Here is a 288358-nt window from a genome sequence, read left to right on the forward strand (position 1 = left end):
TACGGTCTATCGTGGGAGCCAGTTGAATGCATCATCAAAACCTTCCCCTTCCTCTCATTGGTCTGCATCCTGACGTGGCAGGCACCACTGTTGCCTAAAAATAGAAGATCACCAGCACTTATATACGAAGGGTGTCTGTTAGTCCCAAGCAAGCATCTGGTCGGTTCCTTGTGTAAGTGCAGCTGATCTGGCGATACTGGAGTAGCAACTACGGGCGGCCAAATGAGCTCAAGCTCAATGGGTATAGCCATAATTTGGTATTTTTTTAGTTTGATTTATTTTTCATTCAGAAATTGGTCACCTAAATATACAGGTTACGTTTATGGCGTCTGTAGAGCACCATCACTTTTCGGCAAACCAAACAAACAAATTTAGTTAGGTATTGCAATAAGATTACAAGTGGGTTAGAACACTCATATATTCTATTAGTTAATTCAATAGTGTTATTATTGATAAACAATCAAATAACTATTGATTAGCAACCTAAACTTTTTTTACGGTTCAATAAATTTAGACAATTTCCAATCACTTTTAATGAAACGTCGTGGGCGGAAAGGCGTTAAGGATGTTCGGACTTCAATAACATTCCATGATTATTATTGTTGTACTTACTTTTTCAGGGAAATGTTCCTTACGTAAAAATTATAATAGAAATCATGCAGTAAAAATGCTTATATATAATATTTTAACAATAACGAATTACGTTTCGATGATGTAGTTGGGATGAACCACAAGAACGGGGTCTTCCTCCTCTGTTTCTTTGTCTCCCAGAGTAGCAGTTTTCAGTGCAATGATAATTTGATCCTGTAAAACACGAGTAAAGAATTTAAGAAACTGTATCAACTTTTTCTTACAAATAAATACTTACTTGATATATCAATCGATCGACGACTTTCTCAACCAACGTTTTCCTCTGTACAAGTTCCTCTTCCGTCTCGATTTGTTCGGCCACCTGCTCCAAATACCAATTGATCAGATCGGATTTCTTCACGCCCTCTGACTGAGACTCTTCCCTTTCGAACCGTTCCTCTTCAGCGCGCATGTGAAATACTAGCATATTGGACAAATTTTTGTACTCTTCGAAAGGCAACGTTAGCTTCTTCTTGGGAACATCATGACTGCCATTCTCGTGACCATTTTCGGCATGTCCATTTTGGTCGTGAACGTCTGATTGAGGTGTGCTTTCTTCAGTGTCCATTGCTGTGTCCTCCTCGTCTTCCAGATGAATATCTGGTTGTTCGACGCGAATGATGGATTTGTTCAACAGACGGTATGCTTCTTTGACTTGCTTTTCTGAAACTTCTTCGCAACACTCAAGCTTGGCCATGGCTTCACTGAGTCGAATCATACTCTCCAACTGACGAACAGTAATTCGCCAAGTGCTCTTACCAGAAGTTCCAGTGTCACGTTGCCGTAAATGACCGTAATTCTCAACCAACAACTCAAGCGCTTCTTTTGTGATAATAGGCTTGAACTGCCGAGCGAACATGATATAGCGAAGGACGTCCTCTCGAGAGTAAACCTGTTCAACACGATCTTCGATGTTCGAATGCAGATCTACAATCTTCTGAGCAATCGCGTAGTCAACAACTTCATTGCATTCATCAACCAAAATGAAGAACAAATCGAAACGGGACATAATTGGAGCCGTGAGTTGAATGTTCTGCTGCAAGGATTTGGAACGATCGTAACGACCTCCAATAGGATTGGCAGCCGCCAGGATAGAAGTTCTTGCATTGAGTGTGGCACGAACTCCAGCCTTCGCAATTGAAATGGTCTGCTGTTCCATTGCTTCGTGGATGGCCACCTGATCGTGGGGATCCATCTTGTCAAACTCGTCAATGCAACAGATTCCGTTATCGGCCAACATCAGCGCACCAGCCTCAATCACGAAATCATAGCTTTCCTCGTCTTTTACAACTGCGGCTGTGAGACCGGCTGCAGAGGATGCTTTTCCGGATGTGTAGACAGCGCGTGGCGAAAAATCTGCCACTTGTTTGAGGAACTGGGACTTTGCTGTACTCGGATCACCCACGATGCAACAGTTGATGTCTCCACGGAGGGTAGTTTCTGTAAAAGATAAGTTCAGTCGTTAGTAAATAGTTATTTTAATAGACATCCCAAATCACATAAGGCAGCTCACAATCCTCCGAACAAATCAAGCATTTCAGATCACTGATATATCGACTTTCGACGTTTTTGTGATTTGTTAAACTTGATTGAGAAGTTCAATCCCTTACAACCCCACGAGTCCTTAACACCCCATTTTACGATATCTAATCTATCGCTTCCTGGACAATATGATCCCAAGTCCAGGTTTTTTTTTTAATAGAAAAGTGTTTTTTGTATAGAAATAGTTGGGCAAAGTTGTTCAAAAACAGAATCAAGGACTAATCAGTGGAAAATGTATAGCTTATTTGTTGGTATTTCTAATGTAATTTCTGAAACGATTTCTAGCAAAATTAGTACTCGTTTCAGAAAGTTCAGGTCTGTCCGACATTGGTCCTGGTTTTCGTCAAAATTAATTGAAATATTTCGGTCATAAAATTCATCCCACAGTTGCTTTCTCATTTTTGCCAGAACTTTCTTCAAAACATTTCCCCGAAAATTTTCCACATTTTCCGGAAAAAAGCGATTTCCGTTGAGTAACAGGGAATGCTGAGGCGAAGACCGGTCAAAAAGTGATAACTGCCGTTCCGACGTGCTGCGCGAAATAATCCTGAAGAAAAAGATGTTAACAGTACCGTGAGGGCCCCTAACTCTGCGCAGCTCCTAACTCTGCGCACTTTTAACAAAATCCACCAAAATCTGGTAAAATACTTAAATTTTTGTTTATTGTTTTTTCATATATTGCTACCATAGTAATAAGAAAGTACGCGGAGAATTTTCTTGACAAATTTACGTTTATCACTTTATTAAAAATTAAAACAGCTTTAAAAATATTGAAAAACGTCCAAATTGACTGCCCGTTAGCAAAAATGCTAAGGGAGTACCTCATCACTTAAGTCATTTGAAGCAAATTAAAGAGAATATATTTCAGATTTTTAGTACGTAGGCACTAGTTTATTTGTCGAGCAATCATCACTGGTAAAGTGCAACTTATTTTCGCTTCATTTTCTTATTCTTCTTAAGTGCGCATAGTAAGGAACCATTTTTCAACTATGTTCCTTACTATGCGCAGCAGTTATAAAACGTTATTTTCAACATACAATCAACCCTCCAGAGGTCGATATTGAAGGGAACCATCGACTTGTCGACACCATCGAGATATGGAATAGAAATGCTTTGGAAAATTGTTTGAGGGGCCCATCATAGTAAGGGAAGATTGAAAAATGACGTTCATCATATTTTAAAGGATTTCTACACTCCGTCCCCTCAATCCCCTGTCGCGATTTTTACAGTACTTAATGCATGCATTGTCACCATTTCGTAGACTCCTCCTCCCCTGAACGATGGGCGTGATTTTTGAATGCTCCCTAACCATGCAATAAAATAATTTAGATTTTTTGTATAGTTTAATGAGTCAATATCAAGTAATGGAACATCGGGGTTTAATCGTATTTGCTATATAGAAACGCCAATAAAGTACTGTTATTGATCTGCAATAGGAATCGTTCATTAATTACGTCACGCTTATACAGAGCGGCGATACTTCTCGATTGAGTGATGAACAATACATTTTCTTCAAACCCGGATCCGAGACAATTATTTAATACCAAACCAGGACCCGAACCGAACCGAAGAAAATTTGATTTTTATATTTTCTAGTGAAAACAGTCAAAGCTAATTTTCCTTTACACGCCAAGGGTGAACGCAAAAGCTTTTTGCTCGCGTCACTTGCTCCTGTGGGGGCAGGTGATGTGAGCAGGATCAATCATGTCGCGCGTCGCTCGCGTGGCGTGATATGATAGTGTCGCGGATCGAGAATCGGGTTAGTAGTGTTTGATCCTTTGCTCGCGTCACTTGCTCCTGCGGGGGCGGGTGATGTGAGCAGGATCAATCATGTCGCGCGTCGCTCGCGTGGCGTGATATGATAGTGTCGCGGATCGAGAATCGGGTTAGTAGGAGGATCAATTGGATCAATTGTTCGCGTCAAATTATTTATCATGGTCTAATCGCTTATCAAAGTGAATCCTGTGACCCAACGATCCTTCCCATTAACAAACATCCCTCCCAGTAACCTTTGTGGAGATGCAGAGGCAAACACGGTCTCCAAATAGCAAAGGTTACACACTAACATTCCTTCCCCCAATCCCACCTGACTGCAAGGACGTGGCCGGCGCCGTTATTGACCCTGTATAAATAGAGGCACTGAATTATGCACACTGAAGAAGATTATGGCCAATCCCAGCCGAACTTCTAGTTGATTCTTTGTGCATTTTCAATGACTTCGGTCAATCACGGAATAGCAACCATTGATATGTGTAGTCAGTCTAAGCTAAGCTAAGCTAAGCTAAGCTACACGCCAAGGGTGAACGCAAAAAAGACGTAGTTTGTACCCTTTTTGTTTGTTGGTTTAGATTTTAGAAAACTAAGTTAATTACATGTTTTGGAAATCATATGATGATTTCGATTATTTTGAGAGTTGCACTTAATGGCATTCAGTAACAGTAATTATCATGGATTGAATTATAGATAAAATTCACTTCACTTAGTAAACTTCTATGTTAGAGACATTCCACGTTCCACTGGGGGCGTAAAGCCGTATAAAGCAAGGAAATGGAGATTAATTCAGAGTTTAAATGCTAGTAATACTTTTAGTAAAATACTTCAACTGCTATAAAGAATTTATCGAGTGCGCAGAGTTAGGAACCTAAATGCGCAGAATAAGGAGCATTGCAAAAATGAGTGCGCAGAGTTAGGAACACGGACACCCTTGAGAAAAATTGAAAATTTGCAATAAAAATCATTACTTAGTGAAGCTTTTATATATTTTTCTTATACATAAGATCAATAAGTATTTGCTCCCAAAATTTCAGAGTATTGTGTTTTGTTTTCAATTAATTACAGCTGTTTGAAATTTGAAAAGCCTTAAGTGCGCAGAGTATGGGGCCTTCACGGTACCTGCGATTATTGAGGAAGCTCGTATTCTGGAAACCGTTAAGCGTAACAAGGAGAGAATGAAGATGCCAGAGGCGCGTCCACGTTCGAAACCATGGGTAGGACAAACGTTGACAAATATTTTGTGCACAGTAAAGCTAAGAAAAATTGTAACCCTATGGGTCCCGAAACTGAAAATTTAAAGTTACTATATTTAAGGGGCTCAAACGCAAAGGGTACCAGACACTACCGCAAAACTAAGAAAGCTTTGTGTTTTACAGGGCTGCCACTGAGTACCTTAAAAATAGGATATTAAAGACATGTTGCCTGAAAAAAAAGAGACCTGAAAGGAATCAAAAACAGGCAACCAAGATGCAAGAAAACAAAACGACACCTATTAGAAGCCAGAAAAGAGGAGTTTGATTTTAAAAAAGACAATTTACACCGTCTTCAGCCAAAGGCTGCACAGACTGAACGATCACTTACATTAGGCAACGGACAACATGGAACACCCAGTAGCCCAGTGATGAATTTTTCGTTTGACGAAAAGTTTCCACCGACCGGAGCGGGAATCGAACCCACACCCCATGACACAATACGCCTAAACGGCTGATGCCGCTAACCGCACGACCACGAAGCCCACATTCATTCTCTATGCCATGGTTTTGAGTCTTCCTCATGATTTTACGACAAGTATTACTGCTCGTATTACTGTATGTGTATCTTCATGACCTTCTCTAGGATTTCATCACAAATAATTTCAGGTATGGTAAGATATTACTTCGGAAACTTCTTAAAATTTACATTTAGCTATGATTTTCAAAGGAATATTCCTAGAGAATTTCTCCAAGAATTTTGTTTAGGATTCCCGCAGAAATCGGCCTGGATTTTCTTAAGAAGTACCACAGAAATGGTATTTCTCCTAAGATTATTTCTGAAATCATAAAAATTCTTTGACAAATCTTTCATGAACGTCCTAATTCCTCTAAGATTTTATTTCCATGGGACATCCGTCAATGTCTCCAGGGAAACGCCTTGATTTTTTTTTCTGAAATTAAAACTCGTGAGGTACTTATTTCTAGAGAAAATTCTACATTAACCTCTGATAAACCTGTGTAAGTTGCAAAATCATCCTTAGTGGAACTCCTGGACATACGAGAGAGTTTTAGAAGATTTCATGGATAATTTGCTGAGACAATCGAAAAAAAATCCATCGAATCTCGGGATAGTATTTCGCAGGATTTCTCGAAAAACATTGGACAGAATCTCGAAATTGTGTAGGAATGATTGTGGATTTCCTCGGGAGAAATTATGGAAATCTTTGGAAGATCTTTGGAAAAATATCTGAAGGAAATCCCATAATAATTTTAGAAAAAAAAATCAAAATAATACCTGAGGAAATTACTGGAGGCAGAAGCTTTGGATTTCTCATAAATTTGTGGAGGAAATTCTGGAGAAAATCTTCTAAGTTTTGAAAAATCGCTGGAAGAATTTCTGGGAAAATTGGCAGAGAAATCTCTAGACGAATTTAAGAAGAAAGTGTGAAAGTATTCTAAAAAAAATCACTATGAAAATTTCTGAATCTTTTCCTCGGGGTATCCCATCCCGTATAGTCTATGAAGGTTTCTCTGTACAATTTTGCATCAGGACTCATCTTAAAAAAATTAATATGGAAAAAAGAGACATTAGTGACCTTCCATTGAAGTACAAACTTGCATTAATATAGAGATAGAAAATGTCAGTGGGAATTTGATGGAATCATTTTTCAAGAATTAACCCTTTCCCGCCCATGGTGTCTGTAGAGCACCAAAACTTTCAACCCCTGTATCTTTGAAAATAACGAACAAAATTAAATTGTTTTCACGCTGCTTCATAATTACACATCTCCTCTTTTACTTCAATGCCTTAGTTTAGGTAAGCCAACACATTTAACATGCTTTTTTTACGATAAATATGTGTGAAGGAATGGGTTTTACCGGTTGAAAAATATTACATGATTTAGTAGCCTGATGTAACAAAGAGAATGTGTCCCCAAGGTAGCAACAAAAATATATTAGTTTATATAGATATGCCTCTTTTGTACATCTTATTACCATCCTATTTGAAAGTATTGCAATTCCTCAATTTTCAATTTCAATTTTCAAAACTTCGAGTCAGATAAGCTAGAGAAAAAAATAATGGCCTGACAGCAAGAGAAAAAAAATCCTAAAATATTTCGAAACATTACCTATTAATTTGAAACATTTCTAAGAAGTTAAGTGTAACAAAGTAAACTATTTCTACAAGTAGTTGAGTTAATATTTGAATGTAATTTGTCCATGATTACATATGCTCAATGGAAATATCATCAACCATATCAACTTTCTACACCTTATTTTTGGTGGTTTGTAGATTTAGGGCTTGAAGATGTCCGTTCAAAAAAATTTTCCCGGTGACCATCTAAAATTCCCGGTTTTCCCGTCTTTTTCCCGATGGATTCACAAAGTGATTTTATCGGATTTTCCGATGAAGATTGTGATGCTTTGAATGGATTTGACAAAATTACTGATGAAGTGGTGAAAATTTCTAAGCATACTCCGAAATCGATTAGTTCAAGCAGTAAGTTCAAAATTAGAATCGTATCGTAAGCGGCATATGTATAGAGCTATATTACAGATTCCGATATCGTGCACTTTATCATTGTCCCGAAGGAGATGAAATGGAAGTAGAGAATTTGGATGATGAAGATAAATCCAGTTGACTGTAAAGTACAGTGGAAGCCACTGTTGGTAAACATCGAAGTATTGGATTATACTCATGTAACAAGTTAGGTAAATGAAGAGATAACAAACGGCAATTACAAAAGCGTTTGAAGAAAGCTCATCTGAAAAAATACGATGAAACCATAAAGTACTCTAAGTTCCTGGTGGTGCATCAGAGCACCACCTCATATTTGATTTTAAGTTACCTTGAACACTAATTCATAGTTTAAAAACAAGGTTTTGTTCTACGATTTTGCGCAAAAATGTACATTTCTATTTTTAATCATGAAAAAAAGTCATGGGCGGGATAGGGTTAACTAAGAACTACTTTCAGAAATTTCTACGGCATTTCTGAATCAGCCAATTTTTTTTTTGACACTCTGGTAGTTCTATTGGCGATCAAAAGTGAGGTTAGGTTGCGAAAGTTTTTCAAATTAAAAGGAATATTTACAGTTTTCTGTGCCTTATATTGCTAAACCCTTGTCAGTTAAATGATTGTGGTGATTTTTCTTCCAAAGTTACCACTAGAAATTTTGATTAAGTTGCACTAATCCCTACTCTAGAAGAGCGCCATCTACGCATTTTAGCTTTGCGTTAGATCGCCAATAGGATTTTTTTTTCTGAAAATCGTCAAGACTTTCAGCAATGCTTAAATAAATTATATCAAGAGGTATCACTTGTTCAGAAATCGCTAACACCACCATACTCGTGCTCAGTGTTGATAGACTCCCGTGAGAGCAAACTCATTAGAGATCTGCTTCGCAAATCTCACGCTTCAGATTTTAATGCAAAATCACTCAATCAACTCAAACCTGTGGAAATACGAGACAATGAGTCAAAAAGGTGAGCCAACCCATCCATGATTTTTTGACTGCTGAGTTGCGTGATTGACAAATCACGCATGAAAAATCTCAAGCGTGAGTTATGAGAAATTGAGTTTTTCACAACACTGCACGTGCTTTGTTGCTTTGTATAACACGAAGTTACTGGTCTTAGATTAATTTATAACCTCTTCCAAAGATTATTCAAGAGTTTTCTAATTCTCTATGAATGCTCCAAAAAACTTCTTATGAATTACTACCAGGAAGTTTCTTGTTACAATTCTTACAAATATTTTCCCAAGATTTCTACTAAGGTACCGCGGGGCAAGTGGGTAAATGGGGTAAGTGAAAATAGTGTGTATATTTTACTGAATATGTGAATTAACGTATCAAAATCATGCCTAAACCGTTGAGGCCATTCAGAACATTACGGTAGGTAAGAGATTTCTGAGATTTTTCAACCATTATTGCATAATAGAGCGAAAGTTTGTTAACCTGTTAACTGGTACTCCGTAACAAGTTGGCGCGGTGCAATCTTATTTTAATATTTTCAGTGGAAAAAAGTTTCAGAAAAAAATATTCTGTACCACTTTTAAGTTATCCCCTCTGACAGTTTTAAACCGCAATAAAAAAAGTTTTAAAATTAATTTGACATAGACCTAAAAATAACTAAATTGAAACACCATCAATTTTCTAATCACGTGGGGCAAGTGAAAAGTTTCTCATTAGAGATTGAATTTGTGTATTCTCTCTCGGTAGCTATAAGTATACAAGGTTCGCAATTATCATAGAACAACAGAACGTGCTTATAATTCGAGAAACACTATACCCAAAGCGTTAAACGCTATTATCATGGGCAAATCATGGAACTTCTCTAAAAATAAGGTTGCCAAATATTACGATATCAATATGTTTACTTCGGACAGCCGATTAAAAGGAAGACGTTGATGAAAAGTTTCAGTATAAAAGAACGCACGGAAATCTCGTGGAATGTCTATGTAAAGCTAGTTCAAAACATAAAAATGGGGTATAGGTGTTCCACATAAAAAAAGTTTCTAAATACTTTATTGAAGGATTCCGTTTGATTTCTTTTGAAGAGTTATCCGACGTCATATCCGATTTTCTTAAAAACAAATAACGAGCGGTGGAAAATCTACAGAGCAGAAATGCAATTGCTGTCCCATGATGTAAGAACTAACATTGGAAATGTTGCAGTTATAATGTTGTCGAATCATTTCAACAAACATAACTGAACAGAAGAAAATTCAAGTAACAAGAATAAAATTTTCTTTGTTTACATGTGACTTATGTTATTGTTCATTGGGACGCCTTAACGAATGTTAAAGGTAATAGAAATCGTGAATGTAACTGTTAGTTATTGGATTTATTGTTCGAAACGATAAACTTTTCACTTGCCCCACCTGTGGGGCAAGTGAAAAGTAAGGAGACTTTTTTCAAAAACTTTTTCTGTACTTTTTTCTTCAATTTTACATAAAAATCAATTTCAGTATACTGCTTATATTTGGTGGGAGTCAAGCTGAAAAATATACACGACCTCATTTGTTTTAATTTAAGGTCTCTAGAATTTCAAGAATCCCAACTATGCAAAATCCATTACCCACTTGCCCCACGGTACCTTATAGATATTCTCAATCGTTCTAAACACCAGCCACTATTTTTTGAAGGTCATGCACAAACCACTTCACTAGGCATTAGAAACTATGAAAAAACTTATCGTGTCTTCCATTCTCCATAAGAATAAGTACGACGTTGATCGAGTTTGTATGTATATTGAACAGATGATAAATAGTTTAATTTCAAGCATTCTGCTGATCTCGTTTTCGATGAATCGTAGGTAGGACAATTATTTGACTGTCCTACCCAGGATTTTTTGTGCGTAGTACATGTCCTACCTGTCCTACCCACTTCCCGCGCCACTGGAAGAAGCTATCAACCCACTCGGGTGAACCGCAAGCATATCAAGTGAAACGAGAAAAAAAGAAAGAGATGTGGCACAGAGGCCTCGTAGGGAAGTTAGACGACCTCAACATCTAGTTGACTTCCTTCTGTAATTAATCGTTTTATTCACACCTTTCGAGATTTCATAAAAATGTTTCTAACTTCATATAAGAATGAGAGATATGTTGTGATTCATTTTAACATACAATGTATTTGGCAGCACTGGACCTGAATGAAGGATCATTATTAAAGTTATGTTCTCCGGTACACGCGTATTTTATTTACAATCATAATAAATACCGAATAACTTTGTATTATTTAATATTTTATACCTGATTTTATATCAAATTTAGCATGCAGACTACAAAAAACCCGATCAAACTCACAACACTGGATACCCTTGCTGGAATTTTGCTTCAAAATGCTCAGTTTGATCATAAAAAAATATCTTCATCTTCATTCGTTTAAAGTTTTCTTATTGGAAGAAAGTTTACTTCTAACTTTAACTAAAATAAATATACTTCTGTTGCAATAAATTTAAATCCAAAACCACCTACGATCTATTGAAACGATTAGTAAAAGCTACGGAGACATTCACGTAGCTTTTACGTTTAACGCCGGTGAAACAGTGCTATGTGAAAAATGCGATGAAAAAAAATCACGTACCTATGTTTTCACGTAACAATGACGTTTGGATTATTTTGAGTGTAGGGGTTCCTTGAAAAGCACTTGACCAATTTCTTCAAAAACTCTGAAATAATCCCTTGAACATTTTCTTGGAAGAACTCGTGTAGGAATCTTAGGAATTTCCTGTAGCTTCTGGAAAAAATGTCTGAAAACTGAAATTGGTGAAGAAAAGGAAGGAAATTTGGAACAGTATTTTGAAAAATTTTCAGAAAAAATATCTGCTTTAGTATTTTGAAACAGAATTCACTGCAACTAGAATAAAAATAGTGACCATTTCGAATACAAAAGACTTTAGAGACCTTCCATTGGAAATAGATTTGCATTAAAATAAAGACCAAGTTTCTAGAAGAGAGATCTGCTACCAGCTCTGTCTGGAGAACGGTGCATTCCAGCGAACGTTTTTCGGGGTAGTGGTTTTCTGGGGAATTTAATAGCAAACTCTTCAAGGGTGAAAATCCATTTGAATAAAGATAAATAATAATAATAATCGACTTACTTTCTTCGGTTGTCTTTGCCACACCTCCGAACAGCATCAGCAATATTCCACGTTTCACCTCATCGTTTCCATACACCGAAGGAAACAAACTGTTAATCAAGTTTTGATACAGCTTTGGATCGCGGGACATCTCGTAGACCTTGTTCCATTCGGCATCGGTCATGTGTTTCTTCATGTCTTCGGCCGTTACTTCGCTCATGGGCAGATCGGTTCCTCCGAATCGAGAAGAGGTCGCTTGCACCGAACAGGCCAGGAAAGCCATCTTGTAGTTCAAATCTCGCACGCCAAGGGCCTTCAATCCTCGGACGCCCTCAACGGCATTGTCCCCATGTTTGTGGCGGGAACCAATCTCAGCCTTAGCTCCCGGCATCTGCAAGGCTCCAACATCAGGTACTACAATCAATGTTCCGGTGAAATCGTAACGATCTCCCGCCTGGACAGTTTCGACTATTTCAGCCCGAAGAATCACTTCAACGGAGCGTGGAATACATCCCCTCGGAAGTTCGGCTTGCGTTTCCTGAATGCGAACTTTTTGGAAATCGATAAACTGTGACTTGTCTACCTCCAACATGAAACGGCGTCGATTGGCACATACAGGATTCCGACAGATGGTTGGATTAGTATACTTAAACTGTTGTTCCACATCGCGAATCTCCGTCTGACAGTCCAAACAGACGAAGGTTCCGGAGATAAGTTCCGGATGAACCGGATGGGTGCGCACAACTTGTCCGGAAATGCGAATCAAACTTCCAATCTTAGATGTTGTAAGCTCTCGCACTTTGTGGCGCGTCGGGACATCCGTGAAGGACACATAACATTCCTTTTCCTTTTTGAGATCGGTGCGATCCTTGGCGAAATTGGACACCGCTTGACACAGGAACGGAAAGATTCGGTAAAATTCTTCGATTACGATGGTGGCAAGATTTTGGTTGTACTTTTCCAGGTCATCAAAACTCACTTCCAGGGTGGAACGGTCAGGATTAATTAAATCGGCAACGGCCTTCAGGTACTTAAGTTCTCCGTCTTCCTTAAACCTAGAATAAAGAAGTAAAAATTAAAACAGAGATCCATATTATAACTTATTTCCACTTACTCTTCCAAAAAGTCCTGGAACAGTTTTTGGCAACGCACTCCAACCTCATCTTTAACTCGGAGCTGTCCTACTTGAGCGTCAGCTACATCCATGATTTAGCACAACGAAATTCACGAAACTATCTTTAATTACAATCAAATTACTTTATTTTTCCTAACTGGTAAGTATTATTTAGCTAATAAAATAAAATAATTCCACCGCACAGCAGATGTACATGCACGATGTAAGCACTTGCTTGACTTCTGAACTGTTCAAAAAGGCGCCAAAATTGTTTGTTGACGCCAATCTGATTTGACATCTTTCGATAGATCTGATTTGACATCTTTCGGATAGATCTGTGCGATTTGTTTGTGGAACATGTTGTGCCATAAATTTACACGTAGCCATAAATTTACACGTATCCACAAATTAACCTAAATTTGACTTCTTTACTCTCAAATCTCTCGTGAGACAAACACACAACGCAGAAATATTTCAAAAGTTTGAGTTCACCCCTCAGTATGATGCAAATCGTGCAAAAGTTTGGGTTCACCTGAGCCGCAAGCACATCATTTTTGTCAATAACTCTGCCATTTTTCAACCGATTTTAATAGTTTATAGCTTTTTTGAGCGCTAATAATAGCGCGTACATGATTGGTTTGAGATTTCACAGATTTAAGTAAGTTCAGGTGAACCCAAACTTTTGCACGATACACCATACTGAGGGGTGAACCCAAACTTTTGCACGATGACTTGACTGACTGTTTCATTGATTTTGAATACTTTTCAGATTTTTCCGCCAAAATTTTGTGAGGTGTCTTCAAAGAATATAAGATTACGATTCTAATGACACTTTGATTTAAAATTTTGGTCGACCCAATGCTAAGGAAATTAAATATGAATTTTCAGTGCGTTTTTTGAAAAATGTCACAACTTTAAGTAAAAATTTAATATACGAAGTTCAAAGAATGTTTTTGGAAAAATACATACGAAGTTAGAATAACTCTTTGCCTTTCGAATGCGACTTAGAGAGTTTCAATTGGACGTGTAATCACAGAGATATGGACAGAACACTTTTGCATGTTTTTTAGGGGGTGAACCCAAACTTATGCACGGGAGTGTACGTATGAGCCTCCGTACGTGCCATAAGTTCTTTTGTTCTCATGACTTTTACTGTGCGCCGTGTGTTGGTGCTGTCTCACTCTCTCTCACGGGCAACTTGAAAACAGGGCGCACAGTAAAAATCAAACGTTTTATAGCATGCATAGGCTCATTCAAGGATCCTATCGGATGATTTTCATTGCATTTTCTCACCGCTCCACAGTGGGACGAAATCGAAAAAAGTGGGACATGTGTGTTTGTGCTGGAACTAGTGGGTTTAGCGTTTCGACATGTTCTACAAAGTTTCATAATTTGTTGAGTACTTAATGTAGACACTGAAAAAAATTTCACTTAAAGTGATATACACTGAGAAAAAAAATTAACTTTTTTAATTATTGTCAAAATTGAATGAGGAAGTATTGTAGGCGACATCATTTCATGAAAGTTTGTCGAAGGCGGAAAAGTTCTATCTCCTACACTGACGAAGTTAGGGGGTAAAAATGATGGGTACCCCCTTAAAACTCATATTTTCTCCATAACTTCTAAATTTGAATTTTTGCATTTTTACAATGTTCTACAATGTTCAAGGTGCTGTGAAAATACACATTTTTGCCAAAGACACTGAAGCGCTAGCTCTTCATTTTGAAGATTTACGAACGATTTTCTGATTTCTTCACATCAAATTTAAGTGTACATATCTTGTAAAGTTGCAAGTAGTAGCAGCTAATTTTAGCATCATGCTGTTCCTCAACCTATACCCTATTAATATATGTACGAATAATTGCGGGATCAAGCAGGGCTCATCGCAGTTTGTTTAATTGAAAATTGTGTTTCCTAAGTAAGACGATCGAGTATGGAAGAATAATGTAATGACTTTCTTTCATCTCGAACCCCCATTTCATGATCTAAAGATATATGTATTCATTCAGAATTGTTATATTTTATCTATGAGACTCTTTTATTCATAAGGAGCGAGAAGAAATGTCGATCAATTTCTCTCCCCTGAAATCTTTTTAATGCGCTAGGGCTTTGCTTTGTGGGTTAAGTTCTGTTATTTCCTCGACGAGAAAGAATGGTAATCAAATTCTTTCTATTGATGTTACATTTGGTGAGGAAAGGAAATCACTGTTGTTCAATCGTCGAAAAGAATTCTTTCTATTCGTAATAACTGGGCGAATAGTGATGTTAACACACAGTGGCTTCGTTTATAAAGAACTTTTATCCTACCTTATTACATCAGCAGCTTTAGCACAGGAGATCAACGCGCCAGGCATCCAGCACACCATCATCCTAGTTGTGGGTTCGAATCCTGATCCCAGCAAAAAAAAATCATTAAACTGGTAAAGAAAACCATTGAAAGGTAGTCAATGGATTCATTGTTTTGTTTATTTTTAACGCACGCCCTAAATATACAATATTTTAAGCTAATATACATCATGAACCCTCAAAATACAAACATAAATGCTTTAGTAGGGCTTGTGCATTAAAACTGCTTTACCAAGTATTGCATTAATTTGGTTGTTGTGGGGCCCTTTCCCACTTTAATTATGCTTTATAAAGCTCTTAAAGGTTATGTCACTTTAAAACAAAATCTGATAGCACACTATAGAGCAAACATAAAGTATGCATATATAGCTTCGTGGTTACTTGGGTTATCATTGACATCGCCCAGCATCATATATAAAGTAAGGAAAATTGCTGTAACCATCCAGCAGAAGAAAGTTTAAGATGCCTGTAATGCCAGCAAGATCATGCAGGTAGTTACTAATCTGAGAAGCAGGCTTTGTCCCAGTTGGGACGTAATGCCAGAACGAAGAAGAAGGTGATTAAGGTACACCGTGATTTTATTTACATTGCATGGCTGTGCTCATGCACTTCGTCAATCTCAGTTTCTAGCTGTTCTGCTAGATCGCTGTTGGAGCTTAATCACAGAGAACAGACATGGAGGCTAGAACAAAATTTCATCTAAACCATGTGTAAAGGATCGAAGCGCCACCAACGCAGACAGCCCGACATACAAACTCGTTTCGAAAACACGATATCACTAGTGAACGTCAAAATGCATTAGCACACAAAGCAACGCTAGCGACAAGTGGCACTTTTTGATATCGACACTAGCGCCAAAGTGTAAAAATCGGCAAAATTTGTAGCGTTCTCAATCTAACGACAGTGCCACGTAACAGGAGCAAACGACATATGTACTTTGAAATTACCAGTACAATCAGTGGCATAGCTAGGGTTTTCGGGGGCCGGTGCGGAGGCAGATGCGGGGGCCCTTCAGAATAGAAGTCTGCCGGTAAGCTTACATACAATCGACATGTGGCTTTTCAATCAATGTAATAATATAATTTCAACAAACATAAGGATTTGTGAAAATAATGCACCTGGTGTCCATCAATTGTTGTAGTCATTTTTAGCTTTTTATTTAGTATTAAAAATGTCAATTAATGAAAACGAATATGCCTGTAGGACTTTAGGGCTGAAGGGGTCCAAGTTTCTGATCATATGAATTTAAGACTAAAACGTGGTTCCTTGTTTCAGAAAGGATTTCTCAGATAATATGACAAGACACCGTCAAAGCATATTTCTTACTAGATATGCTTCATAATTTCCTTCAGAAGTTTCATCAGAATGTTATTCAGATATTTGTCAGTTCCCTTCAGCTATTAAACGAAGATTTCACAAACTTTACAAGGCTACTCCCTCAGGATTTTCGGTTGAGATACCTTGAAGAATTCCACCAGATTTTTTTCTAATGATATCTTCAATTGTTTATCAAAAATTTCACATTTTTATCCAAAACTTCACAAAGAAATTCTTAAAAAATACAGGATTGCTCTAGGAGTTTATCTAAGGAGATTCCTAAGAAAATTTTTAAGAAATAATTGGTGTGCAATTCATGAAAAAAAATCGGTGGATATTCCTAAACGAAATTAAGATATCACTGATGAATCACTGAAATATATGATAAATTCCTACAAGAGAGAAGTTTTTCAAAGATCTATGAATGATCGGAACATTTATTGAACGAAACCCTACATGCATTCCTTCAGGAGTTTCTTGGGGAAGTTTTTGTAAAATCTAGAGTGGAAGTCTTGAAAAATTTTCAGGAATAATTTCTTTAATATTTAGAATTATTAAACCGTTAATGAATTATTAAATTGAATAATGTAAAAAATACCTCAAAAATTTTTTGAAAAAATGGAAATTTATGAGGAAACCCCGATTTGTGGAGTAATCTATGGAAAAATACATGAAGCAAATTTTGGGATAATCTGTGAGGTGATTCTTGATAAATCGATTATGAAAACGACAGGAAGTATATCTGAAAAATTGCCATGAGAGCTTCAATCCTAGATTAAACCTTTGTTGGTCTGTCCGGGAAGGATTTCTGTAGCAATATTTTCAAAGTATCTCAGAGTAATAACTGTTAAAAAGCTTCCTAGGAAATGCTGTAAGAATTTCTAGAGGAATTTTCTTTTTGATTCCATTACACTGCGGAACACGTTTTTATCTCAAGCATCAAAATACCGCTATTTACTCAATTAAGGGTTGCTGAACCCAATGCCGTTTTCGAAAATATCATAGCACGTCCAGTTTTTGAGATATTAAGACAGTTGAAAATGCAAAATTTGACTATTTCAGCCAACTTGCATGCAAGTTTGCCAGCTTGTATGACAATTTAATGGCTTAATTTGGCTCAGAATTCAAACTTCATGTGTTCAACAACACTTATTAACAAAGTTCATAATACTTTCGATTCCCAGAAGTTATTTTTTGATTATTTGGAAAAGTATTGTATTGTGCTCTGCAAGATAAATCCACGTAATGCGATTATCTGAAAATATCGATATACTGTCGCAGTGATAATGAAAATCGCCAAATGTTTCAGATTTAGCAAATTTGAAACATTTGTGTCCTTGAAGGACGAAAAAATCCAAGCCTACTTGAATTTTGACGTTGCGATTGAATTGCGCGCATATCTTCTGCGCGTTACCGCCGCCGCTGGACGTGGATTTAATATAAGCGCCGCAATATTTTGCCATATAAGAGAAACGAAGAATTTTGCTTGAAGACTGCAGGGCTGTTACAACTGGCGCGAATTTCGCGGATTTGTAGCGGATTTGGTGTGCCAAGCGCGAAAATCGCGAGTGGATAAAATTATGTCGCGGAAATCGCGGATTTCCGAATCATGCGTCAAAAATTGCACCTATATACATACAGTCGTGATTTCATAATTAGGAAATTTCTATTTAAAACCTAAAATCCACGTCTTCTCCTTGAAAGCAGTTAAGTTCAGTTAGTATAACCACTGTTATCAAAAATATTTTTCAGGGAATTATAAAAAAGCAATCATTTTATGTGGAGTATTGTTCCTCGAGGGTCACTAGTCAATCAAGAGATAGTTCCTCCCTAAATTCTCCCTAAATAATTTATTGAAATTTAACGGCGATCTATAGGTTCTTTACCTCAAGATAAACTGTAAATAGAAAATTATACCGTTTAAATCCTGTGAGCTTGAAGGACATTTCTCTTCCGTAAAATTTTTAGAAAATGGCGCTTATTAAGACCACTCAATACATTTGGCTTGGTTTTTCAAATACTTGAAAACAGAAATGTGTCAAACTTACTGATCATGAATATAATATGTCAGATATTAAACAGTGTAGGAATGCTAAATTTGTTCAGCTTGATTACATAAATGCATGCCTTCAAAGTTTGTACGGATAATATATGGACACTCTGGCTGATGTTGGCGCTGCAGTCATAGTTGGTTACCCTATGAAATCTTAGGAGCAATTCTCGCATAACTTGTTATCTCGCCCTAAAAGCCATTGGTTACCGAGTGTGTAGCTCCAAGTTGCTAAGCAAATGAATGTACTAGGATAAAAACTATCACCACTGCGAGATAGACGATGTTCTTCTCTTCGTAATAGTGTAATTCCATTCGTTTGTTCGGTAACAACAAGCTACACACTCGGTTACCAATCGCTTTTAGGGCGCGATCTCAAGTTATGCGAGAATAGAAAAGTTTAAAACAATAGATAGCTCCGCAGTTAAATTAGGAGTTTTCTCAGTGAAGAATATAGTGAAATAGCTCAAAATAATAGTAGTTTTGCTTGGTAAATTTTTGTTCAGCAAAAAAAAAATTAAAAGTTTATTTATAAATTTGTTAATAAATATTCGAGCTGTTTAGTGGAATACCTATAAGTAGATGAAAAACCGATCTGTCAAAGGATCCAAACTCTAGTGGTATTAAATGGTTTTGTACTAAATTCAGTTTTTAATCTACTTATAAATTTGTTACTTTGGATGGAACTGTGAAACACCCAGCGCAGACAAATTTTAAAAACCATAATGCAGCTGATATCATTAATTTGAGCGATTTCACCTGGTGCTTAACTTTTCTACCACACACTTAGAAAAAAAAAAAACATTGAAATTTTCCCGAAATATTGAAGCAAGTAAAATGTCGTAAAACCTAAGTTACTAATGACATAATTTTCTGTCTTAATGGAATAAATATTATGGCCTAAAATTAATTATGGACTGAAATTAAAGATATTTAGAGTTATCCGTCAAAATTTCATGCATATTGCTCACAGGAAAACAAAGTTACAGCATGCCAAAGTTAAGCATTTTGTATGGAAATCGACTTTCACTAATATTATTTTGTACACACCTGTATGTACATTACATTTTCAATACTGTTATGTAAAACAGTAAGCTCTACATAATTAAACTGAGTAGTTACAAACCATTTTTTGTGAAATTTTGTTGTATTTTTTTTTTGTTAAAATTTTAAATTTCATTTTTTTATGGTTTAATCAAAATTAATGTATAAGTGGCTCAGGTCTGGACCTGTAGAACTGGACATTTTGTGTCGAACGTCGGAAGAGTTTTAAATATATAGTCCAATGTACTGACAATGACTAACGGAATACTACTCAAAAAAATGTAACAATTTCCATAAAAACAGATATTTCTGGAGCTCGATTTGAAATGGTCCTAAGTAACAAAAGTAGAATACTCGTGTTTATTTAACCATTAGGTAGATTCTACTCAGCTTAATATGAGGGTAAAGTACCATTTTGATATTATATTTCTTCAAAAATACAAAAATAATTGACACTTTGACGTAATTAACAGAAACTAGGAACAATAAAAATTTGTTCATTCGTCCTATTGCGCTTTCAGTCGAATGTAGCTAAATCTGAAAAAACGCGTATTCGACCTATTGTCTTATATCTTCAAGTTTACAAAATCCCCCCAGAATCAGACTCTGGTTGAGCTACTAAGCAAATCATTTATTGAGATGAAGGCAAACAGCAGTGCTGGTGCTGTCATTTCCAAGGAATTCATTTTTTAGTGTTCCCGATTGTGAAAGATCTTAAGGAAAAGTTTAAGAAAACCGACAGCGACAATTTGCTCTCTTCGTTCAACTTTGGTTTAATCTTCGGCCTGTTGCTTTCCGAGCATCACCACAGAAGTACCGATGATGCCTTATGAAGATTTTTTCAAAGATACGAGCAAGTAAATCTATCCGACAGCCGCATCCGTTGCATCTTCTGTAAAGTAGACATTTTGCGGAGATGTGAATTTGCACTGAGTAACATCGCTGATCGCATTAATCGCATCGTCAACGTTATGCAATACATACCTTTATGTAGAAAACTCCAGAAATTCTCTGAAAATCTCTATTTCTGTTTACAACGGTGGGTCGTATGTGCTTCACTGACCATCAATCAGTCCGATCGTACTTTGACGTATGGACATTTTCAGACGTCAAACGTCTGAACGTGCCCGTTCGATGTGCAGCGGTGACTGGCATTAGGTCGTATCGATTAGGTCGAATGAACCACAAACAATCTCAGATAGACGGAAAACTTATGTATGTTCGTAAATTAAAAAAAATGAGTGTATTCTTATGCGTTTGTTTAAAGGTTTACTGGGAGGGATTTCGTTTTGTGTCTTAATACGTATATTGTGTGCTTTTTTGCTGTTTGCTTGAAATAGGAATTGAATATCGTTTGAGAAACTTCATAGAGAGTTATCTCAGACAGTCAAAAATGTCACATTCGACCTTTTCAAATCGAGCTCCAGATTTGTTGAAAATATTAAATTATCACAGTCTCTTTGATTAAGTGATAAAACTTGAAGTTTATACCACAGACAAACAGACGTCACACTCTCATCGTTGTCCATCGACAATCTTTTAAACGGTCGATTCAAATATATTGTAGGTGGTCAATTCACCACCCGCAGCGCTCACATCGTTTTCGTTCGCGTTTGACGTTTCCACACTACTGCCATCTGTTGGCTCATCGGCCAAACACTCGGATTTTAGCATTGGGCGTACATGAACTCTCGACTATGATTTTGATCGCGATTTGTTCTAAGTGTTACGTATGTTTGTCTGTGTTTATACTGTTTGAAACAGTTGGCATGCATTTCAAACGTATTGTTTTACTGTCGTCATCTCATGAATAAAACAATATGTTTTGCAACATTATTTTCTAAAACAATAGGATGGTGTTTGCCCATATATGTATTTCATGAAAAAAATACAGTATTGGCGATCTAATCTAATGGCAATCTTTTCGCTCTCGACAACATCACCACTTAAAATATAGTGTAAAGTTAGATGAGAGAGAATTTCGAAATTTTAATAGCAATTTAAGATTTTCTATGCTTCCAATTCACAATGTAAAATTACTGTGTACGTATTTATTTTTAAGTTACCATTAGTAACTTCATTTTGCATCTCGTATTGTATGCAGAAATTATATCGAATTTTGTTAAGTATAGTTGCAAACTAGACCTCCTCTCTGCTTGTAATGACACTACCATTCATTAAATTGTCAATTTTCTACAAAAATATATTGAAATGTTGATGACAAATAAAATCGAGTGATATTGTTGAATACAGATTTCTCGATGTAAAACTCTAATTATTGAATTTTTCTACTTTTTACTTTTTTCCTGCCTAGTGGCGCAACTGGAGCAAATTAAACATATGTCATCATTTAAATTAAACAGATTTTTTTGGCGCGGATTGGTGTTTCTGGGCGCGGATTGAATTTCTGAAGTCGCGATTTTCGCGGATAAGATTTTAAGATTTTTGTAACAGCCCTGAGACTGTGAGCATGTCGAAAAAATCGATTCAATCCAAATTTTATCATGCAATTTCAACCAAGTTATATCTGAAATGAAAGTTCAAGTCCTTTTTTGCATGCTTGATGGATTAGCTCACAAAAAAGTTTGTTATCTCATACTTTAAATTTTATGTTAACATCAATAAAAACGGTGTTTTATACAACTTTGGCGACCTGTAGCTAAAAATTGTGACGTGCTAGAACATTTCTGAGAATGGCATCAGATACAGCATGCCCAAATCTACTAGAGACACATAATTTAATCCTTGAGACACGCAAAAATATAATTTTTGTTACGCTGTGTTATCGGACTTTCTTAAGCGAATTGTAAAGGGATTTCTATAAGCATATCTTGAGAAATCATTATAGAATTTGAAGTCTAATTCATGGGAGTCTTTAATTAATTTCTGGAGGAGACTTCGTACGTTTTCCTGAAGAAAGTTTTGGATGAATCACTAGAAGAGTTCCTGAGGATTTACCACGAGGAATCTGTGAACTTATAGAATAGTCGCGTAGTAATTTGTGGAGTCTCAAGAATTTGCATCAGGATAAATTGCGATGCGAAAAAGGAAAAATTGACCCAAATAATGTGTACAAATGAATCTTTCGGCTTTTCGGCTTGGTTCAGGATGTGAATCAGAATAAAATGTGTTCAAACCTGTTCCTGACTTTCTCAGGCTCAAATTATAGAGGGCCCCGGATGTTCGATGATTAACAGAACAATGTGTTGTTGAATGAAGAAAACGATATTCTAATAAAAATATTGTTCAATAACGTTAAAATAAACGCCACCTCTATCAATATACTTGATGATAGAGGGCCCTTTACTTATTCCCAATTTAGGTCCTCTCCAAACCTGATTTCTTTGCCTGTTTTTTAAGTTGGTTAAAAACACTACTTATACTGTTTATAGAAATTTTCGTAATGCTTTCGCGGCCCATAAGAACTCGAGGCTCGGTGCGAACCGCACCCACCGCACCCCCCCCCCCCCCCCCCCCCTAGCTAGACAAGAAAAGATGAACGTCTGTTCTCTGTGGCCAAAAACGCCTGCTCACTATACGACATTTCTACACGCTAAGATCTGTCTACCAAAATATGGGTGAAGTTTACCCATAATCACTGGAAAGTGCACACACTCATTTTATGGGTAAAGAAGGCTCTACCCATAAATGGGTAAACTAATAAAACCCATTTGAGGGTATTTGATCAAGAGCAGAAATATAGGAAAAATGCTAATATATAAGTACTTTATTTCTCTTTTTGACGAATTCATTAATTATAACAGTGAATTTTAATCATAATAACAACAAGTATTAATTTTATTGAAATTTATTAAACACAGTCTATTGAAATTCAATAATGTGCACACATAACCCAATCTTAAAGAGCGGCTTCATCCGATCAGATACACAGAAGTCGTTGTGATACGCCTTCTGGCTGCAACAGGCCGTTCCAGTTCAGTGACGGATGGTGCATCTTGTATGATTTTATTTGAAGTGAAATATCTACTTACCTAGAAAATATCCGTTTAGATAGTTTTCAAACGATTTCCTTGAACGACCGTGTCTAGATGTCATCGCGTCGTGTCGATTTTTGTTGATGTTTAATTTCTCAACCAAATATGGGTACTTATATTTGGGTAAAGCAACTTTAACAATAATATGAGTGAACATTGCCAATTTTTATTGGTAAATTTTACCTATATTGTATGTTTTGTATCAACAAGCTATAAATGGGTCAATCAACTACCGGGTACCCCCGTTGGTTTGACCACATTTAATCTGAACTCTTTTTAATTTGTACCCCGCTAATTTGCACATCGTTCAGATTAAAAATGGTTCAAACGTCATTTAGCTCATGGAACGGAGTAAAGTGGAATGGAACGCTGCAGAACGGATAGCAGAATCAAAACAAAACAATGAAAGAACCAGAAACCAGAAACCAGAACCAGAAACACGTTTCTAGGATGACTAGATGTTTAAATTAAAAATGAACCCCGATGGTTTGCATGAGGTACTGTTCAAATTAACGGGGGTGTACGGTACTTATTCATGGGTAATCTGATCTTAGCGTGTACGATGTCTCTGCGACTACTCGTTTTGCCCAATTGGGGGTTGAAAATCTCGTCGGGGCTTTGGACAGCTTTCTGTGCGACGCGTCGCATACTTCCCTTGGGCTGGCCTCGCGTCAGCCCTGTTGAACTTCTTCTGGACGCTCATGTGTACTTCGTTACTCTAGCATGTCCGTGTGTGTGTATGTGCGGGTGTGTGTTACAAAAATGTCACTCAAATATCTCAGCCGTTTGTCAACCGATTTAAACACTTTTAGCTACAAATGGAAGCAACAACATTCCCATAGAACGCTATTAAATTTCATTGCGAGCGGACTTTTCGTTACAGAGTTATGATTCAAACAGTATCGTGAAGTACTGGAAAAAACATATTCTAATATTTTCAAGTGTCTGCATTTTGATCAATTTCTCAGCCATTTTAAAACCGATTCAAGTTATTCGAATTTTGTAAATTATTGGAAAAAATAATGAATTTCAAAAGACACCTAGGGTTAAAGCTCCGGTTTTGGCCAGTCTATGAGAAAATGTCAATAAAAATTAAATGGGAAGCCGTATTTATACTACAAATATGTCAACTGCAAGCTTTCAATCCATATTATATGTGTAAATATCGAAACTGAGCTAAAACCATCATTTTGCTTCGAAAATAACGTTGGTCAATATAGGCCACCAGAACCAGTTTTGGCCAGAGACTTAACTTCGGTTCCTAAATTGGCCAATCTCATTGATTTCTTACGAGAGTGGCCAAATTAGGAGTACCCTGGCCAAATTAGGTGTATGAGAGTTGAAATTATAAGGAAAATGAATTGTTTTTTATATGTTTTCAATCAATTTGGATGAGTAAATGAAAGTAGCTCTATCATTGAATATGATCTACTGAACACAAAAGGTTTCATGGTGATTGGCTATGTAAAACGGTGTATAATCCACTATGGCTACAACTGGCGTATGGCCAAAACCGGTGCTTCTACCCTACACATTAATGCTTCCAGTGGACGGTTATGTCCTTTGAAGGAGGCACCACACTAGACAACGGACTAGCATGCAACGCCCAGTGGCACAATCGGAAAACGTTCCTGACGAAAAGTTTTCCAGACTGAAGCGGGAATCGAACCCACACTCCTTGATACGATGCGGCCACATGCTTGGTGTCATGTCTTCCTATCTCAAGTGATATTCCTTATGACTCTGGTACCTTTTACTTGATCGTACCTACGGGATTTCTGAGCTATAAATACTGGTTGCCGTAAGCGCAGAAGGAGAGACTTCCTGGACTGTGGACAGATTAAGATATTATTTTATTCTTTATTTGCAGGATATAAAAGTGGCGACGAGGATCCTGGAAACGTGTGTTGGTGATTATCGTTTTTCTTTGAGGTGGCGAGTTTGCCAATTTTATTTATTTGAGTATGGTGAAATTGCCAATTTAAGTTGAACTAAATTGTTCTTTAGAGCTGACGAAATTGTCGTATATTGTGAATATAGTTGTTCTTTTGTGAAGCGAGATATTATATTGAGATGAACGAAATTGTTCTTTAGTGTTGACGAAGTTGTCAAATGTAATGTTGAGCAATATGTATCCAATGATTTGAATGTTTTGTTGTAGTCATGAAATAAGTACTATAAACATACAATTGTGGAATTTTTTAGGTATATTTTCGATTGTATGAGTTGAATGCCACCTTCAGCATTCTAAAGGGGAAAGGACTGTCATGTCTTCCTATCTCAAGTGATATTCCTTATGACTCTGGTACCTTTTACTTGATCGTACCTACGGGATTTCTGAGCTATAAATACTGGTTGCCGTAAGCGCAGAAGGAGAGACTTCCCGGACTGTGGACTGATTCACATATTATTTTATTCTTTATTTTCAGGATATAAAACTTGGTAACACTAACCGCACGGCCACGAAGCCCAAGCCCAATTTATTTTAAAATATTCAACTTTTACATTTTGATCAATTTCTCAGCTATTTTTAATCCGATTTAAGGCTCTTTTTTCATTGATTAAAAGCCCTGACTTCATTCACAATCATATTGCAATCAAATTATAACTTACAGAGATAAAAATCAATTTTTTCCAAAAATCTCTAAAATTCTTCTTTTTTAATTTAAACCTACACATAAATCTTTAAAAAAAATCGCTGGTAAAATCATTTTAGAACATCAATTTTCCATTTTATAAATACAAATACATGAGTTTTTGTAGTTTTCAAATTTATCTTCAAAATCAAGATTAGAAACTTCCAAATGATGTAAAACTAATGCCGCTGGTTTTACTTTTCGATTTTATACGAATGTTTGTTATAAGGTATGCGGCTATTGGTACATTGATACTATACAAGACAAGTTTATTGATAGGATGGTAACATGGGTAGAGCCTCTTAAACTATGATAAAAAGCGTATGAAAAGTAATAAAGCTCGATATCCGCCTTTTGACGTGCAGTTTCCAGGACTTTCACGCAAACCATTAAACTATTAGAAAAGGGCAGATAGATTATAGCCACAACATACAAAAGTTTAGTTATTCTGATACAAGGTTCCAAATGAATGATGAATAATAATTACCGTAGTCCGGGGCACCATTGATCAGTTTTTGGGATATTTCTTAAATTTATCATTTGAAAATGCAAACGTTGCAAGTTTTATATTTTTAAAACAAGTACTGGCACTCACCGCACGTGACTATATACTGTATTTTGGTTTTCAAAACATTCAACTTTGTTTAAATAAATGTTTTAGGTGATTTTTTGATTTAGTCGATATGGGGTAATATTAATCATCCATGTAAACAACGTTCGGTAATATTGAAGATGTTGTTACTTACTTAAATCATGGCCCCTGAAGCCGAATATGAAGACCAAACTCTTACAAGTCATTTACTTTTTAGTTATTTCAAAAATAGAAACACTTTGAACCTAAAGGTAGGCAATTTCCTAAGGAAATTTTGCAATCTTAATAGTAGTTTGTTAAAGTTGCTTGAATGAATAAACTTATGAAAGATTTGACAACGGAATCGATTTCGGCGATGCCATTTTTAGTAACAACCACATTTTCCTTGCTCATAGCATTTGCAGAACTCATGTGAGACATGAATTTTCGGTAGTGTTATTCATAATGATAAAAATCGTTGATTCAAAAACTTGACAAATTTACGAACAAACTAAACGCAATTTTTCGCAAAAACCTAAATTTTTATTAGCTTATTAATGTAAGAAAGGGAGGCACCATTCATGCTTCGAAAAAGTTCCATCAATAAATGATGAATCGAACTTTTTACGAACAGGGTCATACCAATCAATGTAACCCCGCTAACCAATGTTACCCTGGATTACAGTACCTCAAACCTGTATGGAAATGTAAGAAGGGTTCAGTCTCACCATCGGTGGATTAAGTCAGGTTTTTTTAAGACACCGACACGTTCTAACGTGCTTTGAAAAATATATCCCTTTTTCTCCTGCATCTAAACAGCTGTAATCATGTTTTACAACTAGCTATGTGCGTACCAATTGCTGTTCCATCATAATCAAATGAGTGAATTTAGTAATCAATAATGAAAGACTGTTTTTGATCTGTTTACTGTTGAGAAATATTTATCTGGGGGAACATACGATTGAACAGTAATCAAAATGAAATGTAATACTTTCATAAACGCGAGCACGATGAGCTTCATTTCGCATATAGACCATCGTTAATAAAACGTGTCAATATACATCATCGCATATGAGATGGACAGAAAATCATTGGAAACCCATTCGAACAGTATGGTTAGTGACAATGCTCTTTAATTTAGATGGTTTCTGATGATTGAATAAAGATTCTTCACTGAAGGAATCTTGAGTCAAAAGTTAAACTACAAATACAGGAAATTCTTTATTAGCGTTGGGCAAATTTTTTTCTTCAACATCGATGTTTCTTAATCGTTTCACATTTGAGCTGCCAAATCGATTCACCGATCTTTGTCGCTCAATTTTACAGTTATGAATTACTCAATTTTACCTGACGAGCGATGTTGAAAGATTGTTTTGGTACGCTACTGTTCTCATACATTATTACTGGTTTACAGAATATGTATCTCTTAAAAATTTGTCATACTTAGAAATGAATCACGTGATTCTAAATAGCCGACGCTCCCAAGCATCAATTTTCGTCTGTGGGAGATAAGTAGGTATCAGCAAAATGCCGAACATTTTATTAATACAGATAATAACATTATTACTAACGGCATGCCGCCAGATATGTATTACCTATAATATGTTTTATGCGCGACAGTATATTGATGATACGCGACAAGCAATTGGCGCGCATTCGTTCGATACAAAGGAAAGTTGGCGCGTTTCGGGACATGCAACATCGCGTCGCGTTGCTACAGGGATACTAAACCGAATCCTCGCATCCTGTCGAGTGCAATACCGTTTCGAATTGTAGGTACCGTAAAACGGGGTAACTTCGATCCTTATTTTTTGCAAGAAAATCTGAAGATTTCTGCATTCTTTTTAAAAGATTTATACATGTTTTACATTTTTCAATGAAGTGCATCTGGAAGTGGAACAGTGGATACCAATTGATTGTATCGACATTGAATTCAATATAAATCAATATTTTTGGAATATAAATATAAGCACGTTTACAACAAAATCGAATGAATTATGTTAAATACATAGGGGGTTGCATATCTCTAGATAGCTTCTACAACTAGCTATCAAGGATAAGTGACAAACTCATTATAATTTTTTCAAATAGTGATCGAGAAACAAATTGTTTTAAGCGTTTCAAAAACGCTAGAATTTCATCAATTTTAATATTAGAATATAAAGCCTCATCTACTCTCGATTCGAAATAAATATTTTGCTGACTTCTTCTTCTTCTTGACATTACGTCCTCACGTGGACAGAGCCTGCTTCTCAGCTTAGTGTTCTTATGAGAACTTCCACAGTTAACTGAGAGCTTTCTTTGCCAAAGTTGCCATTTTCGCATTCGTTTATCGTGTGGCAAGTGATCATTGATAACGTCGGATCATTGATAACGTCGGATAACAACTGCAGCAGAGAAATTCGAAGACGTATCATTGCCGGAAGTCGTGCTTACTACGGACTCCACAAGACCTTGCGGTCTGGTAAACTTCACTTCCGTACTAAGTGTACCATGTACAAGACGCTAATAAGACCGGTAGTCCTCTACGGGCATGAGACGTGGACAATGCTCGAAGAGGATCTGCAAGCGCTAGGAGTTTTTGAACGACGTGTGCTTAGGACGATCTTCGGCGGAGTATGTGAGAACGGCGTATGGAGGAGAAGAATGAACCACGAGCTTGCGCAACTCTACGGTGAACCCAGTATCCAAAAAGTCGCCAAAGCTGGAAGGGTACGATGGGCGGGACACGTTGTGAGAATGCCGGACAACAATCCCGCAAAAATGGTGTTCACCTCAAATCCGGCCGGTACAAGACGAAGGGGAGCGCAACGAGCTAGGTGGTTTGACCAAGTGGAGCAGGATCTTGGAAGTGTGGGGCGATCGAGAAATTGGAGGATAGCAGCCATGGACCGAGTTAGTTGGCGTAACATTGTGGCGCAGGTCATGTCTTGAAGGACGTAGCGCCAGCAAAAGTAAGTAAGTAAGTAAGTAAGTAAGTGGCAAGTGCGATGATATACTCTATGCCCAGGGAAGTCAAGGAAATTTCCATTATGTAAAGATCCTGGACCGACCGAGAATTGAACCCAGACACCTTCAGCATGGCTTTGCTTTGTAGCCGCGGACTCTAACCACTCGGCTAAGGAAGGTCCCCGCTAACATGAAGTGTAATACTAATACTTTAAACTTTTGCATTCATTTTGCTTAACTTACTAACTGAAAGGTTTTTATTTCGTTTAGTATGTTGTGGGTGGCACACTATCAAAGATACTCGCATTATCAAATATACCCCGTTCTACGGTACCGTGTATGCTGACGAAGGTGCAAAAGAAATCGCATCGCACTTTGGGGCAAGCTCCTCTTCCGCCAGGAGTTGTGGTGTCCTCGCCTTGACGGCTTCGGTGTGCGAAGAAGCAACAGTGTGGCAACATCGTCATCATCCGTTGGCATACCGATCCGATACGGTTACCGAAGAAAAAGGTGCTCCTTTTTCGGCGTGTTGCTTTATAAATACGTGTGTTTCAATGCTGCTAATGACATAAAGCTCGTGCCAACCGAAAGGGAAACAACTGAACAATAACGGCCGGAGTGTGGAGTGAAGACTGAACCTGTGCCAAAGGACATAAGCAACAGTTGCCCAGTTTAGTGGCCGGAAGGGTTCAGTGGAACACAGTGTTATTTGTTTAGTGCTTTGTGTTGAGATATAAAGGCAAGTGGTGAATCAGTTGGTCATTCTTCAAAATTTAGCTAACAGACAAGGTGTGAACACGCTGTTCAGAACTCCAACGAAAACGAATTCCGAAATAAGTGCTTAGGGATTCTGTGAAAATGTGTAGTTTGGAACAACATTTAAAACGGAACCTTGTTTAGTCATGTAAACTTTTGCTGGATGGATGAATGAAATGGTTGTGTAAATAATTGAACAGTGTTCTATTTAAAAATTTAGATCAGTTGACAATACCAAAGGGACCAATAAAAGTTAGTCTGGTGGAATTTCCTGCACCAGAGGCATGATGGATGAGTTTGCCATAGAAAAAGAACCACTATTGTTGCAATTTAAGTACTGACCATGTAGAGGGAGAATCATGGGCAAACGATTGAAAAATGGAAAACCGTTGGTGCCATATGTGGTGGAACAATTAAACTATTCAAATACTCCTACAAAGCTAATGGAATTGTTATGTTCTGCTAGTCAAAAGTGATTGGTTCTGCAGATGTTGATTAGAGTTCTACGCTCTACGTGCGGCTTCTAAACGTGACCAACGCCAGCATGCATTTACATTGATAGATTTAATTTGGATTTAAAATTAGCAATTATGAATGACGTCTAGTGATACGAATATACAACGCTAACGGCATTGTTAACATTTACACTATTTTTTGGTATGCTTTTTTTTTATTTGGCCTGAATCAAAGTTGGTCACTGATAAGTTTAAGCTCAATAAGTATGTCTAAAATAGTAATGTATATCTGAATATTTTAGAATGTTGAATGCCATGCATTGCACTGTAATTTTGGAAATCTATCTTCAGATGAAATCATTCTTACAAAAAGGTCGTTTTAACGTTAAATTCATGTAACCACTTCAACGTTCATTTGTCCCCCAATGGGCCTAAAGCTTAAAAGACTGACCCATAGATTGTTACATCACTTTGAACTGCTTACAGTATATTTAATAGTTCAAATTTTAAACAAAGATGACGCCAAATAACGGTTTTCTGGTATTTTCCGATATACCGTCGGCAGGGACTTCTTTTGATTCTGAGCTACACTGCCCATAACTGCATATTCGTAACATTCGACAAAAGTAGGCATTGAGTAAATGGGTTACCAAGTTTGCATTTTACTGCAGTATGGGAGGAAACTAAAATTTCAATAAATCATTAAGAATTCAAAAGAGCCTATTTGAGGCTGAAATTTTGTACAGCTCATACCGCATATTGGGTGAATAGTCAGAAAATAATTCTGATAGAAATTTCGTTGCTACTACATTATGAGGCTCATGTATAATCTCAATGTGTCTGTTATGCGGTTACAATTGCCAATGTGACAAAACAACTTGGTATTTTTTTCGAATTTTCTAGAACAAACTCACAGATTTTAGTAAGTTGATCGGAAGTATTTATCATTTGATGACTCTCCCCGGTATTAACTCCAATTTGTCAAAAATGTCGAATGTGACTGTTATGCAGTTATGGGCAATTATCGCCAAATCGATAAGTCTGTATTTTGTGGTTACCTTTTTTTGTGATATACTGCAAAAAGTTTTTATTTTGAATAAATTATCGATTATTACAAAGTTCAGAAAATATGGCTCTTGATAAATTATTCTTTCTTTAAAAAATGCTTCGAATTTCGATGCATACCTTTTGTAATAGATTTCCCAACATCAGAATGCTATTTCGATATGACTTATGCAAAGTTATATAGCATTATGACTTAAACATGCTTTTTTGAATTCCATTATTGGTTTCATTTTAAACATTGAATTTATTTCTTATATCTAGGTGTTCTGTGCTAGGTAACACTATCATCCTCATATAGTGAAACTAAATTAAACTTTCTCATAGTATCATTTTCTTAAAATTCAATGTCAAAATTTATTTATTATCTAACTCTTTTTGATTTAGAGACTGTATCGAAAAATAATCAGCAACACCAAAGATGCTTGTTCTTCAAGGTTAAAAAAAATGTTGCATCGAAATAAAAGAAATAAAGGTCGAAAGGACAGAAGGTCGAAAGACAAAAGGTCGAAAGGACAAAAGGTCGAAGAACAAAACCGAAAGGACAAAAGGCCGAAAATCTTTTTTCAAAAAAGGAAAAATTTTCCACCAAGCAAATAATTTCGCGACCTTTTGTCTTTCAACCTTTTGTCCTATCGACGTTTTGTCTTTCGACCTTTATTTCTTTTATTTCGATGCAACATTTTTTAACTTTGGAGAACAAGCATAAACCGTTTGAGCACATACAAACAACCGTAACACTTGAATTCTTTACGTCATACAGCGAAATTGCGCTCAATTCTAATAATTGGTAGTTGGATAACGGCTCACTCGTGGCGCTAGCATCACTTATGCTCAAGTTTGACGATTGTACCACCTAGTTCGCGGTTGGCAAAATGCAGAATTTTAAGTATCGGTCGTAAATGTTCGCATGACTACGTTTTGAATTCATAATTGATCTAGCTCTACGTCTGTTTCTCTAAGGTTTTAGATAGGACAATAGGTTTCTTGAAAAGCTTAGTTGTATTGAAAAAAATATTATGCTCACTCTCTTAATTCTAAATTAGCACAACGTGTGATTTTGAAACATTTTCTGGTCATTGTTGAAATTGCAATAATTTCCTGGCTCATATTATGGATCACTAGTCAGAACTGCTGATATTCACCATCAACAATCACGAAAAATGTTTTCTAAATATAAATTCATACTAAATCTAAGCGAACGAGCAATTTAATGCTATAATATTCGAATATTTGGGAGCTTATGATTGCTGACGGAACTTCTTACTGAAAACGACCATAGCTGTGTGGTACCAACTCAATATTTGACAAAAACAACGTTATTTAGCAGTTGAATATTGTGCTTAACATTACAAATGGTAGAAGACAAATAGTATGACTTGACAAAATTATGTTTTGAGCAAGTTATTCGATCCGTAACGGTACTTCAAGTCTCACTGAGATTCAACAAAAGAGCACTTTTTTAGATTGTGTTTAAATTACACATATGATGTTGTTGGTCCAGTAGAGCTCGATTTTGTGCGAGTTTTATTCTATTTTGTGTAACTTCGTTTAAGCGAGTGGCTAATTTTCTCAGCACTTGGATCAATCAAAACTTCAAACTACTCCGCCACTAGAACCATCATCTCATACTGTTTGAAAACTACTTATTATCAACACTATACAAAATCATGAAAACAGTTATTCAAGTCATTGTGCAAAAGTTTGGGATCACCTGAGACGCATGCAAATAATTTTTGTCAATATATCAGCCATTTTTCCACTGATTTCAAAAGTCTAAGGATAACTGAAACGTAAATAAAGAGGAGCATATATTTGGTATAAGATTTTACAGAAATTACGTGTTTTAAAAAAGTTTAATGACCCCAAACTTCTGCATGGTACACCATAGTGAGGGATTACACGATTAATTGAATAAACATTCTAATGTATTCGAACAGATTTAAATATGAAAATTTCGCAAGTGGTTTTCAAAGACTATTAGATTATAGTCCTAATTTCGCACTGGTTTAAAATTTTGGTCGATTCAATGCTGAGAAAAATAGATATATTTTTAGTGTATTTTTTTATAAATCTCACAACTTCATGCAAAACTTTAGTAAACAAAACAAAAAAAATGTCAAAATTCCTACGAAGTACAATTTTGAATGGGCAGTGAGTTCCAAGTAGACATGCAATTTCAGTAATATGGACAAAACACTTTTGTATGTTTAAAGGGGATAACCCCAAAGTTTCACACTGGAGTGTCTTTTATTGCTGTGAAATATGCGTCATATTAAATACCTCCTATTGCAAATTTTCAAATAATTAGGCAGAGAGATAACGAGTTGTGTTTGATCCTTCGACCTTGACGCTTGCTCCTGCGGGGGCGGGCGATGAGGGCAGGATCAAACATGTCGCGCGTTGTTCGCGTAGTGAAATGAAAAAGCGCCGCGGATCGTTAGTAGTGTTTAATCTATTCATCGCGTCGCTTGCTTTTGCGTGGGCGAGTGACGAACACTTGTTCGGCGTACAGTGCGATTATCGAATTACATCGCGTATCCGATTAGGCGTGATTATATCATGGATCGCATCACCAACTATTGGTGACTTCCAGATCTTTACCTTATCCCACTAAGCCAATATCCTATCCATGACAACTGTGGAGATGCAGAGGTATACTCGGTTCCTAGTAACAACGGTTGTCTAACCAACATTCATTCCCTTCCACGTTGACCATAAGGACGTGGCCGGCGCCTTTATTGACTTTTAAAATTTGAGCTCTCGATTTGTGCACATTGAAGAATGGTAAGCTAATACCAAGCCCCATTCATTAATTGCCTGTGCAACTTCGATTGTTCTGGTCAATCACGGAGTAGTAACTACGAATTGTCATCTATGCTCATGCTCAATTTGGCAGAGAAATACCCCCAAACCCAATATTTCGCCAAGAACGTTAACGGACAACTAATCTTGATAGAAATATAGGGAAACCAAATTCGGAGTAATATCATTAAATCGTGACATCAAGTCAGGGTCAGACTCGCTTTGTTTATTCCATTTATTATCCTTTCGAAATAATGGTCGACCGTTTGGCCTACTTATCATTTCTCGCGTATACAGGCATATCTGAAGTGATCGATTTCTCTTCGTCGATTTTCTTTTTGGGTTTTTAAATGAAATTCAATCAATTTTCATATGATGAGTTGCTTCTATTGAATCAAAAATAACAGCCAAAAACAGTCATCACGGCTATGTTATTAGCTAGATAATCGATGAAGAATATTCTTTCATTACTGTTACGCCATTATGATACTGAATGCGAGATTTGGTCTAACACCCTTTCGGTCTAATGGATTCAAACGCCCCATCATCTATCATGAATTCGAGTAATTTTTTAGGGCAAAATAATATGATACAAACGAGGGAATCCTTTCGTGATTTTTTTGAACTGAACTCGGCAAGAAACAGTCTATCGACCGAATGTTCAAAGATCCTGCGAAACGATTAAACGTTATCTCATTTAATTCGGATTATGATTTTAATCAGCTTTTTTCTCACACTTCAATGAAACAAATTGCTGGAGAATGTAATGCAAAACCATGTTCAGAAAAGATAAGCAGCTCATTGTTCGTACAACATACTGAAGGCAATCAATTTTGACAGGTATTTGATTGAACGGAAGATTACTCAGACCTCACACCAACAAATATTCGCCATGCTAATACCTGAACAAATGTCTTAGCTTTGTAGCAGTGTCAATAAAATAAACCGAAATGGTGAGCTGCGTTTATCTCTCCGTAAGACTAAGGTTGCAAAAAATAACAATGCCTACAGGCGAAGATTCTTGCGATGATGAATTTGTTCGGATGTCAACCGCAGGATTAAATTCGCGATATTGATTTTTTTTTCTCTGCTATATTACTTGACATACATCTGGCCCATATTTTGCCGCGTTTATCGACACGTTGACTATGCACGATCATCGGGCTTCAATATCTGGTGAAATTGCCTGCACGTATAGGTGATTTTGCAGAATTCTACTCGGGAAGGGTGGTCAACGAAACTATCCATGCGGAAATAATGTATTACCGGCACGCTCTCGATTAAAGCAATTAACGAAACTGTCGCTAAAATGATGAGACATAATTTTAGATTCCGATAGATTGAAAACCATCACGTGGTTTTTATGTCATTTTTTCGTGTGACGTGGCCGCTGTATCAATGAACAGCATGCAAATTGAGCTTAAATTCAGTTCGACATGTCTTTTATGAGATTATGAATTCCAAATGAGCCAGGAACAATTAAAGTCCTATTATCCTATTGCAGAAATCTCTTGGCGTTTCTAGAGGAATTTTCCGATTAATGCTTAATTATGAGCTTAAAAAAAAAACTTTGGAGGAGTTTGAATTTTATGGAATTTCTGGGTTGTGGGAGATATTTTGCCAATAGTTCTTTAATCATTTGAAAAGTTTCTGCCAAGGGTATTGCCAGCAGATACACTACTTCAAAGAATTCGGCCAAGGAATCGCTCAAGAAAAAGCTCCTTATATTTATCCTATAAATTCTTAATGAGATTCCAATTTATATTCTTCTAATTTTTGAAATTTTTCCTTTCTCCAGAGTCTTCTTCAATACCATAATTATTTTTTGGGGAATGCCGCTAATAATTCTTTAAGAAGATTAAGCATGAATTCCTCCAAAAATTCTTTTCAAGCCTACTGTAAAAAATAATCTATGGCACTGCAATAGCAACGTCTAGATTTGTTTTTATATTTTTCAAGAAAATTCTGCATTTCCAATGAAGTTGTCGATTATTGTATCTGGATTTCCTATTATTTTTTAAATTGACTTTAAAGATTATTAAATCTTTGTTAACTTCATCCAAGGTCTTTGGATTCTGCCATGAATAACTCCATAAACTATTAAGACAATCCTCACAAACATGTCTTTATTTATTTATTCAGGAATTGCTAAATGAGATGCAACCTAAGACTTAATAAGTCTGTGTTTTGGATTTTTATGACAACTCCTACCAGAACACTTTGTAGATTTCTCTAAATTTCCGAAGGAATTTTGAGGCATTTTTTTCTTGGTTTCCTCCAAAAATCATTCCAAAGATTTTTTTAGGCATTTTTTTTTCTTGGTATCCTCCAAAAATCATTCCAAAGATTCTTCCTGTAAGCTGGTGAACACGCCAAGGGCGAAAAGCCACACAAATTAAGATAAATAATAATAATAATCTTCCTGTAACTTTCCATAAGTAGATGTTAGATAACAGAGGCGCGACCACTTTCGAAATCATGGGTAGGACAAAGGTTGCCAAATATGTTGTGCACAGTGAAGCTAAGAACTATTTTAACCTCTGAACCCTGGACTGGAAATTAAAAGTTACTATATGGATCGATGCACGAGTTGACTTATTTGACGTTTGAGCGGTGCCAAATTCACTCGTTGCCATGGTCACGTAAATAACACGGCACCGCTAAAAGGTCAACGAGTGAACTCGTGCATTGGTCCATTTAAGGGACTCAAACGCAAAGGGATATTGCTGTGTGCATTTGAGGTGCAAATCTTCACTAAATGTCCTTCAAATGCGGTAAGACAAAACAATCAAAGGACACCTAGCAACGATTACACACATCACCGCCAACCTAGCATAGAAAAGCTTACATTGACATCGGATTGCCTGTGGAGAATCTTACCGCGTTTGGTGTTCCCGCATTTGAAATTTGCGTTTCAAACGCACACAGCAATATATGCAGTGTTGCATTTGAACGTGATCAGTTTGCGTTCCAGTTTTAATTTTTGAACCAGGGATCAAGTAGGCTTGAACATTGATCAGTTCAAAAATTTGAACTTTGGAGCTTAAAATTGAACGCGCAATGAACATTTGATATCATGGTAGGTGTACAACATATTTCAATGCAGAATATTTACGAAAGTTATCATGGAACGTTTTACGTTCCATATATTTTGAGCGAGGTGAATTGAACACATATTGATGTAGTTTATTCGAGTTTTAAGCTTCATTGTGCATTTTGAATTGAACTCCATGAGCAGTGTTCGATTTTTGCACGAGAGTTCAATGTTTGCTGCGTTCTCGTGCAAAATTAGAACACGTTCAGATTAAAGAGACTAAAATACAAAGAGACGAAATCTGATCATTTTGAAACAAATCAGCTAGTAACTATGCCAAATCTATTACGCAGCACTGCCAATATTGAATCCCACGCTAAAAGTGGTTCACAGGTTTCTTGTGTTGAGTTTACTAAGGTTGGGGTAATGAATGCAAAAGTGGCTGAATAAGTGGGAAATCAATGTAATGAGTAGAGTAGAGTACTTTATTCAAAACATGAAAATTGCAACCGACACTCGTGTATTGAGAAAATATACTTCAGAAGAAGCAAAATTTTCGTGGACGGTAACATTTTTGTGTGAGCCGTTTTCAGTGCGCGTGAAAAAGTGTTTGACAAGTCTCCTGCTCGATTGGAATGACATTGACAGTAAATTTGAAATTCCAATTGGAACATTTCTTTTCTTTGCTTATAGTTTCTTTAGCTCAGATCACTTTTGACTCGCGTTAAGTTTTAAATGCATCACTGGATGTATGAGCCATTTTGGTCGGTTTTGAAATGAATTGAGGAAATTACCCAAGAAACAATTCAGGGCAATTAATAAACATGTTCGCCTAACTAGCATTTTTAGCAACTAAATTTCGAGCAATGGTGTTATTATTGAGTAGAAGAACTGCAGTTCTATTGAAATTGCGTAAACAATTTTCTACCACCAATCACTGCCCGAAATCTAGAAGTTTCTGTTCAAAGTTTATTAAGCACAGTTTCAGGCATGTCGTTGTTTAACAATCGAAGAAGAGTGTTTGCAGCCTCATATCTGATGAACAATCACTGAAGCTCAAATACAAGTTTTAATCAACTTTAGTTCCTTTCTTTAATTGGACTTCCTTGGTATAGACGATTATTCGATTATAAGTCTTGCGTTTGAGATTATTCACAAGTAATAATCAACAATGTTGTCGACATATAGACAAGTGTGTTTTAAAAAATGCGTAAACGATGTTTAAGCAACACGTGTACAACAACATATTCGATTAGCGTATCCTACCTTTAAATATTGCTTTCAACCTGCTTATTAACATAACCTTGGTTGGAGCAGTACAGATGTAGGCGCCTATGAATCGGAAGGTCCTGAGATCGAGACCTGGAAATTCAACAATATTTGACAAAATACAATATATAATACAAATATAGAGTTGGTAATCACGTATATAAATAATAATATTTTTACTGTTCTAATTTCCTACTAATTGTTGAAGAAATGTCGAAGAAACTACTCTGTCAGCTTATTTCAACACATCTATAAATAAATATGAAATCCACCATAACTATGTCTCAACACCAAAGCAAACCTTGTTCAGCATGGTTTGTGGTTGAACTATTGCTGAACACAATTTGCTAATTGTTTATTAGGATCATAGGTAAAACATGGTTTCTACAACTTCTCTTCAACAATTAAGCAATAACATGCTATACAACTCTGTTAAAGAAACGCTGAACAAGCATTTCTGGGCGTTCGGTAAGTTATTAGTGGTATTAAAGTTTAATAAATACATATTTTCGTCACTACTGAGAATGCTTCTACTGTTGAACGGTCATGGTGTAATAATTGAATAAACCTCCATTTTTGGGCGAACAAGGCTTGCTGAATAGTTTTATTTTAACTATGTCAGTTATTAAGAAACTAATAGCTTAATAATATAGTTCCAAACAACGTTTCTTAAGGTAAAAATTGTTTCTTGGGTATACAGTATCCAAGCGTTCTAACGATATTTAGAGGAGATTTTCCACTCAACAGAAAAAGTTACATAATTCTAAGGTTTGTTTTTTTGTGACTCCTATGCAATTTGTATAGAATGAAAAATTGCTGAAAAAGTCAAAGTATTTTTTTTTTCAAAACTAGGTTTTTAAAACTGACAACCCTCTAATTTTCATGCCAGTAGTTAAGAAAGATTAAGAAAGCTTTTCGCCTTTAAAGGGCTGGTAGCGACTAAGTGCCTTAAAAATAGGAACTTGAAGACCTCTTGCCAGAAAAAGGGGACCAAAAAGAGCTTTCAATGGAATCAAAAAGAGGTCGAATAGAGACCAACCACGAAAAGAGCAGAAATTTCTCAAAGATCTACCACTTTTTTTGAGGATTCTGCGTGACATTACGACAAGTATAAATGTTCATTCAACTTGATTTTTCCCGAGGAAACCCACAGAAATGGAATTTCTTCAAAGATTTTTTTCAGAAACCGTCTGAATTCCTTCAAAAATTCTTTGAGAAATTTTTCCCTGGGACATCCGGCCAAAACGTGCTCTAAAATTCAATCAATAACTTCGCCAGAAAATTCTAGCGATTTGCTTTAAAATTGTCTTTAAGGATTTATATAAGATTTCAACTAGGGATTTTCCTAAAGATACATTCAGCAATTGATTCAGAGATTCCTTCTAAGATTTCTATAGAAAATTTTCCAGTAGTTCTTTGTAACTTTCTAAAGTAAGTCTTAAGTAATAAGAGTTTCCGAAATTCTTCTAGGAATGTTTCCAGGGAAATGCCACGATATTTTTTCCTAAAAATTAATCCGTGACAGAATCTCTATAAAAATTTGTGTAGGAATTATTAGAAAAAAAAAACAACTACACTATTCTTGAAAGATACTTTTTAATAAATGTTTGGTAAAACTGCAGGAGTCATACTTGGATGAAATGCTGGAAAAATTCCTTGAAAAAAAAAGTTGTCCGTAGAACCCCTCAATGAATTTTGGATTTCTGGGAGGAAACGTGCATGAATTCTTGATGGAATCCACATGAACACATGAAGAAATTCTTGTAGGGTTCCTTGTAAAAAAAAACCTTAGGCATTTTTTTCTAAACTCTGTAAATTCTGTAAAAGGCTTTTGAAGATCTCCATGAGTAACAACTGGAAAATTTGGTTGAAGGATTAGTGAAAAATATCTGGAGAAAATTGTACGATAGTTTTGGAAAACAAGTCAAAGTAATACCTGAGGAAACTACTGGAGGCAGTAGCAGTGATGCAACCAAGGGGGGGAGGGGGTGGTTTGGGGGTCAAATCCCCCAAGGGTAGAAAAATTTATATGACTTGCCATCAATATTTTTGAAATCAACACTGCAATTTACAAACACCGTAACCGTATAGTTATATTCTTCTAAATCGTGGCATTCCTTTTAGAAGTTTCATTGAAACGTAATTTTCACACTTTTACTAATGTATTTACTACAGGCATACGCTTCTGTGGCATTTACTTCTGTTTTACACGAAAAACGTGAAGGTTCCGAAACAAACAAGTGTGTATTGCTGTGTGCGTTTGAAACGCAAATATCAATTGCGGGAACACCATACGCGAAAAGATTTTTCACAAGGAAGGCGAAGTCAAAGATTGATTTTCTTTGCTAGGTTGGCGGTGATATCTATCATGGTTGATAAGTGTCCTTTGATTAGTTTGTGTTACCGCGTTTGAAGCTCAGTTGGACATAATTTGCACCTCAAACGCAAACAGCAATATAAAACCAAACCAAACAAATATATTTAAAAACAATCCTAGACAAATTCATAAGCTCATACTGTTTTGATTCATGTTACCTACACTTAAGGCCTCAGTGAAGTATATTTTACCATAAAGCATATAAAATAAATAATTCTGTATGATTCCTCCGCATTATCGAGCCTTCAAAACATGTAACTTTCGAATGATAATAAATAATAATAAATAAATAAATAATAATTTTAAATAAATAAAATAGTGTGCCCTTTTCACGATTCTTCTTGCGGATGCTTCCTTACTTTTGTTTCACATATTGGACACTCCGGATTCTAGTTCCGGAGAGCTCAATTTTCAATATAAATTGCCAAGTCAAATTGTCCATTGAAATCGTCAAACCACTAAAGGGACGTCTGAGGTAGTTGTGCGTTATAAATTTGCAAAGATATCTATGGATAAAGCTTATCAAAACGATCCTCGGAAGTGAGAACTTTTGAACGGTGAAAATTGGAACATTTCGTTGAAATTTTTCCCATAAAAAGTAGGTAGTGATCGGAATTTGAATCTGTTCGTAATATGAATCAAAACGGTAGTTTAGATCAATACATTGGATAGACTAAGCTGAATTAATTGGAGAATATAAATTACCTATTTGTATTACCAAATTCCTTGGGTAATTTCTGTCCTTGAAGAAATACTTCGAAAAACTCGTAGGGGGATACCTGAATAAATTTCAGGGTTATACCTAGATGAATTGCTGATAGAAGAGAGAGATTTCGGGAGGAGCTGTATAAATTTCTTATGTAATTCAGCGGTCGTGTACAATAAGAAACTCAGAATAATCCCGGGTGTTTATCTGACTATAGCAAACCTGCTGGTCGATGGGACCGCAACTAATGGAAGCTTCAGAATTTTTACAATTTGAATTTATCCCATTAAATTGATGCGTTACTCAGCCTTTTTGAATTGTACCAAGACGAGCTTTGGACTCCACTTTGCTCGCTGCAAAAGAGTAGGGTGGATATTTTCAATAGTTTAACGTTTCATGCAAAAAGTGACTTGAGCTTTTTACAATGATCGTTTTTGTGTGTATCTGTATGAACTTCAAGTCCTGCTCGCCCTCCCTGATGAAAATCCTGGCTACATCCATGACTCTCTCATCTAGCTAATATCATTACCGTAATCTTCGTCATTACAACTTATAAGATTGCATCCTTCGCCATATATTATACCAGTTGCACTCGAGCTTGGTTCATCAAACGCTTAGACGTTGAGCTGCTGCTCCAATTGTTGAAACTGCACCGTTTTATTGCCAATCAATCTATACTCCTTGATCTTCGCAACACCTTGGCTCTCAATCTGTATAGATACGCATTCATTGACTTGCTGGCTGAGACTGAATAAATTTCTCAAAGCACCATAGGTATCCCTTTTCATTCTGAGATGGTAGAAGCTGCTACGTGGAAGGTGGGGAGAGGAAAGCTTACTTCAGTGGATATTCTTTATCATGTTAAATAAAATGGGAAACTTTTACTCCTGCTTCTTCCATTTATAGATACAAGGGGTAGAGGTATTGCTCACTTGAGCTTTTGTTTGCTCTTCAATCCCGGTAGGCAAAGGAAGCAGACTCATTCACATGCTACACATTGTTTCACACGCATCGGTATCAAGAGTACGGCTAATAAGTGGATACCTATTTACTTAACTGAGGACTGGAGGAGGAGAATGAAAGAGACTATTTGCGATTCACTGTACTTTTGATTATTACATTTGCCGTGTAATTTAATCTGCGCTTCTAGAAAGCAAGAGCTTCATAGATTTGTTTACACTTATGGGCGTAGGCTGAGATAAACTGGTGGCCATTATTGAAAAGTCACAAAAATAGATGCGAGTTTTCATCATGCGAGAAATTTCATAACATAGTAGCGTGTACTGCTTCTCATTCTGTCTCAGGCTTTGAAAAAAAATCCAAAAATATTTCAGAGCTAGTTTCATATGGTTATGGTTTACACACTTTTTAAATAATAATTTGTATAAAGATTTCAACGCAATAAAAAGTATAGCTTTCAGTAGTTAATTTACTAGCAGCAACCAATTTGATTAAAGTTTGGTGAAGCAAGAGTTCGAATCTTGAGTGGGGCAAAAGTTCGCTGACCGAAACACAAAATATCGATAGTTTTATGACAAGCTAACGTCATAGTAGCCATAATTCATAATCTTATGTTTGCAGAAAAATACACAGTAATTATTCATCAAAAAATTGAGCAAAACAGGGTTTGTTGTAATATACCCAATAGCAGTTTTTCGCAACGATGGGCATGAGCATGGATGACCGCTTGCACTCCGTGATTCACCAAAACTATCGAAGTTGCACAGAGATTTAATGAATGGGGCTTGGGATTAACTAATCATTCTCAATGTGCACAAATCGAGAGTTCAAATTATAAAAAGTCAATAACGGCGCCGGCCACGCCCAATGCGGTCATCGGGTAAGGGAAGGAATGTTAATTAGACCACCATTATTACTAGATACCGAAGAATCTTCTGCATCTCCACAGTTGTCTTTGGAAGGATATTGGGTTAGTGGGATAAAGTAAAGATCTGGGAGTCACCTATTGTTGGAGATGCGATCCATGATATATTCATGCCTAACCGGATTCGCGATATAATTCGATAAACGCATAATTGTACGCCGAACAAGTATTCATCGCTCACTTTCGCAAGAGTAAGCGATACGATCAAAAGATCAAACACCACTAACAAGATCCGCAACACTATTCCATCGTGTTACGCGACTCGCGGGTTACCATATGTTCTCCCACCAATTTGTTTAAAATAACTTGATCATTTTTTGCTGAATATCAATAAGTAGTAGATTGCTTACCAATATTTTTTCTGTATTGAGTGAAATAAATGGGCGTACAAATTATTCCTAATCAATATTTAGCTAGTCGTATCCATTAGATTCACCCAGTTTTTTTTTTAAATCATCGAAAAGAGGTTAACTTTTAAAGTAATAATAATAGCTACAAAAACAGTTTGTTCAACTGAAACATAATTGAGAATAATTTGTTTAATTCGTACTCAAACAAATATGTGTTGAGTTGATTTCTTAAACAGGTTATTTGATTTGTTCTGCAATCGTCAGTAATATCTGGAAAAAGCGTACACTTCAGCCCATTTAGCAAAAAATAATACATAAATTTTAATGCAAAAAAGAGTACATGTACTCTAAAAAGAATACGTCTGGTACCCCTAAACGCGAGGGACGCGCAACACGATTGATCCTGCTCACATCATTCCGCAGGAGCAAGCAACGCGACCAAAGGATCAAACTGTGGCATCCTACGATATTTAGAAATATTGGAGAAGGTCTTTTCTTTGTAGAAACTATGGTGAGCTCGAGAGCTATCACCAGTAAGGACTCAATAAAAGTCGAGACTCCTTTCCCAGTTTCTGGTTCGTAAGCATCTGTTTATTATTTCGTCGTTTCTGGGTTTATATATTGTTACAAAAGCTTACAATGTTTAACTGCTTAATCTATTTTCTATTGGTGAGAATGAGACAACTGGAGTCCATACTTAAAAATCATTCATCTTTGCAAATGTGGCATTTTGTATGCCTAGGTGGTCCGTGCCCAAAAATGTGCATCTTGCTATTTCGGCAATTCGTATCTCGGTGGTCCGGCCAGGGCGATGCAATTTGAAACCTTTCGATTTCGTTTGCCCGTCCGTGTAGGGCTCACGCGGAGGAGGGAAAAAGGAATGGAAATAATTCTGGCACTTGAGGTGCGGTTGTCGCATATGGTTGTAATTTCAATATCTTGCACTTTTCGAGTGCATTGGTCGGTTTCAGGCGGATGGCCTTTGAGTTTGTTTATGATTGTGGGTTTCGGTGAACAGTGATTCTCAACCCACGACACCTTCCCCCTTTAGGAGAATAATGTAACATAATGAAATGAAGTGTAATTATTCAGTTAATGTCTTTCTCCAGTAGTCTCTTACAATTTTTAGGTAAGTTTAACAAAATTTTGGTTATTAATCTATTTAATATTAAATGCCGAATTTCTCACGTCTAACTCGAGGTTAGACTTTTGACCTATCTCTTTTTCCACTTATTTTTTCGTTTCTTATTTTTTGAGATTAGACTCGGGTGTCTTAAAATAAACACTTCTTAAGATAACATTGTTTTACAAAAATAATGGTTTTCATAGACAAAAAAAAATTGAAAAAAATATAGAATTTTATAAACATGGATTAATTTGTATGAAAATAAATGAGTTAAGGATAAATTTAAGATTTAGTTTAGATAATAATTCTGTTTTTATGTACTGTTTGAGTTTCGTTTGACATTTGATTTTTGATTGTAACATTTGGGTGATTTATTTCGATGATAGTAAACGGTCCTGTATAAACTGGATCTAGTTTTCGTCGGTTTTCTTTCTTAAGCCAAACTTTGCTTCCTGTTTGAATTTCAATTGGGTTTGAATTCTGTATTTGTTTCGAGATTCTTTTTTCTTTGGATTTTTCTAGTAATAGTTTTGCTTTTAGCGCTGCTGTATGTAATTTAAATTGTAATTCTTTGTAATAGGCTTCAAAATTGTAGATTGGATCGATTGTGGTATTATTTTTAAATTTTGTTGGATAATTTACTTGAGTGCCAAAGATAAGTTCAAATGGTGCGAAAGAATGTTCAGTGTGTGGTGTTGTGTTATAAAAGAATGTAAAATATGGTAACCAAGAGTCCCAGTCATCATGTTGTTCGTTGATGAATTGCCTGAGATATTCATTTAAACAACGATGACTTCTTTCGAGAGCTCCTATGGTTTCTGGATGGTACGCTGTGGAAAATTTCTGGTTTATTTCGAGAATATTGTAAATTTGTTGGAATACTTCATTTTTATATTCGGTACCCATGTCGGATTTGATTGCTCGTGGACAACCATAAATTAAAATAAAGTGTTCCACTAGAGCCTTAGCTAGTGTACTTGCTTGTTTATCTACTATTGGTACGGTAACTATATATTTCGTTAGATCGCATTGTAAGATTAATGCGTAACGATTTCGTTTAATTGACCTAGTAAGTGGTCCTACGGTATCGATTGAAACTAATTCAAAGGGTTTTGTAGGAGTTGTTGTTTTTTAAAAGTTTTCTTGCGTTTTGATTGAATGTTTATTTAGTTTACACGAAATGCAGTTTTTCACATATTTAGAAATGCTGTTTTTCATGTTTTTCCAGTAATATTTACGTCTAAGTTTAAGAAGTAGTTTGTTAATACCTACGTGTCCTCCCGAAGGGGTATCGTGGTTTTCTTTTATCAATTTATTTATTTCATTCTCGTCTTGTATCACCATGGCTGGTGTATATATAATAATCGTGAAGTCACTTAAATTCTCATTGCATGATTGTTTAAATTGTTCCCGGGAAATATAACTAAAAATCGGATCCATTACACTGATCGCGAGTTTTTTCATGTTCGTAGTTTTGGCCATTTCGTTGAGTAGGTTCATGCATTCATTTATATAAACCATTCCCTTTTGTTGGAATATTTGCCCTTGAGCAATAATTCCTTTCAGGTTTTTGGATTTAATATTTATAATTAATTGTTCGCTTAGAGCTTGGAAGGTTAGTTTAGGTAAATTGAAAGCGTCGATATTGTTAATCGAGTCATACGCGTGAAGTTGATCAATCTTCTCTGCATTTGGCTTGTTAACTTTAGCTTCTGTCGTCATATTTCGAGTTTTGGATCTGGTCTGCATTGGAAGAATAGACATATTTTTAAGAATTTCAGAATCAATATCTATACGTGAAAGAGCGTCGGGCCCTACGTTTTCTCTTCCTTTGACGTATTCGATTTCAAAATTGAATTCCTCTAAATCTAATCGCATTCTAGTTAATTTAGACGCGGGATCCTTCATGGAAAAAAGATGTACGAGAGGGTTATGGTCTGTTTTTACTGTGAATTTGCGACCATAGAGATAGGGTCTAAAGTGAGAGATAGCCCAATGTATTGCTGTAAGTTCTTGCTCAATAGTGGATTTGTTACTTTCTCCTTTTGTAAATTTCTTACTAGCATATGATATGGGTAATCTAATTCCGTTATGTTCTTGCTCTAACACAGCTCCGCATGCTATTTTTGATGCGTCTGTGCTTAGTATTTGGAAAAATCTGGGAATTGAAGAATTCTTGGACTTAGTAGTTCGTTTTTCAGGGTTTCAAAAGCGTTTTGGCATTCTTCTGTCCATTTGAATATTGTTTTCTTGGCTAAAAGTGCGTTTAATGGAGCTGCTTTATCAGAAAAGTAAGGGATAAATCTTCTGTAATAGTTGCAAAATGCGACGAATCTCCTAACGTCATCTGCATTTTGTGGTTTGGGGTAATTAAGTATAGTTGAATATTTTGATTTATCTGGTTGGATACCATCTTCTGAAATATGGTGTCCTAAATATGTGACGTCGGCACAAAAAATCTACATTTTGCTGGGTTCAGTTTTAGATTGTATTTTCGAAGATTTTGGAAAACTTGTTCTAAATTATTCAAATGATGTTTAATGGAGCATCCGACAACTATTATGTCGTCGATGTACAAAAAAGCACATTCTGGCGGTAGTCCACTGAGGGCTATCGTCATCATGCGTTGGAAACTATTAGGGGAGATGTTTAATCCAAAAGGAAGACGGTTAAACTCATAATGTCCAGAATTTGTTGAAAAAGCTGTGTATTGCTTCGATTCTTCATCTAACTCGATTTGGTGAAAACCTGACATTAGGTCGAGTGTTGTAAAATACTTCGCTCTTCCTAACTGATCTAGTATGTCATCAATTCGGGGTAGTGGAAATTTGTCAGCAATTACTTTTTTATTTAATTGTCGGAAATCTACGACAAGACGCCACTTCTTGTCGCCTGTGGCGGATTTTTTAGAGACTAGTAATACAGGAGAGTTGTAGGGTGAAATAGATGGTTGTATCATTTGCTCTTCTAACATTTTGTCGATGTGTCGGTCAATTTCAGTTCTATGAACTTCCGGTGTTCTGTAGTTTTTAATGTATACTGGTGTTTGGTCGTTCAAGTTTATTTTTTGTTTGTAGAAATTATTGCATGTCAACATGTCACCCTGTAATGCAAATAAGTCATTGTATTTGGCACATAAGTCTTTTAATCTGTCTTTAATGTGACAAGGAGTGTCATTTAAATTGAGTTCAGCTATACATTTGTCTTTACGATTTGTTTGATTTGTTTGATCGATAGTAAATATGTTATAATTTTCGAGGGGTTGAAGTAGATCTGACAGATTCTCATGAATTTTTACCGTGTAGTTTGTGGTATTGATAATTTTTACAAGTGAATTTTTAGCATTTAACACTGAGTTCGCGCAAAATACTCCGGGTTTTATTTCTTTTGATAAAATAACGTAATCTTGGTGGGGGTTTTGGATAGGAATTTTTCTAAATACTTCGCAACGGGGTGGTATTAGAATTTCGTCATGTAATTTATCTTGTATAGGGATCTCAATTAATTCTGAATTTATAAAGCTTGAAAGAGTCCAGGTGTCGTAATCGATAACGCATTTAAATTTTGTCAGGAAATCTCGTCCTATGATTCCGTCTGTGGGTATTGTAAGAGTTTCGGGTATAATATGGAATGTATGTGTTGCTGAAACTTCATACGGTAGATGTAAAGATAAATTGATTGATCCGAGTGTGTCAATGGGGTTGGGCTGAATGCCTGTTATAGAACATGTATGCGAATTGTTGATATTTGTTGCCTGTTTCAATATTGTGGGCTTTAGGACTGATATTTCAGCTCCTGAATCTACTAGGAAAGTACATTCAGAGTGCGTGGATTCTGTTTTCAGAATCACAAAATTTGACAGGGCAGTAGAGATATTAAAAATTCCTTTTATCTTTGTTGATGCATGTTTGCTGATGCTACTTGGAAGTGAAGTTGTTGTTGTGGCTGTTGTTGCTGTTGGATATTTTGAGTTTGGGTATTTTGTTGTTGTCCCCCAACTGGTACCTGCTGGGGGACCAGTTGGTTTTCCGGGGTCAAAAAAATAAACATTGGGTCCACGATTTCTGTTATTACCGTTGTATCCATTATTGTTTGGTCTGTAGTTTTGGTTATTATGCCTCTGGTGGTTATTGGTAAATCTTGGCTGTTGATTTGACCAATTTTGTCGTTGGTTATTGGACCAGTTTTGCATTGGTCGTTGGTTTGTCCAGTTTTGCGTTGATCGTTGGTGTGACCAGTTTTGGTTTGACCAGTTTTGGGTTGATTGTTGCTTTGGCCTTTGGTTATTTTGCCTGTTTTGTTGGTGGTTTCTTGATCCTGGTCCTGGATTGGAACTGTAATGTAGGATACTAGGGGATCTGTTCAAATTGTTTTCTGCTTCGAGTTCTGAGGCTTTTTCAATTGCTTTGGAAATTGTGGTAAACTGTCCGGCTTTCAACAACAGTTTTGTTTGCTCATTTTTTATTCCGTTGGTTAAACCTCTTATTCCGGCATTATTTGCAAGTTTGGTAGCTGTATCAAGGGGAACTTCGTCTCCTAGATAAGCTTTTTCTAAATCGATGGTTAATTTTTCTATGGTAGTGGCAAAATTGTCAAAATTTCCATTTTGCCTTGTTGCGTTAATTTTAGCTAATATAGTGTCTGGTGCTACTTTAACAGTGCACTTTTCCTTCAATTTGTTTATGATTATATCAATGCTAGCGGGATTATCAGTTACTGCTGCACGTGCTTTATTTTCTAATCTAGATAAAATTGTTTGAATAGCTGCTTGTCGATTGGCATCGTTTATTAGAGGTTTACATGCCTCTAAAGCTGCTATAATATTTTCCAGCTTTTCACCTTTTCCATCATAAATAGGTACAAGTGAAGTTACCACTTTTATAATTTCAATTATACTAGCCATTGCTTGTTTTTGTATAGTTAATTTTTTTATTCTTAGACAAAATATCACACCTTTCACCACTGAACGAAATTTGAAATTGTCTTTGATGTTTTTTAGTTTTGAGGCAATTAGTTGTTGATTTCGTAATATAAATTTCGACTTAGTTTAATATTTATGTTTAGTTTGCTTTCGGTTAATTTAAATTCGTTTGTTGTAATTAATTCAATTATTTTATTGTAAATAGTTTTAGCTTGAACCAATTTGTTCAATAGAGTTATTCTACGGTAATTTCGATAAGGGTTTTTATCGAAGTTTGTTTTCAAAATCAATAGTTCATGAATTTTTTCTTCAATAACCTTTTCTAGGTATGACATGTGGGCTGTGGGCTATTTTTGATGATATATTTCTTATTACTTACTAAATGCTGCTCATCTGGTATCTGTTACATTGAAGGCGCACTTGGCGTTGATGGGTGTTCGTCCTGTTGCTGGGGTTGGGGCTGCACTTGCTGTAGTGATCTCATTAACTCGTCAGCTTCAAAGTCATCGTAAGTCGTAGTGAAATACGTCACCTGTCGACGCGTTGATCTCGTACACATTCGTAGCCAAAAATTGTAATATCGGCCTCATTATTCTGCTTTCGACACTGCACTTATTGTTTGTTTGTTTTTTCTTTGTCTAATTTTTTGTTTATTTCACTGTGGTATCGTTCATGTGCTTTAAACGAGCGGAACTGTAAACAATACGGTATGCACTCGTCTTTTTTTCTTGTTTCTTTTTCTTCGTAACGGGTCACTTTTGTTTTGTCGCCTAAATTACCTCCTACGCAGAAATATTGTTCAACGTCGTATCGTTCATACTGCGTATTCACCGTTTTCCCTTCAAATGGCTTGAACTTAATCCTCTTGTTTTTGAACATGTTTTTGTTTTTTTTTTTTGAGAGAAGAGAACAACATTTTTGTGTATTTTCTTAGTAGACGAATCCTACTATTTGACCACCTAATTGTTTTTGTTCTGCAGTGCTGTCCGACATCATCCCTTTATTGGTTGAGATGATTAAATGTCCTTTTCCACGTGGTAGAAATTTTTGCCGCCAAACTGCGAGTTGGCTTTTCTTCGTTTGTTGGAAATGCGGTAGTACTTCTATTGTGGTTATTCCGGTTGTTACTTTCACTACACATGAGTCTTTGTACACTTTAAACACTGTTATTAATTTTTCGTGTTCTAGTGCCTGAACAAGTCCTTTTAAGCAACTTGAATTTGTGTTCACTATGATTGGCACTTTTACTGCGATTGATTTTCTTAATCTGTTCGATGTTATTGTAATATTTTCTTTTGCTGCCATCTTAAACTTTCATTTTGGATTTGTCCAGTGTTCACTGTTAACTTTATTGTCACTTTACACGTTAGCAACGCGAACTGCTCTTTCCGCTACTCTTATGGTGTGATTTTTATGAGCTTTTACCACTATTTTCGTTACAATGTACCCAACGGCAATGCCTGCTAACACAGCGAGTGCGATTGCCTGTGTTAGGTGATAATTTTCTTGCGGAGGACACACAGCACTATTTGTGACGATTTCGTCACTAGAGAACCATCCCATTTTTCCACGGTGTATATCACTTTTCACTTGAGACACACAGTTAATTTAACTTCGATGCGCGCGGAAGAATCGTAGGATTACAGGGTCTTATAAAAGATAAAAGATAACCTGTCACGGTCGCCATGTGGCATCCTACGGTATTTAGAAATATTGGAGAAGGTCTTTTCTTTGTAGAGTATCCAAACTATGGTGAGCTCGAGAGCTATCACCAGTAAGGACTCAATAAAGGTCGAGACTCCTTTCCCAGTTTCTGGTTCGTAAGCATCTGTTTATTATTTAGTCGTTTCTGGGTTTATATATTGTTACAAAAGCTTACAATGTTTAACTGCTTAATCTATTTTCTATTGGTGAGAATGAGACAACTGGAGTCCATACTTAAAAATCATTCATCTTTGCAAATGTGGCATTTTGTATGCCTAGGTGGTCCGTGCCCAAAAATGTGCATCTTGCTATTTCGGCAATTCGTATCTCGGTGGTCCGGCCAGGGCGATGCAATTTGAAACCTTTCGATTTCGTTTGCCCGTCCGTGTAGGGCTCACGCGGAGGAGGGAAAAAGGAATGGAAATAATTCTGGCACTCGAGTGCATTGGTCGGTTTCAGGCGGATGGCCTTTGAGTTTGTTTATGATTGTGGGTTTCGGTGATCAGTGGTTCTCAACCCACGACAAAACCCATTAGTAGTTTTTCGCAAATCTACGTAAAAACGTGCAATTTCGGTTACTTTTTCCATACGATCAGATAAGTTTCGCTAAATTTAAAGATTATTATGTGGATTTTATGCAATTTGCATTTTTTTCCGTGCGATTATATATGGCTTGAATTTTTGTAACGCTGATTCGAAGTTTTGTCCCATTATGGGTCAAATTGAGGTGAGCTTTTTCGCACAATCAAAGAAATCTTGCTAAATTTAAAGATAATATGTGGATTTGAAGCAATTTGCATTTTTTTCCTACGAGATAATATATGCTTCGCACTTTTGACCCACTATGGCCCAAAAATAGTTTCCATACATTTATGCGATAACTAATAGACAATTACAATTTTCATGTTTAAAAACAACAATTGGCATAAATTTTTCAAATCTCAACATTTATAACATACACTACCAGTCATAAATACGTACTTACTAAAAAAAAAGTATTGCAACACTCAGTTCAATATTGAATCACCCCCTAAAATGTTTAGCCTCACCTCAAAAATGGTAAACATTGCTGTATCTCGAGATTCTTATGATTTGCAAAGAAGCGATCTTCAGTAAGCTTGTTAAGCGGTTCAAGGACATTCGGAAGGAAAACAGGTTGGTTCGCAACTAGGTGGCCCTAGTGAACATGTAAAATTTATTTATTAATTAATTAAGCATTTTAATCTTAATTGAATTGAATTTAATCTTCGGCAAAGTTGTTTAGAAGGTCAAGGACACCCGAAAGGCAAACAGTTTGCCTAAAACTAAACTAGTTTTATCTTGTGATCCACATAAGATAGAATGAGCGTGTCTTCGGCAAAGTTGTTCAGAAAGTCAAGGATATTCGGAAGACAGACAGTTGTATTTAAAATTTTGCCATTAGGTGGTGCTAATAAGCATTTACAAATGAACATTTTAAGCAAGTTCTCTCTTGCCATCCACATGAGGTAGAAAGTTCGAGCCTTAGACGATTTTTTTTTTGAAAGTAGTATTAAGTACCCATAGAAACATGATCAATAGCGCCACCTGACGGCAAAATTAAGGATCAATCTGTTTTCCGGATGTCCTTGACTTCCTGAACAACTTTGCCGAAGACTCGAACTTTTTATCTCATCTGGTTTCCAAGATAGAATTTGTTTCGTGTGTTGGAACAAATCTACTTACTAGAGCCACCTAGCGGCAAAATTAGCAATCAAACGGTTCGCTTTTCGGATGTCTTTGAGCTTGAGAAAAGCCACCGACACATTTATGCTTCCAGTAGACGTTTATGTCCTTTGAAGGAAGCACCTCATTAGACAATGGACTAGCATGCAATGCCAAGTGGCACAGTCGAAACACTTTTCTGACGAAAAGTTTTCCGGACTGAATCGAGAATCGAACCCTTGGTAACACTAACCACACTGCCACGAAGCCCACACTTTCTGAACAACTTTGCCGAAGACTCGATCTTACATGATGGATTACAAGATAAAACTAGTTAAGAATGCTCAAATTAACATACTCACTAGCTTTACCTATGGGATGGTACACAAATTATGTCACGCTAAATTTCGACTTTTTCGACTCCCTCCTCCCATTTGTCACGTTTTTTGTATGAGTCCTTCAAACATTTTGTAAGGCTTGTCACGCTTGGCTTGACCCCCCCCCCTTGGAGCGTGACGTAATTTGTACATGACCCCCTACCGTTAAAGGTTTGAATTAAACTGTTTACATTTTGGATGTCCTGAGCTTTCAATCTTGTCTGGATGATTAGATAGATGCTCATTTTCATATGCTCACTAGCGCCAACAAGCGGCAAACTTTTAAACCAAACTATCCGTCTTCCGGATATCCTTGACTTTTTTAACAACTTATCGTCCTTTCAAATCACCACCTAGAAAGCTGAAAATTTCACAGAACACTATTTTTATGGTAAGGAGGATATGGGAGATTGGATTATTAAACCTTTTTGAATTTCGAACCGCCCTAATGTCTATACGAAAGACAATGCCATAGCTATTAAATTTTCAGATAGAATATAAATAATATTTGAGGAGCAGTTTATTTCTATTAACTCACATAAAAATAAAAACAATCTTAATAACCTTGCGTACCGTTAAGTCACCAGTCACCAGGCGGCCTCCATTCACCGTGCACCTAGGGGGAGATCCCCCAGTACCGGACACCTAAGCATCTAAAATCATTATTAAAAAACTATTAATTTTATACGATCTTGGTCCCCATTTATGATAAATATTATCATTTTTGTAGCGTACAAAAATAAATTTGTAAATTTATATATTATTATCAAATTGACCTATCGTAAAAGGTGGCTCCCAATACCGGAAATGACTAGAAATCTTAAAACGTGTATATCATCGAATGTTTTTACTCCAGGCATAGTATTTTATTGTCAATTCAATGCGTTTGCAACATTCAAAAGAGTAATTTAAGCTTTACTAAGTCTGTAAGTTGGTCATCAAAAAACTTCTTTGATATATGATAAAAAAAACAACACATTTTACATGTTGTTCTGAATTTTTATTCTTTTTATTTTTATTGCATCTTTGATACCATGATCGATGAAATTCATGAAAAATGAATGTATTTTGAAGCTGAAAATTCAAATTGATTTGCTACAATCCGGGGTATCATCGATCAGCGGTTTAACATTGATCGGAATTACTCATCTCGAAAAAAGTTCGTAGCATCATTTATTGATGGAACATTTCCAAAGCATGAATAGCACTTCTACCGTTTTGACTCGAAATCCGGACACTTAAGCATCGGATTAACTTCAAACATCATACTAATAATTGATGATATTTATTTTTATAAGGTACTGCAATTTATTATGAAGTTAAATGTTTCTTTTTTGGCATGGTGTAATAAAAATAGCGAATAGTTATGCAAAAAACGTGAAAATATGCAAAAATAAGAGATATGTCTTGCTCCGAAATCCGGACACTATTCATATGTTGCTTCGAATTCCGGACACTTCTTTTTTTATCAAATATTTGCGTATTTTGTACGAAATTCAACATACCAACTCTAAATTCCATGATTTTGAACAGTTTGCTACAGGTAAACACGAAAGGTTTGACTCGTGAAAAAGCTGAAGCTACCAGAAAGGTACAGAAAGTTTTGGCAAAATTGCTTCACTCACCTTATGATAGCGCCTGGAATCACAATTGATTGCACCACTTCATTGAGGGCAATACTCTTGATTTAACTTATCAGGAATACATTTTCTCCTCTCAAATGTTCCAAAATAGCAGTTCGTTAGTTATCTGGACACGGCAGCTCCCAATGATCTGAATTAAACTCCATTTTTACTAAGTATCCGTGTGCGTCCGGTTTAAGAAGCAGTCAAATAGTTTGTTTCTTAATCCGGACACCAAGAATTCACCACAAATATCCAATCATTGGAGCTTTTTCGATTATTTTCACTTCACCGCAATAAAACATAACAGTTCACTCTTCGTTTTAATCATAAAATGGCACAATAACACTATAATAACACTGTTTTCAAAACAAATTTATCTAATCTTCCTCTAAGAGCAACTGTAAGATGCAGTCCAACAAGTACTGAAATGTGCAGAGTGTCGATACGCATTTTGTTTTTTATTTTTGTTTTAAATATATTGCTGCCTACAGCGATACATTGGCATCTATAACATACAATTTAGGTTAAAGGATAGTTTTGTGCAAATGTATTATGAGAAAAATTAAATTTATACCATTAAAAATGTAAAAAACATTCATAGTGTCCGGCTTTCGAAGCGTCCGGCAATTCGAAGCAAAACGGTACTTCTTATATTCATAAGCCAATACAAATAAAGGCTTTTTCGAAAATTGCGTTTACTTTATGTGTCAAATTGTTAACTTTTCGAAACATCGATTTCAATGGTTAGGGATGACACTACCGAAGATTCATGTCTCACATAAACTCTGCAAGCAATATGAGCGAAAAATGCCGCTCTCGCCAAAAATGGTATCGTCGAATACTACTCTGCTGTCTAAATTTTCATAAGTATGATCAATTGGGCAACACAAATTAATTACTGTTAAAAGCGTAGAATTTCCTTAGGATATTTCCCAACTTTAGTCGTATTCCGCGGTTCGAGGTGATTATAATTTTGAAATAACTCAAAAAGTAAATGATTTGTAAGCCTTTGACGTTCATATTCGGCTTCAGGGAGCAATGATTTGAATAATTAACGACATTTGCAACATTACCGAACGATGTTTAGATAGGTGATGAATATTACCCCGTATCAGCTAAATCAAAAATTCACCTAAAACATTTGTTTAAACATGCTTAAATGTTCCAAAAAACAAAATATAGTACCGTCAAACGGGGTAACTTGCAACAATTTACAACTTCAAAGCTATATGGATGAAAAATTTGGAAATTCAGATGAGACAAAAACCATGTAGTACCCTAATCGCCACGTGAAGAATACCACGCGGTATTAATTTTATCAGTATTTGGTTTTCTGGGATCAGGAGAGACGAAAAATATACATTTTTCATGCTACCCCTGATGTGGGTAGCAGTACACTATTGAGAACTTAACCTATATCGTGTTATTATGATCATTTAATAATTTTCAACAGTAAAAGTATGACAATAATCAGAAACAGCTACTGTACTCTTAGATAATTAATTATTATTGATTAAGTTATGAGTATTAAACCAATTTGATTAAAAACTTCATTGGTATTGCACAGGGTGTCAACACGGGGAAATTCTAGCATATCATTAGTCTTGACAGTTAATGAAAACCATTAAAACGTTTTAATGCAACTTTTCTACAAATTCATTTGTACTTTAGGTTATGCTTCACATAACTTATTGCTTATACAAATTCAAATCAAAGCGACGTATATTGATATATAGGGTAACCAATATATTTTGGACCCCCTGACCCATTTTCCTGCAAATTTCCCAGTTTAAATCGAAAGATCAACTCAATTCTCATGCCATTTGGAAGGATAAGACTATTCCGCACTTGCATCAACCGTTTGTGCATAGAAAATGTGTTTATTTTATCTGAAATTAATTTAATTCAATCGGTGCATCCATGCAACCGTTACAACACGTTATACATAAAAATATACTTTGAGGGTCCAAAATAATGAAAAACGGTACTTCACAATTCAATTATTTTCGACGTTTTTTGGACCCTACATGACCGTATGGGAATTTTTAACTCGTGGTGGAAGTTTTCCTCTACATTTTTGCATATTTTTTGACTTGGTTACGCTGTGCAATCAATTGATTGAGACAAAAAACTAAAATCATTTCCTTAGGGGGTCCAAAATACGACCGTTACCCTATGTTTTGAAATGGTCTCTGTTGGTGTTCTGACACAACTTTTATCATACTTCATGCAGAAAATTCCCAATAGCAGATCTGTAAGTTAGTTTTTATATTGATAATCAAATTTTTTCATAGTTTTCATGAAGAAAATAAATCTAAATCCAATAATAATGCGATTCATGTAATATTTTCAATATTTTTTTACCAAATGTGTATTGAATTAATTGCGGTACAAGAATTTTAATGTTATTGAACAAATTTATGTTTAATTTAGCCTTTTCATGTGTTTTCGATTATAAACGTCAAGAAATATCAAACAATTGAGATCAAAATAGCTGTTGCAAGTTACCCCACAAGGGTAGTCAAAAACGTTTTTGAATTTTTATAGTGTTTAGGCATAAACTTTTCAAAACTTTTATATTGTCAATTAGTACACTACTAAGTACTGTAACTGATAGCAAATGCCTCGAATGACATATTTCTACCGTTTGTGTGGTACGAGGAATGTTTTTCAACATAAATTCCATGCAATCCAACATTTAATATTTAATATGATTCCAGCAAACCAAGCAAAACAGAAACAATACCCAAACCCTCGCTAAAATCTTCTGTTGTATACCTGAGGTCAATAAATGGTGGTATAAATTATAAAAATTTAACTCAATGCTCATCGAAACGACAATTCGGTTACATGTCAAAGTGTTGCAAGTTTCACCCCTGTTGCAAGTTACCCCGTTTGACGATATACAGTCACGAGCTTTGGGCACTTGTTTTAAAAATACAAAATTTGCAACATTTGCCTTTTAAAATTAAATTTTTAAGAGATATCCAAAAATCTGATCAATGTTACCTTGGATTACGGTACCATCTTTCTTATCGAGACTTTCATTTCCTCATTTTAGCAAAATCTGCATTTTGATCTAAGTGAAATTGAAAATTAATTTTTTGAACTGTTCAATATACAGGGTTGGTGTCTTTACAAAAGTTGAAGATAATGTTATTTTGAACAACTTTACCGTAGAAACGAAGTTCATAATTTCATTACCATTCAAAAACCCTTAAAAGTGTTATTTTTGACGTGGGAGCGCTAAAATGACGAAATCTTGCACGATGCAATGTGACAAAACAACTTAGTATTTTTTTATCAATGTATTCGAATCCTCTGAGTAGAATCTCAATAGAGAAACTTAAAAGTAGATGGAGTACCGTGTACCTTTTAATTCCGCTCCTAAATGCTTATCTTTGACAGATACGCGTATTTCGACTACCACTTGCAGTCTTCTTCAGTGTCAGTTACTCGTATCCACAGTGGAAAAACAAAAGAACTTTAAATCCAATTTAAAACCATGTAATGTATGTTCTTGAAAAACACATTACACAATCACATGAGAAAAGGGAATCGTCTCCCCAGGCTAATCTTTGTACTGTCTTCTACCAAGGATTTATCATACTGATTTGGGCTTGAATATACTTCACCCTGACAGCATTTTTCAATACAACACAATTGGTTGGTGTAACGTTTCAAGAATTTTGAATAGATTCCGCAACTGCATTTAGATTTGAATGCATAATTCCTTCGCAACGGAGGCGGATACCAGATGCATAAAGCAGCAATAATCGTATCCAGCATTCCCCGTGCATAAATCAAATAGTGCGAGTAATTCCAGAGAAACACGCATCACAACATCAAACTACAACGTTCTTCTGGCGGTATGACGACGGTAGCTCTTGTAGGTTGAATGTATTGTAAATGCTTCTGTGTTATCTTTTTTATTTGGGAAATTTGAAAAACGATATCCTAAAGAATGGAAAGTATAACTCTCTGCATGCGTAAGGAATTCCACCGACGGATGCTGCCTAAACCGACAAGAATGGATCATTTGATTAATGCGAAGCAACGGCGCGGTATGATTTCAGAAATCGTTTATCTAGCATTCTCTTCAAGAATTGTTCCAACTGAACTGGAATTGGTTTTGATTGGGAATTACATTTGCCTTGCTTGCATTTATTATTGACAACGAACATCCTTGGTATGTAGCAACGGTAAACTGCAGTCCGTTAGTCAGAGTGTGATCCCAGAAGCATAAAGCAAGTGAGTCATCAGATATTCATTAATTTTGACCTCTTGCCAAAGGCTAATCGTAAAGTCATCATCCTGCACAGATGCTGTCCGATGAATATAATACAAGACGTAATCAGAGATGGTTCTAGTCATCTAGCATACGATTCGGAAGGTATCCAACTATGTGCTTTCAGACAGTTTTCAAAGAGCAATATTCTATTTAAGGATTTATAATAGTCAAAAATAAAATGTATTTGTGCTTCGAACATTTGTAACTACAATTTGAAATTATCACCTAACGCGAAATTGAATTCAATTCTATATTTTACAACGTTGTTCAAAGGATGTTCATTAAGTAAAGTAAACACCTTGTTTATTATATGCCTTTTATGTTTATTAACTAGTAGTCCCAGCATACTTCGTCCTGCTCAGTAGGCTATGGAATATTCCTACGCAAAAAGGTCAAATATTCCCTTTTTTTCAACTTTCTCGGCGAGTTGTTTACAAATAGTACATTCAAACATGCCGCAGCCTTTGGAGAACACAACAGCGAAGGAAACACGTAAATCCGTTGACCTGCTTTGATGCCATTTCGTGACATAAAAACACAATTCAATTTTATTTATACAGATAGATGTAATCAAAATCGGTTTTATGTGCATCGGTCATCTATTTATCTAAGATATAGTGGAAACATAAGATACAGAAATTTTAGTTGAAGAACAAAATAGTTTTTTCATATATCAAAGAAAAAAAATATAGTAGACCTTAAATTAGATCTCAAATCTCTTAGCGAAAAACGTTTTTTTTTACAGATTGGGGTTATTTATGTTATCAAAATCAGAAATTTTCAAATAACTTCATCTTGGCGTTTAATAAGATATATGATATGTGCAATATGCTGACCATTTCCTTCGATGAACATCTGCCGTGAAACATTATTAAATCATCATCAGCAAAACCATCCATAAAAAAAAGCCAGTACACATATCCATTATTTTGTAAATGTTCCTTCCAGTATAAGTGATGATAAATTCATTATCCTTCTTCAGATGACACATCAACTGTGAATCAATTTCGACAACCACCGATTTCGCGATTATTTTGTTTGATATCCCGGATTCAGAATCGATTTACTTGCTGCTGCTAATAAAAAGGTGAGTACATATAACGTATAAAGCTCAAGTCATTTTTATGCAGCAGTTGAAATATTATTCAACTGCCTTGTGTTAACAAAAATACAAAATCTGACCCATCGCATGCCTTAACGAAGTTGCACCTGATGATGTTTTATAATATGATTAAATTATTCAAATAATTAAATTGTTTTCTCCCACTTCTATCCAGAAGTGCCGGCTGAAAGTTGTACGTATCGTTGTTCCGCCACTGCCCATTCATAACATTTTACGTGGAGCGTTCTGTTGGCTTGTTGCTTTCCTCTGAACAAGGCGCCGGCCAAGAGAGAAACTCTGGAAAACTCACACCTAATATTTGCGAAACCGCAACCGTACAACTGGTACCGAGTAAGGAGAATCATTATCAAAACTTGAAAATATATGCACCGATTTGAAATGCATTTTCTGTTTGATATGAGTTAAAACTTTTTGTTAATTATTGTACTATATGGGATTTGCTTGGGGTGAGCAAATTTGAATAACAAATTATTGTCAACAGTAGGACTGTCAATTTATTGGTACTGTAACGTACCTAATCCTATACAACTTGCTATATAACAGCTGTAAAAAATTAGGTTTATGAATTTGAACAAAAATTCAAATAACAATCGAAGATATTTATTAGATACAATCTTATGGGAGTAATTCGCTAACCAATCAGCTGTGCAGATCTCGGTTGAAATTGGCTGAGACTTATCAATCAAGATCAAGCCTGTTCAAGTAACGTTGGAAATGAGTATTTAATCTCAATTTATAAGTAAGGGAGACTGGGTAGACTTGATCCCACCCTATTTTCCGCTAGGAATCTACTTTTTTATAGATAAGAGATAAAAGATTAATAATAACATCAAAAATTGATATGGAGAAGTATTTAACAATTTTGTTAAGATATTGTAAGATCAAAACAATATCTGGCAAAGATGATAATAAATCTTCGAGCTGTTTAGTGGAATACCTATAAGTAGATGAAAAAACCGAATTTAGTACTACACCATTTAATTCCACTAGAGTTTGTATCCTTTGACAGATACGCGTATTTCGAAGTCGAGTCTAGTACACGACACTGAAGACGGCCTTACAGTTGAGGTCGAAATACGCGTATCTGTCAAAGGATACAAACTCTAGTGGAATTAAATGGTATAGTACTAAATTCGGTTTTTTCATCTACTAATATCTGGCAAGTTTATTGATTGACCAATAAATCAATATCATAATATGATGACAGATGGCGGAGAATAAAAATAACCAAAAAGCCATCATTCATGATCGAACCCTTGACCTTCAGATCTATACACAGAGATGCTAACCAATCGCTAACCAATGCCTATCAGTTGGAAGATCAAGGAAATAAGAGCATCATTTTCTTCGTTTTCCGAGACTATTTTTTGCTCCTAAATGTTGTCCTGACGTCATACTGTTCATTCCCGCCATTTTGCTGTTGAATGTGTTTTGTTTTATGTCAATGAACTATTTTTGATCTTGTTAACATATTATCAGATGTTGAGCTATAGTACTGAGAATTATAAAATTTTCGAACATCCTTTCAATGTCAAATTGAGATATGCGATCATAATTTGTTCATTTTGAGATGTGATTATGAATTTTCCGTCTGCCCGAGATACTTTGTATATCCGAAATAAAATTTCAAAGCTGGAAATCTATCAGACTTTATAACGAAAAATGTATTAAGAGCAGTTTGTTTGATAAGCTAAAAAAGTAGTGGTGTTTTGAAAGGCTCTGAAAATCTAAAAAAAAACTATGCACATATGTTAACAATTTGCATCAAATTTTCAAAACTTAAATTTAAATATTGCGCTGCACTTTTTCATTACTTAAATGTTTTGAGTTACGTAATGAAATATTGCACAATAATTTTCAGAAATCGTAAAATAATACTGAACGAACGCATCCAGATATGATTTCTGATACCCTTAATTGATCTTCTACGGAATTGCAAAAAATGTTTTTTGCAATTTCTCATCGTAATAGGCTGTTTTTCATCACGCCAATCTGTCATGAAACGGCCTACTTTCCTGCACTGAAGTATGCAGTGCGGGAATAGTCATTACCTAACTGAAACCAGTGCTGTAATGATTCATTACGCAACACTTTCTCATTACGCAACTGCTTTGAGTTGCGTAATAAATCATAACACAACAATTTGTCAGAAATAGTAAAGTGATGATGAATGCATTCCGACATAATTTCTGATACCCTCAAGTGGTCTTCTAGGAAATTGCAAAAAATGTTGTACGTAACTCGTTGCAGAACTCGATTTTTACAGCACTCGTCGTAATTATCCTACTCGGCAAGCCTCGTAGGATAAATTTACGACTCGTGCTGTAAAAATCATCATTCTGCAACTTGTTCCGTAAACTACTAGTACGCAACTTGTTGCAGAACTCGATTTTTTACAGCACTCGTCGTAATTATTCAAATGATCTTTGAAAGAAAGTTTCGAGTCTAATAGAACTCCAAGATCTTTTACGAAAGATTCTCTGTTCAAAACGGTACCATGTAAGATATAAACTCTGATAATGGGATTCTGTTTGCACGTAAATGTTATCATCCTACCACTTCAACACCAATTCGAAAAAATGTTGAGTTGATCTTGAAGAAAGTCTGCATCAGCTTCAGTCTTAATAGTAAAACAGAGTTTGAAATCGTCAGCGAATGACAGTTTGTAACAGCTCAGAGGAAGATTCACGACGTTGAGGTACAACAAGAAAATCAGCGGCCCAAGATGACTTCCTTGTGGGACACCTGATGTCACGGTGAACGAAGATGAGAGGTGCGTTCCTATTTTAACAGACATGGGTCGATCCGTGAGGTACGATTTGATCCATATAAGGAAGAAACCGTTGAAGCCGAGACGATCAAGCTTAGCTACAATTTGATGCTTTACTTTATCGAAAGCGGCTGAAAAGTCTGTGGTGTAATAAACTAAGTTACCCATCGTTGATCGTTTCGGTGTAAACCCGTGTTGTTCTTCGGCAATCAAATTGGAACAATGATGCATATAATGTATTCTAAAACCAGCTTTTCAAATAGTTTAGAGGGAGCACTTAGGGAGGCAATTCCACGTTAGTTCGATACAACTCTTTTATCTCCATTTTCAAAAACAGGAAAAACATAAGATGTTTTCCAATTCTTGGGGAAAACACCGCTTAACAATGTTTTTTGTGTTTAATAGATTATTAGTATTATTGCGAACATTACATTCATTTCTTATATCTAGGTGTTCGGTGTTATAAGACAACACTATCATCCTAATTTGGTAAAACAAATTTAAGATTTAATTAACATTTTGTTAACAACATATTACATTTAATTTGCCGTAGCAGTTCAGATTTTTTACAGGTGAGTTGATTTCACCTGCTTATAAAAGAAAAAAAAAAAACGCTTTGAATATACTTAACGTAACCTAACGTAAACATATAACGCATTAATCGTGGCAATAGAAGATTGTAACGATTTTTGCCTGAAATAATTATTAATTTTATTTGACATTTGTTTCAATGATTCAACATTGGATATTCTATGTAACTCATTGGTACTATACCAGGGAGGAAGGAATGCAGGAATCATTTTCAAAATTTTATTTTGAATTCTCTGCAGAGCTTTCTTCCTGGTATTACAACAGCTAGTCCATATTGGTACAGCATACAACATGGCTAGCCTGAAAATTTGTTTGAATATCAAAAGCTTGTTCTTAAGACAAAGTTTTGATTTTCTATTAATAAGGGGATAGAGACATTTTACATATTTGTTACATTTGGCTTGAATGCCCTCAATGTGATTTTTGAAAGTTAAATTCTTATCTAGCATCTAGATACTTAACTTCATCTGACCAATTTATTGGAACCCCTCTCATCGTGACAACATGTCTGATTGAAGGTTTCAAACAAAGAGCTTTTGGTTTATGTGGGAATATTATTAGTTGAGTTTTGGAAGCATTGGGAGAAATCTCCCATTTTTGCAAGTATGAAGAAAAAATATCCAAACTTTTTTGCAATCGACTACAAATGACACGCAGGCTTCGTTTTTTGGCGGAGAGGCCTGTGTCATCCGCAAACAAAGATTTTTGACATTCCTGAGGTAACTCAGGTAAGTCAGATGTGAAAATATTGTATAATATTGGTCCCAAAATGCTGCCTTGAGGAACACCAGCTCTTACAGGAAGTCTTTCAGATCTGGAGTTCTGATAATTAACCTGAAGTGTACGATTTGACAGATAACTTTGAATTATTCTAACAATGTATGTTGGAAAATTAAAGTTTTTTTTAATTTTACAATCAAACCTTCATGCCAAACACTGTCGAATGCTTTTTCTATGTCTAGAAGAGCAAGACCAGTAGAATAGCCTTCAGATTTGTTGGAACGGATCAAATTTGTTACACGTAGAAGTTGATGAGTGGTCGAATGTCCATGGCGGAATCCGAACTGTTCATTGGCAAAAATTGAATTTTCGTTGATGTGGGCCATCATTCTGTTCAAAATGACCTATTCAAAAAGTTTACTGATGGAGGAAACCAAACTGATTGGACGATAGCTAGAAGCTTCTGCAGGATTTTTGTCTGGTTTTAAAATTGGAACAACCTTAGCATTTTTCCATTTGTCAGGAAAATATGCTAATTGAAAACATTTGTTAAATATATCAACTAAAAATGATAAGCTACTTTCTGGAAGTTTCTTGATGAGGGTGTAGAAAATTCCATCATCGCCAGGAGCTTTCATATTTTTGAATGTTTTAATAATAGTTCTCACTTCTTCCAAATCAGTCTCACTGGCATTTTCGAAAACGTTCTCTTGATTGAGAATATTTTCGAAGTCCTGAGTAACTTGATTTTCAATTGGACTAGTATGTCCTAAATTAAAATTGCGCGCCTTCAACTGCATAACTAGTTTTGAGCTTTTTCGCAATTAGTTAGTAATTATTTGTTTTTCTCAATGCCGGTATTGGCTTCCGAGGTTTTTTCAAAATTTTAGATAATTTCCAAAAGGGCTTAGAGCCAGAGTCCAATTGAGATATCTTATTTTCAAAATTTTTGTTTCTTAATTGTGCAAAACGTTTCTTGATTTCTTTCGCGATCGCGAGTGCGTTGAAATTGCCTTCTCCTCACGTTTTTAAGGCGGATCAAGAGTTTAAGATCATCGTCTATAATCACGGATTCAAATTTTACTTCACATTTTGGAATTGCAATGCTCCTGGCTTCAACAATGGAATTTGTTTAAGTTTCAAGAGCATTGTCAATATCAAGTTTAGTTTGTAATGATATATTAACATCAAGATTAGAGTCAATATACGTTTCATATATATTCCAGTCGGCTCGAAAATAATTGAAAGTGGAGCTGATAGGATTGAGAATCGCTTCATGGGATATTTGAAATGTAACAGGGACATGATCAGAATCAAAATCAGCATGAGTAACTAATTGGCTACAAAGATGACTAGAGTCGGTTAAGACCAAGTTAATCGTAGATGGATTTGTAGAAGAGGAAAAACATGTAGGGCTATCAGGGTATTGAATTAAGAAATATTCTGAAGAGCACTCATCAAATAAAATTCTGCCGTTGGAATTACTTTGAGAATTATTCCATGGCCGATGTTTGGCATTAAAGTTACCAATGACAAAAATTTTTACTTATTGCGAGTCAATTTTCGCTCAGTTTGTCAGTTTGTCGCAAATTAACTTGCTGTCCAGAGCATTGAAAAGGCAAATAGGCAGCTATGAAAGTATATTTACCAAGTTGTGTTTCAACTGAAACACCTAAAGTTTCAAAAACTTTAGTTTCAAATGACGAAAACAGTTGATGTTTTATACGCCTATGAATGATGATTGCAACACCCCCACATGCCCCATTAAGTCGATCATTACGATAAACAAAAAAAGTTAGGATCTTTTTTGAGTTTAGATCCAGGTTTTAAATACGTTTCGGTAATAACTGCTATATGCACGTTATTAACTGTAAGAAAATTAAACATAGGGGAGGAGTTCAAATTACCTGCTACGATATCGGCAAAAGATTTTCCTTGGGTTGATACATTCGAAATTGAAAGATTCGAACGGCTATCCGATGGATTAAAATTAGTTTGTGAATAAGTATGATTATAATCTTCCTGATGGGTATGATTCCTAATCAAGCGATCGTTAACTGAAAAATGAGCATTATTCGATACTCTACCAGGGAAATTCCGGAAACGACCGTTATCGTAACGGACATTATCTTTCATCTGCCCCCAATTGGGGCATATGAACTTATCGGTATCTTCCTTCACTAGACATACGTCCTTGGCGTGAAAAGATCCTCCGCAAATCATGCATTTAGTATCCATGTGGCAATTTTTTGTACCATGACCCCACTTTTGGTACCGACGGCACTGAGTGGGGTTCTGGTAATTTCTTCCAGGTTTCTGGAAATGTTTCCATGTCACACGGACATCGAACATAAATCTAGCTTTTTCTAAAGATTTAATATTATTTAGATCTTTTTTGTTAAAGTGAACTAAATAATATTCTTGAGAAAGCCCTTTCCGAACAATGTCAGATTGGGCACTCTTTTTCATAATGATTACTTAGACTGGGGAAAATCCAAGTAAATCATTTATTCCATTTTTGATCTCTTCAGGTGACTTAAGTCACTTGAGAGACCTTTGAAGACGATTTTGAACAAACGTTCAGTTTTGTCGTCATAAGTAAAAAAATGTGCTTTTTCTCTTCAAGATGTTTGACAAGAAGTTCGCGATCTTCAAGAGTTTCCGGCAAAACGCGGCAGTCTCCTTTCTTTGTGATTTGGAAGGAGACCTTGATTCCCCTAATGGAGTTCAAGATCTTCTGCCTAAATCCCCCAAATTCGGAACAACTGGCCGCGATAGGCGGCACTCTTTGCTTCCTCACTTGAATCAAAGAGCCTGGGCTAGAGGTTGCTTCGATTTGCTGTTCGGAAAATTTGTCTAGAGCATCGAACTGATTGCTCATTTCGATGCAATTATCATTATTATCCATTTCACCCTTGGAAGAAAGTTCGCATTCCGAAGAAACGTCCATTCTTCCATTCTTGCCACGTTTAGTGACAGTTTTATGGCACTTTAGCACTGAAAAGTACTGCTTTATTGCTTTAGGTAGTTTTTAAAATCACTTTCCAAGAGCATAGAGAATTCGTGTACGCACAGCATTTTATCTTATTTCGTTTAATAACTGGTGGGTCCCGTACTTTCAAAGTTACCCGCATTATCAAAGATACCCCGTTTTACGGTATATTGTTGTGAGATTGTTCCAATTAGATTTTTGAAAATCTCAACCTAAATCCAGAATAAAACTAGCAAAAAAAAGGGTATGAAAAATACCCATGTTCTGAAGTTTCTGGCAAATACTCTTTACTTGGTAAGTCGGCTTTACCAATTTAATGAGTCAAGCCACTTTAGTTAGAAATGGGTACGAAAAAACAGCTCAAAATCGGTTAGTTGAGGAGTCTCAAAAAAAATTTTGGTTGAAACTGAATGGGATACGACTATGCATTAGCATGTATATTAAAAATTTTACAAACAAGAAAGTTAGTTATCCCATTTCTATGAAAATGTGGAACACCCCAATTTTCATTAACACCAAACAACATGCCTAACTCATACAAACAACTTTGTAGCAGGCGTCTAATATCTCATTCTAAAGCTCAAAATGCATCTATCCTCTTAAGATAGCTTTCAGGACCATAGTGCAATGCACATTGGTCCACGGATCGAAATTAAGTGGAACAAATTAATAACTTGAAAAATATAAGAGATAGGGTTTTGGTGTCTTCTGAACATTTGTTTGCATTTATATCTAGTTTAACCATAATTATGTTATCAATATATGACATTCAATATCATATCAATAGCAAACATACCTAGGGGCCCAGATAGCCGTAGTGGTAAACGCGCAGCTATTCAGCAAGACCAAGCTGAGGGTCGTGGGTTCGAATCCCACCGGTCGAGGATCTTTTCTGGTTGAAAATATTCTCGACTTCCCAGGGCATAGAGTATCTTCGTACCTGCCACACGATATACACATGCAAAAATGGTCATTGGTACAGAAAGCTCTCAGTTAATAACTGTGGAACTGCTCTTAAGAACACTAAGCTGAGAAGCAGGCTCTGTCCCAGTGGGGACGTAATGCCAGAAAGAAGAAGAAGAAGCAAACATACTTCTACTTCTCATTTATTTTGTATTATGTGTCCAAACTGAAACAGAAAATGCTTCTCAGCTTAGTGTTCTTATGAGCACAGTTATTAATTCATAGCCAGTTGAGTATTTTTGCATGTGTATATCGAGTGGCAGGTGCGAAGACAGGTACTATATGCTATGGGAAATCGAAAGAATTTCCTTTATGAAAAGATCCTCGATCGGCAAGAATCGAATGCACGACCTTCAGCTTGGGCTTGCTTAGTACCTCACAATCATATCAAAATTTGTTGTTGGTATGTTATCCTTCAAAATCTTCAAATTACTAGTTGAAATGAAAATGTATTTTATGGTAAAATTTTTAATTTGAGCAAATATACTAAATTTTATAAAATATTTGTAGAATCGCCATCACAATAACATTTTTTATATTTACAACTTATCAAAATAAAGTGTTTGAAAAATCTAATATAAAATTTTGAAAACACTGGGAATTTGGATATGGGAAATGATTGATTTTGGTAAATGAATACGTAAGCATATACACGGATAACCGATACCGATAGTGTGGTTACCACGCAAACTGGACATGATCATGGCTAGCTCCACAGGAGCATTCAACAGATTCAACGGATCAAACACTACTCCGAATAAATACAACAGTGAATTGCAGAATAAGAATTATAACAACTAATTTTACCCTAATACGAGAAGAGCTCATTTAGTTATTCTTTTGTCATCATGAGCATAGATGACCGTACAATTTGTAGTTACTAATCCCTGATTGACCAGAACAATCGAAGTTGCACAAAGATCTGAGGAATGAGGCTTGGGATCAGCTAACCATTCTCAATGTGCAAATCGAGAGCTCAAATTTCAAAAGGATCGAGCACTACTCTAGGTAATTCTTTTGCCATAAATATCAAATTAAACATTTATTTTGTAGTTTCCTCCTGTCGATGTTTTTGCTATTGGCTTGCTACATGGCAAAATAAGATATTTTTTAGCTTTTTTGCCAAAAAAACTGAGTAATTATTTTTTTGTTATTACAACTGTACAGCTCTTATTTCAAACAAATAAATGACAAATTTTGACATTTAAACATTTTTATTTTAATGGTAAAATTTTACATTTGTTTGCAATTCTCCTCTACCCAGGTTACAATCCGGATAAGAATTTCAGAGAAACTGGGAAAATTTCATGTACGCGAGCCAGCAAAAAACATGTTTTAAGACTATTCTGGTAAACATACAATTCTGGAGAATGGGTCTTCATGAGAAATGTGCAACTGGGAAAATTGTATTCTAACAAACGGAGCTCTGAGGGATTTCATTCTGAGCAATGTCATTTTGTGGTTTGATTTTCTGTGAAATGATTTACATTCGTGCAGATACGTAAATAAATGTGAATTTTTCTTAGGTGAGGTGTATTACGGTTGTGCTACTGTATCCCAAATGTCTGAAATGATTGTATCCAAGTGCTAGTTCCATGAATGCCCCCCACTCCGAAAAGTTGATGTTCAAAAAAGTGCAAGAACAGTCTTCAGTGTTAGGGTGACAAACTAGAAAGAATGATTAGCAATTAAAAGAGGAAAGAGATACTTAGTCATTCTCAGCTGAACACAAATTGCCAAACATGCAATGACTACCTGAAATGTATAAAGTTATGACTTTTATCAAAGAAAACATTTGTTTTCCTTTCAGGACATACATTCAGGAAGAGCATCAGCAAAACCGTGTATCACACTTATTAACCGTACAAATTGATAAGGATCTAAAATCATTATAATTTGATCCACTGAGAGACCACACGATGTGATTCATCTATCGTTTCTTTCAGGTTTTAAATTCAAAACAATTTCAAGCATGTCTTGTTCTTGCTCGGCTAAATGCCTAAATGAGGGGGAAAATATGAGAATACTCTTAGCGAGTAGCGTAAGTTTTCCCACGTCCTGGTAAACATGACACTCGACAACACTTTAGTCAGGTGGAAGGAGGAATACCTTTTGTACACCCCAACAATGGAAAATCTCTTCACTTTTATTTCACAGCTTGTAAAACGATGCCCAACCGTATACGAATGCGTCTGAAGGATAAATGCAACTGTCGCGTCGTCATCAACTACAGGGTGTCCGGAAATAGGTCAAACTCGGTGCAGAGCTGTACATCAAATAGAACGTCCTTCAGTTGAAATATTTAGTGGTTGTAGCAAAATATGCAGATAGATTAATTATCGGTAGGGGAACTGAGGGCATAATGGACACATAAAGCCAATTATTATGTGCAGACCATAAAACGACAAAACTTTTAAGTTATTATCAGCTAGTTTTCAAATTTTATAGAAGTACAACGTGTTGCATTCATTCATTGTGATACAATCCTTTAAATGTAAAAAAACGAGATAGAAAATTTTGGTCGAAACTACACACTTAAATTATTTTACGGATTCCTGTGAAATTCCAACAGCTGAACAGTTCGGTAAAATAAATTAACGGAGTACGGTAAATTTTCACAGTATTCGATAAAAATTCACCGGAATCCGTAAAATTCCGACGAAATTACGGTGTTTTATTTCACCGCACTGTTCAGCTGTTGAGATTACGGTGAAATTCACCGTAAGAGCTTAGAGTGTAGGCTCATAAAAAGAGTATCGGGGCAAAATGAACACTTTCGCGGAATATAGTGATACGATAATATTAATAAGTGTCAATCATTTTGATATGTAGAACAATCACACAAGCAAGAAAAAAACAGTTCAGGGTTCCCTACTTTGCTTAAAAATTAGATTCCTTACGAAAAGTTTTCCTGAGGGAATCGTCCCACACTGCTTGACTCGATACAGCTACATGCTCAGTAACACTAACCGCACGGCCACGAAGCCCACAATTATATGTTAAAGTGATTTAATTGATGCAAAGCACAATTGAAGCAAAACACAAACTTTCATATCGTCAAAAAGTTCATATAGAGCATGGAATTTCCATCAAACATGCATATTCTCAGAGAATAAAGGGGTGTGTATTTGAATCCGTGTTTTCGTTATGCCCCCAATCCTCCTACTAATGATTCTCGTCTCTACGTATGGAAGGTTGGGAATACATCTTCTTCCTCTTTTTGACACTATCGTCCTCAGTGGGATAGAGCCTGCTTCTCAGCTTAGTGTTCTTATGAGCACTTCCCCAGTTATTAACTGAGAGCTTTCTTTGCCATTTTCGCATTCGTAGCTCGTGTGGCAAGTACGATGATACTCTATGCCCAGGGAAGTCAAGGAAATTTCCTTTACGAAAAGATCCTGGACCGACCGGGAATCGATCCCAGACACCTTCAGCATGGCTTTGATTTGTAGCCGTGGACTCTAACCACTCGGCTAAGCAATGCCCCTAATCCTCCTACTAATGAATCTCGCCTCTACGCAGAGAAGATTTGTAGTACATGAGCATAGTTTACTTCTCGTAGCTCGTAACAATTTTTGCATTAGTATGTTTTTGGTTTTAATTCAAGAATCATAATACAGTCGCCTCTCCACATCTCGATATCGAAGGGACCATCGAGATAGGGAGAGATTGAAACATAGAACAATTTTTTGATGAATACTAGATTGAAAAACACTCCGTTGCCAAGAAAGTAATACACAAACAAACGTCATTTTGGGCTCCCAATTTGTTTTCAATCCCAAAACTTTGGTCTAGTAACCTTCGATATTGGTCATATCGACATACGGAGAGAAAATTGAGAACAAAAAATTAACAGAATCACATCGAGATATCGAGATAAGGAGGATATCGAGATATGGAGAGTGAAAATGTATGCAGAATGAAGGGACTAATGAAATCATCGACATAGGGAGAGACATCGAGATGTAGAACATCGAGATGTGTAGAGTCGACTGTAGTCTCAACCTATAAGCCTTTTTCTCTGCTTCTTTTTGATTGGGGATTCTACACTAGGGCGATACAAAATTTAATTTGTTTTGAAAAACCAATCCCCCATATCTTCCTTATCATTCTGAAAATGAAAATTGAGTTCTGTGAAATTTTCAGCTTTTTTGGTGGTGCTGAATTAAAGGTGACCCAAATACAATGTAGTCTTTAGAAGGTATGCTGGAGATTGAATAACCGGTAGTTGGTACATTATGAGAAATATATTTATGTGATATACAATCATATCTGCACATATTACTCCATTCGTCGACAGATATCATAATTCGGGGTCAAAATGATCACTGGGGATTTTTAACGTCAACGTAAGTGTGAACTATTGAACTCGTTTTTGGAATCATAAAGCATAACAAACATACACACTTCGTTGAAAAATCTTTGAAATTTACCTCATTTGTGCCCGACTTATTGAAGCAGGTAAAATGACGTAGGGGGAGATCCCCCAGTGCCGGACAGCACCCAATACCGGACAAAGTCGAAACATTGAGAAATCATGGTCCAATCAAGATGGTGTATTAGTAGAAAAGAAAGCTATTATGTAGACTAATGTTTGCGTAGAATAACACATCCTTGAAATATGCATCCCTTTTTAAAAAAGTAGAAAAGTTTGAAAATCTTTAAAAAATGACGTATTTTCTTAATTTTGAGCCTATTTAGTAATTATTTTGAATATTAAAAAATACTTTGGATCCCGCAAGCATGATCGAACATAATCCTAATTTGATAGAACGAATGTATTTTGTACCATCATTGAAGTAAGTATGGACAAATTACAATTTTGGTTAAACACCTCCTGTCCCTCAGTTTCGGACAGCTTGATTTGTTATATGATATATTTTTAATTATTGCATCAGTGTCTCAAAATACTTTCATTTTTCATGGGTTCCGTCGACCATGGTATCAAACATGCAATAAAATTAAGAAGAATGAACATTCATAACAACATCGTAAAATGTGCTATTTTTCATCATATATGAAAGAGGTTTTTGATAGGCATCTTGCAAACTAATAAAAACTCAAATTATTTTTGTAAATGTTGCAATTGCATTGAATTGGTAATTATAAACTCTTTCTATAGTGTACACATTCAATGATGTTCAAATTTACAGAATTCGAGGCATTTCCAGATCGTGTCCGGTATTGGGTGCCACCTTTCAAGATCGATCAATTTGGTACTATAATATAATTATAATACATCATCAAAACTCAATGTCAAAATTCATATTTATATTTTCAAATTTATTTTTGTACACTATAAAAATGATAATATTTATCATAAATGGGTAACACGAGCCCCTAAAATCAATATTTTTCGAGTTATGAATTTAGTGGCTTAAGTGTCCGGTACTGGGGGATCTCCCCCTACATGACGTAGTTACAAATGACGTAATTTTCCGTCACATGTAACTGAATACTGTTCGGATCATACAAAAAAATGCAGTTACATTGGACGTAATTTTACAAGAATGGTGTATTTTTAAGTTCAAATCAGGGATGGGGTGCAACTTTAACGTTCAACGCTCCGTCATCGTAATCATCGTCATCATTGAAACTTCAAAAGCAGTTTTTCTGTTCAAAACTAAAATTTTTTAGATGAAAATGTGTTTTGGTTGGAGAATATAATATAGTGAACACATTTTCATATAAATTTTATTCATTTTTAACGAAAAAACTGCTTTTGATAATTTTGAAATCAATGACGGATCCTTCTTTCTTAATCTCGTTCGGTGCTACACGCGCTGCTGTGAGACAGCACCTTGAATTCTAAAGAGACTAGCACGAGTATATTTTTTCTGCACTGCACCCTGGTAGTGCTGACTCGCAATATGTTTTGGACTGCGTGATATCGAATTGTCTCAATCTCACCCTTTGCGTTTCGTACACGCGTCAACGATCCCACTTGAATTCATTTCACTAATATGTGACTGTCAAAACTATTAAACAGGATGAACATAATTTATTGCCACCTTATGTTTCTCATTCAACACATTGCACAACATTGAGTTTTCAGACATTATATGGTTCAAATACCATCACAATTATGTCATCGCATTTTTACATCGAGTATTGTGCTTACCATGAAATTAACTTCACATGGAATATTAGTTTTTTTATAAGTGTGTAGTTTTTCTATAATAAAACCACCTTTTAATCTACATATTCTATACATCTATTATGATAGCTATCAAATTTTAATTTTGCAAATAAATGGTCAAACACACGAGTTGTAAGAATAGTGATGTCATTTTCTACATTAGCAGACCCAAATTTAGTAAGTAAGGAAATCTTTTGTTCTTAAACTTGTTTTGTTGGATGGTGATCAATTTCGCCTCAGTGGGTGTTTTTCAATTTTTAATATTCAGGCTAGTTTTACGATAACTGCAATGTTATCCCATAAAAAAAATAATTAAGTTGACAATATCTCTGTTCCTATAGATAATATAAACAAAAGTTCTAAAATAGTGATCAATTTGCCCCTAATTATGGTACATAAATTGGTTGGATAGGTTATCAGAATCCATTATGTATAAATTGTTGCACAAATAAATTGTCTTAAATTTATACCGTAATTTCAGGTGAAATTGATACTTTTTGGGGTTTTCCTTGTCTGTTTTCTACAATGGTGGCAATGCCAAACAACTGAATAGAGGAAAACAAGTACGACTAAGTGCCTCAATGGCTGATGTACAGAAATGTCCTAACAAATGTGATTTTAGTCCCAAAAAGCATCTCTAAAATAAAAAATCGGGAGACCCCATCTTGTGGTGAAATTGATCACTTGTCAATGCGATTATTGTAAGTTTTTCAAACAACTCTACATACTGAATTTGAGCTCCATGAACACGGATATGGTGGCTGAGTTCTTAGCAATACAATATTTATAAAAATAATTATCAGTGAAATATCAAGAATAATCAGGAAAACGCCAAAAGTAGTGAATTTCCTAAGGAATTATTTTTTTGGTGATTTAAAGGTGACCCAAAGACAATGTAGGATAAGAATATGGAAAATATTGCTGAAGAAACAAATTCCTTATGAGTTAATTTAGTTTGGGATTTTTGTAAATGTTTACAGGGCTATAATCCCATATGAATCTAAATAATAGCAACCAAACTCATGAATATCTCTTCTCTTATCCGTTGAATTGAATTGATCTCTTCAGCAAATATCTTTAATATGGTTTAAAGAACGAGTCCTCACTATGGGATGATAAGCTTGTACTTCCGTTGTGGGCCTCGTGGCCGAGCGGTTAGTGTCGTCTGGCAGTTAAGCGTATCGTGTCATGGGGTGTGGGTTCGATTCCCGCTGCAGCCATTGAAACTTTTCATCAGGAATGTTTCTCGGCTGTGCCACTGGAGCATGCTTGTCCGTTGTCTAGTGTTAAGTTACAGTCTGTGCAGCTAAATGACTGAAGACGGTATCCGTGTCTTTTTTAAAGCGTGTGGCACATTTTTCAAAATTTCTTCATAGTAATTTCCATATAAACCTATATTGCCTTTGACCACCGAAAAAGCTGAAAATTTCACAGAACTGAATTGTTATGTTCAGGATGGTAAGGAAGACATGGGGGATTAATTTTCAATAAGGAAAAAGAGCTACAAATCATCAAAATTTCATTTTGTAGAGTCTTATTTCTGACATTCCAAAAGCTAGTCCATATTGTTGGTACAGTACCCAACATGACCGGGCTGAAAACTGGTTTGAAGATCAAAAGCTTGTTCTTGTGAATTCCTCCACAACTTTTACCAGATATTAGTCAAAAATTTTTTCAAGCAAACCCATTCGAAAATTGTCACAGTTTATTTGCTCTGAAAAAATACTTCTATGACATTTCTTCAAAAACTTTTTTAAGATTTTTTCAATAGTTTTACTATAAATTCTTTGGAAGTTGCTTCAAATACAAATTCAGAGGATTTTGTATTCCACACTTTCTAGTTTGTACATACATATCTTATGCTGATTTTATTTTTAGTAAGGTTAGTAGGTAAGGTTTTAGTAAGCAGTTTTCCGTCACATTAAACTCAATATTGTACAAATCACAAAAAAATGTCAGTCACATTGGAAGTAGTTTTACAAGGATGACGTATTTTTTGAGTTTGAATACCATCACATTTACGTCAATTCATTTTTTACCTCGAGTATTGCGCTTACCATGAAATTTACGTCATCAAATTTACGGAACATTAGTTTTTTCTTAGGGTGTAGTTTTTCTATAATAAAACCTTTTATTTTCGAAAAACTTGCTTATTTCAAAGAAAATTTCCTACACTAAGGCGTATTATGCTGGCTTCCAAATTTGTATTTTGCAAGTAAATCTAAATGTCATCTTCTGAATCAGCAGACCAAATTTCAAAGAATAAGGTAATGTTTTGTTTTGTTGTATAAGGATCAATTTCGCCCTAGTGGGCCTTTTTCAATTTTTATAAACAAGATAGTTTTTTGAAGGGGTTGGTGGTCTAATGGCTACCGCTTCTGCGTCATAAGCATAAGGTGATGGGTTTAATTTAAGGTTCGTCCCTTTCCTCGTACTTTGTAGTTGTATCTATCACTTGCTTCTTTCACTTTTAATATGTCACACTTGAACTATTCGTTCATAGCAATCGAACCAGAGTCGGACAAGAAACCGTTTCCTTCCATTATAGCACGCCTATCCTTACGCCTGATACATAGGCAGTCTGCTAACCAAAAGCAAGCCTTTCTACCATAAAATTACTTTACCCCTATACTTTCCCGCATAAACTGACGTAAATTCAGGGGTATATCCGGTCTACGGTGGGCCAGTTTTAAATGCCGCATCAATTCCTACCCCGTCCCCTCATAGGTCTGCATTCTGACGTGGCAGGTGCTATTGTAGCCTAAAAATAGAACCACCAGCACTTATACACTGAGGGTGTCTGTTAGTTCCAAGCAGTCATCTGATTGGTTCCTTGTGTAAGTGTAGCTAATCTGACGATTCTGGAGTTCCAACCATGGGCGGCTAATCAAGCTCAAGCTCAAGTTCAGTATTCAAACTAGTTTTATGATATATTTAATGTTATTTCATAAAAAATATCAGTTGCGTACAATGAAAGAGATCAACGTAGCACTGGTTCTGCCAAAATTAAGTTGACAATGTTTCTTTTCCTAAGAATAATAAAGCCAAACCTCTTTTTACGCCCCTAACTGGAGGAGCATAAAAAATGGAGCATGAAAAGAGATAGCGTAAGTTGGAATTTAGAGCACAAAAAGAATTAAAAGTGCAAAATTAATAGTCGGATGTTCTTAAGGAGTTTTGCGAAGAGGTAGAGATTATCGTTGCTTCTTCTCAAAGATATCTCATAGGCATTGTGGATGTCGATATCCGACGCCATTTTGAAATCCAAGGTGGTGACTTTTGGTTTTGTATAAATCACTCAAATCCCATTAAATATGGGTAACTTTGCAACGGGACCGTAAGCGGATGATAAAAATTGTTTTGAAGTATAAGATAGGCAACTTCCGGTTCGCAGAAATTATTTAGCGCCTATGCAATATGGGTATTTTTTTAAATGGGATCGATTGACTAATTGATTATTGAAATTAAATTATTGAAATCATAGTTGGTGACTTACGGTTTAAAGGAATTACTTAAAACCAAATCAATGTGGGTATTTATGAAAGGGAGTCGAAAAGTAAAAGGCAAAAGTCATAGTCCGACGCCACATTGGAAACTAAGATAGCGATTTCCGGTTTGTGAAAATCACTTGAAGCCATTGCAATATGGGTATTGTTGGAACATGAAAGATGAGTAGAAGATGGAAATCGATGTGTGACACCATTTTGGAATCCAAGATTGTGACTTCCAATAATTTGATACCCACGCAATGTGAGTATTTTTGGAAAGACACCTATGAGCAGTGTTGCGATGGATCTTCTTCGTGAACAATGATCGACGCATCTTCGCGATCCAACATTCGCCAAAATTCATTTTTCATTTTTGGGTCACGAAGAGCATCGCAAAAAGCGAGCTGATGCAACGCCGAAGAAGCAAAATGAACACACCGATAAGTGGTTCGCGAAGCCATTCCACTCGTAGGATTCATTTATCCACTTGCTGTTCATTCTCGTAATTCATTGCAATGTTGCTTCTTCTCGTAAAGTCAAGCAAACATTCCACGCTAAGCCAGCTCCACGCAGCGCATGTGTTAAAACTACACAGAATGAGGCAACCAATGCAGAACTGGCTGACTGAGTGAAAATTAGGTCAGGTTTACTAGCGAAATGCCGGAAGATGGTCGCAAATACGAAAGTTTTTATCCCCTTTGCTTCCGCTTCGGCTATTCAAATGAAAAAATCTCTGAAAAACTTTAAAATTGGAATTTTTTATGTTTTCAGAAGCAAAACAAAAATAGAAGCGAATTCCAAGCGGTCCTCCTCTGTGCGCATTTCACTCATTCAGTTTTATTTACCACCGTTTGCACAAAACTGTGTACAGCCCCTTTGCACAGAATCTGTGCTGCACGAAAAGAGGCCAGTTTTGTGCGGAGCAAGTTAAGCGTGATTGTTTCGAGCCCGCATGAAGATGATCGAAATGAATATTTTCCTGCTCTTCGCGAAAAGCAGGTACCGTGGATCGTACCGTTCACATTAACGAGCGATGGAAAATCACCCGATGATTTTTGGGAGAAACAGCGATCCGAAAATGAAAGACGAACGAATGAAGCGCCCGAACGGTTGTTTGTGTTTATTCGCAGATTCTGTTATGATGCCTACGAAAATTCATCGTGCCTCGCGTAGATGCCATAAATAGAGTCTGACGCCATTTTTGAATCCAAGATGGCGACATCCAGTTTGTGAAAACCACTTTGAGTCCATACAATTTGGTTTTCTTTACAGTAATTAATTTATTTTGCTAAATTGAGCTTACCAATAAGATATTTGACAACAAAATCGCTTCCGGCGATACCGCTTTGAGTAAAATAACAATTTTCTTGTTTATATAGATTTCGGATCTCAAGTGAGACATGAATCTTCGATCAAGTCAATCATAACAATTAAAATCATTGTTTTGAAAAGTTCATAAATTCATACGTAAACAAAAATCAATTTTAACGAAAACCATATTTTTTTATAAACTTAACAATATAGGTTTGAGAAGCATCATTCATGCTTTCAAAATGTTACAATCAATAATGTATATTCCTGATATTTACGAGATAGGCCATTTCGAACAATGTTACCCCGCTGATCAATGATGCTCTGTGGTACAGTATCTATTTATAAAAGACCTATTAATATTTAAAAAAATGTCTGAAAATTCACCAGTCAACCAATATTTGGATTTTCCTTGTCAAAATGAACTTCTGGTCAAAATTTCAGTCAATTTGAAGAAAATTTAGGAGTGCTTCAAATTAATAACTTGTTTTTGGGCTAATTTCAAGCTTTAAAAATTCAAAAGCACCGAACGGAACACTAAAAGTAATCGAAAATACCTCTACATAGTAGTTTTCTACGAACTATAGTCCCACACGATTTTATGATTGGAGCAAGTTTTAACATAGTTTGGTTGAGATTTGTGCTTCGAGGTTCAAGAAAATCACTATTTTTAACCCTCTAATACCCAACCCCGCCTTTAGACGGGGTACACTTTGGAATTTTGTGTATTTTTTCGTAGCTCGGAAATCAAAATGATTTTATTTTTGGCTTATACCTTGACTCATAACACGCATATAAGAAAAGTTTTTTATGACTTTTGAAACTTTTTTGTATTTTTAGAAATTGTTTGAAAAATTGCATTCTTATATAACCAACAAATGCCTGGACTTCATTTAACGTGTAATATAAAAAATCGTACCTTTTATATTTTTCTACGATTAACCTATCACAAACGAAGAGCCTGGTGGTATTAAAATCAATTCAAACCTGTTTTTCCGTTAGTTACACGGAAAATAAAATACGCTCCGGAAAAAAATAAAAATTAAATATTTTTCAAAATACCGTAACAATTAAAATTTTTATTATTGCCAAAAATCAACAACTAGAAAAGGCTTCAAGAAAAAATGAAAAAAGCTAGGGATGTTCAAAAATAAAAATTATAAAAATCAAAAACCAAAATTTAAAAATTTGCGAATAAAAATAAATAAATGCCCAAAACGTGTTAAGAACGATCTTAGATAACGAAAAATAATACTTAAATCGAAAATAAAAATTTGGGTATTAGAGGGTTAAGGAGTGTTCTGTCTGAAAAACATACCTGTATGAAAATTTTGGAATTTATATTTCCAGATCCTGATGACTATGTATATCTAAAACTCAATCCCGTTTAAAGTTATAATTTATATAACGAAAGTAAATTGTAAAAAGAAGTAAATTGGAGAGCATATTTGTAAATCCACTGTGGGTAAGCCAAGAGCACTGCCTCAAGCTTCGAAGAATGAAATAAAAATGAACACGTTAGCACTGCCTTTTCTGAATCGATGATGATGATTGTTTTAAAAACGTTCTGAATCGTCAATGAAAGGCGATCAACCAATCATCACTCGGAAAGAAAAAGCAATGCTAACTAGTTCAATGCATTCATTCGTCGGTACATGTGTCATGCGCGATTAACTATCATCTCCTAAGGCCGCACGGGACGTCATCATAATCACCCTATCCATTCCAAGAAGCAAATCCCAAGAACCACTCCATATACAGCCATTCCATGAAAAACCGATCTAGTGGGTCACCGAATTCTGTGAACATTTGCTATTTTGTTCCTTATCCGAAATTAGGATACACGTATTTTTGGATTTTTTTTATTAAGGTGACCATTTCCGAAATAGGGTGATCAGAAAAATCGCGATTTCGCAAAACCGACCGATTTTCAATCTCGAAATGAAAGCTAAAGATTTTAACTTTTCAGGAAAAATATAAAATATCACAAAAATTGAGTTTTTTACATGAAAAAACTTTTTTTCGTGTTTTGAAGGCCTCGGGACCAAAGGGGCTATTGCTGTTCTCATTTTTTCTTGAAAGTTCAGAAAATTTTACGTCTACTGTCAAATTTTCAGCAGTGTATGTTTTTTGATATATATTTTTTTGAAAATAAAAAATCAGTCATTTTTCATCGGCACACACTGTAGGTCTCAGCGCACTGAATTTTTTATTTCTTAAAATATCATAACTTTTGAACAGCTCAACCGATTTCCAATCTTTTTTTATGGAATGAAAGCTTAAGATTTTAAGTTTTCAGACAAAATTAAAAAATAAATTTTTAACATGAAAATTTTTAAAAATTTCTAGTTGTTTTTTTTAATTTTAATGTAAAAAAATATTTTTTCAAAGTTTCATATTTTTTCTAAAAAGTTGAAATCTTAAGCTTTTATTCCATAAAAAAAGATTGGAAATCGGTTGAGCTGTTCAAAAGTTATGATATTTTAAAAATAAAAAATTCAATGCGCTGAGACCTACAGTGTGTGCCGATGAAAAATGACTGATTTTTTATTTTCAAAAAAATATATCTCAAAAACTAAAATACATACATCGCTGAAAATTTGACAGTAGACGTAAAATTTTCTGAACTTTCAAGAAAAAAATGAGAACAGCAATAGCCCCTTTGGTCCCGAGGCCTTCAAAACACAAAAAACGAAAATTATTGAGTTTTTTCATGTAAAAAAATCAATTTTTGAAAATTTTTATATTTTTCCTGAAAAGTTCAAATCTTTAGCTTTCGTTTCGTTCAAAAATATTGAAAATCGCTCAAACGGTTCAAAAGTTATAATTTTTTTAAAAATAAAAAAAATTGCAAGATCGCGATTTTTCTGGTCACCCTATTTCAGAAATGGTCACCCTAATCAAAAAACCCAAAAATACGTGTATCCTTATTTCGGATAAGGGACAAAATAGCAAATTTTCACGGAATTCGGTGACCCACTAGATCGGTTTTTCATGGAATGGCTGTATATCGATGCGAAAATGTATCACTATAATTCTATATGTGTAGTGCACAACCCAATAAATTTTCAGCTTCATCGGTTCACTAAAACTCGAGATTTGCTTCCGCAAAGTTTCGATGATTATTGTTAAAGTGAGACGAAAGATAGGGAAAATAACACGGTCTCCCGTGTCCCCTTAACCTGATAGCGGTGTTCGATCCTTGGGCATTTTTAGTAATTTATTGCCTAAAGCAACCTGTAAGCTGTTGGTGGTTAATGAGTTCATAGATTTATTATGTTCGATTCCCGTTGACAAGGGCCTGAAAAAATTATGTCAATGTGTGTTTTTTATACCATTTATATTCAGAAAACTGTGATTTTTGGGTACTTTGAAGATCAACTCTCGTTCAAACGACGATAAAACTCAATTTAATCTTATTGACGTGTGCGACAAACTTAAACAAAATAGAATTAGCTTTCAAATAGTGATAATAGTAAGTGGTTTTGAATTTCCACATGCCAGTTATGATTTTTCAACCTTTTAAATTAGATCAAAAACACATTTTTAGCTTGAAGCATACTGAAATCTTTATCAAATGAGCTGCAAGTTTGACCAGACATTGTTCTTAGTATGAGAATTCAGGACACTGTTTGATCGGTGGCTTTCCAGACATTTTTTAAATATGAACAGGTCTAATTTATAGCTTAAGGGTAGTCCATTAGTAACGTAAGATAATTTTCGGGGTTTTTCAAGACCCTATCTTCCTTACCCCCATGTTAAGATTTCTTGTATGAAAATTAAAAATAAATTGGATGGCGCGTAAGAAATCTTAGACCCCCTCCCATTATAAGCCTTTACGTAATTAATGGACAACCCCTTACCCTACTTTCATGATTTTCATGTTTTCCATAAACATATATAAAATATAATTATAAAAAATAAAATATTAGACCAGTCAATTTGTTTTACCAGGTCATGGCGTAGGTGGTAAAATTTATTCTAGTTTTAACCTCAGCTGCAATTTGTTTGCTGTAAAAATAGACTATGGATGCCTATGAGGGTTGTAAATCATAGAAAATGAATTCCTAATCAATTTTCCAAATAAAAACTGCCGCCGAACACAAGTGTTGAAAAACCACACAGCTGTGAACAACATGCTCGCTACTAGGAAAATGTTTTCTTTGCTATGTAGAACAACGCACCATTTTATATCGTTGGCGTTTACAACGTATGCATCAATATTTAATCGTTCTCTGGTAACATGTTTCCTGGTGATTTATGGAGCTTAGCATTTTTTTGTTGATTTTATAAGCTTAATTTTTGGCTTTTATGCCGGTCGAGTGTATTTTCGGTGATGCTAGAGCATGGTAGACTGCGTTTATGTTACAATGTCAACAGAATTGTGTTTTCAAGTTTAACGCACCGTTTTATTGGGCTACTCATGGAAGAGACCCGAACTAACGACGGCAACCCACCTTAAGCCACGCGCCTCCATTATTGGAGTGCCACCGGCAATGGTTTTATTGCTCTGGATTCATGGGGACTTCCACGAGGTAGATGCGAATGCGAAACAGATTATTTCGCACTCCATTAAATTAACATTATCCGGTCCGGGGTGTCTGCATGCTATCAACAGGTATTCGATTTCGCCGTAGGCAAAAACGCAACTCTTCTAGAATTGCTTGTCACATATCGGTTGGAAGAAGCAATAGGTGAACCGGATGTCCGTTCTCGTTTGCCAACTAGCAGCATTGCCTCGTCGTTGCACTGCCCACATGTCAGCTGCAGTTAGCAAATGCGTGCATTCGTCTCCACATAGTTCTCACATGGAAGAATATGTGCAGCCTCACATTTAGCGGGAAAAGCTTTTCAGTGGTTGTGTAGTACCAACTAAGTACCAACCAATTTGTACCCACTCGTTGACAATGCACTCTACAATATCACATGTTTGCGGTGATTCTAATATTAGTCCTAATCGTATAATGAGTCTAGTCTAGCACATTAGGTTACAAATTAAGATAAACACCACTTTCGCCCAGAGTTGCCAAAATGCCAACACGTTGCAACTTTTGTAAAGCAAGGAACTTTGACATTCCAGGTAGCCCTCTAGATGTTATAACTATTATTTTCGATCATCAATTAAGCAAATTAAACATATGCAGCCATTCCATGAAAAAAACAATTTAGTGGGTCACCGAATTCCGTGAAAATGTTCTATTTTGTTCCTTATCCGAAATAAGGATACACGTTTTTGATTTTTTTTTTTTATTAGGGTGACCAGAAAAATCGCGATTTCGCATTTTTTTTTAATTAGCACGATATTGAACAACAGGCACAAAAGTTCGTCACCACGTCATAATCCCCGGCGAGGCTCAAACGAACTGGAATGTTCGCCTGAAATCTTCATCGTTGTTTTTAATAGCTTTGTAAGCTTTCCGGGAAAGCTGTTCTCGTAGTTCTACGCGATCGATATTGTCGAATGCCGCCTTGAAATCCATGAAGAGGTCTAACTTACAGTCTTTTCAACCTCTCTAATGGTATACAGCTCAACCATCATCACATACTTGCACAATGCATCCTGTTTCTCGCAACAGTTCCATGTTTACCATCACAAAACTGTTAAAAATGCTCCTGTGCTGATTTCCTATTTTTCTCAGCATAGTGTATCAGCACAAAATATAATGTTTTAAAATTACACACATGGTGTTTTGATCCAGAAGAGCCTGATTTTGTGTAACTTTATTTTAGAGAGATGAAATAAACGACCCCGAAAGCATAACAAATGTAATTAATTATGCTATGCAAAGTTTGGTCTTTTTCAACTACCCTCCCTTCCCTTGATGGTAATTTTTGTATGAAGACTTCAAAAATTGTGTGGACACCCTTCCCTGAAACGCCCTCTCCCCTCTAGAAGGGCGGCGTTATTTATGAGCGTTCCTTAACATTTTGAGATTCATGCGGAGTAAAAGTTGAACAAATGTTATAGTATTTGTAAAGTTCGTTATGGGAATTATTTTTATTATTTTATAATTCTACTATCAGATATCTCAATTAATATTTCAATCAACAAGACTAGTATGTAACCCAAGATTTACAAATAAACGCTGTTTCCTGATTTGAGTATGCATAACTGAAATGCTTTGGAAAACAGCCTTTTTGAAAAAAGGATAAATCATATTGAAATGAGTGTCATAAAATGCATCAAATCAGTTTAGTGTCAGGTGTCCTTTAAATATTTGCATCTTACTTACTCCCCTGCAGTCCCGACTGTGATTTCATCGAAACAAGGATCCTCCAAACGCATTTTCGCATCTACACAGTAGTAAAATCATGGAGACCGTTGATCATCTTCACAGCGAAAAAATCACGTTACTTCAATTGAGTTTCGATAAATAATCAGCAAAGCGCGTATTCGCCGACAAAGGACTCCTCATACGGTCTCAATCTGTTGAACAGAATTCCAGACATGATTTTGTACGCCGAATTAAGGACTGTTATCCCTCGGTAATTGGCGCACTACAGTCGATGTCCTTTCTTGTACAAAGTGGAAATGAGACCTTCCAACCAACTAGTAGGCATTTGTTCTTCCTCCCATATCCTCGATATGATACGGTGAAGGAGTTCGTGCAGCTGCTCACTTCCGTGTTTGAGAAGTTCGGCCGGGAGCTCGTCCTTCCCAGCAGCCTTGTTGATCTTCTGCCCATTGATAGCTTTTTTAACCTCATCTAGCGTTAGAGGTTCCACAGCCTGTCCATCGTCATCGATTTGAATTCTGCTACCAGATCCACTTCCATTATCTGCGTTCAACAATGACTCGAAGTACTCTATCCACCTGGCGGCCACCATTGTTTTATCCGTAAGCAAGTTTCCTTCGCGGTCGTTGCACATGGCGGGAGACGGCGCTGTTTTTCTCCGCACACCATTTACGGACTCGTAGAACCGTCGCATGTTGTTCTGTTCCATAGCTTCTTGCGCCTGAGCAATTACTGCCTCTTCATGCTCCTTTTTCTTTCTGCGATGGATCCGTTTTTCGGGTGCCCTTGCCTCCTTGTACCGCTCTCTGCTCTGACGGGTACCAGACACCAGCATCCGGCTTCTAACCAAGTTCTTTTCGTTCGTCATTGTCTGACACTCCTCGTCGAACCAACTGTTCTTTGGTCTCCGTTGAGCAGTACCTACCACTTCTCGCGCTACTGTGCTCACCGCTCCGTGGACTGACTCCCACAGATCGCTGAGGTTGACGCTTTCGTCGATTTCGCTAATCCGCTCGTCGAGCTTTTGATGGTAGTCCGCTGCTACACCATCTGCTGACAGGCGTTGGATATTGAAACGCAACGATTGTCGATTTCTAGAACTCGAAACGGTTGATAATCGCGCTCGAATTTTGCTTACAACGAGATAGTGGTCTGAGTCGATATTAGGACCCCTGAAAGTTCTAACATCGATGACATCGGAAAAATGTCGGCCATCTACCAGCACATGGTCGATTTGGTTACAAAGTTCGCCATTTGGGTGTTGCCAGGTGTGCTTGCGGATATCCTTGCGTGCAAAGTAAGTGCTACTGATGGCCATCCCCCTGGTGGCAGCAAAGTTAACTAAACGTAGGCCGTTTTCGTTGGTAACAGAGGCTCTCTTTATCAATGATAGGGCGGAAGAAGTCCTCGTTTCCGACCAGCGCATTAGCGTCGCCGATGACAATTTCCACGTCGTGTTTTGGGCATTCTCCATAGGTCTTGTCCAGACATTCGTAAAACGCGTCGTTCACGTCATCGGGTTTGTCGTTAGTCGGTGCATATACGTTGATCAGGCTGTAGTTGAAAAACTTGCCCCGAATCCTCAATACGCAGATCCGCTCGTTGATCGGCCTCCACCTAATAACGCGCTTCATCTGCTTCCCGATCACTATGAAACCGACTCCGTGTTCAGCTTTATCGCCACCGCTGTGGTAGATGTTGTATTTGAAAGCGGTGTAAGCAACGGGGTCTACCGCTCTTAATTCACGTTCTCCAGATCTTAGCCAACGCACTTCCTGAATAGCAGCAACGCACACGCCAACTTTTCACAATTCACGAGCCAAAAGGCTCACTCGTCCAGGTTCATTTAAGGTCCTGACGTTCCAGGTACCGAGTTTCCAATCATAGTCCTTATTTCGTTGCCAGGTCGGTTGCCGAAAATAACGTTCGTTTCTTCTTTTTTCTCCATTCTTCGTGGTGAATAATGTATTCGGTATGCTACCTTACCGGGGTCGCGCTACCTACATCACGTTGATGGGACTGCCATCTTAGGTGTAGCTGACGTGATACAGCGTTTCATACTCAGCCGCTGGATGCCAGAACAGACGCTGTTTGAGCCGCACCTCCTGGTGTACAGACGCTCAAAACACACCTCCTCACTCTAGCTGATGTCAGAAGGGCAACAGTGCCCAGGCTGCACTACAAGCTAAGTACGCAACCCTTAGCTGGCGGTCTTTGTCATCATTTGACCCGTGGAAGCGCGAGGTAGGAACTTGTGAGGACCAGAGCTGTGTTCGTCGCTCCTTCCTGATTGTCGACTCACCATTTTGCAGCCCAGTTCGTAGATACAAAAGTCAATTTGGACAAATTGAGATGTAAAATTATGAAAAATAATGGAATCTTTCAGGTGTGCTTCGATCCCACGACTCCCAATACGCTAGACTGGGCGCGTTAACCAACTACGCCACCGAACAGCGCCGTCGGCCAACCTGAAATCAAAGTCCGTCACGACCCCATATTCTCCTTCACAACCCTACATCTCATTCGGCTCTCTTAGATGACCAATTCGTCTCTCCTAAGCGTGCCTACGAACAACAGTGAGAATCTCTCACTGAGAGATTTTATTTTTAGCGTCGCACTGTTGCCTTGTTTGTACCATACTGCTCATAAGCCATCGCCACTCGTTGTCATGTAATTACGGCTTAAACCAGCCGACCGTGTTTCGAAAAAAAAACTGGAGTTCGTAGACGCGCTGCAGAATCGTTACCCGTTTTATGGCGTAATTGGTTAACGCGCCCAGTCTAGCGTATTGGAAGTCGTGGGTCGAAGCCCACCACTAAAAAAAAACTCCCAAATCAATGGGCCCGGACAATCCTACTCGCATCAACGTTTTCCAATTATTTTCCATGATTTATCCTAATGGGTTTCGAAATTTGTCGTTTGTCTGTATAAAGTATTCCATGGCAGTTGGTATGATGACCGACGCATTCTTGGATCGATTGCCTGTTGAATCCCAACAACATGAAATATTTCCTTAGCAGCTTACGCAGTTTTGTGAAACATTTTAGATAACCAGTTTATCATCATATACATAAGAATTCACGACGTAAAGTGAATACCCCTACTATAACAGCATAACCATTCTTTAAGTCTTTTCTTTCATTTCAATTTTCAAAGGATTGACAGTTTCTAACAAAAGTGTAAGTGGCGATAATTAAAAAATAATTGCCTATTTTAGAACGAAGGGAAAATTTATGATAAAATACTTGCACCTATGATTCCAATAACTACTATAACAATGTGATTCCAAAGATTGGCCAATGTTCGAATTGGAGACTCGGATCGGAATAGTAAAAAAATAACAAGCAAAATAACTTGGATGAGTAGCTGGTGTATTGACGAAGGGCAACTCTCTGATTAAAATTTTATCATGAGATTTTGGTACATCGATCAGAGACGCATACACATACTATGCACCTTGGTCAATCCAATATTTGAGTATACCGTTCATATTTTCACCTTCACTATGGGTTTGCCTATATCTTCTAAACTATTCGGGGTAATGGCGTTCGGGGTAATAACCCATTCGGGATAATGGCTTTCGGGGTAGTGACCTATTCGGGGTAATGGCGTTCGGGGAAGTGGCATTCGGGGTAATGGGATGGAGCCAAAATATAGATTTTTTAGAGCAGACTAGAGCTATATTTAATGTTTAAGAATGCTCTTAACATTTATAATATGATATGTATTACTTCATTTGTTTCATAAAAGATTGCTGTCATTTAATTTGAATGATCCGGCAATCTGTGAAACATTCAAAAATACTGTATGGCACCATTCTGGTGCTGTAGCGTAAAATCATTCCTTCATCATCGTATCCTCTTCCGTGAGTTATCCCATAGCATTGACCACCAGGGACTTTATGCACTTACCAGTAGTGGTCCGCCGATTGTTTCAGAATGGGCAAATAAATAGTGCTTTCAGCCCACCACCAACTGCTGCCGATGGTTACTTTAACGATATAACGAGCGAGTCTGCGGTTTCATCCTCCATTAGTCGCGTATTTCCGGCTATTTGTGCTGTGCTATGTGAAATCAACGCTTTCTCCTCCAACAGGTGGAAGTGTTTGCAAATGTCTACCACATTATCCTGTTACTGCATCGAACGTTACATTGTTACATGTTCTATTTTAAATTACATGTTTCAATCCGTGTTTTTGAATGTGTGTGTCAGAGGTGGGTAATTTGAAGTTTATTAGTTTCGTCGCATTTCCAATTTTACAGATTCACATTATGTAATCAATGAAGTGAGCAAACTAGTTCGGCAACAAAAAATCTTGAAAAGTGCAAAAGTATTCCTGCCATGAAAGCAGAAGTTTGTGGTGAACTCTACCGTATCCTTGAAAGGATGCAAGATTAATTAATATTTCCATCTAGAGACATCTTCATCATGCAGAAGATGACAGATGAAAAACCGGCAAAAACCTACTTACCGTCAACGTAGAAAAGCAAGATTGTCAACCGGTGCAGTGAATCTGAACTAAATTCGCGAGAGCATATATTTATCAACTCGCATTATTGTGTGTTACAGATCCGGTGCAGCACTGCTAATTCCACAATTTGTGTTTGGGATTAAATGTGTTATAAAAATTTGTTTGTTGTTGTTGTAAAGTATCAATACTTATAATGTTGTTTATATCTGTTAAATAATAAGACTGTTTTTTGTTTGCAAATTTAATTCAAATTGTTCGTTATTAATTATCTTGAAGATATATTCGATTTTGTGTGTAAATTCGTACCGTAATCCGGGGTAACATTGATCATTTTTCTGAATGTTTCTTTAAAATTTCGTTTGAAAATGCAAATGTTGCAAATTTTATATTTTTAAAACTAGTACTGCCACCCATAGCTCGAGACTATATGCTGTATTTTGTTTATTGAAAGGTATAAGCATGTTAAAAAAAATGTTTTAGGCGATTTTTTGATTTAGCTGATCTGGGGTAACATTGATCGCCTATGTTAACAACTTTCGGTAATACTGAAAATGTCGTTACTTACTTAAATCATGGCCCCTGAAGCCGAATATGAAGGCCAAACGCTTACAAGTCATTTACTTTTTGAGTTATTTCAAAATTAAAAAAAATCTCGAACCACGGAATACGCCTAAAAGTAGGCAATTTCCCAAGGAAATTTTACATTCTTAACAGTAATTCGGTAATGTTGCCGAATTGAGCATACTTATAAAAGTTTTGACAGCGGAATCGTTTTCGGCGATGCCATTTTTAGTGAGAACCACATTTTCCTTGTTTATATCGTTTGCAGAACTTATGTGAGACATGAATCTTCGGTAGTGTCATCCTCAACAATTAAAATAATTATTTCGAAAAGTTGACAAATTTACGCATAAGGTAAATGCAATTTTCGCAAAAACATTAACTTTTATTAGCTCATGCATATAAGAAAGAGAAGCACCATTCATGATTTGACAATGTTTCATCAATAAATGATAATACGAATTTTTGATGAGATGAGTCATTCCGATCAATGTTACCCCGCTGATCAATGATACTCCGGATTACGGTAATGCTTATTTAGAACTAGTTATTGCTCAACGAAAATCTCAAAAAGTTATCATCCTTTATTTTACGTTTAATTGGATTATTCAAAAATGTGCTGGTGTATGTAGAGCTAAAAACGGCTTAAACATTCCGATAAGCCTGCTAGGAAAAACTTAAGTAATAAATACATTAATTAGCCTTTTTGAGAATGTTCAAAAGTAGTAATCTATTATATTTCAATAAATTCTATACTTTTCTATTTATATTTTATTCAATTCGATTCTATTCAAATTTATTTAATTCTTTTTTATTTATATTTTAATATGAATTGATTCAAATCGTTTCTATTCGCTTCTCTTTTTTCTCTATTTGATTTTATTCGTCCTTTCTTCATTCTGTTCATCTAGTCATTTTGGTTATTACTTCCATTTGATTGAGTATATACTTGATACACTTAGATGTTATTCAATTCTATTCGATTATGTTGCAACTGATCTGAAGTTGATTATTTTATTCTATACTTATATTTTCGATTTTTCAATTCTATTCAATTCTATACTATTCGATTCCTTTCGCTTGTATTTGATTTTATTTTAATTCCATTTGATTACATTGAATTCCATCTAATTCTGTTCTATGCTTTTGGATTTTATCCGATTTTATTTTATACAGCTTGTTGCTTTTGAACTGAATTAGAATATTTTGTATTCTATTCATTGCTCTTCGATACTGTTTGATTCTATTTGATAATATACGATTGTACTTGATTTTGTTGGGAGAAAAGTAGTATCCGACCCCCTTCTAGTATAGTGAATTAAATTTAAGTGTATCACAATTAAGAAATAAAAAGATTGAAAATAATCTGAATTTCTGAAAAATTGGAAATTATCTGAAATTTTGAAAAAACCTCAGAAGTCAATTGCGGCATTGAAAGAGGAAAACAAATTATTACTAACTAATTGCGAAAAAGCTCAAAAGCTTGCTATGTAGTTAGAAAACACGCACAATTTTAATTTGGGACTTACCTAGTCCAATAGAAAATCAAGTTACTCAGGATTTAGAAAACATTCTCAATCAAGAGAAAGTTTTCGAAAATTCCTGGGAGACTCATTTAGAAGAAATGAGAAATATTTTTGAAAAAAAATCAAAAATGTTAAAGCTCCTGGCAAAGATGGAATTTTCTACATCCTCATCAAGAAAATTCCAGAAAATAGCTTATCATTCTTAGTTGATATATTTAACAAATGTTCTCAATTAGCATATTTTCCTGACAAATGAAATATAACTAACTAACACTTAACTTAACTTAACACTTAACACTTCAGGTTAGTTATCAGAACTCCAGGTCTGAAAGACTTCCTGTAAAAGTTGGTGTTCCTCAAGGCAGCATTTTGGGACCAATATTATACAATATTTTCACATCTGACTTACCTGAGTTACCTCAGGGATGTCAAAAATCTTTGTTTGCGGATGACACAGGCCTCTCCGCCAAAGGACGAAGCCTGCGTGTCTACAGATTGAAAAAAAAGTTTGGATATTTTTTCTTCATACTTGCAAAAATGAAAGATTTCTTCTAATGCTTTCAAAACTCAACTAATAATATTCCCACAAGAACCAAATGCTCTTTATTTGAAACCTTCATGTAGACATGTTGCAAGGATGAGAGGGATTCCAATATATTGGTCAGATGAAGTTAAGTATCTAGGGCTCATGCTAGATAAGAATTTAACTTTCAAAAATCACATTGAGGGCATTCAACCCAAGTAACATTTTTAGTTTTTTCATTTACTACAAGCTGTTGTTACCACCACATCGTTAAAACTCATTTTAGAACTTATTAGACTTAACAACCTTAATAAACCTTTGATAAAACTCCGTTAAATCCGAAGAGGCCCACACTACAGGAGGTTGTTAAGACTATACCTTAAAACCGCTTCAAACCTTTTTGGTTTTGCATCGTATGCATACATCTACTCTTGTAGTATACTATAAAACATACATAAGAGCTATTGTATAGTCTTATTGAGCTCAACTAGCGGTATTAGATATTTTGCGATATCCTAAAACACGGAATAAAACCAACGTTAAGAGCTTATGATTGAACAAACATCAGCCAACAAGTTGTTTATTAGCCATAACCTTTTTATAATATTGAAATCATCATGATGTCTGCCGAAACATAATCATAAATTAAAATCATCATTTTTTGCGTGTCAATAAATTTCCTTTTTATTGCGTGAAATTCATGCCAAAGAAAATTTACTGATGGAACGACACAAAATTTTTCGATTTACAACAACGCGCCACAATTACGACATCATAATTGACTATCTAATATTTTATTTCATTCCATTTTCGGAATGATGGCATGCTCATCACAATCACAAATTGAAATTTCCCACGCGTGAACCCGAAACGACGACAGTAAAAACGGATTCCTTCCATTTAAATCTTGTTGGTTTTGTCTGGGATGGTTTAAGATCAATTGGTGATTATTCCGTACAATATAATCATTCATGAGAGCTTTTGATCTTATGAATCCTTTCGCAAAACCCTCTACTGGCTAAAATATTCCTAAATCAGATTGTTTGTTCTGCACTAAGACAAACAGGTTTTATGGTAGCATTGACCAAAACTTAATGCACTCAGGAAAGCTAGTGCTGTCAAAAAGGTAAACAAAGCAAAATATATTATTTTGTGAAGCAATTTGATGAACTAAATTCGTTCCGTTATGCAGCTAGTATTGTTTTTACTGAAAAAATAAATAACTATTTGTTATACCGAAGCTCGTGGTTGAACGGCTGTATAGATGCAGAAAACAATAAGTGATAGAAGTACAAGGAAAATTAAAACTTTTACCATGTAGTTCAGCTGTTGTATGCAGCACAGTTGTCCCGCTGGAACGGGAAGTGCAAGCAAGCATGGGACATATATGCTACGCACAGTAATCGGATTATTGTACAGGAAGGATATTTGCTATTCCTATTTTCCTCTACTGATTAACTCATAATTCTCTAAATGATGAATATTATCGACAATGATATTGGTTATAACAAACAGAAGCAGTCCAATAACACGCATCAGATCGTTAAGCTTTGAGAAGACTTTAACGTGACTTAATGAAGTCTTGGGAGTTTTACCGTTGTCTTTGTAAGACAAGCAAAATTGAGTTTTAACTATAGGTTTTAATAGACACTACAGAGCTCCTTCAAAATATAATTTATTATCTACAAACTAGGCCGGCAAGTAAGTTTTAACAGAAGCACTTATAGGTATCTACAAAGCACTTTTAAGAGGTTTTTACTAAAAAGACCGGTTTGCTCTATTCAATGCTTTGTTAAATCTGTTATGATTTAATGCACCTCTTATAAAACCGCAATAAATAACATCTAAGATCAGAAAGCATTGAAATTGTTACTTGGGAAGCCAAATGTAATAAATATGTAAAATATCTCTATCCCCTTACTGATATAAAATCAAAACTTTGTCTTAAGAACAAGCTTTTGATATTCAAACAAATTTTCGGGCCAGCCATGTTGTATGCTGTACCAATATGGACTAGCTGTTGTAATACCAGGAAGAAAGCTCTGCAGAGAATTCAAAATAAAATTTTGAAAATGATTCTGAAGCTTCCTCCTTGGTATAGTGCCAATGAGTTACATAGAACATTCAATGTTGAAACATTTGAACAAATGTCAAATAAAAAAATTAATAATTTCAGGCAAAAATCGTTACAATCTTCTATTGTCACGATTAATGCGTTATATAGTTAGGTTTAGTAAATTGAAAGCGTTTTTTTTTCTCTTATAAGAAGGTGACCTCAACTCATCTCTTAAAATTCTGAACTGCTACGGCAAATGAAATGTAACGTGTTGTTAACCAAATGTTAATAAAAGCTTAATTTTGTTTTACCAATTTAGGATGAAAGTGTTGTCTAATACAGTACACCTAGATATAAAAAACGAATGTAATGTTTGGAATGATACTAATAAAAAAAAATTGAAGGTCAATGCCCCTTGGTTGAGAGAGTTGGCGCTCTTGTGTAATCGGTAGGTATTCAATGCGTTAAAAATATTTTCCTAGTTTTATAAGAGTTAATGGTGTCTTCTCTCCAATCATGCAAGAATCCCCGTTGTACTGTCGGGTGTTGTTTCGAGTTTCAACAGATTCTATTTGATTCTATTCGATTTTATTCGAATCTGTATACTATATATAATTTATACAATTTGATTCTTATGAAGTAAATTCGATAATTTTCAATTCCAATCTATTCTTTTCGATTTTTCTCTATTATTTTCGATTTTAATTATTCAATTTCATTCGATTGTTCTCGATTCCGTTCAAAGTTCTAGAAAATATCCATCAGAATGACACATTTTTTAAACAGGTTATCACAATGCGGTTTTGATCGAATGCAAGACATAATCGAAAAATATAAACATAAACTTACTTCAATAAGTAATACATTAATAACATTTAAAACACTAAGGATCCATTAAACTACATTAAGCCTTCTGCAATACGTCGATATGACTGAGAGATACTTTAGCGGTATAACATATCTCTTCTCTAGAACGAAAAATCACTTTTGAATCCCACAGAAAGTGTCGTCACACGGTTGAACGAAAGGCAATCGAATAGCACACTGTTGAATGAAAACTTTGTGTGCCAGTTTCTTTCCATTCCACGATGCAACGTACTGAATGAGAGGATTAACTTCCATGTGATACGTTGCTTCAGGTTGCTCGATTGACGGTCTGAATTTCTTTCGTGGAATTATACGCTCTTATTGCGGTATGGTTCTCGAAGAGATTCATCTCATTCAATCCTTCTGAATCGTATTTCAATGGCATAGGGAAATGTATACTTACACTTGCCCATCCGAGACTAAATGGAGTTGAGTGTATAAATCCGCGACAGGTTTCCTTCCAGTTTAAAGGCTTAAAAAGTTCGTAAACTTGACAAGCTACATACCTTTACATGTTCTATTGTAGTTGTGTAGCATGTTAAGTGTAGAATGTAATAAATCATTAGGACAATCCGCCTAATGTTGAAAAGCTAAAACGTCGTCTATTGTTGAACAGTTCGTGTATTTCTTATGGCGTGTTCAATAATTAGCGAGCATTTTGACCGTTCATCAAATTGCTTATTACCCTAAGTGTCTCACAATGCAAATTTATTTAGGTTTTTTCAGTTTTGCAACAAAATGTTTCTTAACATTCACAGAGTTTGTAACGTAAAAGATCTTGACTAACATCAACCAAGATTCTTCATATCTCCTCTACTTGCAGCATCATTTTTTAACCACAAAACATAATGCGATAACATTTTATGCGTATTTCAGTGTTTTCACACCAGCTTATCACAAGACTTGAAATTTCATTAACCTTAACATTTTGTTTGTAGTTAATTTATGAAAAGAAAACCATTTATGGGCTACACCATAATTGATTACACTGCGGAACACTTTTTTAGCTCACATATCAAAGTAGCGCTATTGATTTAATTGCTAAATCCATAGCTGTTCTCAAAAATACCATAGTATGTCTAGTTTGTAAGATATTGGCTGTTGATAGTTTGTATGACGATTTGTTTACTTATTTTGCTATAGAAATTCATGGGTTAAACAACACTTATCAACATAGTTCGTACTACTTCCAAAGCTCTAAAGATTTTTTTTTGATATAATATAATTGTGCAATTGAATTCAAATTATACAGTAAATGAAAGTTGAAGTCCTATTTTGCATGCTAGGTGGATTAGATCATCAAAATTAGATAAATTATCCTTCAAATTACATGTAAACACCAATAAAATATGTGTTTTATACAACTTTGGCGACCTGTAGCTCAAAACTGTGAAATGCTGGAACATTCTTGATAACGGCACCCAATTGAGCAACCCCAAATTAACACAATAATCAATTCCACCCTACTGATCAATTTAACCCGAATCTACGGTACTGCAGGCAACTCATCGCGGAACTAGTTTCCTTACGTTTTTGTACTCATTGTTACGTACGCCTAAACATCAACACACCATACTTTGGACGTCTTCCAGCAACCAAAGGGCCGCGCTGAATTAGGTGTCCAGTTTTGAATCAAGTGATCCGCATGACCATCTGTATATGAAGCGAGTACCGAGAGGATGGATTCGATTTTGTTCTTCAGGTCACCAACATCACGCATTTAGGCTCTGAGTTCACTAGGGCAATGAGTTTCAATCCCTTCTCACATCGGTCAAACCAGTGCAAAAGCAATCCAAGAGACCATCGAGGTAGCCATGAAAACCAACCTATGCAATGGTTCTCTAACTCGATTTCAAGATAGAAAATATCGAGTAAGGAAGAGTTGGCTGAATCTTCAAAACCAAATGACCAATGACCAAAATCAACACAGATTATTTGAAAATAAAATTTTTTGAGAGCTTGTAAAATTGCACGGGGTGTAAAATTATTATCGAGAAACAAAAAAGTTATCGCAAAGTAAATTCAGGGTGTCTACAGTCCCTGATATTTCCAGGTTTTAGAAAATAATTCCAGGTTCATTAAACTCTCCAAAATAAATAAATGATTGACGAATAGTTAATTTAAGATGACTGGGCCTTCCTAAGCCGATTGGTTAGAGTCCGCGGCTATGAAGCAAAGCCAAGCAGAAGGTGTCTGGGTTCGATTCCCGGTCGGTCCAGGATCTTTTCGTAATGGAAATTTCCTAGATTTCCCTGGGCATAAAGTATAATTGTACATACCACACGATATACGAATGCGAAAAATGGCAACTTTGAGAAGAAAGCTCTCAGTTAATAACTGTGGAAGTGCTTATAAGAACACTAAGCTGAGAAGCAGGCTCTGTCCCAGTGAGAACGTTAATGCCAAGAAGAAGAATGACTAAAAAATGTTAAACGATTACCCATCACCCATCAAATAAGGAATATTCAAATGAATCGGATCGGAATCAGCCTTTAAATATATTTGTAGTTATAATGGGTTTTTATTTTCTCAAGTTAAAACAGCTTAGAATCCAACTAGAAAGAACGATAAGCAATCATAAGAAAAATATATTAAATACATGTTTCTTTTGATTCCTTATCATTCATTCTAGTTGGATTGGATGGTCATTTTCAACTTAACACATATTACCAAAAATGCCGATTAAATAAGGGTGCATAACTAGATGACTGGTTTGTCTACCACCTTGGAATGTGTTAAGTTATGACTATCATGAATCTTTAAAACCCTTCGGGAAAATGGATCATTCGGGAAAAACGGATCGTTCGGGAAAAATGAATCGTTCGGGGAAAAGAAGTATTCGGGGAACTGATATTTGAGGAAAACGACATTCGAAGAACCGACACACGGGGAAAAGTAGCACAAAGGACAGACACTTGGAGTCCTTCCGGGTAATGGTTTCCCGGAAAATAATTCATTTCGGTAAATGGTCTAAATTGCATTCCGGGTAATGGTTTTCCGAGTAATGTTGGAGAACCGACTTTGAAATTGTCGGAGAACCGACTTTGGAACACTTAAACACAAGAAGTATTATCTTTATTATTTAAACTTTCAACCGGTGGCTGGTTCGTCTTGACAAAAAAAATTGCGACAAATTATTAAGTACTCTTCACTTCAATAATAAAATCCAAACGGAAGTCAGCAGCTGATTCCTGACATTGTTCTGCACCTCTGAACCGAATTTGAAAAAAAATTTTGAGTTACGCCCTTTTGAAGTTTGTTTGGTACAAATCACATGATGTATGCCACTTTAACAAACATATTATGATAAAATTTTGAAGTTTAATTTTCTTTAACTGGTTTTTTTATATTGAAAAATACTTTTTTCTAAAATGTATCTAGATTGACATTTGGAAAGGGCCAATGCTATGTTTGTATAGTTATTACCAATCAGCCAATACGCGAAAAATGATATCTACCAATCTAACGCCTGATAATGATTTTAGGAAACTGTCCAAAACATTCAAATATGTATGCATAATTTTTGGACAGGATATTTAGATGATGAATTCCGTTCCATCTATAATCATTGGTTAGGTGCATACATAATCATTACATCTTTGCGGTTGTTCTTATTTCATTCAATTTGCACATACACATATTGTCTAGACTGACATTAGAAAAGGGCCAAAGCATAATTGAAATATATACAAATCAATATAGCTGAACAATGACTGTATTAAAGTTGATCGAAACACTGTGTAACTCAAAATTCTGACAATGAAACTGAAATAAAACTACAAAATCGTATCATAATATGTTTGTTTAAACAAGTTAAAGTGACATACATCATATGATTTCTATCATACAAACTTCAACACGGTGTAATTCAAAATACTAACTAAGGATTTTATTTTCAAATTCGGCCCAGAGGTGCAAAACAATGTCAGGAATCAGCTGCCGACTGCCGTTTGAATGGTATATTTTTTTTTTTTTTTGATAATAACGGTAATCGGAGCACCGTGAAAATATTATCCATCTATTCTAAAAATATAAACAACAGCATTATCTAAAATTATCAAAACTGGTAGCGTCTTGAAAAGTAAAACTTTAGATACCTCTTGCCTGAAACAATAAAAAAGATCTTTTCAGGAGTTTGTGATTGTCACGAACTTTCTAAGTAATTCTTCATGAATTCAGTCTCGTTTTTTTCTGAGGATAACAACAGAAATTACTACGGAGATTGCATTAGGGATCCCTCTAAAGGCCTTTTCAGTTTGTCCCAAGTATTCCAGTAGTTAATCCGTTTAGAGGATTTCTTCTGATTTTTTCCTGTCATTAACCTTTACGTTACCGGCCTCCGACAAGGCATTTTCAAACAGCTGCCATTTCGTCAATTCCCATTCGATTTTTTTGAAACCACCGTCAGTTTACTTTAAAAAGCTTTCAGTTATTTTTCATAAATGGAGAATGCTGAATTCGAAACCATGCCGGAGATATTCCGGATTATACTGGGGTCACGAGGGTGCCAAATTTGAGAAATGTGATATTTTTTTTATTTATTGCAGTTACAACACTGAAGTTTTGATGTAAAATATAAGGTAATGGTCTATTGTCATCATTTCAACATAATTCGAATAAGTGAATCGTTCCGGAACATGGTAGCCGGTTCCGCCAGGGCCAGTTTGGGGACATTTCCATTTCATGTCCAAAACATACCGTGCGACGTCTCAATCTTCATGAATTCGGGAGAACATGTCAAAAATAGAAGAAAACCCCCGGTTCAAACAGATGTGGCCACTCCAGATTTCCTGGCACAGGTTCCACTAGGGCCTCTTTGGGGACATTTCCGTTTTTTGTCGAAAACATACCGTGCGACGTCTCAATCTTCATGAATTCAAGAGAACATGTCAATAAAAGAAGAAAAATCCCGAAACAAACAGATGTGGCCACTCCAGATCTCCTTGCCCAGGTTCCACAAGGGCCTCTTTGGGGACATTTCCGTTTTATGTCCAAAACATACCATGCGAATGCAACCATCTTCTTGAATGCAAAAGAACATGTCGATAAAGGAAGAATAAACTAAATATTCATAGAATTGGCCACTCCAGAGCGCCTGACACAGGTTGCGCCAAGGCCTCTTTTAGGAAATTACCGTTTCTTGTCGGAAACATACCGTGTGACGTCTCAATCTTCATGAATTCGAGGGAACTTGTCAATAAACGAAGATTTGGCCACTCCAGAGCGCGAATAAACTGGCTTATTAAGTTTCAAGCTTCAAAATTAAAAAAAGAAAAAATGCATGAAGTATTTGTACGTAAAACCTTTGCGGATAATGAGCATGAGCTCAAGCATAGATGACCGCTTCGAAGTTGCACTCCGTGATTGACCGGAGCAGTCAAAGATGCACAGAGATTTAATGAATGGGGCTTGGGAATAGCGAACCATTCTCAAAGAGCACGAATCGAGAGTTCAAATACTGAATATACCTCTGCATCTCCACAATTGTCTTGGAAAGTACATTGGGTCAGTGGGAGTCTCCGGTCTCATCGCTCGCTCCAGCTGGAGCAATCAATACAATCGATGGACCAAACATTTGTGACTGGATTACACCCCTTTTTCTTCGCACTGCACGAATCGGACATGTCTGATTTCTATTGCATCGCTCTCCCCCTTAGGGGCATGTGACACAATCGATGGACCGAACACTAATCTGTAGGAAAACCCTTTGTGGGTAAGGCGGTATCCACAAATTACGTCACGCTCTAGGGGGAGGGGGGAGTACGCTTAAGCGAATGGGTTCCAAATAAGATAATAGCTGGCTAGATTAATGTTTAATTTCTGATGAAATCCTTAATATATTCTAAGCAAAATTTTTATTCTGTTGCACGTGGAATTTCTCCGATTGACGGAACCGACGTTTGGTCGAATTTACTCTTCTTTAAACGGGCAATAGATTGTTCTTGTTTTATACTGCTAAAACAATTATTGGCAGTAAATATGCCAAAGGTCAGTAAGCCAAAGGGATTTCATAAATCATAAGACTGATTTTATGGTGTATTCATGAGGAGTTCCAAAGCGAATTCTTTATAAGTTTTTATCAACAAATTTATTGAGAACCCTGAGTAATTAATAAACAATTTTCTTCGATGTCCTTCGAGCTACATTGGACTCACTACCACAACTCTAAAACAACGACTTTCCAACCACCAATCAGATGTAAACAAATTGGAAAAAATGACAGAACGCAATCCTGAAAGTCCGACAACATCATATGATCTTTCTCACTTGAAGGAGAAAACTGCCTTACTCCAACATTACATAGAGAAGGATCATAGGTTCGCATTCGACAAAGTCAAAATACTTGACCAACATCGTCGCTCCTCTGCATTACCCATATTGGAAGTTTGCCATATAGTCAACACTGATCATACGGTAAACAAACGATCAGATGTTGACTGTTTATCTTCACAGTAGGCTCGTGTCTTACACACAATCAAAAACCAAAAAGAGAACACAACGACACAGAGAGAGATGTACGCCATTTGCTTGCAGAAGAACGAGAACAACCAACACACAACCAAACTTGAAAGCCGGCTTGCATACAATATAGTATAGTTAATTAAGAACGAAACGACAGTTGGACAAGTAGATTTACGACAAAGAAAACTAAATTAGAATCAGTGTTTTACAACTAAGAGTTTATTGTGCCAGTAATTATATTAATTTAGAACATTTTGACTTAGTATAAATGATTAATGTTTTCTGTAATGTTTGTAGGAAGTTTTGTTTGAATGTTTAAATGTGTAAGGACCATTGCTCGACAGTTAGAGCCACCTGACAAAAAAAGCTATTGTTTCTGTAAGACTTGTAAAATTCCTTGACCAATTGATATTTATGTACCTAAATGTTTATATTTTTAGAATCCTTGAAAAAGGTGTTAAATACATCGAAACGTCGGACAATTGAAACGAATCAGCTTTTGATTTACCTTGACTGCAACGCCAATAACAGATCACTACCAGTTCCCTCAGTCGATAACATTCCTCCGTTCTTAATAGATTCTTGGTAATATTCTAGCCAAAACCTTTTTAGGATTCTTGTTGGATTTCTGATGATGTTCGAAACAATGTTCTGGTGGATTCCATGTTAGTTTTCTTCAGCAGAAAGCTGAGTTTTAACTAGTTGCACAGTGCATTCCTGTCATATTCATAACAGATTTTCCAAAAATCGTGGAAAACATCTGTTCAAAAAGATCCTGCCTAAGACTGCATCAGTGAAGAGAAGCCACATCAATTTATATGTATTTTAACCTAGATTTATTTTAATACTTTTCAGAATTTTCATTGTGCTTTACCCGTGGCACATCATGTTTTGTTCAAGTAACGGAAAATTATTAAAAAAAAAGGTTTTCGGCGAAACCTATTCCTTGTGCTCTGGAGTAGCCAGATCTGTTGGTATCGAGGTTATTCTTCATTTATTGGCATAGTTTTTCCTTCAAAAAACGTTAATGTCCTAAAATAAGCCTTTCTAGAATCTGTACGTGATGCTCAGCAGTGGAAACACAAGGTCTAATCCTCATTAATTGACATGTTCTGTCGAATTCATGAAGATTGAAAAGTTGCACAATAGGTTTTGGACATGAAACTGAAATGTCCCCTAAGAGGCCTTGGCGGAACCAGTACCAGGTGCTTAGGAGTGACCTAATTAGTTGATACCTAGTTCATACTTCATTAATTGACATGTTCTTTCAAATTCACGAAGGTGTCAAACTCACACGGTTTGTTATGGATATCAAACAGAAATATCTCCAGGGAGGCCTTGGTGGAACCTGTGCTTGGAGATCTGGAGTGGCCACATTTGTTCGTACCGAGCTTTTACGTGTTAATAAGTTGATTCTTCTTTTATTGACATGTTTCTTTTACAGTTCACAAAGATTGAGACAAAAGCAGAAATATCCCCAAAGAAGCCCTTATGGAACGCTAGGCCAGAAGCTCTGGAGTGGCCAAATCTTTTATTACCGTGTTATTTTTCATGTATTGACAAGTTATTTAAAATTCATTAAGATTGAGATGTCGCACGGTATAGTTTTGGACATAGAATGGAACTGTTCTTCAAGAAGCCCTCGTGAAACCTGTGCTTGGAGATCTGGAGTGGCCACATTTGTTCGTACCGAGCTTTTTCTTTGTTTATTGACAAGTTCTCTTGAATTCACGAAGATTGATACGTTGCACGGTATGTTTCCGACAAGAAACGGAAATGTCTCAAAGAGGCCCTGGCGGAACTTGTGCCAGGTGCTTTGGAGTGGCCACATCTATGGATATTTTGTTTATTCTTCCTTTATTGACATGTTCTCCCGAATTCAAGAAGATTGAGACGTCGCGCGGTATATTTTGGACATAAAACGGAAATGTCCCCAAAGAGGCCCTCGTGGAACCTGTGCCAGGATGTGGAGTGGTCACATCTGTTTTAACCGGGGTTTTTCTTCTTTTAATGACAAGTTCTCTCGAATTCACGAAGATTGATACGTCGCATGGTATGTTTCCGACAAAAAACGGAAATGTCCTCAAAAAGGCCCTGGCGGAACCTGTGCCAGGTGCTCTGGAGTAGTCAAATCTATTGAAATTTAGTTTATTCTTCCTTTATTGACATGTTTTCTCGAATTCATGAAGATTGAGACGTCGCACGGTATGTTTTGGACGTGAAACGGAAATGTCCCTAAACTGGCCCTGGCGGAATCGGCTACGATGCTCCGGAACGGCCACTTATTCAAATTACGTTGAAATGATGACAATCGATTATTATCTCACGTTTTACATAAAAACTTTAGTGTTGTAGCTTAAATAAATAGAAAAAAAATCACATTTCTCGAATTTGGCACCCTCGTGACCCCAGTACAACCCGGAATATCTCCGGCATGGTTCCGAATACAGAATTGTCCATTTATGACAAATAACTGAAACCTTTTTAAAGTAAACTGAGGGTAATTTCAAAAAAATCGAATGGAAATTGACGAAATGGCAGCTGTTTGAAAATGCCTTGTCGGAGGCCGGTAACGTAAAGGTTGATCCAAGGATGCCTTCAAGGAAATGTCAAGGATTTTTTTCAGATATATTTGGAGAAAATTTAAAAAAATCCGTGAGGAATTCCTGAAGAAAATCAGAAGAAGTTCTAACTTCTAAGCCTTGAAAAAAAAAACTTGAAATTCTCCCTTAAATTTTCTTGATAAATTGCTATGATGAAATTTCCAAGAAAAATGAAAGAAATTGGCATAGGGATTAATGAAGGGTTTCTTGGAATAATCTCAAGATTCTGGAATACAAATTTGTGGAAAAACTTCTGTAGGATATGTGGAAAATCTACTCTACTGAAAAAATCGGTGGAAAAATCAATGAAAAATATCTGGAGGTAATTTTGCAGAAGTTCATCCAAGCACCTCTTAAAAAATTTGCTGCTGGTATCCCTGAAGGATTCCTGAAAGTATCACAAAAGGAATCTCTGGAGAAATCACTAGAACTCCTCCTGAGCCATTCCTTGGTATCTGAGAAAAATATCAATCAAATCTTTTGGAATAGTAGCGTAATAGTCTCTGAAGGTTTCTCTACAGCCTCTCAAATTTTGCATTAGGATACACTGGGAACAAATTAGAGCAAAACGTTAAAAATAGAGACTTTAGAGATCACACATGAAAATATTTTTTAGATTCCTGCTTTAAAGTAGTGTCCAAGACTCTAAAAGAGCCCTACTTACCTAAGAAATGGACTCTTTTTCGCACCTGCTGTAAGTTTCGGTCTTTTCCAACAAAGTTATTTTATTTGTGTGGAATAGGTGAAAGAAATATTATGTAAAAAAAAAGAAATCTTCTCAATGTTCATATGCTCATGAACGACACTCAAGTGCAGCAAACTGGAACCTGTGGTTGCCTTTACCAACTTGGAAATCTTAAGTTTTGCTTCCCTTTTTTGCTAAATAAATAAGCATCTAATTTATTGCCACAAAAAAAAACATATTTTATCATGCATTACTGATTCAAAATAACTGAATACTGAATATTTGTTTGTGGCTAAAAAATGATGGTGCCGAGAGAGAGGGTTCTTCTTCTTCTTCTTCTTCTTCTTCTTCTTCTTCTTCTTCTTCTTCTTCTTCTTCTTCTTCTTCTTCTTATTCATCTTCTTCTTTCTGGCGTTACGTTCCAACTGGGACAAAGCCTGCTTCTCAGATTAGAGTGCTTTTAGAGCACTTCCACAGTTATTAACTGAGAGCTTACTATGCCAATGACCATTTTTGCATGTGTATATCGTGTGGCAGGTACGAGGATACTCTTATGCCCTTGGAATCGAGAAAATTTCCTTTACGATAAGATCCTCGACCAGCGGGATTCGAACCCACGACCCTCAGCATAGTCATGCTGAATAGCTGCGCGTTTACCGCTACGGCTATCTGCCAAAACCAACCCCCCACCCCCCCAGAGACTATTTTCCAAACTTGTCTTTACCCAGAATAAGAAAGCTCACAAAAAAGGACTCGTCAACTCGAAGAGCAAAGTTAATGTTATGCTATTCTTGAATTCCATTCACGAATTCCATAAAACCATAAATAAAACAAAAAAAAATCCAAATCTACGCTAGCCAAATCATAAAACTTTCATAAGTTAAAAAGGTCCATCTAGAGACGGTGTTGTAGAGCAAATTTTAAGAACCGATTATTATATCCATGGCTGTAGTTTTATTAAACCATAATAAATTTTGCAGAACTCGGGCAATTGTAACAGGTCTCAGTTGAGAAATCTTAGGCTCAAGACGATCTTGATAAAGACAAACTGCTCTTGTTGAAGGACGTGATAAGATTTGCACATTTTATAGGAGCACATTTTTACTTTTGTTTATCTACACATCCCCTTTTTTCTTTGAGAAAAGTGTCCACACTTCAATTTTTAACGCTTGAATTTAATGCTAGCCCACTCTACGGCTCTGCCGGAAAAATCTGGCAGGATTCGAACACACGACCCTTAGTTTTGTCTGGCTGAAAAGATGCGCGTTTACTGCTCCGAATGTTCAGCACCCATAAAGCTCTAAATTATTCTCTATATTACACTTTTAAACTTAATTACCTACATTTAAATAGCTTGCAAACTGAATCGTATTCCCAATTCTTGTCCTGAGCTGAAAACTGAGACTGCAATACAAAATGAATCTAGCGTCGCTCCCATCTTTTATTGGGCAAATTATTAACTTTCGGGCGCACCGCCGGAGGGTGACAAATGCTTAATTGTCGAAGGGGTGTCTATTGGTCCTGGCACACACCAACTTCCCATAAATCCTACGCATTATGAATGATTAATTCAGTTGCCGCACAAAATGCCATCATTAAAAGGACACTTGATCCATCTGATTACAACTGGGTGAAGCAAATTGATCGCCCTTTCTTCGAGCAGCTACCGCTAAATTCATAATGGATAAGACTCGGTTGTGTGCTTCCTGTGCGTTCCTGGAAAATAGTCGTTGATTTTGTAGGCTTTGATGGTCATGTGTAAACAGAACTCAGTCGATTACCATTCGGATCGAAGGCGCTACCTACTGAAAGTTCATTTGTTGAGCGCTAATTGGGGAACATGATTGATAGCTGTATCGATTCTGTTCATTCGTTTTCGAATCATTAGAAACGATGTATTGCTGTGTTTCGTCATGGAGCTTATTCTGAAATAGATCCAAATCGTCATCTGTTGCATTTTCTAGATTCCGTATCCAGTAATATAGTTGTTTGATTATATGTCATAGGTAGTAGCTCCTTACCGCGGATTGGGTAAAGTAGAATGGTTAATCCTGATCAAAGCATGTTATCGATTATGCAAATACTTTTTCGGTTAAAGTATTTTTCAAATCTCTTCATTAGTAATATTTCATACATTACATTCATTAATGATATCTAGGTGTTCTATGTTGGATTCTCAGACAGTCCAGGAACTTTCTTTAATGCATATATCCTTGACATTTTAGAGTATGAAGTGTCATCGTGCTGTATATCCATTAGAGTGGTTCAGAAAATCGTTTTTTCTCCACACCGCTCATTCGATTCTAGATCAAATTCTGAGTGTCCTCTCAAAATTTGAGCTCATTCGGATGAAAACTGAGACTGTACAAGCCCTTTGAAGTTTATATGGGAATTACTATGGGAAAAGCAAGCAATTCAGTCGGTCACAGTGTTTGCCCATATGCTCTTGGAGATTAGAGCTACGTTGATACTGTTAGATACATTCATCAGCTACAACTTTGCCGAAGACCGTTTTCAAATCGGACATCTCAGTAATTAGTTATTAATTTATATCCAGTCACAAATTCTTCAACAGTGCTCATTTAACTTCTGAACAGGAAACTTTGCTGCATCTGGCGCGAAACATAGCACGCACAAATCATGGCTACTATGTTTCACTACCAGTGATGCCTTCAGAACAGCTCAATTACTATAGCCAAAGTTTTACAACTCATACAAAAATCAATAACTAATTACTGAGGCGTCCGATTGAAAAACGGTCTTCTGCAAAGTTGTAGCTGATTGTTGTACCTCACAGTATCAACGTAGCTCTAATCCCTAAGAGCACATGGGCAAACACTATGACCGACTGAATAGTAATTCCCATATAAACTTTAAAGGCTTGTGCAGTTTCAGTTATCCGAATGAGCTCAAATTTTGGGAGGACACTCATAATTTGATCTAGAATAAAATGAGCGGTGTGGACCAAAAACCACTCTAATGTCTATACGATATGAGCCTTTGCATTTTATAACACGTTTGACTTTTACTGTGCAGCAAAAGTCAAAATTTTTGTTTTCTCTTATAAGCAGGTGAAATCAACTCACCTATAAAAAATCTGAAGTGCTACGGCTAATGAAATGTAATTTGTTGTTAACAAAATGTTAATAAATGCTTGAATTTGTTTTACCAAATTAGGATGATAGTGTTGTCTAATAATACAGAACACCTAGATATAAGAAATGAATGTAATGTTTAAAATGGTACTAATAAAAAATTAGAATAAAGAAAAACTTTTTTTAAAAGCCACTTTTTTAAATTTCATCGGACAGCCTCCTTGAAATTTTCTGGCTCTCCCTGTTCCTACAAAATGCTTATTAGAATCTGAATGTTTTCATTCGAATGATTTTCTCATCAGCAGCACTTTCCATTCAACCATGGCTCTTGATAATTGAGGGAAATATTACGGCTTGGATAATGTGTGTATTCGTCAATCGGCTGATATCCAACATGTCGTCGAACAAACTCATTTCGTATGCCATTGTCATCGTCTAGTCACTAGTTAGTATGCGTTTAACTCAAAATAACCACACTCGCAATTATGGCACTCGACAATCTATCCTCTTCTGTCTAGCCTTAGGGTGAATTCGACCGTAAAACGTACATCGAAGATTCATAAGGAGAGCAGTTTGCGTACAGTGGGAGAAATAGTTAACATATTACTTCTCGGCATAATGTTGAAGAAGTTTATTACCCAAGTAGCAAACGAATATTTGAAGCATTAGGGATGGTACACAAATTATGTCACGCTAAATTTCATCTTTTTGGGCAACTCACCACACACCCCCTCTTGTTACGCTTATTGTATGGAACCTCCAATGTATGGCTTGTCACATTTGGCTTGACCCCCTCCTCCCTCCCCTTGGAGCGTAACATAATTTAGCCTGAACCCTTAACGAAAAAGAAAAACAAATCCAACCAAGCCATAATTTCATTCATTGATTTTATCACCCAAAGAGCAATGTTAGCAAATGAGGGAATATCAGTTTTACTTCCCACTGTGCGTCGGATTACTACCAAGGAATGATACCAATTTCCATTCATGGGTGGTAAATATGAATGTACAGCCCATTCATTTGCTGCGTGACACAACAGCAGCCAATCTTCACAACGATCATATCGAATGTACATGAGTTTCATGCAAATAGACTATTCAGAGTATTAACTGTAGATTTGATTTGCATTATGTAAATATTTATTTAAGAAAGCATAATGATCAACATTAAGGGGACATAGAAGTTGTATACATATAGACTGGCTTTTGAGTGTATTTATCAAAAGAAAACCAATAAAGGTTTCTTATGTTTTTGTCCATACGATTTTTCAAGATTTGATTGCAACAGCGTCCTAAAATCGAAAGATTTTCCATTATAATCGTGAGTTTGTACCTTTTCTACAATTTGATCAAATCAATGTTTCCAAATATTTTTCCGCTTCCTCATCATCTTCACGATGAAAATAGGGTTCAGTCTAATTTTCAGCTATTTTAGTGATGGTTTGAAAATGGCCCTAGGACATTGATGGTTTATGTGAAAATTCAGAAGCTAAAGTAAGAGTTTTTTTTATTTTGCTCTCGTGGCGTAACTGTAACGCACCCATTCTAGTTAATTGGCAGTCATGAGTTCAATTCATACTGTCGTTTAGCTTTTTTGCAATATTTTCTTCAATATGTTCATTTAATCTAATTACAAAGTATATGTAATGTTTAGTTTTTCGGTACTTGTTAATGTAATAGTTCTAACACCGGTAGAGTTATCTATATAAATAAAAATGAAATGGTGTTTGTATGTCACGAAATGACTTGAGAATAAGTTAACGGATTTACCTGATTCTGTCACAGTTATGTTCTTGAAGTGTTCCAACCTTTTATAGTGTACAAAAAGAAAAAGAACTTCACGGGAAAATTGATAAATACAAGGGTAGAAATCTGACACATTTTTAGTAGAATTTTGTGTCACACTATCAAACAGCCTACTTCGGGTCAAAACAAGTTCAGTCGGATCAACTAGTCTAAAATAAAATTGTATACCCCTTCTAGCACTAAACCGAATAGCGCCTTCCGCTTTTTTACCAGCGTTGCCTTCCCTGTACGTTAAACCTAATGTCGGAAGTAGTGATCTATACAGCGATCATCTGAAGTTCTATACAGCGCACTACTTCCGACATTAGGTTTAACGTACAGGGAAGCCAGCGGATGGCGCTATTCAGTTTGGTGCTAGGAGGGGTATATTAGCTTTCAATGAGAAACCGAGCTGTTATGTACTTTTGTTGTTTAAGGTTCCAATTTTATTGAAGTTATTACACAAATTGTGTCAAAGTAGAGCTTAAAATGTACCCAACAAATTTTCTAAAAAATAAGTAGAATGCAAAAATTGCACTGAAAAAAGTTGAACTCCTCCAATGGTTGGTGATTCAATAGAGCAACCAAGAGAAATAATAATGTTTCACCATCCTCGCGTATTTCTTCATTATAAACCAATAATTATAATGTAATAGTTTAAAAAACTCACAATAACGCATGAGCTTGTTAAAAGCATAGCATAGCATAGCATAGACTGACTGTACATGTCAATGGTTGCTACTCCGTGCTTGATCCGAACCGGTTAGAATTGCACTTCGATCCAAATGAATAAGGGATGGGATTTTCGGCATATTCTCGAAGTGCAATTTTAGCAGCTCTCATATTATTGATCAATAACGGCGCCGGCCAAGTCCTTACAGTCATTTTTTTTTTTTATTTTAGGGTTTTTAACTTAAAGCTGGTTCAACACTCGTCAGAAGAGGTCACCGGAATGGTGCCTCAAAAAAGAAGAAGAGGACCCTTAAGGGGTGCCTCTTTCGAGCCCAACCAAGGGGTCTCGCCAAACACAGAGTAACGCTATTTTAGCTGACTCACTGGACAGTCGACCTGTCGTTGTTTTACATGTAACACCCACAGACAGTCTTAATTTGAAATATCCTAATTGTAAATGCGCACCGCATAATGCGAAACTTCCTTATTTTGAAAACATTGTATAGCCGCCGACTTTGGCGGTGGACATCTACTTAGCCGGACTAAGTTGGCTTGTAGTGTTGGGTCATATTTGTCCGTACAGGTTGATACCTTTTAGGAACCCCATTAACCCCTCTACCGGCAGCTTCATTTTTTACCGCTAAAAAAATATTCAGATCGCGATAACTTTTTTGTTTCTCGATATTTTTGCACCATTCTTTCACAAGTTCTCAAAAAACTCTTCTAGTTTTCGAATATTTGTTGATATTGATAATTGGTCATCTGAATCCGGAGATATTCCAAAATTCCTTGGGGGACCGACGCGTAGCCATAACCCACGAAAATAACTCAGGCTACAGAATTTTTATCGTATTCGGATATTCACTCCTCGAAATAATACATTAATACGAGTATGTTGTGAAAAAATGAAGCAATTTGGTGCAGCCGTCTTTGAGTAAAGAGCATTTATGTTTCTGGTACCACCCTGGACAAACAAAGATCTTGAAAACTCATAAAAACCTCATATTGTAATTTTCAGATTTCTTCAAGAATACTGAATCGATTTGTATGATTTTTTCATTGTAGCTCCTTATTACTTGGTATTATATAGTACACATTTTATTTTTTTGATAAACTGACCAAAAACAAAATGGCCGCCAAAGACATTTTGTATGGAAAATGTCGGTCCCCCAAGGAACATCGGAATATCTTCAAAACCATATCACCAATGATTAATATCGACACGTGTTCTTAAACTAGAAGAGTTTTTTGAGATCTTGTGAAAAAATGGTGCAAAAATATCGAGAAACAAAAAAGTTATCGCGATTTGAATATTTTTTTGGTGGTAAAAAATGAAGCTGCCGGTAGAGGGGTTAAAGTTGACACGGTGGCCGCATCGTTTCCTAGGGCGCTGCGGATACTTCCCGAAATTCCGAAGGATCTCCGGGCTGATTCGTATTGCGGACATGTACATATAAAGTGCTCGACGGAGTTCTGAACGCCGCAGATTGAGCACATCCGTCTGAAAGGCGCTTCTCGGCCTAAAGGCTAAGATCAAAGTGTCGTTACAGTCAGTTGGGAAGGGTAAGGAACGTTATTGTGTAATGATCGTTGCTTCTAAAGACCGAGAATACCTCTGCATCTCCACAATCATCACGGGACAGGTGTGGTTAGTGAGGGAGGAAAAAGATCTGGGAATCACACGGCGTGTATATGGGAAAGGTTTATCACAAAAAAATAGGCATCGCTAAATCTTTCACCATTCGAAAATATAGGTTTTTAGCTTCCATTTGACGTGTTCCCCAAAAAAATCTACCGAGGGATCCCGAACATTTTTTTTTTTTATTTAAAATGTTTGTTCTTTAGAGTACATTATTTTTTAATGTAATCATTGTGAAAGACAGTTTCGTTGGTCTTAAGCTCGATGAAAGTTTCAATTCCACTGAAAATTTCATAAAATAAATATACATTCATATATATTAGGTTTTATTCAGTAAACCAAACTGTCCTTTGTGATTTTGAGGTTTCAATGAGCTATAGGACATTTTTTCGATTAGATATGTTGGAAGTTCGACTGTTAACTTATTCGTACTGTGGAAGTATATCAAACCGAGCACTGTTTCCTTTCATAGTTAGCATACATTAAATTTCTTCTTCTTCTGCCTGGCATTACACCTCTGCTGGGGCATGGATTGCTTCCCAGCTTGGAGTTCTATTGTTTTTAATTGAGTTGTACTTAGTTATTAATTGAGAGAAGAATATAATGGAAGATATTTGCTGTTAAATAAAACCATAAATATAATTCCACCGTGAAAGTGATTTTCTGACAAGCATAACAACACAATTTTCACATTTACAGCAGTAATTAAAACACGTAAGCAGCTTACAGACAAGAAAGTTTTACCATTTTATACCGACTCCTTTTAGATTAATAACATATTCAAAAAATATATGTTTCAACATGTAATGTGGTTATTTATGTGATTATTGGCCACGGTTAGTATTATGAGGTAGACTAACAAGTTAAATTTCATGAGCCCATTTGCCCCGCAGAGTTCAGTAACTGCATTTTACAGTTGATTTTTAAGACTTTCCTCTAAGGGTTTCAATATCTCGAAAAGATATTTTCCCATTCGTGCACACATCAGCGAATACTGGGAGCGCCATCGTTTACGTCGATCAATTTCTATACATATGTATGTTTTTATTTAATTTAAACTTCTGCAATTTATTTGAGCTATTTCATGAAAACAACATCAATCAAGTGGCTGCATTTATTGGTTGTATCAAAATTCCATTTGCTGCATTTTCCATAACCTTTTTGGAGCCTTGGGTTTTGCGATGATATCGGGACAAGAGACTGCCTGAAGCTCGTCACTTTGCTTTTCAAGTAGCTCCATAAGCTTAAGTCAGGAGGAGTCAAATAAGGATCTCCAAAATCAAATCATATGTCCTTTTTTCAAATCAGATGTCCATGGAATTTCCGTTGCAGAGACATAATGAATAAACATCCAAAGATATCGAATTCCATCGACTGTTTCGTACTGCTTAAAAAATAAATGACTCAATGATTTTTTTTGCACCAAAGCCGTTTTCCCATACGAAATGGTCAACTTCAGAGGGCTATATCTCCGCCGTTTCTTAAACGATTCTTTTCATTTTTTCATTGAAGAACTACAAATCATCTCAATTTTTGATAACTATTGAAAATGTTGAGAGAAAACTATTGATTCAAAAGTTACAGATAGGTTGAATTTTGACATAAAAATGCACCAAGGCACAAAGTGATGTAGCAAAAAATCTATGGGTCGAATCATCTTGGAGTCCTCAGCGCATTTGTTCATTGAGTGATAAGGAATGGTACGACGTATAGTTTGTCTGCTACATCACTTTTTGTCTTGGTGCATTTTTTTTATCAAAATTTAGCCTATATGTATCTTTTGAATCAATAGTTTTCGCACAACTTTCTCAATAGTTATCAAAAATTGAGATAATTTGTAGTTCGTCAAAGAAAAAATGAAAAGAATCGGTTGACAAACGGCGGAGATATAGCCTTCTGGAACGACCATTTTGTATGAGAAAACGGCTTTGGTGCATTTTATAAGTCCGATACTGTACGTATTTTTTTTCAGGGTGGTCGGTTCGATATCATCGGTCGAGAATGAAGCTGGCTTTGTCTCAATAGGGGTGTAATTCCAGGCAGAAGAAAAACAAAATTCATCTATTCTAAACATGAAAAGAAACAGTTGTACACTAGAATCAAATACAGCCGACTCTCCACATCTCGATGTTCTACATCTCGATATCTCTCCCTATGTCGATGATTTGTTTGGTCCCTTCATTCTGCATACATTTTCACTCTCCATATCTCGATATCCTCCTTATCTCGATATCTCCCTATCTCGATGTGATTTTCGTTCCCGATTTTCTCTCCGTATGTCGATATGTCCGTTATCAAAGGTTACTAGACTAGATTTTAAGGATTCAAAGCAATTTGCAAAGACGATATGACGTCTGTTTGTTTTCAGTTTTCCTAGTAACGGAGTGATTTTCAATCTAGTATTCATTAAAAATTGGTTCTAAGTCTCGATCTCTCCCTATCTCGATGGTCCCTTCGATATCGAGATGTGGAGAGGCGACTGTACACACTTAAATCAGATTTCCGATCTCAGCTGTGCAAGTCTCGGTTAAAGGGTTTGCTGACATCTTACTAAAAGTGACGCTTAAAGTCGGCGAAACTCAAAGGTACTGTTTTGAGTAAACTTGATGTTTTGCTGACATATCAGTTAAAATTAATTTGCTGACCGCTCAGTTGTGCGAGTCTCGGTAAAAAAAGAAAATTAGTTGAACTCAGCTGAATGTGTCCTTCACTGTACGAATAAGTGTCCTATGGCATATTAATTGCACAAGATCACATAGGACAGTTATGTCCATTACAACATGTTATCTCATATATCTTTGATACATCAACTTCCATTTTAAATTTTGGCTACCATCGAGCTTGAGAGGAAAAAAACTGCCTTCTATCATGATTATAATTGAAAATAATTTACTTCAAAGAACAATAATTTTAAATAAAAAAAAAATGTTCGGGATCCCTCGGAGGATTTTTTTGGGGAACTCGTCAAATGGAAGCCAAAAACCTATATTTTTGAATGGTGAAAGATTTAGCGATGCCTATTTTTTTGTGATAATATTGTTCTACCAGACACGCCGTGATCACCTTTGGTCGGTGATGCGATCCATGGATTAGGAGGGAAAATACTAAACTTAAAACTAGTGTTGCATTTTTGTATCGCAGTAAAAATATATTGAAAGAAATTATAAAAAAGTCGACATTCATAATATCGAGCTATTCAAAGGTTATTTTTAGTAATGATGAAGACAGAAAGGATTGTGTATTTTAAAAGTGTATGTAACAGAAATAAGGGTACACGACACATGTAATGACGAACCATTCAAAGTATGTTTGAAAATTGAAATAAAATTTTAAAAAAAAGTTACGTTGCAACAAAAAAATGTCTTACGTCGACATTCATAATGTTGAACTATTGAAAGGTTATTTTGACCAATGACGAAAACATAATGGTATATTAAGTTTAAATGAAACACGAAAAAGTCGACACTTGTAGTGACGAACCATTCATAGCTTGTTTGAAAAGAAGCTACTTATAGCTACGATAAAAATGAATTATCATAAGCATGAAACGATCTCACCAGTACTTCATCCTCGGCTGAACACGAAGCTTTTCGCACTTGATCAACACGAACCGAACACGATTGGTCTTGACTCCGTTGCGCGTCCCACCGGAACATGCAATCGAATCAAAAGACCGCGCACTATTGTCAATTTTTTTTCCGCACTCGAATGACGCGAACCGAACACGATATGTTTTGATTCCGTCGCGCGTTCCACGGAACACGCAACCAAATCAAAAGACCACGCACTCTGCTCTGGCCTTTGCAAAGCACTGGGCAAACGTACGAAGTAGAGTTTTCATTCCCGGGAGCATTTCCTGGGAATTGAGATTTCCCGGGAATCCCGTTTCCCGGGAAATGATTTTCGGTTTCCCGGGATTCCGGTATTTCCCGGGATTTTCATATTTCCCGGGTAGCTTTATAAAAAAAGCAATTACTATCTATTTTCAAACAAAAACCATTGCACCATATACTTATTATATAATTCTAACCAATGAACTCACTACATCACTAGTTATATTTCGATGCTGATTTTTGTTTTTTTTTGGTAATGAAATTGTTGTTCATAAAATAGATATCAGTTTTTGACGAATTTTGCTATATAAAATAAAGAAATTTTCAAGGGATCTTTTCTATGAATTCAGTAGGCTTATAAAGTTTTCATGGATGTAACAGTCACAATTTTTAATATAAAGACTCTAGTTGGGTCAAGAATAAACTCCACGAGGACTTTTGCTTAATGCTATAAACTTTGTTGTTCTGAAGCCTAGCGTTTGAAATGAAGCTATCATTTCCTTAGAGAAACATGAATAAATTACTCATAAAGAACAGAAATAACCAAAAAAATTACAGATATAAAATACATATAGGATCGATGAAGCCGCATGACTAAGAACAAATATTCGAATAAAATCGAAAAATAAAGCCAGTGGCTTTGTTTTTACGCCTGAAAGCTTTTATCACGGTTTAGTAAAAAAACACAAAAATACAAAAACATTTTTTTGTGTTTATTGTCGCTTGTGCTACTATAGCCTATAATACAAAGCAAAATACAAATCAAAACCGTTATTTTACAAAACTTTTAAATTTTTGCTTTAAAAAGTGGACCAAAAGCTTTTGATTGATATAAAAAAGTTCTAATTTAATTAATTATATTGTTTTTTGAAAAATAGTTTTTCTTAGTAGTGCTACTATAGGAATAATAGGTTTCCTATAAATGCAAGGGAGCTTGAATTATAAGCAAAACTATATATCGATACGTTTTTTTAACAAAATCGAGTTGTGTATCAATGGTACTTATAGGTAAGTGGTTCCTGAGCTTCATGTTAAATGTGTATTGCAACGATTTGTAGCAAAACGGCCTTAAAAAGCTACTAGTGCGACTATAGGGGACTGTCTACTAAGGGAACACGAAATACGAATAATAATAATAAATAAAAATAAAATTCCAAATTTGCTTTATTTTCACGTTTTTTAGAATTTCCCGGGATCCCGGGATTTCCCGGGAAATGGTAATTTTATTTCCCGTTTCCCGGGAAATCAAATCCCGGGAAAATTGAAAACTCTAGAACGAAGCCACCGAAAACACACTCCGAGCGCGCGAAAATGAATCGGACTGCTCTGGCCTTCGCAAAGCACTCAATAACGCATATGGTTGTTAATGTACAAAAACTTCTAGTGAAAATTTTCAAACTTGAAAGTTCTTTCAGAATTAAACACTGCAGATCATTTGTGTATTTACCAGCACCACCGACTTGTGACGGGTTATAACTTTTACAATTCGTAGTTGATAATAAATCTTCGGGCTGTTTAGTGGAATACCTATAAGTAAATGAAATACCGAAATTAGTACTATACCATTTAATTCTACACACTTAGATTTTTTTCACGAGCTCGGCTGTGCGAATCTCGGTTTCCCGATTTTAACCGAGACTCAGCTAACAAATTGTCCGGTTGCTTAGCAACGAAGCACGATTTACTGATACTCGGCTTTTATTTGCTGAGATCCCAGGAAATGTGTTTGCCGACTACTCGGCTGTGCGGATCTCGGTTAAAATTAGCCGAGATTCGGCATTCTGAATTAAGTGTGTACTAGAGTTTGTATCCTTTGACAGATACGCGTATTTCGACCTCAACTGTAAGGCTGACTTCAGTGTCGTGTACTAAACACGACTTGTATCTGTCAAAGGATACAAACTCTAGTTAAATCTTTTCAATGAGCACAAATCGAAAACTCAAAATTGAAATGCCAATAACGGCCACGTCCTTACGGTCATCGAGAAATGTAAGGAATGTGAATAGATAATCATTGTTACTACACACTCAATCTGTTCGGTGAAAATAACTGGGTTTTTAAACTACCGAAAAAGTCAGTAAATTAAAAAAAATGACAGAAATCTAAAAACATAGATTTTTCACTGAAATTTTGCAGCGAGCTATCTTTTTATAACATTTATCGATAAAAAATAAAACATGGTGAAATTTGCTTTTTAATTACGCGTGGTGACAGTTTTCATTTTAATGACTTTTTCGGTACCGTAATCCGGGGTATCATTGATCAGCGGGGTAACATTGATCGGAATGACTCATCTCGTAAAAAGTTCGTATCATCATTTTTTGAAGGAACATTTCCAAATCACGAATGGTGCTTCTCTTTCTTATATTCATAAGCTAATAAAAGTGAAGATTTTCGCGAAAATTGCGATTACCTTATGCGTAAATTTTTCAAATTTTCAAAACAATGATTTCAATGCTTAAGGATGACACTCCCGAAGATTCACGTCTCACATAAATTCTGAGCAAGGAAAATGCTGTTCTTACTAAAAATGGCATCACCGAAAACGATTCCGTTGTCAAAACTTTCATAAGTATGCTCAATTAGGCAACATAAACAAATTACTGTTAAGAATGTTGAATTATCTTAGGAAATTGCCTACCTTTAGGCGTATTCCATGGTTCGAGGTGTTTTTAATTTTGAAATTACTCAAAAAATAAATGACTTGTAAGCATTTGACCTTCATATTCGGCTTCAGAGGCCAGGATTTAAGTAAGTAACGACATTTTCAATATTACCGAACGTTGTTTACATAGATGATCAATGTTACCCCATATCAGCTAAACCAAAAATTGGAAAAAACATTTTTTTAAACATGCTTAAATCTTTCAAAAAAACAAATACAGTTTATAGTTGCGAACTATGGGTGCCAGTACATGTTTTAAAAATAAAAAATTTGCAGCATTTGCAGTTTTAAACGAACTATTTAAGAAATATTCAAAAAAATCATTGATCATTGATCATTGATCACCCCGGATTACGGTAGTGTAAAAACCCAGTAAAATTTTACCGACCCCAGTAATTTAATCTAAGTGTGTAGAAACCGTGGCATCTCTACAGTTGTAGTATTACGCAGCATCCATTTATTACGTAACGCTGAAATTCGAAAATTTTTGACCAACGCGTATCGCTTTTTTGTATGAAAATTAAAAAAAAAATGTTTGGGTCGTAACGCTTGAGCTTCAACGAGGCGGGGGCCTCGTTCGAGCTTTACGTCATTTGTGAACGGCGCCTTAGGGATATTGGCTTAGTGAGATAATTATGATTATTCGCGCCTTATCTGAATCGCTTTATTACTGAATTATCGCATAAAAGCTGAACAAGTGTGCTCTCGATTACATCGATCGTCCCCACAGGAACAAACAATGAGCCGGATCGTACTCTTGGCACTTTTGATTCACTTTGGCAGGGGTTTTTTGGAAGCAACTTTGCTCATATTTGGCCACAATACTGCCCATACTCGCATAACAGTCCCATTTGTATAGGAAATCCCATAGAATATGGGACTGTTATGCGAGTATGGGCAGAATATGTGTTGTATCGAAGTGCTCCTTATTGCAAAGTTTCAGACAAATCGGCCGAGAAAACACCCCCAATCTAAAATGAATCATGGAAGTGCCCAAACAGCTCTGCACCCTATTATGGCGTATATCACGCGAAAAATTGCAATAAAAGATGAACATGTTATTTATCACTTAATCTCTCGTTCCGTTTTATTTAGCTCGTGAAAGGGAATTGTAGCAATCGGTTAAATATAAGTATCTCTGTTGGATTCAGTGTTGATTAAATTATCCTTAATTAATATGCAATCGTTCAAACACGGAAGAGATACCCTTAATTGATGCTGAATATGAAAGAACGTTTTTACAGCAGCAACGTTTACATATGCTGATTGTACTTGTGCACGCAATGGTATGACTCATGAGTCTGACGATTTACTCATTAAATATAAACATATGTTAATTCAATATTTGCCATAAACAAATCGCTATAAAAAGTCGAGTGTTCGGAATGTTACACATGTTTGAAATTTGAGACAAAATGGTAGTTCCTGTTAGACAAACAGCACTCAATAAAAGAAATCATTGATCATAATGTTTCTCATAATTTTAATCAAGGACGATTCGCATAATGGACATTCGGCATAATGTCAATTACTTGCTTACTTCAAAATGATGCCTGTTTTAGTATGAAATTGCTTTATGTGAAATGTTCATTATATCATGTGTCTTTATGCAATATGATTTCATGTGAAATAGGCCACCTCCATCGAGTATCTGTTGATATTTGCAATGTCTAACTTTAAGGTACCTCCATGTGCTTCAAACATTCGGAACATGATACAAACGTGAAGAAGATTTCAAAATACATGAGAAGCACAAGGCTACAAACTTATATTTATTCAAAGTAATTCAAATTATGAAACTAATATCCCACCCCTCCAGTACAACAAGGATGTTGCGTTGAAAATGCAAAACTGTAAAACACCACCACTTTTGTCGCCCTATTCAATCGAATAAATACTCATTAATTGAACCCCAATTAGTGTATGAATTCGTTCTGCCTTCTTAATGGCTGCAGATAACTTTTTCGTTTCTTACACGAATTTTTCGCTCAGTTTTTGTCACTTGGCAAAGTTTGCCATAGATTGAGCTTCTTGCAGTTATAGAAACATCAGTAGTAAATAGCAACTCGAAGAACTGAAAAAAACATATGCAACCGGAGAAGAATTTACTTTTGATTCTCGATACGGTTTTCATACGTGCGATACGTTAAATATTTAGATGCCTTATCCGAACTAAATTGAATAATTCACTATAAAGGTTCCTCACATATTTCGCTTCATAGAATTTCCATTGAGAAAACGCTCTTCCCTTACCCCAAATTCCATGCCTTAGAAAGTTTTCCCCCTTCTGTAGAGGAAGTACTCTGCTTTATATCTTCGAGGCCGTGGAATGTTACATTTTTCTTTCCCACTGCCTGCTACTGACATTTATAGTGACGTTCCAAAACCCAGTTCAAATGAATGATGTGTCGAGCTCAAACCAGTGGATGGTGGAAAAAGTTTAAACCATTTTTTATTGACACTACCCAGCTGGATACTTTTGGAACGTTGATAAAGCTGGTAAAATGGAACATTGCTGGTTTTGTATTCTTTTCTTCTCGGAAATCAGACAACAAATAGTGGCTGACTCATTGTTGCTTTAGGTACCTTCTAGACAGAGCAACATTTGTGATGATTTTCAATGAATGACGCTATGTTACAAGCCTTTTTTGATAATTTTCACATGTAATCCAACGGCTTATTCTGCTAGGTTCTTTTTTATTTAAATAGTAAAGAACCCTACGATGCTGTTCAGGAATGCATAGAACAGAATCGTAAAAGCTGAAAATTTCCAGTACCGTAAAACATCATTGATCAGCGGGGTATCATTGATCGGTTTGCCCCATAAAACATAAAATTCCAATGAATATTTGCAATACCTAATTGGTGCTTCCTAATTTTCTGTTATTGAACTTATATTTCCAACGATTTTGTGACAATTGAGCTTTATTTATGCATATTTTTTTTCATTTTTTAGAAAGATTGATTCGTGCGATAATGAATGAGAGCACCATTTCATGCCGTATTATGATGTAAGACAAAAAATATAAATTATAGGTTCCAATTAGTAGTATGACAAGTCCCACGTACAGAAATTCCTGGGACTCAACTGTTATGAATCGAAAAGACATTCTTATTTAACTTTTATTCAAAATTCTCTTTTTCTATCTCTATTAACGAGATTTTTGGACTAGGCTAGTTCACCTCGAGACCAACGCCTATATTCAAAATTGGGTTGTTATAAGTTTTTAACATATCTTCCAATTATCTTAAAGCTACACTAATGAAACAGCACGTTTTTTTCTCGGTATAATTAGTATTAAATCCAGTAGCCTCGCAATGAAAAGTAAGCGCATATCAGTCCCACTACATATTTCTTCACCTTGTAATAAAAAAGTGAAACTTATAGTGGTCATCTTTATATTTTTCTTGGAGTGAATATTTTATTCAGATTCTAAAATGGAAAACGTGTTTGTAAATTTCTCATGCCATGATCTCAGTGCTTACTTTTTAAATATGGGACTGGATAGTGGCAAAAGATTCCATAGGCTTCCCTACACATATAGCTTTCGTCAACATTTGTCTTACCCATAGTTTCGAATTTGGACGCGCCTCTGTTCCAAATATGAAAGACATCGATTAAAAATTTGGGAAAGTTATAGCTATTTAATGTCTTTAGGCGTGAACATTAGACTGATGCAAATTTTGAAGTGACTTATTCTTTCAAACGTTCAGTTTTCCCTTGCTATTCCTCCATAAAATTATCGATTCTATCAAATATAATGCTGATATATTTCGCTGTAAGTTCTGCTGAAAAAAATTCTTTAAATTTCTTTAAATAGTTTTCCCAAAAACTTCATTACAAATTCTTCCGCGAAGTTCACCAAAAGTCCTAAAGAAATAGTTCCAAAACACATCACAAAGTTCGTCAAAAATTCTTCTATGTTTTTTTTTTCTACAATTTTTTCCCCGGATAATCCTCAGATAATTCAATAATTAGAGAAAAAATGTTTTTGAAGTGTCTTTTGCCTTCGAATCTTCAGAGGAAAATTGTTGAAAATTCTAGGAAAACTTTTGCTTCCGAAATCATCATATCGGTAAAGGAATCTGTAGAGAAACATGAAGCAAAATAACTGAGAAGGGGTAAAGGATTCATTAACATATGCATAAAGAAATTTGTATTGATCTTTATTAAAACACTTATTATTATTTCTATGAGAGTAGAATTTCTAAAGGCTTTCTGGCAGATTCTAGAAAACCAGAAGTCGAGGAAGAACAGATTTCAATGATAATTTCTAAATATGATCCTAGATTTCTCACGAATTTAAATTTGTTTTATTTGTAAATTCATTAGAGAGGTTTTAACTTTTTTGTAATTTACATCTAGAGAAAAGATTATTAATTATCTTTCATTGTACCATTGCCCTGCTTCAACATTTTGTTGTTTCTCCTTCTCCTTCCTTAGCATGACGCTTTGAGGAATTTCGTACAAAAATCTCTCCAAACTCCAAAAAGCAACATTTGAAAAGAGGTAAATTATAGGAGTTTTAAAATATTACAGAATTCTTATAAATATGGTTCCTGAACTCTGAAAGTCCATCAGGAATTCCTCAACAAATTTTCAAAGTAATGCAAAAGTTTCCTTCAAGATTCAAATTCATTAAAATCTTACATTACGAATTTTACCACAATACATCTCCGGCAAGGTTCTTAAAAATACCAGCATTTTTTTCACGTTAAGGCTAACTAATTCGTCATTCGCTTTGTCAGCCATCTTGACTTTTCAGCTCGTAATTTCAAAATGATAAAACTCAATCCTCATAGTTAATAGAGATGTGGAAAATTACATGCAAAAAGTAAGCTGATACTTTTTCAGCTATCTCAGTGCGCATCCAACTGATTTTCATTACATCGAATTCGTAAGACGTATTAACAACAATCATCAGTGATACGTACAAATTTTAATGACGGCCTACTTCGCATTAAACTTTTACAGTACCGTAATCCGGGGTAACATTGATCAGTTTTTGGGATATTTCTTAAATTGTTCAATTGAAAATGCAAATGTCGCAAGTTTTATATTTTTAAAACAAGTACTGGCACCTACTACTCCTGACTGTATATTGTATTTGGGTTTTCAAAAGATTTAAGTAAGTTTAAATAAAAGTATAAGGTGATTTTTTGATTTAACTGATATGGGGTAACATTGATCACCCATGTGAACAACGTTCGGTAGTATTGAAAATGTCGATGCTTACTCAAATCATGGCCCCTGAAGCCGAATATGAAGATCAAACCCTTACAAGTCATTTACTTTTTGAGTTATTTCAAAAATAAAAACACTTTGAACAGCGGAATACGCCTAAAGGTAGGCAATTTCCTAAGGAAAATCTGCATTATTAATAGTAATTCGTTAATATTGCGTAATTGAATAAACTTATAAAACACTTGACAGCAGTTTCTTTGCTCATTCCATTTGCAGAACTCATGTGAGACATGAATCTTCGGTAGTGTCATCCATAATCATAAAAATCATTGATTCAAAAAGTTGACAAATTTACGCATAAACCAAACGCAATTTTCGCAAAAACCTCATTTCTTATTAGCTTATGAATGTAAGAAAGAGAGACACCATTCATGCTTTGGAAATATGCCATCAATAAATGATGATTCGAGCTTTTCAGGAGAAGGGTTATATCGATTAATGTTACCCCGCTGATCATTGTTACCCCGGATTACGGTACTACAAAATAATCGATAATATACCCTTCAAAAAAGCTTGTTTGGAATTTCCAAAATTTGGAAAAAATGGGTTCTTTCTACATCAATATGTTCATCATAGTACCATGAAACTTCGGGGTTCTTCATGCAAAATAATATCTAAGATTTTAGTTACAAATACTTTCAGTAAAGATTCCATTCGTTTCAACACCAATCATTTTCTATCATAAAATACGAAGAAAAACGAACAGGATTTTTTGTAGTAAATCCTCCAAGGACCACTTAAGCTTTTCTGTAAGGTACATTGTTAACAAGTTTCAGAAATTCTACGGTTTAATTCTTGAATTTTATGACAGGAATTTAGATTTTTTTTTCGAATTATATTTAAGCTTCAATTATTCCAAAAATTACCAACAAGGTTCATGCTAACCTTTTTTGTATGTTTTTCTCTATAAATCTGATGTGGAGTGATACGTAGAGGAATTTGAAAAGCAATCTTCAAAAATATTAAGATATTCCTGGAGTAGTTTTTGAAACAAAAAATGGAGCGTAGATAAATTTTTAAATGTTATTTATGGGAGAATCCTGAAATTTCGATTTGGACAAAATTGGAGTTATTTCTAAAGCCTAATAAAATGCTTGATGGAACTTCGGGAGATTTTTTTTTTTTGAGAATTTCAAGAATAAATTGCAATACCGTCGATGGGGGTGACAATGGGTCTGGGGGTGAGATTGGGTCAAAACGGAAAAATATGATTTATGAAATAATTCAGCTAATAACACTGATATTACTAAATTCATCACAATATACATTTTTAGAAATAGTAGTTTTTGTTTACCATATCAATAAACTTATATGTTGAAACTAGATAAAATTTACAACATTAAATTTCTCCTGTGCAAAGTATCACGCATGTTCTTTAACCTCTATCGTTATATTAGTAGAAGGTTGAAAGTCTTTTCATTACACTTCACACGTATTTTCCGGAATCTATTTGATTTTTCCACAAAAATTTAATTTTTTTCGGTACGGTGTCTAAACCATTAAAAATGGGGGTGAGATTGGGTCAAGCAACATTTTAACGGTGCCGGGTGTTCTCTTGTTTCATTAAGATGTGTTTATTCTTTCTAAATACAGCATCTCTGAAACATCAAACAAGTCCACTTGAGTATTCCGTGCATTGAATAACAATGCAATGCATTGTGACAACTTCTCAAACCAGCAAATGTGTTTCGTGCGCAGCAATATCGTAAAATGTTATCAAATGGATTTTTGGTTTTGAATTTAATTTTTTATCGGTGTTTTCGTATTATAGAAACATCTCACGGAAGAACAAATGAGTTGGATCGCTGTAATACCGGATTATGACGTCAACATCTGCCTGAAATGTATTGGTCGTGTAATGTCGCACCGAAATTTAACTATTTGCGAAGGTTAAAAAAAATCACTGTTTCAGTACACCTTATACTGAATAGGCTTTATGGCAATGGGGATGAGACTTTGAAGACAATTTGAGGGAAAAAACAAGAAAATGTAAGTAAACTTGATGATAAATGTTGGGTTTACAACTTTTTCTCATAGCTCTTCATTTTTTTTTTTTTTGTATAATCGTTCTTTTAAGTGGGTTTATCATACTTGCGAAACATCTTCGATATCTTTTCGTCTTGTTTGCATCGTATTTCATCAATATTTTTCAGCTGTGAATGGTTTTGCAATCATATTCTCAAAAACAAGTTATTTCAATTACAGTGACCCAATGTCACCCCCTCTATGGGGTGAGATTGGGTCATTTTCCATTCACTTGTTGTGCCGCTGTGAATTAATATTTTTCTTCAATTTTTTAAACAGTTGGTAATGTACCATCAAAGTACATACACACCAAATTTGAAGTTTATTGGAGTTAAATTGCGATAGTTATTCAATAAATAAATCGTGCATATCCCTTTTTGACCCATTCTCACCCCCAACGACGGTAACTTAGTAATTCTAATGAATGCTTTTTTTTTTCAAAAAATTCCCCGAAGAATGGACTACTTAAGCTATACAAAATCAAAGCATAATAACAAAAAAGCCTTAACAGAGATCTTTTGGCGTTAACAGATAGATTTCAACCTCTACTATATGGGAAAAATATAAAAAAGAGTGATAAAATTATTTTTTGAGCATAAAATCCCTTGAGCCACTATTGGTACACGCTAGTGCTTCAGTGGTAGACGTCCCAGAATGGTTCAAGGAATTTTAAACAAAATAGTTGATTTTTACATAGGTTTTACATTTTTCCCTCGGAGCAGCAACTGAAATCTTTCAAATGAAGCATAAAGATCATCTCTCTCACATTTCTTAATTTTTATATATCTATTTAAAGCATTGCTTCTGTCTGTTGATCCACTACTGAAACACGACGGCAACTATTGGTGCAAGGGAGCATTTTTTTGCAAAACTTAATTATTAAATGACTTTTTGATAACATAAAAATCATGATAAGCTGAAATTTGGCAGACATACTAAACTTGAGACGATCTATCCACCAAAAATAGCGCATGTCGTTTTTATCGAAAAATATACGTTTTATTCCATAGTCCAATTTACTGGCACATTACAACCATTGGTACCGGTACCCTAGATGAATCTCTGGTATTTTTCTCGGGAGAATCTTAAGGAAACAATGATATAATACTCTAAGAAACCCCTGAACAAATTACTCCGGAAAACTTTGAATATTTCCACGGAAGAGTTTTTGAAAGAAACGTTGAACGTATTCCGCCAGGAACTTTATTGGAAAGTTAGAGCTCTTTAAACATTTCTTAAAAAGGCGTTTAAAAAAATAAAAAAAAATTATTTTCGAGAGAGTTTTGAATCTAACCACATCATTGACATTTTAAAAACTTTTAACACAAACGTATTGAACTAGAAAACTGCATGATAAAATTCGAAGGTATGCTACCAAGGAGAAAGTAACCGATAAAAACCATGTCCAAAGCGAAAAATAGAGTCTAAACAGATTAATTAGAACAAATAATGAAGAACATTTTTGTTCTGTTTTCATGTTCCCTATGAAAACAACCCCTAAACATGATATGACGCATTTTCGCATTTTATGGGCTGTACTGTAGATGTTTGGAAACCAATTTGGGCACATAGTGGAACAAAAGCTCAAATCTGCTCGGTTAAAGTTCGAGCCATACATTGTTTCTTGTAAAAACTTCCTGATAGCGGATTGAAATTCAACTTTTAAAGAAACTTTTTGTCATATTTTAAATTTTATAGAACTGTGGCAGTGCTTCGGGGAAGCCTAAGCAATCGCGTTCGTTTTTTGTGTCGTCGGCGCGGTTCCTTCTTTTCTCCGTTTGCGCGCGATTTGCTGGGCAGTAGGATAGTGTGTGGTCCATTGATTCTGTTCCTAGTTCCTGCGGAGCGAGTGATGGAATCAAGGGCAATCGTGTCTAGTTGTGCGAGTGCGAAAAAATGTTCGTGTTCAGTCAATGATGGATTACCTACTGGTGAGCTCGTTTCATGCTAGTAATTATACATTTATATCGAGGCAACGTTACGTTTTTGTATTTTTCACTATGGATGTTTCGTCACTACAAGTGTCGGCATGAAACCTTTATCTGATTTAAATAATATTGATAATATTTAACTAATCTTTTTTCATCGTTACTTAAAACAACCTTTGAATAGTTCGACATTATGAATATCGACGTACAACAGCGTTACATTTTCCTAACGTTCTAGAATACGTCATCGAAACTATCGTCATCATCGAAACTTCAACAGCGGATTTTCTGTTCAGGGCTGGAATTTTTTCGACGAGAGTGTGTTCACTGTGTTTTGGATGGAGAATAGAATACAGTCAACACATTTTCGTGTAAACTTTTATAGTTTTGAGCGGAGAAGATGCTGAAAATTCTTAAATTGATGACGGATCCTGCCTCCTTGAAAGTACCCTATACCGTTTCACTTATTTACATCGAACTGCACTAAATTAAGTAGATTGAATAGTGTCATAAACTTTTGTTTTTTTTTTCAAACGTGTCAACATCGTTTTTGTATTTTTCAAACAATTTATGGATGGTTCGTCACTACAAGTGTCGACATAAACCCTTACTCTTGATAAATATGGTTTTATTATACATTTAAATATGGTTTTATTATACATTATACATTATACATGTTCTTTTCTTGTCATTACTAAAAATAACATTTCAATGGTTCGACATTTTGAATGTCAACGTATTTTCTTAACCTTCTATCTTAAAATATATTTTCACCTCACCTCAAAATGCAAAAATAGTTTAAAGTAAAATTCGTATTTTTCCTCCTTATCCATGGATCGCATTACCGACCAAAGGTGACTCCCAGATCTTTTTCCTTCTGCACTAATAAACACTCTTCCCGAAGTTATTGTGGAGATGCAGAGGTATTCTCGGTCACTAGAAGCAACAATCATTACACCCTAACATTCCTTCTCCATCCCAACTGATTGTAAGGACTTGGCCGGCGCCGTTATTGATCAATAATATGAGATCTGCTAAATAATAATATAGCTTAATATGAGATAATAGCCCTGCAAACTTGTACAAAAATCCCAAACAAAATTAGCTCAAAAGGGATTTGTTTCTTCAGCAACATCCTTCATTAAGAATTGAAGAATGGGTTTTCAATATGGTATGATAAGTTTCTACTTACATTACAGTACTAGCGTGTTTGGAATATTTATCAAAATTGCTTCATAGTAATTTCCATATAAACCTACATTGTCTTTGGGCCACCTTTAAATAAATCACCACCTAGAAAGCTGAAAATTTCTCAGGACACTATTCTTATAATAATGATGGTAGGGAGCACATGTGAAATTGGTTTTTAAACATTTTTAAAATTTGAATCGCCCTAATACTAGACTCGACATTCACACGACTTCGGTTCTCATTTAATTCCAGCTATTCCACTAATCAGCGCGAAGATTTGTTATAACTGAAAAGCTTGATTTTTGAAATTCAATCGCAGGTGCTAAGTACAGAATGTTATTAATTTTGTCGCTAACTTTCTATTTATTCATATATGCTTTTACTTTTAGTTTTACCTTTATAAATAAATAAATTTATACACATTTAAGAATAATTAGAAATTATTTTTGGAGTGAGTAGATCCAAATTAAGGAGGTAGATCGTATACCTTTGATTATTGAACCATAACATTTGACACCGCCGTAAGAATGATAGACTTACCAATCAGCTACAAAATATTCCTTGCCACAGTCAAAAAGATGATTGCGCCCTGATGTGTCATGTGGCTTTCTAACATTTCATGCTCCATCGAGAATGAAATAAACAGACTCCATAGTAAGGTAGCCTACAGTACCACATACTATAGTCAACCGTGATTTGCTATCAGTGAGGTACCTATCCATTGAGATGCTAGAAGCTAATAACTGCCATCCAGGTGCATGATGGTAAACAGATCCTATGTGGCACGCTTAAATGCTCAGTTATTAATATTTTATTGATTTTACATCATTTCCATATGCCTGATGCTGATGTTATCACTCTCGTCCGGATCTCGGAGTACTATAGCACGACACCATCGGGATTTGTTTGTATACCGCATGTTGAGGGCATGACTTTGATGGTGTATTATCAGGAAATGAACCCACATATCGATAGCACTACTCCCATGCTACGGCACCTGTTGATTTTGCACAACCGACCGTAGCAACGAATGGCGCAATGCTAAACGAGTTAAGACGAAGATTACATGTGGACATAATTTCCTTATAGAACCATCGTCGAAAGGATAAAACACGGATTTCATCACGCGATGGTGTTTCAAGGTTTATAGATTCAAAGCACCCTACGTGATGGGACGCAACCGTGGGTATTTATCTTATGAATGGTTGAAGGAAAAAGAATAACGTTCTACAGGTGCTTCCAAACGATTTTATCGCATCTACAGAATATGTTGGAAAAAATATGAGTTGTATGACCAGAATCCTGTTCGCCATACGAGGCTAACAAGCACAACCGCAAGGCCTTTTCTATTTTTTAATTCTTTATTAGTATCATTCCAAACATAACATTCATTTCTTATATCTAGGTGTTCTGTGTTAGACAACACTATCATCCTAATTTGGTAAAACCAATTTAAGATTTTATTAACATTTGATTAACAACATATTACATTTCATTTGCCGTAGCAGTTCATATTTTTTACAGGTGAGTTGATTTCACCTGCTTATAAGAGAAAAAAAACACGTTTTCAATTTACTTAACCTAACTTAACCTAAATATATAACGCATTAATCGTGGCAATAGAAGATTTTAACGATTTTTGCCTGAAAATTTTAATAATTTTATTTTACACTAGTGGTCCCGGCAAACTTCGTCTAGCTATCAAGTAGGCTTTTGTAAAACGTCATGTAATTCCCAGTACAAAATAACACCTTAGTCTTTTCCCGTTTTCCAGATTATTCCGGAGACTTTCACAAACTTTTTCATCGCACGATCACGTCACATCCCTTGTCGAGTGCAACCGTGAAAAACTAATGTCAATCGGTTCATCCGTTCTCAAGCCATTTCGTGACATACAAACACCACTCCTTTTTTATTTATATAGATTTATTCCAGTGTTTCAACATTGGATATTCTATGTAACTCATTGGTACTATACCAGGGAGAAAGCTTCAGAATCATTTTCAAAATTTTATTTTGAATTCTCTGCAGAGCTTTCTTCCTGGTATTACAACAGCTAGTCCATATTGGTACAGCATACAACATGGCTGGCCTGAAAATTTGTTTGAATATCAAAAGCTTGTTCTTAAGACAAAGTTTTGATTTTCTATTAATAAAGGGATAGAGACATTTTACATATTTGTTACATTTGGCTAGGATGCCCTCAATGTGATTTTTAAAAGTTAAATTTCTATCTAGCATGTGCTCAAGATACTTAACTTCCTCTGACCAATTTATTGGAATCCCTCTCATGGTGACAACATATCTACTTAAAGGTTTCAAATAAAGAGCTTTTGGTTTATGTGTGAATATTATAAGTTGAGTTTTGGAAGGCCTTTTTTAATGATATTGTTTTAAGACTATGACCTTTATTAGATAATTTGCCCATTATTGCGGTATTCCCTATTATTGCAGTCTTAAACCTTAGTTCAAAGACTTAAATTCTCATTATTATTCGAAAACTCTATTTTCTATGGATATAATTGATTATGGTGAAAGTTTCTCCCAAGCTAAACCAAATAAATGCTTTCAAAATTAAATGGTTTTGATCTCTGGGAGAATAGTTTTAAATAATTCATCACGAAGAACTTATATTTTTAATCGGTACCTCTATCTACGGAGAGAATATCATACGCGTGATTTTTTAATTTTAAACCCAAAACAAGTATTTGCAATAGGTATCATAGTTTATGATGGTAATAGTTACAATTTTTAATTTGATTTTATTGCATTGAACAAAAAATAAACAACGTGATCGTTGCGATGGTTATTATATGCAAGACAAGATCAGAGATTTGTTGAGGGGTCTATTTCATGAATTCAATTAGGTTATACAATTATTTATGAACTCTGTTTTATGTAACTGTAACAATTTCAACGTAAGTGAAACGTTTACACGTACTCCAGGGCTTTCTAGTATCGGCAAACACGATTGAAGCTTTATATTATTTGTCAAACATGAGCTCTAGTCTTATTTTCATTGCATGGACTATTTTCATAAACTTAGACCGATCCTATTTTTGTACTCCCTATGTTTATACATACATGCATTGATGACGGGGTTGATGGTTCTAAGGGCTACCACTTCTTATTAATAAGGAGAAGGTCACGGGTTCAATCCCAGACCCTTCTCTATCCTGATATAATGAACATATAATATACGATCTCTGCTAGAAAATTAAGTAAAATTTGCGTCGTGAAAATAAGTTTTTGAGAATTTCGTGGGAAGTCAATTTCGGGGAAATTGGTAGTATAGCTTTGTTGTTATCATTATGCTTTTATTTTTTAATATGGGATTTATGTTTATTGAGTGTACCTGAATATTATTGCTACGATGAAAAAATAAAACTTGAACATAATACACGTTGCTATGAGAGTTTAAAGTTTATGAAGAGACCGATATGCTTCAGCTGTACATCATACAAATTGACAATCACTGTTGTGCCTAGGTAGAAAATGCATTTATTTCATTATCACAGTGCACACACTTTACACGAAGTTGTTGAGTTTATTATCAATTCGTGCTTGCGTTTCTATGCATTAAGGTGTCCTCGTACAGATCATCCTCGGCGGATTACTCGAACCTGTCATTCAATCCGACGGCCATCCCGGAGCAAATTATTTCAATAAAGTATTTCGACACCCTTATTGTCAGCCGAACGAAAAAAAAAGAAGGGCCACCGGAAAAAAAAGATTTTGTTTTGTTAGTTTACAGCGATAATGACATGAACTGGTTTGAATTTAATTACGCTGACCCTTGTCTTTTCCTTTCTATTTCTTCCAGAATATGTGCCGGATAAACTTTACAACGTTAAGTTTGATTCTTGTTCTATGGTCAGGCAGCCTCATGTCGGAACCATCACAAAATGCTGACGGTAAGTAATTGTTTGGGAATGTGAAATGAAAAATGCCACCGTTCATACCTACAATTGATAAAGCAGTTTTTTATCTCCGATTATCATGCGTTTGGCCACCTTCAGGCTCTATGCGCAATAAATAGTGTGGGTTTTCCATCGCTGTAGTACAAAATACAATAAGGCTAAAAAATAAAAAATAAAATTAAAAGCCAATCAATAACATTATTTTCCAAACCAAACAATATATATAAATATATAAGGTAGTCTGCCATCACGTCAGGTAAAACGGCATGTTTCCTCCATCTCTGGGACTGCTCTTAGCGAGCAAATTAAAGGCTCTCCAATAAGACAAAACTAAAATTCGCTAATCTAAGCTGAGTTTAATTTCTTTATTAGCAACCTTTCAAACATAATATTCTTATATATTAGACAACATATTAGACATATTATTTGCCATAGCTATTTTGCCATAGCCATTATTTGCCATATTCATTTTTTTCACAGATGGTTTAAATTCACCTGCTTAGAAGATACAAATAAATGTTGGTAATAAACCTTCTTCTTCTTCTTGGCATTAATGTCCCCACTAGGACATAGCCGGCTACTCAGCGTAGTGTTCTTATGAGCACTTCCACAGTTATTAACTGAGAGCTTTCTTTGCCAAACTTGCCATTTTCGCATTCGTATATCGTGTGGCAGGTACGATGATACTCTATGCCCAGGGAAGTCAAGGAAATTTCCATTACGAAAAGATTCTGGACCGACCGGGATTCGAACCCAGACACCTTCAGCATGCTTTGCTTTATAGCCGCGGACTCTAACCACTCGGCTAAGGAAGGCCCCTGTTAATAAACCTCATTCAGGTTATTTATGGACGACCCAAATGACGTAGCATTTTATGGGGGAGGGGGCTTCTCGAATTTGTGACGATATGTGACGAGGGGGAGGGAGAGGTGCCAACTAGTGGACACCTCTCCCTCATTTTGAAACTACTACTTTGTTCTCCTATTCGTTAATAAGACATATAATTAACAATTTTAGTTTTATTCATATTTTCTGTTGAAGCTTGATTTCTTTAAAAAAAATAATAGAATAAACTCATTCAGGCAAATATCAAAATATAAATATATTTATTCAGTGAATTATGCGTTCAATGTTGCAAGAGATCTACACCAAATCAATTCAATAATCAATAGTTGATAGTAATGAGGACATCAAACTCGAATGTTATCGAAAATACCCTGTCATTCAATTTTCTAAACCACTCGGTATTTTAGGAAAAGACCATTTCTTTAATTTCATTGTTTCATTATGAGTTGGGTAAGAATATTTCAAAATCAGTGAAATAATGCTACGTCATTTATGGACGGCCCCAAAACATATAGATCATTCATCTTGGCCTTGGAAATAAAAAGCTTTTGGTTTATGTGGTAATGTTACAAGTTGAATAATGTAGTGATATTACAAATTGAATTACATGTTGAAAGCATTTGAGGAAAACTTCCGTTTTTTCAATTTTGAAGAATATTCAATTCATTTCGATATCTTCTGCAGATAACACACAGGCTTCGTCCGTTGGCTTTTGTCATTTGGATACAAAGATTTTTGACATCCTTGAGCTTAATTATGAAAATATTGGTCCCAGAATACTGCCTCGAAGAACACCAGCAACCAGCAAAGTATACTCTTAAAAAAATAGAAATTTACATTTGACGTAATTCATTTTACACTTAAACATTTTATGACACGACCAAATGAACAACACAATTTTACGTTTCTTTTGATTTAAAAACCATACTCGTGAAACGAAATTTGATTTCAAACACATTTAGATTGAGTATTACGTTCAACAATCTATCTGTCCAAAAACGTAAAACGATTCTGGGGACGGACCTGGTATAGTGGTTAGAACACACGCCTCTTACGCCGAGGACCTGGGATCGAATCCCATCCCCGAGATAGTCACAAAAAATAAGTGACGACTTCCTTCGGAAGGGAAGTAAAGCCGTTGGTCCCGAGATGAACTAGCCCAAGGCTAAAAATCTCGTTAATAAAGATAGAAAAAAAAATACATTGGGATTCCGTTTTTGGCAACAAAGTCGAAATTTTCAGTTGCCAAAAACGGAACCGTGCTAAAATCGGAATCCATTTTTTAACATCAAGAAAATCGTTTGAACGTTTTAACATCATTATTGTGGAACCAAATGATGGTCAGACTTTCTAATGGTCCACTTCGAAACAGATTTCCTTGGGATACGGCTATACTATGAAATTTTAGACCCGTCATATTAATTGCGATAAACGTTCCACACTCTTTTCATTGCTGAAGTATCTTCAATGAGTTTAATAAGCTTTATGTATACAAATAGGCCATGTAAAAGCAATAATCGCATAATTGACTTTTATTCAATAACTGGTCCATTCCTTAAAACAGAGTAAGAATAAAGAAATGCAATACATTTTATTGGAAACCTATTTCGAAAATAGTTCTACGTATTACAAAACAAAGACAATATTCGGTCATTTGAAAATTGCTTTTCACATGCATATAAGGCATCTTATATCAAATGATGACTACCTGCGCAGAAGAAAAATGCTACTGAATGCCAAACTGAGGCATTCCATACCAGATAATTTCCAATACTTACAACCTGAATGAGGTATGAATGAGCCCTGCATAAGATGTAGAATACCTCAAATAATATCTCGTGCATATTCTACAAACACCAAACTGATAATAGATCAGGTATTGCAATACTTAAATAATACATGATGGATTTTCATATAAAAGTGAAATTTCTCAATAGTAGTTTAATATCTCCAGCAGACCTCAATAGCTATCGAATACCAAAATGAAGTATTTTTAATCGTTTTAAATATATTTTTCCAACGCCATTATAACACCAACATGTGATATTGACAACTGAACAATACCTAATTATGATATGATATCAAAGTATGATATGCATTTATTATTGCGAGTTATTTGTTCCTCCTCGGATACAGTCAAAACGGTACACAGAAACAGCTGAAATCAATTGATATACACAAAAAAATATGATAAGCTTCCAATCAGCTTTTACATTTCCACACAAGTACACAATTTATACGCAAATAAGCTTCATATCACTTCAATTTGAAATTGGTTTTATTTGTGTTTTAGAAGTTGAGCTTGTATGTTAACTAACCATATGAATTCAACAGAAAGGATCCCGCTATGAAAGTCAAGGATAAGAATCTTCATATGTCCGTAAATAATCCACAGGAACCCGCTAGAACTCTGAAGAAGCTTGGTAGGAATCCACAGGATCTTGTGTAGGATTCAGATAGGAATTGACATCTACCCAAGAACTTGTCAAGAATTCAGAGGATATCGCTTAAAATATCTATCATCGAAAGTCCCTAAATTTTTATGTTTTTAACTAGTGGTCCCGGCAAACTTTGTCTTGCTATCAAGTAGGCTGCTGAAAAACGTCATGGACGTCTTATACAAAACAGGCAGTACAGTTCGCTCCCGTTTTTTCGCACTTTCCTGTGAACATCTGGAGTTTTTTATGGCTTTAGGACATTTCGTCGAATGACATTTGGTCGAATGACGTTTGGTCGAATGACATTTGGTCGAAAGTACATTTGGTCGAAAGGACATTTGGTCGAATGGACATTTGGTCGAATTGCTTTGGAACATTTATTTTAGTCGAATGACGTTTAGTTGAACGGAAATTTGGTTGAAATCTTATTTTCAAATAGTTTATTGAAAAATCATTCGGTAAAATTGAATATTGTTTTCTAAGAGTGGCAAAAATGGTAAGATAACGTATTCTTTTGAATGATCTGAATCATTAACTGTTGTTGAATAAAAAATGTAGTTCTATTTTTTAATTACATACATCTTTTTATTTGTCATTTGAAGTAACGCAAAAATCTAGGATTTCGATGATTATTCAAATGAAATTATAAGAAGTAGTTTTTTGTACATTGATTGAAATATTAAGTCACTAGAGCTTATTATTTTTATGAAAATATCATCATTCTTTGGAAAACTGCACAACAAGTTTTAATTTCATTACTCAACGATGTGAGCATAATGTTTTCATTATTTATTAATCATTTGAAATGTCATCGTTCTTCATAATAAACAGCTGATTTTCATCTGATAGAAGCATTCAGAGAGAGTGCTCGGGATCTTTCTTTCCGGGTCTTGCAGCTCACGGACGTGGGTAAGATTATTAAGGGAATTAAAGAATTAAAACGGGCGGAAAAATGTGCTTTGTTGAAAACCTTTATGGCGAAGTGAATGTTAAGTGTCTGTAATTCTGCTTATGGTAAATTAGTGATTTCCAGCTCAATAACATTTCTCAGGCAAATATATGGCTCTGCTGACAGTGTTGATGACCTCGTGTGAATAACAGTGTGTGCAGTAGAAGCTTTGAATTATTAAAAATGAAAATTGTGCTAATTCTATGTGTCGGGTAAGGGAAGACGAGTTAACTGAGGCGACATAAGTTAACTTGCTTCCATTTAAGGTGAAGATAAATCGAAGCCTAACTTTATATTTTCAAGAGCACCAATCTGGAGAACCGAACACCCGTTTGAGCTGAAAACTTAATCAATATTTTGGGAGAGCGTCCATCAAATTGAATAACAAAATTTGCTAATCGCATAGAGATTGTTGGTAAAATGGCTGATACTTTATCAATTTTTCAATCACTCTTGTATTAGCGATAAAATGCTACTCTTGACGATAGTTAGACTAAAAGTAAAGAGGCTTTAGGACATTTCGTCGAATGACATTTGGTCGAATGACGTTTGGTCGAATGACATTTGGTCGAAAGTACATTTGGTCGAAAGGACATTTAGTCGAATGGACATTTGGTCGAATTGCTTTGGAACATTTATTTTGATCGAATGACATTTAGTTGAACCGAAAATTGGTTGAAAGTTTATTTTCAAATGGTTTATTGAAAGATCATTTGATAAAATTTGATTATTGTTTTCTAAGGTTTGCAAAGTTGGTAGCATAACGTATTCCTTTGAATAATCTGTTCAACAATAAATAATCCAATATTTAGATGATTATTCAAAAGAACTTTTTAGAACGAGTTTTTTTTGTACATTGACTGAAATATTAAGCTCTAGTGAATTTATTATTCTTTGAAAATACCATCATTCTTTGAAAATTGCTCAACAAGTTATTCTATTATTCAACGATGTGAACATAATGTTTTTATTATTTATTATTCCTTTGAAATGTCATCGTTCTTCGTTATTAACTGCTGATCTTCATCTGATGGAAGCATTCGGAGAGAGTGTTCGGGATCTTTCTTTGATTTTCGGGTCTTGCAGCTTATGGACTTGGGTAAGATTTTGAATGCGGAAATCTTAATTAAAACGGCAGGAAAAATGTGCTTTAAGCAAAACCTTTATGGCGTTCTGAATGTTAGGTGTTGGTGACTCTACTTATGGCCAATTGGTTTATTGTGAATTCCAGCTTAATAACATTCCTCAAGCAAGTATAAAGCTTTGCTGACAGTGTTGATGACCTCGGGTAAATAACAGAGTTGGCAGTAGAACCTTTGAATTATTAAAAATGAAAATTATGCTAATTCTATGTATCGGGTAAAAAAACGAGTTGACTGAGGCGACAAAAGTTTGCTTGCTTTCATTGAGGATAAGCTTATCTAGAATCACAGAACATGTCTGAACGAAAAAGTAGCAAGAAACGTCAAAACGCAATAGGTTGATCAATATGTCGGGAAAGCGTCCATCAAATTGAAGAACTAAATTTTGCTAATCGCATAATAGATTGTTGGTAAAATGGCTGATACTTTCTCAACTATTCAATCACTCTTGTATTAGTGACAAAATGCTGCTCTCGACGATAGTCAGACTAAACGTAAAACTTTGTTTCCATACTATTTAGAATCGACGCCTATCCTTTCCACGAATTGTCCGTTCGACCACATTTCCTATGCTTTCTGTTGAATCTATGACATTTGGTCGAAAGACATTTGGTCGAATGACATTTAGTCGAATGACGTTTGGTCGAAAGTACATTTGGTCGAACGGACATTTCGTCGAATGGACATTTGGTCGAAAAGGTTTAGTTGCAACAGAAAGCATAGAATATTTCTAGAGTAGCATTTTGGCGCTAATACAAGAGTGATTGAATAACCGTATCAGCTATTTTACCAACAATCTCTATGCGATTAGTAACATTTTTTATTCAATTTGATGGACGCTCTTCCAACATATTGATCAAGCTCTTGGGTTTTTAATGATTCATGTTGCTTTTTTGTTCAGGCATGTTCTGCGATTCGAGATTAGCTGATCCTAATGGAAGCAAGCCGACTTTTGTCTCCTCAGTCAACTATTATTCACTTACCCGATACATAGAATTAGCCCTTTTTCTCATTTTTAATAAAACATACCTTCTACAGCAAACTCTGTTTTTTACCCGAGGTCATCAATACTGCCAGCACAGCCATATATTTACTTGAGGAAAGTTATTAAGCTGCAAGTCACAATAAGCCAATTGGCCATAAGGAGAGTTACCGACACCTAGCATTTACTTCGTCATAAAGGTTTTCCTTAAAGCATTTTTTTCCTGGCGTTTTAATCTTGATTTCCGCATTCAAAAATCTTACCCACGTCCGTAAGCTGCAAAACCCGGAACTCAAAGAAAGATCCCGAGCACTCTCTCTTAATTATTCCATCAAATGAAGATCAATAGTTCATTATTAAGAACGTTGGCATTTCAAAAGAATAATAATGAAAACATTATGTTCACATCGTTGAGTAATAATATAAAAGCTTGAAGAATGATGATATTTTCAAAGAATAATAAATTCACTAGAGCTAAATATTTCAGTCAATGTACCTAAAAACTGCTTCCTAAAAGTTCAAGTTCAGTTGAATAATAAACGAAATCCTAGATTTTGGCATAATGATCAAATGATTTTTCAATAAACCATTTAAAAATAAGCTTTCAACCAAATTTCCGTTTAACTAAACGTCATTCGACCAAAATAAATGTTCCAAAGCAATTCGACCAAATGTCCATTCGACCAAATGTCCTTTCGACCAAATGTACTTTCGACCAAATGTCATTCGACCAAACGTCATTCGACCAAATGTCATTCGACGAAATGTCTTAAAGCCCTTTCTGTTGTATCTAAATCTTTTCGACCAAATGTCCATTCGACGAAATGTCCGTTCGACCAAATGTACTTTCGACCAAATGTCATTCGACTAAACGTCATTCGACCAAATGTCTTTCGACCAAATGTCATAGATTCGTCTTTGAATCTATGACATTTGGTCGAAAGACATTTGGTCGAATGACATTTAGTCGAATGACGTTTGGTCGAAAGTACATTTGGTCGAACGGACATTTCGTCGAATGGACATTTGGTCGAAAAGGTTTAGTTGCAACAGAAAGCATATGATATTTGGTCGAACCGGCATTTCGTGAAGAGGATAGTAGTCGAATCTGAATAGTATGGAAATAAAGTTTTATGTTTAGTCTGACTATCGTCGAGAGTAGCATTTTGTCGCTTATACAAGAATTATTGAAAAATTGATAACTTATCAGCCATTGTACCAACAATCTATATGCGATTAGCAATGTTTTGTTATTCAATTAGCACAATTTTTATTTTTAATAATTCAATGCTTTTGCCGCACACCTGTTATTCACCCGAGGTTATCAACTCTGTCAGCAAAGCTATATATTTGCCTGAGAAATGTTATTGAGCTGGAATTCCCAATAAGCTAATTTACTATCAGCAGAATTACAGACACCTAACATTGACTTCACCATAAAGGGTTTCCACAAAGCAAATTATGCCGCCCGTTTTAATTCTGATTTCCGCATTCAAAAGTCTTACCCACGTCCGTAAGCTGCAAGACCCGGAATGCAAAGAAAGATCCCGAGCACTCTTTCCGAATACTTCCATCAGATGAACATCAACAATTCATTACGAAGAACGATGGTATTTCAAAGGAATAATAAATAAAGAAAACATTATGCTCACATCGTTGAGTAATAAAATAAAAACTGGTTGAGCAATTTTTCAAAGAATGATGACATTTTCAAAGAATAATATATTCTCTAGAGCTTAGTATTTCAGTCAATGTACAAAAAAAAACTACTTCTAAAACTTCATTTGAATAATCATCGAAATCCTAGATTAAAATATGTATGAAATTTAAACATATAACTACATAAAATGTCCCATTTTTTTGTTCAACAACAGTTAATAATTGAGATCTTACAAAAAAATACGTTTTCTTACCAACTTTGCAGCACTAAGAAAACAATATTCAATTTTACCAAATGATCTTTCAATAAACTATTTGAAAATAATATTTCAACCAAATTTGCGTTCAACTAAACGTCGTTTGACCAAAGTATATGTTCCAAAGTAATTCGACCAAATGTCCATTCGACCAAATGTCCTTTCGACCAAATGTACTTTCGACCAAATGTCATTCGACCAAACGTCATTCGACCAAATGTCATTCGACGAAATGTCCTAAAGCCGTGTCTTTCGACCAAATGTCATAGATTCGTTTTTACACACACACACGTCGGAACACTTCAGGATCATATCTATATGATAAATATCAAAATCCGATAGCCCATTCTCAAGTCATTTCGTGACATACAAACACCACTTTATTTTTATTTATATAGATAGATAGATAGATAGATAGATAGATAGATAATAGTTCTCATTTCTTCCAAATCAGTCCCCAAGAAACGTTCCCTAGATTGAGAGCGCTTTATAAATCTTGAGTAATTTGACCTACAATTGAACTAGTAAGTCCCGGATTAAAACAGTGTGGGCTTTCAAACTGTGTAGCAAATTTTAGAGCTTTTATTTTTCAAAGCCGGAGTTGGATTCCGATGCTTTTAAAATAGTTTGATAATTGCCACATAATTTTCATAAAAGGATCGTAAGTACATTGTGAATGCCTTCTCCCTTCGTTTTTAAGACAGATCAAGATTAATCGTCTACAATAAAAGATTTGAATTTTACTTCACATGTTGATATGACAATACCAGCATTCTCAATATCAAATTACGTTTGAAAAAAAAATTACCGTGAAGATTGATATCGATGTATTTTATATATATACAGCCATACCATGAAAAACCGATCTAGTGGGTCACCGAATTCCGTGAAAATTTGCTATTTTGTTCCTTATCCGAAATAAGGATACAGGTATTTTTGGATTTTTTGATTGGGGTGACCATTTCCGAAATAGGGTGACCAGAAAAATCGCGATTTTGCAAAATTTTATTTTTATAAAAATCATAACTTTTGAACCGTTTGACCGATTTTTAATCTTTTTGAATGAAATGAAGGCTAAAGATTTTGGCTTTTCAGGAAAAATATAAAATTGCACAAAAAGTGTGTTTTTTACAAGAAAAAACCCAATAGTTTCCGTTTTTTCGTATTTTGAAGGCCTCGGGACCAAAGGGGCTATTGCTGTTCTCATTTTTTCTTGAAAGTTCAGAAAATTTTACGTTTATTGACAAATTTCCAGCGATGTATGTTTTTTAGTTTTTGATATATATTTTTTTGAAAATAAAAAATCAGTCATTTTTCATCGGCACACACTGTAGATCTCAGCGCATTAGATTTTTAATGTTTAAAAAAATCATAACTTTTGAACAGCTCAACGGATTTCCAATTTTTTTATGGAATGAAAGCTTAAGATTTCAACTTTTCAGGAAAAATAAGAAAAAATAGAAATCTTTGAAAAAATGTTTTGTTTACATTAAAATATATGAAAGTTTCTGAAAAAAACTAGAAAATTTTATATTTTTTCACGTTTAAACATATTTTCATAAGATTTTTCAATTTTGTATGAAAAGTTGAAATTTTAGGCTTTCATTCCATAAAAAAAGATTGGAAATTGGTTAAGCTGTTCAAAAGTTATGATTTTTTTTTAAATAAAAAATCTAATGCGCTGAGACCTACAGTGTGTGCCGATGAAAAATGACTGATTTTTTATTTTCAAAAAAATATATCTCAAAAACTAAAAAACATACATCGCTGAAAATTTGACAGTGGACTTAAAGTTTTCTGAACTTTCAAGAAAAAAATAGAACAGCAATAGCCCCTTTGGTCCCGAGGCCTTCAAAACACAAAAAAACCGAAACTATTGACTTTTTGTGAAATTTTATATTTTTCCTGAAAATTCAAAATCTTCAGCCTTCTTCTCGTCCAAAAAGATTGAAAATCGGTCGAACGGTTCAAAAGTTATAATTTTTTTAAAAATAAAAATTTTGCAAAAATCGCGAATTTTTAGGTCACCCTATTTCGGAAATGGTCACCCTAATCAAAAAATCCAAAAATACGTGTATCCTTATTTCGGATAAGGAACAAAATAGCAAATTTTCACGGAATTCGGTGACCCACTAGATCGGTTTTCATGGAATGCCTGTATATATATATATATATTCCCGTCAGCTCTTAAATAATTGAAAATGGAGATTTCATGAGAAATTTTGAAATATAACAGGGACATGATCAGAGTCAAAGTCAGCGTGAGTAACCAGTTGACTACAGAACTGAATAGAGTCAGTTAAGACCAAATCAATCGTATAAGTTTCTAGAAAAGGAACATTAAGTAGGGCTATCAGGGCATTAAATTGCGAAATATCTTGAAGAGCACGCGTTAGAAAAACTACCATTGAAATTGCTTTGAGAATTGTTACACAAGCAATGTTTTGTATTAAAGTCTCCAATGATCAATGATCCAGTACACACGCCGAGGACCTGGGATCGATTCCCATCCCCAACATATACACGCTTAAAAAAGAGTTCTGGAAAACGTGAACTGTCAAAAATACACCATGAACTACTATCATGTTTACGCATAAACATGATCTAGTTCACGGTGTATTTTTGCTTGTTGACGAGTTCACGTCTGCTGTTCACGGATACGAGAACGGATTTTTTTCTGTGTAGTCACTTATGACGTTAAGTTATAGTGACGACTTCCTTCGGAAGGGAAGAAAAGCCGTTGGTCCCGAGATGAACTAGCCCAGAGCTAAAAATCTCGTTAATAAGGGCAGAAAAAAATGATTCAGTGATCTAGTGGGCCTTCTTTAGCCGAGTGGTTAGAGTCCTCGGCTACAAAGCAAAGCCATGCTGAAAATGTTTAGGTTCGGTTCCCGGTCGGTCCAGGATCTTTTCGTAAGGGAAATTTCCTTGTCTTCCCTGGGCACAAAGGAATTTACTAATTTAACGAACACCATTATGGCAGTTTTTTTCAGCATCATGTTTAATAATATTTTAATAATTTCCATGGCCAACCTTTGTTCAGGCGTTGTTCACACAAATTTGGAAAAACTTTAGCATTTCCCCCCTCGGAGCGTGACGTAATTTGTACATGACCCCTAAGCTACTGAACAACTTTGCCGAAGACTTCATCATTCATCATGGACAGGCTCCTGAGATAGACGGGGTTGGTGGTCTGATGGCTACCGCTTCTGCTTCATATGCAGAAGGTCATGGGTTCAATCCCAGGCCCGTCCCTTTCCTCGTAATTTGTAGTTGTATATCTCTCACTTGCTTCTATCTTCCATTCTAAATATATCACACTCAAACTATTCGTTCATAGCAAACGCTAGAACCAGAGACGGACAAGAAACCGTTTCCCTAACGCTTCCTACTTCCACGCGCACGCCTTTCTTACGCCTGATACATAGGCAGTCTGCTAACCACAAAAGCAAACCTCTCTGCCATGCCTTTCCCCCAATCCATACACTCCCGCATGAACTGGCGTGGATGCAGTGGAATATACGATCTACGTGGGAGCCAGTTCAATGCATCATCAATTCCTCCCCCTTCCCCTCATTGGTCTGCATTCTGACGTGGCAGGCGCCATTATAGCCTAAAAATAGAAGATCACCAGCACTTATACACTGAGGATGCCTGTTAGTCCCAAGCAGTCATTCGGTTGGTTCCTTGTGTAAGTGCAGCTGATCTGGCGATACTGGAGTAGCATCCACGGGCGGCCAATCAAGCTCAAGCTCAAGCTCAAGCTCATCATGGACGGGCTCCTGAGATATCAGCAAGAAATAAGTAAAAGTTTTCATGCTCACTAGCGGTCAAAATTCGAATTAAATAAAATACTATCAGAGAGCGACCCATCTCCAGAACAATTTTACTGAAAACCCCAAGTTTCGAAATTTTCTGGATTTTGAGATATACCCATTTCAGATTGCGGTCTACTCGAACCCTATACCCTATAGTGCGTTCATTATTATGTGACTTCTATGTACATATGTTAAATTTATCGTATTGTAAAAGGCCATATTGCAAACCTTAACTGTCGAGTATTGATCCTAAGAAGATTCTTGAGTAATACATTTTGGTTGGGCGTTGATAAGTATCGTAAAACGGGGTAACTTTGATAGAAAACTTGAATATTTATGCATTCTGTTTCAAAGAATTACAATTCATATTTTTTAAACAAGTACTGACATCCTAGCTATCGATTGCAGTTGATAGATTGCCAAAAGATTTATTCTGAATGGATATATTATTTTTCATATAATCAAAAGTCGGTTTTCCTTTTTGGGGTAATGAATGAAGTATGAATCAAACAAAATTGAATGAATTACGGAACATTTATAGGGCGTTGCATATCTGTAGGCGTTTAACGCTATATGGAAATTTCTGACTTAGATTACAAAAATGGTTCCAGTTTGTAAAAATGGTTTTCGCTAAGAGATTTGAGACCGAATTCATGTTTTACTATAAATAGGCTGTCAAAGATAAGTGACGAACTCATTATGACTTCATCAAATAGTGATCGCTGAACAGATTGTTTTAAAGCGTTGCAAAAATGCTAAAACCTTATAAATTTCTAATATTTGCATATAAATCCTCAAATGCACTTGATTTCAACGAAAATAGCTTTGACATGAAGTGTCATACTAATACGCTAATACTCTTTACTTTTGCATTCGTTTTGCTTAACTGATTGACGTTATTTCGTTTAATATGTTGTGGGTCTCGCACTATAAAAGTTACCTGCATTATCAAAGTTACCCCGTTTTACGGTATCTCTGTTGCACAATGATAGCAGATAAATCACAACTGTTGTACAAAGTACAAAATCGTGACAGCCCAAACCCAAGGTGACGCGTCTCTGTGCATTCAGGTCAACTTTTTTGGTCGAACTTTGTTATTGTTATTGTTATTTTATTTATCACATTTTACATTTCATTTATCGGCTTTTCAGGCTTTCAGATTTACCTGCTTGCAAGCGTAAATTATCCGTAATAAATATTGTCTTGCTTCCTGCATGATAAAAATTTTGGTGCAATATTAAACTTAGATGCAGAGTTGATTCACATAAAACTGAATACCGATTACTGATCTTTTGGAAATGTAGGGCAAAAGGACCAACAAGATTTATTTCAAAAGAGAAAGCAAGTAAAGGAGCTGGTTGAAATATAATCGTAAAGTTTCCAAAACTGGTCCACTACCGAAATGATTCCCTACACTTCTTCCATCTTCTGCTCGAAGATACAAACCAAAGTAAAGCGAAAATTGAATCCCAACTGATAACTATCACGTGTTGCAGTTTCGTTGACCACCCATTCACCACCCGCCAAGCTTGAAAGCACGTGATAACAGCTTCAATCGCGTCAGGTGCTGCCGACAACAACAGTGTTCGTTCAGCTTTGTCATCCTTTTTAAGGTGAAGATGAATCGAAGCCAAAGTTCAAATTTTCAAGAGCACGGATCTGGAGAACCAAACATCCGTTTGAGCTGAAAACCTAATCGATTGGTAACCCACCAGCCAATCAGACCAATCGATTAAGTTTTCAGCTTGAACGAATGTTCGGTTCTCCAGATCCGTGCTCTTGAAAATTTGAACTTTGGCTTCAATTCATCTTCACCTTAAAGAAAAGGTGGCTCCCAAAGACAATGAATGGTCCCTATCTAAATGTGTAAACTGGTTTACGATGCCGAAAATTGATTGCATTTCATGAGTGTAATAAAAGCTAGGCCTTTCATTCGATTCGATGATTGATTTACACTGAAAGGTTGTTCCCAAAAGAAACAATACAGCCCACCTTACTTACCGGCCAACCATCGATACTTTCTACTGATATTGGCTTTTAAAACATGAGAATGACACAACAAAGTTCATGCGGTGATACGGAAAAGTTTGTTGAATGGAGAAAAACGTGCTGTTCAGCTCTCTTACAAAATCCTTCCACGCTGTTGCTTTGCAGTCCCCCATCTCGGAAGTCAAACAATGAAAGATACATAAATGATAAACGGTATACCAAACACCTGCGGGGACATATCCACATCCGACATACATTTACCGCTAACACCTACAGAAGTAAAATTAAATATCACTTACATTCCAACGCCAGGTCATGCAGTTTGTGGGAATTTTGTGTTTAATTACTCATCCTGAGCGTGGTCGGAATATATTTTCCGAAATAAAAATGTAGAAAAAGGAAATAATTTTGAACTTTCTTCACCTGACTCCAATTACAGGCTCCATAAAAGGTTTGTACGAATACCTGCTTCAACGAGAGTATGCAGCTCCAGTTTCATACGCGGATCACCAAATAAAACGAAAGGCAGTCCGCTCGCCATCCCTGCGGTTACGATTCGGGCGGCGGAGTGATCCATCGGTGCCGGTGGAGCCTGAGGTAAGAAACAAATTAAACAAATGAATACTTATCCTCAATTTCTTTCAGTTGTAAATCGAGTACGATTCAGGGCATTTTCAAGCATATTTCGGGCTGAACAAATAATTTCTGGGATCTTAAACTGGTAATATTTTGCATTGAACTTCTCGCATCGCACCAAAAACTCTGTTTCCTCGAATACCCATTTCCCCAGAAAGTTTTTGGTACACATTATTTTCATTGATATATACGTTTTGGGCTTTATAAAGCGCACTTGGATTTGTTTTTCGCGCCGCCGGATAGAAAGTTTTGTTTCATATTAGCGTTTTGCTGGGTAGCTTTTTGTCGGACAGTAGATGATGGAGAATCATCTGGTGAGCTCGTTTCATAGTTCTGTTTCGAATGTGTCAAATATGATAGTTCTTATTATTACAGTGAAGGGGACAATGCTTTCATGTGTTCACTCAACAAACAGTGAGTAGACATAAGACATAAACTTATTCAAAGTTTTTCATTATGTTTAAATGCAAAATTCCTCAGAGTAAAGTAGGGCAAGCTTAATTCAAAACAAATTTTATAAATGTCATAGTACCGTCAATCTACAATTCACCGTGGATTAAAAAAAAATCTGCACTTCAAAAAATAATATTTTTTTTTAAATAATTTCAAGTGAACTTAAATACCACTACGAAGCGTGCAATTATACCATAATTCAGGGAAAAATATGAAACTAGTGATGCGTAACAGAAAATACCCAAAAATTATGTTTTAAAATGACATGTTAAGGTCGCCTCTTACCGTTCTATGTCACCATTTACCGTACACGCTAGTGCACCATTCACCGAGTACCGTAATTCGGGGTGTAGTTGATCAGTGGGGAGAAGTTGATCATTCATGTACCCACATGTATAAACTGTCAAGAGAGCTATGATTCGATTTCGATTAGCACAATTTCTGTGACGTCGTATTACCTAATGGCTGCTCTTGATGTTCCTAAGTTCGGTTTGACATTCAAGATAATTATACCGTGGAAAAACAGATTTTTTATGAAATGTTTGATGAACTGTTGAAGGGTTCTTCTCCAAACAATCGACTAATGATAAGGCTATATAAAGATACCACTTGAATAAACTGTTTCATACATTCCAGATATGTTCTGTGAATCCAGTTTTGAGTTTGCACTGTGGATAAACAATCATTTTCTGAGTAAAAACCGTATTTTTTGTGCGCGTGTTGCTAATTTTAAAGAAAATTGCATACCTTTAGGCGTTTAATGTGGTGTGTTCTGTAATTTACAACATTCAAATTTAAAATTGACGGATATATCATTAAGTTGTAAGATTTTTGAGAATTGATCCAGATTCAGTGACCCCAAATTTAGTGAATAGCATATCTTTTTATTTTAGGAAACTTATCGCAATAATTCATCAACTTCACCCCGAAATCAAAAGCTCCACTTTTTGATTTTTAAAATATATTTTTGTTATTAAATGAACATTTCGTCGAAATTTTGTTTGTTTAATTATCTATCTAATCCAACCAGTACATGTTTTAAAAATATATGGATAATAATACATGCATTCTAATAGGAGTCACAGAACAGAATCGCTCGAAAATGATCAACTTCACCCCACTTTACGGTATGTAGTTTTCGTCATGACACAATTTCGTATCTTGAAGAAATGTTGTTGATTGAGCAACTATGTTTCTAGTAGTGTGCGCACCCATTTTTAAGGCTTTTTAAATCTAAATCTATCTTCTATGTAAATAAAAATGGAGTGGCGTTTGTATGTCACGAAATAACATGAGAAAGGCTGCACGGATTGGCGTCAGTTTTTCACTGTCGCACTCGACAAGGGATGCGACGTGATCATGTGGAGAAAAAGTTTGAGAAAGCCTCCGGAATAATCGGGAAAACGGGAGACGACTACTGTGTCATTTTGTATGGGGGATTACATGACGTTTTACAACAGCCTACTTGATGGCAAGACGAAGTTTGCCGGGACCACTAGTTTACTATAAAAGCCATAAATTTATTATTATATTAAAGCCAAATCATTTTTTTTTTTCATTAGAATCATTTTAGGAGGTTTCACTGTATTGTCCAAACCATTTCATATTCGCTCAAAAACAAAATATGAAGTAGTTAAATCACGACATACAAAAAATCCAATAATGTCATGCATTTTACACCAATGCACGGTAATAGGAACCATACATATTGAAAAGGGTCCATTCACCGTGCATTTGTGTTTCCACTGAAACACAATAAAAAAAATCTAATTTGTATAAAATCTTATGGCTCATACGATGAAATACATCTTACTAGCAGTATCTGTAGTGCAAATCAATCCAACTTTGATTTCTTTTGACGCAATTCGGCTCTTGCGTGGGATAACCCAAATTTGGGTTAACTGTCATTAGGTTGTTTTCATATGACAGCGGCAAAAAAAAAACAACTCAGTGCAAAAAAAATCTACCCAGCGTTAGCTTTCGAAGTCTCCGTGATGGGTTAAAACAACTTAACGTTAGGTAAACTCGAAAGAACCCAAATTTGGCTTATTCCATTGAACTTCGACGCTGGGTCGGTGCGTCTGTCTCTGTTTTTGACAACATTACTGTTGCGAGAAAGGCAAAACAACCCAACCGTGGGTAGAAACTAAATGCAGTATATCCAAATTTGCGTAAAAAGAACTTATTGTTTGGGTAATCTGATTTCCCCGTGTGTGAATTTTTGGAGTTTCTACCAAGGGACCGTCCGAAAATGGCGTAGCATTTTAGGGGGAGGGAGAAGTCTACGATTTTGCGACGAACCATGTATTGAGCTCTCGCCGAGCGGTGTCACGAACACATGCGCAAATTTGCTGGTTGAAAATACTGCCGTATGATTTTGCTGGGAACAGTTGATCTTTGTTTATATTTTCCACCAGCAATTTTTAAGTAGTGTTGGTGACATGTACCGTGTATGTACACGAGCTCAGAAACCAGGTATGGGAAAATATGCTGCCATCTCATTATTAAACAGAATTCACATGATTTTTACAATATAAAGAAAGTTTTTCGAAATGCGTTGTATGAAATATTCTGTAGGAATCTGAATATGTGCACGGTGAATGGAGGCCGCACGGCGACTAGCGACTTAACAGTAGTTTGAATGCTATTCAAGTTAGATACTTTCACTCCAAATATTATATAAGTCTATAATAAATATAAATATTGAGATTTGAAAAAGTTATGGCTAATTGTTGATTTTGGATGTGAAAATTGTAATTTTCGATCGAACTTCGATTGTATGGAACAACAATATGATATTTTTTTCGAACCACAGAACAATCAATATGATTTTTTTTTTCGATTTTTTATGTTCGGGCGTTCCTAGGCCTCTCTCTCATAAGTATGCTTTGAGGTGTAAAAGTTCAAGTGGGGCAAGAGTTACTTTTCAAGATATCTAGTTCAATTCAAAGCAAAACTCACAAATGTCATGCTGGTTCGAATGATATTTGTCGTGAAAATTGTAATTTTTGGACGAACTTCCATTGCATGAAACCAAATAAAAATACAGTCTTCTTCGATTTTTTATGTGAGGGTGTTCCAAGGCCTATCATAAGGATGCTTTGTAGTATATTACTTTTTGTATAAATGCTTGGAAACCATATTTAGCCCATAGTGGGGCAAAAGTTCGACCCATATATAATCTCTCGGAAAAAAATGCAAATTACCTAAATTCACATATTACTTTAAAGTTTAGCGAAATTTGAGCTGTTGCCTCACACTAGATTCAAACACTTTTTCATGGAAGCTCCCTCGGGGTCATTCAAAACTTTTGTTTCCGCAAAAAATAAAACTTTCCACAAAAAATAATGGTCAGAAAATTTCAAATTAGTTTGCTATTCCAAAGAAAAGTTACATAAATTTGAATTTTGAAATGGGTCGAAAAAGATCCAAAGTCTTAGGAGACGGACCTGGTGTAGGGGTTATAATTTTTTTAATTATTTATTTAGTTTTACATCAATTAGCTTGATAAAACATCGTCAACAATATTTCGCCAATTCACTCGGTTCAGGGCCGCCTCACGCCTTCTTGTTCCGACCGGATTCGTGGCGAACACCATCTTTACAGGGTTGTTGTCCGGCATTCTTGCAACATGCCCTGCCCAGCTTTAGCCACCTTCAGGATACTGGGTTCGCCATAGAGTTGGGTGAGCTCGTGATTTATTCTTCGCCGCCATACGCCGTTCTCCTGCACGCCGCCGAAGATCGTCCTTAGCACTCGGCGTTCGCAAACCTCAAGAGCTTGCAAGTCCTCCTAGAGCATAGTCCACGTCTCATGCCCGTAGAGGACTACCGGTCTTATGAGCGTTTTGTACATCGTGCATGGGTGCGGGGGTGAATCTTACTTGACCGTAGGTTCTTCTGGAGCCCATAGTAGGCATGACTTCCACTGATGATGCGCCTTCGTATTTCCCGACTAACATTGTTGTCAGCCGTCAACAAGGATCCGAGGTAGACGAACTTGTCCACCACCTCGGAGGTATGCCCGTCTATCGTGACACTGCTTCCTAGGCGGGCCCTGTCGCGCTCAGTTCTGCCAACCAGCATGTACTTTGTTTTCGACGCATTCACCATTAGCCCGACTCTTGTTGCTTCGCGTTTAAGGCGGGTGAACAAATCTGCCACCGTTTCAAATTTTCTCCCAATGTCCATGTCTATGTCCTTGTCGTCCACGATGCAAACAAATTGTCCGGTTCTCGTGAAAATCGTGCCTCGACTGTTAAGTCCGGCTCTCCGCATGACACCTTCTAGCGCATTATTAAACAACAGGCACAAAAGTCCGTCGCCCTGTCGTAGCCCCCGCCGAGATTCGAACGAACTGGAATGTTCGACCGAGATCTTCACGCGTTTTTGCACACCGTCCATCGTTGCTCTGATCAATCTTGTGAGCCTCCCGGGAAAACTGTTCTCGTCCATTATCATCCATAGCTCTACACGTATTGACTGTCGTATGCCGCCTTGAAATCGATGAACAAATGGTGCGTAGGGACCTGGTACTCACGGCATTTCTGGAGGATTTGCCGCACGGAAAAGATCTGGTCCGTTGTCGAGCGGCCGTCGATAAAACCTGCTTGATAACTTCCCACGAACTCGTTTGCTATAGGTGATAGACGACGGAAGAGAATCTGGGATAGCACTTTATAGGCGGCGTTTAGGATAGTGATTGCACGATAATTTTACCACTCCAATTTGTCGCTCTTATAGTAAATAGGGGATTTAACGCCTTGCTTCCACTCCTCCAGTAGCTGTTCCGTTTCCCAGATTCTGACTATCAGCCGATGCAGACAAGCGGCCAACCTGTCCTGGCCCATCTTGATGAGTTCGGCTCCGATACCATCCTTACCAGCAGCTTTATTGTTCTTGAGCTGTTGAATGGCATCCTTAACTTCCCCCATCGTGGGAGCTACTTAGTTTCCACAGTCCGCTGTGCTGATGTAGCCATCTCAGTGTTTGGATTTCGATCAGAATAAGCCGATCAAATCATATTCGGAGAGTGTTACAGTTCGCGAACCATAACAGTTCGTGGCACATCGCATTCGGAGAGCCCTATGAATGTAAACATTCACTCTCTCCTCTCGTTTGGTACGTGGCATGAGAGCGTTCGCGAGCAGCAACTCTCACAGACTGCAACAGTATCCAGTCGTTCGGGTGATTTCATATTTACTGATCATGCAGCCTTTAACAACCTAATTATAATCTATTGGACCATTGAACACCCCTCTGGTTGCAAACATAGCACAGAAAATAAAAAATAATCTCGTCTGTTTCTTAATCAGAATGAGTGTGGGTCAGCGAATGTTACAAGTGTTGACACACAGTGATCGGGGCCAAACAGTGGGTGGTGTGTGCCTGTCTTGTTTTCGTTCATGGTTCGCAATCTTCCACGAACGTTAAATGCCATGCATGTTGTATGAATGCAGGCGGATAAATGGGCTGAAATTATGGCTCGTGTGTCAATGATCGTTAAATTTTCCAAAGCCTGAGCCATCCCCTTCGCTGTCCTGACCTTCTGTGCCTGTGTTCTCTGCGCCATTCAGGTGTTTATCGTGGTGCTGCTTCCATCTTTCGATCACCTCGCGTCCGTCCGTCAAGATGCTCCATCCTTATCCCGGCACATTTCAGCTCGCGGCACGAAGCCTTTGCGGGATGTGTTGAGCTTCTGATAGAACTTACGCGTTTCTTGAGAACGGTACTGCAACTCCATCTCTTGGCATTCCACCTCTTCCAGGCAGCGCTTTTTGTCCCGGAATAGGCGGGTTTGCTGTTTCCGCTTCAGTCTGTATCGTTCCACGTTTTGTCGCGTACCATGCTGCAGCATTGCAGCCCGCGCTGCATTCTTCTCCTCTGAAACCTCATGGCACTCTTCGTCGAACCAATCGTTTCTTGAGCTCGGTTCCACAAATCCGACAATGCTTTCGGCAGCGTCGTTAATGGCCGCCTTGAGTGTCCTCCAGCAGTCCTCAACAGGGGGGCCCTATCAAGCTCGCCCTCATCCAGCAACGCTGCCTCAAGATGCTGCTCGTACGCATTATTGGTGACATCCGGTTGTTTCAGCCGCTCGAGATTGTACCGAGGCGGACGTCGGTACCATACATCGCTGATGACGGATAGTTTTGGGCGCAGTTTCACCATCACCAGGTAGTGGTCGGAGTCAATGTTAGCGCCACGATAAGTTCTGATGTCGATTATATCGGAGAAGTGCCGTCCATCAATCAAAACGTGGTTGATTTGTGATTCCGATTTAGTCAATTTAGAATTTCAAAAGGAATCCTGTAAGCATTTTTATATAGTTAACCTCTAGGGGAACTTCCATAAAAAAGCTACAAATTTTGACTGTCGTTTTCGACCCGAAAATTCAGACAGCTCGCAAAAATCAGTGACCTGAAGTTCGTAGACATAAAAGTCAATTCGGACAAATTGAGATGTAAAATTGTGAAAAATAATGGAATCGTTCTGGTGGGCTTCAATCTCACGACTCCCAATACGCTAGACTGTGCGCATTAAGCAACTACGCCACAGAACAGGCAACAATTCTGCAGCGCCGTCGGCCAACCTAAAACCTGAGGACCTGATTGGTTATTTACCTATTATTGTGTGAAAAAAGTCACATGCCCGAAAAACCAGGAAGATTCAACCGTCGAATGTCTTGTTACGGCACGAAAACCAATGTAGGGGAATTCGGGGCATCAAGCAAATGCTTGTTTTAAGACCATACAATGACATTTCTTTCAAATTTCTCCCGGCTAGTTTTCAAGTTTGATATTAGTACGACGTGCTACATTTATTCATGGTAATAAAAATCATATCATATGCCAGGAAAGTGACGTAGAAAATTAGGTCCAAAACAAGGCTAGTAAAAAGGTATCGGGGCAAAATGAAGACTTGCATGAAATTTAATAATTCCAACATATTTAATGTCTGTCAGTCGTTCCGATGTGTAAAAGGGCTCTCCCTCTATCATAAGAGCTGAAAAGAACCTTTCTAGGTTCGCTGTTTTGCTAAAAAAAAATAGATTCTCCCGCCGCCTTGCTTATATGCCAATTTGAAGCACAGAAAAACTTGAAGTCAAATTTCTAAGGACAATTGAAGCAAAACGTAAACTTTTCTACCGCTAAACACTTCAAATGCAATACAGATTTCATGCAGTGTATGAATTTTTGATGCAGTATGCATATTCTCAGAGGGGATGTCCATTTCGCCCCGGGTGTTCGTTATGCCCCTAATCCCCCTACCCCACGAAACGGGTTTCTTTGGTAGTCACTCCTGGGTTATTTCAATGACAGCAAAGGACCAGACTGACCATCTATTCATTGTGTGATTGGGTCATAGGTGTGTGACATGGGTCACGTGCTCAGAAAAACAGGAAAATTGAATTAATTAACTCATTACGCGTGGTAAAGATGGACAAATTATGGGTGAAATTATGAAAAAAATCCACGTGCTCGGCTGGGATTCGAACCCAGGACTCTTGTATGCTAGACGAGCGCTTTACTAACTAAGCTACCGAGCCACTTGATGACCCAATAACTGAGTTGGTTACAAGTTTAGAATTCAAATCCCTACAGACCACGCGGACCCCTTTCATAACCTATATCCATCCATCTCATCTCAAACCTACACACGCGGAAAGAGCGAGTGCGATTTATTCAGTGTTGAAACTGTTGAAATTGAGGAAAATTGAGCCACCGAATCTATAGTTTTGGTACAAAACCTGAAATGTCCCACAATAATGATATCACCAGCGGTCATTCCTGAATTATTTTGGTGGTCTCAATTAGCCAAAGTGATCGTTCATCTGTAATTGAACTAGAAGAGTCACAAGGTATTCAAAATCATGAAGATTGAGCCGTCGCTTGCCTAGTTTTGGTACAAAAACTAAAATATCGCACAATACGGGTATCTCCGGTGGTCATTCCTGGATTATTCCAATAATCCAGAAGAACCAAAGTGGTCATTTATCTAAAATTGAACTAGAAGAGTCACAGAGATTCAAAACCATGAATAATGAGCCGTCGCATGCCTACTTTTGGTACTAAAACTTAGTGATCCCATATAGCGGGTTTCCCGATGGCCATTCCGGTGCTCCAAAAGGACCTATCATTCATCCTTTTATTCATCCTTTTGGCAAAATACATCCAAACATAAAAAAATCGTTAAGACACAATTCATTTGGTTTTGAGGCATAAATCCGACTAATTTCATTGAATTGTCCAGAATGGCCATCTTCCGGGACTCCAGGAACCAGTTCCGCATTGTTTAGTTACGAAACCACAGGTTGTCAAAGTAAGGGTCTCTAAAGGGACTTTTTTCAGATGTAGCAGGTTCCCGGTGGCCACAGTGGCCAAATCCGGATCTCCAAGAGGGTTTCTGAAACTTGACATGTGTGCCTTTCATTTAAGCCTAACAGAACTAAATTCCGTCAACACAGTGCACTGATTTTTGTGAGCTGTTTGAATTTTCGGGTCTAAAACAACCGCCTGTCAAAATTTGTAACTTTTTGTTAGGGACTAAGGAAGGTTAACTTAAACTTGTTCCACCAAAGCAAAACAAAAATGAGTTTTCACTTAAACTAGGGATGCACAAATGGAGGTTCGCCAAAGGCACCGTGAGACAACGCTATGATTCTGCCTATAATAGATTTGATTCAATAGGAGTTGTAGGAGCTGTACACGGTTCAGAAGAAACATTTACACGTACAGACATAAAACCATAACCATTATTATCGCTTCAATTACACGTGATATTTTCTACTGATTGTAAAAACCTGATGCAATTACGCAATAACAATGTCTCTTAAGAGGATTATTATTATTTTAATTTAAAAACGAATCCAATATCTATGAAAGAACGTATCTTTTCACACCTTTCAGGATGACGATATGGTCGATCAAAGGTCGATAAGAGCACCACAACTACGGTTACGATTCGGGCGAACTGATCCACTGTGGTCGTCCTTCAATGAAAACGCTCTGCTAGAAGAGAAACGAGCCCCTTCACAGCGACTTCGGTGGGGTCGATCGGGAGGAGGAATGGTAAGTATGCATGAATACAACATGTGAAGTTGAATTCCTTTATAATAGCGATTTAAATGCGTCTTACACACCTTTTCGCTTTCCCCCACTTTCAAATCTCTCATCAGTTTTCCACCAATGACGTTATGCAACAGAAGGCAATACGAGCGCCCCAATTACGGCTTCGATTTGGCAGAAGTGACCCATCTTGGGCCATGTTCAACGAGCACCAGCTGGATGAGCAGCAATTTGCGGATGCCACACGGCAGCCTTCGAAAACGCTAAGAGGTGACGAACCAACATCGATTGAGTCTACCGAGGTAAGATATAAACGGTATTTTATTAATGTCCAAATGTGTACAGTAGGAAGGGCCAATCTGGGTCAGTGGAATTTTTGAACAAAGTTTCACTTTTTGACATTAATACATTTGTTAGATGAGCAGCATCACAGGATACCATCGTATTCTTCAAAGGTGAAGATGAATCGAAGCCAAACCACAAATTTTCAAGAGCACAAATCTGGAGAACCGAACACCCGCTTGAGCTAAAAACCTAATCGATTGTTCACCACCAGCTAGTGGTTTGGTTCTCCAGATTCGTGCTTTTGAAAATTTGAGGTTTGGCTTCGATGCATCTTCACCTTAACCCATATCCGCCCAGCGTCCTAAAAATAGGACAAAAGCCCCGAACGCCCAGCGTCCTATAAATAGGACAGTGCTTGTAGTGCAAATATCTTGAAAATAAAGGGGTTTATGAAAAAACTGTCTTCTGCATAGTTGATCACAGGACTGCTGACTTCTACTTGGTAACTATTTTAATTCAGAATTAACTCACCAGGTGGCGCACAGACGCCAACAAATGTCGCATATATAAGCAGCATATGAAACAACTTTCTGGCGTACAAATATTTGCTTCGTTTATATCTCAGTCCAGCGATGAGATACAAAATTGGTGTCTTTGACAAAGTTGATCAACTAAATGAGATCTATCCGTCTAAAATCATATTAGTTCGGAAAACACTCACAAGATGGCGCTAGTGGTCGAACATTTTGTTTGCTTATATCTCACTTCAGTGATGAGATACAACGTTAGTGTCTTCGACAAATGTGTTCAACTGAATGAGATCTATTCGTCCGAAAAAGTATTAGTTCGAAAAATATTCGCAAGATGGCGCTAGTGAGCAGAGATTTTTTTGCTTATAACTACTTCCAGTTATGAGATACAACATTGGTGTCTTCGACAAATGTGTTTAACTGAATGAGATCTAGTCACCCGAAAACTTATTAGTTCGGAAAACATTCACTAGATAGCGCTAATGGACAAAGATTGTATTTGTTTGCATCTCAGTCCAGTTATGAGATACAAAATTGGTGTCTTCGACAATGTTGAACAGCGATGAGATTCGAAATTGGTGTCTTTGACAAAAGTGTTCAACTAAATGAAATCTATTCACCCAGAAACATAGTAGTTTGGAAAACTCTCCCAAGGAAGTAGATTAACATATTATTTGCTTATATCTCAATCCAGTGATTGGATACAAAGTTGGTGTCTTTGACAAAGTTGAAGAACTAAATAAGACCTATTCGCCTGAAAACTAATTACTTCGGAAATTACCTACATGGCGCTAGTGGGCATACATTTTTTCGCTTATATATTAGTCCACTTATTAAATCGAAAGAAAGCTATTCACCTAAAACCTTTTTAGTTCGGAATTCATTCTCATGATGGCGCTAGTCGGCAAATATTTTATTCGCCTGTATTGAAGTCCAGTGATGAAAAATATAATATCTTCGAAAAAGATGATCAACTAAAGGACATATTTTCGTCAAAAAAAACTTATTAGCTGGGAATTGCTATTATGTGCCAAACATCAAGGAAACAACCGATAAGAAATTGGTCTGCCAAGATCAAAACAATGGATACTATCGAGTCGAGCAACAATCGCTTATTTTGGATGCAATGCTCCTTACATTTTTAGATGAACCTTGACATCATTTATTGAAAACTCAAAAAAGAAAACACATATTTTCTAGCCATCGAATGAAGAAGGTGATCTTTTGAGGGGAGTGAAGAACGGGAAAACCGACAAATTATCCATCCATGAACTGAACTCCAAGAGTGGAGGGCGACTGTCAAATGAGAGTGAAATTGAATAGCCGCAACCTAAGTCCAGAACCAGTTTTAAGGCTTAACGTGGAAAAGTAAAAAATATTATTCGCAAAATTACAGGTGATAAATGCGCTTGAAAAATATTGTTTGCAAGCAGTTATTTATTAGGCGCTACTGCAGTGCGTTGTTGCCAATTTAATCAGCAAATTCTGCTAAATTCCCAAAATGAATGTTTTCGAGAAATTTGATTACGCCTTCACCATTGTTTGGTCGTGATTTTGTATTATTGTTTACTTTTTAGAACCAGCGACACGTTGGGGTAGCAGTAAAGAGCCTCGAGTACCTCCCTTGCTAAACTCACTTGGTCCAAGAATTGTGACATTTGAGCGGCGCGCTTCCGTATGCTCCCCAGGTATTCTGGTCCGATCTAGTGTAAGAAATGTTGACCGCGTGGATTCGGTTCTATCGGCGGATAAGACCATATGCATCAGTGATGCAGTAACTTCAACGTTATAGACGAATGATGTTGATTTGAATAATTACCGTCTGTAAAGCATGTAATAGTTGGAGTCCAATATTTGACTGTTATTGGGCTGAAGGATTAACTTTTGATTAGCACTAACGAAATCTGATATTGTCGAATATATATTTGGATTGCTGTCAGATCCGAGTCACATTGTATACTAATAACTTGACTCAGAAAAAATATTTTGATAGTTATGTTTTCATTATCACCTGCAAGTTTTATGAAATCTGTTTGAAGACTCTTCTGAAACATCTGTAGATTTTTTGTTATAATCAAAATATTTGTCGTAATATTTTAATTTAATTTTGTAATAAAGGTTGCATACCCAAACATGTAATGTATGTATGTATGTATCTTGCTTACGTGATAATCAATCATCGAACTGAATTGAAATATCGCTTCAATTTGGTTTTAGAGCATACAATTGAATTCAAGTCACTAAATGATTTAGTGCTGCCATGCATCTTTCGCCACTGATTTTTTTATTCTTTATGTTGTAATTTCTTAATCAGGGTACATCACTAAATTACGTTACGCAATATGGCAGTTTTGCCATATTCATCCTTCTCCCTTTGTCTCTATATCACATTTTTTTTATAGATTTCAATTTTTATATGGGTAGTCACGTTTCCTTGAAACCCCCTCCTTCCTCTTCTATACGTGACGTAATTTATGAATTACCCTTCACCTGCAGTTTTTTTTTTTCAACTTGCTTACATTGTAATGGGTCGAATAGCATGAAATTATATTTAATTAATCTCAAAAATAAACTTATAGAACAACTAGATATGGACGACACACTTTCAAGAATTTTTTTGGATCCCCACCAGGAAAGGAAAAACAAATTTCAGAAAACAGAAGTCAATCGGCAAAGAATGCTTTCAGTTAATAACTGTGGAAGTGCTCATGAAAACAGTAAGCTGAGAAGCATGGTGAAATGGAACAGTTTGGGATATAACGCCAGGAAGAAAATGAGAAGGATTTCATGGTTAAATCGACATATCCTTCGCTGGTTAAAGAAAGTTTCGAACCTTATTCGTCAAGTATACTCTGCGCTAATAGAATGCGTTGTTATAGAATGACAAAAAAATGTTAAAATTTAAGTGAAATAAACTTTTAGGTACAGGTGCTATACAGTTAAAATTATTTATGGATAACATGTTATCAGGGCCGGATTTACAAGTGTGGGGGCCCGGGGGCCATTATCTTGTGGGGGCCTTTTTCCTCGAAAAAAAAAAGACATTAAGAGTTGAACCAACCACTCTCAAACATATTTCAGCTGAATATACTGCTATTCAGTTACTAATGTTTGTTGGGTAGGTCTCTATTTTAATGAAAGTCTCTGAATAGTCTCTATTTTTAATGGAAGATCTATATTTTAATCAAAATGCTCTATAGAGTCTCTATTTCTTTCATTAGGATTGCAGTGAATCCTGATGCAAAATTCAACGGGCTCCAGACAAAAAAATCAAAGACTTCAATGGGGTTATTTAAGAATTTCCTCTAACATGTCTCATGGAAAAACTTCAAGAAATCTTCTGGAGGTTTTTCCAAAAATTTCATCTGAAATACCTTCCAGTCATTTCCTCAGGGATTACCCCGAGTTTTTTCGAAAGACTATACTAGGAGTTCCTCCAGATATTTTTTCACTTATCCTTCAACCGAATTTTACAGTTGTTACTAAGGAAATCGATGGAAGAATCACCTGATACAAACATGGAGGACTTAGGCCTTCCTTAAAAGTATCTAAAATAATCTAAAATTCCTGGGTAATGTATATTGTTATCCCTGTTAAAATACGGGTATTATAAGATATAAGAATGTAAGACATCCGAAACAAAATTCTTGGAAAAATAACTTAGAAAAATTCTTGGAGGAATTCCACAGGAAATAATAACTTAATCTTCGGAATTATCACTAAATCTTTGGGAAAATACCTAAATTCTCATATAGTAATACGAGCAGTAACACTGTCTTAATATCGTTATGAAGATCTAAAAAAAAGAGAAATGTCTGGCCTGATTCTCTTTTCTTCTGGATCATTTTAGGATACATTTTGTGTTTCTGTTTTCTGTTTGATCCATTTTCGGTCTCTTTTGAATTACCGTCTGGTCTCTTCTTGTTCCATTTTTTCATGCTGCATGCATGCATGTTTTTTTATTCTCTAAGGTTACTATATTCAACCCAGTAAACACAAACTCGTATACGATAGCGCATAAGAGTACAAATGTGGAGGCGATATACGTACATGCGCCATAAGGCTGAATGCAAGATGTACGTATATCGCCTCCACATTTGTACTCTTATATCTCATCATATACGATGGTGTGTTTACTGGGAAGGCACTTAAACGCTACCAGGTCTGCAATGTGATCTATAGAGTAATTTTTAAAATAAAAAAAAAATGAAAAATTAAGTCCTATTACTTTATCTGCAGATATATAAATTGCATTCGAACCTAGTACTAAACATTGTTGAGAAAGCTTTCGTTGTAGCTTGAAAAGTCATATTAGAAAATCGTTAAGCATTTAAGCAAAAGAGTTAAACTCCATTTGTTTGACCAAATCGTTTTAGAATCTTCCTTAATCTTCTTGCTTCTTGTAAAGTCTTGTCAAACATTCTTAATGTTTGAATGTTTTGTTCTAGTAATTTTACATATTAGAGTTCACAGCTAAAAAAATGTTGTAAATTTAAGTTGTTTTTCATGCACATATTTGGAGCATCAAAATAAACCTAAATTTCAACGACCAGTCCATTAAATTTCGATCGAATTCACTTTATATTTACACGATCATGTAATATTCTAGCATTTTTAGTTGAAAATTGAATGTATAGTCATTTAAGTTTACATGATGCTGTAACAACACACGAATTTGATTTATTTTCACAATAGAACACAGTTTAAATCACATTTAAATTAAAATATTTTTTTTCTGTGTTTATTTACAAAAATTTCGCCCATTATTCCGGATTTAGTAAAAATTTAATCTTTCAAAAGTATGTGTGTACATTGATTCTAATAATTCGTGAAAGTTAAACTATAAACATTTCTGTCGAGATTTGTGGGGGCCCCTAAAATGTGGGGGCCCGGGGGCCATGGCCCCCTCGGCCCCCTCGGCCCCCCCGTAAATGCGGCCCTGCATGTTATACAGTTAACTCTCCCTTACTCGATATTTCGTATCTCGATATCGAGTTAGAGAACCATACTAAAAGTAGTTTTTCATGGCTAACTCGATGGTCCCTTGGATCGCAGTTGCAATAGTTTTGTGTTCTGTAACTCGATACCTCCCTAACTCGATGGTCCCTTCAATATCGAGTAAGGGAGAGTTAACCGTATGTATCGATTTCTTTTAATGCTTTGCAAGTTTTAATAAAATTAACCGTTTGGTTTTGGTACATTTCGATAACATGAAATTGTTTGTCATTTTGCCAAAATCGAATGAGCACTGTATATAATTCAGCTAGGATATCTCAACTTTTACAGCATACAGCTTTTTATATGAGATTTTGCTTCGTAGTTACTAATGCAGATGATTTTCGTACCGTTATTGGGATCTTGAAAAAAAACAACCGCTTTTGAAAATTACGTGTGTTCTAATATGAAATGCATTGCATATAAACCTGATGTTGATACAGTCAACTCTCCCCAACTCAATATTTCGTATCTCGATATCGAGTTAGAAAACTGTATGGCTAACTATTTGGTTTTCATGGCTATTTCGATGATCCCTTGAAACTCAGTTGCACTAGTTTTATGTTCTATAACTCGATGGTCCCAAGGCGAAGTAGGCCGTCATTGAAGTTTGTACGCGTCGTTGATCTTCTTCTTCTTCTTTCTGGCGTTACGTCCCAACTGGGACAAAGCCTGCTTCTCAGATTAGTGTTCTTATGAGCACTTCCACAGTTATTAACTGAGAGCTTTCTTTGCCGATTGACCATTTTTGCATGTGTATATCGTGTGGCAGGCACGAAGATACTCTATGCCCTGGGAATCGAGAAAATTACCTTTACGAAAAGATCCTCGACCAGTGGGGTTCGAACCCACGACCCTCAGCATGGTCATGCTGAATAGCTGCGCGAAAAGTTTCAATTATTGCATGACATTTCTACGCCTACTTGTCCCATGTTCTATATGAACCTTATGTACCACGAGACAAATATGCGTAGAATAGCAGTACAACTGCATATGGTTATTTGCATTTACATTCAGGAAAATGTATTTTCAAGATTAATGTCTGTTCAATGGTTTACACGAACCAACGCAGAATAAAAGTTTTTACATCTCCGATAAACGATGGACATAAGCAGCAGCTTGTTGGGCAATTTAGGTGACACTCGCATTTTGTTTTAGTCAGCTCAATGTGTTTCCTCTTCAGAAGCTCAGCGTTAAAGTTTGAGTTAACAAGACAATGGAACATCATCGGCCCCATTATCTTATGGCGAATATTGTCCGGGCCATAAAGCCAGTCAACCCAACTTCAGGTCAAGAGTCCTTTTAATGGTACGATCTTTTACTACCTGCTAAACACAGGCATTCCTGAACGTTGTACGCTTTGTAACCGCAGGGAAATAAAAATTCCACAAACTCAACTCCACAGCTGTATAATGTAATAAAATACGAACACGAAGCTTCAGCAAATTGGGCGAATGCAAAAAACATAGGACAGAGAAACTGTCAGTGAGAGGGGAAATTCACTGCATTTATCTTTTTGCTTATCTAATGCGATTGTGCGATTGAATACCACACATATGTTTGATCGCCATTGATTGAAGTTTTATTACACACTACATCAATTTTATCAAATCGACTTTAATGCCCAACTTTTAAAAAGATGAAAATAAAAATATATGTTTATTTTTGTTAACTTTTTTTGAGTACCGTAATCCGGAGTAACATTGGTCATTTTTTTTGGACAATTCTTTAAAAATTCGTATTAAGACGCAAATGTTGCAAATTTTATATTATTAAAACAAGTACTGATACCCATTATTCGTGACAATATACTATATAATGTTGTCTGAAAGCTCGTTTAAGTACCTATGCGATAGTTGATTTTCTGTTATTGAAAATACTGTTACTTACTAAAATCATGACCCCTGAAGCTGAACATGAAGGCCAAACTCTTACAAGCAATTCATTTATTGAGTACAAAATATAAAAAATGCGCAATTGCAATGGAATCTATTAATTCCTCATAAGAAATCGTAAATTTGCCTGAATTGCTTGATTCGAACATTTTACGAGGAGGGACAATTCTATCAATGTTACCCGGCTGATCAATCATACCCCGTTTTACGATACCGTAATCTGGGATACCATTGATCAATTTTATGGATATTTCATATAAATATGTTTTTCATAAAATCTAGTTTTTTTTATTGAATAACACAATCTAGCATGTTTTTCCTACTATTTTGGCATTTTTTCTTCTTAAATAACGGCTATATTATATTTAAACTTTAATTTAAAAAATGGGTCCAAATTTGAACCTTGACAAGTTTGATGTTTTCTTAGTCAATGAAAACGCCGCAGGGGTTTCACTTTTTAACACTGGGGTTGTTCCTATCTGACATTTCAGAAGGGACAGAGAAAACAAAAAATCACCCAAAATTTGAGTTTAACTCTTCTTCCAAGGGGTTGAAAACTTACGCCAACTACCAAGGCACTATGGTCGGGCTCTATATAAAGGGGTGGCCAAAACTACCAAAAACTTTTTTGAGATTTTTATCAATTTAAAATATACCTCATGTATTATATAATTATGATCCCTAATTGAAATTGAACTAAGATTTTAATTTCTATGACTTTTATGACGGCAAATCGGTAGAAGTCAAAAAATTGAAAAATGTACCAATAAAATAAATTACAAAATTTATAATTTTGACATGCAATATTTTCCCAAAGTTACGCATTATCTGAAAGCTTGTGGTTCAACACTTTTATCAAGCATGAGGATGTAAAAAAATATTGGGTTGAAGTTTTAATACTATTCAATATTTACGTTTGTAACTTTGATTACATATTTCATCGATTAAGGCGATAAAACTAGTTTTGGCCAAACTTCATTATTTTCCGACCATTGTGCAAGGGTCCAAAAAATGTTGGAAGTGCAACTTTAACCATGCATATCTCTGTCGTTTTCGAAGCGATATGCAAATTTTTTTCAGCATTGGAACCGGACACAATTCAAGATTGATGTTCATTTTTGAGTTTTTGAAATAGATGCGTCTACTCAAAGTTATTAAAGTGAAGATGAATCGAAGCCAAACCTCAAATTTTCAAGACCACAGATGTCGAAATTAGTTTCGACAAATGGTCACTCGGACTGAAAGGGTTTTTCCGTTTAATTAACCTCCAGAGCAATTTGTAGTTCACGGCTCTTTATTTGGGAGATTAATAAATTCCTGCATGGAATCGGGACTCATTTTAATTATAGGTTCACACTTCATGTGTTCATAATAGTTTTAAGTATAAATTATAGTGTTAGGAATGGATAGTATAAGTACATTTAGGTTTCAGATATTTCATTAGGTTTGCATGTAATATAACTTACGTTTAATGCCCGTTTTAATCCGTAGTCTAGGGAGTCAGGAGATTTTGCAATTTTGTTCTAATAGCTGTAAGGATTCTTGTTTTGTAATTTCGAATAGATTCAATAGTTTGTAATGTCTTACCGGTATCAATTTAGGTGTATGCAAATGTAGGTTATAGACACTCTGAGGTAGATTTTACACAGTAGTTTTAGGCGCTAATTTTAAAGAATTCATTAGTTTAAGGCATGTAAACATTTTGGGAATTCAATTACCTCACTTCATTCGCACTTAGTTTAAATTATTTAAGAACTCTCATAGGATAACTATTTAATTTAGCTTAAGGTAGCATTAAGTATGATAGCGTGGTACACAAGAACTTTTTGTTTTGCCTTTTACTCACGGTTGTGACAGGCGGTTGCTCTGTCATTCCAACCAGTGTCGCCAGAGCAGCAGACGCAGAGCTGATACAGGGGCGCAAACACAATGGGCGCGCGCTTTCCCTTAGGACAGCTCACACTCCCCCCTGGTACGCCAGCGTTTAGGCCGGCTTACTTCCATCGCGCCTAACGTCCAGAACAGCTAGCTTGGTGGTCGCCCGCACGTATACTCCAGTGGATGTTCGTACGGTGGCCGAGCGCACTTCTCCATCTTTGCCTGGATGAACCTCGATAACTTTTCCCTTAGGCCAGCAGTTGCGGGGTAATTTTGGGTCGGCTATGACAACTAGATCACCTACGGTTACTGGATCAGTTCGGTTGAACCATTTAGATCGCTTGGTGATTTCTGGAAGATAGTCGCTTAGCCAACGCTTCCAAAACCTGTTGGCCAGCACCTGCGAGGCCAAGATATTCTGCCGAAGAGCAGCACTGCTGTCGTCAATGGTAGAATGTGGCTTGATACCGTTTGATGAACCAAGGAGAAAATGGTTCGGGGTCAAAGCGGGAGCGCTGTCATCATCAACCGGGACATGGGTCAGTGGTCTGGAGTTAATTATGTTTTCGACTTCGATTAGTGTGTTTCGCAGCACTTCATCGGTTGGGTTTCGTGGTGGATTGATCGTTTGAAGGTTTCGCTTCACGCTACCTATCAGTCTTTCCCAACTGCCACCCATATGTGGCGCGAGGGGTGGGTTGAAGGACCAAGCTGTGTCTACAGTTACGAACTCCTTCATCACTTCGTCTACGTTTACTGCAGCAGCTGCCTCTTTCATCTGACGAGATGCACCGATAAAGTTGGTTCTTCTATCGCTGTATATAACGTTGGGTGTACCACGACGTGAGATAAAGTTGCGAATTGCCATGATTCAGGAGTCAGTGCTCAGAGAGTGTACTACTTCGATATGTATTGCTCGGATTGTTAGACAGGTTGCGAGCATTCCCCATCGTTTATCAGTTCGCCTTCCAATTGCTACTTCGTATGGTCCGAAAAAATCAATACCCGTGTGTGTGAAGGGTGGTGAGTATGCTGCTAGCCGCGCCGGTGGGAGGTCGGCCATGATTGGTGGACGTGGAGTGGCATGGTCGTTCTTGCATTGTTGGCAATTTTTCTTCACCCTGGTATAAGAAGCGCGGAGGTGTGGGATATTGAATTTTTGGCGAAGCTCATTAATCACTGATTCATGGTTCTGGTGGTGGAATTTTTGATGGTAGTGTGTAATTATCAGGTTGGTAGTAGAGTGGTCACGTGGTAGAATTATTGGTTTCTTGGCGTCTTCCGTTGCATAGTGACAGGCACCAATCCTGGTTCGCATTCGCATAAGTCCTTGACTATCTAGCCACGGTGTCAATTGATACAGGCTACTTTGCTTTGGTACCGTTTGACAGCTGTTTGATTTCTGCTGTGCCTTTTCCAAGCAAGCGATCTCTTCTGGATAACCATCCCATTGAGCTGCACGTAGAAGATATGCTTCAGCAGTTCTTAATTCGACCGCCGTTGGTGTCCCGGTTATAGTCAAAGACTTGGCTATTCTCCGACCACAGTTGGCTGAAAATCGTAGAACGATGGCAGTCACGTTCAGCATATGTCTCCAGCTAGAGAATTTGCAGGGATTTATGGCAGGTTCGCAGGAAATGTGATTTGCGAGCAAGCTGGGAGGAGGTTCTTCGTTTGTAGCGCTGTTCTTCGTCTGATGTTGTGGCCAATTTGCCTGACTTTGTTGTAGGAATTCCGGGCCTACAAACCATCTGCTTTGAGTTGTAAGATCTGGTGAGGTGTTCCATTTGGTACCATCATCCGCAACGTTCATCTTAGAGGGCAGCCAGCGCCACTCGTTTGCATCGGTAGTCTCGAGGATTTCACTGACACGGAATGCAACGTACTGTGTATATCGCCGGTGGTCGGAGTTAAGCCAACAGAGCACATCGCGCGAATCAGTCCAGTAGTACTTGCTAGATATCGTTATCGACAGAGAGTCTGCTATCGTACATGCCAGTCTGGCGCCTATTACTGCAGCCTGTAGTTCCAGACGTGGGATGGATACGAACTTCAGCGGTGTCACTCTTGTCTTGGCGGCGACGATTCGGCACTCGACGATTCCGTTCCTGATGAACCTCAGAAAGGTGAAGGCGGACATGCCACATTCACTGGCATCAGCAAATTTATGGAGCTCTGGATTATTGTCGTAGTCATGGGAAAATGATCGATAGCATCTGGGCACATGAACATGCTCTACCTGCGGCAATACCCTTAGCCACTGTTTCCATTTTATAAATGCATCATCGGTTATCTCATCGTCCCACTGCACACCGGAACGCCACACTTCTTGTAACAGCACCTTCAGGAACATCATGAAGTGACCGATTAGCCCAAGTGGGTCGAATATGGATATGAGCACCCGTAGAATCTCTCGTTTTGTAGGCCGCCTGTGGCCTTCTAAAAGAGCACGGTCGTAGCGGTTCCATTCGATTTTGTATGTGAATGTGTCTGTGGCAGTACACCACCACATGCCCAAGACTTTCTCAGTGCTCATTTCTGCTGACAAATCTAGATCTTTCTCGCCCACCAGGTCTACATCTTTCTCGTTTAGGGCCCTTAGAACTGCTGGTGAATTACTAATCCAATTTTGGATCTCAAATCCGCCTTGTTGATGAACGTACTTCACATCTCTTGCTATCTTCACAGCTTCTTCTTCAGTTTCCAGACTAACGAGCATATCGTCCACATAGTTCTTTTTCTGAATAACTTCGGCTGCTTTCGGGAACTCCGCTGCATGACGCTCTGCATTGATGTTTTTGACGTACTGCGCGCAGCAGGGTGAACAACAAGCCCCGAAGGTCATGACCTGCATCACATAGATCACAATTTCTCCCTTTTCGTTCCACCACAAGAATCTTTGGCATTGTTGATCCGTATCTTGAATGCGTACTTGGTGGAACATTTCTCGTATGTCCCCAGTAAGGCCTACTCTACCTTCTCGAAATTGCAGCAAGATCGTCAGTAGTGAACAAAGTTGATCGGGGCCTGTTAACAAGGCGGAGTTCAACGAAACACCGTAAGAGCAAGCTGCACAATCCCAAACGAGCCTCACTTTTTGTTCGGATTCACAACCGGAAACACTGGTAGATACCACACTCTGGAATACCGTTGACTGATTTCGTCGTCCGAGAGCTGTCGGACATATCCCTTGGTGGCGTAGTCCGCTATCATTTTGTGTAACGTTCCGGCTATTTCAGGATCTTTGGCGAGGCGTCTTTGAAGGCATTGGTGTCGTCGCAGTGCCATTGCGTAGTTGTCTGGCAGACGAGTGTTATTGTGACGCCATAGTAGTCCGCAGGGCCGGATTTACAAACGTGGGGGCCCCGGGGCCAGAGTCTTTTGGGGGCCTTTTTCCCAGAAAACAATGATTTGATACTGGGATACTAGTGTGTGGAGTATGTGGAGGTGATATATGTACATGCGTCATTAAACTGCATGTAAAATGTACGTTTCCATATTTGTACTCTTTTGTCGTATCATATGCGATTGTGTCCTTACTAGAATTTTTGCATTGGTAATTTCCCTATAAGTTTTATGATTAATGTTCTGGATAAGTTTTTTTTATCTTTTCAAAAATACACCGACACGTTAATGCTTCCAATGGACGATTTGTCCTTTGATGGAAGCATTGACCAAAATGCCACGAAGCCCACTATGTTTTAATTACCAGAAGATAGGCTTGAGCTGCTTTAAAACCCTTAGAAATGCAAATTGTGATCAATGCGTGTAAGTGATGAAAACCTACCTATAGAAAAACGGTTTTGGTGTTTTCCAGTAATCTTTTACTCCGTACAAATTTTATGAGAGCCAAAAAACAATCCAATTTTCTACAAACTATGATATTTTTTGAGACGGAAATACCACTCATGGAAAGTTTGGTAACAGAACAATACTTCAGTAAACCTAAATCAAAAATGACCAAAATATGACTGTTACTTACCTTGGGCCCCTCAATTGTAATTCAATATAATTTATTTACAATATATCAAATTAATGTTGGATATATCCTTACTTTTAGACTTATTTATTCTTTAGAAATCAAGAAACATGTTCACCCCAGTGATCCGACATAAATTTTTCATTTCATTCATTTTTTTATTTATTTAAAAAAGTACCAACCAAAACTCTTAGAAACAAACAAAAATTAAGACTCTCAGATCCAAATCAAAAAGGCAAATATGCTGCACACACCAGATAAGTCTAAAATAATTTATATTTCAAGAACAGTATTCAACATTTACACTCTAATTTAAAATAAAAAAAAAATGTGTTTTCAAATCTTTCAATGTGATTCAAAAAATTGGCAACATTTCATCCTTCTTGAATAATCAATAATGTTTATTTTAGACGTATTTTGTGGGGGCCCGGGGGCCATGGCCCCCTTGGACCCCCCGTAAATACGGCTCTGGTAGTCCGGTTGTGTACCGTTCTCCATCATATGTCGTCAATTGCGCCAAAAGATCTTGCGCTCGCTGATCTTCAGAAGAAAGAAGAAGTTTTTCCGGTTTTCTGATGGCGAGATTATCGAGGGAAAAATACTTTTTACGGCCTGATGTAGCTCGTCATCTCTTGTCCGTTCGCAAGAACACACATGGAAGGTATAGTGTACTAGGTTGCCAGCATCGTCTCCTTCCGTGTCTTTACCACCGCATACTATCCAGCCCAACCGCGTTTTCACAGCTACTGGCTCGCCAATGTTTCCTTCCCTACTCTTAAGTACAAGGCTGACCTGAACGTGTTTCATCCCGATAAGGATCCTTGGGCGAGCATCGTAGTAGGAATCGATGGGAAGTCCATTGAGATGTGGATATTGATGGCCCAATTCTTCTACGTCGAGTGTCTGATGCGGCAGCAGAAGCCTTTCAACGGTTCTCACTCCAGTTAGTTGGAAGCTTTTAGCGGCTTTGCCGGTACCGGAAATATCGAGTGTAATAGATTGCGAATCCTTTTCGCACCGCTGTGTCCCCCCTGTCCAACGAAGGCATAGAGGTATCGTAGTACCTTTCAGCTTGAGCTGGTCCGCTAATTCTTGATCCATCAGACTTAGATGTGAACCTTCATCCAAGAATGCATACGTGTGGATGGAGCCATGAGGTCCACTAAGTACCACGGGTATATAGCGGAATAGCACTGCATTAGACTTCGCTTGATGGGTGTTACAATCGTGCATTGGTGCTTCCGCGGAAGAATCCGGTTGTCTTGGGACCTGAATTTGAGGTGCAGTTGCCACTTGTGCTATTGGACTACGAGATTTTTGTACCTTTTCATCATTATGAAGCAACTCATGATGTTTGTAAGTGCATCCATTTCTCCCACATAGTTTGGCATCGCATCCTCCTTTGTGCCGGTGAAGACAACTTCTACAGAGTCTGAATTCTCTTACGATAGCCCATCTGGATTCACGAGACAGTTCCAAGAATTGTTTGCACTTTGAAGCGCTTTTGCATCCTCCTTTACATATTAGACAAGCATCTGACATGCTGACCAACTGTTTTGAGGCTGACGTGTGGCTGCTTTCTTTCTGATTTACATCGAAGTTAACATGTTTTGGACGGTCGCCGGATTCTGAGATTGTCTCAGAGTGAGCATTGATATAAGCGTTCGATTTCTTATTCCCGCGTACTTCGTTGCGTGTTGCCTTTAACTCGCTCGCATCGGCTGGAATCACAACGGTGCTAGCAGCTTCGGCCAGTGAATACGCCCAATTTCCGAAGGTCGCCAGGTTGACCCGCCGAAGATTTTGTCGATATCTGGCCCAGTCCAGCTTCAGCGTCGCTGGAAGCTTCGACATCAACTGATGTAGAACAGACACATTGTACATGTAATCCTCCAGTTCGTATGCATCTACGGTGGCACAGAAATTTTGCACGTTTATTGCGAACTCCACCAACGTCTCTAGTTGTTCTTCTCGTATTGCCGGTAGGGCATTAACCTTCTGTATAAAGGAGTGGACGACCGCTTCAAGTTGGCCGAATCTCCTTTTCAGAATCTTCATGATGGCCGGAACATTGGATGGGTGCATCAGTAGACTCTGCGCCGTTTCATACGCCTTACCTTCCAGGGATTTCTGAAGCCGAATGAGGTTTTCTTCGTTCGTGAAACCGCACATGTTCGTTGTGCTGTTGAACATAGACATAAAGACCGGCCACTCCTCAAACTTGCCGGAAAACTTGGGCAAATCCTTAGATATTCCTTGGCGGGCTGCCAACTGCTGCCGGGAAAACGATGACGGCTCGAAATCTTCTTCATGACGCCCCGAATGGATATCTGTCTCTCGTAACGCTCTTCTATGCTGGTCTCGGAGTTGTTCATCTACGAGGTTCCTGTCTGTTGACAACGGTCGGAAGGGTTGATCACGACGACGACGACTGTCACGGTCGCTACGCTCAAGTTCTTCATTCTCAATCCGATTGTGAAGATATTGATTGGGTGGCGGCGTAGAGCCGACTTGATCTTGCCCTGAGAAGTTTTGCGTCGAGTGTCTTTGTAGATCGAAAACTTCTGGAATCCGTATGTTTGATACTTCTATCTCGCGAATATTGTTGGTATCATGAATCCACTGTTTCACTCGGTTTTGTGATTCGCTACATTCGGACCCGGTTCTGCTGTGGATCTCCTCCAATAATTCGTATTTCCTGTCCAAGTAGGCTCGATACTTCTCTGCTTGTTGCTTCTCGTATTCCCGCTCTTCCTCGAGCCGTTGCAGCTGTAGTTGCAGAAGAGATCTGCGTGATGACGATGACGTCATCGAATGGGCTGTCTTATCGCAGGATACGCCTACGTTCTTCCCTATTGGTTCCGACAGTGCTTCGCGTACTTTTTTGTTGATCCCAAGTGAGGTTTCAGAGACGAACCGTTCCTTGGTAGTGGCTGGCTTTTGCGATCCGGTATGGCTTGAAGTTGCTGTCGGACGTCGATTCACAGAAGATAACGGCGGCAGGAACCCGGTTGTAGTTTTACATTTGGGACAACTCCAGCTTTTATCTGCGATTTCTTCGGTGACACCGACACACGCGAAATGGATCCATCTATCACACTTATCGCATTGGACCATTTCGTCGTTATCCGTCTCCTGGCAGAACGTACAGCTTTGTTCCGGCATACGATCACAAGCCTGTTGGCCTTCAGTCGGATTAATATCTTGGTCAGTGACCACCACCACTACACCAGTTTCGCTACTGATATTGATCGCTTCTGACTGCTTTTCTTTCGACCGCACACCTTTTGAACCACTTTTGCCATCTTTTCCACTTTTCCTACCTGACATCGTTCGCGTAAACGAATTTATTAACTTGTCGAAATTAGTTTCGACAAATGGTCACTCGGACTGAAAGGGTTTTTCCGTTTAATTAACCTCCAGAGCAATTTGTAGTTCACGGCTCTTTATTTGGAAGATTAATAAATTCCTGCATGGAATCGGGACTCATTTTAATTATAGGTTTACAATTCATGTGTTCATAATAGTTTTAAGTATAAATTATAGTGTTAGGAATGGATAGTATATGTACATTTAGGTTTCAGATATTTCATTAGGTTTGCATGTAATATAACTTACGTTTAATGCCCGTTTTAATCCGTAGTCTAGGGAGTCAGGAGATTTTGCAATTTTGTTCTAATAGCTGTAAGGATTCTTGTTTTGTAATTTTGAATAGATTCAATAGTTTGTAATGTCTTACCGGTATCAATTTAGGTGTATGCAAATGTAGGTTATAGACACTCTGAGGTAGATTTTACACAGTAGTTTTAGGCGCTAATTTTAAAGAATTCATTAGTTTAAGGCATGTAAATATTTTGGGAATTCAATTACCTCACTTCATTCGCACTTAGTTTAAATTATTTAAGAACTCTCATAGGATAACTATTTAATTTAGCTTAAGGTAGCATTAAGTATGATAGCGTGGTACACAAGAACTTTTTGTTTTGCCTTTTACTCACGTTTGTGACAGGCGGTTGCTCTGTCATTCCAACCAGTGTCGCCAGAGCAGCAGACGCAGAGCTGATACAGGGGCGCACACAATGGGCGCGCGCTTTCCCTTAGGACAGCTCACAACAGATCTGGAGAACCAAGCATCCGTTTAAGCTGAAAACTTAATCGATTGGTCAACAGCTAGTGGTGACCAATCGGTTAGGTTTTTAGCTCAAACGGATGTTTGGTTTTCCAGATCCATGCTCTTGAAAATTTTAACTTTGGCTTCGATTCATCTTCACCTTAAGCAAAAGGCACTTCCTAGTTTATTTAAAAACGCATTTTTCACAAACTCAACGATAAAACAAAATTTAAAGCGATGACATGTAGTTTTTTCGAGATTAGTTTGCTTGTTTGAGCGTAGTAAACACGTTTGAGCAGAAATTGAAATGCTTGATTACACTCAAAATTTCTTACACTCAAAATATTACGGAAAACCCTATTTTTTGGACCTGCTTGTCTGTTACTTAAAATTCAAAGGGATGACATATAGTTTTTTTCGACGTGAAATTGATTGTGAAAATCAAGTGAACATGTTTGAGTAAGACAATGCATTTCCGATAACACTCAAAATTCATTTTACCTAGAAAACCACACAAAAAACGTATTTCCTGAACTTTTTTGTCTGTAAATCCAATTTGAAGGCTATGAAGTGTAGTTTTTTTCTGCATGAATTTACTTGTAGGAGTCAAGTGAACATGTTCGAGCAGAAATTGAAATTTTCGATAACTCTCAAAATTTCTTTTACCTAAACTACTAGGAAACCCCTTATTTTTTGAACCCGTTTGCTTGTAACTCAAAATTCAATGCGTTGGCATATAATTTTTTCGACATGAAATTGATTGTGAAAGTCTAGTGAACATGTTGGCGTAAAAAAATGAATTTCCGATAACACTCAAAATTAATTTTACACAGAAAACCACACAAGAAACGCAATTCCTAAGTTTTTTGCCTGTAAATCGAAATTGAAGGCTATGATATGTAGTTTTTTATGCATGAATCTATTTGAAGAAGTCAAGTAAAGATGTATGAACAGAAATTGAAATTTGATTACACTTAAAATTTATTTAATTTAAAATTTATCGATAACCCTATTTTTGGACCCATTTGTCTGTATTTTAAAATTCAATTCGATGACATATAGTTTTTCCGATATGAAATTTATCGTTACAGGAAAGTGATCATATTAGGGTAAAAAATGAGTTTTCAATTACACTTGGAATTTATTTTACACAGAAAACCTCACACGAAACGTATTTCCATAGCTTTTTGCTTGTATATCAAAATTGAAGGCTATGGCTTGAAGTTTCCTTGTATGAATTTACTTGTAGAAGTCGAATAAATATTGTACAGCCGAAAAAAAAATTTTTTTTTGACTGCACTTAAAATTGTTTTTAATTAAGAAACAACATGAACAACTTCCGAAAAGCTAAACATTACATATAATTTGCAATTGGATTAGATGGACAAATTGATGTGAAGATTTGCGAAAAAGTTACACGTCTTCTCAGTGAGAATCGAACTCACGACTCCCCGATCTCTAGTTGGGGCGCGTTACCACTACGCCATGAGAGGACCCATGAACGCAGAAGTTAACCTGAATTCGATTTCAGCTCAATAATCACGTGGTCCTTTTTCGCAAAGTGCACCTCTTTCGGAAAAATTAGATGCCCATCCAAACACAACGCTTTCTATATATATCCAATGCCTAGCCCGAGAGTGCATTGTTTTTTTAGGTATAGGAATAGCACACTACGCTAGCCAGCAACTGCGCTGGCTGAGGTTTCTATTGTGTGGGCTTCCAATGGGTCGCGACGTTCTCAAACGACCGGTTACGGAACATGAGTCCGTTGCCCCAACTAGAGATCGGGGAGTCGTGAGTTCGATTCTCACTGAGAAGACGTGTAACTTTTTCGCAAATTTTCACATCAATTTGTCCATCTAATCCAATTGCAAATTATATGTAATGTTTAGCTTTTCGGTAGTTGTTAAACTTCCACTCGGCTGGTTAGCCGTAAACCACGATTCATAATTAAAACAAGTATGAACAACTTATTTTCCAAGCTTGTTCGTCTGTAAATAAAAACTCACGGCTATGACATGTAGTTTTTCGGCATGAATTTACTTTTTGAAGTGAAGTGAACATGTTAGAGCAGAAATAAAAATTTTCGATTACACTCAAAATTTCTTCTACTCATAATATTACGAATATTCCTATGTTTTGTCCCGTTTGCCTGTAACTCAAATTTTTTGAGTTTTTGAAATAGATGCGTCTACCCAGAGTTATTAAGCAAAAGGCACTTCCTAGTTTTAAAAAACGCATTTTTTTCACAAACTACACGATAAAACAAAATTCAAAGCGATGACATATAGTTTTTTCGACATAAAATTGATTGTAAAAGTCAAGTGAACATGTTCGAGTAAAAACATAAATTTTCGATAACACTCAAAATTTATTTTATCCAGAAAATCACACAAACAACGTATTTCAAGAGCTTTTTTGCCTGAAAATCAAAATTAAAAGCTATGTCATGTAGTTTTTCCAACAACTTGTAGAGTTCAAGTGAGTATTGTAGAGTAGAAAAATAAATTGTTGACAACACTCAAAATTGTTTTTACCCACAAAACAACAGAAACAACTTATTTCCCGACTTTGTTAGTCCGCTCAAGGCTATGACATGTAGTTTTTTCAGCATGAATCTATTTGTAGAAGTTAAATGAAGAAATTGAAATTTTTGATTACACTCAAAATTTCTTTTTCTTAAAGTATCACGAAAAACCCTATTTTTGGACCCATTTGCCTGTAACTCAAAATTCAAAGCGATCATAACTATTCACTTCTCGACATGAAATTGATTGTGAAAGTCAAATGAACATTTTTGAGTATAAAAATTAATGCCCGAAAAGCCTTGAGTTTTTATTTGTAGACGAACAAGCTTGGGATATAAGTTGTTTATGTTGTTTTTAAGGTAATAACAATTTTGAGTGTAGTCAAAAGATATGTTAGAACTCTACAATATTTACTTAATCTCTGCAAGTTAATTCACGCCGAAAAAACTACATTTACATTTACATTTATTTCAATTTTGATATACAGACAAACAAGTTCAGGAAATACGTTTTGTGGGTAAAATATATTTTGAGTGTTATCGGAAATTTATGTTTCACTCAAACATGTTCACTTGCCTTTTACATTCAATTTCATGTCGAAAAACCTATATGTTAACGCATAGAATTTTGAGCTACAGGCAAACGGGTCCAGAAAATAGGGTTTTTCGTAATATTTTGAGTGAAAGAAATTTTGATTGTTATCTAAAATTTCAATTTCTGCTCAAACATATTCACATGACTTTAACAAGAAAATTCATGCCGAAGAAACTACATGTCATGTTGTGCTGAAAATTATATGAGCATCTTGTACCATTATTTCCCATAATCTCCCAATGAATTGTTATCCCTTCTGAAGACGGTTGAAGTTGACGGGTACGACAGAGCGGTTGTCTGTTCGTACCTTTGAATAAACGGTTGAAGGTAAAGTCGTTCGTTTTTTTCAATGCGGTGTCCGAAAACTTGAGAGAAGTCCTGGCTAATTTGGTTGTATTTTCCCGGAGTACAACATGTCATAGCCTTGAGTTCTTATTTACAGGTAAACAAATTCCGAAAATATGTTGTTTATGTTGTCATTTAAGTAAAAACAATCTTGAGTATAGTCAAACAAATATTTTTTGGCTATACAACATTCACTCTGCAAATAAATTCATGCCGAAAAAACTATACGTCATAGCCTTCAATTTTAATTTACAGAAAAAAAGATCAGGAAATACGTTTTTCGTGTGGTTTTCTGGGTAAAATAAATTTTGAGGGTAATCCGAAATTCATTTTTTTACTCAAACATGTTCACTAGACTTTCACAATCAATTTCACGCCGAAAAAACTATGACATGCTTTGAATTTTGAGTAACAGGCAAAGGGGTTTAAAAATAGGGTTTTTTCCGTAATATTTTGAGTTGAAGAAATTTTGAGTGTAATCAAACATTTCAATTCCTTCTCAAACGTGTTTACTACACTCAAACAAGCAAATTAATGTCTAAAAAACTACATGTCATCGCTTTAAATTTTGTTTTATCGTCGAATTTGTGGAAAAAAAATGCGTTTTTCAAAAACTTGGAAGTGGCTTTAGCTTAATAACTTTGGGTAGACGCATCTATTTCTAAAACCTAGAAACGAACATCAATCTTAAATAGTGTCCGGTTCCATCGCCGAATTTTTTTTTGAAAATCGCTTCGGAAATGACAAAGATATGCATGGTCAAAGTTTCACTTCCGACTCTCTGAGGGGGGTTGGGAGTACAGGTGTTAATTCAAGAGGTGTGAAAGAATTTCGAAAACCGCAAAAAAAAAATCTTGGATTTAAACCAACGAAAAACGATGGGCTGCAAAATGGTGAGTCGACAATCAGGAAGGAGCGACCAACACAGCTCTGGTCCTCACAAGTTCCTACCTCACGCTTCCACGGGTCAATTGATGACAAAGACCGCCATCTAAAGGTTGCGTACTTAGCTGGTAGTGCAGCCTGGGCACTGTTGTCCTTCTGACATCATCTAGAATGACGAGGTACTTTCCGAGCGTCTGCACACCAGGAGGTGCGACTCAAACAGCGTCTGTTCTGGCATCCGGCGGCTGAGTATGAAATGCTGTATCACGTCAGCTACACTTAAGATGGCAATCCCGTCAACGTGATGTAGGTAGCGCGACCCCGATAAGGTAGCAAACCGAATTCATTATCCACCACAAAAAATGGAGAAAGAAGAAATAAGGACTATGATTGGAAACTCTGTAACTGTGACGTCAGGACCTTAAATGAACCTGGACGATTGAGCCTTCTGGCTCGTGAATTGCGAAAAGTTGGCGTGTGCGTGGCTGCTATTCAGGATGTGCGTTGGCTAAGATCTGGGAAACGTGAATTCAGAGCGGTAGACCCCGTTGTTAACACCGCTTTCAAATTCAACATCTAACACAGCGGTGGCGATAAAGCTGAACACAGAGTCGGCTTCATAGTGATTTTGAAGCTGAGGAAGAGCGTTATTAGGTGGAAGCCGGTCAACGAGCGGATCTGCGTATTAAGGATGCCCAAAACACGACGTGAAAATTGTCATCGGTGACGCTAATGAGAGGAAGAGATGACTTCTTCCGCCCTATCATTGGTACGGAGAGCCTTCACTCGGTTACCAACGACAACGGCCTATATTTGATGAACTTTGCTCTCACCAGGGGGATGGCCATCAGTAGCACCTACTTTGCACGCAAGGATATCCGCTAGCACACGTGGCAACACACAAATGGCGAACTTTGCGACCAAATCAACCATGTTCTGGTAGACGGCCGACATTTTTCGGATATCATCGAAGTTAGAACTTTCAGATGTCCTAATATCGACTCAGACCCTATCTCGATGTAAGCAAAATTCGAGCGCGATTATCAACCGTTTCGAGTTCTAGAAATCGACAATCGATGCGTTTCAATATTCAACATCTGTCAGTAGATGATGTAGCAGCGGAGTACCATCGAAAGCTTGGCGAGCGGATTAGCGAAATCAACGAAAGCAACAACCTCAGCGGTCTGTGGGAGTAAGTCCACGGAGCGGTGAGCACAGTAGCGCAAGAAGTGGTTGGTACTGCTCAACGAAGACCAAAGAATAGTTGGTTCGAGGAGAGGAGTGTCAGAGAATGACGAACGAGAAGAACTTGGCTAGAAGCCGGATGCTGGTGTCCGGTACCCGCCAGAGCAGAGAACGGTAAAAGGGGCAGCTGAAACACGGATCCATCGCAGAAAGAAAAAGGACCATGAAGAGGCAGTAATTGCTAAGGCGCAAGAAGCTATGGAACAGAACGACATGTGACTGTTCTACGAATCTGTCAATGGTGTGAGGAGAAAAACAGCGCCTTCTCCCGCCATGTGCAACGACCGCGAAGGAAACTTGCTGATGGATAAAACAACGGTGGCCGCCAGGCGGAGAGAGTACTTCGAGTCACTGTTGAACGGAGATTATAAAAGTGGATCTGGTAGCAGAATCCAAAACGATGACTATGGTCAGGCTGTCGAACCTCCAACGCTAGCTGAGGTAATGAAAGCTATCAATGGGCTAAAGAACTACAAGGCTGCTGGGAAAAACGAGCTCCCGGCCGCATTTCTCAAACATGGAAGTGAGCAGCTGCACGAACTCCTTCCCCGTATCATTTCGAGGATATGAGAGGAAGAACAAATGCCTACTAGTTGGTTGGTCTCATTTGCCCATTGTACAAGAAAAGGACTGAAGTGCGTCAATTATTGAGGGACTTCAGACATTACTTAACTCGGCGTACAAAATCATGTCTGGAATTCTGCTCAACAGATTGAGACCGCATGAGGAGTCCTTTGTCGGCGAATACCAAGCTGGTTTTCGAGAGGTCCAATCAACGACGGATCAGATGTTTACCCTGCGTCAAATCCTAGATAAATTCGGGGAGTACAACTTGCAGATCCCTCATCTGTTTATAGGTTTCAAAGCAGCGTACGAATCAGTGAAGAAAAACGAGTTGTGGCAAATTATGTCCGAACATGGCTTTCCGGCGAAACTGATTGGACTGATTCGTGCAACGCTTGATGGATCGAAATCATGTGTGCGGGTGGTGGACGAGATATCGTCATCATTCGTAACCTTAGATGGATTGAAACAGGGTGACGCTCTTTTTAACTTGCTGTTGAACATAGCGCGCGAAGGTGCTATAAGGAGATCCGTTTTGCAGAGAAGCGGTACCATTATCACACGTTCTAATATGCTCCATGGCTTTGCGGACGATATCGACATCATCGGGATTGGCCGTCGGGAAGTATGTGTGTATCGTGGAACACTTGTGACGTGCGATAATGATGTTACCCGTGAGATGAAAAGACGTATTGCAGCTGCGAGTCGGGCTTTCTTCGGGCTCCGTAACCAGATGAAATCCCGCAGCCTGCAAACAAAAATAAAACTCGCGTTATACAAGACTCCAATCCTTCCGGTTGTCCTATATGGCCATGAATCCTGGACACTGAAGGAAGTCGACCGGAGAGCTTTCGGGGTGTTTGAACGTAAAGTGCTGCAAACGATACTCGGCGATAAATTAGAGAACGGCATCTGGCGACGTCACATGAATCACGAGTTGTACCAAGTGTAGAAAGAGGTGGATATTGTCAAGCACATAAAACACGACAGGCTGCGTTGGGCTGGTCACGTATACCGGACGAACGACAAGCAAAGATAATATTCAACAGAGAACCCGGACTAGGTCACCGACTTCGACGCAGATTCATTGTAGCGAATTTCCATAAAAAATTAAATTACGTCATTTGCATAAAATTAAATTACAAATTTTTCCATGAGAAATCAATGCAATTTGGTCTATATAAACTTTGTTAGTATTCCTGCAGGAAATATAATACTTGAGAATTTCTGAAATCTTAATAACATTTTTTGAGTAACCTTTTCTTTAGGGCATATGGTCTATGTTACTGGTTCTTAAGAGCTACAGCTTAAAAAAAGAAGAAGAAGAAGATGAACTTTTCGAGAAGATCTTCAGAGAACTTCTGGAATGGGGACAGATTAGGTGTAGTGGGTAGAACTCACGCCGAGGTCCTGGGATCGAACTCCATTGCTGAAATAGTCACTTAAGACGTTAGGGTTATAATGACGACTTCTTTTGGAAAAGAAGTAAAGCGGTTGATTCCGAGATGTCCTGTCAAGCTGAACATCTTGTTAACAAAGATAAAAAAAGCTCATGAGAAAATAGCTGGAGAAAAAAAAATTTTAATTCCAAAAACAAATATTTAATTTCCGTATCAAAAATGCAGTGTTTCCAGATTTTCTGCCTCGTGCAATGAAAAGACGCATTACGATCTTTTTCCCCAAGCGAACTTTTGTCCTTAATAACTCTACAAATGCATAACGATTTCTCTCAATATCATGACATTGGTCCGTCTACGCCACTGTCTTGCTGACGAACAATGTTTTACTTCTATCACCCTTGAGCATCGCTATACCCACTTTGCAAACGATTAACGATTTTCCACTGCGTGTTCCAGCCATCTACGAAAACCGTTCATAAGTGTTAGGTGATACCTTGGGTGTAGTACATTGATGATCACAGCTAATCCTGGTGCGAAAACGTTTATTAGTTTGGTTAAGTTATTTAGCCGCACATGGGCGCTCCGCATCCCGTATGACTCTTCCCTCTGCCAATGATAATTACCGCAGGCGTTAAATTTACACCATAAGCTATTGCACAAACTGACATAATCCGGATGGAGCAGAAGAAAATTATCCTCTCACCAGACACCAGACATTTGCAAACAATATGCTACCATTTATACGTAGATATATTAATACGCTACCGTCAGTCGTGGGCCACGTTAGGAACTATGTTGAGCAGTCAGAAAGGGTGGTAGACCGAAGGATGTGAGTAGTTGAGAAACAAATCGCATTCGGTAAATGCAACGGTTTTGAGCATGGCACCTATTGTAGCCATAATGAATTGCATGCTCGTTTGTTGCTTTATTATTATGAGCAACCTTAGTTTATTATATTATTTAGAATAAAGATTTTTTTTTTTCATTATTTTTGACATAGTTTTCCTCAAGCTTCCAAAACAAGTGCACTTACCCTACAGCTAAGTGGATGAAAGCGTTTACAAAGTAAAATCACAAATTGTACATCTTTGCATAGACAAAAGACAATCGTGTTTTATATCTACGGTGAACGATCTGAGCAAATAAAACTCGACGATCTACACTCTATTTTATGCATCTCATTTGTGTGATTGGTTAAACTTGAATTTGCTGCTGCGTTTCTTGTTCTCTTCGTTTGATTTAGGTGCAACAGAATGTGAAAGCCATTGAAATGGTTTTGACTTTTATTGTTTCCACATCATTATTTAAATTATTATTACCAGCAATTTTCTAAATTTGTATGGTACTCTAGGGAACTCAAATACTGCAAATACTGGAGTTTGCTTCGAGGTAATATGAAGGTACGCTAGAAGACTAATGACATGATCGTTATTAGTTTTTTACTTACACAGATATATAATGTTTGAATTTCAAAGTAGTGCAGCAGAACAAAGTAAACGTAAACGAAATTCATCTATTGTTACAGCATCACGTTTAATGTTCAACTAAAGATGCTTGAATGTTACATGATCGTGTAAATTTGAAGTATATTCGATTGAAAAATAACACACTTAGAATTAAACACAGAATTCGGTGAAATAATTCACAGATTATGAACTGTGATATATAGTTTTACAGATTTTTTGTGAAACGCAAATGATTTCAAATGAACTGTCAAAAAATCACCGAATGTTCTGTAAAGGCGGAAAAATCACAAAATTCTGTGAAACCATTATATGTAGTTCAGTGAAGCTGGAGCACTTCACTAGTTTCACAAAAAATCTGTGAAATCAATAATCGGCCATATTGACAACTGCGGCCTGAGCCAGAATTACCTGTTTCATCGAGTATTATAGTTTTAAATATAGGTGATCATTACTTAGATTAGGACTTCCAAAACAAGTTTACAAGTCTGAAGAGGTTGGTATTTTTGTAATTATAAGTTTTTTTTATGGAATCGAATAGAAATGAATACAGTGGAAAATTGTTCAATTGTTTTAATATTCAAATGCCGTTTTGACGATGGAGCGTTCAACTACATTCTCATGTTATTCATTATTTCGAAAGATGGTGCTGCTTCGAAATGATTGAAATAAGGAACAGATTACGTAAAATATGAAAGAAAACCTTTAACCTTTTCACAGTACCCCTGTAAATATACAACGAATCGTCCGGTGAAATGCCAATTGAACAACTAATAAATCACCGTAAATTTGTGGAACAGTACCGAACCGTTCGGTGAAACATCCAAAAGTAAACAACAATTTCACAGAACATTTGTACAAAATCACCGAACCATTCGGTACATTTGACAGATGGTCTTTTTCAAGTTTACAGATCATTCGGTGAAATAAAAAAATCACCGAACGGTTCACCGAAATATCTGCTGTTGAGAATTCGGTGAAATTTCACAGAAATCTGTGATAAATTCTAAGTGTGAAGAGATTGATCGTTGAAATTTATTTTTTAATTTTATTTTTAATTTTACAGTACAGTTTATTTTGATGCTCCAAATATGTGCATGAAAATAAATTGAAATTTACAACATATTTTAGCTGTGATAAAAAATCTCAATAAAGTATGTTATACATAAAAATATTCTTATGAAATGCTCACTGTAAGACATATGGTTTGGTTGGTTTGACTTTATTAACGAGATTTTTAGCCCTGGGCTAGTTCATCTCGGGACCAACGGCTTTACTTCCCTTCCGAAGGAAGTCGTCACTATAACTTTTTACGTCATAAGTGACTATGTCGGGGATGGGATTCGATCCCAGGTCCTCGGCGTGAGAGGCGAGTGTTCTAACCACTACACCAGGTCCGTCCCCCTGTAAGACATATTATAAAATAAATTTGCTCAATTCAATGAAAATCACGTGATGTATTCCCTAAGGTGGGCAATTTTTACATGGAAAAAATAATTGTAAAAATCTTAAGTTACACCCTCAAATCTATTCGTCTAGGCCCCAGAAGCTATTGTGTAAATTTAAGCGGAATTCAATACTCTGAGGTTAACTCTCTCAAAATAAAAAAAAAACTAAAATAAAGGGATAATTTTAGCAGGCAATTTACAAGATGTGAAACATATAAATATACACATATTAAACCGAAACTATGCAGAATTACTATTTAACGCTAAAGAAAGCAAGGAAAATGTCAGTGAAGGAAGTTTCATTTTTTCATTTGACTAGCTTTGGGTCACTCTGTTTGAGTGTGGATTAGGAGGACCCATAATGAATAAACTGTAATAACCTTAAGTTACACCCTCAAACTTGTTGATTTGGATTCCCAGTAGCTACTGTGCAATTTTAAATGTAATTCGTCAGCTCTAGGGGAGGGGGAAAGTGGTGCTAAACGAGTTTGTATTTTTATGAAGAAATTTGACTGAATAAAGGGAGATCCCACAGTACCAGATAGCAGCCAATACCGGACTTCGTAGAACATTTGAGAAATCTTGGTCCAATCAGGACGGTGTATTAGAAGACAAGGAAGGTACTATGGAGAGCAATGTTGATGTCAAACTACACATCCTTGAAATATGCACGCCGCTTTGAAAAAAAAAACAGTCAAATGGATCATTAAAATAACCAAAACGGCCGCTATGGAAAGCATAGATAGCGCCACCGTAGTCTTGTGTGTTTGACAGAACAGCAATGCTGTCACAATGTTAAATCACATATACAGTGGCGCCTTTGTTTTGATGCGGTGAGCACTTGCAAAAACTACATTCAATGATCCATTGCTACGAGGCACTTTGTTGCTGTAGTGTACCTTATAGATAGTATCCTTGCAAATAGCAGGCGACGAGTTTGTGGAAAGAGTGAGTGCTGCAGTGAAACGCAATAGTCGAACACGTGGTGTGACGTAGAGATGGGCAAAATGGTCCAATTTTAGGAGTGAATCGTAGGTGACTCACTCACAAAAGTGAATCGACTCTTTTGATCGATTCATTGACTAATTTAAAAAATCATAACTGAATCACGTATTTCGTATAACAAATTCAATACATAATCATTTTTGAATTAAATCATTTTTTATAAATCTACATAAACTCCTCATACTTAGACATGTACTTGACTATGGAAAGTCCAACTCAAAAAAAAATAAAACAGGGTGAATTTTTAGCGTCATCTTTCAAAAAATTAGGTGGTAGTGAATCGTGACTCTTTTCAAAAGAACCGCGATTCGTTCACTCAATTTTGAGAGTCGACTCTTTTGAATGATTCGTGAGTGAGCCGCCCATCTCTAGTGTGACGCGTACGGAAGATAGTAGCGGCGTTAGAAGAACGATCGTTAGTTCGGCGCGAGTGAACACGTGATTGGTTTGAGGTTAGGATGGCTACAGCTGATGCGAAGATGAATCCGAGTATTTCGAGTGCCGGAGTGCAAGCGGGAACACCGAAAACGCTAAATTTCGGAGTGTTCGAGAATTACGTCGCGGGTGATGATTTCGAAGTGTACGAAGAACGGATGACCCAGCATTTTCTCCTTCATGATGTGCCGGAAGAGAGAAAGGTGGCATTTTTGCTCACACCTTTGGGAATGGACACGTACGCAATCCTGAAAAAGTTGCTTCAACCAGTGAATCCGAGTACGAAACGGTATGAAAGGCTAGTGTTGACCTTGAAACGGCATTTCAGGCAGAAGTGAACAAAGTGTCCGAACGTTATCGCTTTCACCAAGCCGACCAGAAAGCTGGACAATCGGTGACAGAATATGTAGTGGAGTTGAAAGCGTTGGTAGAAAAGTGCGAGTATGGTGAATTTTTGAAAGAAGCATTGCGGGACAGATTTGTGTTCGGGATTTTCGACGGTAGGTTACGTACACACCTGCTGAAACAAAAAAAATGTGTCCTTCGACAAGGCTGTGGAAGAGGCATTGACGTGGGAGTTGGCCGAAAAAGACAACAAAGTGCGCGAAGGTAACTTTAGTGCCCACGTGGTGAGATCGAACAAACCGTGGCGAGTAAGAAGCAAAAGTCGATCGCGGTTTCATGATGACAAGAAGATGCAGCCGAGAAGAAATAAATTGTGCGATAAGTGCGGTCGTGAACACGAGCCAGGAAAGTGTCCGGCCAAGAACTGGAAGTGCTATTCATGCGGAAAACAGGGCCATGCGGCGAGCATGTGCCATGCGAAAGTGTCGGAGCAGAATCGTAGTTCGAGTCAGGAGCCCCGGAAAATCCAAACCGTGGGGACGGTTGGTTCCGGAGACGAGTTGGCATTGGAGTTAGCCAATTTGCGGATGCAGCTGAATTCTCTTCAGGATAAATCGTTTTTGTTAGAGCGTAGTGGTGTGATGGTAGAAACCTTGTTTGTTGAGGGCCAGCCAATAGATTTTGAGGTAGATAGTGGTGCTTGTGCAACAGTTATCAGTAGTAGCTTGTATCGGAAGCAATTTTCTTATTTGCTATTGTTTGGTGTGAGGAATGATTTTTCAACCGTAACCGGTGAAGGATTGAAAATTATCGGTGGAATCAGTGCACAGGTGTCTAAGGATAGAAGTGGTCCGAGCAAAAAATTAGTGCTTTTGGTGATCGAGAGCGAAAAATCCTTCAGACCGCTTCTTGGACGGACCTGGATGGACGTACTATGGCCAAGTTGGAGATCGTCGCTTAAGCAAGGTAATGTGAGTATAAACTCTTTTGATCGCTCAATTTTTGATTCAATACGCGTTAAGTACCCCAATACCGTCTCAGATGTAAATTCTCCCATCCGTGATTTCGAAGCCGAGATCGTCATTGAAAACATTGTGACTCCTATTTTTCATGCGGCATAGTCTCCCCCATTCCAACAGCGACCAGCGATAGAAGCTGAGCTGAATCGTCTCTGTGATGAGAATATTTTGAAGAGAGTGCAACACAGTAGTTGGGCCTCTCCGATTGTAGTTGTTCAAAAGGCAAATGGTAAATTGAGGTTATGCATCGATTGTAAGGTAACGATTAATCCGTTTTTACGGTCAGAGCACTATCCGCTACCGAGGATAGATGATCTGTTCGCTAAGTTAGCGAATTGTAAAGTGTTTTGCGTGATTGACCTTCGGGGTGCATACCAACAGCTCAGAGTCTCAGAGAACTCTCAGCAATATTTAACAATTAACACACATGTTGGATTGTTTCAGTATTTGAGATTGCCTTTTGGAGTAGCAAGCGCGCCATCCATATTCCAGAGCATAATGGACCAGATATTGGGTGATATTGAAGGTTGTGGGTGTTATTTGGATGATGCATTGATCGGTGCAGAAAGCTTAGAGAAATGTAAGCAAATTTTGGATGTCGTCTTAGCACGTTTGAACCATTACAATGTGAAAATCAATTTAGATAAGAGTCGATTTTTCGCGAGTTCCGTTGATTATTTAGGGCATACGGTTTCCGGAGATGGATTAAAGCCGAATAAAAGTAAAGTCGACGCGATCGTGAACGCGCCAGCGCCTAAAAACGTGACTGAATTGCAGTCGTATCTTGGTTTACTGAACTATTATGCGAAGTTCATACCGAATATTTCGTCGGAATTGCGAGTTTTGTATCGTCTACTACGGAAAGATGTACGTTTCGTCTGGACTCAGGAATGTGAGGACAGTTTCGCGAAGAGTAAGCAACTGATTTTGAACAATAACGTGTTACAGTTGTACGATCCGCGAAAACCGATAGTCGTCGCGGCAGATGCTAGCCCCTACGGTGTGGGAGCAGTTTTATCGCATATCGTTGATGGTGAAGAAAAGCCGGTTTTGTTTGCGTCGTGAACATTATCTCCAGCGGAGAAGAACTATTCGCAACTTCATCGAGAAGGTTTAGCGATTATTTTTGCGGTGAAACGGTTTCACAAATACATTTACGGTCATAAGTTCAAACTTATTTCGGATTGTGAAGCGTTAAAAGAAATTTACCATCCACGAAAAGGTACGTCGATTGTAGCGACATCGCGGTTACAGAGATGGGCTGTTATTTAGTCAATGTATGAATACGATTTCGAATACAGGCCAAATCGGTGTTTGGCGAACGCGGACGCGTTATCGAGATTACCGGTTCCGGGAAGTACGGAAATTGAAGAACTTTCGATCAACAGACTGGAAAGTTGTCCAGATCTGCCGTTGAAAACGCGAGACGTTGCAGATTTTACTGCTAAAGATCAAGTTCTTTCACAAGTTTATGGATTTGTGATGCGTGGTTGGCCGCGAAGTGTACCGGAAAACTTGAAATATTATTATAACCTTCGAAATTCGTTGAATTCGCAGGACGGATGTTTGTTTTACGGTGATCGTGTAGTGATACCGAAATTGCTACAGTCAATCGTTTTGAAGTTGTTACATGTGAATCATGACGGTATCGTGCGAGGTAAAATGCTAGGTAGAAGCTTGTTCTGGTGGAAAAACATGCAAAGTGACATCGAAAATTATTTCAAAAATTGCGAGATTTGTGATCAGAGGCAAAATGTACCAACTGAAAAGGTTACATCGAAGTGGCCGAAAACGAGTTGTCCGATGGATAGGATCCACATTGATTTCTTTGCGTTCGAGGGTAAAACATTTTTGATAATAGTAGATTCTTTTTCTAAGTTCATCGAAGCAAAATTAATGAGTAGTACTAATGCAGATCAGGTTAATGAAAAACTAGAGGATTTCTTTAAGTTTTTTGGACTGCCAAAAGAGATAGTTTCCGACAACGGACCTCCGTTTAATTCGTTTGATTTCGTTAATCACTGGGAGACGCGAAACGTGAAAGTAACTAAATCGCCAGTGTACCATCCTCAGTCTAATGGTACAGCTGAGCGCGGTGTACAAAAGGTTAAAAATTTCTTGAAAAAACGCCTGTTGGATCAACAATTGAATTCTAAAAATTTGTCGCGGAAGTTGAATGAAATACTCGCTTGGTACAATAGTACTCCAACAACCGTCACATCCTTATCACCTAGTGAATTGATTTTGCGTTACAGACCCCGTACAGTTTTAACTGGGATTAACCCGAAAGCTAATTCTTCGGTTGAACAATCAAACCGAAACACCAGACAGGTAAGATTTGATGAATCCAAAAATGAGACAATTGTGTACGATACAGGTAACAGAAAAATCGCAACTGATAAAGAGATTCCCGAGAAACAATTTAAAAAAGGGGAAAGAGTAATGTATAGAAATCATTGGAAGGAAATTGTTAGATGGATTCCAGTAGTTGTTATCGATAAGATAGGAAATTTTTTGTATAAAATCAAATTTATTGAAAATGGAAACATCAGAATTGTACATGTAAATCAGTTGCGGCACGAGAATTATTTTGTCGAATCGAATTTAACTAAATTGCCAGAAAAGTTCGTAGATCAGTCTAGATGTAAGCGTAGAAGAAGTGATTCAGGAAACGGAGTTCATGCACCAACACCAAAATATTTGAAAAGAAGAAGTGAATCAATGAGTGATGAACTAATGCTTAGAAGATCAGCTAGGGAAAGTAGACCTCCAGTAAGATTTGGATTTGATGAATTGTAATTAGATAGGTATGTAGTTCAGAATCAAAAAAGGGGAAATTTGTAGTGTACCTTATAGATAGTATCCTTGCAAATATCGAAATAATATCGTTTACTCGTCAGTAGGTATGACAAAGGTCAAAGCTGACAATCCCCTGACCATGTAATTGTTACCCATATAAAAGATCGATCAACCTTTGTATCTCTCTCTTTATTCGCTCACTCCTCGAGCACACAACATCAGCACGGAATAAATAGTAAGTAGAATCCTAAACCAGTGTTTAAACCCAACCCACGTGATCCGAAAACATAGTAGTTGCTAGCCCGGCCATGTTTATAAACTAGCACATAAATTAGCGTTTTGGGAATTTTTCATAAATACTTCTCGTTTCAAATCTACTTATATCCTATACCAATGGCTCATACAATGCTAAAATACATTTAAAAAATACTTAATTGAGAACAATTTAATGTAAATTGTGTCAATTTTCTCTAAAAATATCGCTGGTTTCAAATCCATTTGTTCGCAATTGCACTAAGGGATGGTACACAAATTATGTCACACTAAATTTCAACTTTTTTCAACGCGTTATTTGATAAGTTTGTGAGAACCCCATATCTCTTCTCGTTTGGAGGTCCGTGATTTTTTTTTCTTGCTATAGCATGGAATATCTCTGATTGGGGCAAACATAAAACATATTTTTGACGACATTCGAAAAAAATGTATTTCCAAATTATGTCAAAAACATTACAGATTCTTGTCTCTTAAAATAATGCATTGAAAAGAGCGCATTTTTATCAGAAAAACTTAAACAACTTTTGTAATAAAATAGATATGAATATTTTTGCATGAAAAATATAGATTTAACATACAAATTTCGCCAGACAGATTACTTCAGTCAGTTTGAGAACTACAGAATAGCTATTGTTGGCAAAGTAGATTGAAATTTGACGTTCTACAACTTTATCCTAAAATATACATCGTATTTATTTATAATTAAGTTGATTGTTTATGTGATATTGTGAACCACCTTAGTTTTATTGAATTAAAAGCTACAGTTTTCAAAACAATTTTGTTGAAAACAATTTTTATACAAAGTTTTGCTTACAATGCAAATTAAAAGAAAAACACACAATTTATAAAATAGTTTTATCGCCATTTGTTCTTTCATCCTAAATTTCTCGTCAAGATAATCCATGGACGACTTTTAGAACCTATAGTGTGCTATTTTAAAATGCATTTTTTAGAAATAAAAAAAACACATATGTAATTTTTTGACATAATATATGAACAAATTTTGTCTTTCAAATGCCTTTAAACGATATTTTTATATTTACCCTAATCAGATATATTCTCCATCGCGGCTGGCATGTTTTTGCCAGAAATACATCACCAACTCCCAAACGGAAAGAAATATCGAATGCCTTAACTAACCAAAGAATGCGTTTTTGAAACTTTAAAAGTGTTTTTGCAATTTCTCATCGTAACACAGTCATACCTCGATATAACGTAACCTCAATATAACGTAACTTTTACCTCGATATAACGTAACTTTTTTTGGTTCCCTTTTATTTTTCTATTTTTTACTATAAACCAATACTAAAGCAGAGCAATGCAAGCGTATACCATCACTGAATACAGTCATAAATCGATATCGAGTGAGATATAAGCTCAATGTTAAAACCAACATTGCTTTGCTGTATATTATTCTTTATTTTTGTTGCATTTACTTCCATTTAACGTATATTTGATAATATTTTTCTAAAGACAATTTACACCGTCTTCAGCACAAAGGCTGCACAAACTGAACGCTAAAACTGCTTAAGGAAATATTTAACTAGTGCTTTTAGGAATTCCTTTAAATGATTTCTCAAAAAATGTGATGCTTCTCCTGGAATTTCGTCACGAATTTTAACTAGAATCGAGAATGCCTTCAGAGATTCCCCCAATAATTTCCCCATGGACTCATCTTGAACCCTTCTGGTAGGCATGTATCGAACTTAAAACATTTTCTTAAATATTCCCGTCAGGGATCTCCCAAATATTCCACTAGTTAACCTTTCTGATATTCATGTATAAATACTTCTGAGATTTTTTTCAGAAATGGTTCCAGGGATTCCACCAGATGGTTTTTAAACGATTACAGGGACTCCTCCAAGAGTTTTAGGAATATTTGATCAGTGTTTACTTAACGGATTCCCTTCTTAAGGATTCCTTAAGGAATTTAATCTCATTGAATTCCATTGAATTGTCTGGGTTCGATTCCCGGTCGGTCCAGGATCTTTTCGTAATGGAAATTTTCTTGACTTCCCTGGGCATAGAGTATCATCGTACCTGCCACACGATATACGTATGCGAAAATGGCAACTGTGGCAAAGAAAGCTAAAGTTAATAACTGTGGAAGTGCTCATAAGAACCCTGAGCTGAGAGGCAGGCTCTGTCCCAGTGAGGATGTTAATGCCAAGAAGAAGAAGAATTGGTCTAAACCTGAAAAACAATCTACTCGAAATAACTCTAGCAATTTCAATATGATTTTATGCAGATTTTTCTACAATTTATGCAAGAACCATTCTATGTACCACTTAAGTTTCTTCAAGGATTCTATGTGGAACGAAATCCTTCATTGATTCTATCAGGAATTTCTTAAGAAAGTTCTCTGTGTTTCAGTAGATTCTCTAAGTAATTCTTGAAATATTCGTCTAGGGATATTTCTACGGATTTTTTATTTCAAAAATACATTCAGGAATTCGTCCAAAAACTGATCAAGTTCCCCAGATCCCCAACAAAATTCTCCTAGAATACTGCTGATAATCTCACTACGTATTGGTTCAGAAACTTTTCATGGAAAATTCCTCAAGAATATTCTTTGTTATGAATGGAGTTTTCTAGTGATTTCTTAATGCAATCTCTTATACGTTTATAAATGAATTATTCGGAAATTTAATCTAAAATTCTGTCAAGAATTTTTTAAAAGGATTTGTTGTAATAATTACCACGAGTTTCTCAGCACAATTTTTTTTTAAGTTTCATAATTGCCTGCTAGAAATGTTCATCGACTGCTGAACATTAACTTGTTTAAAGATTTCAGAAAGATCTCATTCATGAATTCCATTTAGTGTTTCTGAGTGTTCAAGGATTCCTCCAAAGATTTTTTTTCCGGAATACAAAAAATATCGAAAAAATATATAAGAGAGGCTGAAAATGTATGCTAGGTCTTTCATCAATTTAAGATCCATTATCCTAATCAAACAATACATGTTGATCATGTACACATGATTCGGAATTGAATACAACATATTCATATTTTAAATAGTATTACTTACAATAAAGAAAATTCAATATTATTTGCCAAAAACTGCTTGTGAACTAAATTCAACGTTGAAACAACTTCTCCTTAGCTACAACCGATTCATAGAAGTGTTGATATCTGTTTTCGTTATTTGATGCGTCTGCACGATTTCTACCTAGCGCACTATGATCGCGTCAGACCGAAGCATATTTGAAGGTACAGTGCTATCCACCGTAACAGGTGAATGTAACCCGATTTTATTTCTGATTCCTCAAGTTATCTCAACAAAATTGCAAAAAATGTTGTGCGCACCTCGTTGCAGAGCTCGATTTTTACACCACTACACTAGTCGTAATTATCCAACTCGGTAAGCCTCTTTGGATAAATGTACGACTCGTCCTGTAAAAATCATCATTCTGCAACTTGTTGCATGAACTACTATTTTGCCATTTCTCATTGTAATAAACTGTTTTTCCTCACGGCAATCTGTCATGTAACGGCCTACTTTCCTGCACATAAACCTGCAGTATCGTAATAGTCATAACGCATTTGTACAGTTACGCAACTCTTCAACATTACTAATTGAACTTTAACACTTCACTTTTTGCAAAATAAAATAAAATATTAAAATCAGTAGTAAGGCGAGCAAATACCAAGTCGAGCACTCGACAATGAAGAAGTCTGTAAGTCGCAGACGAAATAAGCCTATCTGTCAGATAAGCAACATATTAGAGTTTAAAGGTATTTGCTCGCCTTACTAGTGATTTTAGTATTTTATTTATTTTTGCAAAAAGTAAAGTGTTAAAGTTCAATTAGTATTTTTTTTTCTTTTAAACATACTCTAATAATCCCTCTCCTAAATTTAATAAAAAAGTGTAGCTTTATCATTACTTAACTGTTTTGAGTTGCATAATGGATCGTTACACAACAATGTTTCCGAAATTGAAAAATAATAGTGGATGCATTCCTATATGATTTCTGACACCCTCAACTGGTCTTCTACGAAATTGCAAAAAATGTTGTACGTTGTACGTCGTACATCGTTGGATAAATATACGACTCGTGCTGTGAAAATCATCATTCTGCAACTCGTTGCGTGAACTACTATTAATAGACTACTTTGATGAGATATTTCCAATCTCCCATATCTTCCATATCATCCTTACAATAAAAATAGTGTTCTGTGAAATTTGCAGCTTTTTCGGTGGTGATTTAAAGGTGGCCCAAAGACAATGTAGGTTTATATGGAAATTACTATGGGGAAATTTTGAAATATGTATGTTCCAAACATGTTTTTAGGGCACTACACGTTAATGCTTCCAGTGAGCTATTTGCCTTAAGAAGGAAGCACCACACTAGACAACGGACTAGCATGCAACACCCAGTGGCACAGACGGCAAACATTCCTTTCGAAAAGTTTTTCGGCCTGAGGTGGGAATCGAACCCACTCTCCTTAGCACGATGCGGCTAAATTCCTCGGTGATCCTGGCTACGAAGCCCACAATGTTAGCGTACTTTGGGGCAAGTGTGCCGGTAATTGTACCACCCCTGCTTTTTTATAAAAACTACAATATGTATTTTCTCTTTGAGCTTAACAATATGTTCCCCTATAGTTCACAATACAATGATCAAAAAATGATGAAAATTGCTCTACTTGTATTTACATCGACTTTTGTAAAAACCACTAAAATTGAGTGAATTTTTATAAGATTTCGTTATTTTTAAATAGCATGGCAAAAGGTAAATTGTTAATAGATTTTTCTAAAGTACTCTACATCGTGAAGCTATTCAAATTTGTAAATTATTGTGACATTTGAACGAAAAAAGTATTTAGTTTTACATACGAAATCCAGTTTGGTTGAAACCTATCCTTATTGGGGCAAGTGTGCCACCTATTGTTAGAGTGAAATTTATAAAAATGTAAACATCATCAACAAAATCATAATAATAAAACAAAACGAGGCACCAGTAGTGGTTTCTGAGGTAAAGTAGGGAAATAGCTGACATATTTATTCCCAAAGTGTTTTTTTTTTCTCCAAATATTCAAAAATAACATATTTTTCGGCGTTGTAATTACTGTTTTATTTATCTACATCAAGATGCTATCGTTATTTAGTGCTGATATAGTGTAATATTATTCACATCCATCGTAATATAATGATAATACATAAATCGTATTGAATGGAGATAAAAATAACCATTTTTTTTATTCAAATTGACTAGTAGAGAGTTCCACATGTGATTAACCTTGTTATAAAGCATCTTCTTATGACAGTAAATTTAATAGTAGTTTACGGAACAAGTTGCAGAATGATGATTTTTACAGCACGAGTCGTAAATTTATCCTACGAGGCTTGCCGAGTAGGTTAATTACGACAAGTGCTGTAAAAATCGAGTTCTGCAACGAGTTAGGTACAACTTTTTTGCAATTTCGTAGAAGACCACTTGAAGGTATCAGAAATAATATCGGAATGAATTCATCATTATTTTACAATTTCTGAAAAACTCTTGTGTAATGATTCATTACGCAACTCAAAACAGTTGCGTAATGAGAAAGCGTTGTGTAATAAATCATTACAGCACTGGTTTCAGTTACGTAATGACTTTTCCCGCACTGCATACTTCAGTGCAGGAAAGTAGGCCGTTTCATTACAGATTGGCGTGATGAAAATCAGCCTATTACGATAAGAAATTGCAAAAAAATATTTTTCAAATTATTAATGAGCCTCTACTTTCTAAGTAATATTTATAGGAAATAAAAAAAATCATTACAAGTAGAATTACATGCGAAGTTCATGCGGTGGCCGTCTTGCCCCATATGGGTGGCAAACTTGACCTATAGTGTTGAAAAATAGGTTATTTTGGAGGATATTTGAGAGGCTCCAAAATTAATACTTTTTGAAGTTATTTTCTTTTTTAAAGGTACAGTGCTTATGAGACGATGCGAAACTAACATCATGAGGCTAAATTGGTGCGTAATGTAAGCTCCAGACAAAGTTATAGAGCAACTTGCTTAGAGTGGCACACTTGTCCCAAATTCCGCTACTGTGTGTACACTGCTATGTGAGTACAAGCTTTTCATCCCATAGTAGAAACTCATTCTTCAAACCTTAATGAAGGATGTTTCTGAGGAAAGAAATGCTTCTTAAGCTAATTTTGTATGGGATTTTCGAAGCAGTTTGCATGGCTATATTCTCATATGGAGCTGAATAATAGCAAACAAATTCATGAATATCTCCTTTCCTATACGTCGGATTGAATTACTCTCTTCAGTAACATTTTTTATTATGATTTAAAAAATGAGTTTTTACCATGACATGATAAGTTTGAAGTTACATTCCAGTACAAACTTGTTCGGAACATTTTTTTTTTCATAGTAATTTACATATACACCTATATTGTCTTTGGGCCACTTTCAAATCGCCACATAAAAAGTAGCAAATTTTACAGAACGCTATTTTTATGATACGGATGGTAATAAATACATGGGAGATTAGATTTTCAAGTTATTTACGAAAATGGTTGCTTTAAACCGAAGGTGACCATCATATTTTTCAAGATTTTATCATCTAGATTCTAGAATCTAGAAGATAATTTTAAAAAATATATATTTAGAAAATAATTTCAATTGTTCAAATAATGACCAATTATACATAAATAAAAATAATTGTTTTTTTCTAATTATTTGACTATATACGATACATCTTTTTCTATTCTAACCTTAAATATAAACGCCATAGATAAACAAGGTCGTTAGAAATTATAAGTTCAAAATTCTTTAAGTGTTGGATTGAGAATGTTGATTTCAACCGCATGAATTCGACAATCAGATTGTGTTGATGAAAATATTTTAACCTTTCTTCACTTGCGTCGATCTCTAATTAAGTAGAATATGATACAAGCGGAATATAGCGCGACATTGTGTAAACTACATTCCGCCACAATACAATTTGGGACGATTTTAATGATGATACATGACAAAGAAACATTGTCAATTTACGCGACGTGACACTTTAACATACTGTAGCACACTCAGAAATAAAAATAGTCACGGAATTACTAAAGTTTATGCATTAATGAATATTTTCTATCTGCTTCTCTTTCATTCTGCTGTGATTTTCTACACTAAATGTCATTTCGCCTGGGTTGAAGCTTAGCGATGCTTCAACCCAGGTGAATCGACAAATAGGTATAAAATTCCTTGCAGAATGAAAGAGAAGCAGATAGAAAATAGTCATAAATTACTAAAATTTAGTAATTCTTTGCCTACCCGTGTTTCTGAGTGCATTTTGATTTTCTATTATTTTTTCTAGGGAAACACGCGCTATTGAATTTCAAGATTTATTAGACGACTTATGAATTTAAATTAAATTTTATATTTTTTTCTCTTTCTTTCCAGCAAGTCGAATCCGAGGAAAACTCCCCAAGCAACATGGACGAAAAATAACTCAGACCACAAATGCGATAAACCGGACACGAGCATAACTCATTCTTCAGTTTCTACAACGTTATAGACTAGGTTGCATTGTGTTGGCCCCCAAAAGAGTATTATTGGTTCTTACACTAAATTGAGTACCAATATTCATTATGTTGCATATGATAATAAATGGCATCGTTTTCATCGAACAGTCGCACTTGTAATTAATGACGAGTTGACAAACTCAAACTAGCGTTCATTGATAAGAAATTAATCTAATCACCCAAACCAAAGGAATCCCAGACTTTTATCAACAAATGGCAGCAATTAAAGAACAGATTATGTGTGATGGTTAGTGTCAATAATAGGATATAAAAAGAATTGATGCTATTTGCATTGCTGATTTGCGAAATAGTGAGCCGAAAAAATAAATCCATTTCTATCTCAAACGAAAAAGAGCATCAATGAAAATGAGTCTGTAATCTATTTTAGACATCTGCATGTTTCCATCAGAAACAGAAGGAAAATTGCTCTGCGAAGGCGTTCATAGTACCCGGCACTCAATCATTCAACTAATGCACTAATCGAAACGTTTTTCTCTCACCGTTGCAAATTAACAGTATTTGTTCAAATTTTAATCTATATATACAACTAGTGATCCAAGTTGAAGTATTATTAGTATTTAATAAGGGATACTGTGTGTCCTCCCAACTCACACAACTATAGAAAGGTTACAATTATTACCATCGCATGCGAACAGATGAAGTTTTAGAAGAGATGAATAATGTATGGAGACGAAATGTATTTAAAGCCAAATGCAGCATGTACATGTGTATAAAATAAATTGTTACATTCACATCTAGTGGAGAAACGAACAAAGTTTACTTTTTTTTCTCGAATAAACTCCTCTCCGAAACCCACACATTTCCCTTCAACATCACGGTGCAGTGTAATCAACATGATAACGAACATTATTATCAGAATTTAGCCAAATCATCATCATTAGTCCGAAGCGTAAGGCCATCACGGTGTGCTAATTGCTAAACAAAAAAGCGTTAAATACCCATACGACAGTTCCCGGCTGGAGCAGAGCATCGATTGTCGCTCTCTGTTTCGGACATTTTTAATGAATCACGTGGGAGCAATTGAATACAGTTAAGGTAGGTATTTATTTAATTTACCACGCGTCAGTAGCAGTTTATAGATTACAGCGAATGTTACTCGGCAATAAAAAATATATCAGGCCTTACAAAACAGGGAATAATGCTCCAACACATTCATTAGAATTTTTCAAACCTATATCAAATACCTACCTATGGGTCAGAAAGATCAGATACACCGTTTCTACGCTGATGGATGTGAATATGTATGAACAACCATGCGTCCCCATGCGCGGAAACGCGGTTCTACTTATTGTGCTCTGCAAGATAAATCCACGTAATGCGATTATCTGAAAATGTCGATATACCGTCGCAGTGATAATGAAAATTAATAAATGTTTCAGATTTAGCAAATTTGAAACATTTGTGTCCTTGAAGCACGAAAAAATCCAAGCCTACTTGAATTTTGACGTTGCGTTTTAATTGCGCGCATATCTTCTGCGCGTTACCGCCGCCGCTGGATGTGGATTTAATATAAGCGCCGCAATAAATTTGAATTGATTTATACACATGTTGCACGTAGGAGACCTCTGACTATTTCTGTCTTAAAATGTTTTGAAGCTTTCAACTTTAACGCATGGTATAATTTATACTGTTCTTGCTATTATCGACATATTCAGACATTTTTGTAGTCTGACTTTGAAACTTCAGACACAGACAAACAGACGTCACACTCTCATCATTGTCCATCGACCACCTTTTTAACGATCGCTTCAAAAATATGGTAGGTGGCCAATCCACCACCCGCAGCGCTCGCATCGTTTTTGTTCGCGTTAGACGTTTACACACTACCGCCATCTGTTGGCCCGTCGGCCAAACACGGTGATTTTAGTATTGGGCGTACATGTCCTCGTGACTATGATTTTGACCGAGATTTGTTCTAAGTGTTACGTCTGTTTGTTTGTGCTTCAGAGCTGGTAATTGTTTATAATGATGCCCTGGTTATCAGTGCGCATCGTACATTCGTGTTGTGCGTACACGAATTCTCTCTAGTCTCTGCTCTTGGAAGTTTTTAAAAACTATCTAAAGCAATAAAACAATACTTCTCAGTGCTACAAAACCAGTACTTTTCAGTGCTAAAATAAAAAAACGGTACTTTTCAATGCTACTACAGCAGTACTTTTCAGTACTGTCTTCAAATCGAACGCGAAAAAGCTTTTACAGCCGTCAAAGTGAAAAATAAAATTTTCTACCCGTTTTAAAATCCAGTTATATAAGAATAGGGTAGGTGTACCAGTTATGGACATAATGGTTCCCCGTTTCGCCATACGTGATAATTTGATTAGTTTCAAATTTTTAATCATTCTGTGTGTTTTAGTAGTTTAATATAAAATGAATCTTGATGTTAAAACATTCAAAAATATTAAAAATGTGAAAGTTTTTGAGAAAACACATATGGCTAAATAGGGAACCACTAAAGCCATAACTGGTACACTTTCCCTACAATTTAATATTCAGAAATGTAACAGTGAAAAGTGAAAAATGAAAAAGTGATTTGGTTGATTTGTGTCCTCAGTACTGTGAAACAGTTGGTTTTTGGCTGCCGCATGTTCACCGAACCATCCGGAAGTTACAGGAAGCACATGATTTGAGAGAATCAATCCGGTGTGTTCCAGTATGATACTTTTTATTTTGTAAGCCTTCCGGACCGTTTTTGTTTTCCGCGTCGTGGAACTTCTGGTCGTTCCTTGGATGGGAAATGTTTTTTCGGAATTTAATATTTTGGTTCAGATAGCGCTCTGTCCGGGCGGGTGTTACGCAACTAACAATCGGTTCGATGACCCTGGAGGAATCGATTCTGCTTTTCGTAGAATTCTGGAAGAAAAACCGACTGTGTTATCCTCGGGTGTTTAGTTTGAACGCACTTCTTTTCTTTTTCGACTATCTGAAAATACCGTACCGCCGGAGTTTATTTTTTTTTAACGGGCGGTTTTAAATGTTTGTTTTTATCCGTATCGTCATTTTTTACAATCCGATTACCCTGGATCAGTTCTGCTTTTTACTGGCTATTGAGCAAAACATATTACTGCATAATCGACCAATATTACGCGAAATACTATTTATACAATAAATAAACAATTGTTTTTTTTTTATATCCGGCATTCAAAAGATTAAATTGAAAACACTTAAACAACAAATGCTCACGGTCTATCACCACCTTTCTAGGTGAATCCTGACCATATGTCTTCCCCAACCTCCAACTCCGTAGCACTTATGACGGTGTCGCTGAGTCGGTGGCCTCTCAATAAGTAAGTGCTACATCAACATTTCCTTCCCCTATCCCAAGTTACGGTAAAGATAGGCGTGGCCGGGAATAGTGATATTCATGTTTTTAGTATTCTTGTTTATGATTTGAACAAGGTATACTCCCCTGCCTTGTTCCTGAAAGCAGTCAGGATGAGATTATTAAAAACAAACATGAATGTTGCTAAAATCCAATCTACGAAGTATACCGTAACTACGCTAACGCTAACGTTAAACAGTACTTTTCAGTACTATTTTTCTACTATTGATCCCTTTACTATCCTTGTTAGGGTCGTGCCTTCGATTTTTCGTTGGAACCTTTTATATCCTGCAAATAAAGAATAAAATAATATGTTAATCAGTCCACAATCCGGGAAGTCTCTCTTTCTGCTCTTAAGGCAACCAGTATTTATAGCTCAGAAATCCCGTAGGTACGAACAAGTAAAAGGTACCATGGTCATAGGGAATATCACTTGAGATAGGTAGACATTGTGTAACTCTAAAATACAGCTAGCAATCACCCAACATGCAACCTTTGTGGCGGACAGGGTTTCATTGCCGAACACCTACTGATGACTGACTGATGCATGTCAACGTATTGAGAATGTGCGTCAATACAGCTAGCCAGTATAGCTTAGGCTGGCCCATGTTATAGACTGGCACACACCCCACATTCTCCCTCTTCTCTAAAAAAAAAGCTTCGTAGGTACTCCTTTGTAAGGTTTTAATTTATGGCTTGGTCGACCAGGAAATACAACAACTAACCTTAATTTTTTTTTTATTCTCTTGCTCATGAAAACTTAAAAAAATAGCTATTATCTGCTGGAGCCTTCAAATATAAGCGCAGCGGTCACTGAAAACAACAGAATCATCAACTGTTCAACTGTACAGCTACATAGGTACAGAGGATGATCGTTTCAAACAACTGTTCTTATTCTCGTGCGGTCGTCCTAATCAACACGCTTTTGCCCTTTTTTTGACAACATTGATTCAAGCATGGATTGCGTCATCAACACGGTTCTGCGCGTTTTTAACACAAAATCATTTAAGAGTAAGGTTGTCTCAAAAACCCTACTATTGATATTTTCGCATGGTCGTCCCTATCAACACGACTTCGTTTATTTTTTTAGATTTGATAATATCCGTTCAAAGCAAGGTCGTCTCGAACAATATGCCATTCCTACTTAACGTGGTCATCCCGATCAACACACTTTTGTGTTTTCCTTACACAACTTTCTCTCAATAAATAGTTGTCCCGAAAAAAATGCTATTTCTTTTTCGTGTGGTCGTCCCGATTAACATGCCTGTTGTGGTTTCCTTACATAACTTCCTTTCAGTGCATGGTCGTCCCGAACAACATGCCTTATTTTGCGTGGTCATCCCGATCAACACGCCTTTTTGTGTTTTCCTTACACCGCTTCCTTTCAATGCATGGTCGTCCCGAACAACATGCCTTATTTTGCGTGGTCATCCCGATCAACACGCCTTTTTGTGTTTTCCTTACACCGCTTCCTTTCAATGCATGGTCGTCCCGAACAACATGCCTTATTTTGCGTGGTCATCCCGATCAACACGCCTTTTTGTGTTTTCCTTACACAGCTTCCTTTCAATGCATGGTCGTCCCGAACAACATGCCTTATTTTGCGTGGTCATCCCGATCAACACGCCATTTTTGTGTTTTCCTTACACAGCTTCCTTTCAATGCATGGTCGTCCCGAACAACATGCCTTATTTTGCGTGGTCATCCCGATCAACACGCCTTTTTGTGTTTTCCTTACACCGCTTCCTTTCAATGCATGGTCGTCCCGAACAACATGCCTTATTTTGCGTGGTCATTCCGATCAACACGCCTTTTTGTGTTTTCCTTACACAGCTTCCTTTCAATGCATGGTCGTCCCGAACAACATGCCTTATTTTGCGTGATCATCCCGATCAACACGCCTTTTTTGTGTTTTCCTTACACAGCTTCCTTTCAATGCATGGTCGTCCCGAACAACATGCCTTATTTTGCGTGGTCATCCCGATCAACACGCTTTTTTTGTGTTTTCCTTACACAACATTCTCTCAATGATTTGTTGTCCCGATAAAATGCTATTTCTTTTTCGTGTGGTCAACAATGTTTTATTTGAACAATGCTTCACGATAGATTCTTTAAAGAAGCAACATTTTGCGAATAATGATCGAACGAAAATCAAAACAGTGCACAGTGGCGGACCTTCAGTCGAACAAAACCCAAAATGCGCCCAAAAATCGATTGAACATGATAATCTAATAACATTATGCGATAACCAATTTTATTCTGTTGGAAAATAAACGTCAAATTTAAATTCGATTTTTTTAGGTAACTTTGTTTAGATTATTTGTTTTATACATTCAGATAAACGACTATTACTGAAGTCTATAAAAATGTTTACAACTGACTTTGAAAATATGAGTTTCTGAGATTGTGACTAGCCATGCGCCACTATGCAGTACGCTGCTTATCCCATTTCGATGCAGCGAAAATTCAGGCGAGCAATCCACGAAAATATCTCGAGCGACCCCCTTTGAGCTGCAAATCAGCCTGCACTCGTTCCCTCAACCCACATTCAATGAGCCTATGCATGCTATAAAACGTTTGACTTTTACTGTGCGCCCTGTTTTCAAGTTGCCCGTGAGAGAGAGCGAGACGGCACCAACACACGACGCACAGTAAAAGTCAAAATAACAAAAGAATTTATGGCACGTACAGAGGCTTATGCAGCTTGGTCGCATGTAACAATCTATGCGCCTATGCATGCTATAAAATGTTTGACTTTAAGTGTGCGCGATGCTTTTAAGTTGCCCGTCAGTAAGAGCGAAACATCACCAACACACCAGCCACTCAGGCCATACATATACAGTTCCTCAGCAAAATATATTCACAAAACTACTGATCTATGTATCAGTATTTGCCAAATTACCGAGTTTAGTGACATTTGAACGCACGAGCACTCGTATCCGCTCGTCATACACAGTTTATTTCTGTTTCCCTATAAGAAACTTGCACACGCTCTCCCGAATCATCAAAATGTTGGTTTTTCCAAGACAGAGTACATATTATTCTTCTCCGAGCTTCACAACTATTTCTACACTAGGGCACCCATACTATTCAGCGTGATGACCACTATTCGTTGCTCTGATCAGGGATGCCAAGTCAATTTTTCAAAAATCTGGAAGATTTTGAAAATTTGTCTGGAAAAGTCTGGATTGCTTATTTCGTATATGGAGAACCTTACAAATTTTTTACAAAACCTTACAAATTCGTTTCAAATTTTATCTGGATCTTCCAGACTTTTGTAAAATGGGGCCTCAAAAATCTGGAATATTCCAGACAAATCTGGAAGGTTGGCAACGCTGGCTCTGATCAGTTTGTCAATCTAATTGAAAAACAAATGCAGCCCGTTTGCAGAAAACAGGCATCAACCTCCGACAATGACAGAAATCCCATTCAAAACAAATACAAGGCGAAAGGCAGCCGTCAATGTTCAGCGGTAACCAAAAATAAAACAGCTTACCTCAAAAGCATCATCAAATCGCTCAACACACCAGGCAGCAACCATCCACCATTCCGATTCCACACTATGATCCGATCACTGAGACAAACGAGAAAAAAACACTAACACAGGTACACTTGTTCTAACGGTTCTAACATTCGGATCCGTTTTGTTCTTCACTTCCCGATCGCACCTAACAAGATTTTTCACAACTCACAAAAAATACTTCAATTCTTTTACATGCTGGGTGATTGCGGACAGTTTTGTCAATTTTAATCAATTAAACCTGGCAGGTTCGCCAATGTGTAACTCTAAAATACAGCTAGCAATCACCCAACATGCAACCTTTGTGGCGGACAGGGTTTCATTGCCGAACAACTACTTTTTTTTTTTTTTTTCATTTCTTTATTAGTATCATTCCAAACATTACATTCATTTCTTATATCTAGGTGTTCTGTGTTATTAGACAACACTATCATCATTGCATCAATCATTAGATTCAATTGTTCAGTTAAAAAATTAAAATCAGAGGCAGACATGTCATGTGATTTCCCATTAGAATTTTCGGTAGACGAAGAAGCGGAGTTACCTGTGGCGGTAGGGTTTTTTCCATTTGATTTGAAACAAGTAGAATGGGTACCCATGGATTGAACAGGGGAGGAGTTCGAATTTCCTGCTACGATATCGGCAAAGGATTTACCGTGGGTAGATACATTCGAAATTGAAAGATTCGAACGGCTACCCGACGGATTAAAATTAGTTTGTGAATGAGCATGATTATGATCTTCCTGGTGGGTATGATTCATGATCAAGCGATCGTTAACTGAAAAATGAGCATTGTTCGATACTCTACCAGGCAAATTCCGGAAACGACCGTTATCGTAACGGATATTATCTTTCATCTGCCTGGCACGAGCCTCAATGACCCTTTTGCGTGAAGGACAATTCCAAAAATTGGACTTATGGTTAGCCCCGCAATTACAGCATATGAATTTGGTGGTATTTTCCTTCACTGGACAGACGTCTTTGGCGTGAGAAGAACCTCCGCAAATCATGCATTTAGCATCCATGCGACAATTTTTTGTACCATGACCCCACTTTTGGCGCCGACGGCACTGAGTGGGGTTCTGGTAATTTCCTCCAGGTTTCTGGAAATGTTCCCATGTCACACGGACATCGAACATAAGTTTTGCTTTTTCTAAAGCTTTAATATTATTTAGTTCTTTTTTGTTAAAGTGAACTAAATAAAATTCTTGAGAAAGCCCTTTCCGAACAATGCCAGATTGGGTTCTCTTTTTCATAATGATTACTTGGACTGGGGAAAATCCAAGTAAATCATTTATTCCATTTTTGATCTCTTCAGGTGATTTATAGTCACTTGAGAGACCTTTCAAGACAACTTTAAACAAACGTTCAGTTTTGTCGTCATAAGTAAAAAATTTGTGCTTCTTCTCTTCAAGATGTTTGAGAAGAAGTTCACGATCTTTAAGAGTTTCCGACATAACGCGACAGTCTCCTTTCTTTGCGATTTGGAAGGAAACCTTGATTCCCCTAATGGAGCTCAAGATCTCCTGCCTAAATCCCGCAAATTCGGAACAACTGACCACGATAGGCGGCACTCTTTGCTTCCTCACTTGAATCAAAGAGCCTGGGCTAGAGGCTGCTTCAATTTGGTGTTCGGAAAAATTGTCTAGGGCATCGAACTGATTGCTCATTTCGATACAATTATTCATTTCACCCTTGGAAGAAACTTCGCTTTCCGGAGAAGCGTCCTTTCTTCCATTCTTGCCACGTGTAGTGACAGTTTTAAAACCCACTTTTTTGGAAGGAAGTAGTGAATTCAGAGATTCACCTTTCTCAAGAATATTATTTAGTTCACTTTAACAAAAAAGATCTAAATAATATTAAAGCTTAAGAAAAATCAATACTTTTGTTCGATGTCCGTGTGACATGGGAACATTTTCAGAAACCTAGAGGTAATTACCAGAACCCCACTCAGTGCCGTCGGTGCCAGAAGTGGGGTCATGGTACAAAAAATTGTCGCATGGATGCTAAATGCATGATTTGCGGAGGTTCTTCTCACGCTAAGGACGTCTGTCCAGTGAAGGAAGATACCACCAAGTTTATATGCTCTAATTGCGGGGCCAATCAAAGTTTTGGGATTGCCCTTCACGCAAGAGAGTCGTTGAGGCTCGTGCCAGGCAGATGAAAGATAATATCCGTTACGATAACGATCGTTTCCGGTATTTCCCTGGTAGAGTATCGAACAATACTTATTTTTCAGTTAACGATCGCATGATTAGGAATCATACCAATCAGGAAGATCATAATCATGCTCATTCTCAAACTAATTTTAATCCGTCGGGTAGCCGTTCGAATCTTTCAATTTCGAATGTATCTACCCACGGTAAATCCTTTGCCGATATCGTAGCAGGTAATTTAAACTCCTCCTCTATTCGTACTATGAGTACACATTCTACTTGTTTCAAATCAAATGGAAAAAACCCTACCGCCACGGGTAACATCTACTCCGCCTCTTCGTCTACCGAAATTCTAATGGGAAATCATGAAATGTACCCACTTCAAGTGGTATGTCTGCCTCTGATTTTAATTTTCTAACTGAACAATTGAACCTAATGATTGATGCAATGTTCAAAGCCACCACTATGACTGAAGCAGTCCAAGTTGGTGTAAAATTTACTAATCAAATTGTTATTGGATTACGTTTTTCTAATGGATCCAAATAAAAATTTAAATATTTTAAATTGGAATGCTCGTTCTCTGAACGGTAAAGAGGACGAGCTGTTTAATTTTCTTACAGCTAATAACGTGCATATAGCAGTTATTACAGAAACGTATTTAAAACCTGGATCTAAACACAAAAGAGATCCTAACTTTTATGTTTATCGTAATGATCGACTTGATGGGGCATGTGGGGGAGTTGCAATCATCATTCATAGGCGTATAAAACATCAACAGTTTTCGTCATTTGAAACTAAAGTTTTTGAAACTTTAGGTGTTTCAGTTGAAACACAACTTGGTACATAAACTTTCATAGCTGCCTATTTGCCTTTTCAATGCTCTGGACAGTAAGTTAATTTGCTCTACTAACTTGCGAAAATTGACTCGCAATATGTCAAATTTTTTGTCATTGGTGACTTTAATGCCAAACATCGGTCATGGAATAATTCTCAAAGTAATTACAACGGCAGAATTTTATTTGATGAGTGCTCTTCAGGATATTCCTCACTTCAATACCCTGATAGCCCTACATGTTTTTCCTCTTCTAGATATCCATCTACGATTGATTTGGTCTTAACCGACTCTAGTCATCTTTGTAGCCAACTGATTACTTATGCTGATTTTGATTCTGATCATGTCCCTGTTACATTTCAAATATCCCATGAAGCGATTCTCTATCCTGTCAGCTCCACTTTCAATTATTTTTGAGCCGACTGGAATATATATGAAACATACACTGATTCCCCAACTAACATTCACTCATTTAACAAACACCATTATGGCAGTTTTATCCAGCATCATGTTTTATAACATTTTAATAATTTCCATGGCCAACCTTTGTTCAAGCATTGTTTACACAAATTTGGAGAAACTTTAAAGCATGTCGTTGAATACCAACTTTATTTTTCAGCTTTAAAAACGTTTTACAAGCATTTAGTTCAGCTTTTATACGGCTGGTCCAAAAATAATTAAAAACTAATAAAAACAAAAAAATATTATTCTAGGCACTTTATAAATGTATTGTGCACAATTATTATGATAGTGTAACAATCTTATTTAAAAATCGCCTGGATACTGGATTCGAACTCGAGACCTTCCAATCGTCAGCGGTATGCCTTGCCATCTGCGCCATCCTAGAATTGATGATTATACCGTCCAGTGCAAAATATAAACTTCTCATAGCTGAATATTGACCATGTTTGAGCTTCTATTCGACAACGTCTAATCAGCACATGGTACGCTGATCTACAACTGAACAAGTATATTATTCAGCTGCTGTTTAGTGCTGATCCAAGCTGAGTTCAGTCGGCTATTTTTAGCGCACAGTGAGAAAATTTATGTCGATGTTGGTCAAAATAATGTTTATTTACACAAAGTAAAATCAGTCTGAAATGATTAATCTAATTTCATAATAAGTTTTAGTTTGTTCAAAACTGATTCATTAACTTAAATAATTTTATGAATTATATTTTGATTACCTTTTTAATTTGTATTTTCCAGAAACCTATTACATATGCATTGAAGAAAAAGTTCTCTGTATGAATATATTTGAATCATTTGAAGGGTTAGTCCTCCCACCTAAATAGAAAAATATTCGAATATCTTGATGCGCGGGATTTTTATTTTCAGAAATGGCCAAGTAAATCATTTTTTTTCTAGATCACAGTATTTATTCAGATGTGAAGAAAAGTCATTTCAAATGTAGCTCGCTATAGAAATTTATTTAATCAATTCTGTCAAAGAAATTTCCACTTTTCTTGTACGGAAAAAAAACATCCCGAGTAGGCGAAAAAAGCCTAGCAATAGAAAATATAATATGGATAGCTAAAAGTCATATTAACTTGATGGATATATGATATAAAATATCTGGAAATGATATCTAAAATAAACTCTCACAAGATTGATCAGAGCAACGATGGACGGTGTGCAAAACTGCGTGAAGATCTCGGGCGCACACTCCAGTTCGTTCGAGTCTCGGCGGGGACTACGACAGGGCGACGGACTTTCGTGCCTGTTGTTCAATATTGCGCTTGAAGGTGTCATGCGGAGAGCCGGACTTAACAGTCGAGGCACGATTTTCACGAGATCCGGACAATTTGTTTGCTTCGCGGACGACATGGATATTATTGGGAGAAAATTTGAAACGGTGGCAGATTTGTTCACCCGCCTGAAACGCGAAGCAACAAGAGTCGGGCTAATGGTGAATGCGTCGAAAACAAAGTACATGCTGGTTGGCGGAACTGAGCGCGACAGGGCCCGCCTAGGAAGCAGTGTTACGATAGACGGGGATACCTTCGAGGTGGTGGACGAGTTCGTCTACCTCGGATCCTTGTTGACGGCTGACAACAATGTTAGTCGGGAAATACGAAGGCGCATCATCAGCGGAAGTCGTGCTTACTATGGGCTCCAGAAGAAACTGCGGTCAAGAAAGATTCACCCTCGCACCAAATGCACGATGTACAAAACGCTCATAAGACCGGTAGTCCTCTATGGGCATGAGGCGTGGACTATGCTCGAGGAGGACTTGCAAGCTCTTGGGGTTTTCGAACGCCGAGTGCTAAGGACGATCTTCGGCGGCGTGCAGGAGAACGGCGTGTGGCGGCGAAGGATGAACCACGAGCTCGCTCAACTCTACGGCGAAGCCAGTATCGTGAAGGTAGCTAAAGCTGGAAGGATACGCTGGGCAGGGCATGTTGCAAGAATGCCGGACAACAACCCTGTAAAGATGGTGTTCGCCACGAATCCGGTCGGAACAAGAAGGCGTGGGGCGCAGCGAGCTAGGTGGATGGACCAGGTACACCAGGACCTGGAGAGCGTGGGTCACAGTCGAGGATGGAGAGAAGCGGCCATGAACCGAGGGAATTGGCGAAATATTGTTGGCGAGGCTTTATCAAGATAATTGATGTAAAGCCAAATAAGTAAGTAAGTAAGTATCTAAAATAAACTACTAGAACAAAATTGGCATGTCATATTTAGATTCTGCAAGATTTTACCAAAAGCTGCGAGCTATTCATTAGATCTGCGTACATCGAATTTTTCATAGGTTTAGAATTTCCAGGAACAAAATTTTGATATTGTCTTCAGATATTTTATCTCTTATGTCAATCAAGTCAATATCACGCTTTGTTTGTCAGTACTTTGCTCCTACTCGGAATACTTAGCTTAAATGTTTATTTTTGTTTTTCACAATAATTCTGCATTTCTGGAGACTGACCATGTCTATTTTCTGAACAGCTACTTCAAAAGTTTTAAGGAAGCATAATTTATGAGCTTTGAAATGCATTCGGAACTCAACACGAATTTCGGATATTTTGTCCATTTTATGAAATTTAGCTATAGTGTGATCGCTTTTACAAGGCTTATTTATTGCTGAACAATGTGTTTGTTAATCGTCATTTTGGCCTCTATTGGATCAACTGTTCTTATAATATACTGAAGCTGAATTAGGATTTTATAAGATACTTATTCAGCTCTTATTGATGCTTGTGTTAAACATGTATAAATAGCTGAAGTGCGACGCAAGTAAAACGTTAGTTCGTCTTCTGAATATCCTTTTATACATATACATTTGTTTAGTGGAATATTGGCTTTTTAATTGGGGGAAACATGTCTTGTTCAGCTCATTAGTAAAACAATCTGGACTTGTCGAATGAGAATCTTTGGAAATGTTTAATAAGTGGCGATTCAACTTTTGTTCATTCTAATGCATAACGTTGAACATTGACCTAAGTTTGTGTTAAAAAAGCATCTTCACAGCACTTTATAGAGCAAAATTTTTATTCAGTTGTCATTACCATTATTGAACAATAATTAAACATGCATGCTTGTTTGTGGCTCTGAATTGTTAGTTGGGCTAGTCTAGATGTTTACATTTCTTTACAAACAAAACTTGATATTGACAATGCTTTTGAAACTTTAACAAATTCTATTGTTGAAGCCAGGAGCATTGCAATTCCAAAATGTGATGTAAAATTTGAATCCGTGATTATATACGATGATCTTAAACTCTTAACCCGTCTTAAAAACGTGAGGAGAAGGCAATTTCAACTCACTCGCGATCCTGCTATGAAAATTATATGGCAGGATTGGAACAAAGAAATAAAGAAACGTTTTGCACAGATAAAAAATAAAAAATTTGAAAATTAGATTTCGCAATTGGACCCTGGCTCTAAGCTCTTTTGGAAATTATCTAAAATTCTGAAAAAAAAACTCAGAAGCCAAGCCGGCATTGAAAGAAGAAAACAAATTATTACTAACTAATTGCGAAAAAGCTCAAAAATTTGCTATGCAGTTTGAAAGTACGCACAATTTTAATTTAGGACTTACTAGTCCAATAGAAAATCAAGTTACTCAGGACTTCGAAAATATTCTCAATCAAGAGAACGTTTTCGAATATGCCTGGAAGACTGATTTGGAAGAAGTGAGAACTATTATTAAAAAATTCAAAAATATGAGAGCTCCTGACGATGATGGAATTTTCTACATCCTCACCAAGAAACTTCCAGAAAGTAGCTTATCATTTTTTATTGATATATTCAACAAATGTTTTCAATTAGCATATTTTCCTGACAAATGGAAAAATGCTAAGGCTGTTCCAATTTTAAAACCAGACAAAAATCCAGCAGAAGCTTCTAGCTATCGTCCAATCAGTTTGCTTTCCTCCATCAGTAAACTTTTTGAAAAGGTTATTTTGAACAGAATGATGGCCCACATCAACGAAAATTCAATTTTTGCCAATGAACAGTTCGGATTCCGCCATGGACATTCGACCACTCATCAACTTTTACGTGTAACAAATTTGATCCGTTCCAACAAATCTGAAGGCTATTCTACTGGTCTTGCTCTTCTAGACATAGAAAAAGCATTCGAGTGTTTGGCATGAAGGTTTGATTGTAAAATTAAAAAAAAACTTTAATTTTCCAGCATACATTGTTAGAATAATTCAAAGTTATCTGTCAAATCGTACACTTCAGGTTAATTATCAGAACTCCAGATCTGAAAGACTTCCTGTAAGAGTTGGTGTTCCCCAAGGCAGCATTTTGGGACCAATAATATACAATATTTTCACATCTGACTTACCTCAGGGATGTCAAAAATCCTTGTTTCCGGCTGACACAGGCCTCTCCGCCAAAGAACGAAGCCTGCGTGTCATCTGTAGTCGATTGCAAAAAAGTTTGGAGACTAAGAAAAAGGTTGATTTGATTGGTGATGTTATCGGAATTTTTCTATTATGGGATTTTTTTGTCACTTGAATGTTTTATGATTCTTTGTTGTTTTATTGGGAGTTTGACTGAAGCATATATTGTATTCCTCTGTTTCTCGCCCTACAATCAAATAAATAAAATCTTCCAACAATATTTTAAACGTGAAACTACTTTTCCCGATACCATGAGAAACGCGTTAACCCACCGAAGCACTTGGTATGTCGTTCTCGTTGATATCGCGGGCGGTCAAATGCTGTTGAGAGCATTGTTATGTCGCGCGATAAAGCCTTACCGAGGGCCACGAGACGTCGGTGATGTTCTGGAGAAATATGCTTATTTTCCTTATGATGCACCTTGTAAACTGAAGAAAACAAGCATCGGGGAAGCCAATATAATTGCCTTCATGAGCTCGTGTTTCTCTGCGCTCACCCACCAGTTGGTCAAGAATCATCGATGCAACATTTTAATAAGAGTAGTATTGGCCGCGGGTTATGTTTGGATGAAAATGCTAAGAGAAAAAAACATGGTTCACATTAACCAGTCAACTTTTCAAAGCTTTCATTATTTGTTTAATACTCAGTAAGGATATGTATCGCTTTATGAGAGACTGGAGCAGATATTGTATTTACAGAGCGCCATTCAGAGGCCATTCATAAATCAAATGAATTGTGAGAGGGATCAAAGGTTACGGGGTAGGGGGTACGGAAAAGTAAAGGGTGTCTAATTTACAATGTTAATTTCCTGGGAAATCCTCAAATCCCGGGATTTCTAAGATTTTAAATAAAACTTTTATTTTCGTTTGAATAGAAGTCAACTTTTAATTTTATAGTGTTAATATAATTTGAATTTAGAGAGGAAACTGTTTTCCATAAGAAACAGTTTAATTACAAATCAATTACAACAAATTAATTTTAATAAAATTACTAAACAAAAATTCAAGCCTACCATGACTAATGACGGGTATGTTGGAAAAGTTTACAAATTCTCTATTAGGAATAAAAGTATGGTAATGCAATTTGATTTACAGTCGTACGGGGTGACATTGGTCCATAAGGGTAACTGGGCCACATTTTTACAGCAAACTAACAAGGGCCTATTCACAAATTTCATAACGCTAAAGGGGGTGGGTGGGTGTCCTCATGATGTTACGATTCATACAAAATTTGTAGAATATTCATACAAAAAGTGTTACGACGGGGTGGGTGGGTGTCAAAAATGGCCATTTTCGGCGTTATGAAATATAAGAATAAGCCCCAAAGGAATAATGGAAACAATGTAGCAAGCTTTAAGAATACGTTATAAATAGCCACTAGATGATCATAGATTATTATTATTATTTTTTTTTTTTTGACGTTTGTACTTGCCATGCATCGAAAAAGGCGGTCAAAGTCACCCTCGATACCCAATATCATCCCGCCCTGCGGTAGTAAATTTTAAAATTCATCATCTTCAATGTACAAGATATAATCAAGATCATACTAGAAGTTAATGATTGAAAATTAGGAATTTAGGTGTAGGTTTATACCAGTCTTCTAAGATCATCCTGCTACTCCTAGATTTAAACAAGCATGCTTTGAATTAATCTCAATAAGCAGGGCCGTTTAGAGTCTGAATCTGATTTTTTTCAATCTCAGCTTGTGGGATTTGTGCCAGGATTCAATCTCAAGATTTAATCCCTGCCATTTAGCTCGCAGGCAATCAACGAACGAAATCTAAGGAACGAGAGGCGCAGTAGTAAGGAAAGCAATCAAATTGTATCGGCCGTCAAAAACGTTTGAGAGTTGTATCAAGCCACCTTACTGGTTGGCCTTACTAGCGGTCATTATCAGTCTAGGTAAAGTTAATTAAGTCGAATATTTGACCGTCAATGCACTATGTTTGGTAAATTCAGACATGCTCTAGAAGACATCAATTCCAAAATTTCTGATAGCATTTTATTCGTATAGATTAAAAGCATGGAGTCCCATCTAAATGGGAAGTCATTACGGTACATAAAGGTCAGAAAATTGGCGATAGACTCATCCCAATCTTCCTGTCAGACAGGAATTTCCAGTTAACATTGCCAGGCACACAGCAGGCGCGAAAAGTCCATTCATTTATATCAATGCTGACTCAATTTTTTACCAGCAAGCAATCGATAAAGGATTTAATCGTGGGATTCAATCCTCCCATACACGAGGCATGATTCTTTGCATGTCTGGATTTGAACATAAAATACACGCGAAACATTTTTTTTGAAGACTGGTTTATACATCTGTACTTTCAGATTAGCTTTAACAGTCAAGGGTTGTAAAAACGGCCAGAGTTGTAAAGAAACGCAATAACCTTTGCAACTAGACTTCATTTATTTAGTTAACATCTAAACCGATAACACTAAATCAACAATTTCACATTTGGTGCGGGGATGAATCTTTCTCGACCGCAGCTTCTTCTGGAGCCCATAGTAGGCGCGACTTACACTGATGATGCGTCTCCATATTTCACGACTAACTTTGTTATCAGCCGTTTACAAGGATCCGAGGTAGACGAACTCATCAACCAACTCAAAAGTATCCCCGTCTATCGTAAGACTGCTTCCTAGGCGGGCTCTATCGCGCTCGGTTCAGCCTATTAGCATGTACTTTTGTTGCTTCACGTTTCAGGCGGGTGTACAGGTCTGCCACCGTTCCAAATGTTCTGCCGACAAAGCAAACAAATTGGCTGGATCTTTCGAAAATCGTACCTCGATTATTGAACCCGACTTTCTGCATGACATCTTCTAGCGCGATGTTGAACAGCTGGCACGAAAGTCCATCACCCTGTCGAAGTCCCCGGTGAGATTCGAACGAACTGGAATGTTTGCCCGAAATCTTCACGCTATTCTGCACACCGTCCATCATTGCTCTTATTAGTCTTGTGAGCTTCCCGGGAAAGCTGGTCTCGTCCATAATTTTCCATAGCTCTACGCGGTCGATACTATCGTATGCCGCCTTGAAATCTATCAAAAGGTGATGCGTTGGGACCTGGTATTCACGACATTTTTGGAAGATTTGCCGTACAGAAAAGATCTGGTCCATTATCGATTGGCCGTCAACGAAGCCAGCTTGATACCTTCCCACGAACAAGTTTACTACAGGTGACAGACGACGGAAGATGATCTGCGAAAATACTTTGTAGGCCGCATTTAGAATGGTGATCGCTCGAAAATTCTTACAATCTAATTTGTCGCCTTTCTTGTAGATGGGGCATTTTACCCCTTCCTTCCACTCGTCCGGTAGCTGTTCCGTTTCCCAGATTGTGCCTATCAGCCGATGCAGACAAATAGGGTCCTAAAATGTTTAATGAAATCTTGTTTTTATTTAATAATACAAAAGAGCATGTTATTGTAACTACTTTAGCAATTTTTCCCGCTCAAATAACGGCTATATCATATTTAAACTTAAATTTAAAAGTTGGGTTTATAACTGAACCTTGACACTTTTGATCATGTTTGACGTTCGCTTAGTCGACAAAAACACCACAGGGGTTTTAGTTTTAACACTGGGGTTGTTCCTATCTGACATTTCGGAAGGGACACGGAAAACAAAATACACTCAATATTTGAGTTTAAGCCAAGGGGTGTGACAAAATCTTAAGAAAACATAAAAAAATGTTTTTTGGACTTAAACAAACGCAAAACATTAAAAAATTGAGTAAACATGTGTTTTTGACCTAAACTTAAGCGTTTGGTACTAAAATTGGGACATGGCTTTACTGCCCATAACTGCATATTTGTAACATTCGACAAAAGTAGGCATTGAGTAAATGTGATCCCAAGTTTGCATTTTATTGCAATATGTAATGAAACTAAAATTTCAAAAAATCGCTAAGGATTCAAAAGTGCTCAGTTGAGGCTGAAATTTTGTACAACTCCTATCGCATATTGGATGAATAGTCAGAAAATAATTCTGATAGAAATTTCGTTTCTACTGCATTATGAGGCTCATGTATAATCTCAATGTGACTGTTATGCGGTTACAATTGCCAATGTGACAAAACAACTTGGTATTTTTTTCGAATTTTGTAGAACAATCTCACAGATTTCAGTAAGTTGATCGAAAGTATTTATCATTTGATGACTCCCCCTGGTGTTAACTCCAATTTGTCAAAAATGTCGAATGTGACTGTTATGCAGTTATGGGCAGTTTAGGACCCTATTACCAACCTCTCCGGGCCTATCTTTATGAGTTCAGCTCCTATACCATCCTTACCAGCAGCTTTATTGTTCTTGAGCTGGTGAATGGCATCCTTAACCTCCCTCAAAGTGGGGGCTGGTTGGTTTCCATCGCCCGCAGTACTAACGAAGGCATTTCCTCCGTTATCCCGTCCTTCATTGCCAGTGCTCTCAGCTCCATTCAGGTGTTCGTCGAAGTGATGCTTCCACCTCTCGTTCACCTCACGCTCGTCCGTCAAAATGCTCCCATCCTTATTCCTGTACATCTTGGCTCGCGGCACGAAGCCGTTGCGGGATGCTTTGAGCTTCTGATAGAACTTAAGTATTTCTTGAGACTGGCATAGCTGTTCCATCTCCTCGCACTGCGTCTTCTCCAGGCGGCGTTTTTTCTCCCGAAAGAGGCGGGTCTGCTGTTGCCGTTTCCGTCTATAACGTTCCACGTTCTGTCGGGTCCCTTGCTGCAGCATGACCGACCGCGCTGCAGTCTTCTCCAGAATCTGCCTACATTCCTCGTCGAACCAATCGTTCCGTCGAAGGCTGTGCTGGAAGTAGGTGCTACGAATGGCCATATTCTTGGAGGCAGCGAAATCAATTAGTCGTAGGCCGTTTTCGTTCGTCAGCCGGAGGGCGCTGAACTTTCCAATCGTCGGTCTGAACTCCTCCTCCTGGCCAACCTGAGCGTTAAGATCTTCTATGATGATTTTGACGTCGTGGCTTGGGCAGCTGTCGTACTCGCGTTCGAGCTGCGCGTAAAAAGCGTCTTTATCATCATCAGTGCTTCCGGAGTAAGGGTTGTACACGTTTATTATGCTGAAGTTTTAGAACCGGTTTCTGAACCTCAACTATTGCTCATTCTCTCATGGATCGGCCACCACCCGATCACGCGCCTCTGCATATCACCCATCACTATAAAACCTGTTCCCAGCTCGTGTGTGTTGCCACAGCTCTGGTAGATGGTATGGTTACCTCTAAACGTTCGCACCATTGGTCCCATCCAGCACACTTCCTGCAACGTTATGATGCCGAATCCACGGACCTTTAGCACTTCGGCGAGTATGCATGTGCTCCCGATGAAGTTGATAGATTAACAGTTCCACGTACCGAGCTTTCACTCGCTAGTTCCTTTACGTCGCTGTGGTCTTCACCGATTGTCCCGGTTCGTATTCTCACGATGATTATTCGTTGCTTGATTTTTTCACGGTGTGGAGTCCATGAAATGACCAGATAGAAGTAGAACCCCTTTATCTATTTATGATACAAACACATGAGAATGAAGTGGTGTGCTATGAACACATATTTATTATATACAAACACTGAATAAATACCGCTCTCGACGTTCAGTCCAGTTAGTTGATTACTTGCATCTAAAGTGAAAGGTTGTTTTACTATTGAACCGTAAGAAAACTCTAATAAGGTCTCTGACCTCAAATACTAAAAGTGACTACGAGGAAAAAGGAGAATCGCGTGTGAAGTGTTATAGTGAAAACTATTAGAAGAAAGATAGTGGCTCTAAAGAAGATATTGTATGGTGAGCAACAAAGGTTGTCGCAACAAAGGTGATTAAAAGAAAAGAAAAGTGTTTTAGAAATAAATTGAAAGGGAAAGAAAAGAAATTAGAGTTGCAAAGGCACAAATTAAATTCTAGAGGTCATCTCGGTCATTCCGTTACAAAGGTAACAAAAAGCGCTACTGGATTCTAAGTGAGTCACGCTGGTGACATTTTGTTTTCTAGAAAAAAAGGATCTTCAGAGGGCTGACTCCAACGGGAGAAAAGTGATTTTACCCTGGTTCCCTAGTGAGTATTTCAACACCAGACCTGGTGTGAATTTGTGAAAACGAAGCCATTAAAAGTAATCGCTAAGCCAAAGTTTGGTGGATAAGGTCACTAGAAGCAGATTAGATCCCAGTGTATAGGAGATCCATTACTGGATTATAGTGGTGGTACAGCGAGCAGGTGTGTGAGCTGTGAGATCGAGTTTGGCGCTTCAAGGTGGTGAGACGTGAGTTTCCTCTTTGGTGAGTGATTCTTATATACCATATACCCTATAATTTGCTCTGATTGTGTATCAACTAGCTGAGTTTTTTTTTCTCTCTGCGTTTGTTTTGATTTTCTAAGGAGATGAGTGGAAACATTGTTGGTTCTATTGAGCACTATGTGCGTGGCACGTCTTTTAGCAACTATGCTGAGAGACTTAAATTTATTTTCGAATACAACAAAGTACCAGAAGAATCGCAAAAATCATTGTTCATTACCTTAAGTGGGCCGGCTGTTTTTGAAGAGCTAAAATTGCTATACCCGGCGACGAATATTTCGACTTTGAATTATACCGATATAATAAAAAAATTGCAAGAAAGATTTGATAAAAAAGAGCCGGATTTGATTCAGAGATATAAATTTTATAATAGATCTCAAACACAATTTGAAACTGCTGAGAATTTTGTATTAGAAGTGAAGTTACAAGCAGAGTTTTGTGACTTTGGGGAATTTAAGGATATAGCTATCCGTGATAAACTAGTTATGGGTGTTTATGATGAAGCATTGCAGCAGAAATTATTAGGTGAAGAGAAATTAACTTTGGCAACGGCCGAGCGTATGATTGTAAACTGGGAATTAGCTGGGGAGCACGCCAAAATGATTTCGAACAAGGTTCAAACAAATGGCGTAGGATCGGTGCGAGCACGCCTTGGGCATGTTCCAGCTAAGCCTAAGAACAATGAAGATGAGCATTTTGATGACCGTTTCCAAAGAAGCCGGGGCAGAGATCGAAACTGGAATGGTGGTCGTTCTTACAATAGGGCGTCTGGAGAGTACAGAAGCAGAAGTAGGAGTGGATCAAGATATAGAAACTATGCTGATAGACAGAGAACCGAGTTGGTTTGTTACTACTGTGGAAAACGAGGACACATGGTGAAGAAATGCTTCAAGTATATCAACGACCAGCGCAAACCAGCAGTGAAATTCGCTGATGCAAAAGAACCGGAGAATAATCTTGAGGATTTGTTCGACCGATTCAAGACGAATTTGGAGGATTCTTCGGAGGATGAATCAGGTGAACTATTTTGCATGATGGTTAATAGTAACACTAATTTAAACGAGCCATGTTTAACGAATGTACTAGTTGAAGGCAAAAAGGTAAAAATGGAGATAGATTGTGGGTCCTCAGTTACGATAATGGGAAAGCAATTATACAATAGGATGTTCGACATGCCAGTTGAAAAATTTAGCAAAAAGTTGGTAGTAGTGAATGGCGCAAATTTAACCATAAAAGGTAAAGTTCACGTTGAAGTGGTTTTAAATGGTTTAATTAAACATTTAGATTTGATTGTTTTGGACAACAATAATGATTTTCTGCCATTATTAGGGCGTGATTGGTTGGATGAATTTTTCCCTCAGTGGAGAAATGCCTTTTCAAACTCCTTATTTGTTAGGAACATCAACGAAGAACGACAAAAAGAAGCTGCTATTGTTGCTGTAAAACAAAAGTTTTCTAGCGTTTTCCATAAAGATTTTTCGTCACCAATTGTAGGCTATGAAGCAGACTTGGTGCTTAAAGAACCCTCGCTTATTTTCAAAAGAGCTTATGAGGTACCGTACAGACTGCAGGATAAGGTGGTCGAGCATTTGGAAATGTTAGAACAACAAAACGTCATAACTCCTATTAAGACCAGCGAATGGGCCTCACCTGTGGTCGTGGTCATCAAAAAGGATCAGCAAATAAGATTAGTGATAGACTGCAAAGTTTCTATTAATAAACTTATTATACCTAACTCATATCCTATTCCTATTGCCCAAGATATTTTTGCTAAATTGTCAGGGTGCAAAGTTTTTTGTTCTTTGGACCTAGAAGGGGCCTACACTCAACTCTCTTTGTCTGAAAAGTCTAGAAAATTTGTCGTCATAAATACAATCAAAGGATTGTTCAGATATAATAGATTACCCCAGGGAGCTACGTCAAGCGCAGCCATTTTCCAGCAGGTTATGGAGCAAGTACTTGAGGGTTTAAAATATGTATCAGTATATTTGGATGACGTTCTCATAGCGGGAACTGATTTTGCGGATTGTTGCGAAAAACTCCATACGGTACTTGACAGACTTTCGAAAGCTAACATTAAAGTAAATTGGAGCAAGTGTAAGCTTTTTGTATCAAATTTACCATATTTAGGCCATGTTATCACAGAAAATGGTTTGGTTCCAGTGCCCAAAAATGTTAATGAATTGAAATCGTTTTTGGGCCTTATCAATTATTATGGAAGATTTATTCCTAAGTTGTCGCCCAGGCTACACTGTTTGTACAATTTGTTAAAAAAAGATGTGAGTTTCATGTGGGACAACAAATGCGAGCAAGCATTCCAAAACAGCAAGCGACAACTATTAGATGCAAATATATTAGAGTTTTATGACCCGAATAAATCTATAATTGTAGTGACAGATGCGTCTGGATATGGTCTCGGTGGAGTTATAGCACATGTTGAAAATGGCATTGAAAAACCAATTAGCTTCACTTCATTTTCTTTGAACAAGGCACAACGTTCCTATCCCATTTTACATTTGGAGGCATTGGCTTTAGTATGCTGCGTTAAGAAGTTCCATAAGTATCTTTATGGGAAAACATTCACAGTGTACACGGATCATAAGCCACTTGTGTCAATTTTTGGAAAACCTGGAAGAAATACGTTATACGTAACTAGACTGCAAAGATACGTCTTGGAAATGTCAATATACGATTTTGAGATTGCTTATCGACCGTCAGGACAAATGGGCAACGCTGACTTCTGTTCTCGCTTCCCACTGGAACAGATGGTGCCCAAAGAAAACGATCAAGAATTCGTTAAAAATATAAATTTTAGTCAAGAATTTCCTGTTGATTTCTCATTAGTAGCAACAGAAACGAAGCAGGATTCCTTTTTGCAAAAAGTAATATCTTATTATCAACATGGATGGCCTGAGAGAATTGATAAAGAATTATCAAACATATTTTCAAACCAGCATGACCTGGAAGTTATTAACGGATGCCTAATATATCAAGATAGGGTAGTTATTCCAACATCCATGCAAAAGGGAATTCTGAAATTGCTACACTGTAACCACAGTGGGATTGTAAAAATGAAACAATTGGCACGAAGGTCTGTGTACTGGTTTAACATCAACGCAGACATTGAATCTTATATACGTAATTGTGATCCGTGTAACAGAATGTTGATAACTCCCAAGGAAAAAGTAGAAATTAAATGGATTCCTACCAATCGACCGTTTTGTCGCATCCACGCAGATTTTTTTTTACCTTAATCAAAAAGTGTTTCTGATCATTGTTGATAGTTTTTCAAAGTGGATAGAGTTCGAGTGGATGAAATACGGTACAGACGCTGAGAGAGTGATTCGTAAGTTTGTTGCTCTGTTCGTCCGCTTTGGTCTACCAGACGTAGTAGTTACTGATGGAGGGCCGCCATTCAATTCTCATGCATTTGTATCCTTTTTGGAGAAACAGGGAATTAAAGTTATGAAAAGCCCACCATATCATCCGGCAAGCAATGGACAAGCAGAAAGGTCCGTAAAACTAGTAAAAGAAGTGCTTAAAAAGTTCCTGTTAGACAAGGAAGTAATGAACCTACAAATGGAAGACCAAATGAATCTATTTCTTATTAACTACAGAAATACCTGTTTGACGAAGGAGGGAAGTTTCCCTTCGGAAAAAGTGTTCAACTATACACCTAAAACTATGATAGATTTGATAAATCCTAAGAAAGCATATGTACCAAAAATCAATAACGATGCTAACAATAGTGAAGTTGGTGTTAATCCAAAGACGACGAGTAATCGAACTAGATCCATGGCTACCGTAGATCCTGTATTCAAGCTAAAAACAGGGGAAACGATATGGTATAAAAATAACAATTCAAAGGATTTTACTAGGTGGGTAGAGGCTAAATTTGTAAGACCATGTTCTCCGACTGTTTTTCAGATCTTAATTGGAAACGTGGTGGCAAAGGCCCACAGAGGACAATTAAGGGTTCCTAAGACAATAGCGAAGCCACCACCGCTAAACCTGACGACTCCATGCAGGAAGAACTACAAGCGTGCCCGTTCGATTTCCAATGAGGAAGATTTCCCTGGATATGGAGAAGATGACGTTGCGACACGAAAGCGTCGTGGTCTGGAAGTCGAGAAAGAAGGGGCCGGAAACGAAGGTGTAATATCTCCAGTGGTACGAAGGTCCAAACGGCTAGTAGAAAAGAATAAGACAAGAACTCCTTGAATTCTATAATCGATATAAGCGTAAGACGCATTCGAGTTGAATAATAAATGAATTGTTAGATCTGAAATATTGTGAGCAATCAAAATATCTAAGTGCATTAAAATGCATTCGGAATCTTTTATAGGGGTGAGAATTGTGGAGTCCATGAAATGACCAGATAGAAGTAGAACCCCTTTATCTATTTATGATACAAACACATGAGAATGAAGTGGTGTGCTATGAACACATATTTATTATATACAAACACTGAATAAATACCGCTCTCGACGTTCAGTCGAGTTAGTTGATAACTTGCATCTAAAGTGAAAGGTTGTTTTACTATTGAACCGTAAGAAAACTCTAATAAGGTCTCTGACCTCAAATACTAAACACGGCTGGCTTGCAGAGCCTGACACCAACCCCCTAGATTTCCCCCTAGGAGGACCATTCCCTCTAAATGTTCGGAGGACCATAGTGCGCAGTTTAGCTTAGAGTCCTCCTCTGGCGGACGATGATCAGCCTCCTGACATGGGAACAGACGCTGTTGTGAGCCGCTTCTAACATGGAGTAAAGACGCTCCAGGTTCGCAGAAGCAAACCCCCTTCCCTGTCAGCATACGACCAAAGCTCCCACCGGGGTTGATTACCCGATCTTCTAAAAGGTTTCTCGTACCCCGGCCAGTACCGCGAGGAGGTAGGGATAGGAGTTGCTGGGCAAAAGGCTAAGGACCACACAAAGGGGTCTATTTTATTCCTGCAGGTACGCGAGGTACCAATGGTACGCCATGCCCAGCCATTTACCGTGCCTGTGACTAGACTTATAAAAATAAAAAGTCTAATGTTTTTTCAAGACTTTTTTACCTTGTGATATTTTTCTATTTTTCTTTTTTCAAACTTTGAGCTATTATCTCTACCGGCTGCATATGCTTTTACCACAAAAATCGTTAATTCACTAGAAGGTAAACCGCTGTTTTTTTGTTTTCCAAAATTATAAAATTTTACTATGATTCTTGCCGTTTCAACTTGCCCGGGTGTGAAGATGCATCGTAGCCACACATCCAATTTTCGAGAGAAATCTACATCACAAATCTAAAGAAACAGATAACCGATTGCACTGGAAATTTGATCGATTGATTACCACCAGTTTTCAGCGCGATCGGTTGTCTGGTTCACTAGATTTGTGCTCTTAAAAATCACCTTAATGTTTTTTGTTTTTCGTTTTCCCGGGAGTAGTGTTTGATCCTTTGATCACGTTGCTTGCTCCTGCGGGGCTAGCGTTGAACACTTCTTCGTCGTACAATGCGTTATTGGGTAATATCGCAAATCCGGTTATACGTGATTATGGTTGATTATGTAATGGGTCGCATATTATGTTAAGTCGATTGTGTGATATATCACGACGTTGAAATTTATATCCACAGGTTTTCAGGACGTTCTAAAATTTATTCATGATCAGGTAGCCAATGATTATATTTTAAAGTGAGACTGTCTATTGCGATCACATTTCTTCTTTACAATATTGGATTAAAGTAAAAACGATATAAATATCTTATTTCACGGTTGACAACACTAATCAAATAATTGGTAAAACTGTTTTACCGTGAACGTACCATATTTGACGCGGGTCCAAACTTGACGCATTTTCTAATTAATGTTATCATAAATTAATTCTAGATCAGACTAGCACTCGAAAATGTATTGCTTAATCTTTATTTACATGTTATTGAAGGATTCCAATCCAAAAAAGTTTATATTTGATTGATAATAGTTAAAAAATAAAATTTATTTGGAAATGCATCCGACAAGTGCGTCAATTTTTTCATTCCTTAGTGAATGTGCTAACTATTGTTGATCAATTTTCGTGAAATTATTGTGCTGTTTTACAGCAATATCATCAACAATAGTCAGTAATATTCTTTTATTCATGAATTGACGTCGAAGGTTTTCTACTTTTAAGCTTTAAGACATATTTTTGTATGAAAATCTTGTGCGTCAAGTTAGGCACACAATGTTCCTAATTATTTGCTATTTTGTTCAGCATGTTTTGTTGAATCGAAAATAGGAAAATAAATATTTATGGTGCTTGCATTCAAAAAATCCGTCCGCAGAACAATCCAAGGCTTTATGTAATCACATGTAAAGGGTCATTCATAGATTACGTCACGTTTTCAGGAAGAGGAGGAGGTTCAGAGAAACGCAACGATTCGTACAAAATATTCGCACTTTTCATAAAATAAATGTGGCCAAGGTTGAGAGGGGTTGAAAATTGTACAATTTATCGCGGTTTATGGACGTCCCCTAATGTTTCAAGGAAGCTTCAATAAATGCGTCAGGAGGTGAGTTGTAGGTTCAATGGTTTGTTTCGTATAATTTATACAATAGGGGGTGTCCACGAGATACGTGTCACAAAAACATACCATTTTCTACAAAAACCCCGCCCATCCGCCCTACTTCACACTTTTTATATGAAGCCTTTAAAAAACTTGTATGATTCGTCACATCTTGCAGAACACCTCCTTCCCCCTAATAACATGACGTACTTAATGTATGACCCATATATGGTTCTCGATCTATTTCGAGGCCTATACTGCCGTTGGTTCTACGCATATTTGTCCCGCGGTCCATATAGGTGACATAGAATATGGGACAAGTAGGCGTAGTTCACGTGTTATAAGTAACGAAGATTATCAAACGGCCATTTTTGGAACCGGTTGTTTTCGTTCTAGTTTTTGACCAATTTGTCCCTTATTTTAGCAACTACCTTCCCCGTTCCAGCGCAACGTAGTTTCCAAACCTTTCCCTTGTTTGATATCACGACGAAAATACATTAAACTAAACAATAATGCTTAACTATGGATTGAACTCAATCGCCGGTTTTATTTTCTACACTAACTAAACGCATAGCAAAAGTGACTACCGAATGACGTCATTCAAAACTTTTTCCAAAGGTTCTAACTTTTATGTCCTCTCTAAAACGCTTTTTTCAATTAATTGAACTTTTGAATACTGAAACTCTTGTATATTTTAAACTTTAGCAATTATTTGTAAGTGCGTCAAATAAGGAACATAGTGCGTCAAATTAGGCACATTGAAGAATTGATGCGTCAATTAAGGAACCTAATGTGTTCCACAAAAAGTCAATCAAACGTAAAGAAAAAATCGTTCAATATTGTTTTACTGATTTTTCCCTAATTCTATAATAGTTGAGCTATCATAGGTTCAAATTTCAACAAAATCGGATAGATTTAGACGATTTGACAAGTGTTTGAATTTAGAATTTTCTTAACCGCGTCAAATATGGTACGTCCACGGTAGTTAGACCTAATATCACTTTCTAAAATATGTAAATGTATGTCACAAACTAATAACACGCAAATTATGATACAATTGATTCAAAACTTATCCTTTGTAAGCCTAACACAATTGAAGTAAAATTATATGAGGACGGTGGGTACTTACATCAATTTGAAATATTCGTGATTAATTTACTATCGTTTATCTGACTTGTGTGGGAGACTATGCTAATATTGTTGTTATTGCTACTGCTATTTTCGCTGGTATTTATCAAAGGCACTCCAAAGATGTTTTGCCAAGAGTTACATATCGTTGAAACGGCGCTTTCTTTGGCGGTTACTGTGGCAAAATCAATTCGCCAAGTTTCGTACTTGTCTTCCTTCTCATCGATGAAATTAAGCCGACAAGAAAGGCTATGGATGTCTTCCAGTTCGATGAGATTCGACATTAGCTGTGTGTATTTCGATTCGATTTGGTATTTACTATTCTCGTTCAGCCATTTTATGTCCGGTGCTAAGAAGAGCTGGCTATCTGTCAGCAACAATGTACACAATTGCACATTCTGGAGCACATCATCGGAGAGCACTTCACAGAAATTGATGACCATCAAAATCTTAACCATTTCGCCATTGGTCGCTTTACTTAGCTTGTTGGTCAACAACTCCGATGGTTGATAATCAAATGTGCAGTATTCCGGTAAAGGATTCTCTATTAAAGCAATGGAAGAAATATAAGAAATTTTGCCTATAATTATATAAGAAGAACACTCTACATCTGCACATTTTGAGTAACTACTTATTCCAAAAGCTTCTACATTATAAGTTAAGGTTATAACGATGTATAATGATTTAGATTTAGAGTGTTCTGAGTATTACAACAATAGTTACCTGCAAAAAATAAAATCAAGCAATCTGTCCTCAAAATGTCCTGAAGGATGATGTGAATTCCACCTACTGCGCTGATAACGAACTTCATACCAATTTTCCACGGCAGCACCTGAGCAATTCCAACGCGATCAATTGTTCCAGACAAATGTTTTTTCAACCAACTTGATGGGTCATCGCTGCAAGAAGGAAATAAGTCACCTTCCTCAAAGAATTCGTCCCATGCCATAATACTACTTACTTTTCAGCGGCCGTCTTCTTCATGACATAAAATTTAGTAGTTGACATGATGAACAACCCATCGAAACCCGTTGGCCACTTATCCAGTTGATTTTCATCGAATATAACGCAAGAAACGAGCCATTTCAGGGTTTCATTCGTGTCTTCGAAAAGGTTCTGGTAGAGATATAGCTTCAACCTGTGGTCAACATTGGAGTAATCCGCGTACGAATATTTAATGGGTTCAAAGGGTAAACTGCTGCTCGGATCCGGTTTGCTGGGTTTTGGCGTTTTGGACATCAACATGTTAGTTGATTGGAACAATCCACCTAGTACCGTGCTAATGACAGAATTTTCTGACTTGGATGCCGGTGAATCGAGTCCAGGCTTAGATTCTTTCTTGGATTTGTCGCTTTCTACGATTTTATCCGACGTACTGCTTTGCTTGGGATCTAGAATTATCAAAAAAAGAATACTAAAACAAACTTTCGCTCACTGGTATTAAATAGTTAATTAAATAGTTGATACTATCTAAGAATCATATGGACTTTGTAGTTTGTGGATCGTATGTGGGTCAACCTATGGACTTTTCAGCGGATGTGTTAAATCTTCTTGTAGTGATATATGTGGCTTTAATGTAAAGCGTTGCTAAAAGTGCATTAATTCATAGTGGAATTCTAGATTTTTAACTGAAAACTTCTTTGATTTTCTTAGATAATAAGTATATTAAATGCTACCTGTTATTGATGTGAAAAAATTGCAACATTAAACAGCTGAGAAGCAGGCGTTGTTCTAATGTGTACGTAATGCCAATCCAAAATAGCTTATGATGAAAGAACCTGATTTTTTTTAACGGGGGTCTCAAAATTTAACATGACGAATGGTAACATGATTAAAAACTCATTCAATTGCTAAAAACCCCACACGGAGAAATCAGACTACCCAAAAAATAAGTTCTTACACAGATTAAATTTGTATGGAACACAGATTTTCTATCAACAATTTTTGTATGGACACAGATTTTTTTGTATGGGACACAAGTTTTTTAACCTCGTGGATACAGATACAGATTTTCTATCAAATCATCTGGCAGCTCTGTTAAGGTGGAAATTAGCAACTCGGCTACCGACTGACCACGTGCGAGCAGCTCGGCAGAGCGTACGAACTACGAAGCTGTACTTGAAATCAATAATTATAACGTCTTCTACGTGCTGCATTCAAAAAAGTTGACGAAATAATGTTTGGGTGCGTTAAGGCCGGTGTCCGGAATTCGAAGCGTCCTTCTGACAGAGCGTACTTCTCAGCTTAAATAGTGTTCATATGAACACTTCCACAGTTATTAACTGAGACCTTTCCATGTCAATGTTGACAGGCACGATGATACGTTATGCCCATGAAAGTCAAGCAAATTCCCATTATGAAAAGATCCTGGACCGACCGGGAATCGAACCCAGACATCTTCAGCAATTATTTGCTTTATACCCGCTGACTCTAACCACTAGGCTAAGGAAGGCTGGGCCATTCAAATCAACACAAAATTCAAAATTCAATAATATTTCAAATCTCTGGTAGAAAAAAATAAAAAAAATACGAACAAAAAGTTACATACCTTGGTTTGATTCATACGCAGTGCATACGCTATCTGTCACCGATCCCGATGAACTGCTTTCGGTTAAGTTGGCTGCCGTCAAGAACGATTTTTTGTGGGAAAGAACTGAATGACTCGGTTTTGGTGTCACGCTGTTCTCTTTGTCGGTTGGTGGAGCGTCTTCAATTTTTATTATTTTATTAAAACTGTCGGCAACTTTTGCAATGAGATCGTGGGTCGAGGTTTCTTGGTTGATGAGCGTCGTCGATATGTTGTTGAGACTATCGTCGTCCTGTAGAACTTCCAAGCCGGATAGCTGGAGAATTTTCCTTTCTTCCGAATGTTTTCTACTGGGGTGAAATCTGCGAAAAATCAGGCCAGAATGATGAAAAGCTTTCTAGCTTTCTACGAACTAGAACCACTTACCCTCGATCCAGTACTTCGATGCTGCTTTGACTAGGATTGCTGAGAACTTCTATGTCGCTATCGTTGCCAATCAAATCCACATCCCGATCGCGTTCTGAGTTGGTACTCCCAGCTACGCTACGATTCGAATCGCATGAGCTGCTTGGTTGCGAGATGCGGGAACACGAGGATGAATCATTGAGCGAACCAGTAGATCCTGTAAGCATGGCCAAATAAGTTGTTGCGGTTCTTCGAACAGATACAATTCTAAAGCATGATATGGCATACCATCAATAAACAGTGCATTTGTAAACTAGCTGTTCAAAGAGACTAACACACCGTTGAACAGCTAGATCGTAAGCATACAAACAAACAATAAGCATGAATATGTTCAACAACACAAGGAATGTAAAATCTTAATTTTTTTCTATTTTGACCACTTCCTGGAACCTACTATAGAGTGATCAGTGCATCTAATGGTTCTGAATAAACCCATCTACGTTTGCCTTGATCTTAACCGACTCTAGTAGCCAACTGGTCACTCATACTAATTTTGATTCTGATCATGTCCCTGTTACATTTCAAATATCACATGAAGCGATCCTCAATCCTATCAGCTCTACTTTCAATTATTTTCGAGCCGACTGGAATATCAATGAAACATATATTGACTCTAATCTTGATGTTAATATTTCGTTACAAACAAAACTTGATAATGCTCTTGAAACTTTAACAAATTCCATTGTTGAAGCCTGGAGCATTGCAATTCCAAAATGTGATGTAAAATTTGAATCCGTGATTATATGCGATGATCTTAAACCCGTTTCTTCGTCTTAAAAATGTGAGGAGAAGGCAATTTCAACGCACTCGCGATCCTGCTATGGAAATTATATGCCAGGATTTGCAGAAATAAATTAAAAAACGAATTTCACAATACCTAAGCTGCCCATACTCGCATAGCAGTCCCATTTGTATAGGAAATCCCATAGAATATGGGACTGTTATGCGAGTATGGGCAGTAAGGCAATAAAAATTTTGAAAAAAAATCTCTATTGGCTTTTTTGGAAATTATCTAAAATTTCGAAAAACCTCAAAAACCAATTCCGGCATTGAAAGAAGAAAACAAATTATTACTAACTAATTGCGAAAAACCTCAAAAACTTGCTATGCAGTTTGAAAGCGAGCACAATTTTAATTTAGGACTTACTAGTCCAATTGAAAATCAAGTTTTTCAGGACTTCGAAAATATTCGCAACCAAGAGAACGTTCTCGAAAATTCCTGGGAGACTGATTTGGAAGAAGTGAGAATTGTTATTAAAAAAATCAAAAATATGAAAGCTCCTGGTGATGATGGAATTTTCTACATCCTCATCAAGAAACTTCCAGAAAGTAGCTTATCATTCTTAGTTGATATATTTAACAAATATTTTCAGTTGGCATATTTTCCTGACAAATGGAAAAATGCTAAGGTTGTACCAATTTTAAAACCAGCCAAAAATCCTGCAGAAGCTTCTAGCTATCGTCCAATCAGTTTGCTTTCCTCCATCAGTAAACTTTTTGAAAATGTCATTTTGAACCCATCAATGAAAATTCAATTTTTGCCAATGAACAGTTCGGATTCCGCCATGGACAATCGACCACTCATCAATTTTTACGTGTAACAAATTTGATCCGTTCCAACAAATCTGAAGGCTATTCTACTGGTCATGCTATTCTAGATTTTCTATGTCAACATTCAATTCAACAGTGTTTGTCATGAAGGCTTGATCGTAAAATTAAAAACTTTAATTTTCCAACATACATTGTTAGAATAATTCAAAGTTATCTGTCAAATCGTACACTTCAGGATAATTATCAGAACTCCAGGTCTGAAAGACTTCCTGTAAGAGCTGGTGTTATTCAAGGCAGCATTTTGGGACTAATATTACACAATATTTTCATATCTGACTTACCTGAGTACCTCAGGGATGTCAAAAATCTTGGTTTGCGGGTGACACAGGCCTCTCCACCAAAGGACGAAGCCTGCGTGTCATCTGTAGTAGATTGCAAAAAAGTTTGGATATTTTTTCTTCATGCTTGCAAAAATGGAAAATTTCTCCTGATGCTTCCAAAACTAGTTGCGTTTTATATTTAATATTCCCACATAAACCCACATCGTTTAATATTCCCACATAAACCAAAAGCTCTTTATTTGAAACCTTCAAGTAGACATGTTGTCACGTTGAGAGGGGTTCCAATAAATTGGTCAGATGAAGTTAAGTATCTCGGGCTCATACTAGGGAAGGGAAAGTGTACCAGTTATGGCCATAGTGGTTCCCTATTTGCCATATGTGAAATTTTGATAACTTTCACATTTGAAAGTCATCTTTTTGAATGTTTTAACATCAAGATATGTCTTAAATCTAACTACTACAACACACACAAATTTTCAAAATTTGAAAACATTACAGTAATCACGTATGGCGAAATAGAGAACCATTATGTCCATAACTGGTACACCCACCCTAGATAAGAATTTAACTATCAAAAATCACATTGAGGGCATTCAAGCCAAATGTATCAAATACGTAAAATGTCTTTATCCCCCAAAACTTTGTCTTAAGAACAAGCTTTTGATATTCAAACAAGTTTTCAGGCCAGCCATGTTGTATGCTGTACCAATATGTACAAGCTGTTGTAATACCAAGAAGAAAGCTCTACAGAGGATTCAAAACAAAATTTTGAAAATGATTCTAAAGCTTCCTCCCTGGTATAGTACCAATGAGTTACATAGAATATCCAATGTTGAAACATTGGACCAAATGTCAAATAAAATAATTTATAATTTCAGGCAAAAATCGTTACAACCGTCTATTGCCACGATTAATGCATTATATAGTTAGGTTAAGTAAATTGAAAGCTCTCTTATAAGCAAGTGAAATCAACTCACCCGTAAAAAAATCAGAACTGCCACGGCAAATTAAATATAATATGTTGTTAACAAAATGTTAATGAAAGCTTAATTTTGTTTTACCAAATTAGGATGATAGTGTTGTCTAATACAGAACACCTAGATATAAGAAATGAATGTAATGTTTGGAACGATACTAATAAAGAAATTAGAAAAAATGGTTCTGAATATATCCAAGAAAAGGTTTTGCTTTATAGCCGCGGACGGTACCACTGGACTAAGGAAGATCCTATTCCTCCATCCTATTGAGCATTATATTTTGGCTTGAATTGGTATTCATATTTTTTGTATATATTTTAGTATGGAACAATTATGCAGAGAATGTTAAATATTTGCCTCAGATGTTTTCGATCCAATAGAATTGTTTTGCTACATTAAGATATAGGGTGCCATTCAAAACTTACGTAACTTAAAAGGTGAGAGAAATTTAGTGTATATGTAGAAGATTGATAATGATGTGAACACTTCCATAAAAATGCGTTTAGTGAAAAAGAATGACAGTAGCAAAGGTTTGATATAAAATACAACGAGTGATAACCAAAATACCACGCTATATTACCAATCATCCTTTTAAAAGCGCCTTATCATGTTCACTCTGTTCGAATTGAATGAGATGAGTGAAATTATGCTATGCGAAAATGACTATTACTATTATACGGCTAATCATGGTTACAGTTTTTGCAATGTTATACTACCCATAATCGCATAACAGTCCCATGTCGACTTTTGACCGATTTGCGTTTTTTGCATAAATTAACTCAAAATCGTCAGAGGAACGATAAAAACTGCTAAAAAAGTAGCCTTTGTTCCTAACTTGTACAAAAACAAACCCCACTTGTGTTGTACCATCTTGAAAATATTCTCATAACAGTCACATCAAAGTCCTATAGTGGCCGGGCTCAGAAGGGAACACCACTTCTAGTACTATATACGGTCTCTCGGTACTACTAGTTATTCACTTATGTGTAACGAAGTAAAGGGAAATCAATTATACAGTAAAACCTCCATGAGTCGATGTTCTATGTCTTAACATTGACTCATGGAACCATACTTAAACAAAATTTCATGGTAACTATGATGATTCGCTCAAACAGCATTTCAAAGCATTTTTCTTCCTTGACTCGATGTTTCCATGAGTCTATGGTCCCTTCAGATATCGACTCATGGAGGTTTGACTGTATTTAATACTCACTTGCTTACGGCATTGTAAATGTCATGTATTCACGTCGTTTCGAAAATATTTTTAAATTAGTGGATATCACACATAATTATGTATTTTCAATTACGATGCATTACATATTTTCATTTTAGATAAGACTTATACAAATATTAATCTTATTTTATGTTCGTACTTAACCATTTGGGTGGTACGAGGGGAATAGAAATAAATGAGGAACAAAAAAAAATAAAGTTCATTCTACATTTTTAATTTAAATTTTATAATGATTCTTTGCTGGATTAGCTAGATTCGTCCTGAATCAGGTTGTTCTGGAACATCTCGAATCATTTCCATCGGATTCCATTTCCGCATTATCCAAAAGATGATCATCTGGGTCTCTCATGACTGGGACTCATGACTGTAAGAGCATTCCACATAAGACGTGTGTTTTGAGAAAGTATTCAATCCTATGTTTTTTTTTATCTGGTGATTCATCCATGGACATACAGTAAACTATCCGTAACTCGCTATTCCGTATCTCGATATCGAGTTATAGAACGTGTAGTAAATGTGGGTTTTCATGGATACCTCGATGGTCCCTTTAACCAAAGTTACCCTGATTTTGTGTTATTTAACACGATGTTTCCCTAACTCGATAGTCGCCTTAACATCGAGTTGCGGAGAGTTGACTGTACTATAATAACTATTGTTTTACGGCCAAAGAACATAAATAGCAAATGAAACATCCAGTGCATTAATAACAATGAGTGTTTCAGTAGCTGTCGAACGAGCCGATGAACATGATGGGACTGATATGCAAATACATTGGTATATTATATTGTATATAATCGCATAACAGTCTCGCTACGATTTTTCTGCATTTTAAGGCAAATTTTCAACTTGAATTCAAAAGAAATTTATTAGGTTTGTTTGTGTACTCAACAAACAGTGATATGTAGAAATTTAACACATCTTAGGCCAAATAGAGACTCAAAATGGAAGGAAATTGTTTCCACATTTCAATCGTCTTTTTCTCAGTTTGTCGTTTTCCAACATGGGACTGTTGTGCAAAGAGGGGCAATATAGTCATTTTTAATTATTCTCTCCGAGTATTAGTCGGAATTGCAGGATACAAAATATAATATTAATTGAACATTCTTTGGAAATAAAATAAGTTTACAATAAAAAATTCACTACACGTTGATCCTTCATCATTTTACAGTAAAACATTCATATGCGTGTATTTTTTTTAGTTATCACCCGTTATACAATGTAAACAATTATCGGCATACTACTGCTATAAACATATTTAGAATCAAGCAGCTTACTCGGTTTATTTTTCACCGGTGACTTCCATGCATCCGGCCGTGCTGTTGAATTGATCGTATTAAGTTCAATATCATTCAAACACAGTACAATTGGCTGATGTTCTGCCGAAATGCACCTAGAACCCTATTGCGCTATTTTATTACAACATAATTAATAACTTCCATAAATCGCTGCCCAGAATAATCATAAAACGAAATAGGTACGCTGTTAAATGAAAATCATAATTGTTGATATCAATTTGCTGGTTGGTGCTTTTTGGCAGAACACTACCAAATTAACATAAAAACATATGGTTAGTAAAATTATATGAAACATATTTAGTATGTAATAAGTTTTATGATGATCATCTAATGTTATCTATAGTAGTAAGGTATCTGCCAACAGCATTTAATATAATAAGCGATCAAACTTGTTCTGATGTTAATGACCAATCAAGCTTTTACAAGGACGAAGTCGTAGGCAGAGACAGTTAGTTAGTGAGTTTATCTTTATTTGAGTAGCTCATCGCCCTTTGCGAGTCTGCCACTATAAGCAGAGGCACTTAGGGAAGATTAAAAAATGACGTCTATCATTTTTTCGGAATTTCTACACCTGATGCACACGAACTGTTACTTTTAATGTTTCCTTACAGGAAACCCTAGTTCCAATCTTTAACGTTTAAATTAAGCTCTCGTATATCACACAGAGATGAACGTTGAACGTGGACATAGTTCACCGTGGTTATCGAATAAATTGCATGCCTTACATAAATAACGTAAAATGTATAAATTTTAAGACAACTTCGAGATTTTGCCATTTATCTACCTGTATGATATAATAATTTATCACAGTTGAACAAAAAATAGCAAATAACTATAGTTTTTTATCTTACATTTTTTTTTGTAAATTCGATCATTTACGACAAGATAAATTTAACTACACAAAGTCGATAAAATCTTGTAACTTTCTCATTAATATTCAATAAAGCAATTTTGTTACCACGGCGCATCAATAATTAAAACTGCTTCTTCTTTTATCTGGCTTTACTGCCGTGAATCGCAAGTCAGTCCCATCTGTAAAAAGTAGGCATTGAGAAAATGGGCTGTGAAGTTTTCAAACTCGTTTTCCATACGAATATTCAAAAAAATCCAGCGGATTGGAACATGTTCAAATCTCAATGAAACTTTCTCAACTTGCTTTTCACTACGATATCTTTCCGAGAAAAATATAAAGATGATCAAAATTTATTTCATTTTTGTGTTACACGGTGCGGAGATCTGTAGTGGGACTGATATGCGGTTACTTTTCATTATGGGACAATTTGACTTGCTGTTTTTTCTGATTTTTTCCGAACAAATATTTTTATCTCATTAGGGTAGCTGAAAGAGCATTGGAAGATATGTTGAAAACTGAACTCAACTCAATTTTGACAAAAATACAGATGGGACTGACTTGCGATTCACGGCAGTTTAATTTACATAAGTAGATGAAAAAAACCGAATTTAGTACTATACCATTTAATTCCACTAGAGTTTGTATCCTTTGACAGATACGCGTATTTCAACCTCAACTGTAAAGGTGTAAGTCGAGTCTAGTACACGACACTGAAGACGGCCTTACAGTTGAGGTCGAAATACGCGTATCTGTCAAAGGATACAAACTCTAGTGGAATTAAATGGTATAGTACAAAATTCGTTTTTTTCATCTACTTATAGGTATTCTACTGAAAAGCTCGAAGATTTATTATTTAATTTACATTTTCAATATTGTCTGCTTTTGAATGACGAAGGTAGCAGACCCTAAATTACACATTCTCCCCAATAACAAAAGTCTCAAATATGTTATTCCATACACGCCTACGTATCAAACTCTACTACCATACAAGCAAATATACCTAAACTATGAATCTAGCTAATCAATGGAAATAATCAGAATCAATCAAAGATAGGATACGATTACCGATACTGGTCCTAGAGTCGCTTTGCTTCAGTACGGCTCCCAAGCCAGATGGTCCCGGAACTGCTGCGGCCAGCTCGGACGTCGTTTCCATTGGTTGCACCGTAGCATCACTATCGTGTTTGCCTTGGTCAGTAGGATTCCATTTGGCGGGCGATTCTGTTATTTCGACGCAGAATGGCTGACTGCATTCAGGACACTGTAAATCTGTAATGAAAGATAGTCATCAGTTATTTCTATCACCGAATCGCTTATGACTAAGTATCGTTTGATTTAAGATGCGTCTGGCTATGTACTTCAGACAAGAATCTACACAATAAGCAGATATTTGAGTTTTTTTCAATTTGTATTAGTTCTACGCGATCGAAACTTTCGTAAATTATTTTTGTTATGGCTATAGCGGTCATGCGACTCATGAAAGATTTTTACAAATGATTGAAATGAATAGGTGGATAGGCGTCTCAAGAAAGCGACAAGATTGTACTTTTATTAGGTGGTGAAAATTAGGCAAGCCATTTCGCTATAGCCATAACGAAAATAATTTAAAACAATCACGATCGATACCTTCTCTGATAACTTCCCACGAACTCGTTTATTACACTGTGAACGTCGTTCCCGCAGGAGCAAACAACGACATCAAAGGATCAAACACTATAGAGTATACTCATACCTAACAATATCCAATTGTCCCTTAAGCCTTTAAGAGTGTTTAAAGGTATTCGAAACTAGTTGGGCAAGTCAGGAGTTAATCATCAATATTAACTTCCTTTCCCCGATCAGCCTACATAGCCGCGTACGGATTTTATCAATTGGCTAAGAATTAACACTACGGACTCCCTGTTCCAGTGGTGAAAGGCCACTTCACATGTGACCCCTAATTCATGCTGTGATGCGGCTTCACGCGTAGCTTGACTTGCGATGTACGATGACGTACTGAGGAACTCCCGACGAGTGTTAAGATTGTTGGCTTCGCCGACGATATCACCCTAGCGGTCTATGGTGAAACGATGGAGGAAGTAGAGTTGACAGCAGCGCACTCTATTTCCATAGTTGAGGAATGGATGAAGTCTAGGAAACTAGGACTGGCCCGTCACAAGACTGAGGTGGTGGTGGTCAATAATCTCAAATCCGAACAACGGGCGCTTATCTCGGTAGGTGATTGCACCATAGAGTCCAAGCGATCCCTTAGGCATCTTGGGGTAATGATCAATGACAAGCTCAGCTTCGCCATCCACGTTGAATATGCCTGTAAAAGGGCATCTACGGCTAAAGCGGCGCTTTCGAGGATGATGTCTAACAGCTCTGCTGTAATTGCCAGCAAACGCAAACTACTGGCAAGCGTGGCGCTATCCATACTAAGGTATGGAGGACCAATCTGGTCAGAAGCGCTTAGAACGAGCAGAAACCTAAAGCGGTTGGAAAGCCCATACAGGATAATGTGCAAGTAGCAAGTGCATACCGGACGGTATCTAAAGAGGCCGTGTGCATCATAGCCGGGATGACGCCCATCGGGCTCATCATCAAGGAAGATGTTCAATGCTTCAACCAAAGGGGTACCAGAGGAGTCCGCGACACGTGTAAAGAGAAAACGCTTAAAGGCTGGCAGCAGGAATGGGATAACTTCACTAAGGGTAGATGAACCCATCGGCCAATACCAAATGTGTCAGATTGGTATGGTAGAAACCATGGGGAAGTGAACTTCCACCTGACGCTGTTTCTGTCAGGACATGGTTGCTATAGACAGTACCTGCGTAGGTTCGGGCACTCAGAATCTCCTGAGTGCCCCAATTGTGCTGGTGTGGAGGAAACAGCGGAGCATGTCGTGTTCGATTGCCCCCGTTTCATTGTTGTGAGAGGTCGCATGCTCAAAAAGAGATTACAAAAGAGATATTTCTTACTATGGCAATGTAAAAACTATATTAAAATAAGATTGTCGCCACTTATTGCTACTCAGTGAATCTACTAGTCATTTACCTCAAAGTAATATTTCCTACGTCGTATATGGTAACGATGTGTCTAGCTAGCTAATAGTAAGAGTGGCTACGGATCATTCTGGTTAGCAAAATACAAACTGAACGTTACCAATAGTATTAATGTCCACTTCGAATAGATTCATTATTTGAAATGGGCATCAATTATATCAACGACGCAGAATGCCCGTTGGATCACATCCGAGATATTAATGCGTCTATGCCATATGAATTCCATCGCGGCAAGGTCGCATAACCAAGTGGAGGGTATGAGAGAAGTGAAGCTAACTACAATTATATCAAATAAAATAAGCAGAAATACTCACTGTCAATGACCTTAGAGAAGGTAACTTCTCGAGAAAACCTTGCCTTGCAGACAACACAATCAAACAGCTTCTGATTCATCTCTGACAACGGTCGCTTCGACAAAATCCCCCTCAGAAAAGATTCCAGCTCTTGACTGCTTTGTTCGTCCATCTCGTAGGTGCGCATTTTTTTGTCCTTCTTAATTGTGCCGAACAGCAGTGTGATGCTGGTAGAAGTCGGTCGCTCGCACGCCTCCAGTGATGAGATGCCCCATCTGGTTTTGGTCCTACAGTTAGTCAATCAAAGAAACGTCATGTAATGTTTTGCCAAATACTTATAAACACTTACTTGTCGCCTTCCATTTCTCGAATGCTGGCATCCGAGACAACAAGTATTATTTCATTCGGATGCCCCATTCGATGTACAATGTAGCTTCTTTCATTTTCTTCCTCGATAGATTCTACAAAGGAAAATAAACAGTTCAATATCATAAGAAATCAAAGAGACAGTTTGCATTTCAACAGAAGTGGTTAATTACCTAGCTCTTCTTCTACGGGATTACCGTAAATGTCGTTCAGTATCAATGAATGTGAGACATTTCCCGTAGTGACATCAGACATCGACTGATAGTTTGAAGAATCATCATCTGCAATTACGCTTTTGAAATCAGCTTCACTGGCAACTCCTTCCGAGCGGCGTCCCACGTTGGATTTAATGGGCGATTCGAACGATTCCAACAGCTTTGAAGAGTCCCGATCAACGGGTGTCGATGTCTTGATATTTTCATCAGTATTGTCTCGTTTGGTGCTAGCTATAGATATTTCAACGGAAATCGTTTTAGGGGCGGACGAAGCGGATTCTGATTTTGTATTTTTCCGTTCGCCTTCGTAGTGCAGTACACTTTCAAATTCCTTGCCAACAGAGGGATCGAATCCGATTACGTTCTTCACCATACTGCCAGCTTGACTTTGAAGCCATTCACTGCCGTACTGTTTGCGAAGGCTTTCGATTTTTTTCTTCGTTTCCAAATGATCACGACTAGTTTCTACAATGTAAAGTAAAAATTAGGATTCTATAACCACTATAACATTCCCCAGAAAACCATTCCCACGGAACCCCATCACCACAATCTCATTTCCCAGAATGTACCGTTCCCAGAACTTTATTCTCCAGAAAGCATAATCCTTCCATAAAAAAAATATAGGTACAGCAAAGTTTAAAAAAATCTGAGCTCCATATAAAATTCAAACATAATGTGGGCTTCGTAGCCGTGCGGTTAGTGTCACCAAGGCATTTAGCCGCATCGTGCTAAGGAGTGTGGGTTCGATTCCCGCCTCACGCCGAAAAGCTTTTCGACAGGAATGTTTTTCGACTGTGCCACTGGGCGTTGCATGCTAGTCCGTTGTCTAGTGTGGTGCTTCTTTCAAAGGGCAAACAGCCCACTGGAAGCATTAACGTGTAGTGTCTTTAAACATAAAAACATCAGCATTGATATAATGTTTATAGCGGAACAAAACTTAGCAACTCGCATGTCTCAAAAATGAATTTTTATCGTCGTCCAAGTTGTTAAAAATACTGATTTTATTGATGTTTCAATGAAATTTAAAATATATTTTTTTGTCATATAGTCCATTAAGCATACAAAAAAGAACTTATACTTTTTATGAGACATAATTTGATTGAAATGACACGATATAACGATTCAACCGATTTTTTTAACATGCTTGCAGCCGAAATTTGTTGTCACTTTCATGTGGCCAGATACAATACTTTTAAAAATCATCAAAAAGTATGTTTCATAATGAAATTATTAAAATTTTCGTGATGATGATTAGGTACTACCATCTATTGTAGCAAGGCAGCTGCCTATAGCACTGGAATAATCTGAGAAGCGATTTGATCAAGATTGTACCACAGTTTGTGATCAGTCGGTCCACTGTACGAAGGGCCAAAACCGGATGGGCGGACCCGCAAGCAGAGACACTTGCACGAAACCCGCGGGAATTTTAGAGAATCTCCTTCCAGAAAAAAGTTTTCACAAACAACGGTAAAATCGAGCCCTCGATTAACAGAATAAAACCAATAGGTGGGGTCGAAGAGCCCGCCCTTAATCCACGAAATGTTAACAACAGGGAGGAGACAGTCCCAGGCTCCCTATCCGAATCGCTTCTATTGGGTGCCTTGTTAATCCCAACCAACCCAAATATAAATTCAGTAGTTTATATATTGTTATAAATGGACTCAAAGTTTTTTATGAAACCAAGAATAATTTTGAAACATAAATATGACCTTATGATATTTATTATGTAGTTTTAATTGTTTTATGGCTCTAGCGGTCATGCGACTCAAAGCTAAAGGGAGTCTATAGAAGCAAATGATGGAAACGAATAGGTGCATAGGCGTCGCAAGGGAGCGACAAGATTGAAATTTTAATTAGGTGGTGAAAATTGAGCAAGCCATTTTAAAGTCAGTAATTTTTATTATGTAGGGTGCCGGTACTAATGGTTGTAATGTACCAGTAGATTGGACTATGGAATAAAACGTAAATTTTTCGATAAAAACGACATGCGCTCTTTTTGGTGGATAGATCGCCTCTAGTTTAGCTGACTTGTCAAACTTCTTTTTTTTTTTGTATGGTGTTCAGTTGGAGCTGCCTGACAGCTTAACTTGTCAAGGCTGAACCCTCGGTCTGGCTTTTGCCAAGTTTCCCCTCTACCAGGACCAATACACAGACGGACTAGGCTATGGTGCCCACTTGAACACTGTTTTTTATTCGTATTATGACGTGGTAGTTTTTTGAAAAATACCCATATTCCCTTGCTTCTGAAAAAAGGAAGCATTGTGAAAATCAGCAGCTCCATCAGAATTTGTTTGAAATAGTAGTGTAGTAGTGTCATTACTAATACTGTCTAGTCAAAATGGTTTTTAATAATTTGTCATTTAAGTGCTATTCTGATTACTCCTATCTTTTACGTAAGATTAGAGTCTTAAATGTCAATTGTCGTCAAGTCTTAACAAAACTAGGATGTTTAGTAGTAGTTCTAGTTAATTTCATTTTTTGTTGCTAAAGGTATTTAGTGGTCATTACGTTCATATAAATATCCTTAAAGAAAAAAGTCACCTTCCTTGTCTGTTCAACAATTTCCCGAAACTAGCAAGTGTAGCCTAATGATCGATCTCAGCGTCTTACTATCCATAGTGAATATTTAAGAGTAAAGTTACCTTAGGCTTCTATTATAGTCTTTTACAAGATTCACTTTTCGGTGGCAAAAGCAATGCTTCACAACGCCTACTTTCTCTACTTGTAAATTTTGCGAAAATGAATCTGGAATTAGATTATTTATATCGCTGCGTGAAGATCTCGGGCGAACACTCCAGTTCGTTCGAGTCTGGGCGGGGACTACGACAGGGCGACGGACTTTCGTGCCTGTTGTACAATATTGCGCTTGAAGGTGTCATGCGGAGAGCCGGACTTAACGGTCGAGGCACGATTTTCACAAGATCCGGACAATTTGTATTCCTTCGCGGACGACATGGATATTATTGGGAGAAAATTTGAATCGGTGGTAGATTTGTTCACCCGCCTTAAACGCGTAGCAACAAGAGTCGGACTAATGGTGAATGCGTCGAAAACTAAGTACATGCTGGTAGGCGGAACTGGGCGCGACAGCGCCCGCCTAGGAAGCAGTGTCACGATAGACGGGGATACCTTCGAGGTGGTGGACGAGTTCGTCTACCTCGGATCCTTGTTGACGGCTGACAACAATGTTAGTCGGGAAATGCGAAGGCGCATCATAGTGGAAGTCGGGCTTACTATGGGCTCCAGAAGAAACTGCGGTCAAGAAAGATTCACCCCCGCACCAAATGCACGAAGTACAAAACGCTCATAAGATCGGTAGTTCTATATGGGCATGAGACGTGAACTATGCTCAAGGAGGACTTGCAAGCTCTTGGGGTTTTCGAACGCCGAGTGCTAAGGACGATCTTCGGCGGCGTGCAGGAGAACGGCGTGTGGCGGCGAAGTATAAACCACGAGCTCGCTCAACTCTACGGCGAACCCAGTATCGTGAAGGTAGCTAAAACTGGAAGGATACGCTGGACAGGGCATGTTGCAAGAATGTCGGACAACAACCCTGTAAAGATGGTGTTCGCTACGAATCCGGTCGGAACAAGAAGGCGTGGGGCGCAGCGGGCTAGGTGGATTGACAAGGTGCACCAGGACCTGGAGAGCGTGGGTCGCAGTCGAGGATGGAGAGAAGCGGCCATGAACCGAGTGAATTGGCGAATTATTGTTGGCGAGGTTTATCAAGATGATTGATGTAAAACCAAATAAATAAATAATAACGATTCAGGATCCTTCAGGGATTCTGCTAGCAATTCAAGCAATCCTATGATCTTCTAGATTTCCTCCTTGCATTTCCCTAGAAAATTATCTTTGGATTCCTCCCTAAAATCCACCCAAAATGCCTCAGGGATTCCAGGAATTTTCCGTTCCTCCAGTAATGCTTCTAGGGTTTTCTCATAGGCTTCTTCCCAAAAATTCGCCAATAGATGGTAGCTGGTATACTTGCTGAGATCTTACCAATTGTTCCTTTAGATTTCCAGGATCAACAGTCAATAGATCATTGAAAGTTTTTTTTCGGCGCTTATCGTATCAAAACAATGGCGCCACCGTTTATGGGATTAAACATTGTGACAAACACACAAGATACAGTGGCACAATCTATTCTTTTCATAACGTCAGTTTTCATTATTTTAATAATCCATTATTCATCATTGGATTCATTCAGAAATGTTTTCAGTTTATTTCAAAAATTTTTGAGATGCCTTGAAGAATTTCTTTGAGGGACCTCTCCAAAATCTCTTCCGGTTATTACTTTAGGATTCTACCAGGAATTCTCTCCAATTACCCATAAGGGATTTTTAAGGGGTTTCCTGGTTATAATAACAGGAATTCTTCCAGGAATTACTCCTCAAACATCTGCCAAAGTGGATCATGGGAGTCCCTAAGCAGTTTACCCTGGTTTTATATTAGGGACCCATGGAGTGTACATTCTGGTGGATGTGATTCTGGGTAAAGGTTCATTATTGAAAACGGAAATCGTACGATGGTTTTAGGTGGGAAGGTTTTTTTTTATGTAGAATTACAGTATGGCCCATAAAAAAATGCGAAAATTGTTTGAACGTGAGTTTAGCATTCACAGCCATTATTTGCATTTTATTTGTGAGTGACTGTAATTTCTGATTACTGTTGTAGATTCTGACATATCTTCGCTATCTAGGACAATTTTTGTCATATTTTTCTTACTGTCCCAAATAATGTAATGAAACAAAGATGTTTTAAGGTTTTGTCCACTCAAAATTTAAAACAGCGTCTGATTGTCGTATACTCTGGTGATGAACTTTGAACCTTCAAAAATTACATTTTATCGTTGAAATATTAGTTTGTTTGGTATCAGAGGATGGATGAGTTTTTAGAGAACTTGGTTTTCATGGTTACAATAAAATATTTGCCAGGGTAATAGTTTTGAGGAAATTATCCTCTTATAGGTTTGATACGCCTTTATTTTTTGTTAAAATTTAATAAAAATAAATACGGAAGTCAATAACAGTTTTTTAAGGAAGAAATTTGTTTTTTCGGTTGGATACAACTTATATCAATATTAGCTCATAGATTTTGAGCAAAACGGAACCGCTTATCACACTTATATCAAGGTTCAACCACGGCTTTCCTAAATGTGTCGTATTTTCGAAAATATGTTTAAGTCTCCAATGATCCAGGTATGGACCCATTCTATCATTTGTTATGGGCGAATGCTAGAGACGAGATCTGTGAAGAACCTCACCCCATCTTTGATGTTTTAGAAGCTTTTATTACAAAGATGTTGAACTCGATGACCGCATGATAAAATTTGAATGTATGCTTCCAAATCCTCTCTAGAAAGTAACAGATAAAAATCATATCCAAAGCAAAAAACTGAGCCTAAACAGATTAAACAATACAAATAATGTTTCGTTCACATTTTTCTTATAAAAACTACCATAAAACATGACATAGCGATTTTCGCATTTTCTATGGGCCATACTGTAGCATTAATGTCGAAACTCGAGTTAAATCAATCGGTAAGATATTTACACTTACCCAAACTGCTGTTCGCCGCACTAACTTCTCTTTTGGTGTCATATTGTGGACTTGCTTCAGTTGGATCATCTTCGCATATGATTGCACGGCGCACCTTGATTTTCTTCTGACTAATGATTGAAGAACTCATCTCATCTAAAAACATACATAGGTTTTTTTGGTGCTTTAAACTACTAAAAATGCACTTACCATTTGTTTCCATGCGGAAACTACTCCTGGAGGATATGCTTCCGGTTGGAGTGTTCATTACGCTTCTCCTTGTAGGCGTGTTCAGGCCACTCGAGCTAACGCTTCCGGGATGTCTTGGTGCCAGAATGGCGTGATAGCTATCATAGTTACCGGTAAGCGATTTCTCATATTTGGATAGAGGCTCGTCATCAAGAACAAACTTTGCAGTTGATGTATTCCTGTTCAAGTAGCGAGCCGTTGCCTGTCTGTGCTTCGGATGGCAAGCCAACGGATTATCTTTCAGGTTCAGGAAACATAACGAGGCTAAAGTGCTGACAGGCAACAATGCCGTGTGATCTACGATACAATTTCCGGAGGCATCCAGCTCACTCAGACACAACAGGCGTGAAATTCCCGAAAGATCCTCTATAAAGTTGTTGGATATATGAAAAACTTGTATTTTTTTCATGGCATCAACGTGAAACGAAGGAATATGAGTCAGTTTATTGTAACTAAGGTTGAGCACTCGCAGATTTGGAAGCCACTTGATCGCTGACACACTCACAATTTGATTATGGCTCAAATTTAAATTTTCCAGCCATGGAGTAAACTCTAGAGAGCTATCTATTTGGTGCATCATGTTATAGGAAAAGTTGGCAGCTTTTAGTTCATTCCAAGTGAAACCGTTGCTATTGTCTCCTCCACAAGAAGTTATTACATCCTTCACGTGGGATATACTGCGGATGCAAACGATTTCCGTGAGCTGGGATCTCATTTGTTGTATTCCCGTTATCTGACTAATAGGAATTTTTTGGATTTCCAATTTTCTCAGGCTCCTAAATTTGCTGATGTCCACTTCAAATTCATACGGATCATCGTTGATGAATTGATTGAGGCTCAAAATTATGGTTTTCTGGACGAAATCGTAGATGAACTGTATGTCTCGGAACACGTCCGATTTGGCATTGTGGGGTTTCACCACTTGAAAGCTCTGAGGAGGCAATGTCTCATTTTTGTCCACTATCAAACTGAACGCGTCGTTTAATGCACGCAATAGGGAACCTGCAAAACATAAATGATTAATTATAAATTGAGTTATTTTCATAGGCATAATAAACCAAATGCGAATAAAGTCGAATAAAATAAGCATTTTTATGGAAAATAATGTTTTTCTGTTAAATGTATTGTTGTTTTGATGTATTAAACTTTATTATTGGTAGCTGTTTTCACAACTAACTACTTAGAATACAATATATTATAGTATTTTATAATAGTAGTTTATTATACCAAACGTCAAATTTAAACGTTGTTGAGTTGATAAAAGATCTGTAAATTCTAAATACGTGGTATTTGAAATCGTTAATATAAAAACATTGAACAGTTTAAATTTTCTAAAGCAAAAGTTCTTTCGAAGTTTTAAAAACTCGACAGACAAAAAGAACATCACTTAATTCGACTGGTAAGCTTTGCCCCCTCAATATTTTTATGAAGTTGGCCTTTTTAACCATATTAATTAAACTGTTAATTTTGAAGTTTAATAGTTCTAATAGTTTTATTAGAAAATACGTAAATGTTTTACATTTTTTGCTTAGGTGAGGTCAAGGAGAAACAATTGTTTAACTTTAGGAGAATCTTGAGCAATAGTAAATTACATTGGTGTCTCAAAACAATGTTTGTTAGGTTACAGGGACTGTCTAAAGCTATGAAGTAAGTAAATTCATCTAATTTTGAAACAAAACATACAGTTACTGTAATTACCTGATAATGATAGTTTATACTCGCAGTTCAACACCTTATCTCCACTGTCCTTCAGGAGCTTTGCCAAGGCAGTAATCTGCTTAGGATCCATTATGACCTCGTCGAAACTTTTGTCGTGACTAATACCAATTCTCTTGTTTCCGAGGTGTACAACAATATCCACCGATTAATGCCGTCTTCCTATTTCATAGTAACTAACTGTTCGTAAAAATTAATTATGCTGAAAGTACAATAACATGGTTTGTTTACAAAACTTGCACACAACGCAAGGAATAACAAAAATAACAACCAAATGCATTAGTATTTGTGGAATCTCACCTCGAACGGCCTTGTTATTGTTGTTGTCAACAGCAGCAGTCAAATTGAAAAAGAAAACTAACAAAAGAATAAAAAAAAATCCCAGCAAGAAAATCCAAAATTTCACGCTTTACACTTCTTTAAACTGTTATACTTGATGTTTAAAATTGGCACACAAGATTCATGCAATGTTTGAAATATATTACGGGGCAAACATTAGCCTTTCGAACGACTAAAACGTATTTTTTCTACTGAAATTGTAACTCTTGCACTCTACTGATTATTTTGAAGGTAAATGACGAAGAAAAACAGCCGTCACTCGCTTCAAGAGTGATCAACCCATCAGGGCAAACTGAACAATTTGTACTAAAATCACCAAACTAAACAGGTTGAACTTTCGAAAGCGGCCTCGTACTCGCAAAAATATTATACGATAAAAACAGATAAAAACCTAAAAACTACCATTTTAGGGGGTTATTGACCGTTCAATTCCTAACTGTTCACGACCGTTTGAAATAGTCGTTGTCTTAAACGGTCGGTGAAACAGTCGCTGTCAGATTTGGCAGCAGCAATGAGCGAGAAAGTTTTCGCGCGAAAACGTGCACCGCTACTCTATCCAAGTAACAATTCCACAGCAATTTGGCATTCGTGTGGTTTTATTAATGTTTTAAGACAGTTACGTGAATGCTATGATAGCTAGAGACGACATTTAACGTTGCTAGAAGATGATATTTTGTAAGTCAGCTCTTAATTGTTTTCAAAACCTTTTAGAGACAAACTATAAAGTTAAAATTTTGTGGTTACAAAACCAACTTTGTTGCAGCATAGAATACCTCATTTAAACTGCAAGTGGTGGCTGAATGACACTTGTTTGTGACGGCTATGATAAAAGATTGATATAATACGTCTTGTTGCTATAAAAACTGCTTTTAAACTGATTGACTTGCACTTTAATCAGGGGGTGGGAAACTCGGCTCACTTGAAATTGTGCCGAAATGTGCCGACTGTGCGAGAGTGGGCTATCGAATAAGTATGTCACCTTTGTCTGGTTGCACTGCAAAAACTGGCAACTGTGATGGTTTCATGACAGATTGTTTTTGTTTATTTTTGAAAACTTCGAGATCACCTACTGCAGTCTGAACAGATTGAGAGCTAAAGTTTTCACACGACGGAAGCCGCTAATTAAATTTCTTGGTAAGGTTGAGTATAATTCTGTCTCAAACAACACATTAATACCTAATTAATACAACGTTGCAGTCCGATGGCAGAGGAATCGAGGTGGATTATTATCTCATTTGGATGCCCACCAGAGTAATGGATATTCAAGGGATCTGATCTGGAACTTTATTGAGAACCCATCTGCCCCTGTTCGAACTTGATAATACCGCCGGTACCGATGCTGAAGAATGACCTGATGAGGTTACTGGATATCATCAGCCAGGGAGTGATCAAGTGAGACGAAATGGTTCGCGACCGTGGCGTGCCGCTGCTGATGCTTCTCAGCGGAGGTGATTTCTGGAGCTAAGTGTGGATCATTGTGGGCACGATTATCAATTTGCATGCCAAATACTTGCTACACATTACATGGTGATGGAGAAGTGGCTTGCTTTAAACGTTCTATATTTGTATTCTTCAATTTACCGTTGAAATTTTTGATTGTTTTAGGTACCTAACAATAAATTTGTTGTTATATATGCAATATGACTTTTACTAAGGATTTATTCACAAATTTTATTACGCCAATTTTGTCACTTCCTCGTAACGCATTCGTATAAATATTTTTAAAAAAATATGTGAACTGTAACATCAAGGGCACCGACCAACTCCCTTTAGGGTTATGAAATTTAGGTATGAGCCCTAAAAACTTGAAAGCAAGATTGGATTCATTAGCATTCATATATTTAAGTCATTTTCAACGATCATAAATTCATCGATTCACATTCATACAATTTTTCAGTCCAGTGGCTGAAAAAAGCAGAAATTTGAATCCCCACCAGAACAACAGGTATCCTGGGTATACTACGGATTTGATAGATGACGGTGGAGTGCGTAAAATAGTTATCTGCATCTGATACCTATCCGAGGAATCACAAGGCAAAGCTGGTGATCAAGAGAGCGATTGAGCTGAAGCTCCTCCTGGGAGATAAGTAGCATTTGCGGAAGTTAAGAACATTGTTGAGAATCGATCCCGCTCAAATAACGGATATATCATATGGGCTTATTCACAAATTTCATAACGCTGAAGGGGGTGGGTGGGTGTCCTTAAGATGTTACAGCTCATACAAAATTTGTGAGATGTTCATACAAAAAGCGTTATGAGGGGGTGGGTGGGTATCAAAAATGGCCATTTTCGGCGTTATGAAATTTGTGAATGAACCCTATTAAAACATTAATTCAAAAATTGGATCCATAAATGAACCTTGACATTTGAGATCATGTTTGACGTTCGCTTAGTCGACAAAAATGCCACAGGGGTTCAACTTTTTAACACCGGGGTTGTTCCTTTCTGACATTTTGGAAGGGACACGGAAAACAAAATACACCCAAAATTTGAGTTTAAACCAAGGGGTGTTATTTTATTATTTATTATTTTAAAAAAACTTAAAAAAATGTTTTTTGGACTTAAAGGGCTTGTTCACAAATTTCATAACGCTGAAGGGGTGGGAGGGTATTCTGCTGGTGTTACGGCTCATACAAAATTTGTAGAATATTCATACAAAAAGCGTTACGAGGGGGTGGGTGGGTGTCAAAAATTGCCATTTTCAGCGTTATGAAATAAATGAATGAACCCAAACCATCGGAAAACATTATAAAATTGAGTAAACATATGTTTTTGACCTAAACTTGAGCGTTTGGCACCAAAATTGGGACAGGGCTTTAGGACCCTATTGTCAAATCCAATCAGAAAAAAAAAGAAAAAAAAATGTTGATGAGAAGGGTGCCCAGATGTGCCAAACTGTGCAGAAAATTGTGCCGGGCACAGTGAGCCGAGTTTCCCACCCCCTGATCCATACCCAAAGTTCTTCAAATGTACATTTACGCGACAAATTACACTGGTTTTTCTATCCAAATGCAGATTTGCACTTGACTGCACTGCCCATAAAAGCATAACTGTCCAATATTGATTTTCGAACCAACACCTTTTTTTATCGCAACATTCATGTTTTTATGTACACTTCACTATGCATATGGAAATTTATACACTTTGTTTGAAAATGTTGTGGAAAAATATGAAGTTGGTGCAGTCCCATATTGAAAAATAAAGGCATAACAGTCTCTATATGAACTTTGAACTCAAATAACATCTGCAAAACTGGAATTATGTTCAACTTTATATTTTTTACTGATCACTATTAGCAAAATATATGTTCTGTGTTGTGGAGCTAAATGACTATTGCATTCAAAAATTTACCAGAAAATTATAAACATTTGTATGAAAATGCAAACTTCAAACTTTGAGCGCTGTTTTCTCAATGCCTACTAATTCAATATGGGACAGTAATGCCTTTATGGGCAGTGCATCATTGCCACAATTAATAATAATCGAACAAGCCTATTTCAAGTGGCTGACATATTTTTACAAATGTTTTACAAGCAAGTTTTCGTGAAACAAATAAAACAAACAAACTAGTAACCCTGCTGTGAGCACATGCTTTTGCTAAAACGAAAACAATTTTCATTGGCGCGTTACCGATTCACTGCCTTTTCTTGCCCGCCAACGGCGAAAACAAAGGGTTTGACGTTTTCGCACTTATGAACCCACCCGCACTTCTGAAGTGCGGGGTCCAATAAGGTGGGAACTGCGCAATATACAAATGCAAAAATGGTCAATTAGCCATTTTACGAGACGTTTCGGAACAGCTGATCGCCGTAACGGCATCAATTGACAGGAGACCTGGGATTAAATCCAGCGTGATTTTTAACAACGCCTCATTTTACCAAACAGGAACATGGAGAAAATGACAAAAAAGAGATCCAAAAATGTTCGTTACTGCAAAATTACACCTAGTTATTGTAGCAGCTACCTCTTTATTACCCATATTGCACATAAAAAGGCACTTTTGTGATCAGAAATATTTAGATAATTTTTCTGCATTTATGTTTTCACCTGGATGAAAAGCTACGCTAGAAATGCGCACAGTCATCAACCATCATCATCGCGAAAACTGGTGACGATGATTGAATTCTCCCAGCTCTCCTGTCATTTGACCAGCTTCGTAAAATGGCTCATTGGCAAAGAAAGCTCTCAGTTAATAACTGCGGAAGTGCTCATAAGAACACTAATCTGTGAAGCAGGCTTTGTCCCAGTTGGGACGTTACGCCAGAAAGAAGAAGAGAGGGTTGACCACCAACAAACCCCCCAACCCCCATTGTTTGCTCCACTGGCTGTTGCCACCTCTCTGCGCGAGACAAGCAAATCGCACACAGCAATAATAATTTTCACTGTACTTTTTGTTGCGTGTATGATTTCGTAAAGGAGTTTTAGACCACTCTTTCGACCTAATCATAAATTGACCTATTGACCGAGGCCCCGCATTGCACAAACACGACCTCACCGAAAACCAAAACAAAGTGCTGTTCAACAGAAGCAGGGCTTGCTTTGGTGAGCGTGTGATTTTCATGGATTTTCATTTCGCGATTCGTTGTTGCAAAAAATTGTCAAAAATAATTCAGCAGCCATGGAAGTTTTTGCAGTGCTGTTAAAACATTAGTAAATTCCATCATTTTACGGTCTAGTTTGGCATAATTTAGTGCTCCAGATTACCCGACAGGCTGTGCAATATAGTGCTATCATATTGGTGCACGACATCAAACAGAAGGTGAGTTTATTGCAATGCATTTCTGTGATGAAGATTTTCAGGATTGCGAATTAGGGGCACGTCTCTGAAGTGATCCAGAACATTATTTTTCTTCAATGACGAAACTACACATCTCTCGCGTAACAATTCAAAAGGGCCAATCCTCAGATCGCTGACTCTGAGAAAATTCGATTTGAATATTACTCACCACATTTTCAATTCCTATTTCTCAGTATTCAAATCGATCAATATGATTTCTTGCTAATTGAGTGACGATTTACCATTACTACACGGTAATAATCGATATTTTTCTGAAAACTGACAAAAATGTGGAAAAAATGATGAGTTTGAATGCTTGGCCCATTTCCGATTTTCAACAAGACATGGGCCTTTTTTATTGGCCAAAATTGAATTTTATTAGCGTGCTTGGCCCAAGGCTAGGCCTTATCGATTTTCAATGAATGAGCAAGAGAGAGTCATTGGCCTCTCACCATGCTAAGGCCAATGAAAGTTTGCGAAATTTTCCGATTGTAGGCCCTCTTGATAGAGCGAGAACCGATCATTGGCCGTTTCAAGCAGTGGGCCAATGAATGATTTGGAAAAAAGCGGTTATTGGCCGTTTTGAAAATCGAGTTTATAAAGGTAAGTTTTATGATAATGTTGACAATTTTTGCATAGTTTGTGGGTGTTGGGAGATGCTATCGAATGGTATCAAAACCCGATTTGTTTACAATTTGGTCATTGGCCCTTTAGAATTGTTACGCGAGATCTAGCATTTCAGTGTTTACTAGATGTCTCCAATATGTTTATGTGCAGGTCCTGATTTTTAGACTTCATTTTTTCTGGCAAAGGCAAAGCATGATCCTTCAGGATAAGTCAAGATTTGGAGGGGCTCTGCATCAAAATAAAATATATAGGGTGGGTGCTCTATTCTTCGCCCTGTTCTAGTTTTTACCCTTTCACACCGATTAAAACACTTTTGTTAAAAGGGACGAATATTAGTGCAGCATTCTTAAGGCTAAGTAGCCCGTCATTCGTTTTGGCAGTCATGTTGATTTTGCAGCTTGTAAGTGTTAAATTCAGTTATTATTAGGGGTCATGCACAAATTACGTCACGCTTCAAGGGGGGGGGGTAGATGGTCGAGCCATGCGTGACAAGTTTTCCAAAGTTTTCGAAGAATTCATACAAAAAGTGTGACAAAGGGGGAAGGGTCAAAAAAGTTGAAATTTAGCGTGACATAATTTGTGCACCATCCCTTACTAAAATATTATTTTCAAATTCACTGTTTCGGATTCTTCAATAACTTTTAAAACTCGACTTTTCACTTTGGAGTCACAGATCAATCTATTCCCATTTTATTACTCGAGATCTCAATATTCACTCAGTTGAAACGAACCATAATTTACGAAGGGATTGTATTTAAAACACCGGACACGTTACACCTTTCAAATGTTCGAATGAGTGAACGCAACAGGAAGGACATTAAAAGATTATTCTTAAAATAATATTAGCTTTAAAATTGATTTCAGAATGTTCTTTTTAACTTCTTGAACTATTTGTTTTTACATACTAACTATTTTCGAAAACACCTCATGCAAATATTTCTTTTATATCGACTACTTCACTTCACATCATGCGATTTAGTGTTCTGGATTCTAGTTCAGCTCCTAGTCATAATCATTCCGTCGTTCAATTTCTGCCGCTTCGAATTGTTGGAAGTATGTCGCTCAGTTTCGTCGGGAAATGCTAGAAATGGTTCTTCATCAGACTCAGAACAGCCCTGAAATTTTATTATGTCTGGTTCCGAGTGACTGCGCTTTCTTCGCTGGACCTCTGGTAGTGCTAGTGTTGAGAATAGGGTAGCTTCAACTGACTTCTGTGAGCCATGATGGTTGTCCTGTGAAGGGAGATTTCAAACGTGTTATTAAAATTTTTTTCTAACATATCTCGCTTCAATCTATCTCTGTGGATCTGTTTTTATAATAAACTGTATCTCCTATTACTAGCTTTTAAAAAGGGATCTGGCATCTCATATTGTTTACTTGTATGTATTAAGTCGAGTTGAATTTTGGGTCTGTAACATAAAACTTTGTGAGATGGCGAAAACCCATCCTTATTTTCTATTTGATTACGTTAATTAATTAGGAAATAATTTATTTTATTCTTTATATCTAAATCCCGCAATTCAGGGTTTAATAAATATTTTTTTAAAACATCTTTGACTACCCTAATTAAGCGCTCAGCTTGTCCATTACTGCTCAGAATATGAGGAGGACTTTTCAATACTTTTACTCCATGTTTTTCTAGAAAGGATATGAATTCTTTGGAATTGAACGGTGGTCCTCCATCTGTAACCATTACATCAGGCAAATCGAATCTAGTAAATACAGTTACAAGCGAATTTATTGTAAAAATTAACCAAGCCAAGGAAAGCACTTAGTTCCGTAACATTGGTGGGTGCTTTAGCTTGCCTAATTGTCGATTTTTTTTTCTGGAGATGGTAGAAGTCCTTTGTCAGTTAAAAGATGTCCAAGATACGGAAGTCTAGTAACAAAAAATTTACACTTTTTGAAATTTACGGTACAGTGTATGCGTCTTCTTAAAAATTGGTTGATCAACACCATCCCGGAAAGAAACGATCAAGCCATGACCTTCCTATCAGTGGAACATCAGTGTTGTTGCAGTGCCTACTAGTGCGAATCATTGGAACGCTACTGAACATTTTTTTGCAGTCAACCTGACTGATAACCGACACAGCTAAACCTATTTCCATTTTCAACGATCGATTTTGCACTTTTGCTGTTATCATACATGGTTCATTGATCTTTTTCACTGCCGATATCATCAAACACTCCATACCATCAGTTTCTTCACCTGAGCTTTCACGATCTGCTGATCGTTTGAAATCATAACTAGTGTCCTTGTCTCCATCATCTTTCACGAAACGCACTGAATATCGATTCTGATAACTATAGCAGTCACGCCTGATATGACATTTCTTTTTACAATAGTTGCATATCGCATTCGCGTATGATCGGCGATTCCCGGTACTAACGATTACTCTCACCGATCTTATCACCCAATCTACTTTTAACGGAATGCATTTCAATACAGAGTCAGAATTAGGGCGAATGTGAAGACTAATACATTCTCAGTAAAATCGGTTTGAAGTTTAGCGGATGTAATTTTAATCCTATATTATGTTTCCGATCGATTTAATCGCATGATGCATTTTTGTAGGATCCATTACAATATTACTTTTGTAGCAAAACATTTAATTTATTTACATATTATGAAAAACATGTTAGAATAAATAAAAATCCATCATGCGCCATTCATCACAAATTTGAGCTGTTGCGCCCCTCGGTTTTTCGTCTTCTTCAGTTTGGCAACAGCGATTGCGCCTTTTGACCTCGTCCTTCTGGTTTGACTATCATCAGCTTCGCCGTTCTGCTACGCTCTCTCACACGAACCTTTATCACTATCGCCCTTCTGCACACTCAGTTTGAAATGCGCCCTGCTGCCACACTCAATCTCAAATGCGCCCGGTTATCGCAGGGGGGGAAGATGGGCGAAATTGACATCAGATTTCGAATCGAAAGAGAATATCAAATGCGCCTTTATGTTTTTCTTACTTATTTCGTGTAAAACGTTATTTTTAAGGAACCGATGTGCATTATATGATTAAAATTTATCAAATAAACTGTTAGATGAATAAAACTCAGTTTGTTTACATTTGTCAGTTAGGCCGTTTTTCTGGTACTGTATTGATTTGTTCTGTTTTTGAGTCACCAGTCATCGCCTTTGCTGTCTGTTAGCCATCTTCTTGGATATCCTCATAAAAGGCAATTGTATACTTTGTTCCACAGCAGAAAAAACTATGGCGATCAATGGTGCCTGTAATTATAAATGATTGCTTTATCACTAACACACCATCTATGCTCAACTTTTCTCAAGTGTCACTTTACACAAATCACACTAGAATTGTCTTTGCTACAAGAAATATTCCGTTTGATGCTATTTAAATCAATTTACCTTCGTCGTCAGTTGTTAAATTCAGTTATTATTACTAAAATATTAATTTCAAATTCACTGTTTCGGATTCTTCAATATCTTTTAAAACTCGACTTTTCACTTTGGAGTCACAGATCAATCAGATCCTATTTTATTACTTTATTACTCGAAATCTCAATATTCACCAAGATATTCACTCACTTCACTCAGTTGAAACGAAACATGATTTACGGGTTCTTTTTAAGATGTTCCAGGACACTACAAAAATTTCGTGAAGAAATCTTAAGCAATTTTTTTAAGTTACATTTCCAGAAATTTTCATATGAATGCTTTCAAGAATTCGTAAAGGTTTGTTTTTACCAGGGATTGTTTCAAAAAATCCTCTGGGAATTTTCTTTTCTTTTTTTTAAATACAAGGACATCTGATAAGTACTCGTTTAGGAATTTCTCAACAGTCGTGGACTAGGCATAGATTTTCTACACTGAGCTGAATCGCGCTGTCGAATATATGTGCAAGACACATATATTTTTGCAATCAAGCTTTGCACTTGCCTTATGTTGTTCCTGCACATAAAATTTGAATTTCAACAACGCTTATTTTTAAATGCAGCACTCGTAATAAATAAATGCAAATGCAACTTCGTTTCATCGTTCGCGCTAGTATATTTTATGTGTGATCACTTGCAGTAATTAAAAGATTTACTTTTACCCCATTTCGTAAATAAAAACTAAAATAAAAATCAAATTCTTAGCATATTAACACTGACGGTTGCATGCATCGTGCGATGTGAGCAGCAGGGATGATGGGAATCGTTTTTGTTTTTGGCAGCACGCAGTGTTGCAACATTTTTTCCAACTTTCATCTGTGTTTTTGGCTGAAAAAATCTTTTTTATCTTTAGTCAAGCTCCAAAAATCTTGGTAAAAATCTGTGTTGACAAAAATTCAAATTTTAAATGATTTTAAATCAAAAAGAACCTCTGCAAACGTATTTCGGCTGTTCTTAGCTTGTCAACAATTTTTAATTTTAACTTATTCGTCTAGATGTAAAATAAGATGCATAGTTGTTTTCAAAAATTTAAAATACTTAAGTTTTTAAGGAAACTTTACAGAGTAATAGCATTTCTGATTTAGATCTTCAAAAAATGGGTCCTTAACTCGTGAAATATCCTAAAAATCTTTTTTATCTCAAAAATCTGTGATCTGTGATCACAGATATCTGTAGGTAAGTACAGGAAAAAATCTGTGTAATTACAGATAAATCTGTGTATGTGGCATCACTGGCAGCACGGAGAAAACGGGAACGCATCTTTATGGTCGTCAACAAGTTCGTCACGTGGTGTTTGATTCCAATGCGATTCACATTTATCCGGAACCTCTGGAATATGAATAACTTATTCATTTGATTTGTTAATAAATTTATGTTTACTTACAGTTTATCCTTATTACAACACAAAATCCTTTGTTCGCACTGCACCACATCACATAGAAAACATACTCATCATTTTTTGTTGAACAATTTTCGCACTAAACACCGCTGCAGATCACGTAAGATCTTGATCTGGCATCTTCAATAGATTGCCGCAATGTGACTGCAAGTGGAAAATACATGCATTACCATTGAACTTCATTGTTATCAAGTGAAATTGAAATGCTGCACATAAAATAAGGTTTGAGGCTGAAAAAAAATTCAGTAGAAACATCTCCAAATTCTAGCATTTCATCTTGGGATAACTCAAATATTTCTCGATTGATTCTACAAAACTTCATTTAAGGTTTTACACCAACAAACTCCAAACATTCCTACATACAATTTTGGACAATACATTTGCACCTTTTTTGGTTTTCCACTCAAAATTCAACTTAAGATGGATTCCTACAATACAAATTGGTTAGATATCAGTTATTTATGGGCCGATTTGAATGAAATTTTCGCAGCATGCCGGACATAATTTGAATTTTAACATATATTTTTGAGTAATTTTTCCAATCACTAGTTCAAAATTAAAAACAATTTGACTGAAGCGAAATTTTTGACGAAAAGTTGAAAACGATTTATTTTTAACAAATAAATGCTCTGCACAAACACTATTTTTGGCAAAATTTGCTTATCTCGAGTAAATCTACAACTTTGTTGAAGATAGCATGAAGCTATTCCTTAAAATTTCAATGTATGTCAAAAATTAAAATTTGTCTCAAAACTACACTTAAGTCAAACTGTTATTGCTTTTGAACTCGTGATTGGAAAACTCATTCAAAAATCAAATCAGTTCATAAACAACTGAAATCTAACCCTCTGGAATTAACAATTTTGTATGGAACATCGAAAAAAAAACACAAATGTTTTGTCCGATAACGTAAATTTCTTCTTGCTTCCAATTCAAGCAGTTCCTTCATAAAGTTTTGCAGGCTATTATCCAGGAATACAACTGATTCATTTTTTAAATAATCATCTTAGTAAGTTGTCTGGACAATCCTCCAAGACATCCTTGAGTCCATTTTCAGAGATCCTTGTAAAAGTTCATCATTACTCTCACCGGAGATTGCCTTAAGATTTCCTTCCTCTCGGTTTTCAGGATTTTCTCCAATGGTTTCTAATACCTGGAGAACTTAGGACTTTCTTCCGAAATTTGTGGTAGCGTCTTGGAAGGAATTACTACACAGATTTCCAGGAGAATCTCTGGAGTAATTGCAGATTGGATTCGTGAAAGTGAGAACATTGGAGGAAATTCTTAGTTAGTCTGTACAAGAAGCAATAAATGAAGAACTGAAGAAATTTTCGGAGTGATACTTGGAAGTAATTTTGCGCAAATTCTTAAAAATTTCAAAGCGTGAAAAAAAAACTCAAAAATATTCTCACAAAAAAGGTTTTTCTTTTTTGTTTTCTTGGTTCTAGACTTCTTTGATTCCTGTCTCTTGTGTTTTAGTCATGAGGTCTTCTCTAAAGTTCCTATCTTCAAAACGCTCAGTCCAAAGACACTACCATTCCTGATGTTTAAGGCTGATTTGCTGCTGGAAAAGAATCGCTCAAGAAAATTCTTGCCAATTCCTTGCAGACATTTTCTACAGCGATTCCCGTTTAAACTGACTTACAGCATACTGAGCTTTTCATTAATTTGGCTCTAGTGTTTGAGCTCATTTGGATGAAAACTGAGAAAGTACAAGTTGATTGGCTTGTTTGTGTGGAAATTACTATGAGAAAATCAAACAATTTATTCAATTGGTTGTTTGCCCAGGTGCCCATGAGGGTTAAGCTATCAGTACACACTTTGTCAAGTGTGCAAATATTGAGAGTGGATTTGCACGTCAAACGCAAACAGCAATACTAATATTTCTATTGAACCACCCTGAGTTATTCTAGCAAAACAAATAGCGATCATTTCAGCAGGCCTTGAGCTTCGTGTCATTTATTTTCACTGTCTCGAACCACGAAGATTCATTGAACAAAATTGTCCGGACATGACTTCCCAAATTTCCTGCACTTCCGCGCAAAAGAACGCTCTAGATGTCGTCGAAAGTTTGATCCGAACTGTTCCGGAAAAATCTGCAGCAAGAACTAGCGGTGATGAAGCGTGGCGACAACAACCGTCCAATTCAGGAGCGGAAGTTCCTAAACCTCGTCAAAGTCGTGTGATGGACAATCGGCGTATCATGAAGATGAAACAGCAGGTGGCCAAACAGAACAATTTCATTACCGAGTTGAAGAAAAAGATCCGTTTGCTGTCCTCGATGCCGTCGAAGTCGATAACAGATCACGAAGAATTAGCATTCCTGAAGAGTCGGTTGGATAAAGAAAACCAGCTATTGAAGGGTTTAATCGATAGGCTGATTAGGGAACAAAAGACAGCGGACAGTCCGGGATGGGAACAGATCCGGCTGTGCACTGACCCCCTTGAAGACATCTGTCGCAATCCGTGGATGTTGGGAAACTTTTCTATGCCGGATCAACGATTTTCGTTTGATTCTACCCTATCGTCGTTATCGTCCAAGGCACAAGTTGATGGAGAATCAGTGGAACAGTTTTGTGACCTAGATGATAGAGTCAAGAAAGAATTGATGAATCGCGATAGAGTGATAGAAATCTTGCAAGCTCGTGTTGAAGCACTGACCGCTGACGTTATGAAGGTAAAGAGAGACAATTTCGCCATTTTAGACAAAAATCCCAAACAAACCAAATTTTGTGAAGCCGACATGGTTAACCGATTGAAGTTCTACAAAGAAAACACGGATGCACTGGAAAAGAACCTGAAACAGATGGATGCAGCGCTGGAAGTAATCCGGATGGAATTAGGTCCAGCTTTAACAGGTGAAGTTCAAGAGTCCATAGGTTGCAACACATATGCTGCATCAAACGAACTGAATAAAACTACTGAAGACATTCGGAGATCTTCTTCTGCGTCGAAGCAAGGCGATGACCAATACAAAATTCTTATGAAAGAATATGCCAAAAAGAATGACGAATGCAAAAAATTGACTGACCGTTTGGCAAAATCTTGTTCCTGTCGAAATGATACACCGGAACAGCTGGAGGAAGATGTTCTCAAGAAGCGCTGCTCGGAACTATTGGATATCCAGGAAGAATTTCAAATTCTCATAAAGGAACAAGGCGACCAATTGGAAGAATACCGTTCAAAGTATCTTTCTGCACAGCAAAGGGTAGAAGAACAAAAGCTAGAGATGGAGAAAATGAACGTCACAAATCGACGCATCGAAGAACAGATCAATGTCGAAGTTCAAAGAATCAAAACCAAATTTCAAGACAAGCTTAGACAACTGACGCCGTTTCCTCGTCTCCTGGAAGCCGAAGAAGAAAAGGTTTCCAAACTCAAAGACTCGAATGAGAAATTGTTGGAAGAATTGAAAAAGTCCGCCAAGGAAATCAAGTCACTTGAAGACCGTTTGCATAACGCACATGCCTCGCAAAATGCCGAACTGGAAAAAGCGCACAATCTGCTTCAAGTTGAATTAGAACAGCTACAAGGAACCCTGCAAGTAGAAAAGGACAAAAAGGCTAAACTACAAGCTCAACTAGAAGAAGCACAACAAGAATTGGACGACACCCGAACCGAAACGGCGAAGATCATAGCCCGGACCAACGACCGAGCCCAGGAGGACCGAAGGACTGCCCAGGCGAGAATACACAGCCTTGAAGTGGAACTGACCCAGAGTCGGGCGGCCGCCTCCGTCACTATCAACAACCGCGAAGAAGCGCTGCGCGAAATGCAAGGCCAGATAAGGGTACTGTCAGGCAGTTTGAACGATGCACAAATCCAGATACAATCGCTTCGTAATCAGCTCACGTTTTTGCAAAATGAACGATATGGCTCACATTTCTAGGGATTTAGTTATCAATCATTTCGGTCAATAAACATTGTGGCAATCAGCTCGCTCAATAACCTGTTTTCTTTTGTTTTATCCTTGCTTCTGCACATCTACTTTTATTACTTCTTATGGGCATTTAACATTAGAGTAAGTTGGGGAAAATCGATTCTTTTCAAGACTTCTACAATCATCATTCTTTGATTTGCCCCACCTTACTCTATGAATTTCTCTTTATACCTTCTAGATATACATATATATATTCCTGCAGGCGGTTAATATATTTCGAGCAGACTCGGGACCAAACCATAGTTGATATTGTGCTAAAGCAGCCGAGATATCTAAGTAACAACCTCCAACATGACCGATTTCACCGATGATCTGGAAAATTGGATGGGCAAGCTTCCGCCGGAGCTGAGAGCAGTTCCCATAATAAACCTGGCTATTCCGGGATCGCATGACACCATGTCGTACGGGATCAAAAGGAAGTCCCCGGTGGCACCCGATGCGGAGCCGGTCGTTGAAACGTTGAACAAGTTCATACCATGTGTGGTTCGACGCTGGGCCATAACGCAGCGCTATGATGTGATGGACCAGCTGAAGAGCGGAATCCGGTGAGTACATGATTCATTGCTTGTTCCATAACATGTTATTTTTTGTTGTTACATTTTATTTATTTTTTGTTAAAACATTTTTATAAAGTTGGCTGTTCATATCACGCATATTTCTCAGAATTATGACATATTTTTCATCTATAATTACGATCATTTTTTTAAGATCCATTAAAGTATACTAACATGTAACATGTTAATGATTGATGCTTGACAAAATTTTATAATAAGGAGGACACGGGGCAGTAAAAACACCCAAAAGAATTCTTTTTTCAATTTTGAAATACAAAGTAAAGTCGTGCTCCCTGTCAAAGGTGTCTGTTCGATTTCCGATCGGTTCAGGATCTTTTCCAAAAGGAAATTCGAGAATGTCCATTTTAGCACAGAATGCTCTCAGTTTATAACTGTGGAAGTACTCTTAGACAATGTGCTAAGAAGCAGGTTCTGTCCCAGTGAGGACATAATGTCAAGAAGAAGAAGAAGTAGGACTTACCTGCTACGTCGATGTCGCACTGCTCCTTAAGAACAGCCGAAACCTCCGCTACATCGGTGGCCTTATCTAGATTTTTCATACTGGAAAGTCGCTTCTGTAGTCAGAGACTTCGCCCTCATCACCAAGCACTTCCTGTGCCAATTGCTCATGGAATGAATTCTTCAGCTCTTACTTTCAAACTAAAATCATTTCACCAATCCTAGTGACTGGCAAAAAATAGTGGCAGCTTCCTCGTGCCTTCATGGCTGGTGGTAGGTCTCTTTTCAAAGCCTTGGTCTCTATTTTAATGTAAGTCTCAATTTTTAATGGAAAGTCTCTAAAGGTCCTTCTTCGTAACGCGGGAAGATCTTCCTTTTCGAGTTGCGTTACGTATTAACCTTGTTTCAAAACAATAAATAACTTACGAACTTACGATTTTTGTTATTTCTTGAAACGGTTTCAAAAGTTAAAGAAAACTATCATTTATTTCCATTCATACTCCGTTCAATTTTTCACCATAGAAACTTTCCTTATTAAAAAAACTAGCTTACTGATTTATTTCAGGATTAAAAATGTAGTTTTTGAGAAATTGGACGAACATATGGATGTTATTCGGCCGCATTTTAAGGTTTTATTTGGCCGAATATTAAGTCATTATTCGGCCGAATGTTCGGCCGAATATTCGTTTGGCCGAATAAGAATATGTCAACTATTCGGTATTCGGCCGAAAGCCGAATAGTACTATTCGGTACATCTCTACTTAAAAGTTACGGTCAGAAAAGTATGAGAGAGTAAAAAGCCTCTAAGACCCACCTATTTGTCCTAGATGATTAGGAGGTCGAAGTGGAAAAATTACTCAATCAGCATCTGAGGCTGGTTTCATGAGATAAATTCTTTCCAAGTTCATGTGTTCATCTCTGGATATCTAGGAGGTTAGCGATTCCGAATCATTGGAGTAGCGGACTTCCTATCTTCTAAAATAAGCTTTTTGCTTCTGCAATAAGGTAAGAAACCATAATGTCTGATGCGATGAAACCTGTTTACTGTTAAAAAAAACGACTTTGGATGATAAGTAGAAGCAATAATTTGATACGCTAAAGTACCGATTGATGGTCAAAATCAGTATCATTAAACCAGCTTAGTGGCCGAACCTGAATAAGGTAACAAACTATTCTCTTCAAAAGATATAAATAGCGGTATCTTTTTCTGAAGAGGCCCTTTGCAAAATGGTAAAGAATGATGATTATATTAAAAACGATTACTTCATTATCTATATACGGGTCAGCGGATTTGGATGATTCTTTCTCCATTTTGTTCGTCAAGGGTTCCAACGTGTTTGTGTGTATAAAAATCCCAGGATATTCGCCGGGAAAATTGAAAAAAAAACGAGCGCGAACGAAACTGTCATTTTATATGGGACGATCAAAAGCGTTTTTTAACAGCCTACTTGATGGCAAGACGAAGTTTGCCGGGACCACTAGTTTCTCAATAATAATGGAGTTGAACAACATGAACTAAACAAAGAACACGGGTATACCTCAAATGATCAAAGGAAACTGGTTGCAGTGGTTCATCTCGAACAGAAACAGAAAAGTCCACTTAGCCAGGAATTTGCACAGGGATTACTCAGAAAGTTCGCCAAAATACTATTCCAGGATTTCGTTCAGATATTTTTTCACCAACTTCTGAATCAGTTTTCCACCGATTTTTCCAGTAGTTATAGTAGTCCTTCCAAGAGTGTATTCGAGATTTTTTCAATTCATATCTCAGGAATCGCTCCGAAATTCTTGCAGGGACTCTACCTAAATATCTATTAAGAACTCTCCCAGGAACTCCCCAATAAAATCTTCAGTGATTCATCATTAAGTTCCTCCAGTAATTTCCCTAAAAAAACCTCCGACGTTTCATCCACGATTACTTCTACAACACTCGAAAAATTTTGCAAGCAAAATGTTCATGAATTCATCATAGTTTTATTTGAGATTTCAAATCAGTAGTAGGGTGCAGAGCTACTTAGGCACTTCCACGATTCACTTCGGCATAGGGGTTCCCAAGTAACCAAATAGCACTTTAATTCGCCCTGCGTGCTAATATAGTGCCATAATACAGCTGACATGCCCTACATTAGCCGTGTAATAGTCCTAATAGGCCAAAACGGCGAATTAGCGGGCTAGTGGTTACTTGGGTTTGTCTGAAGCAAAGTACCAATAAAAAGTACTTCAATCTCAATGTGAAGCATATTGTGGCCAAATATAAGCTCAGTAGCTTTCAAAAAAAACCCACTACCGAAATGAATCAAAAGTGCTACGAATAGGATCTGGCTCTATACTACAGCAATTCTCTCATAACTTATGATCTCGTCGTGTGTGTAACTCGTTGTTTTCAAGCAAATGAATGAGCAAATATAAAATCTATCACCATTGTGAGACAGAGGAGGATCTTCTCTTCATCGTAGCATTGTTGAATAACGTAAAAATCCATTGGTTCGCTCAGTAAAAACAAGCTACAAGCTTGGTTTCCAATGGCTTTCATGACGAGATCACAAATTATGCGAGAAATATACCGACCTTTCCTACACAAGTTTCTTCAATGCTTTTCAAGGAATACCTCCAATACCTACAGGAGTACCTCCTGCAGGATTTAGCCAGAGATTCAATTGATTATTCTACTAAGATTTTCTGGATTTAAAAATAGGTAATTTCCGTTTTCCAGATATTTCTCCAGTAATATCTTAAAAATGTTCTGGACGTTTTCCTGGAGACATCCCTAGGAAGTTTCTCAAAGTATTTCTGTTGGACTTTCTGAAGTGACCACAGGATGGATCTTTAGAGTAATTTCTGAAGGTATCATCTTAAAATTTCTTACTTGAAAATTTGGAAACTGAACGGTAATTCTGATGAAATTCATAAAAAATAGTGGAGGTATCTCTGTAAAAATAATTGATTGAGCTTAGAAAAATTACCTAAACGAAAATCTTGAATGAAATCCTAGCGAAATTGATTGAAGAATCACTGAATGAAGTCCAGGAGCTATCCTTAGCCGAGTGGTTAGAGTCCGCAGCTATGAAGCAAAGCCGTGCTGAAGATGTCTGGGTTCGATTCCCGATCGGTCCAGGATCTTTTCGTAATGGAAATTTTCTTGATTTCCCTGGACATAGAGTATCATCGTACCTGCCACATGATATACGAATGCGAAAAAAACAACTTTGCAAGGAATGCTCTCAGTTAATAATTTTGGAAAAGCTTATTGAACACTAATCTGAGGAGCAGGCTCTGTCCAAGTGCGGACATATTATCAAGAAGAAGAAGAATGAAGTTTCGTCCCTGAAGAAAATCATGGTGTAATTTTTAGGGAGAATAAGAATCCAGTTTGAATTCTTGGTGGCATATTTAACCAATTTCCTTTGTGAATTGGTTAATATGCGTTTGGCTACGTACGACGGATTTCACGCCAACTCGACACGCGATTGTCAGCACCCCTTCAGAATTCAATGAAACTTTCTGGATGTCAAAAGTATGTAAAACTAAGATACTTTGCATATTTTGTTTTTTCAAAATCGATCTAGACTAACATTTGGAAAGGGTCAAAGTTTTTTTTTACTTTTTTTCATAAACCCGTATAACTCGAAAACGGTAAGACCTACAAAAAAGTGTTATATGGGGGACTGTCGTGCAATTTCCTGACGTTTTAGAGAAAAATATTGAAAAAATAAAAACACATTTTCTACACTGAAAAAAAAAAATATTCAAAACTTTAAAGTCGATTTAAAAAAAAAACGGCCGTTTCAGATTTTGATCATCCTTAAGCAAAAAGTTTGGTAATTAAATTTACTAAAAGTCGTCCATACATTGCAAATTGGGCATATTTTAGGGAAAAAAGTTTTTCTAACATCGAATTTTTTAAGTCCCAAAGTTTTTTTTACTTTTTTTATAGACCCGTATAACTCGAAAGCGGTAAGACCTACAAAAAAGTGTTGTACGGGGGACTGTCGTGAAATTTCCTGACGTTTTAGAGAAAAATATTGAAAAAATAAAAACACATTTTCTACACTGAAAAAAAAATATTCAAAACTTTAAAGTCGATTTAAAAAAAACGGCCATTTCAGATTTTGATCATCCTTAAGCAAAAAGTTTGGTAATTAAATTTACTAAAAGTCGTCCATACATTGCAAATTGGGCATATTTCAGGGAATTTTTTTTTTCTAACATCGAATTTTTTAAGTCCCAAAGTTTTTTTTTTTACTTTTTTTATAAACCCGTATAAGTCGAAAACGGTAAGACCTACAAAAAAGTGTTGTATGGGGGACTGTCGTGAAATTTCCTGAAATTTTAGAAAACAATATTTAAAAAATAAAAACACATTTTCTACACTGAAAAAAAATTATTCAAAACTTTAAAGTCGATTTAAGATCAATTGAATTTAATTAAAAAAAACTGTATAATTCCGTTTTATTTCTTTTAACTACTCCCAATAAAACAAATATAATCTATTTTGTGATTAAAACTCATTTATCACTTGGAAATATGATTTCTAGACTATACTAGACTATTTAAAGCGAAATAAAAATAAAATAAAAAAATCATTTTGGACTTAAAAAAATCGAAGTTAGAAAAACTTTTTTCCCTAAAATATGCCCAATTTGCAATGTATGGACGACTTTTAGTAAATTTAATTACCAAACTTTTTGCTTAAGGATGATCAAAATCTGAAATGGCCGTTTTTTTTAAATCGACTTTAAAGTTTTGAATATATTTTTTTTTTCAGTGTAGAAAATGTGTTTTTATTTTTTGAATATTTTTCTCTAAAAAGTCAGGAAATTGCACGACAGTCCTCCATACAACACTTTTTTGTAGGTCTTACCGTTTTCGAGTTATACGGGTTTATAAAAAAAGTAAAAATAAACTTTGACCCTTTCCAAATGTTAGTCTAGATCGATTTTGAAAAAACAAAGTATGTAAAGTATCTTAGTTTCACATAGTCTTCACACCCAGAAAGTTTCATTGAATTCTGAAGGGGTGCTGCCAATCCCTTTGTCGAGCTGGCGTGGAATCCGTCGTACATGGGATATGCAAAATGATTGAGATAGGCAACATTTTGCCTAATTTCAAATGCTTATAACTTTATGAAAAAATGTTGTAATTGGATGCATCTGAAGTCAATCGACGGTAAATTAGGTCTATTTTCAAGAACTTGCTTGGCCATTCATATTGGCCACCGGGGGAAATGACCAATTAGAAACATGTCTAAAACAATATCAAACCATATGGGTGTCAAACTTCAAGATTTTCGAAGGGGATGCTTCCGAGAGCATTTCCAGAGCCATTGGCTGCCAGACCACTGTATAGCAGGTTCCAAGTGGATGTGGTAATGTTACGAATTTTCCACTTCTCTAAGGAGCCCTGGAATCTGCTATAGAGCGGTTATTACATCCTGTGGTTCTGAAAATGCTTCACATCTTCCAAAGCACATAGAACCTACTGTTCATGGTAATTGGTGATTCTAAAACTGCTTCCGGAAGCATGAATATTAAAAATATTGAAGTTTGTTACCCATATTGATATGATTACCTATACATACATGTTTGAAATTGACCACTTTCATCATGGCAGTTTTCAATAAATCTCTTTCCAAGAGCTGCTGAAATTGAAAATCACCAGAGCATGATTTGTTTCACGCGCTATTTTGTTCAAATCTTCGCATGCAATGAATCATGCCACGTGTATGGGAGGATTGAATCCCACACGGTGCCCCGACAGACCGTTATTATGCAAAAAAATTGTCCATCCAATCTGAGCACAGGGCTCGATTCCTGGGGTCATTCTGCATCTCTTGACCAATTTTTAAAAAAATCCCTAGGAGGAATTTCGAAAAATCTCGATTTGAAGTTTTTGACTGAAAATTTCAATATTATCCATATTGAAATTTTGCAAAAGCACTGAAAAAAAACTACAAAAACGCTCAAAAACTGTTCTCAACTAGTTTAAAATTTTTACAGTTGTTATTATTAGAAATATTTACAGCTTTTCCGGCATTTGCACCAAATAACCAGCTCACTGAAGTTTGCCTATTTTATTCGTTCAATAGTTTTCGCTCCTGTTCTCAAATAAATGTGCTAAGAGAGAATAAGCGTTTTATATAATGATGCATAAGCAAATTGACAATGATGTTTCATTTTGGCAAGCTTGCATTAATCGTTGCTCTCTTTACATTATTATTAAAAAAACTGCTTTACTTTTCGAAACACTTTTTAGAGTTGAACGATAAAGGATCGCGAGGTGTTTTGGCGAAGTTGTTAACGAAATAATGGATCTTTGAAGTCAGATAAGCCTTTATCAAGCAACAGTGTAGAAATGTCGTCTCCATTTGCAAGTTGCGGGTCCCTAAGCTGGTTACGTAATCCATGAAAGGAGATATTCGCAGCTAGAACAGGTGTTCTTACTACACGGGAAACATTATTATCATACGTCACAAATATTATATTGCTCTTCAACAACTTTAATTACATCTCCATCAAGAAATGCCTCAGCACCAACACATCTGAACATGTTTTTTTTTTTTCTCTATATCCGACCATATACGTTTGGGTAAAGTAAATGACATTACAAGCTTGTCTTAGTTGTCCATCTTTAAAATAGTGAAACCCTGCTTTACTGCACTGCGATCGATTCCAATAAAGTCATCGTCTGCAAAATCAAGGAGTATAAGCAGGGCAGACAATCGTCAGATTCGTCACCGACGAAATAAAAAAAATCGTCATCCAGTATAATAACTCTGGCAGGTCGTCATCTCGTTATCGACGAAAGAATGCACGACAACTTCAACCCAAAATCGTCAACTAGCAAATGTTTCTTCATTACGCTTGCTACCCTTACATACATGAAGAAAGCGTTTATTGTATACTCGGTTGCTACGCACCAAACAACGAATGCCGCTCTTCTCATGATTCTACAATAGTTCTGTTGGTGAGCGCGTGAATTTAACGATTTAGAGATCGTTTGTTCGATTCCAGACGCGTTTTGTTTTGTTTTTGTTTTATTTTTGCCAAAAATACTCATAATCTGTCGAAAACACGATTAATATTTTAGTCGGTTTGGTGCTCCCGAACGAAGACTCACTCATAACGAAGGAATCGTATTTGTTCGTCATGACGTCGAACCTATGTGACTGGATCTCTGCGGCAAATCGTCATCCGACGCTGGTTGAGTGACGATGACAACGCTTCTTTTAGTTTCGTCGCCGACTTTTTCCATTTGACGGGGACGATTGTCTACCCTGAGTATAAGCGACAAAACGCAATATTGAACAGTTAATTCGGAAACTCATCTCTTTTCATTCCATGTAATTTTACAAAAGAGGCTCCTCGTTTACAATCCTTACACTTGATTTTTTTTGAGTTAATTATAGAGGTTTTAAACCACGCGGTTCATTCACCTCTTACACTTGATTGTATTTGTCAGCTTAAACAGCTTTAAGTCTCATTTTGAAGTCTTTGATATTACCTGCAACAGCTATAGATTTTGGTTACTGAGCCGAACGCGACCTAGAAATCAATAAACAGATTGACGATAAATCCCGAAAAAAAAAAACGAATTGAATGGTTGCAGGTATATCGAGTGGAAGTCCTAGTGAAGTTGATACTTAAGTAGTAATCAATGGGGATTTGTTTGAAATTGTTAATGACTTTGTTAATCTTCGAACACTTGTGACTTATGACAATCATGTTTCCCGTGTAGTTATAATCCTGTTGAGGCTGAGAATGTTGAACATGATATTTGTTAGGTAAAGTGCTGAGGGCAATACTCGGTGGAAAACTAGACGTAAACATCAAGAGTAGTACCAGATGAACAAAGAAACAAAATTATTAAGCAAAATAAATACGGCAGACTTTGGTGGGCTGGTCACTTAGTGTGAAAGTCGGAAAATAAGCTGTTAATTAATAATATTCAGCATAGAATGTTTCACGTTTATCGAACGTAACATCAATAGTATATTTAAATTTATTTATTTGATTTCATTTTATTAAACGAAGCTTACTGGTTTATGCCATGTAAAAACATACTTAAGCCACTCTGGTGAGTTAAGCCAGTAGTAAATACTTGTAATTATAACAACGGTAACAGTTATATAGTAGTTGAGAACAGTTTGGCTAACTTTTTGAGCGTTTTTGTAAGTTTTTTCAATGCTATTGAAAAATTTTAATATGGATTATATTGAATTTTTAAGTCAAAAACTTCAAATCGAGATTTCTCGAGATTCCTCCTAAGGATTTTTTTAAAAATTGGCCCAGAGGTGCAGAACGACCTCAGGAATCGAGCCCTGTGCTCAGATTTGATGGACAATTTTTTTGCATAATAACGGTCTGTCGGGGCACCGTGTCCCAGGATTCCATCCTTGTTCAATGGTTTGATGGTAAAAAAATCGAGTCAGCATTGATATTTATTTCTGGAAATGTTAATTGAAAATTCATGTCTGACAGGACATTTGGGATGACTTGACAAGGAGTGTAGTCCTATTAGCGCGCATCTATGCTCATATTGATATGTTTCCAAACATCTTCCTATTTCTTCCCTCAAGGCACCTGGAACGTACTATAGAGTGGTCAATGCGTATAATGGTTCTGAATATGCTGCCGGAAGCATCATCTTGAAGTTTGAAGCACAGTTGAATATAGCTCCGGATAATATATACATGATAGAAAATACAAATATGACTGACCATATTTTACGGAACCTGTTTTACGGAAATGGTCATATTTCTGAGGATTTTCAAGGAACCTTAATGCATCAACCGGCATTTAGCTTCCAATTCTATAGTTCTAGATTCTAGGAAAATAGTAAACATTTATACAAGTTCACATCGCACAAAAATACAAGCGACAAAAATTACATTTGGACATGACCTCGGAAAATCCGAAACGTCTCCAGTGTCCGGTGACCAATATGAATGGCCAAGCAACTTCCTGAAAATAGACCAAATTTGAATCATTCTGACTTTCCCCTGTATAATCATCCTTAGAAAGTGCTCTCTTCAGCATTAGGTATCGCATAAGCTGCCGTGAATCGCAAGTCAGTCCCATCTGTAAAAAGTAGGCATCGAGAAAATGGGCTGTGAAGTTTCCAAACTTTTCCATATGAATATTTAAAAAAATCCAGGGGATTGGATCACGATCAAAACTAAATGAAACTTTCACAATTTGCTTTTCAACGGTGTGGAAATCTATAGTGGGACTGATATGCGATTACATTTCAATATGAGACAATTTGACTTGCTGTTTTAGTTTCCTATTTTTCCGAACAAACCAAATTATCTCATTAGTGCATCTGAAAGAGCATTGAAGATATGTTAAAAATTAAACACGACTCAATTTTGACCAAAATGTAGATGGGACTGACTTGCAACTCATGGCAGTAATATCATCTGACATATCGGCGTTAACTGCAGAAGAAGATGCTTTAGTCAGTTTCGATTTGGTGACATTTTTAACTTAAATCCGAGCCATTCATCCATCACCTCACTAACTGCACTGGAGTGGGCAGTGTCCAGGAATTTGCCCGCATTTTTCGCACTTAAGTGGGTGCCGGTCGTTTCCTTTCCGAGCGGCAACTATAGCTAGTTACCGATGTCTTTTGTTCAACATTTTAACAATACGAAATACAGCCGACTCTCCATAACTCAATATATTCTGTAACTCGATGGATTTTTCGGTTCTTTCGAATTTTCATTCCTCGGGCTCTTCATAACTCGATATTAATATAACTGGATGTCTCCTCAACACGACATCGCGTGTGACGTAGGTTTGCTCGATATCTATTTAAAAATCATTCTTATTTGGTGAAATTGTTTGAAGTAACCCTATAATTGTATAAGTCGATTGCCCTTTGAATACCGAGTAATAGAGAGTTGCAGTATTTCACACGCTTTTAATTTAGCTAACTACCATTTAAATAATTACATGTTGTACCTATAAATTGTTTTATATTATCTCCGTATTAAACCAAAATTATTTAAGTGTACTTCAAGGTGATAATGCAGAGTGCCTGATTGTTGATGATCGCTGTAACTATGTGCTTCGACTAAAATTCATTCTTCACCAACTTGTCGTGAATAATATAATATCTTTTTAGCAGAAGTCGTATTTTCGAACGTAATCAACAAACCATTCAAGGCCTCACAATTATTCTCTTGGCGTGTCAATGGCATAATTTTCTTTTCTAAATTAAGTTTTTATGTTTGATTCAGTTATCATAATAAGTTCCGATCATTTCCTAAATAAAAATCATAATTCGTCATCCATGCCTATTAAAAAATAATAACCCAATATCTATTTGAAAATGCCGCAGATATTTCGATCTAAGGATTTGCATGAAAAGGCCGGAGAACAAGTTCTACTTCGTGCACGGACTTTTCTGCGAGGAAGTTACAGAACCCCTAGAACAATTAAAAGACTTTCTCCGAACCCATCCGCGCGAATTTGTCGTTCTAGATTGCCAACACTTCTACCTTTTCAATCCGACAGATCACTGCGTTCTTTCAGCAGAGTTGAACAGAATTTTTGACAAGAAAATTTACTCTCGCAACGTGAACCAACTCAAGGACTGTACACTGGAATCAGCAACAGGGAATGGTCAACAGGTGCTAATTGTGTATCGAAGCGACGCGTGCGTAAATGATCGTTTCTGGTTGAGTCAGGACTGGCCGACTCCATGGCCGAACGAAGTCAAAGTAAAACAGCTAAGGCAGTATCTTGATGAGAGTTTGACACAACGCAATCCGGACGCTGGTTTCGTCTCGCAGTGTGTTCTCACGCCCAGCGTTCGATACATAGTTCCTAGATTTATGTCTTCGTTACGTGCAACGTGTGCCAAGGAAGTGGACAAAAAACTCTCGGATTGGATCAAATCCCAAACACCCGGTCCCTTTGGAGCCGACGATAAACCAAAGTCAAATGTATTCCTGGCGGATTTTATCGATATTCAAAACAGCAACTTCTGCAAGATTGTCATAAGTTTGAACAAAAAAATTCTGGATAAAAATAGTAGTGCGCAAAGCTCTCCATCTAGGAAAAGTATGTAAGTAGTCAAGTCAGCAAGGCACTAAAATCAGTGAAATGATTGCAACACATTTACTTATCAAGTATCTACTCAATAATCTACCGTATCTCTACAATACACATATTAACAAAACACTGAACTGATCTAGATAGAAACTTCCACTTAAGACTCACTAACGAAAGTTTTTTTTTGGAAACAATCAGTTTTTTTTAGTAAAAGTTAATTAAATTGCTTAAAATTATTCATCTTTATTAGCACGAAAATTGGCTACCTGAATCTTGAATTCTTGATTACTTTTTTAAATCGACGTAAGTAACTTTCATACGGTTTTGAGAAAGTTAATTAAGAAGAATCACAACCTTTCTTCTAAAACTGTTTTAAAATGAATCACCTTTTTAACATTTTTTTACCGTGTATATCGCTTAAATTTTGCATGCAATCAGCTCGCGTTAAAACACTACTTTCGTCGTTTTGTAAATCCGGAAATTAAACTAAAAGTGAAAAATCAAGTTGGTTTAGAGCGGAACGTGTAGAATTTCGTCTGCGAAACACGTAGGATTGATAAAGTAAGTTTGTTAAATTTTCTGACTTGAGTCAGTTTGAATAAGTCTTCGAGAATTGATAGTCTCAATTTAAAGAAGAATTGCCATTCGATAACATATACTAATGATGGCCAGCAAACGATTATTTCAATCGATATTAACTCTACTAGCAGTATACCATTACGTTAGAAACTCAAACATCAACGTGGTCAAAAACGGCATTTTTCATTTCAATCAAAATTTGTATTTCGTTGTAACATAAAAGAACTTGTGTATTTTCGGCAGCTTGTCAAAAGGGTTTTTATCGCCAGAGTTGTTCGATATTTGATAGTGGTCCGTAACCGGTCGTTTGAGAACGTCGCGACCCATTGGAAGCCCGCACTATACAAATTTCGCCCAGCCCGTCGTTGGTGAGTAGTGTGTGGTCTTTTAATCATTATTAAATGTCATGAATTTCACGTGACTTTGACATTTGAATATTGCTAATAAAAGACAATTTACACCGTCTTCAGCCATAGGCTGCACAGACTGAACATAACTAACATTAGACAACGGACACACGGAACGACCAGTGGACCAGTGAAGAATTTTTCGTTTGACGAAAAGTTTTCTTCGACTGGGGCGGGAATCGAACCCACACGCCGTAGCACAATACGCCTATACGACTGACGCCGCTAACCGCACGGCTACGAAGCCCACGTTCCTAGTGGAAAAAATAATCGGAAAATGTTTTTTCCCGGTGACCTTTTCCGAATTACTATCGGTTGCCAATATTTGCGAATGAGATATTTCGCATGCGAGGGTGCTATATGCATTCTAAATTTTCCGAAGTTTTGACATTTAACAGTACTGCTTTTGGTACCTAATAAATAATGCGCTCTCTGCTAGGCATTGCTTTTGCAATACAAAGCGTTGTGTTTTGATAGGCATCTAATTCTTCCGCAAGAGGTGCGCTTTGCAAAACAGGACCTCGTGATTATTGAGTTGAAATCGAATTCAGGTTAATTTCTGCGTCCAAGAGTCCTCTCGTGGTGTAGGGGTAACGCGCCCTATCTAATAAACAGGTCGTGAGTTCGATTCTTACCGAGAAGACGTGTGACTATTTCGAAAATTTCACATCAATTTTTTCATTCACATAATCCAATTGCAAAGTATATGTAACGTTTAGTTTTACTACTTCTAACTGCCCAATCACAAGTTGGCCATAGAAACTACTATGCTTTACTATAAAATTTATGTCATTTGATATCATTCAGTTTCATAACTACTCTCTAACCATTATAAAGCCCAATTTTTGAATCGGATAAAACCCGTAAACAGTAAATTAGCCTGAGTAATCTGAGCTTACGTGTTTAAGGACTGTATCGGAAAAAAGTTGAAAACATTCAAGGCACTTGATCTGCAACCTTAATTAATTCTTTTGTTTTGAATTATTTTTCTACGATATGTCGATTATTTTCGAGAAAACTATTTTTGAAATTTGCTCCAGTTTTGCTTGGGCCTTATATATAACTTATTTCAATACAGTCCTTAATGAATGGCACAATAGTATTCAAAAAACGAATCTTGGATAGTTTTGTTACATTAGTCATACTGAAGCATTCCTGTAACATTTGTATTTTACTATTTGATTCCAACAAATCTGCGTAGCATTCCTGAATCTTCCGAATACAAGTCTATAGCCTATAGTCTATAGCTTTCGAAGCATATTTGTCCCATGTATATTGACAGTTCTTTAAAACGTGACAGTATTATGCGTAGAACAGCAGAACAACCTTTACATCATGTGCAAATCGCATGAAACTTCTTTTGCAAAACTACAAAAATGTTATGATTTATACTGGAATTCAAAAAATGGCTTAGATTCTAACGTAATTCTTCTATGGATTAAGTATTCGCTAGTTATGGTTCAATAGTAACATATTGATCCACCTTATAAATGACTTTAATGGCTATAAACACATGACTTATGAAAGGTTTCCATGTAGATTTAACACGTTAATATTTCTGAAATCATAACATTAATCTAGTCTAACACTAATTAGGAAAGCTATTACTAATATATAATCAACATAACGTCTTTCATACTTTCCCGTCCGTTCTCTGAGTTATGCGTTTTCGAGTAACCCCTGGTGTTACAAACAAGAGGCATGTTTTACCGTACTGTTTTAAAGTGATAATTAAATTTTAGAATGTTGACAATTAAAACAGGAATATTATCAAGTAGATCTTTTACCTAATTACAATATTAAAGTACACATAGCGATAAAACAAACAATCAGCACACAATCAAATGCAATCAGACTGTTCTCATGAAGTAGTTGGTAGATAATAATTATAATATTTATATTACTGAATTTATGAACGTTGTGGCCGTACAAAACCAAACAAAAAATAACACATTTGTGATGAAATTGAATGTTAAATAATTGTGATTTTCGACGTTTAAGATAACATATTTGGAAATATTTGGTGAAAATAATGTGAACGGTGTCATAAATTATTTACATCTAGAACTACCGAAAGCCGAGAGGATGATATCTCTTTGTAAATAAAGGGTGGTATAAATAAAAAGTAGCGTAGTTGGGATTACTACACTGCCGTGAATCGCAAGTCAGTCCCATCTGTAAAAAGTAGGCATAGAGAAAATGGGCTGTGAAGTTTTCAAACTCGTTTCCCATACGAATATTCAAAAAAATCCAGCGGATTGGAACATGTTCAAATCTCAATGAAACTTTCTCAACTTGCTTTTCACTACGATACCTTTCCGAGAAAAATATAAAGATGATCAAAACTTATTTCATTTTTATGTTACACGGTGCGGAGATCTGTAGTGGGACTGATATGCGGTTACTTTTCATTATGGGACAATTTGACTTGCTGTTTTTTCTGATTTTTTCCGAACAAATCTTTTTATCTCATTAGGGCAGCTGAAAGAGCATTGGAAGGTATGTTGAAAACTGAACTCAACTCAATTTTGACAAAAATACAGATGGGACTGACTTGCGATTCACGGCAGTACACTGCCCATAAAGGCATAACTGTCCCATATGGAATAAGTAGGCATTGAGGAAATAGTGCTCAAAGTTTGAAGTTTGTTTTCTCATACAAATTTTCTTAATTTTCTAGTACATTTCTGCACGCCTTATTCATTAAGCACCACCGCACAGATTACTCATTTTGCTTCTATTGATCAGAAAAAAATATAAACCTGAACACAATTTACGTTTTGCAGTTGCTATCTGTGTTGAAAGTTCATATAGAGACTGTTATGCCTTTATTTTCCAATATGAGACTGCACCAAGCTCATATTTTTGCGCAACATTTTCAAACAAATTATGTAAATATTTATATGTCTAGTAACGTACACGAATTTCATACATTTTGCCTTATGAAAGATGGAACGATTATCGCAGTACGAACGCATTATGTATCGTTTTAGCATCACTCCACTCCAAGGCGTCGATAGGCGTGGGGTGTACGCACGAGCCTATCGATTGCAAGGTCCTTGGTACGATTCCAGGTTGCCGCGGAAACTATTTTTGTTTTCAAATTTCGGTTTCATAAGGTAAATTTATGAATTTCTACCCGATTCCTTGTGGCGAGTTTTCATAAGGGGTTTCTATGTTTATCGATAGTCCATTTGCCTGAGTGTATATTAAACCAGTGGTACTCAACCTTTTTGGTGCTGCGACCCCCTTTGAAGCTTTATAAGCGTCTCGCGGACCCTCAAACATGAATATTCTTGAAAACAAATACAATCAATCAAACGCAAGAATCCAGCTATGATTCTTTGGAGGAGTTTACTATTAATTGAGCCAGGAATGTAGATTTCTGACTACTAACATCTTTTCAAAAGTATGACAAGGAACCTCCATAAACAATGTTGCCAATTTCCTACAAAAAATAATGCAGGGCAAGTAGGATAAACCCCTTAGGCACCTTCATCTTTCACTTTAACATTTTTTCTCTATCCGAAGGTCTGAAACTCTATAGTAAATCGCATTTATGTTCGGTTTAAGAAAAGAGTAAAGAAAAACCTGGGACAACAACGATTCACTTTAAGATGGTGAATTTTTCTCGGCCGTGACTTTGCAATTAAAACGTTTTTTTTAACAATGCATTTAAGCCCAAATATGAGTTCAGTATCTTTCAAAATATCCTGCCGACGTGAAACAAAAGTGCAAAGAATAATATACATTCTTCAACATTCCAAAGCCCACTAGCTTTTCAACAAAAAATATTTCCAGGAGTCAAGAGTGCTAAAGCCTTCCAAGTTTAGTACCAAACGCTTAAATTTAGGCCATAAACACATATTTACTCAATGAATTTCGTTGGTTTACGGCAGTGGTCACCAAACTGCGGCCCTCGTAAAGGTTTTGTGCGGCCCGCGAACACATTTCAAATATTAATGTGAAGTGGCCCGCGTGTTATATAAAATAAATAATTAGGCTTATATTATTTTTGTCTTTGCAACAATGCTTCCGAAAGTTGATCATTATTGTATAAAAAAAATCCTGTAGGATTTCATTAGGAATTTTTGGAACCAGATAAATGATAGAAGCTCCTGCTACTGGATGCAAAAATGAGGCGATTTCAAGGTTTTCTGAGGAGTAAAAATTCACAACACTAATCGTCAAACGATTACTCTTTCTGTCTTGCTTCTATGCTCAGCCTTACCGACACTTTAAAATAACTCTTAAGTTACCCGTCCAAATAAAACAGGCTTCGCGGAGTTGTAATTGCACTCTTTTTGGGTGAAATTTTCTTCCGTTGTGTTTTGTGTCGCATCTTATTTGCATCTGATTTTGTTGATAGAACAAGATCTTGATCTACACACTTAGATTTTTTTCACGAGCTCGGCTGTGCAAATCTCGGTTTTCCAATTTTGACCGAGACTCAGCACACAAATGGTCAGGTTGCTTAGAAACGAATACTGATACTCGGCTTTTATTTCCTGGGATCCCAGGAAATTAGTTTGCCGACTTCTCGGCTGTGCGAATCTCGGTTAAAATTAGACGAGATTCGGCATTCTAAATTAAGCGTGTACAAGAGATCACTACACTCTTCTTCGTGTTAATAGAAAAATATTTATGATTTATAGCATTCTCATTGAACATGTTTAGAATTAATTGTCACATACCTTGCGACCCGCGCTTTGTTTCGAAAACACCTTTGTGGCCCGCTTAAGCATATAAGCTGAGGACCACTGGTTTACGGTCAAAAATTGTATATCCCGATTTTTGAGATTTTGACACACCCCTTGGTTTATACTTAAATTTCGGGTGTATTTTGTTTTCCCTGTCCCTTCTGAAATGTCAGATAGGTTCCCAGTGTTAAAAACTTGAGCCCCTGTGGCATTTTTGTCGACTAAACGTCGAACATGATCAAAAGTGTGAAGGTTCAAATTTGAACCCATTTTAAAGTTTAAATAGCTGTTATTTCTTCTTCTTCTTTCTGGCATTACGTCCCAACTGGGACAAAGCCTGCTTCTCAGATTAGTGTTCTTATGAGCACTTCCACAGTTATTAACTGAGAGCTTTCTTTGCCGATTGACCATTTTTGCATGTGTATATCGTGTGGCAGGTACGAAGATACTCTATGCCCTGGGAATCGAGAAAATTTCCTTGACGAAAAGATCCTCGACCAGTGGGATTCGAACCCACGACCCTCAGCATGGTCATGCTGAATAGCTGCGCGTTTACCGCTACGGCTATCTGGGCCCATAGCTGTTATTTGCGCGGGAAAATTTGCCAAAATAGTAACAAGAACACGTCCTACCGTGCTATTAAATATAAATAAGCTTTTATCAAAAATTTTAGGACCCAATTGAAGATTTTATCAAAAATCGTCAGCTCTGGATGCTCTGCATTTAATTTTTTAAGAGACTTGCTAATGGGCTTCTATGCTCTGATATATTCTGCCGTGGGGAGAATTTCGCCAGAAAATCTTCGAAAGCTTTGCCAGATATCCGTGAGGAATCTTCGGAAATCTACCAAAGATCACTGCGACAAAAATCTATCGAATTTTACTTGAAAACTTAATGAAAGACTTCCGCGAATGTTTTTTTAACGCTGTTAAAAACTTGCTTTGTTCACTACTTCCAATAACCAACAAAGTTCTGAGAAATTTTCGGAGGATCTTCCAAGGAAGCTGGCAAAATCTGACAAGAATTAAACTTAATCAAGGTCACACTGAATTGAACTGGAGCGGATCAGCGTTTAGTAATCATCTCTGGCTTGCTACGTAAGCTAACAGAATGACATTGAAGGTATTTTCCCAGTATTATTATAATTGAAAGAAACAAAAAAGGTTACGGCTCTGAAAGACGAAAAATTTGCAAATGGGTAATAGGCAAGCGTCCATTTATTACGTAATGCTAAAATTGGAAATTTACGACCCTCGTCCGTAACGCTTTTGGTATGAAAAATTTAATTTTTTGTATGAGCCATAACGCTTGAGGCTACTTCCTCTCTCCCCCTAGAGAATTACGTAATTTGTGGACGGTGCCTAATATATTAGGAACAGATTCCTCATATCAAGAAAAACGACAATTATTCTCAATGGCTTCACAGACCTCCTGAGAGCTCGTCACGGCCCCCTAGGGGACCGCGGACCACCGCACAGTGGTTTAAAACCCAAAAAACACGATCATCAGCTTTTTCAGTATCAAAGAGTGAAAATATTGTCATACTATATTCGGCAAAGTTTCTGCATATGTTAAGCAGCAACTTTTGACATTCACTAATTTTTTATTAATTTACTCATAAGTGATATAATTTTTTTTATTTTCACTGTTTGTCGTTAAAAGCAATTGGTGTCTTCGACAAAGTTGTTGGAATTGTTAAATGAAGAAAAGTTGTCCAAGACACTTTTACTCTATCTATTCAAATAAAGGATTTATAGCGATTTTCATATAAAAACCACTTCAAAAGTACAAATACTCACTTAACTTTTTTCGCAGCGATTTTAATGGCTTACAATGTTCTAGGCCTATGAATATATTTTCAAAATACAAAACTTTGCTTAACATACCAAGACAATATCTTTATTTTTTCTATGAGTTATAAGCATTTTATTGTGGAAGATTCACCTCTTTTGCACTGAAATATCTCGAAAAGTTGCAAACAAAATTACATGCATTAGAAAGACCAACATCTCTACTATGTTTTCCAGGTGAACTCATCCGTGTCTTCGTGTGTCTTTGGCACTTTTCTGCAAGTTGAAAACTTGAATATTTTTACTTATAAGTATCGATTATGCGTATCAGAGTACTATTTATAACTGTTTATAACTATTTATAACTATTTCTAACTATTTCTGACTATTTCTAACTATTTTTAACTATTTTTAACTATTTTTTACTATATTTTACTATTTTTTACTATTTTTAACTATTTATAATTACGCATAATTGAAATGATGGCAATACTGAAATACCAGAAATTTTTTTAAAAAAAAGGTTATCTACTATCTATTAGTATTTGGTTACGATGTGGAACCGTCTCCACCGTTTAGTTTCTTTGAAGTAGTTTCACTAACATGCTTTTTCAATTAACAAGTCCGCTTATTTGCCTTCCAACTGTTTAAAAAGGGTACAATTTATACCGCAGCAAACTTCAAAGCGACATAATAAATATCCTTTGATCAGATTTCTGATATTACAAAATGACGTATTTCAGTGCCACTGAACTGTCCTTCAATGCTCATATAAGACATCAATCAGAAACTCAAAATTTGAAAGGCTGCAATAGTAAAAGCAACCACATAAAGTTCTCTAACGTGAGCTACTACAATGCTTACTAATTTTGCAAAACACATACCCCGTTCAATCCATACTTCCTTCAATTTAGAAGTTTGGAAGAATTGGCATAGCGTACATGGTCGTTGACCGTTCTAAAGCCCTATTATATGAGAAAAAAAAAGAACAGACAAGTAGTGGGAAATACAAGAGTTTATTTTCTTAATCGCATGCTAGAGTCGTCGGTTCTAGTGGTGACGTGCTTAAGAAAAGTGTCATTGAAGCTTGTTCAGCTATTAGTATCGAATAAAGCGTACGTGCAGAAACTTGATTATTAAAGTGATAAGGGAACTGACTGAACCAAATTTGGATGTTTCTATTTAGTACACTTGAGATAAGAATAATTAATTGAAGAAAATGAATTTGTTTCGCCCATTGTATAGTACACATATACACGTAAAAAAAATGTACGGTTAGGACTACCATTTTAGAGGGATCACTTGAGCGCTCGCACCAGCAATTTTCATCAGACCAGAAATGCGCTTGATTTTACCATGTCTGTAGTCGAAATCAGATTGATGAAATTTATTTCTGTCAAATGTACCAGTTCACTATTAACGTAGTAAATTGTTCTGAAATACCATGGTAGTTTAAGGAATGGCCATAGTCAGCTAAGTAATATTTACCAAAGATTTTTTTCCAGTGTACATATGTAACAAATAAACTATTAAGATGGACAAAATAATGACTTTTCTTTCAAACTTATAGCTTTGAATAATAGTTATCTCAATTATGCGTAGTTATAAATAGTTATAAATAGTGCTCTGATACGCATAATCAGTACGTATAAGTAAAAATATTCAATTTTTCAAATGGCAGGAAAATAGCAAAGACACGCGAAGACACGGATGAGTCCACCTGAAAAACATAGTAGAGATGCTGGTTTTTCTAATGCATGTAATTTTGTCTGCAACTTTTTGCAACTTCTCGAGATATTTTAGTGTAAAAAAGGTGAATTTTCCACAATAAAATGCTTATAACTCATAGAAAAAATGAAGATATTGTCTTGGTATGTTCAGCAAAGTTTTGTATTTTGAAAATATATTCATAGTCCTAGAACATTGTAAGCCATTAAAATCGCTGCGAAAAAAGTTAAGTGAGTATTTGTACTTTTGAAGTGGTTTTTTTTATGAAAATCGCTATAAATCCTTTATTTTAAAAGATAGAGTAAAAGTGTCTTCGACAACTTTTCTTCATTTAACAATTCCAACAACTTTGTCAAAGACACCAATTGCTTTTAACGACAAACAGAGAAAATAAAAAAATATATCACTTATGAGTAAATTAATCAAAAATTTGTGAATGTCAAAAGTTGCTGCTTAACATATGCAGTAACTTTGCCGAATATAGTATGGCAATATTTTCACTTTTTGATACTGAAAAAGCTGATGATCGTGTTTTTTGGGTTTTAAACCACTGTGCACCGGTTGAGAAATCCTGTATTAAACCATACATGTTGCGATGAAAAAAGGTGTTGGTTCGAAAATCCATATGGGACAGTTATGCTTTTATGGGCAGTACATTCTCGGTAGTAAATACCTAATGTATACTACAAGCTACTAGTAGTTAACTTCAGAGGTTGCTACCGTTAATTGTAAATTGCGAAGTGGAATAAAAATAACTGTAATAAAATGTGAATTTTCCTATGAAGTTTGAGATTCCGAAATGAATTCTTGGAATAAAGAAATTAGATACAATCATTGTCTTGTGATCATCGCAAAAAAAATATATATTTTACAATTTGATTAGTAAATTTTACACCAACTTGGACTGCTTCAGTCATAGTGGTGGTTTTGAACATTGCATCAATCATTTGATTCAATTGTTCAGTTAGAAAAATAAAATCAGAGGGAGACATATCACTTGTGGGTACATTATCTGATGATTTTCCGTTAGAATTTTCGGTAGACGAAGAAGCGGAGTAGAAGTTTCCTGTGGCGGCAGGGTTTTTTTTTCCGGCTACCCGACGGAATAAAATTAGTTCGTTAATAAGCTTGATTAAAATCTTCTCTTCCTGATTAACAATAAACAATTAACAAGCTGGGCAATGTCTCGTTAAGCCAGGGCAGGACGGTTATTTTTTGCGTCGCCGGAGAAGTTTTTTCATTTTATTTTCGCGCGTTTTGCGTTTATTTTTGCGTTTTTTCGAGTCTTGCTGGGCAGAGCTTCGTGAAGCCCGAGCAAGCCGACTCGTGATTTAGACCGTCTACCCTATACGACGAAATTGAAATAATTTCTAGTCGTCATGTCAACGATGATTTATTAATTGGTGAGCTCGTTTCATGCTTCTTTTTCTAATGAATGATCTTTATCGTGAAAACGGTATGAATGTTTCATTTATGTATTTATTAAAATAAAATATGATTGGTTCGACGTATTATATTATCTTATATGTATCGCAGAGCACATACCTTTATTTTTGTATTCAAATCACAAAAAAATCTTTGGATGGTTCGACACAAAAAGTGTCGACGTTTATCAAAGTCTTATAGAGGACTATTTCAATTCATGGCTATGTTTTAACCCGCTACCGTAGCCTATGAGTCGGTAGCGTGGCTATACGATTAATTCACGTGGCTACCCTTAGTTCCCGCGCTTGCGCTGGTAGTCACTACGAGCACGCACACACGCACACCCCACAAATGAACATCTGCCCGTAAGCACTCAACCCACATGACGACGAAGGTAGAAATAGATAGAAGGGAAAGCAAAGATAAGGCCTAGGCTAGAGTAATATGAAGAGCGAGGAGAGAATAAATGAACAAATGAATCTATGTTTTGCTGTATATGATCCTATAACACTTCCCCGAATACCATTACCCCGAAAACCATCACCCCGAAAGTCAATACCCCGAATGGTCAAGTACCCCGAAAACCAATACCCCGAAATCCATTACCCCGAATAGTCCGTTACCCCGAATACCATTTCCCCGAATGGACCATAACCCCGAATTTTCTCGCCCCGAAAAATTCAAAATGAAGATTCGACAAATCAACACCATACATTTTTTTTGACAATTAGTTGATGTTAAGCACGTCTTCTCTTGTTCGTTGGAGGTCATTGTCTATCAAATTGTCGCTAATGTATATGACAAAATAAATCTAGAGATTCGGAAGTAGAAAACTCCTCATCTATATGACGAAGTGTTCCCTACTTCAAAATATACTCTACTCAATGATATTAAATATCGGTACTAGCCTGGAAGCCGCTAATGAAATACAATTTACTACTTGATTTTTTTTTTTAATTCGTGTTCTTGTTATCAAAGATTTATTCTTCTTTTAAGCAACAGCTATTCTTTAAGGGTCAAGTGAGAATCAAAATCTCACTCACAGGCGTGCACTGAATTTTGTGAGGATGGCTGTGTTCATTTTTCGAACTGCTCATAAGGGGTCATGCACAAATTACGTCACGCTCCAAGGGGGGGGAGGGGGTTAAGCCAAGCGTGACAAGCCTTACAAAATTTTGGAAGGACTCATACAAAACACGTGACAAAGGGGGGTGGAGGGGGTCGAAAAAGTCGAAATTTAGCGTGACATAATTTGTGTACCATCCCTAATGCTGGTACTGATTTCGTTTTCACATGTTAATGTTAGAGACCTCTACCGCCCTCTTTCAAAAGCGTTATATCAATTGATGATCAACATAGTCTGGAATGGCATTAGACTATTATACTGACAACTATTTAAAAAATGCATCGCTAAAGAACAGCCGATGATAAAAGAAGAAAAAATCATTGATGAAAACGTTAAAAACTATGATGTCGATAATCACTTTACAAGTGCAACTTTTGAAAAAATAGCCGGTAATTAAAAGAAGGACAATTCTCTTGTTGGAAGTTGTAATACCTACAAGATGTAATACAGACAAGTAATGCAGCAGCTTATTTTCAAGGTCGCCCGTCTTATGTCACTGTCATCTTTGAATTTCGCTCAAGACAATTGTGCCAGTCGATTTTTTTTTGGCGGCTGTCGCTCAAACTTTGACTAAAACAGTACAACTCGAAAGAACAGCCTATAACTCAAAGAAGGGAAAATCATTGGTTAAAACGTTCACTCTGACATTATACAACCTCGAAAGGACAGCCGATGATTGTAAGAATATAAAATTACTGATAGAAATGTTAGTAGT

The 288358-nt window shown here is 36.8% G+C and overlaps 5 protein-coding genes across 8 annotated transcripts; 3 read left to right on the forward strand and 2 right to left on the reverse strand.

Annotated features, from left to right (window-relative positions):
• Nucleotides 1-593: 593 nt before the first annotated feature.
• Nucleotides 594-13106, reverse strand: LOC5580252 (DNA replication licensing factor Mcm6). The gene is made up of 4 exons (XM_001662595.2): nt 12838-13106; nt 11745-12778; nt 869-2070; nt 594-804 (listed from the first exon to the last, which is right to left on the reverse strand). The coding sequence occupies exons 1-4, from the start codon at nt 12927-12929 to the stop codon at nt 700-702; spliced, it is 2433 nt and encodes an 810-aa protein (XP_001662645.1). The 5' UTR covers nt 12930-13106; the 3' UTR covers nt 594-699.
• A 17189-nt stretch (nt 13107-30295) lies between these two features.
• On the forward strand, nt 30296-200800 carry LOC5580248 (short neuropeptide F). 2 transcript variants are annotated; one of them, XM_021844523.1, is made up of 7 exons: nt 30296-30484; nt 61154-61258; nt 134160-134250; nt 148776-148933; nt 158334-158495; nt 158603-158794; nt 199908-200800. In XM_021844523.1, exons 3-7 carry the CDS (start codon nt 134163-134165, stop codon nt 199953-199955), a joined length of 648 nt encoding a protein of 215 aa, XP_021700215.1. In that variant the 5' UTR covers nt 30296-30484; nt 61154-61258; nt 134160-134162; the 3' UTR covers nt 199956-200800. The 2 variants fall into 2 exon arrangements, with proteins under 2 accessions (XP_021700215.1, XP_021700214.1); XM_021844522.1 differs by lacking the exon at nt 61154-61258.
• Nucleotides 200801-228417: 27617 nt separating this feature from the next.
• Nucleotides 228418-249950, reverse strand: LOC5580253 (serine/threonine-protein kinase 11-interacting protein). 2 transcript variants are annotated; one of them, XM_021844524.1, is made up of 14 exons: nt 249640-249950; nt 249322-249541; nt 247585-248625; nt 247396-247530; nt 241792-242298; nt 241602-241713; nt 241274-241539; nt 238981-239184; nt 237042-237083; nt 231626-231821; nt 231221-231561; nt 229634-230063; nt 229396-229571; nt 228418-229216 (listed from the first exon to the last, which is right to left on the reverse strand). In XM_021844524.1, exons 2-14 carry the CDS (start codon nt 249410-249412, stop codon nt 228675-228677), a joined length of 4083 nt encoding a protein of 1360 aa, XP_021700216.1. In that variant the 5' UTR covers nt 249413-249541; nt 249640-249950; the 3' UTR covers nt 228418-228674. The 2 variants fall into 2 exon arrangements, with proteins under 2 accessions (XP_021700216.1, XP_021700217.1); XM_021844525.1 differs by lacking the exon at nt 237042-237083 and having other exon boundaries at nt 249640-249949.
• A 4245-nt stretch (nt 249951-254195) lies between these two features.
• Nucleotides 254196-278907, forward strand: LOC5580249 (PI-PLC X domain-containing protein 3). Of its 2 annotated transcripts, none has more exons than XM_021844526.1 (3): nt 254196-254438; nt 263997-264363; nt 275173-278907. In XM_021844526.1, exons 2-3 carry the CDS (start codon nt 264110-264112, stop codon nt 275903-275905), a joined length of 987 nt encoding a protein of 328 aa, XP_021700218.1. In that variant the 5' UTR covers nt 254196-254438; nt 263997-264109; the 3' UTR covers nt 275906-278907. The 2 variants fall into 2 exon arrangements, with proteins under 2 accessions (XP_021700218.1, XP_001662650.2); XM_001662600.2 differs by having other exon boundaries at nt 264021-264363; nt 275173-276226.
• On the forward strand, nt 261762-263826 carry LOC5580250 (restin homolog). Its single transcript, XM_001662599.2, has one exon. It carries the CDS (start codon nt 261890-261892, stop codon nt 263765-263767), a length of 1878 nt encoding a protein of 625 aa, XP_001662649.1. The 5' UTR covers nt 261762-261889; the 3' UTR covers nt 263768-263826.
• Nucleotides 278908-288358: the final 9451 nt, after the last annotated feature.

Source organism: Aedes aegypti, chromosome 2 (genome assembly GCF_002204515.2).
Source record: "Aedes aegypti strain LVP_AGWG chromosome 2, AaegL5.0 Primary Assembly, whole genome shotgun sequence".
Taxonomy (NCBI): domain Eukaryota; kingdom Metazoa; phylum Arthropoda; class Insecta; order Diptera; family Culicidae; genus Aedes; species Aedes aegypti.

What these genes read in the sequence shown, in the direction of transcription:
- LOC5580252 (XM_001662595.2), bottom strand. Translation starts at nt 12,929, where the DNA reads ATGGATGTAGCTGACGCTCAAGTAGGACAGCTCCGAGTTAAAGATGAG. An exon ending in GGCAAAGACAACCGAAGAAA is followed by an intron (nt 2,071 to 11,744) that starts GTAAGTCGATTA and finishes TATCTTTTACAG; the next exon opens with AAACTACCCTCCGTGGAGAC. An exon ending in TCGATCGATTGATATATCAA is followed by an intron (nt 805 to 868) that starts GTAAGTATTTAT and finishes CGTGTTTTACAG; the next exon opens with GATCAAATTATCATTGCACT.
- LOC5580248 (XM_021844523.1), top strand. Translation starts at nt 134,163, where the DNA reads ATGTGCCGGATAAACTTTACAACGTTAAGTTTGATTCTTGTTCTATGG. An exon ending in GTCGATCGGGAGGAGGAATG is followed by an intron (nt 158,496 to 158,602) that starts GTAAGTATGCAT and finishes ATCTCTCATCAG; the next exon opens with TTTTCCACCAATGACGTTAT. An exon ending in CATCGATTGAGTCTACCGAG is followed by an intron (nt 158,795 to 199,907) that starts GTAAGATATAAA and finishes CTTTCTTTCCAG; the next exon opens with CAAGTCGAATCCGAGGAAAA.
- LOC5580253 (XM_021844524.1), bottom strand. Translation starts at nt 249,412, where the DNA reads ATGGATCCTAAGCAGATTACTGCCTTGGCAAAGCTCCTGAAGGACAGT. An exon ending in CTTCTCTAAGGTCATTGACA is followed by an intron (nt 239,185 to 241,273) that starts GTGAGTATTTCT and finishes CTTTCATTACAG; the next exon opens with ATTTACAGTGTCCTGAATGC. An exon ending in ACCGGTGAAAAATAAACCGA is followed by an intron (nt 231,822 to 237,041) that starts GTAAGCTGCTTG and finishes CCATGCTTACAG; the next exon opens with GATCTACTGGTTCGCTCAAT.
- LOC5580250 (XM_001662599.2), top strand. Translation starts at nt 261,890, where the DNA reads ATGACTTCCCAAATTTCCTGCACTTCCGCGCAAAAGAACGCTCTAGAT.
- LOC5580249 (XM_021844526.1), top strand. Translation starts at nt 264,110, where the DNA reads ATGACCGATTTCACCGATGATCTGGAAAATTGGATGGGCAAGCTTCCG. An exon ending in CAGCTGAAGAGCGGAATCCG is followed by an intron (nt 264,364 to 275,172) that starts GTGAGTACATGA and finishes AAAATGCCGCAG; the next exon opens with ATATTTCGATCTAAGGATTT.